Raw genomic sequence first — 209,246 nt, 5'->3', positions numbered from 1 at the left:
CCATGTTCTTCCAAAACCATCAAGAACCACATTGACACCCTCGCTCCAGCCTTGGCCGACTTCTGCAACCACTCTTTCGCCACCTTCCCTTCCCCCTCAAGCACTCTCTTGTGCACCCTCTTCTCAAGAAACCCTCAGCCGACCCCTCTTGTCTGGCTAACTATCACCCGATTTCCATCACTCCTTTCCAGGGGCAAACTCCTGGAAAAGCTGGCCATCTCCCAGCTTAATATTCACACTGAATCTGTTGGTTGTCTCCATGACCATAAGTCTGGCTTCAGAGCATCCAGGAGCACGGTAACTGCTCTCATGAACATCCGTGAAGACCTGCTCTCTAACCTTGATGCTAATCTCCCTTCTGTTCTCATCTTACTTGATCCCTCTTCTGCCTTTGACATGGTCAACCAAACCATCCTGCTCAACCGGCTCCATGATAACCTGGGTATCACTGATCAGGCTCTTGCCTGGCTGACTTCTTTCTTCTCGGACAGACCCTCCCAGGTCCAACTTGGGTCCTTCGACTCCTCTATCTCTCTCTCTACCTGTGGTGTTCCCCAGGGGTCTAATCTTTCTCCCTGGTTGTTGAACCAATACCTGGCACCTCTTGCCTACAGCATTGCTGCTCTATGCTCCAACGTTCAATGCTATATGGATGACACTCAGCTCTCCTTCCCCCAGTTACTCTCTCTCTCCAGAGCTCTGGTTCTCTCTAGGTTTGACTACTGCAATAGCCTCTTTTTAAATCTTCCTGCCTCGACTTTCCGTCCTCTACAACTCATCCAGTAGAAGACTGCAAGACATGTCCTTGGCCTCAAGCCCAGGGATCATATCTCTCCAGCCTTGAAATCTCTCCATTGGCTCCCAGTGGCTGCAAGGATGAAGTTCAAGACACTTTGTATTGTCCACAAGGCCTTCTGGTGCCTGGGACCACACATACCTCCAACTCTCTCTTCGGAAATATCTTCCTACTCGAGCTCTTCGCTCCTCCACCTCCAACTCCTTTAGGGTCAGGCGCTTCTCCAAGCAACGAGTTGGGGGCCAATCTCTCTCTTCTGCTGACACCTCCATCTGGAACTGCCTGCCTCTCTGAAACTTGAGCAGAACCATCTCAGGTTCTGGAAACATCTTCTGCTTTCTCCCTTCCTCTTCCCTGCTGATCTACTGTCTGCTACTGCACTGGTCACCTTACTACCCTCTGAACTTCGGGCTCAGGTCCCTGCCCTCACAGTTGCACACCTGCACTGCCTCCTGGCAACCCTTGCACTTGGGTCTGTATCTGCAACTTCACAGCGCCCAGATGCCTCCAGGCTTGACGCGCTACACAAATGTCAAAATAAATAAATACATCACTAAATACAGTCCCTTACCTGCACTTATCAGACACTTGTCTGCACTTAACGCTTGCACTGCCACCTGCTGGCCGCACTACTTGTTTTTGATCCTGTGTCCTGCACTTGCCCTTCCTCCCCTTTCCCGTGGCACTTCTGCCTTCACCTCTCCCCTGCACTTGCGCGGTCTCAATGTCACCTGGCCTAGTAAGATCGTTGTCTTTGTCCTTCCTTTGTTTCCCCTCCCTTGCCTCGTCGCAGCTTGAAACACTTGTGTATAGGCGCGTTATAAATGTCATATCATACCATACCTGTAAAAGGTCATAACATCTTTCGTGGTGGGAGCTATGTGTGCACCAGTCTCAGAGGATTTCTAAAGAGTCTGCTACTTTTCTAATTTACAAAGTTTTGATGAGCCTTTAGTAAATTAGAAAAGTGGTGTTGCCACTCAGGGTAAAGTCTAGCATTTAAAGCAAAAATGCATGTAGACATTTTAAAGACACCTCTGGTGCTGTATTTTAACTCCTTTTTTAACATGCAAAAGAAGGGCTCTGCAGAGGAAAATGCCCTCACAGTGTCTCCCTTGCATTAATGACGGCCTGCTGTCAGGCCATAAATTAGGCACGAAAAAAAACCCAAGGCTTTAAAGACCAGTGGCAACATTCTTAGTGTCATTGAATATGGTGCTTTAAAGAAAAGTGTTCTTCCTGCAGGGAAGAACACTTTTCTATTTTTGCATGCACCTCAGAATCAGGAACCAGGCACTTGAGGCCAAAGTGCAGCACATCAGTTTTCCTTGGTGGTTTAGTCCCCTGCACTGTTTCACTGGTGGTTCAGTTTATTTCTTTCCACAAGGAAGTATATGTAGCACGGCTTGAAGGCACGAGGTGGTCAGTCATTGGCCCTTTCACTCTCCGGATGCCTCTGTGTTTTGCCTCCGCAATTCTTCAGCTCCTTCTCAGCCCCACCCAAAGCCCGGCTCTATAACTCCAAACCTCTTCCGAGGGGATTTTTGATTGGGTGGACTTGGGAACATCCCAAGGAAGATAGAAGAGCTGACCGCATTATCAGTGGGTGACAGTCCCCTCTGAAAGAAGTGTGTTATGGGATATGTAGGCCTGTGGCGGTATTGATGACGGAGCGTGCTGGCTGGTACATAAAGTCCTCTAGGACTCCTGCAGTGATCACGGCAGAATATATTCAGGGGAATTCAGTGTTATGAGTGCTCTTTCTTGAGTGCAGCGCTGTGCATTGTAGTACACGTACGTTAATCTGCCACCAACTGGCATTTCTCTTAGACCAATCGGCTGTGCTACTAGTGGTATCCGGACAATCACCAACACCACCCCTGACTCTTACCATGACCTCCCCCAATCTCACACTTTGATGCCCATCTAACCTGTTCCCGCTTCACCCACCCTCTAGCATTCACCCTTTCTGGAAACCCCTGCCAGTGCACAATTTGCCACTTTTGCAGACAAGCCTTGACACTGTAAAACCACGCAGGTTGTGAATGGCACTGTATAACATAACATAATACGTATGTATCCTGTGGACTCTGGATCTAGCAGTATGTTAGCTACAGACGGCCATGCACAGCTCCACGTGCCATGTTTTCTGTGTCAGGTCATGTGAAGCTGCACTTGCCCTGTGGTGGCTTCACCTGGCCTATGAGGGCGATTTCATGACCTTTTTACCCTGTTCCTGGGCAAAGGACAGATTTAGCTGATCATACGAGACTGCAAATGACATTATTTGCAATCTGACCTGTTGCACTTGTCAATGCTTGTTAAATATTGCCTTGAGTTCATGCCCGTGTGTACCTTGCTGAATGCTGAAGAACACTTGTGTGGTCACTACTATACAGTTTAATGCGCACACACCGTACCCCAACACATGGGTTCCCCTGATGCATTTCCCATCATCCCAAGCGAGACACAGAGGTTACACAGCAGGGACGTCCGAGCAGATTCTATGGCGAGACAGGAGGCGAGCATTATGCTTTTCTTCTTTATTACTGAACCCACAGCAATTTTAACTCAAACACTTTTTTCTTTTTCAATAAAACTTTGATAACATGTTTTGTTTTTCCCTGTGCGTCCTGGGGTTCGAAAAAACAAAATAGGGGTAGTAAAGTTTTAGACATAGAACAAAAGTCCAAAAAACTACAAATCCCCATGCTCCTCTGGGCCAATGTAGTCCTGTCTGTCTCCTTCTCCTCCAATCAGACTCAGGCCATGTGTATAACTATGTCCCCTCTGTAGTCCTCTTCCTCTTTCTTTGTTTCTGGCCCACAGATAAGTGCCTTGTTGTTTATTAAGCCTAAACGTTTGTATGAAGTATTTAGAGAGGCAGTGCGCCGTCACTGTGCCATATGCAATTAGGATTCATGTAGATAGAGCCGCGTAGGAAGCGCTAGTGGTCTACTTTGTTTTTTTATAAATTACGTACTTTGTGTGCGAGAACGCGCGACTCGCTCGTGTGTCAGGCAAGTAATAAGGAGCAGAGCCGGAGCCGCGAGTGAACGCACTCGTGTGAGGCAGCCAGCTCTGCCTCCTTTCACCCATTCTACGTTGGCTCTGCTCGCGGGCTTTAGGACCCAGCGAGCGCGAGCTTTGCCCATACTACGTTGGCTCCGCTCGCGGGCTTTAGGACCCAGCGAGCGCTAGCTTAGGGAGCAACGTGCCCAGGAAACCACCGCGCCTTTTTTGAACTGTTTTCATCATAGTACGGGGAACAAGCAACGCAACCACAAGCTATTGATTTACTCCATAAAAAAAATAAAAAAAGTTATTCAAATATCATAATTCGAACGAGCTGCTTGACAAGCCTGCTGTCACACAGCAAAGACACCTCAAGGGCTAATACTGAGGTTGAGGTTCCAGCAACAGAATGGCACATTTCAAAGAGCCCAGAGGGTCTAGATCCACTACACCAGAGTGGAGTTCAGATGAATGTCAGGAAGAGCCTGCAGGAGAGGACCAGGACCTCTCACTTAGTTTTAAGAGAGTCCTAGGGGACTCATTATCACAGGCTGTTGCAGAAGGAATGCTACCTTTGTCACAGAGGCTCGATAGTCTGGAAGCTATGCTGAACCAGCAGAAAGCAAAGCAGGGAGAGCCCAGGAAGAAAAGGGCTCTTAGCCCAGACGAGTGAACCTCAACCAGACACCCCGATTCAGGGGTTGACTATCAGGGCAGTAAGAAAGCTCGGAAGAGTAAGCACTCTTTGATGCCCCCGAGCCATCCTGAAGACTTGAGACCCCAAGAGCCAGCCGACCCAGTAGCAAGACTGAAAGAAGCCTTTTTGAGTAGGGCGGCAGTGCCAAGCTCTCGACCCCCTGCCCCAGGGGTGTAAAATACAGGGGATGGGGAAGATGCAGGGTACACGCCAGACGAGGAGAGTGGCCAAGAAGAGGAGTCTCTTGAGTCCGAAGAACCAATGCATCCCCCAGAAGATGACAACCTCACGGATATGTTTGATCCAAAAGCCATAAGACACCCAAGGTCCACCGACTGGGTGCCTTCCCCCAGAGTAGCGCAATACATTGCGCTTCACATCAGAAAGCCTCTGGATAGAGAGGTGAGGTCTAAGATGAGAGCAGAGTGCCCCAGGCCGGAGCTCCCTGGGAAAGTCACAGATACCCCTGACCTCGACCCAAAAATGATCACTTTTGTCACGAAATCATCTAAAGATGTAAGAAAAGGGGTAGACAGAGCATGGAGAGGATGTCAAGACAAGCTCTTGGACCTCTCCGGTCCTCTTGCTAAGATTATGGACTTGGCAGAAAGAGCCATAGACACTGGTACCCCAGTAGACCCCCGAGCCCTAGCAAACTGGGCCCAGCGCGCTATTTGTCTACTAGGAAACACAAACTGCGCGCTCTCTTCCGAGAGAAGGAGAGGAGTGCTCTTAAAGATAGATAGCAAACAAAGTGATCTCGCATCATACGAGGCTGGAGAGGGCGCCAAAGGAATGCTCTTCGGAGAAACGTTCGCAAAAGAGATGAACCAGTTTGTCGGAACGTACTCCACTCTGGAAAAAGCGCAGAGTTCGATTAGGAGAATCTTCCCTAGTCGTGTTTTTGCAGGGACTGGATGACAGAGGGGTCGAGCGTCTGGTCGATTTCCAACGCACAGGAGACCTCAGGGTCACAAGGCCCAATACTGGGAAAACCGCCAACAAGATAATGTTTTCCCTGCGAGAAGCCGTTACCCCAGGAACAGGAGAGGGAGAGGAGCCTACAGGCTACAGAGCGCAACAGGCCTTGGCCTTGGAGGGCACCCACAAAATAGGGGGCAGGACAATAGGGTTCTTGCAAGCATGGCGCGATTTGTCAAGCAATGCTGGGGTGCTCCAAGCAGTGTCAGGCATGCGTCTAGAATTCCTAGGGACCCCTACGCAAGCGCGAGAGTCAGTACCAATAACTATGGCTCAAAGTGAACAAGCGCAATTGATCAGCGAGTTGCACAACCTAGCAGACAAGGGCGCAGTAGAACGGGAAGTTCAAGAAAACCCCGGGTTTGTCAGCAACATGTTTCTAGTGCGCAGGGGGGAGAAAGTAAGGCAAGTAATAAACCTGAAGGGCCTCAACGAATGGGTCGTCTACAGACATTTCAAGATGGAAGGCATCCATCTGCTTCGAGACCTTCTCAGGACAGGAGACTGGCTAGTCTGTCTGGACCTCAAAGATGCCTACCTGACCATCCCCATAGCAGTGGAACACCAAAAGTACCTCCGTTTCAGGTGGGGCGCAGAACTGTGGAGGTTTACATGCCTCCCCTTCGGCCTAGCTTCAGCGCCATGGGCCTTTACCAAGATTATGAGGCCGGTAGAAGCAGCCATTCGCGAGAGAGGCATAAGAATCATTATTTACCTAGATGATATACTGATTCTGGGTCAGAGCGCAGCCTTGTTACGAGACCAAGCAGCCTGGGTAGGAAACCTAGTATCATCCCTGGGTTTTATTATAAACACGGAGAAATCAGACCTAGTGTCCGCACAAAGAGTAGAGTTTCTGGGTTTGTGATAGATTCCAAGAAGGCGTCACTGGAACTCCCAGCTCTGAAAATATAAGCTATAAGAAAAGAGCTCAGAGTAGTAATAGCGAAGTGATTTCGCTGCGCAATCTAGCGCGTATTGTAGGCCTCCTCGCAGTTTCGATCCAAGCGATATTTCCGGGGCCTCTACATTACAGAGCTCTTCAGAGATTGAAGATCAGACACCTCAGAGGGGGTCTAGGCTACCATCAGTTCATTACCCTAGATCAGGAAGCGATAACAGAACTCAAATGGTGGTTAGAAAATATGGAAGCCTGGAACGGCAGAGCGATTTTCGGCAATACCCCAGACCTAGTGATAGAATCAGACGCCAGCAGAGCGGGCTGGGGAGCACGGTGTGGAAATATACAAACAGGAGGGAAATTATCTCAGGAAGAGCTACGTCTCCATATAAATTGTCTGGAACCCCTGGCAGGGTCCTTTGCGGTGAAAGCGTTCACCAAAGATCGAGCCAACTGCTGTGTCCTGTTAAAGATGGACAACATTTCGGCCGTCCGGTACATAAACAAACTGGGCGGTACGTCCTCTAAGATGTTAGCAGAATTGGCAAAGGATTTTTGGCATCATTGTCTGCAGCAGCACATAGTTTCTGCAGAGTATTTGCCGGGAGTGCAGAACACAATAGCGGATTGGAATTTATGATATCTGGTAGACTCCAGTGATTGGAGGCTGCATCCGACCATCTTTACCCAGATCTACCACCTTTGGGCGCCCATAGAAAAAATAGATCTATTTGCTACCAGACTGAATGCACAAGTTCCAAAGTTTTACAGTTGGAGGATAGACCCGGAAGCAGCAGGGACAGACGCATTCCTGCAACAGTGGGAAGGATCAGTCCTTTACGCCTTCCCTCCGTTCATCATGCTGACGAGAGTGTTAGCGAAAGTGAGAAGAGAGCAAGCAGAACTAGTGCTCATAGTTCCGATGTGGAAATCTCAGCCGTGGTTTCCAGTAGTGATGGAACTTTCTACGGATTTTCCGAGGATACTCCCTCTCAGGGGAGACATTCTTCGGGATCCGAACGGTTAAGTTCATCCACTCATAGCAGAGAGGACATTGCGCCTGTTAGCCTAAGGGGTTTCAGGAAATGCTGGCAACTGCCGGGCATTTCACAAATCGCTGCAGACTACATCAGAGACTCATGGGCGCCTTCCACAATCAGGAGCTATGGTGCAGCTTGGAAGCGATGGGCCTCATTTTCTGCGCAGACCTCAGTGTTGATCCCGTTTCAGCCCCTCTAGTACATATGCTAAATTTCTTGGGCCAAAGGTTCCAAGAGGGTTGTGCGCACAGGACTGTAGGGGTCTGCAGGTCAGCGATATCAGCAAGGACAGAGTAGAAGGACACCCCATAGGTGAACACCCAGCTGTTCTCTGGCTTTTGAAGTTGCGTAAGCTGCCCGAGCCCAAGTATTCAGTGCTCTGGGACGTGTGAGTAGTATTTCAACTATTCCTAGCCTGGCCAGAAAACAGAGAGCTATCTCGATCCCAATTGTCAGGGATGTTAGCCATGCTTTTATGTCTCATAGCTTGCAGACGAGTAAAAGCGCTAGAAGTTGAAAGGAAGATATTCTACCCAGAGGGAGTAGCCTTTAATGTAGCAAACAGGACAAAATCAGACTCTACTGTTATTTCATATCCATACTTTCCAGAGAATACTAAACTATGCGTAGCCCAATGCATTAAGGATTATGAAGCAGCCACAGCTGCATTGAGACCCAGAGGAGTTAATCAACTGTTAATTGCGCGTAGGAAACCTTTCCATGCAGTAGCATCAGCCACCAGCGCTAGATGGGTTAGGGAAGTGATGCACTGGGCAGGAATTGATTTATCTCAGTTTGGTGCGCACTCAGTACGAGGAGCTATGGCCTCTAGAGCTTTCGCAGCAGGCGTCTCATTGCAAGATATCATGAAATCTGCTGACTGGTCTAACGAGAGTACATTCAAGACCTTTTACTCTAAGACTGTTTCGCAGATAACGAATAGAGTGATTAATAGCTTTGAACAAGCATAATGCTCGCCTCCTGTCTCGCCATAGAATGAAGATTGTCCACGCCTAAAGCGCAGGCCAGTCTTGATTCTATTAAAGACAAGGAGGCGAGCATTATATCCCGCCCTATTGGGTCATGAACATGTGATGCCTATGTATTGAAATGTAGAATCAACCAATGAACATGTGATATCTACGTACCAAAGTATGAAATGAAGCAGATGTTGTATAAATATGTAGCTGGATAACAACATGTTAATGACAGACCCACCCTCATCATTTATTTTCTTTTCCCCTTAGGAGAAGACCAGAAAACGACCTGATTAGGACGTGGGAGTTGTTCGTTTGAATAGGGAGTGCTCTTAGCCTTCGCAGAAACGATGTTACAACAAGTTAATATATGGAAAATCACGCCAGTTGGCTAAAGTTGACTGTTGGATTTGTTCACTTATATTGGTTGACGATCAAAGAAAGAGGAAGAGGACTACAGAGGGGACACAGTTATACATACACCTGGCCTGAGTCTGATTGGAGGAGAAGGAGACAGACAGGACTACATTAGCCCAGAGGAGCATGGGGATTTGTAGTTTTTTGGACTTTTGTTCTATGTCTAAAACTTTACTACCCCTATTTTGTTTTTTCGAACCCCAGGACACACAGGGAAAAACAAAACGGTTATCAAAGTTTTATTGAAAAAGAAAAAAGTGTTTGAGTTAAAATTGCTGTGGATTCAGTAATAAAGAAGAAAAGCATAATGCTCGCCTCCTTGTCTTTAATGGAAACAAGACTGGCCTGCGCTTTAGGTGTGGACAATTTTTATTGTGCAGTGTTTAGCCACCACTTAGTGCTGTCTTGACAGCACCTCTGATCTCACATCCAATCGTTCTGTAAAGTCAGGACACCACTGCGAATGGTTGGATAAGCTTCTTTTTAAATAACAATCAAAACTATATACAGTTTGTTTTTAATACATAAAAGTTCCTTTTGGCCTGGCCCATTTTACACATTCATTATTGTCTTGAGGCAGAGGGCTGGTGCATTGCTGAAATCCGTCGCACAGCAGGTAGCGGTCTGTTGTTTTTTGAAAGGTCCATATTGGGGCGCACCACCTCTAAAACTCGTAAGTGCTCCCCATATCAGGACCACTAACTAAACTGCCTGGATGAGAGCTTTGTTCACCACGATGAAGGTCTTGCTCAGGAGACTGGGGTGATGCCCAGCTGAAATCCCACTGTTTATGATCTGGAAAGGAGATTTCTATTTTCAACTGGGATTTCCCCCTTTAATTGTTAAGGCATCCTTCTGCTGATGATGGATATTTCATTTCTTAAAATGGTATGTGACCCCTGACCTGGATGTCCTTTGAAATATCCTAGTTCTTTATTTAGGCATACTTGACTTTCCTTAAACTGGGCATGCTCTGCTTATTCTGGTGATTGCCTTCTCTGAGTTACTTTGATGTAAAATATGTCCTTGTTTTGATGTCTTTGGCTGTCCCTGGATTGAGCCTGTCCTCTAAATATGGCGTCTCCTTTATTTTCCCTTGATGTGACGAATCCATTGAGTCACAAGGCTCCTTAGCGAACAGGGAGCCGATGCTGGGTGTCTCCTTGGCTTTCTCTGGATAGGACGAATCCATTGAGTCACAAGGCTCCTTGGCGAACAGGCAGCTGATGCTTGGTGTCTCCTTGGCTTTCTCTAGATGGGACCAATCCATTGAGTCACAAGGCTCCTTGGTGAACAGGCAGCCGATGCTTGGTGTCCCCTTGGCTTTCTCTGGATTGGACAAATCCATTCAGTCACAAGGCTCCTTGGCGAACAGGCAACCGATGCTTGGTGTCTCCTTGGCTTTCTCTGGATTGGACAAATCCAATGAGGCACAAGGCTCCTTGGCGAACAGGCAGCCGATGCTTGGTGTCTCCTTGGCTTTCTCTGGATGGGACAAATCCATTGAGTCACAAGCCTCCTTGGCGAACAGGCAGCCGATGCTTGGTGTCTCCTTGGCTTTCTCTGGATGGGACAAATCCATTGAGTCACAAGGCTTCTTGGCGAACAGGCAACCGATGCTTGGTGTCTCCTTGGCTTTCTCTGGATGGGACAAATCCATTGAGTCACAAGTCTCCTTGGCGAACAGTCAACCGATGCTTGGTGTCTCCTTGGCTTTCTCTGGATGGGACAAATCCATTGAGTCACAAGGCTCCTTGGCTATCAGGCAACCGATGCTTGGTGTCTCCTTGGCTTTCTCTGGATTGGACAAATCCAATGAGGCACAAGGCTCCTTGGCGAACAGGCAGCCGATGCTTGGTGTCTCCTTGGCTTTCTCTGGATGGGACAAATCCATTGAGTCACAAGCCTCCTTGGCGAACAGGCAGCCGATGCTTGGTGTCTCCTTGGCTTTCTCTGGATGGGACAAATCCATTGAGTCACAAGGCTTCTTGGCGAACAGGCAACCGATGCTTGGTGTCTCCTTGGCTTTCTCTGGATGGGACAAATCCATTGAGTCACAAGTCTCCTTGGCGAACAGTCAACCGATGCTTGGTGTCTCCTTGGCTTTCTCTGGATGGGACAAATCCATTGAGTCACAAGGCTCCTTGGCTATCAGGCTGCCAATGCTTGGTGTCTCCTTGGCTTTCTCTGGATGGGACAAATCCATTGAGCCACAAGGCTCCTTGGCGAACAGGACGCTGATGCTTGGTGTCTCCTTGCTTTCTCTGGATGGGACAAACCCATTGAGTCACAAGGCTCCTTGGCGAACAGGCAGCCGATGCTTGGTGTCTCCTTGGCTTTCTCTGGATGAAAAAAATCCATTGTGTCACAAGACTCCTTGGCAAACAGGCAGCCGATGCTTGGTGTCTCCTTGGATTTTGCTGGATGGGACAGATCCATTGACTCCCAAGGCTCCTTGGCTATCAGGCTGCCAATGCTTGGTGTCTCCTTGGCTTTCACTGGATGGGACATATCCTTTGGCTCACATGCATCCTTGGCGAACAAGTTGCTCACGTCTGTGTCTCCTTGGCTTTCGCTGGATAGAAATTAGCAAATGGTTTGTATGTCTCCTTGCCTTTTCCAGTATGGAACAGGTTGCACAACTATGGGGTCTTGCTGGCTTGCTTGGGTAGGACATGACCTTCAGAATCCCATTCTGGTGCTACGTGTGTACTATTGAATGGGCCATGATCAGGCATTTCTGGGGTACTCCCTGCTTTCCCTTGGTGGTCATGTCCCTCAGTGGACGGCTGTTTGTCTTTGGTTTTCTTTACTACAACCTGACCACTTCTATGCAGGTCTTTTTTTTACTTTCCTTTGCATATATGGGTCCACTCCTCCACCTGCGGGTTTTATTGGTGGGGATACTACGACATGTTCTGGCTTCCGTTTTGTTTTCCTTGCCCACATATTTTGTCTCTATCCCATTCGTAGATCTCCTGATATACCCCCCTTCTGGCATCTACATATTTCTCTGGTAGGATAAGTCCTCTTTTGTGTCTGTATTTCTTCACATAGAGCACACTCCCCTGTTCTGTTGCTTCTTTGGATTTCCTTGGATGGAACGTGATAACTTATTTTTTGTTTCCTTTTTCACTTTGCTAATTTAGATGGGACATGCCCACCTAGTTAGAGTCGGACATGCCCACCTGTTTGCAGGTCTCTTTAGTTGTTTTTGGTGGGGGACATGCTTCCCTGCTCTAAACTTTCTTTGCTTTGGTCCCCTTTTCTTGGGTGGTCCATGTTCCCTGGCTCTAATGCACCTTTGCCTTGGTCTCCTTTTGTTTGGTGGAACATGCTCCCCTGCTCTAATGCATCTTTGCCTTGGTGTCCTTTTGTTTGGTGGAACATGCTCCCCTGCTCTAATGCATCTTTGCCTTGGTGTCCTTTTGTTTGGTGGAACATGTTCCCCTGCCCTTCTGTGTATTTGCCTTAGTCCCATTTTTTTTGTTTGGTGGACCATGTTCCCCTGCTCTAATGTCTCTGCCTTGGTGTCCTTTTGTTTGGTGGAACATGTTCCCCTGCTCTAATGCATCTTTGCCTTGGTCTCCTTTTGTTTGGTGGAACATGCTCCCCTGCTCTAATGCACCTTTGCCTTGGTCTCCTTTTGTTTGGTGGAACATGCTCCCCTGCTCTAATGCATGTTTGCCTTGGTGTCCTTTTGTTTGGTGGAACATGTTCCCCTGCCCTTCTGTGTATTTGCCTTGGTCCCATTTTTTTTGTTTGGTGGACCATGTTCCCCTGCTCTAATGTCTCTGCCTTGGTCGCCTTTTGTTTGGCGGAACATGTTCCCCTGCTTTAATGTGTATTTGCCTTTGTCCCATTTATTTGTTTGGTGGTCCATATTCCCCCTTTTCGACTGTCCATTTGACGGACCCCTTTTCTTTTGTCCATGACTTACTTTTGCAACAGTGTCCTTCTAGTCTTGTTTCCCTTCTTTGGATATGATACCCCTCCATTGGTGACTGTCCTTTTCTGCGCTTACTTTGGCCTTCTTCGCGTTGGGACATCTCTACCTGTTCTCGTGTCTCTTTGGCCTTTCCAGGATGGGATGTGTCCCCCTGATCTGTCCTTTCTTGGTTGGACTAATCCTGGCATCCTGGGTTTTGTGCTAACTTTGGATCTTCTGGTCACTGAGTCTCTTGACGCTTCTTGCGTGGATCATGTTCTCCTCCTTTGGTGTCCATGCTTTTCCACTGAGGGATAAATCTCTGGCTCTGGCGACACCATGGCTGACCAGGGATACATTAAGTTCCAAACCCTGCAGCACTCAGTCCTTTGACGTTTTGCAGAGTTGATTGTTTCCATGCTTTCAGGGAGGGACGCAACAACGTAGGCAGTCAGTAATGTCTCTAGGGTCCACACGATCACAACACCTTGTTTCACTGTGCCGTTGTCGATGCTGCCTGTCATTGACTGGAAGATGCCATCTGTGTTGATATGTAGGTCTCGATGACACCTTGACTAGAGGCCAGAAGGTGGCTGTGGTGGTGGCTATGGCTGTGGTTGTCTGGTGAGTCTGAGCTCTGGTAAAGCACCAGGTTTCCGGACGACACTGTGAACGATAAAACAGAGCAATGGTAAATTGAAGATGATCCTAGAATCTATTGCTGCACGTGATAGCACATATCTCACTGGAGCATGGCCTAATAACAAGTACATATCTCACTGGAACCATGGCCTAATAAAAAGTACATATTTCACTGGAACAATGGCCTAATAACAAGTACATATCTCACTGGAGCATGGCCTAATAACTAGTACATATCTCACTGGAGCATGGCCTAATAACAAATACATATCTCACTTGAACAATGGCCTAATAACAAGTACATATCTTACTGGAACAACGGCCTAATAACAAGTACATATCTCACTAGAACAATGACCTAATAACAAGTACACATCTCACTGGAACATGGCCTAATAACAAGTACATATCTCACTGGAACAATGGCTTAATAAGAAGTACATATCTCACTGGAACAATGGTCTAATAACAAGCACATATCTCACTGGAACAATGGCCTAATAACAAGCACATACCACACTGGAGCATGGCCTAATAACAAGTACACATCTCACTGGAGCACAGCCTAATAACAAGTATCTATCTCACTGGAGCATGGCCTAATAACAAGTACACATCTCACTGGAACATGGCCTAATAACAAGTACATATCTCACTGGAACATGGCCTACTAACAAGTACCTATCTCACTGGAGCATGGCCTAATAACAAGTACACAGCTCACTGGAACATGGCCTAATAACAAGTACATATCCCACGGGAACATGGCCTAATAACAAGTACATATCTCACTGGAACATGGCCTACTAACAAGTACCTATCTCACTGGAGCATGGCCTAATAACAAGTACACATCACACTGGAACATGGCCTAATAACAAGTACATATCGCACTGGAACATGGCCTACTAACAAGTACCTATCTCACTGGAGCATGGCCTAACAACAAGTACACATCTCACTGGAACATGGCCTAATAACAAGTACATATCTCACGGGAACATGGCCTACTAACAGGTACATATAGCACTGGAACATGAGCTAATAACAAGTACACATCTCACTGGAGCATAGCCTAATAACAAGTACACATCTCACTGGAACATGGCCTAATAACAAGTACATATCTCACTGTAACATGGCCTAATAACAAGTACATATCTCACTGGAGCATGGCCTAATAACAAGTACATATCTCACTGGAACAATGGCCTAATAACAAGCACATACCACACTGGAGCATGGCCTAATAACAAGTATACATCTCACTGGAGCATAGCCTAATAACAAGTATCTATCTCACTGGAGCATGGCCTAATAACAAGTACACATCTCACTGGAACATGGCCTAATAACAAGTACATATCTCACTGGAACATGGCCTACTAACAAGTACCTATCTCACTGGAGCATGGCCTAATAACAAGTACACATCTCACTGGAACATTGCCTAATAACAAGTACATATCTCACGGGAACATGGCCTAATAACAAGTACATATCTCACTGGAACATGGCCTACTAACAAGTACCTATCTCACTGGAGCATGGCCTAATAAGAAGTACACATCTCACTGGAACATGGCCTAATAACAAGTACATATCTCACTGGAACATGGCCTACTAACAAGTACCTATCTCACTGGAGCATGGCCTAATAACAAGTACACATCTCACTGGAACATGGCCTAATAACAAGTACATATTTCACGGGAACATGGCCTAATAACAAGTACACATCTCACTGGAACATGGCCTAATAACAAGTACATATCTCACTGGAACATGGCTTACTAACAAGTACCTAACTCACTGGAGCATGGCCTAATAACAAGTACATATCTCACGGGAACATGGCCTAATAACAAGTATATATCTCACTGGAACAATGGCCTAATAACAAGTACATATCTCACTGGAACATGGCTTACTAACAAGTACCTAACTCACTGGAGCATGGCCTAATAACAAGTACATATCTCACGGGAACATGGCCTAATAACAAGTACATATCTCACTGGAACATGGCCTAATAACAAGTACATATTTGACGGGAACATGGCCTACTAACAAGTACCTATCTCACTGGAGCATGGCCTAATAACAAGTACATATCTCACGGGAACATGGCCTAATAACAAGTACATATCTCACTGGAACATGGCCTAATAACAAGTACATATCTCACGGGAACATGGCCTAATAACAAGTACATATCTCACTGGAACATGGCCTACTAACAAGTACCTATCTCACTGGAGCATGGCCTAATAACAAGTACACATCTCACTGGAACATGGCCTAATAACAAGTACATATTTCACGGGAACATGGCCTACTAACAAGTACATATAGCACTGGAACATGAGCTAATAACAAGTACAGGGCCTTGCAACCTACTGTTACTTCATAGCATTCTTGAAACTGATGCTATGCTCTATCACACCTCATTCATCACATAAAAAGGCCACCACTTTCTATAATGCCAGAGGAATCACAGTACCTTGTCACCTGCTCAACTAATACATACGGATAATGTTGCCGTAAAGACAGAACCCCTTTACTAAAGCAGTTCTGACAGCAGTGGCAGTTCTAGAAACAATCACTGTAATGACATACGAATGACCTTTGTGCTGCATGTTCCAGGCTGACTCCATTCAAGGTTTTGAGTAGAGTGGATTTCCCCCCACCCTGTGTTCATGCTGACCCGCCAATACTTAATTTTATTATGAGAGCGTTCCTTGGAATTAAATGGTCCAAAACAAGGTGTCTTCCTTTTGTGACAGGAAGCTGTCACTACGCCAGGAGCAGAGCACGTAAAGCGGCTTTATTAACTGGACATTATATATGGCCAAGATGGGGCTGAAATGCACACAAGGCCAGAACAGCCCACTCGTTTGCACCCCCAGTCGCGTGCCATTTAAGATTTTATTTTGAGTGCAGTGCTCGAGTATGCTTTACAGGGCTGACCTATGGGATGTGTGAGGAGGTCCCCTGCCTAACCTAGGGGATGGACAATGCGGTGGTCAAATGGGCCGGGCGCCGCCCGGAGCTACTGGACGCAGAGAATGTATACTGGGAATCCCCAGTCCAGCCCTACCTGGTGCCTGCACTAGGCAGGGGATAGTCACAGGAGCTCTCGCTTCCCAACTACCCACACAAACACCCATGACCACCAAGAGGGAACGAGTGAGTCAGTGTCCCTAAAATATAACATTAACACGAAGGTAATCCGCTTAGAGAACCTTTCCAGCTCCTTAGCCAGACCCAAACACCCAGAATAAGAAATAATACCTTCCCCTTTAAGGATATCTGATTACAACCTTTCGAAGTCACTGGTGAGCGTGGAAATACGTCTTTCTGCAGCACCCATGCCGAGGTACACGTTTCTGATTATGAGTCATACGTGCGCAGACGGTGGAGATTACACGGATACAGAAATCACTCGATTAATGAGAAATTGATTGACACTGTCGTTGCGAGAAAGTAAATAAATACTGTTTTCCCTTGATCACCACGGAGGTTACAAAGTTGTCAATTTCCTTCGACAACGACATTGCAAATACAATGAACAGCTTCATATGCTTCTGACTCTATATTTACATCCTGAGAGATTAAAGCAGGCAATGCCAGAAGAGGGGTAAGGGGAAGGAAGGACGCCTCACACATGTCCAGGGTCTTTCTGAAATCCAAGATGGTGGCTGCCTTAATGTAAACTCCGGCCAAGTAACACTGAACCCCATGTCCCATTCACAAGACAGCAGCCCACACTACATAGGTGATCATTATGTCTCTAAGCACCAGCCTAGAAGAGGAGGGACCAGAATATAAACATTAGCCACGACGGTCTGGCAGTGTGGGTCGTTTGAGAAGGAGCAGGAGGAAGATGTTTGGAGGTGGCTGGCAAGAGGGCTTTTGAGAGGAGAGAGGTTGAAGGAGAGAGTTGGAGGTTGGAGGGGAATGTCAAGGGGGTAGGAGTGCGTGAAGGGATACCAGATGGAGGAGAGAGTCGGAGGTTGGAGGGGAATGTCAAGGGGGCAGGAGTGCGTGAAGGGATACCAGATGGAGGAGAGAGTCAGTGGTTGGAGGGAAATGTCAAGGAGGCAGGAGTGCGTGAACGGATACCAGATGAAGGAGAGAGTTGGAGGTTGGAGGGGAATGTCAAGGGGGTAGGAGTGCATGAAGGGATACCAGCTAGAGGAGGGAGTCGAAGGTCGAATGTTGGAGGGGAATGTCAAGGAGACAGGAGTGCGTGAAGGGATACCAGATGGAGGAGAGAGTCAGAGGTTGGAGGGTAATGTCAAGGAGACAGGAGTGCATGAAGGGATACCAGAAGGAGGAGAGAGTCGGAGGTTGGAGGGGAATGTCAAGGAGGAAGGAGTGTTTGAAGGGATACCTGAGGGAGGAGAGAGTCGGAGGTTGGAGGGGAATGTCAAGGAGACAGGGGTGCGTGAAGGGATCCAAGATGGAGGAGAGAGTCGGAGGTTGGAGGGGAATGCCAAGGAGACAGGAGTGCGTGAAGGGATACCAGATGGAGAAGAGAGGTGGAGGTTGTAGGAGAATGTCAAGGAGGCAGGAGTGAGTGAAGGTATACCAGATGGAGGAGAAATCTGGAGGAAGCGTTGGTAACATCTGCAATGAGATAGAGGAGGTTGGAGGAGGAGGGTCATCTGGTCTAAAGGAGGTAGGGCGGTCGCGGGACAACACAACCATTACCATCTGGGGAGGAGGATGAAAGGAAGCTAGAGTGGGAGATAAACCCACACAATGCTTTCTCTTTCTAATAGCTCTTGCACTCCAGTCTTTCAAAACTCGCTTCTCTCGACTCACAGCAGAAGGGAATGCTGTGTTTTTCATTGCCTATTGCCATGCCACTTCTGCTCCATCTGAGCCACTTCCATCTTCTCCGATTCAACTTGACTTTCTTTTGCTTCCTTTCTCACCACGCCTTTTAATCTTTCCTTCTAATCTGGCAGGTTATCTGATGCCATTAATGCAGTCTTGCATTTATAACGCCCCTGTACACAAGTGTTTCTAGGCGCTACGATCAATTTCTATTGTCATTAGAGTTATTTTATGGTTCGTCTTGTTGTCATTTTACTTTTTATTTGTACTGCCTTATTTTGTACAGCACTTTGGACAAAGGCACTCTACAAATACCGTATACATTAAATACCAGGTTGGTCCAGGGTAGACTTAGGAGGAAGAGGTCGTTATGAGATGGTACAATTCTCTGAGTAACAAGAAGGTTACATTGGAGACACTCAGGAGGGAAGTATACTGGGGCCCAGTGCACCTACCGTAGTCCCCAAGCCTGTTCCCCAGGCTCTGGAAGGGCCATGCACTGGGAAAGGAGCTATATGGGTGCCTCAATCTTCTGGAAGAGGCTTTCAGACTGTTACCAGTATGGGGAATGTGGGCCTTGGACAGCTTCTACATTGGGCACAGAGGAAAAGGGGTTGGGAACCCTGAACACCCGCAGCCAGAAGACAAAAGCAAGGGTAAACTATTGGACATTGGCGCAGAGCCAGAAAAAGCTCAGAACTTTGCAGGAGACTCCTTCTCTTGATTTTGATTTGTTACTTGAGACGAATCCTGGCCCTAGTTTGTGTAATTAAAACCTGGTTGTGATCCTGTGTCTGCCTCGTGCTGCCACTCATGTTTCCCATGACAGGTGTCATGCAAGGTGGTCTGACCATCCGACCATCCAGACCAAACTTTTTTTTAACCAAAGTTTTATTCATGTTAAGTGTACAGCGGATGGCCAAAGCAGCATTCTCAATGGGCTTTCATGAACTCGAATAGTCCTGATGGATACTCTCTCCATGGCATCCGTAGTGTCTGGGAACCTAATGGAGGGGAGGATCTCTCTGAGTGAATACAGTGCTCAATCTGAAGTCTCTAGTACGCCTAAGAGCCTTGTTCCTTTAGACCTCCATGGCAGAGTTCCAGGAGTTGCCGAATCTCCTGACTGCTTCTCTCAGTCTTGGGTTTCCTGCATCCTTAAGCGATCAGGTAGATCTGTGCCCAGTGATCAGGTAGATCTGTGCCCAGTGATCAGGTAGATCTGTGCCCAATCTGCTGGTTTCGCTGGTCCCCCTTGGGGAAGAAGAAGTAGAGCCTGAGGAGTTTCTGTACCAGAAGAGCGCCCAGCTCCCCCTCTGGAATTTCTGCTTCTTGATGTGATTGGCCTCTTGGCACCCCTCAGAGCCATGGAGGAGGGACTTCTTGTTTCTGCAGAGTATCAGTAACCTGGGCTGGTCTTATTGCCACACCTCGTCCTCTTCTCTATGGGATCCCGCTGCTTTTCTCGATCTACACAATTCCCCTTCACTCATCCAGTCTTTCGTCCTTTCATGTCACTTCTATGCCAATGATTCTCAGATTTTCTTATCTTTCTCTTCCTTTTCTGACTCTCTTCACTCTACTGTCTCTGCCTGCCTCTCTGCTGTCCTATCTTGGATGTCTTCTCACTTTCTTCCTGAGTCCCAACCCATCCCAAATTGAAATGATCTTCTTCCCTCCTTCCTACCCATCTCCCTCTCCTTCTGGTCTGTTTTTCCTACGACCTGTCTTCCTTTTTCTCCTCATGCTTGTAATCTTGGGGTCACCTTTGATCCTTCTCTATCTTTCTCACACCCTATTTTTACTACTGCCCATAACTGCCGCTACCATCTTCATAATCTACTTAGTATACAATATTTCCTTTCATGCCACCAAACCTCTCCGCTCCACTTCTATTCTCTCTTGTCTCGATGACTGGTCTGCCCTCCTAATGGGTCTTCCCTTTTATTATCTCACTCCACTCCATTTTATCTTTAATTCCTCATTTCGAACTCTCTTTCCTTTACTGCCCCAATCCGCTATCACTTCATCTCTTCTGTTCATTTCTGTCCTTCCTTTTGAATCTCATCTTCTTTTCCACTTACTATTGTCTTTAAACGCCATCCTGGCTAAGCCCCTCCCCCCGCCTTACTGTGTCCAATGATATCAACCTATTCCCCCTGCCACTCTCTCCAATCTCAACACCTGCATCTCTTATCTGTCCCTAAGCACTTTCTTGCTTCTGCGCCTTTTCTCTTCTTGCACTTAAAATGTGGAACTCGCTTCCTCCTGATATTTTGTCTTCTACTTCTCTGCACATTTTCCGTCCTAGGCTAAAGGCACATTTTACGTTCTTTTTCTGCTAATTAACTTCTCTCCATTACAATTCATTCTGCTATTTCATTTTTTGTACGGTTAATTATAATTACTGTGAAGCACTCTATAAATACCAATACAACACAAATACCAAAGTGCCGACCTCCCTCTCTGGAATGTCCTCTTCTTGAGGCTGTTGGTCTCCTGGCCTCCATTGGACCCATGGAGGAGGGGCTTATTTTCTCCCTAGAGGCTGAGTCTCCTGGACCTGCCTATCCCTTCCTCCCAGGTTCCTGGTCTCAAGCTCTTCCTTTGCGTCTTCGGACATCAGATCCATTCCCTGACATTTACTTGTTCTTCCTCCCGACTCTAGCACCTAGCTAGGGTCACCTGGGGTCACCTGGGCGTGGCAGAAACTTCCTGGTCTGTACCCCTTTCAGGCTTCTCGGTTATTCTACCTCCTTCTGATGTTCTGCAACCCCCTCCTTATTGTTCTCAAGAATGATACCTTTGGCTCATCTCTTTTCTACCTCCTACCAGGCATTCTCCTTCCTCCTTCTTATGTTCTCAACCACCACAGTACCCCTCCCCCCTCACTCTCCACTCCAAACTCTCGTTGCCAATGTCTGAAAACCTCTCAACCTCCTACCTACCACTTTCAGATTGATCTCCAACCTCCTTCTCAGATACTCAACTTGCCCCTTATGATCTTAGACACCCCCCAGGTCTGTTTTATTAACCTCATTCACTCTGTCACTAACCTCCTGTTCTCTTTCTCCACCAACCTCCTAATACTCTTCACATAGATCTTGACTGTCTCCAACAACCTCTTCTGAACTATCACCACCCACCCTCTGATATTCTCCATCTCCTTTGTCTTCACCACCTTGTTCTTTTCAGCCTCCTCCTTATAAACACCAGTCTTTCCTTTCTATTTCCCAACCTCCTCCTCGCTATCACTCATCTCTTATGTATGCTCATCACAAACCTGCTTCTTACTGTCACCAACCTCCTCCTTACTGTCATAAAACTCCTCGTTACTGTCACCAAATACCTCTTTAAAATCAGTCTCCTTACTGTCACCAAACTCCCCTTCACTACTTCCATATCTCTCCTCGAGCTTCCCAGATCTATATCCAGGGTGGGCTCCTACTGGCATGGTCTCACAAAGCCCCTGGGTCTTCCTTCCAACATCGCAGGCCGGACCCAGAATGGATGTTTCCCCATCCAGGCTCCGAGGTAAGGCATCCAGTGCCATCTGCCCCCTCCATCGTGTTTGCCGCATTTTAATTGGTTTTGTGTGTCTTTCTGTGAGCGGTGTGCACTCGGTTCTTCTCTCCCTTCGTTTTCCCCTTCTGTGCTGTTGGCTGCGCTCCACTTGTCCTGCCATCCCCACCCCTATTGGCTAATCTCCCTCTAGCTCGAGCGAGGATCTAGTCCTGCGGTCGACTGTCTCGCGGTCGGCACTTTCCCCATCCGGGCGCTGAGGTATGGCATCCAGAGCTATCTACCCCCTCCATTGTGTTTTCCGCATTTGAATTTGTTTTGTGTGCTTTTTTGTGAGAGCTGTGCCCTCAATGCTTGTCTCCCTGTGTTTTCCACTTCCGTGCTGTTGTCTGCCCTCCCCTTGTCCAACCCCCTATTGGGATTGGCCTACTTATGGGTCTGCCTTAGGGCAGCCCCTCTGCATGTTGCAGCCCCCTCTGGCGAAGGGCTTCTAGGCTCAGTGCAACTCTTTCAATAGCAGCTGCAGATGGTGTCAGCCGCGGAAGCAGGAAGCTGCAGCCATCAACCTGCTGCGACTAATCAGGAAAGTTGAACCTGCATTGCTGCTGTGTTCAAAAACTAGGCCCCCACCCCCTTCTTCTAGGTAAGTTGAATCTGAGTGTTTTGCATTGCAGCTGTGTTAAAAAAAACTAGGCCTTTTCCCCCTCTTCTAGGCAAGTTGAATCTGGGTGTTTTGCATTGCAGCTGTGTTAAAAAAAAAACTAGGCCTTTTCCCCCTCTTCTAGGCAAGTTGAATCTGGGTGTTTTGCATTGCAGCTGTGTTAAAAAAAAACTAGGCCTTTTCCCCCTCTTCTAGGCAAGTTGAATCTGGGTGGTTTGCATTGCAGCTGTGTTAAAAAAAAACAAGGGCTTTTTCCCCTATTCTAGGAAAGTTTAATCTGAGTTTTGCAATGCTGCTGTGTTTAAGTGGGTACGGGAGTGTGTGGGAGTACCTTTGTACTTATGAGTTGCTCCTTGTGCATTCGCTACTGGGTGACACTGCACCCCACACCTCCCTGTGAATCCTATTAGGCTCTCATTGTACCTTTGTGAGTCACTTGTTTTCTCCTCCTGTGTCTTCCCTGTTGTTGTGAACCCCTCCTCCCCTCTGCGCATCCTCTGCGCATCCTGTGTTGTATGCGCTGGGCTGTGCATCTCTCTCTCTTCTCTCGTGCCCTTCTCCTCCCACCTTCCTCCTTCGCACCCTCTATGGTGCTCTCTGTTTCTTCCATCTTCTCTAACTGCTACTCTATCTCCAGCCTATCCCTCTCACTAAGTCTGGAAGGATGAAGTTCAAGTCCCTTCAAGTCCCTGTTCATGCTAGAGGAAGTCCAACTGCACATGAGCTACGTACAACTACACTGCAGGTAGTTGCTTCCTCCTGAAAAAGCCCCAATTCTTGGAGGATAGGAGGGACAATTGTCATCAAGGTAGTGTTTGCAGCAGTTTGCTTTGGAGAAACAGACTCTCGTTTTTTGGACTTAATTTAATAGATTCTATTGGAGGAGGAATGGTGAAGGTAAGCTGACCATTTCAAGGAGAACATTGGGTCTTGGGACCATTTAATACTTCCAAAGGAACTGTGATGAAGATCTCTGCCTTGCTCTGGGGTCCTTCGGTGGGGTGACCAAGGGCACCAGGTGACTACCCAGGCTGGTGGATGAGGGGCTGTGGCCACTATGGGGAGGGGCTTCTGGTCAACCTCACTAAGTGTCTGGATGGAGGCAGGGGAGAGTTACATGGTACCAACTAGGGAAAGGATCCCACCCTCCTCTCAGTCTGTTTCTCCTTCCCTTCACTTTATTTCCACCTGCCTCCATTATCACTTCTCTCCTGTGGCTCAACTCTCTTATTTCCCTTCCACTACGACACACTTTCAATCTCCTTCTTCTCATCCCTTCTTCACAATGGCCGACTAATTCTTTCAGCTCCTAGATTCTGCTTTCTCTGCTCCTCTCCACTTGGGAGACTCTCTGAGAACCCTTCCCTGTCCAGATGCATTGTTCCATGAGTCCAATCAGTGGCACCTAGGTTGGATCATCCACATGCCCTGGGGATTGGTCACACACTTCTAGCCATGCTGCCTTGCTGGGCGTATGGCTCAGCTGACAAGGCTTTCAGAATTGGGGTCAGACATCTTGGACCTGGGCCTCTTTTCCTGAACTCCTGGATCTCTCTTCCATGGGCCTCCAACAGCAACACCCTCCAGCCTTGTCTCTGCGGCCTCTCCCTACACAGCATCTCCAACCCGGATTAGCTTGCTAACACACAAGGCCCCACCTCACCCCAAATCAAGGTGCAGTGTGCTGCCTGGGTTTGCATCACATCCCAACAAGACCACCCATCCTCCTCCACTGCCCAGGCCATGGCACTACCCACAGAAGTACTGGAGGAGGGGTAAGTGGGTCCCGGGAGACATGTCCACATGTTCTCCTGATCCCTCTTTGCAAGCCGGTCCCAGCACTCAACCTCCCGATGTCTCGCCCCTCATACCTCCATATGTGACATTGTATATCTTGCTCTCCCTTCGACTCACCTCTCTAATGCAACAAAGCAGCTGTTTAACACCCAATGGTGGCTGGTGAATGTTTTGATTGGTGGGGCATAAACATTTTCCATGAAGGTGTGTGAGTGACCGAGCATTGCGAGAGAGTTCCAACCAAAAGGGCTTCTCCCCCCACAAAATATTTTAAAATAATGGGTTAAAATGCTGCATTCTACAGCACACTTTCTGTGAACAAAATGGTGAAAGCTAAACAGTTTACATTCGGTTTTGTAGGGAAACACGTAGAAAAATCCAATAGATACCAAGCCATCAAAAATGCAAAGGAGCATTTTCGCTATATGCCAGTGTTCTGGCAATGAAAAACATGTTTTTATTCAACTTGTACTCAAGCATGTTCATACTGGTTGCACCAATGTAGGCCAGTATCCCCACATAAGAACCCATATCATGTTGGCTTTGCCTATAATGTCAGTAAAATGCCACGACACATTAGGTAAACAATGTCCATACTGGCTGCACCAATGTTGACCTGTATCCCAATTGTAAGAGCACAAATTATGTTGGCTCTGCCCATAATGCCAAGCCACATTAAGAAAACATGTCCATTCTGGATGCACCATTGGAGGTCAGTATCTGCAATTAAAAACTAATCATGTCGGCTTTACAACATACACAATGCACTCTCATTTACAGTAGACTTTTGTACACTGTGACTAGGTCAGTGTCCTGACCTTGTTAAGAGGGGATAGGAACCGATCTCAGTCTGGGGTGGGAGGCCTACCAGGAAACAATCCAGTGTCAGGCCTACCCCCAAAGAGGGGCAGTAGCAGTTGCGAGGGCCCCAATTTCTGTCCCCTCCCCAATTGCCATTTTATATATGAACAATATCCATTTGCATCACCCCATGCCTCTACCAAATGCTCACCAGATTCTTTTTTTTCTAGATCCAACATTTACAATATGACTAACAGAAGAACCTGGCAGAGAGAGCAGCCCTCCAGTGGCCCACGCTACCTTCGTCCAGTGGCTGAAATATGAACCCACCAAGTGACAGAGAGATGGCGGGGAGAAGACTGCAGAGGATATGCAGCGGCGGGGCATGCTGTGCACTGCTTTCCAGCGTTGGCGGTTAGCACCGGGCTGTAGTAGACTCCCTAGATTACCATGGACTCAAACCAGGGTCACAAACCCCCAGCCAGACTGAACTCACCTTGGGGGCCCCCTAAAACGAACTTGGACATTGCATGACCCAGACCGCCATCACCTTTACACAGCGAGTGGGGAAAGAAGGCAGGGCTAAACATGGTAGTTAAAATCTTTTCTGTATTGAACACCCCCCAGGTTGGGAAGACAGGCCAGGTTAGCCAGTACCAAACTACTACCCAGAGCATACGGAGGGGGTTGTAGGTTGTTTGGGTGAGATCAGAGGATGAGGAGGTGGCAGACCAAGAGACCAGCAGGAGGAAGGGAGGAGGAACGGAGTGTGGAGTCAATCTATGGAGCAGGTGCAGTGTTGCGTAGTGAGTGCAAGTTGTACTGCATTGTGAGTGTGTGTGTGTGAAAGAGTGGCAAGTGTATTCAGGGGAGGGAACGTAAGGAGTGACTGGGAAGGGCTTGTATGAATGAAAGCAGAGTGACTGTAAAAGGTGTTGGGTGGTAGTCATGTGGCGGAGCGAGTAGTAGAGAGGAGGAGGGAGTAGTAGCATGGAAGAGGAAGTTGTAGTGTGGAGGAGGGAGTAGCAACAGTGAATGGTGGAGGTAGGGGAGAGAGAGGGAAAGTCATTGGCGTGACAAGGAAGACGATGCAGGGAGTAGAAGGAGTGAAGGAGGGTGGAGTTGGGAATAGGAAAGTAGTGAGTCGACAACATCAGACAGAGAGGAAGTGAGAGGAGTATGTGGGAGTGACAGAAAAAAGACTGAATTTGACAGTGTCTGGAAGGCAAAATCCACTATCCCCTATTAGTCACTAATCACTCAGTTGTGTACGGTCAGTTAGGAGGTCTGTGAGAGAAGTTAGTAGATAAGGCATTTGCCTTGAGGTTTTCTCTTAAAGTACAAGACAGAACCTAGACAGTAGGGAGAAACATTATGTATATTGTGACAAGGCTAGAACCCTGTCCTTGTCAAGAGGGGGCAGTCCAGAGCCAGACCTGGCTCTGAAGGAGAAGGTGGCATTGTGTAGGGAACCAATTTGTGCCCCTTTCCCTTATGCCTCCATGTTTTATAGTAGCATACCTTTGTCTCACACCATGCCTCTTTCCAACAATATTCGCCAGTTGTTTTTCTGTTCCTTACGGAGCTTTGACAGCAGACAACCTGGTGAATGTGAGAGACCAAGTAGTAACCCGCAACTGCTCCGCATTTTTCCAGACTGAAACGCTCATGAATGAGAACAACCCTCCAGGACACCGTGAACCCGGCATACCACAGCAACCACAAGAGGAGTCCGGGAAGGCGAGAGTGATGTTGCAAGACAAATGCAACCATGCAACCCACAGCAGTTACTACAGCAAGCGCATCAGTGCGCCACATTATTTTATTTATTTATTGAATTTATTTGCATTTGTTAAGCACACTAAACCCGAGAGGCATCAAGGCGCTGGTTACAGTGTAACAGGGTGAAACATCATAGATTACAAGTTACAGGTGAATCTTGAACAGTCAGCTTAGTTGGTAAATAGTTAGCTCGTGAGGTGTTTCCTGAAAGTCCAGTAGGATTGTTGAGATCTCAGATGTAGGGGGAGAGAGTTCCAGTTCTTGGCCGTCAAAACCGGGAAGCTGGAGGCCCCTGATTGGATTCTTCGGAATCTTGGAATTGATAGTAGGTTTGAGTATGCAAGGCACTTAGATCTGGTTGAGTGTGATTTGGAGAATATTAGTGATAGATACTTGGGTGCAGAGTTGGGAGTTGGAGTGTGACTTGGAGATGATATGTTCATGGATAGGAAGCCAGTATGCATCTTTCCTTTCTGCTGAGATCTGCTCCTGCTTAGAGATGTTGAGAGCTGCTCTGAGAGTGTTGTTCTAAATAGTTTGTAGTTTTCTGATGTTGTGAGAGGAGCTTCCAACAAAAAGGGCATTACAATAGTCTCACCTGGATCCTATAAATGCTCCGGCAATGGAGATCGTATTCTCAGCAGTCAGGAATGGTCTGCAAGCATTGATTAATTTGGAGGTGTGGGCGGCACATGAGGCAATAGCATTGACTTGTCTAGTGAGAGAGATAGTGGAATCCAGGTGAACACCCAGTGTTTTTACGCTGCTAGAAACCTGGATGCAAATACCCTCAATGGAAAAGGCTTTGTACACAGGGCAAAGTTTTCTGAGTGTGGGGTGTGATGCCACCAGCAGAATCCCTGTCTTTTCATCATTCAGACAGAGATGGTGGGAGGCCATCCCCATCTGGATGATATGGTAGATGATACTGAGATTTGGAAGGGAGGCATGATATCACAAGTATGACACTGACACAATCGGTACAATTTGTAAAAACCTTTATTCGATTTGTGGGTTTGAAAAAACTCCTACTTTGCCTTTTAGTTAGGATAGGAGTACTCTTGGCCATCAAATAATAAATAATACAGTCCTAGTTGAGTCCGTCAAAACAAAATGGCCTATGCTAACAAAACCTAATGCCTGCCCTATATCCTGTACAAAAAGTGTGTAGAGGAGAATATGCATGCAAAGGAAAGTCAGTGTCCAAATATAAAGAATAAATATAGCAGAGTCAGCTCTCCTCCCCACGTTAGACAGCACGGAGTAAGGCGGTCCCCATAGGCAGGCTGACACACTCTGGCTCAAGTTATTAAAACAAAGACAGTTCAAAACATGGATCGAGGCCCGCTTGTCCTTCCACATTAAAATCTTTCTTTCCAGCTTTCAAACCACAGTTCAACAAAAAGTTCAACAAAAAGTTCACGCCGGTCCCCCTCTGTCGGGCTAAGACCTCTTAAAGTAAAAGTTCACGTTGATCTCCCTAAATCGAGCTCAGACCTTTCAAATCAAAAAAGTTCAAAACACTTCCCCAAGCTTAATTCACATCCTTTTGGGGTTCCATTCCCCTAACTTATTACACTTCTGGTCTCCCTCAGTCGGGCTCGGACTGTTTTCTGATGTCGAAGACTTTCGAATGTGCATGGCTTTAACCTACAGACCTCTGCAGAACCACTTCGACCTTCCCTTCAGCTCACACTCTTGTGCTATTTTCTTGGTTAGGGTAGTTCAATGTCGGAAGCACCAAAGTTCAATGCTCATCTTTTTACTCTCCCCTTCCCTCTGGGTTAATTTTGGACCACTTTGCTTTTACAGTTCATTCACTTAATTGCTAACAACATTTCACCTTTCACAGCGACTTTTGAATGTGCTACTTCCTATCGCCAGACCACTCTGTTAATCAGTATCTCTGGTTTCATAGCTATCGTTACTTTAAAGTTCATTCAGTCACAGGTCTGCCTTTCTTTGCATCTCATCCACACAAACGCAGCCTCCAATTGTGCGATCTAATGTTGCAACTTCAGTCTTTCCTTAACACACACCTGTCTTTCATGTCGCTTGCCAAATCACTGGCTGTGTACGTTTCTTTCTTGTCTTTGCAGCTTTTCAATTCACGAGTCAAGGTTAGTACCACAGGCTTGGCCTTGCCTCCCCAAATCTGTTGTTCACCCGGGAGGGTTGCTGGTGTCCTTGATACACAATAAAGCCTTTGTGTTTGGGATTTTGCCTTCTCCACGTGTCTTTTGCGACCCTTTTGAGGCAACACCTCCTGCAGGGAATTCCTGGGGTTCTCCACCCTCTGCTCTCATCCCTCAGTCTGTTACTCTGCTCTAGTAGGTTCGCCTTCGCCCCAGCAGTTCTGCACTTGCTCGTGTTCCACCTTGCTCAGAGTGCGCCCCATTGTCTCTGTTTCACCTTTTATCCGAGGAGAACTGATTGCTATCAGACGTATGCACTTAAAGTCAAGTGCCTGACTTTTCCTGACCCAATTAGCGGGACATCTCCTTAACCGATATGTAAGTGTTACCCTTAGAAGTAAATGTATGACCAGGTAAATGTCTGGCGAAGTGACAGTAGACGCAGGAAGTGTGGGGGAAGTTTGCTAGGGAAAGTAAATGGGGGATACCTTTGGAACTATAATTTAGTGTTTGTCGTCCATGTGCTGCAGGGTTGGGACTTTTTTCGTCTGTCCTCATTTGGACTGCATTATGCGAGGAGTCACTCAGTTCATCACAAAAAGCGCTATGGCTATCAAGAGTCTGTCTACTTAATTGGTTGTGGCGTGGAGTCCACCATGGTACAGTGGCAGCTTGTAAAACTCCAAATGAATGAAAAGGTGGGGTTACTATCAGTCTTCTTGACATTCTTACCAAGCTAGAGTCTACCTGTGTGAATGGCTGGAGATTTACTTTGAGGAGTGAAGGCAAGATGAAGGTAAAACCAAGACCAACTATCTGATTGCCATCTATGCTGGTACGGACCAGATGGGCATAGCCGAAACCAGCATCTGCAGCCCATGTTTGATACTGATCCCGTAGAGCTCGACAAAGAGGCAGAAGGTAGGGCCCTCAAACGAGAGAGATGCATTATCAGCCATCGAGAGTGAAGCGGGGTAGGGAGGATGAGAACTGCTACTGCCAGAGCCAGTGTGGAGAGTTGACACGGTCTGACCTGAAGGGAGTGAAGGACAAGCATAAGAAACAAGACCACAGTCCACTAATGGGCGAGGAACTGAAAATCTCACACACTCAGATGCCGGCAGTGAAAAGTGGAGTTGCGAAGGCAGACTATACAGCCGAAGGAGTCAACATAGTTAAACTGTCAGTTGTGTGGATGAGAAAAGCCTGACGCGCCTTGGCAAATGTGCAGAGAGTTGAGACCATCAGTTTGCGAAAGAGACTACTTACTGGGCACTTGCTGCATACTGGGATACGGTGTCACAGTTCACAGAACAAAATGAAAAAACTTGTTGAGAACCCACTGCATGCTTGAATACTGTGCCCACAGATAATCTGTTCCACACATGAACACAGAGTCCAAGTTCCAAGATCAAGCTGTAAAATCCGCTACAGACTGTGATGTGGATCTCAGCTAGTACACACTGAGCCAAGACTAGTGAAACACTGGTACATTCTGACACACCAGTCCATGCCACCCCCTGGCCTGACCAAACCCAAAATAAGAAACCTGTAGCAGGTTGGGAGATTGGTCTTTCTTTTCCAGCATGAAATAAAAACAATTATTGGAGTGGACACTGCCCATTGTCAGACTGAATCCCATGTCCCAAAGAGAACTCAAAAGGCCTACCCTACCACCAACCCAATAAAAGGAAAATTAAGTTATTGTAAAACTTTATCACAATCATCCAACCTCTTTGCCCAGAATGTTAGATTTCTTCCCCTACTTGAGTACCTTTTGTTAGTCTCCTTCCTGCAGGTAATATGTGTATTCTTTCTTGCTACTACACTATACAACCTTTTGATCAAAGTGTTTCTGCTATTTTGTTTCTGTTTTTACAGCTTGGTGCAGTCTTCAGCCATTTGGCCAGTTATCCCCCTCCACCTTTTATCAGGAGCCCCTTCGGAATTACTTCTGTGTTTCGTTGATCTTAGAAGAGGTATGAAGGGGTGTCTATGTGGGGCTGGGAATTCCTGGCGCTCATCCCCACCCCACTAAGGTTATTCCTTGTGGACAGATCTAGCATTACCATCAAGTTCTTGCCCAGTGTAAGAACTAGACCAGCACACTATCCCTTGTCTTCATTTCCCCTATGGCATGATGACCATTACTCTTGAATGTCTCTAAGCTAAGCAACCTATAAAACACAAGTCCCCTATATTGCCCATCTGTCTCTTCCTTCATCTCCACTTCTTGTCTATGCTGTGAAGTGCATAAGAATAGTCCTTAAAATAAGACACACCAATCACTTCTGCATGAACCCGTTGGCAATCAGTGTTTTGACTGGTGGTGATATGTACTCTTTCCTACTGCAAATACTACCTTAACACAGAGGTAAGAAAGTGGGCAGGCCTGTTGGCCCTTTACCTGAGGGGCTGGAGATCCGATGACCCGTTGAGTGGTGGTGGATTGCTCCATTGTGGTTCTGGAGGTGAACAGCTTGGGCCTGAGAAACAGGGGTGTGCATCCCGGGATCACTGTGGGGTCCCTGGTCTGTGATGTGAACCTGATCATGATAGAAACCTGCATCAATTCACTTCAAAGTCACGCGACTCTGCTGCGTGCGCGCTGGTGGATAACATTTGAGCTGCGCAGCAATGTGCAGCACAGTTATTTTCTGCACAGTCATCACACTGGAGTGAAGACACATGTTGTGCGCACTCTATACAAAGTTTCTTACCTGTCTGGTTGGTGCCAGGCTGGCAATGGTGCTGAGGTTAGCCGTGTCTGTGATTACCATGGTCTGCGGGAAGAAACCGGGTGGTGCATACTGCGTCACCTCTGACTTGTGTCCATACAGAGCTGCGAAGAAGAGGGAATGTTAGCCTTCATCTCTAGCCAAGTCTGTTCCTACCTGCTTCTACCTGCTCAACAATGCCTCCATTTGCCCTAGCCTATGCTGCCTTTGCCTCCAACTTGCCCCCTGGTCTTACTGGCCCATTTGTGCCTTAACTATGTCTGTTGATTTCTCCCCCTACATATTATACTCTTGCAACAGCCGGCTATAAACCTGCTCTGCACATGCTCGGCATCTTGCTCTATCATGACCTTATCCCAGCACCATCATTCTATATTCCTTTTCCATCACTCATATCTTTTGCTGCCATCTTTGCCATGAAAAACTTAGAAAGTTGTGACAATGTTTCGAATAGGGAGGATTAGGCCTCTACAGCCCTTCCCTGTGCTCCTTATAGGCTGATTTGAAGGGGGGCCTTCCAGGGTCTTTGCCGTCTAGAACAGGGCGCTTTTTCAAAACACCAATGCTTGTCATAGGGTGGTTAATACATTTCAAATGGTTGGTAAGGGTGATTAAAAAGTCCTACGGGTGCTTGGCAGGAGGTGGGTAAGTAGGTCTCTTGTTGCTTGGAATAGGGTGATATAGCAGGTCACACTGCGAGGAATAAGGAGCTTAAGAAACCCTGGTACAGAATGTACAAGAAAACTCTTTCCCCACCCGAAGCCTGGACTATGGTGGTTTAAATCTACCCTGTGCTTTAATGGGGCTTTAAGATATCCTGCCAGTGCTTGGAAATGGGTTTTGAGGAAGGTCTTTTTGGAATTGGGTGTGCTAGAAGGTCTAATGACCAGAAACAAGGAGCTTTAGACATCTTGGTATAGAATAATAAGGAAAACCCTTTCCCCGCCTTGGCACTTGGTCGTGGTGGTTTAAATGCACCCCATGCTTTAACTGGGGTCTTTTAGACAGCCTGGCAGTGTTTGGAATGGGGTTGTGTAGAAGGCCTCCCTGTTGCTTGAACTGGTTGCTATGCAAGGTCCTCTTATTCCTTGAAATCTGGTACTACAGGATGTCTCCCTGTGCTCCTGTGGAATAGGGCATTTTGTATTTGTATTTAATTATTAGTAAGGAAATAGGGTGTTCAAGAAGACCCACTCAGTGCTTGGAATAGGCCTTTAAAGCCCTCCTCTTTCTTAGAATTTGGCACTTTTGAGGATCTGCTGTTTGGAAGAGTGTGATTCCGGGGTTCTCCTGCTGCTTGGACGAGTGTGATTTGGAGGATTTTATGATGCTTGGAAGAGTGTGATTGGGAGGCTCTGCTGTTGCTTTAATGATTGTGATTTGGAGGCTCTACTCTTGCTTAGAAGAGCGTGATTTGGAGGCTCTCCTGATGCTTATAAATGTGTGATTTGGAGGCTCTCCGCTTGCTTGGAAGAGTGCGATTTGAAGGGCCTCCTGTTGCTAGGAGGAGTGTAATTTTAGAGGCTCCTATTGCTCTTGGAATAGGGTGTGTGTTCAGAAGGCCTCCCTATGCTTAAAGTAGAGTGCTTTGAACGGCCCTGCGGTTGTTTGGAATTGAGTGGATGTTGCACACTTACCATGAGGATTCTGTAGTTGTGCCATAGTTGCCATGAAGGGATTGGAGGTCATGTGACTTTGCATCTGCTGCATGAGTGGTTGCTGGTGGGAAGGGTGCAGGTGCTGGGAGAACTGGACAGGCTGGAGAGTGGTCAGGCTGCTCCCCATGCTATTGATCACCGGCACACTCTGCGCTTGGGATGATGTCAGCCCTGTAAAGCAAATGAAAGTGACATAAAAGGAGGGTGATATACATATGCCGATGGCACAGAACCAAAACAAATGTTAATAATCAACCGAGTTTGTGCTTGTTTGTCTCTACATTTCCCTGCTGCTTCTAAATGTTGTGATATCAGGGGCATGGGGTACACTGCTCCGAGGCAGAGGTGGACAGACCTGTTGCCAATCAGGGGATTTCCTGAATGGCCAATGCGGGCCGCGGTGGTGCGGAGAAGGTAAGAGACTTCCAGGCGGTGGTCTGATCACAGGTGTTTTGTGTTACAACATGGCAGAAGCTGTGGATCACACAGCTGTGAAATTACAACCCAGTTCTCTGTATCCATCAGCTTATACTCATGGCACCTTCAAAGATATGCTGGAAGCCGAGTGAGACCTAGCAGAATTGTGCAACCTAAAATAAATGAACTCAGGCCTTTTGTTGGGGGATATTGCCAATGCTAGTATATGCCTACTGTTCGAGGAGTATAATGGCTGTAAAGTTTGACTTTCAGTTTTGGATGTGACTTAAAAAAAAGAAAGCCAGCGACATCCCTAAGCACAGTTGCCTGAGACACTGTGAATCATTTTGCTATATAGTCCTGCCCAGAGCCCACAGTTTAGCCATTCCTGCAGCTCAGTCCATTTTATATACACCAATAGTGTCTAAAGCCCAGTTCTATCCTGGCCCAAAGCTTAGTCCAGACAAGGAAGAGCCTGGCCCACATTCTAGTCCACTGAGTTAAGCACAGGTGTTACCCAGGAGCTAATTCTGAACCACAGCCCAACACAGAGACCCGCTCAGCCTGATGCCCATGCGAGAGGCCAGATATGCTTGCCGCCCAAGTTTGCCTAGAGTCCTGGCCGCGCCCCAGACCATCCCACTCTATAGCACAGCCTAGATGAAAATCATCTTTACAATTAACAAACCTCATGAGAACAATCCATTGAAGTGCGCCGAGCCCAGCCTCACCTGAGGTCAAGCCCAAAGCCTAATCATGCCCAGAGACCAGTCTTGATCAAATCTTTGCTGCAGTCAAACACAATTCACAGCTAAGCCGTGTCCAAGCCAAATTCATTTCAGAGTCCAGCCCTGTCCAGAACAGAGCTTGCCTTGCAACGTCAGCCTTGTCAAGAACGTAGGTCACCCTAGAGCCCTGTTAAGAGCTAAGCCATTGAACCTATGCCTACCACCATCTCTAGCGAGGCCCTTATGCAGCATAGAGCCCTGATACTATCGCTGCTTCTAGTCCACACCTGGTCAGCCTGGAACCCTGACCGTAGCCCAGCTAGTGCCACGTCCAGCCAATCCGAGCCCAAACTTGCCCACACTCCAGCCCTGGTACCATATTTGCCCTGACCTCAGGCCAGACCTTACCCCAGCCTGGAGCTCAGCCCTGCACACATGATTGCCTTGACGTTGGGCAAGCCTCGTTAGAGGCGAGTGCTGCCAATAACTTAACCCAGCTGACCGCCCTTTCCAGACCTCATTCACTTGACCCAAATGGTCAGTGTCTCTCAATATGGACCATTGTTTGCATCTGATGTTTTCTTTTTAATTTTGCTTTTACATCCGTATTAAAACGATTACTATGTTATAGGGGGTTGCTGGAACTTCGACGACAATCCCTTCCTCATTTGAAACCGGCCTTAGATACATGTCATAAAAGATTAGCACTGAGGAATGCCGGCACCCATCATGATATGACATGGCTGTTATTTTATCCCCATAGCAGAGCTCAGAGTGAGCTTATGAGCATCATTACAGGTCTGGCGCTAACCGTGCCCATGATACCGGTGGCTTGCCGCCAGACCCGTAAATATTTACTGGTGCCTGACTTCCTGGTAACACCAGGGGATTACAACCGGAAAGTCAGGCGCCGGCAAATTGTAAGCCCCCATTCCCATTCAGTCCTACTGGACTGTATGGGAATGGGGACCATGTAAGCACAGGCACCATTGGTAATGGTGCCGGAGCTTCCGTGAAAACTCTGCGGGCGGGTGCCGTCCCGCCCGGCAGGTCAGGCACCCGCTCGGCAGAGTTGTAGTGTGCCGGTCCGGAAACAACAGTGCCGGTCAGCTTACCAGCACTGTTGTTTCCACACAGGCACACTTATAATGAGGCTGAATGTCTTGGAAGGATAAAGCTCCTACTATTTCTGTGTAAATAAGGGCAACACTCTATAGGGGGTTTGGTATTATCCAGAGCCAACCTTGGAATAATCCACCTGTACAGAGCAGAGTTCGGAATGGAAACATTTTGTTTTTCAGGAATAGAGCCTGGAGTGGGTTTGGCCATAAAGAGGGCTCACAGTGATTTTATTGCAGAAATAACAGTGACGTACAATTACAAAGTGCAATAATATTGCATGACAAATATTGAAATGCCTTTTACAGTGCACATTGTAAAAATACCTATTCTCGAGGAGGTGGGACCCAGTACCTCCCTTACCTCTCCTACTCCTAAACTTTCATTGTCTCCATCCCCTTTATCCCAATTTTTACATCTAAAAACCACCCCTATCATTACATTTTGTTTTCTTTATTTTGATATTTTTCTGCTTTTTAGGTATTTTTTACCCACTCTGTTATTTCTTGCAATATTTGTTCACCTTTGTAAAAATCATTCTTTATTATTCCCTGCAATATTATCACTGAATACTCATAAAGAGCAGTAGAGATCCGGGCTGGTTTTTGTATTATCAGAATTAGAGATCTATCCATTATCAGGAGAAGAGCTGTGATGGAGACTGCATATTTTCAGAAGTATACATCTTTGTGAAGTTGGCTATTATTTGCAGTATTGTGAGACGAGCTTTGAGTGAGCCGGGCTATTTTCGGGAGGGAAGCCCTACATGAATTTGGGTATTGCCAGAAAGAGAATCCCAAGTGAACCTGTGTTTTGTCAGGAGCTGAGGTCTGACTAAGTCTGATATTATTATGGACATTTTTAATAGGGAGCAGAGTTCTGAGTGAGCATTGGGTATTTTCATGGGAAGAGTTCAGTTGGAGGGTTTTATCAGCACTGACTGAGCCAAGGGGGTGTCTGGGTGGTATCTGAAGCAGAGGTCCTAGGGAGACTGAGTACCACTTACTTTTGGGTTGGTGTGGGTATTATCATAGGCAATAATCTGAGAGAGCTTTTGCTGCTTACTGGAGCTGATATCTGAGTCCGGGTATTACAGGACAGGGCAATGAATGGGGCTCTGCATTACCAGAAGGGCTCTGAGGGAGTCTGGGTAATAATGTAAGAGTCGCAAATGAGTTGGTGGGTGTTGTGTTGCTTCTCCTTAGGGGAGGAAACCTTCCCATCTGAAAGGGATTGCAAGAGGCCTCATATGAGAAGAGGCCATCCTTTGTGATGTCATGGAATGTTGGTGCATGTTTCTTGTTTTTATTCTGGGATTGTCAGTTGGTGGAGAGAGCTGAAGGGAAGGGAGATCATGAGATATGGGGGTCTTCTTTTCCCATTATTAACCTAAATAAATCCTAATTCCAAACTTATCTGCCTCTGCCGCATCGTCATAACAATGGCGACGAGGATGGGATGCGAGGCCATGGAGGCAGGTGAAGGGAAGACCCCCAGCTGAGAGCTCCGCCCGCTCCGCCGAGCCCCGCGTTGAACGAGGCCCTGTGAACTTGTCCCCTGTGTCCCGCCGCCTGCCCCGCTCTCTAGGCACACCCTGCGTGTGCCGGCGCTGAGTGGCCTGTGACTGACCCATTGCTGGCTCCCTGTGTGCGGCCTCCGGAGTGGAACGGCCGTCCGTACTGCCATAGCGAAGAGGACTGGCCTGCGCCGTCTGTTGGCTGCTCCGCCCATTCCTGCGGTAAGCGGCCCGATGCGGGGAGTTATGGACACCAGCCGGCGCTGCGAGCGCCGCTGCCCTTGAAGGGGCCGTCTTGAAGAAGAAGTTGATCCCGGCGTCAGAAGAGCAGTCCTGGGAGGGCCGCTCCGCTCTTCCGTAGCATCGAGCGGCCACCGTGCGGTGTCTAGCGTGTCTCTGCATCTCCCCAACGTGGCAGAGGTAAGTGCACCTTGGTGTTTTCATCGCTCCTCCGGGGGCTTTCACGAACTTTTTGCTTTCCCCGCGCTTGTCGTCCACCGCGTTGCCGGGCCCGGACATCCGTATGAATGTAGTGGGGAGCCAACTCTGACGCTGAGTACCGTATTGCTCCTAACGGTGGGAGTGGTGGTCTGAGCTGCGAACTACCGTGGACTACTTAATAGGGGGGCAAGCTGAATTTCTGTTAAGGCATCAGAACTTCTTCTAACGCCGCTTGGTGCCCTAATGCAGTGAGGGGAGAATTAAAGGAGTTAAGGAGTAATGCCGCCGGCTGGCAAGCATCTCCGCAAGGCAGAAAGAGTGGGGCACAACAGTCTGTTTATAGTACCCACGCAGGTAGATTTCAACCTTGCGCAGGACATTAGTATATCGCAGTGCTGGTCCAGGCTGTGTAGCTAAGCGGGCTGACACAAGGAAGTATCGTGAAAGACATCTAAAGCGCTGAGTCTCAACAGAGCACTAAAGGAACCCTTTGCTGTGAGAATAAAATAAATACACATCAAGACACACCGTTGCAAACAGAGGACATGGCAGCTTTACCTGGGATATCTGGTCCCCCCATTTTTATGCCTGCCCTGGGCGCGGCGAGGATCACTTGGCCCCAATGGCGCAAGGGCTTTATGCACTACATGAAAGCAGCCGGGGGAATGGCCTATTCCAGCAAGAGGAAGTTGGCATTATTGCTACATTTTTTGGGTTTCAAGGGCCAGAGGATTTTTGAAACTCTCCCTCAGCTAGCGAGTGACGGAAGCGGCGATGAATTAAATGAGTTCGAGTCAGCATTGGTGAAACTTGATAAGCATTTCAACCCAAAAAGGAGCAATCTGGAAGAAAGGAAGAATCAAGATTCGATGCAGAGATGTGAGAAGAAAGAGGATAAGAAGGACGAAAGGCTATGTTATCGGTGCGCTAGTGCAACACACTTTGCATCCTCTGTCGTGTGCCCAGGGCGAAAGAGCACATGCTCTAAATGCAAAAGGAGAGGACATTTTGCATCGTGCTGCAAGAACTACCAATTTGGACAGTCAGGCCAACGAAGGGTCCTCTACGTAAATGAGGAAGAAGATGGGAGGTCATCAGAAGACGAAGTTGTGGTGCCATTGCAAAATGTTATCGTTAATACTGTTAATGTTGTTACCAATGGTGGGGACCCTGATGATTGTGAACGGCCCTATGCTGTGGTAATGGTGAATGGGTGTAAGGTATCCATGATGGCTGACTTAGGGTCGAAAATAAGCCTAATATCCAGGGTTGCGTTTGAGTGCGAAATGAAAGGGGTAGTGTCTGAGTTATCAGAGCCCGACATAAGTCCTGGAGGGTAAAACCAAGATCGTATTGATTTATTGGGCTATGTATGGAGTAGGTTCGGATTCAAGGGACGCAGTTGTGATGGCAAAGTGTATGTTACTAAGAAGGGGCAATCCTTGTTAGGGTGGAGAGAACAAATGAATTTAGGGATCAAACTCGATCCCAATCACCCAGAGCAGGTACTGCAAGTCTCCGAAGTATCCTCGATTCATGGCAGGTACATGTCGGAGTATGGGAAAGTATTCGATGAAAAGTTGGAAAAGGTGAGAGGGTTTCAGCACCAGATAACATTAAAAAGGGGCAGTATACCTATCGTGGCGAAACTCAGGCTGGTGCCTTTTGCTTTGAGGGAGAGTGTGAAGAAGGAGTTACAGAAGCTATTGAAGTCAGGAGTGATTGAGAGAGCTGGGGGGGTTGAATGGGTCTCCCCAGTGGTGATTGTGAAGACAAATTCAGGAGACATAAGATTATGCGTTGATATGCGTGAGTTGAATAAGTGTGTGTTGGTGGACAGACACCCCCTGCCCAACATGGGTGAGCTATTGACCATGGTGGGTGGAGGAAGGTACTTCTCTAAACTGGACATGAGGTCAGCCTATCATCAGGTCGAATTGGAGGAGGCATGTAGGAAGGTTACGGCTTTTGTAACACATGAAAGCGTTTTTCAATTTAGGAGAATGCCATTTGGGCTGGCGTCCGCCTCGTCAGTATTTCAGAAAATCATGGATCGTTTGTTGAGGGGAGTGAAGGGAGTGTTCTGTTTTCAAGATGATGTGTTGGTGAGTGGTGTAACAATGGAAGAGCATGACAGGAATCTATGCAAGGTTTTGAGGATATTTGAGGAGAGAGGTATCACTTTGAGAGGCGAGAAGTGTAAGTTTGCGGTGACGAAAGTGGACTATCTAGGCCATTAAGTGTCGGGGGATGGAGTTAAGTCCAAGGAAGACATGGTAAATACCATAAAGTGTATTGAGAAACCGAAAAGCAAGAATGAGCTGCGCTCTTTTCTAGGAATGACGGAATTTTATCATAAATTTGTGATAAACTATGCTGACAAAGTACAGGAAATGAGAAAGATCCTCAGAAAAGGTGCCGATTTTGTATGGAATAGTCAGTGTGACATGGAGTTTAACAGAATAAAGGAAGAAATAAATATGGCTCGTCCATTAGGATGTTTTGACACAAGGAAGCTAACCATTATCACAGTAGATGCTAGTGAGAGTGGACTGGGAGCGGTGCTATCCCAGAAGCAAGAAGATGGTTCTGAAGAGGTGATAGCCCATGCCTCGAGGGGTCTCAAGGGAGCGGAGTTAAGATATTCAGTGCTAGAAAAGGAGGCTCTGGCGTGTTTTTGGGCTGTGGAACGTTTCAGAAATGTTGTGTGGGGTGTAGAGTTTGTGATACGCATGGATCACAAACCCCTAAAAGCCATTTTTGAAAATAAGGGCCTTGATAAAGTCTCTCGGAGAGTGGCAGGCTGGGTTACCAGGATGCAGACACATTGTTTTAGGATGGAAATCATACCCGGGAGGGAAAATGTTTTGGCTGACAGTTTATCAAGGATAAGGGTGGCAGGACCCGAAAGTGTGGAGAGTGAAGAAATGGAATTAGTGTTTGTTAACACTGATGGTATTGTGTCCAAGCAGGAGTGGTTAGACGAGGTGGAAAGAGATGATATCATAAGGAGAGTAATTACAAATGTTGACTCTACAGCATGACCAAATAAAGTGGAATTGGCGGAGGGTGTGAAGCCATATTGGGAGGTGAAGGATGAATTATCTGTAAATGATAATATTTTGTTCAGATGGGGTAGGGCGGTGGTCCCGATTGGTTTCAGAAAGAAAGTGGTCGATCTAGCACATAGCGGTCATATTGGGGTTACCAAAACCAAAGGAGTATTAAGAGAAGATTATTGGTGGCCGGGTTTTGACAAGGAGATAGAAAATTGTTTGGCAAATTGCCAGTTTTGTGTTAAGAGTGGAAAAGGAGTGGTAGCCAGAAAGCAACCATTGGTGGACGTCGGCCTTCCGTCCAGGATATGGAGTGATATTGCCATGGACATACTTGGTCCTGTGGAACTAGGTTATGCTCGTGGTAAATATATTGCTCTGGTTGTAGATCTGTTTTCTAGATGGGTGGATTTTAAGATCGTGAGGGACATCACGGGTGAGAATATTATAAAGGTTCTACAGGAGATTTTTGCAAATGAAGGTTTACCTGAAACTGTATTGACCGGCAATGGTCCCCAGTTTATTGGAGAAAACTTCACTAACTATTTGAGGAAGTGTGGGGTTGGTCACAAAAGGACTTCATTATACCATCCCGAGTCAAATGGTGTGGTTGAAAGAATGAATAGGTGTGTGATGGAGAGTGTACGTATGGGAGAGGAGTGTGGTTTGGACAAGTTAGTCTTGATTCAGAATAGAATGTGGACTTTGGGGATGGCGCCACATTCTACAACCGGTTTATGCCCGTTTGAGCTCATGAGGGGGAGAAAGCCGTATTCTATGACTTGTCCACCATGTCTTGGTAGGTGTAGGGAGACCGATCTCGTTGTGGACGAAATGAGAAGATCATTGGTGAAGAAGAAGTCAGAATGGGTCACGCGTGAAAACTTGAGGAGAGGGAAAAAGGAGTTACGCGTGGAGTGTGGTGACTGGGTCAGGATAAACAGAGGAGTGATAAAGAGGAAAGGGGACTCCCTTTATTCGGATCCTGTCAGAGTTGTGGCAGTCATGAAAGGGGCAGTGCGAGTTGCCGGAGGGCAAGTGTGGAATAAAGATAGAGTTGCCACTGTGAGGAGAGGCCATATGTGAGGGCCATGTGTGAGACGATGTCCGGGAAATGAACTTTAGGAACAGATAACCGACCCATTCATGGCGGCCCGTTTTAAATCAGTTTTATGAAATGCAGCTTAGTTGTGTAACACATATAAAAGGAGTAAAGTGATCTAATGAAATGTTACATGAAATGAAAAAGTGAGTTAAAAAAAAAAGGGGAAGATGTGTTGTGTTGCTTCTCCTTAGGGGAGGAAACCTTCCCATCTGAAAGGTATTGCAAGAAGCCTCATATGTGAAGAGGCCATCCTTTGTGATGTCATGGAATGTTGGTGCATGTTTCTTGTTTTTGTTCTAGGATTGTCAGTCGGTGGAGAGAGCTGAAGGGAAGGGAGCCCATGAGATGTGGGGTTCTTCTTTTCCCATAATTAACCTAAATAAATCCTAATTCCAAACTTATCAGCCTCTGCCGCATCTTCAAAACAGTGGGCAATCCGCGTAGAGCTCTTAGTGAGTGGGTTAATCTGAGCCCTGCATTAGTCAGAGCAGTATCAAGAGCAGAGCTCTAATCTAATTACTATGGCAGGAAAACATCTCATTGAGATTACTATCCGATGCATTGTTGAGGATTACTCTGTATTGTGAGGAGAGCTGTCAGTGAGCTTGGCTAGTTTCAAGAGCAGAACTCTGTGCGAGTGTGGGCAGAGCTCGGTGCCAGTCTGTGTATCATCAAGTGGCGCGCTCTGAGGAGGCCCCAGTAACATCAGAATAAGAGCTCTGAATTAATGTGGGTAGTCTCGCGAGAAGTGTTCTGAACGACTTCTTTATTTCCGGGTGGAGTTGCAGATTGAGCATTGCTTTCGACTGTTTTCAGACAATTTAAGGAATAGCGTACAAAGGACTGCACTGTGATAACTAGGTATGTATCCTCAATCCCTTAAGGAAAGGTTTCATGTTGGCAGGAACGTCTAATAACAAGTCTAAAAATACAATGGATTGCTGGAATAAGGCAAACCCAATGACGATCAGGATATACCCTCTTATAGCTGGTAAAATAGCTGAGTGGGTTTAGCACTCGCTGTGTCGATCCGTATGTGATATGCAGGTTGGAGGTGTTGAATCCTGGCAAGGCCACCTCAGGCTTTCCTCCTTCCAAGATCGATAAATGAGTACCAACTCCGGTTTGGGTGCTATGTAAATAGGTTCTCTGTAAAGTGCTTTGGTGAAAACGCTAGAAAAATAACACATTATTATCATTATCCTAAATCGGCACAGAATTCGGCCGCTGCCGTCTATAAGATATCTGGGCGCAATGATCAGTGCAAGTGCATGTGAAACCCAGTGTAGAGAACACTTGGAGAGTAATGTTCAACAACTAACAGCCCGGGGCATCGGAAAGTATGGAAAGTTCACACTCCTTCCGGTATTCAATTTCCATAATCAAAAGGTGACACCGACCCTCATCTTAGATGCTGAAGCCTGTCTCGGCTTGTCAGGGGAAATATGGGATCGTTTTGAGGGTAGATTTTGGATGAAAATTCTGCGCTTGCCTAATGCCGTCCCAGTGGCGGTGATCAGACATGAGATCGGCCTTCTATCGCTATATGCAAGGGTAGTGTGGAAACCCCTACTCCTTTTTGGCAAGATTTAGACTCCTGACTCTCTACTCCAATTTAAGATCCCATCAACAAACAAAGCTGCAATCCGTATTGGTCCCTGATCTAGAAAGCTGTAACAGGATGCTGTTAAATCTGGGACTATCTGTTGACATTGTGGGCTGACGACTGGAGAGTCACAGAACTAAAAAGGGATAACACTAAAGTGCACACGCTTTCAAAAAACCTTTTCGAGTTACCTAACAGGACACCTTCATACCTTAAAAGATTGCCGAGTGCAATTCACAGAGACCTGTACCTTAGATTCCGATTAAATTTACTACAAAGTCCACCGTAGGTAGATATGGACTGGTGGCAGGGGTAGATATGGACTGGTGGCAGGGGTAGATATGGATTGGTGGCGGGATCCGACAAATGCAGACTGTGCAACACTCAAGAGGAAACCTTGAACCATCTCATTTTGTTCTGCCCCGAATTAAGATCCTATAGGACCTTGTACTTCTACAATCGACTGTTTAAAAAATTTGGAGTTGGTGCTGAAGCCTGGTGGGGGGCCCTTCATGGTGGGACACATGTGGGGTTCCATTGTGTGCTGGTCAAGTTCTTAGAGATGCCTTCTACAAGGAATCGGAATATTTAGAATGATTTTAATACTATGAATGTGAACAAGAATTCTAGGATTGTGATTGGCAAAAGTTCGTAATTGACTATATGCCTAAATAAAAACTAAAAATGATTATCATTATACATGTATTTACATAACGAAGGTGGTCCTACACCCCCTCCCCCCGATGTTTGAACTACAAGTGGTTCGCTTAATTTCACATATAACTGTACTAGTATTTAAAAGCACATTTGTTTGTTTGATGGTGGTTTACAAACACACTGTTTCAAAACGGCCTGCGGTGTGGGGGTGGGGGTGGGGGTGAGGTCGAGGGGGCATTGTTGGAATGATGAAAGATGTGGGGTGGGTGGCTTAAGGGGAGACCAGGGGGCAATGGTTCTCCTTTCCCCTCTAGACCAGGCTAAGTTCAAAGGTAAATTTGTAAGATGTCAAAAAATGTTTTGTCTACTGATCTCATACTTGCCAACATTTGTACCATATAGTATATTGTGCATTCGCATGTTTTAAATCAGTTCATAACATGTACAGGTGTGCTTACTGGCACAAGTGTTAGCTACTGGACGGGGCCGCTCTAGCAGGAAGTAATAACATTGATAGGGCGCCTGAACATCAATCCTTCCAGTGCTGACTTTTTGAGCTCGCCCTCCACTGCCCCATAAGAGAGTCGACCAAGCCAAATTCAAACCGGTCTCCTTGGAGTTTCACATGGATCCTAGCAGGAGTTGCAATAACCGCTGAGCGATCTTACCTGCTGTGCTATTGTGGCTGGAGAGGTCCTGCAGCAGTGAGAGCTCATTCCAGTGCTATGGGACTCTGCAGAATGCACGCTTCCTCCCTTCAGTTCCCCAGTGGAGTTCCCTGTCCTTTCCCCCATGCACTGTGCACTCTCTTTTATGATCCCACCCTCAGTCCTTCTCTCCGTCTCTCTTCCCCATCCCTGATCCGTCACTCTGACCCATCCCTCTGCACCGCTCTCTAATGCTCTACCTCTCTATTGCTCTACTGGAAATCCACAAACCCCTTATAAGCTATATCTCTCACATCAGTCAATGATGCACCTCCCATTTAGATGCAGGCGCCATAGTTGGCGAAGGTGGGGGTGGGGGGAGGGGCGCAATGACCATGACTTAACCATTTCTCGGTTGGGTCTAATTATTAAACCTCACCCCTTCTTAGGTTGTGGGTGACAGTATTGGTGATGTGTGTCCCTAGAGAGGATTATTTATGCACCCCTCGGGTGAAGGGGGCACTGGCCGTGGAAGCTGACCTCACAGAAGGTGACTTACCTGTCCCTAGAGTGGAAGTGGTGGTGACGGTGATGGCTAGTCCCAAGGAGGATATCTTGCCCAGCTCAAGGGACTGGGAAGGCGTTGTGCTGAAGGCAGAGTCCTGTGGATGTGGTTTACCCATCTTTGGGGATGTTGGTGATAGGTAGTAAAGAAGGGCTGCTGTTGGTGAAGGCCGGGATTGATGACTATGTTTCACTCCTTCTCAGAGTGAGATTATGCTTTTGTTGATGCTTGGCCTTAAAGAGGAGGAATTACCCATCCCTTGACTGGCAATGCCAGTGATGGAGATGGCTGGCCCTTAGCATATCCCTTACCTAATAGTACAATATAGGCACCAATGTTCGGGATGAGGGAAAAGCTGGGATTCTGATTTTACTCTATTCCGCATTAGCTTTTGATTTAGTAGATCACGACCGCCTCCTGCACTCCCTACATCATCTGGAACATTGTTCTGAAGAGGCTGTTGGTTGGTTTCACTCTTTTCTATCAAATCGGGAGTCGAGAATTTATTGGGGCACAGTTTCTTCCCCAGCGGCACCCATCCTGTGTGGGGTACCTCAGGGGGCGTCCCTATCACCTTTGTTGTTCAATCTATACATAAGGCAGCTCTGCTCGCTTCTAGATGGTCTGGGTGTATTTTTCACAAACTACGCTGACAATACCAAGCTAGATCTTGAAGTTAGTGGTGACTCCATCCATGGATGTCTGAGCCAACGTTTACAACCAAATTGAGGCATGGTGGCCTCACTGAATGCAGATGGCGATGTTAATCAGGTGAGCCAGAACTGCAATTACCATCTTCGCCTGCTTAAACACATCTGCCCCTATATCACTGAATAAAACTGTGCAATTATTGCTCGAATAACCATTCTTTTGAGGCTCGATTATTGTAACTCGTTACTAATCGGAGCCTCACTTTCTAATCTGAAAAAATGCCAAATCCTTCAGAATGACGCTGTGCGTGTTATCCAGAAAATCACAAGAAGGGTTAACATCTCAGATCACAGGAGGGATGTTCATTGGCTTCCCATACAGGAACGCATAAACTTCAAAGTGGGTACCATGGTTCACCGGTGCGTTTTCGGAGCAGCTCCTTCGTACTTTGCATTGACCCCTGTTACACCCCAATCAGAGCTCTGCGCTCCTCCAACCAGCTGAAGGTGCTTTGCCTGGGTTTCAAGCGTTCAAAAGGCCTGGGATGATCCTTCCCAGTAAAAGCGGCAAACATTTGGAACACACTGAGCTTCATTAGGAGTGTTGCGGTAAGGCAACAACGGCGCCGTTGTTAGCTCGCCGCAACATTCCAAGTTTGCTCGCTGGTGCCGCTCTGGACGCCTGGTCAGACCAGGCGTGCAGAGCGGCACCCGCGAGCAGACCAGGATGGTAGCAGCGGTACCGTTATTAACGGTACCGCTGCTACCACCTCCCCATTCCCATTGAGCCCTATGGGGGCTCAAATGGGAATGGGGACGTACCGGGTCCCGCGAATGTGAATTACTGGGCCCTCCAAGGTTGGAATGGCCCGGTAAGTCCCCTTTTGGGGATCTGGACTCGGACCCGAGTTTGGGGGGTAGCCATGCCCTTATTGAGGGCATGGCTACCTCCAAACTCGTAAGGAGGCCCACTGTCTCTAGTGCTTAGATTAGAGGGAGACTTAAAATCCTTCTGAAAAGCATTCAAAACTATCTTATTCAAGTAACCTGGTTATTTCCTCTGGCCTATCCTTCCTGGACCTGACTGTCCTGTCTTTTATGTTCATATGAACTTGTAACTGTTTTTGCGCCACCAATGCCTGTAGGCTTTCGGCACACTATAAATAAATAATAAATACATAAATGTTAATGACGGTTGAACCTAGAGACTATGAGCCTAATCACAAGTTGGGAGGTATCCTGGCAGTATTACCACTGGAATACCGCCCGGGCTAATAGAGTTACCACAACCCGGTTTGGTGCTATTAGCAGAGGATCAAGGGTTGGGTGGTAATGGGTATTCCCCATTTCTCATTGGGTCCATTAGACATAATGGGGCATTTTTGGTGCAATTGACGCGCGCTAATAGCGCCGCGCTAATTGTGCTCGAAAATGGGCATTGAATTGGAGCATTTACCCCCAGCCTAGAGCTGGGGGTAAAATCTGCCAGACTCGTGTTTGGCCAGACCCTTAAATGCGGCTTTAATAGCATTATCGCAGCATGTCAAGGCTTCTGCCCAACTCGTGATGAGGCCCAGACTTATCCATCGCTAAGGTGGAAGCGCAAATGCTGACAAACGATGCCCAAAGATGATGGATTGTCTAACAAGAGGGTGGAGGTACCAGTGTTAGCCTTGAAGCAAAAGACTTACCTATGACTAGGGTGGAGGCACCAGTGTTGGTGAAGGCTGAGCCAAGTGACGACGACTCGCCAGGTCCAATGGTCATGACGCTTGGCAGTGATGCCATGATGAGGTTCTGGGTCTGTTGGCTCAGCCCGTGCGGGCTGTTTTCGATGCTGTGCAGTGCGGTTAGAGTGCTGACCGGCGGAAGCGTCCCACCTGAGGTAGAAATCTGAAAAGGGAACTGGGATATAAAACAAACATGCTAAGCTGTCCCGAGACCATCACACCATTAGGTTACTGTTTTTTATTGCAGTGTTATAAACTGTTCCAAAGTCAATCTCGTCATGTTCATTATTGTGCAGTGTTCTAAGCTGTCCTCACTATGCATGAACGTTTACACTTCTACGGTGCCCACCACCGTCATCTCCAGTATCACACAGTATTCTAAGCTGCTCTAATAAAATGAGCATTTAAAGCCACCCATTAGCTAAAATATAACAGATTTTCATGGTCTTTTCTCAACATTTTCTTGCTAATAACTACTGACTCACAGCAGTGATCTGGATGAAATGTACACATAATAAATGTATGTCACAGACCCTTCCAAATTGGAAATTCTGGGGAACAAACGTTAAAATGTTTAAAAGTTATTTAGCAAAGTATAACAAGATGTTTTTGGCCTACTCCCATTCATTTTCCCACAGAGAAAAAGGGGCTTCCATTGAGCATGTGCTGGACAGGTAAGAAACAAGTTTCCCACAAAGCATTGCAGTTATTCCTTGTTTTGGTTTGCTGTAAATCCGTCCAGGAGTTTTAAAAGAATCTGACGGAGAAGGGGGTTAATGAACGTTCATAATTGTCTAGCTTTCTAAGCTGTCCAACCACCATCTTCCCCAAGTTCCTGGTCAGTAGGCAATAGCTAAAACGAAACAGGTGGTTGATCCTGTAACGTCTTATATTGTGCAGCCCGTTGCTGTCGTTGGGTCAGGGAGTGGCCACAGTGACGCGATGGGCAAGGGAAGTGATGTGGGGCTTGGGAGGGATTTCCGGGGATGAAGGGCAGTTCGAGGAATAAAGGTTGTTATACATATGCGCACTATGTCCGGCCTGTTCTTTCATATCCCGTAACATAGAGGTCCTCCGTTATGGTATCAAGAGCCGATCGCTACATTGGCGACAAGGATGCGAGGACTCGCGTCCTCAGCCAGAGCGACGCCCTAGCACGCGGGTGGGGGGAGCCGCTGAGAGCCACACTAGAAGACCCAGCACTGACGTCCTGCCAGCAGGCCGAATTGGCATGTCCCACTCCCGCTCACATTGAAGGGCGAACTTCCCTTAATTGTCTCGCCCCCCCCCCAAGCTGACATAAGTAAAAGTCAATGGGCCTCATTAGGAGTGTTGTGGTAAGGCAACAACGGCGCCGGTAGTACTACCGGCACCGTTGTTACCTCACCACAACATTCTGAGTATGCTCGCGGGTGCCGCTGGTCAGACCAGGCGTGCAGAGTGGCACCCGCGAGCAGTACCAGATGGCAGCAACTGCCCCGTTATTAACGGGACCGTTGTTACCATCCTCCCCATTCCCATTGATCCCTAAGGGGGCTCAAATGGGAATGGCGACGTACCGGGTCCGGGTCCTGCGAAAGGAAATTACCGGGCCCTCCAAGGTCAGAATGGCCCGGTAAGTCCCCTTTTGCCGGACCCGGACCCGAGTCTGGGGTAGCCATGCCCTTATTAAGGGCATTGCTACCTCAAAACTTATAATGAGGCCCAATGAATCTCACAGCCCCACTTGGGTTACTCACAAAAGGACACTGGGCCTCATTACGAGTCTGGCGGTAATCCTGCCGGTGCTACCGGTGTGTTGCCGCCGGACCCGTAAATATTTACTGGCGCCTCACTGCACCTGCCGCCGCAATTTGATTTGCGGGACACCAGCAATTTAGTGCCAAGGCGAGATGGATGAGAGACTTCAAATTCCACGTAGGAGCCATGGGACTCACAGATGACACCAGAGTAAAGAACATGCCCTCGCACACAGTGAGTCCTGCAGTGAGAGACATAGGGCCTAATTCACAGAAGCATTTTATAATGGAAAAACCCCATTGGAAAACGGTCTGTGAATTAGGCCCAAAGTAGGCAAGCTGATTGATACTGAGGTCCTTTCCCCGCCTACATAAGACAATGTTGAATTATTTCGCCCTCCAACACAAATGTAGATTACTCGAGGCACATCTTCCATACAACACGCCAGAATAAGGGTGAAACACTCAACAATTATGGCATGCGACTACGCATCAAAATCAAACACTGCAAATTCCATAGATATTCTAACAATGAAGCATTGCACTCCCAAGTGATTGCGGGGTATGAATCACAGGCATTCTGAAAGAAATTGTTGCAGAAACAGAGGTCCCTCAAGGAAATGCTCGCTTTAGCCCACATGGAATCTGCCATTGACCAACAAAAGGACACCATGAACAAGGTGACCATTCAACCAAAACAGGCAGAGGGAGAGAGCATAAACAAACTCACCCTGGCCACCAACATCATGTCCAGGTGTGGCGACCCCAAATGCTTTAAGTGTGGCTACGAGTACCCCCACATAGGTGCGTGCCCCACCCTGGGACGAAAATGCACAGCATGCAGAAGCGAATACCACTTCTGGGCCATCTGTAAGAACGCACCCCTCCAGAGAAAAGGGAAACGACTGCCAAAAGAGAGATGGATAGCCCTGCAGGAAGCCAGAAATGGCAGTGAAACAAGAAAATACAGACCTGATGACCGTGAGAGCACCAGATCTTATCCCTGCTGTGAGGGTCAGTCATCAGGTGGATACAGACACCGGTGCTCCAGGCAACATGTCCGGTACGTAGAAGTGCGATCACTGTCGAGCAGTGACTCTGTTTCATCCATGGATGATCAGAGGAAAAAAGGATACGCATGGACACTAAACAATGATATGGCTAAGGAGCACAGCCCTACACTGATCATGCAAGTCAACGACAACCCTGCCGAATTTCTCATCAACACGGGGGCGACGGTAAACAGCCTAAGCGAAGATGCTTACAACAGTCTCCCACAGCCTCCAAAGCTAACACCATCAACATCTACCCATATGGGCCCACCACACCCCTGCCCTGCAGGGGACTAATATCAGCACTCTGCTCACACAAATCACGCACAGCACGTCTCCATCTACATGTGCTAAAGAAAGAGACCAACAGCGGGTACATCCTCAGTTTCAAGACCGCAGTAGACATGGGGTTGGTACACATTCTATATCAGCTGATGGCACATACATATTTGGCGAAGGCTAAATACATTGAAAGGACATTCCCAAAACTGTTCAAAGGGCTCGGTAAGCTCATAAACTGCAAAATACATCTAAATATAGACCCCTAAGTCATAGCCGATACAAAGGGAAAGCCATCAGGCACCATGAATCACAGACATGATTCACCGTCTCCATGGAGCTAAGGTGTTCTCAAAAATCGATCTCTGTGAGATAGGCATGGTATGAATAGATAACACAGAAAAAGGAATGTGAATTCAACAATATGACTTTTATTCATTATCAGGATGGGTGTAATGACTAACTTGCTAGCTAATGTGGGAATTTCCCTACTTAAAGAAACTATGGAAAGTCTATGTCCGTAAGTCCAAATCAAAAGCCTGTCTGTGTCGAAACCTATGAATGCTCTCACATCTAATACAAAAAGGAAGTGTAGGGTTATTCTAACTCAAATAGTGTTCAACATAGAGTCTGGAGCAGTCTCTAGCACCCTTCCCCAAGTTCAGGATACAGTTCCTACAATTATAGGCTTCAACTGTTCTTTCAGGGCTTGAGTGTATCTTCCCCAAAAGCACACTTGGTTTCAATATACAAAGTTTAAAAGGGGGTTGGGGTTCCCTTCCCCAAGCTTCAAGCACAGATTCACAAAACAATGTTTCAAAAGAGCTCGGGGCTCCCTTCCCCAAGCTTCAAGCTCATATTCACAAAACAATATTCCAAAAGAGCTCAGGGTTCCCTTCCCCTAGCTTCAAGCTCAGATTCACAAAACAATGTTCCAAAAGACCTCAGGGTTCCCTTCGCCAAGCTTCAAGCTCAGATTCACAAAACCCTGTAACACTGAATCTGGCTCCTGACCTCCCGCTGCCACCAGGACATTAGAAGTCCTGGTGGCGCGGGAAGTCAGGCGCCAGATTTTGTTAGTCCCCATTCCCATAGAGTACCATGGGAGTGGGGAGACGGAAGCGCGGGCACCGTTGCTAACGGTGCTTCCATGATGAATTTGCCTACTGGGGCCGCTGAGCCCGCCAGGAAGCAGCCCCGGCTGGCAGACTTGTAGGTGGCAATCCGGAACCAAGGGTGCCGGTGTACCACCACACTTGTAATGAGGCTCTGTATCTTCGAACTGCCTCGTTAGCATAGCATTCGATTGTTCATACAGTTCAGAAGCACTCACAAATTTATCGGCGGCACATGCCCACTCTTCCACAATGCATCTTCTTTTTCTCTCACTCATGCACTGGGTTTCTGTACACAGAAACTCACTGGTCGCTTTACTTGATGCTGTGGCTCCTCCGCTCTCACAGCTTCTCACAAACTGAGGTCAGGGTCTCGCCACCTGCCCCTCAGGCACTCCTGGGCCGACTCCTCAGCCCAGGGGAATGAGCACTTGCATAACCAAATGGGAAGGGCCAACAGTGCACACAGCTTCCTTCCTCTGACCTCACCAGCTCCCTGGAGACAAGGCTTCCTCGCCACGCTTCCGCAGAACACCCTGCTCTGCAGTTTTCCAGCATTCTTGAGTTCCACTCTCCTCTGGTTCCCAACGGGCTGTCAAGGCTACTCTGCTGATCTCTTCTTTCCCTATGCTTCTGCCACACCACACTTTTATACACCTGTATCCATTCAAGGGTGTACAGGTGTGCTTCTTTCGCCTGTTTTGCCTGATTCCAATTAGACCAATTATTGGGACATGCCTGACCTTTAGCTCTGTAGTGTTCAGACTCCCTATTCTTAGTCCCAAAACTATAGTGGTGTTTCCTATGGTTGTCTGCATTACTGTCTGAGGCCCCTTCCTCGTCTCAATGCTTTCAGTATAGTTTCAAGGGGAATTTTAGGATATGAACAGCAATATCCGACAAAGGCTGAAGGAGGGTAGGGTAAGTCAATGTTAGGAACAGGGGAATAACATGTTTTTTTCTTAGAGGTTTTTTTTCTTCTTTTTCGAATTTTGTTGGAACAGATATGAATTGGCAAATTGAGATCTACCATGGGGAGTATGTGTCTGTTGTAATGATTTCTCTTTTTCCTGCTCCTAGAATTATTTCTGGTATATGTAGTGGATCTTGCTCCCTGCTGTTTTATTTCGACCCTAACATGTTGTAAATTTGAAGAAGGGAGAATTTCACAGGGTTGACAGTAACCCATAAATTCAGAGGGAAGGTGGGGTAAGTCGTCCCCCTGATGCAGGCAATACCATGTCTTGCCTTCGGGCACTCTTTCTCCAACCCCCAAGGACCCTCCACCCAGGTAAGCCTCCCTTGCTAGTCCACCCCCAGGGTTAGGATCCAAAAGTGAAGGCCCTTCCCTGACCACCTCAGCAGAATATCCCTGGGAAGTAGATGTGAGAGCACCTTCAGGTTTCTCACAATGTCACAAAAAGATATCATCAACTAGAAATCTTCCCAGAGTCGTGATATATCACCACATTCGTGAACCACATGGGCCTATTCGGATACAAATGACTCCGTTTCGGGATATCGCCTCCAGCTGAAACTTTTCAGGACGAAATTCACAAAGTAATAAGACATTTCCCTAACTGTTTGAATTACTAAAATGACGTCCTGGTGTTTGTAAAATCCACAGAAGAACACAATGCCGCACTGCACCGATTATGCTCAGCGCTGTAAGTGGCCGGATTGACATTGAACAAGAGCAAGTGTGAGTTTCGCAAGGGCTCGCTGAGATTCTTTGGATACATTTTCTCGGAACATGGCATGTGACCTGACTCTGACAAAGTGGCAATGCTAAACGACACCAAGAGACTGCAGTATGTGTCGGAGCTGCGCGTGTTTCTCGGGCTAGCTAGTTACTGCTCAAGATACTTGCAGGACTACGCCACTATTAGCACGCCTGGAAGCTTTCGAAAACATCTGCAACACACACACACACACACACACACACACACACACACACACACACACACACACACACACACACACACACACACACACACACACACACACACACACACACACACACACACACACACACACACACACACACACACACACACACACACACACACACACACACACACACACACACACACACACACACACACACACACACACACACACACACACACACACACACACACACACACACACACACACACACACACACACACACACACACACACACACACACACACACACACACACACACACACACACACACACACACACACACACACACACACACACAGCCTAGCCGTCGTATGGGCTTGTGATTATTTTCATCTATTTCTCTACAGAAAAACGTTCACAGTCATCACGGACCACCAGGCTCTCCTGACTATTTTTGGCAACCCGAAGGCAAGAATGCCCCTGAGAATTTCAAGGTGGGACATACGTTTACAGGATTACACGTTCGACATCATTCCCAGCCTATGGAAAGAAGCAAATCCTGCTGACTACTTATCCAGACACCCGATTGGACCGGAAAGGGCAGGCCCGTCCATCACAGATGCATACCTTAACTATGCAGTACACTAGATGCAACCATTCCCTGTTGACTGGGCTAGGATCAAAAGCGAGTCGGAGCAAGAGCCTGCCTTACACATCATTGCAAGCTGTTTGACCAAAGGGAAGATGAGACATGCCAGATCGCAGGCAAAGAACCATAACATGACAGTGCAGGATGACGTACGCAGCCTGGAGCTACTGCAGGATAAAATCGCTGTGTTGGAGGATCACATAGTCATGAAGGGATGTAGAGTCATATTGCCTAGCATGCTCCGGCAGCGGGTTGTTAATCTTGCCCACAAAGGACACTGTGGAGTACTGTCCACAAAATGATTGCTCAGACAGAAGGGTTGGTTCCCCAAGTTGGATGCCATGGTGGAGAACGCAGTTCTGAACTGTGCCAAATGTCGTTTTGGGGCCCCACCACCTCACTGCAGCCTCTGATACATGTCTCAGCTTCCGGATGGAGTGTGAGAGGAACTGTCCATGGGCTTCTTTGGGCCACTGCGAAATGGGACATATGTGTTGGTACTAATAGAAGAACACTCTTGTTTTTTGGACGCCCAGGTGATCGAGTCCACGAATTTCACATGCGCCATACCCGGTCTGGATCGCAAACTCTCGGCATATGGAATTGGGCATCCATTCATGAGTCAGGACTTTGCACATTTTGCATGATAAATGGACTTCCAGCTTAGAAGGATCACGCCATTGTGGCCACAGGCCAATGGTATCGCAGAATGATTCATGGCCAACATCAAACGTGCTCTGCAAGTGGCGAACGTCACCAATAGTCAATTTGAACAAACACTACATCAACTACTGAGGGACAGCAACACGGGAGAGTGTATCGCTGATCTCATGTTTGGAAGGACAGTACAAACCTGACTGCCGGAAGGCACAGGGGTCATCAGCGGAGCTCAATAGAACAGCAGGCACAGGCTTGAAATCAGGAGGAGAAGAAGAAAACGAAGGACAGGGCAGATGCCCATCGGAGAGCCAAGAAAGACAATGGGCCTCATTACGACCCAGGCGCTGGACCATGGTGCTATTTGCACCATGGTCCATGCCGGTCTCCGGCATGGTGGATGGCGGAATTACCGCCCCCATCACAAGGTTGGCGGGGCGGTAATTCCCCATTCACCATTTGCCCTTCCCCATTCTCATTTTGCCCCATAGGGCATAATGGGGATGGGGAAGGCGCTAATTACGGCACCGTAAATTACGGTTGCCGTAATTAGCTCCAAGGTCCCTTAGCGGGTTGGATTTTAACGCCTGCAAAAAGCAGGCGTTAAAGCCTCCAACCCACTAAGGGACCTTGTAATAAGGCACTAATGGTTTAACGGCGCCGACGCTCTTTACGGCGCCGTTAAACCATTAGCGCCAGGGTCGTAATGAGGCCCAATATAGAGGTGGGAGACCAGGTGATAGTTTGTCAACCTTGATGTCAAAAGGAAGACCCCACATTGCCACTGAGCATCTGGTAATCACGGACAAGAAATGAACAATGCTGATGGCACAAGGCGGATCTCGCAAGACCATCACAGCAATACTTCACATTTCAAGCAATGTCCAAGTGATGATACACATCCGTGGAATCCCACTCGAGACGAGCAGAATGGCTCCGACTATGATAACTCCTATCTGGGGATGGGGAGATGTCAGAGGAAGAAAATGATGCCACCGCACCAGCTGATGATCCTGAGGTTGCAGCGCCAGGGCAAGAGAGACACCCTCAGACGTCTTGTATAAAACCCCAAATACTGTTTGAGGAAATAGGGTAAAGTGTCTACCTAATGTGTTAAAAAGGGGGATATTTAATGTCTTATATTGTGCAGCGCGTCATTGTTGTTGGGTCAGGGAATGGCCACGGTGATGCGATGGGTAAGGGAAGTGATGTGTGGCTGGCGAGGGGTTTTCGGGGGGTTAAGGGCATTTAGAGGAATAAAGGCTGTTATACATACATGCACTGTGTCCGGCGTGTTCTTTCTTATCCCGTAATGGCGAGGTCCTTCGTTACGGCATCGAGGGCCGATCGCTATAGAACCCTTGTTTATATTCCTTGTTAGAACTTCAACTCATACCTGAAACCTTTTTCATCAATGTGCTTCCTGGTCACACCCTTCCTGAACGTCAGTACTTTCATGGTGGCCCATATGTTAGAAGTGAGACCCACCAAATGTTTAAGTAAAAATATGTAGAGCGAAAAAGGATAGAGTAAAATGTTTTTAAGTAACAACCCCAATGAGGAGGTGGGGGAACTTTATTACGGTAATGCCCGGGCCCCAAGTCCCAGGTGCTATTACCTTGCTATAACGTATCGATACACAGTGGGCTCTAGCAAATAGCACCCTAGCATTCTTTTCAGGGAGCCCATAGCGTTTTTTAAAGCTGTGAAACGGTGCAGTGACTGTTTCACAAGGTAAAAAAACCCTACATATTAAAATGGCTGCCGAGGAGGGAACTCATAGTCCTTTCTCATTTTCCATGGCCACCACCGGGACAAGAGGGTGTTAGCAGGCACGGCATCTTGAGGAGTTGCAGGCGGTGAGGATTGTGAAGAGGCAGGAAAGTAGGCCATGGAGAAGGTTTGGGGATTGGTGTGTAACTCTAACCTGATATCCCCGGGGGCGTCTGGAAGGCTCTGGGATCTGGAACACCAGTTATGTAGTTTGCTCAGCTCAGAATAACAATTTGCAATCACAGAAGGGAGGATTTGTGATAACTGTCTCTAGCGGGTTAATCTCCCACCTCCCTCTGACCGACCCCACTCCCGCTGAGCCTTTCTCACCTTAATTGTTTGTAGGGTGAACTATCCGCCCTGCGTCTGGTGCAGGGGTGCTTGGGGTTTGGTGGCGATCTGACCGAGTTGCTTCACTGGTGCAGAGCGCCTTTCTCCGGGTCCAGGCCTGCTGTGACCCTTACTGTGCAAGTAGTCAGGTAGGTTGATGAATTGTAAGTCATAGTTCTGTTTTATGGGGAATCCCCTTAATGTCTTTATCGTCTTCTTTACAGGTGTGAAGACTTGCTGCTGTCGTGCTGAATTCAGAGGCACGTTTTAAGGTAAGAAAAGCACAAAGCGCAGCGTTCTTTATTGTCTCTTGAAGCTAACCTGTGTTCTCCTCTACATCTCCTCACAGGCTGCTGCGGTGCTCCAGTGGATGGGAACACGATGAAAACGGACTCCAGAGATCCGTCGAGGTAAGTTTAGCGCTTTGCGGATGTTAAATGTTGATGGCGAACCTGAATATCTCTCCTTTCTTTTGCTGGGTGTTGCCGTGGAGTTCCGGATGGAAGCGCTGCGTAGCACGATGGAATTCAGGTAAGAATGATGGCATTCAATGTTTAAAAGCACGCGTGTTCTAATATTGTTTTCGCTTTCTTGCTTTGCAGGTCGCAATGTTCGAACGGGAGCTGTGGCCACGGGATGCTGTGATTCCTCAATCTAGTACTCACAGCTGATGTTTCTTCTTCTATCGGTTTCCACAGGATACGGCCCGGTTGAGATGCTGAGCGAAGGATGGTATATCCTCAGGTAAGATAAGTCATCTTGTTCTTGTTCTTGTAGGTTTACCGGATGCTGAAGACCAGGACCTGGACAGGGCGAGCGTCACGCTGCTAGATGAAGAATAACGCGAAGCGTGTTCTGCAGCATGGGTGTGGTTTATATAGCCCATGTAAAATAGTACCAGGTAAAGTAGTTCCAGGCCCCAGCCACACCCAAGACACTAGACCGCATGGTTTGGTTCATAGGAACTGAGCTATGCGTTTGCTTTCATGTTGGATTTAAAGGCACATTTACATAAATGGGACCTAGTTTGAACAGTCCTTCCTTACCACATATGAGCCTGGTGCCAAAGGCGGCAGGACTGGCTCCAGGAGTCCTTTTGCAGTGGTTTTAAGGCCCTCTGGGTTCTGGTGGGAGCCTGCTGGTGGCACAGCTTGTGTCCCCTAACAGTGGTCATGACATGGTGATAGGGTGATTGGTGTGGGGGTTTGGCGCAAAGGCTCTGAGTTGCCCAGGAGGAGATCAAAGACAGAATCATCTTCAGGAAGATCCTGTCTATCGCCCATCGCAGCCTCTCGAACGATGCCTCTTCATACCTCGCACAAAAACTCAAGAGACTCACCCCACTGAGAGCCCAAAGATCTGTGTACAGACACCGTCTCATCACACTGAGATTCAACTGCTAAAGGGCTGGTGGATCTAGCTTCCCAGTCTGCGCTACCACTCTCTGGAACAACCCCTCACCCCCAATTTGCAGAATACAACCTGTTCAGGAAGAAACTCAAAACCATTCTCTTGAACTAATCCTCAGTGCCTCTATACTATGTCCTACACTGCATCTGTTTTTTATTACCACTGTAACCAGCGCTTAGATGCCCATGGGCTATGCACTCTTTTATAAATGTTAAAATAAAATAAAATAAATAAATATGGAGGTTCTCAGGCACATGAGGGAGCTGGATATGTGGGCAAATACCTGATGGTAAGGGCCACATTCCATCCTCCCCGACTGGGCCAGAGACATGGCACCAAGTAGTCTAGTCTAGTAATTCAAGCTCATGTTAACGTAACATAAAAAGTACAAATTCCGTGCCAGCAGGGGTGACGAGAGGGAGTTTACGGGGCGGTGCTGGTCTTCCATTTAGTGGGATCCATAGATGAGTTTTCCTCTGTGTTTGTCCTGTTGGTCCACCGTGCATGGTTGCAGAATGTTGCTGCCTGTGAGTGAGTGACAGCTTTGGGAGGTTTGGGTGAGTTTGATTTCTTTATGATTACATGAATGCCAGTTAGACCCGAGCTAGTTTACCAGAGGATGGGCTGGTGGGCGTGCACGCGTTTCCTCTTCTGAGAGTAACTGGATTTCTGTACATGTTTTAACAAAGCTATGTGTTTTCTAACCGCCTTCTCCCTGCCTGATGTCTACTGGCGGAACTGTCTTGACTTCAACTGGAGGGGGTTTGTGGGCTCGGCCCCAGTTATACAGTACTGCCTTATTGGTGGTTATGGCATGGTTGGAAAAGGTTGGTACTAGGAGTTTCTCTCTCTTGGTTACATGGGGGAGAAGAGTGGTTAATACTTTAAGTAGGCATGTGGACGAATTAGGTCTACAATGTTCAATATGGTAGATCGGCACCTTCAAATACCTACCTAGGTTTATAGAATGTTGGTCAGCATTTGGACTCCACCAATTTAACTACATTTTGTACCCTACATTTTTCTAGTAGAACTTTACAGAGGTTCTACTAAGATCCTTTTCCATACTATGCTGCAAACCCACCGCAAGGTGGCGCGCACTCAATGCGATCTACATAGTTCCATGCAATGGGCGTTGCAAGTGAGGCCTTCTTAATGCACAGTGCAAGATGGTGCATGTTGTTTACTGCACTATGGTGTATAGAACAATAGATATACAGAGAGGAATATATAGGATGCAAGGAATATTGATATCCATATATCCTAAGGTGGCATTTAGGCAGGATCGAATGGGACTAAAAGGACAATTTTGGGTAATATTTTTACTACGCGCAATAAGCAAGATTGCAAACTCACCCGTCGAAGCCTAAAGATATCAGGGGCCATGACCAGCATAGTCCTCCCATTATTAGACCAAGACAGAACATACCAAGTGCTGTTGCAAGACTGGAAACCCTATGTGCTGTTTCAAGACTAGACCTCCAAAGTGCCTTTTCAAGACTAGACACCCTAAGTGCTGTTTCAAGACTTACCATCCCAACTGTTGTTGGTGGGATATGCAGTCCAAGTGTTGTTTTGACACTAGCTATCACAGGTGCTATTGCCAGGATACATATCCTGCTTGCAAAGCGCAATATGTGATATTCCACAGATGTATTTGGGGTAAATTCTCCACGGCTGGACACAGTACAGATTGCCGGACAACGCGTCTCAGCGGCTGCGATAACTATGAGCTCTGCAAGATGACACATTCTATTGGTGTTGCAACATATGTTGACTAACAGTACTAGCCACTTACAAACCAGGTCATTTAATAAAAAATGTCAATCTATTTACTTTCAGTGAACACTCACCAGAAACCCTACAGACAGTAACTTGCCTGAACCAGGAAGAGGAGAAGGAGAACAGAAAGCAACCAATGCTAAGAACTGCATTGTAGAGTGGAAGAAAATGGAGCCTGGAAGGGGCATGACTAAAGGCCGTTCGGATGTCTACCAAGAGAAGTTCCAGCCCACATCAGGGGGCAATAGGACGGATTGGGTTTAGACAAAGCAAGGATTGGCTCAGGGAAAAAGTTAACCCGAGTGCCCGATAGGAGCCTAGGAAAGTTTCTAAACAGGAAAGAGAGGGCTATAGAAACCCAGGAGAGTCAGTGTTATGAGAGAGTTGTATGAGTGAGGTCAGAGGAGATGCAGGAGGACCAGGATCCCAGAGAGGAGTGCAAAGCAGGTGGAGGAGAGTACTGACATGTTTGGAGATAGTGAAGTTAAGGTGTTGGTGATGGGGATACCATTTTGGTGTGAGTAAGAGAGTGATTGAAGGAGGTAGAACAGGAGGGAGGTTGAAAGTAGGAGTGAGAGGTAGTGTAAGAGGAGGAGTTAGATGAAGAGTAAGAGGAGGAGGGGAAAATAGTGAGTAGGAGTGAGGTGGAGAGTATAAGGAGGAAGGAAGAATAGAAAGGAAGAGTGAGGGAGGAGTAAAAGAAGGAGGAGAGAATAGTGCAGAGGAGTGTGGCGAGCAGTGAGGGGAGTAGTAAAAAGACAAGTAGGAAGAGTGGGCGAGGTAATAAGAGATCATTGCAGTGGGAGAAGGAATCGGGTGAACAGTTGTTTGAGGACCGGAAAAGTGGAGAAAGGTAAGACAGAATTGAGAAGAAAGGGGAGACTGTGAATCAACGCATGAAGGACTATCCTTCTTAGGTATAGGTCCATGACCTTGTTGACTCTATCTGGTAGGTAGAAATTAGACAGTAGTGAAACCCTGTCAGTAGGAGTCAACCAGCGAACATCCAGCTCATGATAGATGGACATGGGTTAGGAGGTGGCAGTACCCTAGGACCAGGGATATATTTAAGCAACCACTCCTAGACCTGGTGCTTCACCCTTGTGTGCAGGTAACAATAAAGAACCATTAACTACTGTCTCGGCCTGAGAGAATTATCGGTAACTTCACACACTGGGATAGGCATTTCTTTGGTCCTTGGTAGATTAGATATTCCATTCAGCACTTCAAATACAGCCTCCATTAGACCCTGGTAACCTAAACACCCCTGCCCAACTTATTTCTCAGCTCGACACGCCATTAAGCATTGCTAGACTTGACATCTCACCAACTGAAAATTGATAGAGAAGATATTTTGTTGAACACTGCTAGAGTAAATATCTCACTGAGCATTGTCATTCTAGGTATCTCCTAGAATAGACATCCCAATAAACAAGTCTAGAGTACACCTCTTGCTAAGAATTTCCAGAGTAGATATTTATTATTATTTATTTATCACAAATTCCTATAAAGCGCTTAATGCCCACAGGCCTCAAAGCGCTACAAAGAAAACACAACATACAAACTATATAAAAACATAAAAAGCAAGAAAACAAGACAAAATAACATAAAATAGAACCAGGAGAACCAAAGTTCAGAGTTTTTGAGCAGCAGTCCAACTCAGACTACAAGCCCCAGATTCGAGGAACCCCTGGAAAAATACTTGCACTGTCCCAAATAGAGGGGTAAGGTACTGGCACCAAACCCCCACGAGGATACAATCCCTGCTCTCCTGGCTACACCAATCCTCCAGTTCAATCCTGCGCATAAAACTTCAGGTCAGACCAACGAACCACTCCAGGTCCAGATCTTTCGCGAAGCCAGTCAAGATATCTCAAGGATTGCGAGAGTAGACCTTGGTAGACTGCTTACCCAATAGTCAATTTGCTAGAGTAACTTTCCCATTGGACACTGCTAGAGTAGGCATTCCAACAAGCATCTTCAGAGTTGATTTCTCACTGAGCATTGAAAGGTTGTGCATCTCACAGTGCATGGATAGGTAAACGCTTGCTAGACAGCGCATCCAGTACCTCATTGCTGTAATAGCTTTTACAATGGGCATTGTTGGACTATGGATCACAGTGAGTGTGGCAACAATAGGTGTTGGAAAGGGCAAAGATAGCCTAAGTAACGTGCTTTGTTCTTTTTAAATTGTATAGTTTCTAGAATTATAGCCAGGTTGATTAGTACACTCTGGACTAGCTGAAAACTAAGGTTGGTTTCATTCAATACCAGCAGAACATTATCTTGCACTGCGTTCAACCGCGCCTGCAATAGCGTTCCTTCCCTGAAAAGCTTGAACAGCCCAGTAAATGAAGGCTGACTTTCAGACCATCGGCCATCTTGTGTTCACATCGGTTGAGAGCACAACACATATGTTGACATCCTAGTTAAGGTCATCTCACCAGCTTGGTATCAGTGCTCATCAGGCTGTGGCTTGGCTCCAGGCCAGGCGAGGAAACCTGATGAAGAACAGTGTGGGTGGCCACCATGGGGCTGCTTCCATGCTGGCTGCCACTGGAGGATCCCATTTCCGTTGGAGTCTCTTGACTGTATCGTCCACCTGATAAACAAAGAAAGCACATGCTGCGTGGATATGTCTGTTCTATGTAGCCAGTGCAAAAGAGGAATCAGGCTCTCCATTATTCAAATGCTATGAGGTCCCCAGCCTTGCTCTGAATGCAGAGTGCATTTACATACAGCACTTTTCTAGACCCCCCCCCATCCCCAAATATAGCCACCTAACATATACACACTACTCCCTTCAGTCAACACTGACTCAATTCACCAGTCCACTGGGATGGGTAGCCCTGGATACCTTACCTACATCCCTGGTGAGATCCTGAAGGATAAGGGACCACCTCCTCAATTGAGGGAGCGTGCAGTTCTCTTCAAACAAACCTCCAGCTCCAGTGTAGACAAAGGTACCTTAGAGGGAAATCGTTTCCATTCACTTGACATGGGAAGCGTGTATTGTAACATTGTTAAAAACATTTCTGGGACCATCAGGGAAGTCATTTGAACAGTTAAAAGGGGCATTCAATGAACCAGGGCTTCCCATGGATACAATGTTTCAAGCCTACTACTCCCCAATCAGAGATTATGTCATAAGGGAAACATGGTTACAGAAGCATTGTCTACCATGCTGCAGCTTCCCCAAGCGCATAGACTATTCACTAGACCAGGGGTCTGCAACCTTTGGCTCTCCAGATGTTTTGGACTACAACTCCCATTAGTTCTAACCAGCATTATCAATGGTGAGGGATCATGGGAGCTGTAGTCCAAATCATCTGGAGAGCCGCAGGTTGTATACCCCTGCACTAGACAGAAGTGTATGAGCAGCTCACCTTAGATCCAGTATTGCATGTACACCCTGTGTTTGTTTTGTCACATGTACCATAGCTCAGAGAGGAAGATAGAAAGAGCACGGGCTCAGTCTACAGATTCCCTGTGCGCATGGAGGTGGGGAAATGGACAATAATTGTCCCTAGGAATGACCATCCACAATGTCATAAATACTCAGTGTCCCATCACAACAAATCATATTCATTCGAACACGGTGTGAATAAATATACAATCCTTCATTCTGTACTAAAATTAAATCATGATGCAATGAGGCAACAAAGGAACACAGACAGATACAACAATTCAAGTACAACAAGAGACACATTAAATAACCTTTAGGGTACCATTCATTCAGAAAGCCATTAAAGTGCCTAACAGTAATTAAAGTGTTGTTCGCGGGTCAATGTCAATTGGATATGGAAAGGGTCATGGTACATTCATGTAGGGAACCCGTTTCTGCATCATTCGCTATGTTAACACTGTCTGAATTTCTGTTAGGTCATTTGGTAATTAAGAACATAGTGGCTACTTTAGCATGCGTATTTTTGTTTTTTAAAGTGTTTGGAGAAATCAATGTTTTGGCCTGAAGAAGATGAGGCTGGAAATCAAAGTTAGTACAGTTATTCGTCGAAACCAAAATAGTTGCTGGATAGGTGGCAGCGATATAAAATGCTAGACCCTGTAGATAGATATAATGCCTCCTGGGAGAGTCTCGTCACTTTACTGGTTGTCATGTGTATGGCACTGACACTTTAATGACTGTTAAGCACTGTAATGGCATTTTTAATGAATGGTACCCTACATACTTATTGGGTTATTTGATGTGTCTCTTATTGTACTTGAATTGTTGTATCTGTCTCTATTAGTTTGTTCCCTCATTACAGCATGATTTAATTTCAGTACAAATTAAGATTTGTATATTTCTTCACACACTGTTCGAATTAATATGATATGACATGTTCTCACTGTACTATATGTATATATTATATCATGTATGAATGATGTTTTTCTATATAATGCTCAGGTGATTTGTTTCATGTAATAAATACATTTCTACATTACTCTAAATGCAGTTTGGTGTTCACAGTTCATGATGCTTTGAAAGTAAGAATGCATTGATTCTAAATCGATAATTGGTCACGAATATTTTGTTGTTGGTTTAGGTCGAGTTTTGACCCTGCTCTTCGTGAGTTTCCTAGGTGGATCACATAACCATCAACAAGTCATGGCAATTCCCTAGTGTCCCTGGGGGCAACCTCACTCCTCTATTCTCACTATTCACAAAGACAGAACATACACCAGACCAAATAAGTCTAGAGGAACCCTTCCCTATGAATCTTAACCCTTGCAGATCTCCCTCAGCTACCCGAATTCTTCCCTGACAATCCCCATATGGGTAAATATCACCCACCTACAGGAATCCTTCCCTGGGAATCCCAACCCTGGCAGAGCTCACCCACCTCCAAGAATACCTCCCTTGGAGTTTCAACTATGACCAATCTCCCCCACCTGCATGCATCCTTCCCTGTGAATCCCAAACCTGGCATATCTCACCCACCTGCAGGAATTCTTCACTGTGAATCCCAACTATGGCAGATGTCAAGCACCCACACAAATCCTTCCCTGGCCATTCCAAACCTTGCTGAGCTCACCCATCTTTAGGAATCCTTCCGTAGGAATGCCAAACCTGGCAGATCTCCCCCCACCCCCAACAAAAGCAATCCTTCCTTTGGAATCCCAACTATGTCAGATCATTCACAGCTACAGGAATCCTTCCTTGGAAAACCAAAACCAGACAGATCTCACCCACCTACAGGAATCTTTCCCTGGGAATGCCAAACATGGAAGTCTCACCAACCTACAGGAATCCTTCCCTGGGAATCCCAACCCTGACAGATCTCCACTTGCAGGAATATTTCCCTGGAAATATTTACAGGAATATGTCCTTGGTACAACACCCTTACCTATCAGAAACCTTCCCTGGCAATCTAAATCTTGGCAGATCTCACCCACTTACAGGAACCCTTCCCTGGAAATCCAACTATGGCAGATCACCCCCACCTACTGGAGTCCTTCCCGAATCCCAGCGTTCTCAGACCTCTCTCACCTACGGGAATCCTTCCCTAGGAATTCCAACCCTTGCAGATCTCACTCACCTACAGGAATCCTTCCCTGGAAATCCCAACTATGGCAGATGTCACCTCCCTACAGAAATCCTTCCCTGGGAATCCCAAACCTGACAGATCTCATCCATCAGCAGGAATGCTTCTTTGGGAATCCCAAACATGGCAATTCACCCCTACCTACAGGAATCCTTCCGTGAGGCTCCCAACTATGGCAGATCACCTCCGACTACAGGAACCATTCCCTGGGAATCTCAAACCTGACAGATCTCACCCACCTACAGGAATACTTTTCTTTGAATCCCAAACCTGGCAGTCTCACCCACCTACAGGGATCCTTCACTGGGAGTGCCAACCCTGACAGGACTCCACTTACAGGAATATTTCCATGGGAATCCTAAACCCTGGCAGATATAACCTACATAGAGGTACCCTTCCCTGAGAATCCCAACTTTGGTGGATATCACTCATCCACTGGAACCGTTTCCTGGCAATCAAAACCCTGGTAAATGTCACCCATCTACAGAAATCCTTACATGGCAATCCCAACCCTGACAGATATCACCCGTCTCCAGAAAGTCTTCCCTGGCAACCCCAGACCTGGCAGATCTCACCTGTCTAGAGAAATCTTTCTTTGGGAATCCTAACCCTGGTAGATCTCAATCAGCCATAAACCCAGACACACACATCCAGAGCCTCACAAACAGCCGTCGGATCACTGCCATAGCACACGTCCATACACCCATAACACACACCAAGGACTTAAGGGAAAGTCCACATACATACTAGTACCTTTAAAAGGTGAAGGGGATACCCGCACCACTTTGCACACACTCAGCTCTAAAACACACCCTAACACAGACCCAACAACGCATATGTGAATGCTATGAAAGTGACTTGACTCAACCCCTAAGGAAACACGCCCCTAATCACAAAGGTGTTTGGGAAAGATATAGGGCAATACGTCCCAAATGGCTAATCCACCCCTTTGCATCCCATAATCCAGAAGATCTTAATCTGTCAAAACACAATCAGAAACGCCCGAAAGGACACATGCCATCCTACTACAAAATTCCTTATCATCACACACATACGCACTGGGACATGCCAACACCCTGATTCCTCTTAACCCCAAACATATGATGTGCCCCAAAGTAAATCGATCCCCAGTCTATCTTAACTTGCCAAACCCCAGTCAAATGCCCCTTGGCACCACACAGACCCCCATCAACCCAATAACCAGTCACACAGGTCCTAGATCAACCTAAATTGGGGAACGCTGTGGGACCAGACTGCAACCCACACATGCAATCTGTTCTCAGGGAAACTGAGGCTAGCAGACCTTCACCAACAGTACACTGCTACCTACCATACACCCACAATGACAACAACACACACAACACTGTTGGGGAAGATAGCAAGGCCATTCCATAAACATCAAGGCAACTTGAGCGCTCTTTAAAACCTGCTCCATCCTATTTACTATCCTGTTCCTCCTGAGCACTTTTAAGTAGACTTAGGCCTATGTATGCACTAAACTAGCAAACAGCATACCGTTACATCCTAGTTTTCGGATCGGTACTTACCGTGACGTGAATGGTACTTACCATGGACTTTACTTGGAGAGAGGGCACTGGATGGCTGCAGAGGGGAAGGGTTGTGAACCGTTAAGGAGGCTGTGCTAGTGGGTGGCTGCCCACTGTATGTGTCCATGGCCAGCTTGTGGCGGAAGGCCTCCTCCTTCCTACGGTTGGCGAACCAGTTATAAACTCGCACCTCCGTCACCAGGTTCGATCCGAGCCCCTGGGCCTGGGAAGGAGAGACCCCTCGCTGCAGACACTCTGCCCTGGGGAAGAAAAGAGAAAAGTGCCTATGTCTATCAATTTATATACTTGACATGTCAGTGTATGCGCTTTCATAAAATCAGCAGTTCGAAGGATGCATGTTGTTACAACATTTATTTAGAACACTTCAGGGGTAACAGTCTGTGGGGTATGCAGGAGTTCAGTTCCTGTGCTTTCCTCGGAGTAGATGTGGAGTCTCTCTGCACCTTCATTACAGCTGTGATTTGCATATTCATAGACATGCGTTTTATAGTTCCCTGCATATAAGGTGAAGCTTCTAGCTCCCATTTTGCACTGCCTCACCAGACCATCCCACTTGAACCACATATCACTTTTCTCCACCACAGTATCCAGCTTGGGCTACAGGGATGTCTGCCTTGTCCTCCTGCAGACCTAGTTTACATATTTCACTCCTCCACTAGTGTGTCCTGTTGGAGTCACAGCTCTCAATTCTTACCATAGTCTGTAGCATGGGCTGCAGAGATGTCTAACCTGTCTTATCTGCAGACCTAGCTCACATATTGCACTCCTCCACTAGTGTGTCCTGCTGGAACCACAGATCTCAATTCTTACCATGGTCTCTAGCATGGGCTGCAGAGATGTTTAACCTGTCTTATCTGCAGACCTAGCTCACATATTGAACTCCTCCACTGGCGTGTCCTGCTGGAACCACAGATCTCAATTCTTCACCACACTATCCAGCTTGGGTTGCAGAGATGTCTGACCTGTCTTATCTTCAGACCTAGCTCACATATTGCACTCCTCCACAAGAGTTTCCTGCTGGAACCACATATCTCAATTCTTATAATTTTCTCTAGCATGGGCTGCAGAGATGTCTAACTTGCCTTATCTGCAGACCTGTCTCACATATTGCACTTCTCCACTGGCATGTCCTGCTGGAACCACAGATCTCAATTCTTCACCACACTATCCAGCTTGGGTTGCAGAGATGTCTGACCTGTCTTATCTTCAGACCTAGCTCACATATTGCACTCCTCCACAAGAGTTTCCTGCTGGAACCACATATCTCAATTCTTACCATAGTCTGTAGCATGGGCTGCAGAGGTGTCTAACCTGGCTTATCTGCAGACCTAGCTCACATATTGCATTCCTCCACAAGAGTTTCCTGCTGGAACCACATATCTCAATTCTTATCATTGTCTCTAGCATGGGCTGCAGAGATGTCTAACTTGCCTTATCTGCAGACCTGTCTCACATATTGCACTTCTCCACTGGCGTGTCCTGCTGGTACCACAGATCTCAATTCGATCTCAATTCTTACCATAGTCTGTAGCATGGGCTGCAGAGATGTCTAACCTGTCTTATCTGCAGACCTAGCTCACATATTGCACTCCTCCACAAGAGTTTCCTGTTGGAACCACATATCTCAATTCTTACCATTGTCTCTAGCATGGGCTGCAGAGATGTCTAACTTGCCTTATCTGCAGACCTGGCTCACATATTGCACTTCTCCACTAGCGTGTTCTGCTGGAACAACAGATCTCAATTCTTACCATAGTCTGTAGCATGGGCTGCAGAGATGTCTAACCTGTCTTATCTGCAGACCTAGCTCACATATTGCACTCCTCCACTAGCGTGTCCTGTTGGAGCCACACCTCTCAATTCTTAAAATAGTCTCTAGCATGGGCTGCAGAGATGTCTAACCTGTCTTATCTGCAGACCTAGCTCACATATTACACTCCTCAACTAGAGTTTCCTGCTGGACCACAGATCTCAATTCTTACCATTGTCTCTAGCATGGGCTGCACAGATGCCTAACCTGTCTTTTCTGCAGTCCTAGCTCACATATTGCACTCCTCCACTAGCGTGTCCTCCTGGAGCCCCCCAGATCTCAATTCTAAGCATTGTCTCTAGCATGGGCTGCAGAGATGTCTAACCTGTCTTATTTGCAGACCTACCTCACAAATTGCACTCCTCCACTAGCGTGTTCTACTGGAACCACATATCTCAATTCTTACCATAATCTGTAGCATGGGCTGCAGAGATGTCTAACCTGTTTTATCTGCAGTCCTAGCTCACATATTGCACTCCTCCACTAGTGTGTCCTGCTGGACCACAGATCTCAATTCTTACCATTGTCTCTAGCATGGGCTGCACAGATGTCTAACCTGTATTTTCTGCAGACCTAGCTCACATATTGCACTCCTCCACTAGCGTGTCCTCCTGGAGCCCCCCAGATCTCAATTCTAAGCATTGTCTCTAGCATGGGCTGCAGAGATGTCTAACCTGTCTTATTTGCAGGCCTACCTCACAAATTGCACTCCTCCACTAGCGTGTTCTGCTGGAACCACATATCTCAATTCTTACCATAGTCTGTTGCATGGGCTGCAGAGATGTCTAACCTGTTTTATCTGCAGTCCTAGTTCACATATTGCACTCCTCTACTAGCGTGTCCTGCTGCAACAGAGGATCTCAATTCTTACCATAGTCTCTGGAATGGGCTGCAGAGATGTCTAAGCTGTCTTACCTGCAGACCTAGCTCACATATTGCACTCCTCCAGTAGCGTGTCCTGCTGGAACCACATAACTCAATTCTTAGAATTATCTCTAGCATGGGCTGCAGAGATGTTTAACCTGTCTTATCTGCAGACCTAGCTCACATTTTGCACTCCTCCACTAGCGTATATCTTGCTGGAACCACAGATCTCAATTCTCCACCATAGTATCCAGCTTGGGTTAATGAGATGTCTGACCTGTTTTATCTGCAGACCTAGCTCACATATTGCACTCCTCCACTAGAGTTTCCAGCTGGAACCACATATCGCAATTCTTACCATGGTCTCCAGAATGGGCTGCAGAGATGTCTGACCTGTCTTATCTGCAGTCCTAGCTCACATATTGCACTCCTCCACTAGAGTTTCCTACTGGAACCATATATGTCAGTTATTATCATTGTCACCAGCTTGGGTTGCAGAGATGTCTGACCTGTCTTTTTTGCACACCTAGCTCACATATTGCACTCCTCCACTAGAGTTTCCTGCTTGAACCACATATCTCAAATCTTACCATAGCATGTGTTGAAGAAATGTCTAAGCTGTCTTTCCTGCAATTCTAGCCTGGTGGTGCACGCCCCCACCAGAGCTTCCCACTTAAAACACAGATCTCATTTCTCCACCACAGTTTGTAACTTTGTTTGCAGAGATCTCTATCCAGTCCAGATCTAGGTCACAAATTGCACTCCTCCACCACCACTGATCCCAATTCTCCACCACAGTATCCTGCTTAGCTTGAAGAGATGTCTAACTTGTCTTGTCTGCAGGTCTTGCTCACCTGTTGCACTCCTCCACCAGAGCTTCCCGCTCCTCCTTGCTGGGGTTCTTCTGTCTCTCGTAGGCCTGAAAGAGGATCTGCTGGGACGCCGGACCCCACTTAAAGCGGTTTCTTCTCGCCTTCTTGGTTGGAATTTCCTCTCCATCAGGCTCTTCGGTCATCATCCCTTGACCTGCATGGGTGAACTCTGGAGGAAGCAGAGAAGGGCAAAGCACTCCTGAAGGCGTAATCTCATTCAAAGAGCCCATGAACACATAATCATAACGTGGCCCCTGGATACAAGCACTGTATGCGGCCCTTTATTGTACGGATCATGGAGTGCCCCTGAACTTTCCTCTCTGGTTACCCCCGTATGCTCTTTTGTTGCCTCCTTCGTCTTATACTCCTGTAATGTGACCCCTTTGCAACCTCTTCTGTGGGTTCTCTGCCCTCTCTGGGATGTGATTATTTTTCTCCTACTTGTGGTGAGTTTTCCACCGATGTTATAACCTTTTCCCCCCTCTTGTGGTGGTTGCCCCTCTCCTGCAATGTGATTCTTTAGCTCCCTCCCATCCACTGATACCTCTTTACCACCTCGTGTGGTGGACCCCATGCTCCCGCGCCCCTTTTTGCTATCTCTTGCATTGGGTCCTCTTCGTCTGTGATTACTTCATCCTCTCCTTTGACAGGCCCCCCTTTGCTCCTTCTTGCAATGGCCCATCTTCTGCTCCTGTGAATGAAACCTTTTACCCCCTCTTGTGATCCAACCCCATTGCCACTTCTTGTGTTGGTACACCCGTCCTTATCACCCATGACGTAACCCTTTTGCTCCCTCTTCTGGTGGGTTCCCTGACCCTTCATTTATCTGACCCCTGCCTATGCCCCCTTTTGATTTGGATGCTTCTCCTCTACAGTGTGACCCCTCTTTGCCTCATCTCATGTCGGGTACTCCAGTCCTCACCCCCATATGATGGTTCTCTGTGTCCCATATTGCACTAGACCCTCCTCCAACTGTGATGTCAACTCTCCCCCCTTTTTGTTGGGCCATTCTATCTTGTGCTGGATCCTCCTCCTCCTCCTGTGATGTAAACTCTTACCTCTCCACTTGCATTATACCATTCTCACTTGTGATATGTGACCTCTTGTGTTGGATCCTCCTCTTTAGTCATGTGACCCCTTTGCCTCCTCAACTCCTGTTCTTTGCCCCTCCACCCCCCATGTGAATTGGATCTTCCTCCCTCTTGTGGTATGACCCCTGCAAACTCCCTTGTGTTCACGTTGGATGATCCCCCTCTCCTGAGATGGAATCCCTCTTTGCTCCGCTCTTCTGTCCCCTCTTTGGTCAGATACTCATGTCTTCCCCGCCTTTCATGCGGCCATTTCCCCCACTCCTGTGTTGGATCCTCCAATCCTCTTCTGATGAGACATATTTTCCCCCTCTTGTGCTGGATCCACCTCTCCTCTAGTAATGTCACCCCTTTGCCCCCTCTAGAGTTAGATCCTCACCGCCAAGTGTTTTGACCTCTTTGCCCCCTCTTGTTTCGCACCCTCCTCTCCCGTGATGTGACCGGTTTGCCCCCCCTCCCTTTGCGATTGGTCCTCCTCTTCTCCTATGATGTGACCCCTTTTGTCTCAAGCATTTCATCTTCCTTTCCTATGATGTGGCCCCTTCAGCCCTTCTTGTGTTTATGTTGAATTGTCATCCCCTACTTTGATATGATTCCTCTTCTTATAATCAATCGCCTCTTATCCCTTTTCTCCCATCTGTTGTGTTGCTCTCTTTTAATTTGATCTATTTGTACAATGCTCACATAATAACTCAGTTGCTTCTTGGAACCTTTGGCAGAGCCCAATGGCGGTTCTTCACAGCTGTTCTAGTAGAACAGATTGGACTTTAGTTTTGCTCCGCAGGTCATGGGGAGGGGATCAAGTCTTAGGTCTTGTTGTAGGATTTTCCAGAGGCATGAGTGATTGCAATGAATCGTCTGTCCCCTCGGGTCTCGAATGGGATAAGCAAGCAGTTGACTCTGTTTGGTCTTGTAGGTAGGGCGGTGTGGATCTTTTCAAGGGTGTGTATGCAAGACACTGGTTCTTAAAGGATATTCCTACCTGCCATGGAATCAAACATGTTCGTTGAGTTGGTGGGTGACTGATTGGTCTTTCCTTAAGTCAGGGGTCTGCAACCTTTGGCTCTTCAGATGTTTTGGACCCCAGCTCACATCAGCCCCACCCAGCATAGTCAATGACGAGGAATCATGGAAGCCAAAACATCTGGAGGGCCGCAGGTTGCAGACCTCTGCCTTAACCCAAGGATGAGCTTTTCCTCAATGTTACAGAACTGTAGCCTTTTCATTTCATAGGCATAGCGGCTTATGAAGAGGGCATTGCAGTAGCACAGCATTGCATTTACAAGCGTGGGGGCTCACCCTCTGCTCGCATGATGTGTCCCGCTCCCCTCCACTGTGTTGACTTCATCTCTCTTGTGACTTGGACCTATTGCCGCATCTTCTATAGACTCCTCCTCTCATCCTGTGACTCAATCTCTCTTTGCTCCCTCTTGTAAGGACTCCTATTTGTTTTTTTCTGTTATCCCCTTACTCGCTCCTGTGCTGTGATCCCACCCCTCCCTGCTGTAATGGCGTATTCCCTGCTCCTGTGATGTGGCCCACGCACCCCCTCATCTAGTATGGCTGTTTCCCTCGCTTGTGATGGGTGTTTCCTGCTTCCTGTGATGTGATCTGAGGAAATAAGGGCTCCAGGCAGCAGTGATGAAGAAACAGTAATTTATTTCATTACAGCGACAGCGGCCTATGAGAGCCGAGTGCCAACATGGCTCTCTCCCTGCAGTCTCTCTTGTCTCTCATCCACATTCTTAGAATAACATTCTTAGAACTTAATGAGCTCGTAGTGCAGCTCAATGTTTAACTGGATCTGGTAATACATTTTTATGAACTTGTTTTAACTTACACTTACATCATAACACAATCCCCCCTCTTTGCTGTCTCTCGAGCAGTGGAGTAACTTTGCTGAAAATGTTGGGGCGGGGGGGGGCATGACATCTGAAGAAAAGGTGCCCAAGCCAAATGAATGGGGACAAAATAGTGTGCCATGAAAGTTGGGGTGGGGGGGACAAACATCCCTGTCTCCCCCCCCCCCGTATAATTACGCCTATGCTCTCGAGTTTTAAACTCTTTGTCTGTGAAATGAAGCACCTTTGCTCCCCCTTTTTTTTTTACCGGGTTCTCCCTTTTGTTTGCATTATTGTCAGTGCCCAATGTTTCACCACCAGGTGGCGCTGTCTGTATGCTCACTCAAACAATTTGCTTAGAATCCTGTTCCCAACCTTGGTACAGACCTCAACACTGGCCAGAAAATCAGAATAAACTGAGTGTTCTGTTCAGTACTGCATGTACCAGAATCCCTCTGGCCAATCATTCCAACCTCTGCCCCAGATCACCTGCAAATGGTGGATCCAGAATACAAGTGCTAGAATCTCTGTGTCTAATCATTTCCAACTCTTTCCCAGATCCAAACTACATGTACCAGGATCCCTCTGGGTAGTCATCCCTGGCTCTGTTCCTGGTCCTCTGCAAATGGTGGATCCAAAATTTACCCAACTCTGCCCCAGATCCCAAACTACCACTAAGTACCAGGGTTACCTCTGGGTAATCATTCCAACCTCTGCTTCAGGTCCCTTGCTGATGGTGTCTGCAGAACTACAAGTGCTGTTTCGTCACTCCCAACTCTGTCCGAGATCCCAAACTACATGTACCAGAATCCCTCTGTGTTGCCTTTTACACTGTAGTTCAAAACCCCGAGCAAAAGGAGATTTCAGCACACCTGAAACTGGCAGTGTGGCTTTGTAATTACAACTCGCACCCTGCTCCAAGCACAAGCCTCTTTTCTCGCAACTGCTGCGCTGATCGACCGGTTTGGGGGTCAAGCTCCGCTCTACTTCCCTGTACAGAAGAACTAGTTTCATGACAGCTTCTGTGATGCATTGCAGATGGCAACTCCTGATTTCCTGTGCCAGCTTGTCTGCCTACCTGTTCTGTAGCGTGCTACCAGTTCCTGTTCGCCACTGCCAGTTTCTGCCAGTTCTCTGTGCCTACAGGGCGCTGCACGTACGCGTGTGACTCTGTGCTAACCTTTCACAATTCGTTCCTCCCGCTCTCGTGCCCGCCAGTAAGGGCATGCCTCTGGGCCTTGCCAGCACTGGACTTCGGCTATAGATACAGTTTGTAGTTTAAGTGGTATTAGCATACTTGATCACGGCCCAAATTGACCTTTTCGGAATGTACCAAATTATTTTGTTCGAATTCTTTACGAATTTCGGTCAATTCATATTAAATATAGATGTGGGGTGGGGTATGGGAATATGTTAAGGTAGAGGGAAGTGGGGTGGGGCTGGGGGAGAGGGAGGCGGTGAGGGAGGTCTCCCCCCGCATTTCTTTATAAAAAAAAAAACGAACAAAGAAAATGTGATAAATTGTGAAAAGGTCAATTATTTTCAATCAAATAGACCTAAACCGTTGTAGTAATCTGGTAATTTTAGGATTACATTTCGCAATTACCTACCCATTCTGATCCCTTCTGGGACTGCAGAAGCCAGTATGCTTAATTATTCTAAAGACCATATATATTTATATATAGAGAGATATCCCAGAATCCCTTATGCACAGTTTCTCATCCCTTAGCTTGTAGTTTATGGTAATGAGGGCAGCCTCCAGGTTGCTCCCACCCCACATCTGTCAATTCCCAGATCCTTGTTGCACAAAGAGTACAATGTCTCAATGTGATTGATGAGGGAGCGAGAGAGAATAAAGAAGAAAGATAGAGAGAGAGAGAGAGAGTGAGAGAGAGAGAGAGAGAGAGAGAGAGAGAGAGAGAGAGAGAGAGAGAGAGAGAGAGAGAGAGAGAGAGAGCGATGGATTTACAGTGGCAATGTTAGACACTGAAACAAAACCTGTCTGCAAGCAGGAGTGCAAAGAGTGCACGAGGACACTGGGTTGCTTTTCCTTATAAGGGCTTACTTCCTATTTCCCTAATTAAACAACTCCCCTCTAAGATCACCTACCACCTTACACTACACTGGCACATCTCCCACAGGTGGCTGCCCCCGGCCTAGCCATTATTTCATCAACACTAATGCGCTTTGACTAATCTCTCCTCTTTGGCCCCATTACCCTCCGCCACATTATCGGGTAACCCCACCCAAAGACTTTAATCTCAGATATTGGGCCCCCCTCCCCCACCTTTGGATGACATATCCCCAGGTTTCTACACTGATCACAGAGAAGCAGTTGGGCACTGGCACTCAGTACCCGGGTACTTCCGCCAAGGTTATGTGGAGGAAGCGTCACGCCTGTGGTTGGTAGATGCTTGCTGCGGCTGGTGTCCAGTAACATTGGTCGAGGGTGAAGTGCGCCTGTTGTGACTGGTCTTTCATGGTGGCTGGCCCCATATTCCTGAGTTTCCTGAATTGTGTGTTTGTTCAGTTCTGCACGCTTGCTTGGGCATTGGGTAGACACTGTCTAGCCATCTCGTACTCATGGGCTAGCACTGTCCCAGGCCACGCCTGAACAGCACGATTGTGCTGTGTGGGTTCTACTGTTTTTCATTTAGTGCCCTATTTCTGGGTATGCTTATAGTTCCTTTCCCCTTTCCGTGTCCTCTCTGGATGTAGAGAGGAGCGAGATGTTGGGTGTGTCCTTGTTTTTTCCTGCTCCAGTTTCCTTGGCTTTCTTCCTGGTTTTCTCCTGCTCCACTCCCTTGGCTGCCGGTTGTTTGAGTGTTTTTGGGTGGTTTGATTGCTACCCCGCATCTGTTTCAATCTGCACGTTTCCTCTCTTCCCTGGAAGCAATACTTGTACTTGTCTATATTTGTCATGCGTTGTATTCTCCATCCTTTGTCATTAAAGTCTCTCGGGTTCCTGTTTGATTGGTATCATACATGGTAATTGCTGCCACCCCCACCCCTGTCACATTACTTCTGAGCATGACTTTGAAATTACCGTATATATGATACAACCAAAGGTGTAAGCTTCACAGATTCAGTGAACTATTGTCCTGTATCTGGAATTGGTACATACAGTATCTGTAACTGCAAATGTGGGTGAGAAGATGTATTTATTTATTTATTTATTTTATTTGTGTTTATCAAATTTTCTTTGATTTTACAAAAGTGATGAAAGAGCGAATCTTCGCTTCTGGGTTTTTGTCGTTCTGTGGTTGAGTTCGTTTATCCTTCAGGTGTTGAAGGTGATTGTTCATCTGCCGGCCTCGCTGATGGTGTTTCTATTTTGAGACATTCTGCCAAGGCCGCTTCGAGAATCTTGATGCCGCGATTGTCCAGCTGGTTTTGTTCTCGCTTATGAGAATGTTCCACCAAGGTTCTTCTTCCTGCAGTTCAAACGGCTTCAGAAGCGTAATTATGTAAGCTTTCCTCAGGGCGAAAGTTTTCGGACATTTTGTCAGAAGGTGGCGCACTGTTTCAATTTGTGTGGGGTCACTGCACAATCTACAGATGTTTGAATTGGATAGACCTCTTAGTGCTCTTATTTCGTTTGTTGGCAGGGGGTTTAGTCTTGCCCTTATGAAGGTTTGCCTTAGGCTTTTGTCTGGAAATCTTCTGATGACTAGAGCGGTGTCGTTTAGTTTCTTGCTTTGCTGCGGGAGGTGGACAAGAAGTTTATTGGATTCTGATTTGTCTTGCGTGTGTATCCAATCACGTACATCCATCATCTTCTTGACTTTCGCTGGATTTGGTACAGCCAATTTCTTCCAGGAAGTTTTCTTTTTCTGCTGCCCAGGCGTATAGTAATTTACATTGTCCCTTTTGAATTTCTTGCTCGATCAGTTTGTATTGTGGAGGGGCTTCCGGGATGATTACTTTTCTGTACAGCGACATTTCGTTTGCGTCTACTGTCGCTTTCAGTGAAGACAGTCCTAGTTCCCTTCTGATTACCGCAATGGCTGTTGATTTTGGAAGGCGCATCACTTCTCTCCAAAAGTGGCCCTCCAGCTTTTCCCAGATGCCCGATGGAATTGTGAGGAAAGCCTTCGCCTCCATATGTCAAGGAAGGGACCACTTTGGCTTTGAAGAACTTTATTACCGGAAGCCACGAGAAGCAACCACATTTCCTGTCTATGGCTCGTGCCTGAGCGGCAAGTCTCCTGGTTTTTTCCCACAGATTGTTCTGCATTTTTGCCTCATTCACCGTACTGTCAATAATCACTCCTAGGTATCTGAAGTCGTTTACGACTTCGATTTTGATGTTCTCGACATTCCAATGGTGTATTTTCTTCCGAGTTGCTGTTTTTTCAAGAATCAGGATTTTTGTTTTTTCTATGTTTATTTCAAGGTTGTTCTTTGAAATGTAACTGGCTAGGTTGTTTAGTTGACGTTGCAGCCCGATAGGGGTTTGATCGAGGAGGATGATGTCATCTGCATAGAGGAGGCTTGGGACTGTGGATTCCCCCAGTTTCGGTGCAAAGGTTCTGAGCTCTTTGCCGGAGTCTTTGTAGTCACTGAGGAATGCTGTGAAAAGTGCTGGCGGTAACAGGCATCCTTGCTTCACACCTCTGTTGATTAAGATTTCTTCTGATAGAGCTCCGATTTGGTTTAGCTTCACTCTCATTGATGTTTCCCGGTGTAGTGCTTTAATGGGTTCCAAGAGTTGATTTGAGCATTTCCAGTCTTCTAGTTTGGACCAAAGCAAGGCACGATCAATCCTGTCGAAAGCCTGTGTTAGGTTGACAAAGGCTACGAAGACCTTGGATCGTTGTGTGCGGGTTTTGTTCTTTATGATGTTCAGAAGCATAATATTTACTGATGTTCTTCGTGAAGCCTACTTGCAATGGGTCCCAACAGGGGGAGTTTTTTGCCCATCTTTGGAATCCTTTTAGTAACAGTGAGCCGTAGATTTTCCCGATTGTGTCCAGCAATGCTATTGGATGATAGTTGCTGGGGTTGGATCTGTCTCCCTTTTTAAAGATTGGCACTAGCGTTGCCATTGTCCAAGATCGAGGTATTGTCTTTGTGCTTGTTGTTGCTTCAAAGATGAGACTGATGAACTCGGCCCATTCTTTGGGATTGGTTTTCTAGTTGATATTTGTTATTCCGTCTGGGCCGGGCGCTCGGCTTGACTTTATTTTACGAATTGCTCCTTCTATGTCTTCGGCATTAGAGAGATCTTCCCAGGCCGATGGGCAGATGGAATTGTTCGGTGTGTGTGATCCTTGAGGAGATTGAAACAGGGCAGAAAAGTGGCTCTTCCATCTTTCTTCGCTCACCGTGTTAGATAGCGTGTGATCCTGTTTCCTGTCCACCGTTTTTATGAGTGACCAAAATTTCCTGGAGTTTCTTCCCATTACCTTTTTGAGCATCTCCTATGAGTCGTGTTGGTAGAGTTTCAGGCGGTGAGATTTCAGCCAAGATCTGTACTTTTTTTACTTCTTCTTTCAATCCTTTTTTGATGGAGACTGATCTGGATTTTGATGCCTGACGCTTTAATTTTCTTATCGTGCGGCGCCTGTCCACGAGTAATTTGTCATACTGGTGGAAACCTTGATGTTCGCCTTTTTTCTGGTGCTTTGGGGGTTTCGCCTGATACTGAATCAAGATGGGTTGATAGTCGATTTCAGCCCTGCTCATGTCAGGTTTTTTTTCAAGTTTCTTTTTGTAGTTGGATGTCAAATCGGCTATCCTTTCTGCTGTGAGTCTTAGGCGGTTCTCTTGATTTGACACTTCCATCTTTTCCTTCATTGTGGACTTTTCAAGATGTTGTGAGGTCCATGTTATTTGTAAAATATTGTGGTCACTTGCCTTTGTTCGTAGAACCTTGAACGAGGTTATGAGGTTTAACATTTCTTCGGAGGCGAATATGTAGTCAATGGTTGCCGTTTGAAGCGCTTGTTCCCAAGTTGGGATTTGAAGTTTTGTTGATGAGAGCTGTGCAGTGTTGTGGATGTTTCTTGAGTCCATTAGTTTTAACCATTGCTGTCCTCTTGAGTCACCTCGGGGGGTGGTGCTGGTTGTTGACGGGTGAGGATTTGTGCTCGGGCATTTGGCATTTAGATCGCCACAGATGACTATCAGCGTGGTTTCGGAGTTTGCTTCTATCTCGTCTATTTCAGATTCAATTATTCGTAGGAATTTGTCATCTGCGATTTTGTCAGGGTTCCAATAGGGTGTTATTATTGCGATTGGGGATTTCCAGATTTTGTTCGCCTTTTGGTCTTGATGAGCCCACCTCACCAGTACCGATAGATGGCTATGCAAGGCGGATAGTTGCTTTTCTATTGACAAACCGCTACCTGACGGGACTGCAATGAGAAGACCAGCTGAAGGGCGGCCTGTCGTACCTCTTGAGGCTGGGGAGGCTGTTATTTCGTATACGTCCATGGCCGGCGTGGCTGTGAGCCAGGTCTCTTGTAGCGCTAAAATGTCAAAGTCTCTGAGGTTTGTTTTTCCTGTTCTCATCAAGTGCTTGAACCCTTGTGTGTTCCACTAGGCCATTTTCAATGTTGACGGGGTCGAGAGCAGTCCTGTAGTTTTTTCCAGAGGTGTTTTCTTTTCAGCTCTCGTTGGTCGTTGCTATTTGATGGATGGATTTGAGGTTGCTTTAGGTAGCCATGTCCATAGTTGTTTTATTGGCGCGAAGGAGAGGCCGGTTTGCTTTGTCTTTTCTTTTGCTTCAGGTGGACCTTTCATTATTTAAACCTTTTCACGTTTTTTTTTTCTTTATCTGTGTTGTCGTTTTCCTTTTCTTTACCACCCTGTTTTAGGGTTTGTTCCTTTTTTTTCTTAGCTAAGGGTCCAGTCTAGAGGGGAGGCGATGTGGGCTTTGTGGGTTGTTTTCCGGGCTCTGGTTTACTACGGTTTTCGACCTGTAGTGAGTCGACTGGGAGCGATCTGGTATGCGAGGAGTCTGCTGGTCAGTGATTTGGGGATTCGCCTGAAGCTCTGTGAGGAAGTAGCCTCTTTGTCATAGGTCCTCGTTGGTCTCTTTGGACTGATTTATTGCTACAGTTTCTTTTATGTGTATGTAGGCTTTTGCCTTACGGGCTTTGTGGTACGGTTCTACAAAGGTGATGTCGTCTGGTCTCAGATGTTTGAAGTCCCTGATGTTTCTAAAGATCTTCATTAGCATCCCTCTGTTTAGGGTTACTGCTTCAGAGTTTTGGTCTGTTTGTTCCATTTTAAAAGTTTTTGTTTGGTGCCATTTCTTCTTTTGCACTTGAGAGATCCACGTTTTTTGGGTCTGGTCGGAAAATCTTTAGGTCTTGATAGGGAACGACTTGTAGTTCTATGAGCGGGCACTCTTTCCTTGAATCTTTTTGAAGTGATTCTTTCTGGCCGGTTGTTGTCTTTGTTTTTGTCATCTCGTCTATTGTCTGGTTGTGCTGCTTGTCTTGGTTGATGGGCTGGAGTGCTGGTTCAGGCGTCGAATGCCTGGTGAAGTTCATTGAGGTTTTGTCTGCCATGAAGTCTTCTATCGATCGTGGAGATTTTTGTGTTTGGTGTTGTGCCACCTTTTGGGTTGGCAGTGCGCTTGTTCGTTGGTGAGCGAAAGAGCACAGGTTGCTGAGTTGAGCCTTCGCTGAGCCTGCCTTCCTGACAGTTGGCCGTTCTGTCTCTTTGGTCAATTTGTTTTTTTGTTCCTCTGGGATGTTCTTTTGGGCCTGCTGGGTCCTGTGAGAGAGGCCTGTCTTTGGCAGTGATCCTATTGTAATGCAGTCATGGTTGACCGGTTTTTGTTTCTAATGTGCTTCTTTTTCTTTGCTTTCTGGGTTTTTCTTTGTTATTGGTCCGTCTTGTGATTTGCTGGTGAATCTAAAGAGCGGAGGACTTGGCAACAGCTCTGTTTGGATTTCTGTGGTTGACTGGTGTTTTTTTTTCTCCCCTTTCGACTCTGGGGGTCTGACCTTTAATTTTTGCCTCTTGTTCTTTGGCCATGATGAAACCTTCTAGGTAAATTAGTTTCGTATGCATTAGTGCAATTAGGGTTGCGTGGTCCTTTAGCGTGTCGTTAAGTGCCTCATAGAGTTTTCCGAAAGGCGCTAAAGCTATTCTTATGGCCGACATTATGGTCATCATGTCAGGTTTTCGTGAAGGGGTTTCGATTGGAATTGGGTGACTTTTCCGGAGGTGTCCTGCTGGCGTGGTTTGGGTTTGTTCTGGTCTTGGTCTTTCTGAGGACTGGTTGTGTGCAAGGTGGATTTCTCTTTGGGCCAGCGTTGAAGAGCTAGTTCTTGAGGGCCTTAGCGTTGTCAGGCTCTGCCAGTCATCTTCTGCTTCAAGAACAGGGTGGCAATGGGGTTGGTCCTTGTCCTTGTGAAGCTCTTCATTGAGTGTGGGAGCCAGTGGGGGCAAATGCTGCGGGATATTGATTTGCTCTTTCTCCGTCTCCTTTGTCTCTGCTTAAGCAGGAGATGTCTCCTCCGGGGGCGTCGTGAGTTCTTCCTGAGGTGAGGGGCCGGTGATGAGCGGTGATTCAGCTACTGGGGTCGTGTCCTGCTATTCTGATGGATCCGGCTGGGTTATGTTTGTTGGCGCAGATGTTTCAGAAGAAGATTTGTTGAGGTTTTGTCTGAGCAGGTTGCCCAGCTCTGTACTATTGGTGTTCGGTGCTTTTCAGTACTGTTTTGTGAGCTTTTGGTGCTGGCACAGGGTCTATTAGCACCTCTAGTATCTCATCATCTGTTAATTTGTTGAGGACTTTGTGTTTTCTTTTGCCTTGTCTTGAAAAGAAAGTCCTTCAAAGAGTTGCAGAATGTTGTTTTTAGCAGAGCTTTTTTTGTTGGATCTTGCTTGACTTGTTTGAGTCTGCGTTGTTTTCGTTTTTTTGGTGATTTTCTTTTTTCTAGCAAGCAGTTTATAGATGTCATTTTGTGGGCTTTTGATCCAATATGTCCTAGGATCTTGCTTGTTTGTTGGGTGCCGTCATTGTTTGTTCTTTCCTCAGACATTATTTCCTGAGCACCTTTGTTGCCTGTAGGAGGTTCATCTGAGTCACTGTTTGACTGCTTCGCCTCGAGCTCCACTGGGGGTGCTCTTCCAGCTGACAGGGGCTCTGGAGCGGGGAGCAGTGAAGGCGTGTGTTGCTCAGCCCAGCCTGCGCAGGGCTCTGCCTCCCCTTCGCTTTCAGCCACGTGGACCTGTGCAACAGCTGTGTCACACACAGCCCCACGGCTAGCCAGCCCCTCAGTGACCAACAGGACCAGCTTGCCATCAGGCAAGACCTGAGGCTGCCGCTCCCACTCCAACCCCTCGCAGTCACGTGGCTGGCCCGTCAACTTCTCCAAACGACGGAACTCCACGACGGTTTGGGGAGGCACCCTCACTGGCTGTGCGGTGCTGCTTCTTTTAGGTGAGATCCCTTAGGCATCTCCGAAATGTTGTTTTGTGCTGTGGATCAGCTCGCAGACACTTGCTCCACCCGTTAGAGCAAGAACCCTCGCAGCCTGTCCTTTGACCTGCTGCACTGGGCTGCTGTCGTGGGACCGAATCTGCCATCAGTTCCTTTGGCGCTTGGTCGCAGCGTGTTTCGCTTTGCGCCTGAATGTTGAGCTTTTGGGGCTTTGCCTTGCGGGCTGGTTCTGGAAGCGACAACTGCTTGCTTTGGAAGTCCTCGCCCAATGATGTTTCTTTGTCCGTTGTTTCCAAGTTAATGGTGTCATACATGTTACCAATGGGTGCGGTGAACTTTGTAAAGGGGGACTTCAGGCCAGTGTTTAATAGGCCGGACAGGCGTGATCTGGCGATTTGCTTTAGAGGCAGATGGCCGGTTGTTTGGGACGTCGGACGCGAGCTTCTCAGGCGTCTTTTCTCGGCGTCCTTGGCTTCCTTTGCTTGTTTCACCGTCAAACATTGCAGATTCATTTTCTAGCAGCCTTCCAGTCCTGACAAAGACTGCAAAGACTGTTCAACTCTGCTCGAACTCCGCAACCGCTCCCCTGTGCTGGGTGAGTTTTTGTAGGTCCTCCCACAAAAATGGTAGGCAGCTGAAATGGAGCACAGAGAGAGAGGCAGCCTGGAGTCTCCTGCAAAGACTGCTCAACTCTGCTCGAACTCCGCGACCGCTCCGCGGTGCTGGGTGAGTATTTGTAGATCCTCCCACAAGGCATGTGAAGCCATTAGACATACTTGTCGAACGTCAAGTTTTGACGTGCTTTCTGAAGGTTGTGTATGAGGGTTTGTTTTGGATGTGGAGGGGGGGAGTGTTCCACACAGAGGGCTCTGTGAAACAAAAGCTAGCTCCGCCTGCCCGTTTTTATTTGAATCTAGGCGTCTGCAGTGTAAGAAAGGACAAGGGGCGGAGTGAACTTGCCACGGGTCTGGTAATGATGCGTGAAATGAGGTTGCTGCGGGGCGTGTTTGTGCACAACCTAAGTGTTATTATGTATGTGGTTTTCATTCCTGATGAGTGTGAACTTCCTGTGTGATCATCAGCACATTTGCCTTGTAAATACCCAATGCCAGGTGTCTCCCCAGTGCGCTGCCTGTTTCTCAGTATACTCTGGATCTTCACTGTCTGTAGGCCACACTACTTTCCTTATATTTTATTTTTAGCTGTTGTTTGCAGTTCCTACGCCTGCCATAATTAGTGATCACTCACACCTGGAACACAATTCTCAAAAAGTGTTTTTTTTTGCTCAAGTGATGGGAGGCACATGGTATGGCGTAACCTGGGTTCAAGCAAGCCGTGCAGAAGGCACACAGGGCATTGTGAAATGCGCTCGCATTACCCACGTGGGTTTTGGGAGCATGATCCTGAAATTCAAGTATGTGAGGGGGATGGGTAGTGCACCATTTACAGCCTCCTGCATATGCTGAGGTCACCTTTGTGGAGAAGGTGTCCTGTGCACTTCCACAATTGGGCATCTAAAAAACGTGCATATGCCCCGTTTTGTTTAGAATTGGGCCCCTGGTTTTTCCATCTTTTGCCCCGCCCCCCACCACCAGTATTTCCTCTTGATTGTATCTATTGTGTTGGCCTGATTTGGCCCCTCCCTGTGCATTCCATAGGATGCAGGGTTTGCATGGGCGAGTTCCCTGTGTTGGCTTCCTTTCACAGATTCCTGAACACTAGTTGTTGTTCTATTTTCATAAATATATTTCCCGTTGCTTCTGCCGCTCCTGTTCCCCATCACTTTGTTTTTCACTGCATCTCTTGCAGCTCTAATAAAAATGAGTCCTGCTAATCTTTCTGGCTGGTTCTGACTGGAATGCATGCCACTCTTTTCGAGGCATCCCCTAATTAAGTAACAATGCCAATTAAAAGCTTTTTTGTGATCTTAGGCAGGTCACTGACAGGTGTGATACTTTTGTTACCTTTCATTGTAGGTTCCTCTTACCTCCTGTGATATGTTCCTCTTCATGTCACTACTCACAGTTTGGATTGGACCATCTCTCTTTAGTAATTGTTTACCCTCCTCTTGTTTTGCAAACCTCTTTTTGCAGCTTCTTGTATTGGTACCCCTCTCTCCTTGTGATCCATGTGTCGCCTATAGTAGCGTGACACTTTTCTCCCCTTGTAGTGGGCTTCTCCTGGTCCTGTGACCCTTTAGCTCCTCCTTTGTTGCAGCCACTTTGCTTCATTTTTGTTACCAATCGCCTTCCTTTCATGTACATCCCTTGTGTTGAACCTCCCCTCACCTCCTGCCTTCATCCCCCTTCTGTGGTACATAATGCCTTGTTGATTGGTGATCACCTTCTCCCCTGTTATTTGGTGATCACTTTCTCCCCTGTTATTTGGTGATCACTTTCTCCCCTCTGTGGTAGTTTTTTTTAAAAATCTCATAATATGGTGTAACCTCCCCTTTGCCATCTGTTATGTTAGGTCTTTAGTCTTCTTCGTCCATCTGACTCCTTGTCCTGCTTGTTTTTTGATACATTTAATGTGTACCCTTCCTCTCTTGTGGCTGATCCCTTTTTTCAACTGTAATCCCTTTGGCGATGGCACTCTTCAGTCCCTTATTGTGGTGGAACCCTTTTGCCTCCTCTGACCCTTACGCTGATTCTATGGTCAACTCCAACCAACACTTTTATTTCGCGGAGACTTGTCTACTTGTGTGATGGTATCTCGCCCCCTTCCATACTTACGCTTGGCAATCTCTCGCTGCTTGCCGACGTACCAGGCGTAGAGGGCGGCCCTCTTCTGCGTCTTCATTGGCGTGCCCTTGTTGAGGTGCTGGGAGAGGTGGGACTGGTTGAGGCCAGTGGTGTCCACCACCTCACGCTGGGGGATGTTGTGCTGCTGCAGGTAGGACTTCACCAGCTTTGCCACTCTCCATGGGTCTTCCCTGGCAGGACACAAATCCTCCTATTGAAAAATTGCAGTTCTACGCGTTTACACGTATGCACACAGATGAACAATCATGCACGCACTCCCATACCATGCGATAGATCTACTACATACATACACAAGTGCAAAACGGTTTATGGTCATTGCATCGAATTCCTTGCATCTAAATGCATTTGCATCAAATTGTTTCCATCTAAATAATTTGCTTGAAATGCATTTTTTTTCATTTTTGGGGGAGGGGGGGTTTTTTACCCTTTATCCCCCTGAACAAAAATTAGCCCTTTACCCCCCAAAAACATGCATTCGATGCACATATTTTAGATGGAAAAAATGTGATGGAATGGCATTCGATGGAATGGCATTAGATGCAATGACCAGATACCGTGCAAAACCCCATACCATGACATATCTGTTATTTTAATGCGAAGCAGTTCAAATTAGAACTTTTCACATGCATACAAAAACAGAGAAAAAGTATTAAAAACACTATTCTCCTATAATATACACCAATAATACAACCAGGCAATGCACCACACAATAACATAAATTAAGAACTATACAAAAACAAAAATCACAAAGGAAATCCCTATTCATTGCAACCCAGTTCCTTTTCAAAGCCCTGCCATACATTTGTAACGGTATTAGCCTATTTGACCTAAAACAATTGGGATTTGGCCTTCGGGCAATTTGGCCACATGTATTGCAAAATACCAACCATGGGGAGCAGTGGTTGTGGGGGTGTCCTCCACTCCCCATGTTGGATATTTAGCAATTTTGGGGGTGCAGGGGTGTCCCCCGCTTCCTTAAAATTGGAGGCGGGGACAACAAAAAATCAAAGCAAAAAAACAAAAAACGCATATGCATTTCAATTGGGACCTGAGCAAATTAATTTTCGGTCAGTTTGCCGCGATTAAAATATACCCACACGTTGTAACAGCTATTGATAGGGTGGTACTCCACTTCGACAAACAATTCAGCCAGAAATCCTCGTTAGTAATTTCATGCAGTCCCCTGGCAAATTTCTTATGCAATTAGATGTAATATTTATACATTAGTTTACAAGATGTTATTACATGCATGGCGTGCTGTTTCCACTTCGTGCTGATCGCCACATAACCTACACACTCGTTCGTTCTTAGGGGTTCCCATCCAAGCACCTTTAGCGTCTAGGACTGGTAGTTTATTTAGTCTGATCAGCATGAAAATCCTTCGCCGTATTGGACAGAGGACCTGTACTATATATCTTTGTGGTCTCCTTTTTACTGTACATAATGAAGAACGTTGTGCTATATGATCATGAGTCATTAACCAATCCCATTACACAACTTTCTTTCTTAGAGTTTTTAACAACACCTGTTCACCTTGGTTCCACTACGGGGACTAGGCAATTAATTTAAACAAATCATCATTTAATTATTTCAATTCCATCAGAGCCTGGCAGTTCTTTTTCACCATTCCATCCTTCATGATCCCTAATAATGTATTAGGTTCTGCTCCCATGATCTTGATATACAGTTTCCCTCTATTCATTTTTATTATTGATGACAATGATGTTAAACCTATTTCCCTCTGTATCGCTTTCACCGTAGTTCCAGTTGATAGACTAAGGAAACGCTGCCAGATTGTAGCGTGCAAACACTTTGCTCACTTATCATAGTTGGTAAAGGAACACTCTAACCATGAGCAATACTTGCTACTAGTTTTTGCTTAGATAGGGCAAGCCGGAGGAGCATGAAAAACTTATAAAGAAAAACCACAGCGTTTTTGAAACACAACCGCGTTGTGTTTCTACCTGCCGTGGCTATCACTTTGGGTCTCCGGCGCTCCCCCGGGGGAGCACCTGAGACCCAAAGTGAAAGCCAAGGCAGGCAGAAACACAACATAGTTGTGTTTCCATGCTGCGGTGTTTCTGCCTACAGCAGCTTTCACTTTGGAGCTCTCGCCCGTAGGGAGCCCAAAGTGAAAGCTCTCCGTAGGGAGCCCAGAGAGCTCCAAAGTGAAAGCTCCTGCAGGCAGAAACACAACGCGGGTGTTTAGAAATGCAGCAGTGTTTCTGCCTACAGCAGCTTTCACTTTGGGGCTCTCGGGCTCCCTGGAGCCGAGAGCTCCAAAGTTAAAGCTGCTGTAGGCAGAAACACAACGAGGTTGTGTTTCCATGCCTCGGTGTTTAGAAATACAACGCTTTTGGATTTGTAAATGCCACAGTATTTACAAATCCAAATACGTTGTTATTCTGAATGCGGCAGGTTTTCGTGGGCTTCTCCTGCACTCCCTCAGGGTTGGGGGAGCCCAGGAGACTCCACGCGAAAGCTGTCACTGTCAGAATAACAACGTTGTTGTATTTGTGATTGCCATGGTTTTCCAACCACGGCAATCACAAATACAACAACGTTATATTTTTAATTGGAGCGCCTGTGCTTTTTGCCTTCATTTTACATTTTCTGTGCTTCCCTGGGCTTGGGGAGCACAGAAAACGTAAAATGAAAGTGAAGGCAGCCTCCTCAGCTCTGCTCCGGCTGCAGTAAGCTCCCAGTAGGGGGCTTTTGCTGCTTGTTTAGTGCCGCAAAGGCAGAGCCGAGGACGCTGCCTGAAATCACAAAATGGATGCCTCCTAGTGCTTCCAATTCTAACGTTTGAGCTTCATTTGCTTGAAACTTTCCATAGGGACTTAATATATATTTTAGATATTTGTTTTATTATTGGCCATCTTTTAGGCCAATAATATTTTCTGACCGAACCATTCCTTTAAGGAATTTACTTGTAATTACCTCTAACCATTTTGACATATCTTCAGGTGTTTGCATACCGCTATAGTATATTCTAACTTCCTCCATATACCTTGTTATGGCTTCTAGATTCCTATCCATCCATTTTAGCCGATTAAGCCCCTTATTTACTTGTACCACCCCTACCCTATCCCTTTTGTTACTCTGTCTTGTTCCAAGGTTCACAGTTAAAATGGAGTGATCGCTATATTCTGTGAAATCAGATATCGTTAGAGCACTGACCAATGACCTAGGGGAATTTCCAAATAAGTAGTCTATGGTAGATTACTTTATCTTGCATCTCCATGTCTTTGCTGGCCTTGTTCCTTCAGTAATGTTTTCCTTTATTAGGTCCAACCCCAGATCATGAAAAAACTCAGACCATGTGGACACCACTTTGATTGACTTGTCCCTGTCGTTTACCCCCGGATTTGGCAGGAATGCTTCCACCTTTCTGAGAGAATAATCTCAAAAAGCTAGCATTTAGGTCACCTTCTATCAGGATTTGTAATGCTGGATGTTTCCCTATTATGGGAAACAAAGTATCATTAATTACCAATTGGGATGCTTGTGTATATTCCCCTTCTGGTGGATCGTAGATGTTCACGATCACCAATTTGGGTCCTGCTTCAGCCTCAGTCATTACTACAAAGACATTATCACACACATTTAGCCCCCACAATTTCTCGGGCTCTGTAAGTGTTGGCACATAGGGTCATTAGTCCCCCTCTTGGTCGACCCTTCTCCCCCTGTATTGCTCTGCAACTGAAGGCAGAGTACCCATTAAATATGACCTCTCATGTTAGCCATGTTTCCTGGAATAGCACCGCATCTGCCGTGCAGAATAGATTTTTATACCCCTCGTCCGCCAGCAGGTGAGTAAACCCACATGTGTTCCAGGATTTTACGGTAAATTTATTTCTAGGAGCTCTGGACTGGGGCCAGGAGGAATGATAGTAGCAATTCCCAATGCTTTTTTATTGTAGGGTCGACAATCGGTTTCACATTTCTTATCACAGCCCCTTGAATATTCTGAGTCCCTTCTCTCCCCCTTTCTATCATAGGACCATTAAATATTTTACCAACACTCTGGTGATTGACACCCGTTTAGTAATCAATGTCATATCCCCATTTTAAGAGAAGAGAGGCATTCTGTCTAACCAAACCGCTACATCTTATTCATACAGTGAACCAGTTTCCTCACATTCATCTAGCTTCTCAAAATAATCACTTGGGGGCGAAATGTTACTGAAATGTTGTAGTGCACATTGACGATTAATCGGTTGGTTGTTTTCCTCAAACATTGTGTAAATGTTGTTGGTGATTTCCACTCCTTTGTTTTAATGAAGGGAATGGGCAGTTGACCATTGATGCCAACCTTCCCAGATCTCAACTCCTTCCCTCCCGAAATCACTGAAATGTCCCCACAAAGGTATCCAGAGTGTCTATACTTGTTGGGTGCTTCAAATGCTCCTTCGATTGAGTTTTTATTTGACTTCTTTTGGCTTGGGAGCCCTCTCTTTCACCTTTTTCCTTTTTTTATCGCAAGTTAGTAGCCATGAGGTCAGGTGACCAGATTCATGCTTTGCCCGTTTAAGTCACCTGGCCTCTTTTACTTGTAGTTTCTTTGGCCTTGACGCCACTTGCATGGATACCTGATTTGTAACTTCGATTAATGGCTCACACTGCCCCTTCTTATTAGCCACTGTGAGAAACCAGAAGGTGTCTCCCTAGCTAGTCCCCGGTGATCTGTCATCCATGTGACTAGGACACGGCCATCGCTGTTGGATGCAGTTCCTGGTGGGGGACCAGTGAGGGAGGCCCACCTAGATGGGGGGTCCTCGAGGAATGGGACTGGGACACCAACGGGTGAGATGCAGTATCCCCCTTCTTTCAACACATTTTCCCCATCCTACCACATAGGATATTCAAAAACCCTGCCCCCCCCCTTTTCCGACACAAGCACTTTCACACACCATGAAAGAGAATGGACTAACACCAGAGCCATTTACCTAACATGTCCCAATATGAGGGCCAGTCAAAGGTTGGCAATTGGCCAAATCCTCACACACCTGACAGCCCTTTCCCTTCACCACAGGGATAAAAGGGGGAACACAAGAGCACACGTCAAGCAAGACAGGCCGCACAAGACAGCTAATCCAGCACGGCAATTCAAGAGGAGGAGAAAGGCGGCGAGAACCGAAGGGACAACAAGGAGAGGAGCAACTTTGCCCTTTCCAATCCAGACCCGTGAAACCTCCCTGAAAGGAACTGTAGGACCGCGGACAATAGCGAACGTGTGTGGCAGCAGATGTCAATGGTACACAGAGCATGCCTACGCTGATAAGCAGGACAGAGAGATATGCCTGCTACCATGGTACCATCCTTGGCTCCAGATAACAGAGAAACCAAGCAGTTCATCACAGTCGGTGAGTCGAGGGGAGAGCCGATAAGAAACTGAACTGTGTTGAATGAAAGTTGCAAAGTAGCAAACGAAGGGAAGTTCAAAGAACTGTTTACATTAAGGTAAAACCAGCTGCAGAGGAGACCGGCACCACGTGGGTGCGCACTCGAAACCACTCTGGTGAATCCCGCATTTTGGAACTACTGATACCAGAAGCCCTTAGTCGAAAGTCTTTGACCAACAAAGTAGTGGAAATGAAGAAAGAACTCTGTGTGATTGCCCGTAGTGAACCCGGCTGAGGGAGGCTGAGAATTGTCCACAGGGAGTTGTTTAAAAAGTCATTGAGACCTGTGAATAGGGTCTGAGCCCGGCCGAGAGGGGGTCCTAGGGTAAAAAGTTGTCACCCAAAGACTGGTGAATATAAAAGGAGAAAACATGTGAGAAAGAGCCATAGTGAACCTGACTGAGGGAGGCTGAAAATTGAGATGGGTCTGCGCCCGGAAGAGGGGGACCCCGGAGTGAACCACTATCACCTTAACTACCGTATGAAAGGAACTTTAAGTTGTTGTGCGAGGACTCAGTTTCTGAGAGGGGTCTTGAAGACGGATTGGACAGCGTCAAGGAGGTTGTTGGATTCAGTGAAATTACTGAGTTGCTTGTATGCTGTGTGGTCCATTAGTTTGGCCATCAAGCGGGTGTTGGAAATGGGCCGATAGGTCTGTGGAAGGAGCGGGTTGAACGTAGGTCTTTAGAGGAGGGGTTTGATGTAGAATATTATATGATAGCTATTCATAACGTGCCTGTACACATGTGTTTCAAGGAGGTTTTTAAGGCTTTGGAAAGATTCCCTCCGTAAGGGATTGGTTAAGGATTAAGTGTGTGATACTGCCTGTACAGGTTGAGGATGTTTTTGAGGAAGGTGGGTGGGCAAGAGTCCTCAGGGGATCCTGACGGGTGGCTTTGTGCTAGGAGTGAGAGGAATTCCTAGTGTGAGATCGAGGAGAAGGGGGCGAAGGTTTGCATTGGGAGGCGGTTGGGACAGGGGATGGGATGTGGACTGGCAACAGACGAGTGCATTGTTTGTATTTTAGAGATGATGGCAGAATGTCTGTCGATAGCGATGTTATGAAAATGTTCTGATAAGACATTGCATAGCAATTGGGAGTTAGGTGGAGTAGGGGTTGAGCGACCTGGCGATTTGAATTCAGAGATGATTCTATTGAATTCCTTGCTTGGGTTGCGAAAGCTCGAGATTATGTGCCCATAGAATGTTTGTTTGGTTTTTATGATTTCCGATCTTATCTTAGGCTCTTGTTGGTCTTACAAGGGGGTTTTGTTTTGGGGGGGTGGGTTGGTTCTCCAGATCCGGTCCCGATGGTGCTTAAGGGTTTTCAGGGATTTGAGGTTGATGGTATCTATCCCATTTGGATATTGGGTCTGTTCCCAGAGAGGGCAATTTTTTTTTTGGTGGGGTGAGGAGTGTGCAGGCATCTTTTCGTACAGGACAAGAGGCACAGATGAAGCATGGCACTTGGAAGGTGGCCCTCAACAAGAAGAAAAGTATACTTTTTATGAGGTGTATACAATGTAAATAAGTCAACGTGTATGAGGATATAAAATGGTTTGATTCTTTGAAATGTAATGTTTATATGAGATGTGTGAAATATTTTGTATGATTTGAAATGTAATGTTCATATGAGATGTGTAACCTTATATTGAAAAGAAGCATAAATGCATGTGGAAGAGATGGTAGGCAAACTTGTGTACACATATCTTGCACCCACATGCATTCACCCATCACCCGCGCTTGTTTCAGCATCAAGAAAGGTTAGGGAGGTAGCAGCAATGTTTACAGGAATGCCACAGCACAAAGAAGATGGACAAGTGAAAAAATGCCAAGAAAGACACAGGTCATGCAGGTCTGCCAACAAACAGCAGCAATTCCAAAGACAAGTTCAGTGTTAATGGTAAAAGGAAAGCATCTTGGACATTGCGTGAAAGGAAGAAAAAATGATCGTCATCCTATTGGCCTAGAGCACAGAAATTTCCAGCTCATCACATGAAGGAGTCACACAGCAGCAAGGCCAAGGTACCAAGCACAGGAGAGGAGAGAGGGCTCATCAAAGACGAGCACTGTTCTGTCCATCACTTTATTATGACTTTTTGTCCTCATTTGGTTTCTACAGGACAGCTTATATCAACTCATGAGAAGAAGAGCGTTTTTGTTGTGGTTTTTTGTCTCTCTCTCTCTCATGTGGTCAAGAAGGATAAAATAGGACAGTGAATGCTACAGAGAAATTAGGAGAGCACCAATATGGTGAATGACACTTGGAGTAGAAGTGGGGCGGGTATCAGGCATATTAAGTGTGAAGTTAATGAAAGGAATAGATAAATAAAATGAAAAAAACTGCAAAACCCTCTGATTGTGTGCTCCCCAACCACTGTGTTGTCGCTTATTATTAACATTGTCCCCATGCACTGACTGTTTTACTACCTGGTACCTGGACTCAAAGTTCCTGGACATGGAGCAGGTCATAATATACATGGTGCCCAAGCAAAGTACAAAGGGGAACGGGAACAGGAGAAAGAACTTTGTGGGGGGGGGGGAAGTGAATTTGGGCAGGGGAAACTGTTAAATGAAAAAAAAAGAAACAAATGTATTAGAAATTGAATGATGCATGCCACTAGGAATACTGGATTGTCACTTAAGTGGCCTCCACTGCTTGTGGTGGCAAAGGTCACCCATTGTGCATCGAGTAAGTAAAATGATGGGTAGCTAGGAAATCACACATTTTCAAACTGTGGAATCGAACCACTGGAAAAGATTGTGGCTCTGATTGTTTTGTACTCTGCTGTCTCTACTTCTGTCCACTCTTCGGACTATAACACAAAAACATGTACCTACTTATTTTGTGTATTTGAATGATAAGCAGTAAGTTCACCCCTTACTAGTGACATGTAGAAATTAAGTAGCTTTAATAGAACATTATTATTGATTTAAAAGACAAATAAAAAGGGAATATATATATATATATATATATATATATATAGATATATATAGATATATGAGTGCTTGTATGGCTAATTTGGTTCACACCACTAACGATATATATATAGTACCAGCATTTGACCAGTGTGGGGAGGAAGGTTTCAGGGAAGGGCTGCCACGCAAACTCTCCCACTTCCCAGGCCATGAGCAACTACAATATTTCTATAGCAGTTCCAGAGGAGGCAGGCTACACTACGATGAGAGACACAGGAGAAAGTACCCATGAGGACAGTTACATGAAAACATGGACTATGATACAGGATTGCTCGAATGAAGGTGACTGGATACAATGGTTTATAGTCATTGCATCGAATGCCAAAGCATTGAATGTCTTACCATCTTTAAAAAAGCGTTGGAAAAAAAAGCCTTTAATGCATTTTTTTCTTTTATTTGCATGGAGGGTCCCCTGTCACCCCCCTTTTTTTACCCTTTAAAAACCCAATACAATTCAAATAAACCCTTTACCTTTAAAGAAAACTGCATTAGATGTTTTTTTTTCTCAACACTTTCTTTTAGATGGTAAGGCATTCGATGCTTTGGCATTCGATGCTATGACTAGATACTGATACAATACATACTGAAAGGCCCAGACAAAGGAATTGCAATACAAGGGGAGCTGCAATGCCTCAAAAGCGGAAGAAGAGAGCTTGAAGGACTGTCTGAATGTTGCAAGAAACACCAGCTACCTGTATGTGGACAGGAGCTTGCAACAGAGTATGGGTCGAAGGCTGCAGGGATGCATAACACAAGTGCTCTTGGCGGTTCCAGTGGAGATGGTGCAGAGAGAAAAGTATTACTACATCAAGAAGTGGCAAGAAGTCGAAGCTGCTTACATGAGTAGAAAACAAAGCAGGCCCCTGTCCAGAAGAATAACACCAACATGGTGCCAGAATGAAGATTCAGTAAAGATTGGAGAGAAAACAGGCCACAGACACATTTCGAGGGTACGTGGCACGAGAGGAGGAAACCATATCCGCAGATCACTACTGGGCCTTAAGGTCACATGCAGGTGCCACCCAAATGGAGAAGTAAATGTACCATGATGCTACTGAGTACACCTGCCTTGATGGTGTCCCAGAAAGACACAGGGCCTCATTCCGAGTTTGGAGGTAGCCATGGCGCTATTTTTCGCCATGGCTGCCTCCAAAACCGGGTCCGGTCTGGTTCAATGGGGACTTACCGGGTCATTCCGACCCTGGAGGACCCAGTAAGTCCCCATTGAACCAACCATTCCCCATTCCCATTTGAGCCCCAATGGGGCTCAATGGGGAAGGCGCTAATAACGGGCCCGCGAATAGCAGGCCCGTTATTAGCGCCCTGGTCCCTTAGAGGGACCCGTAAAGGACGTGTGGTCAGACCACACGTCCTTTACTGTTCCCGCTAGGGGACCTCGGAATTGGGCGGGAAGGGATTACCGGCACCGGTCTCCTTACCGGTGCCGGTAATCCCTTACCACCCAACTCATAATGACCCCCACAGAAGTGAATGGAGTACCTGAACTGGACTCACAGCGAAGGAAGAAGTGCTTGCTCAAGCTGAGCAGGGTGAAGAAGAGGAGATGACATGGAACACAAACAAAACCAGGAGGAGCTCAAGCAACCTGAGGGGGGTGGCGAATGTGTGAGATAACAAGACACCCATCAATGGGGAGGGGCTTTGAGTTTGTCATCCGGGCTGGTCTGCAGGACCCGAGGCAGGACTGTTGAGGGGATCTCAAACACCCCAGCCTACCCCAAAGATGTCAGACACCACCCAATGAAGCGGCCCCACAGACCATAACCGGATGACATCACCAAAGTAATCATGAAGAGGCGACATGGCTGAGCACACACATAGAGACAGCTAGGTGCAAAAGAACACACATGAACTGCTTACTCACACTTAAAAGCAATTACCATGAACAGCCAGGAAAATAAAATGGAAACCACAGCTACATTGAAATGAAATGGGAAGACTTGCAACACGGGGGGGCCCCGACACACTGATTTTCCTGAGAAACGCAATGCTGGGCTGGCAGTGCAGTTGCCATGTCCAGCCTTGCCAAAGACGCTGGCAGAGAGAGTTTGAGTAAGCAGAAACAATTAAATGCATGCAAGGACAGAAGGCTGAAATACATCATAAATGCAAGCAGAGAAAATCACATTTATGGTCCCAAAGCATGTGACCCATTCATGTGAGGTAGGCAGAAACTGTTGTTCCCATCAAACTGAAGACAGAAGATGAACAAATGTAACTCAGCGTGAAGATGGAGACTGCAAAGTCCTTGCTCTGGGCTTGAGAAGTTAGAGAAGTGGTAACATTATTGGGATACATGCGTTACTCTGAGATCATTCTCTCCACCGATCATTTCTGTTGACATGCTGGTAAATTTCCTAAACTGACATGCTTTCATTGACCTCCCGGGGGTGGTGCTAGGTGGAGCTACTAGATCTGGCCAACCAATCAGGTTATTTTTCCCCTATAGCTCTGTAATTATTCCGATAGTGTTTACCCAATCCCATTTCACCTAGAGCCCATGAATTTCACTTTTGGTTGTGAGGTCACAGTAGTTTAAAATCTCACTGCCCGCCTGTAATGAGCTGAGAGTGGATTCGGAAGATGTAGTAATCCGTGCAGGTATCCCTGCTTGGATTATTAAAGCAGCAATTTGTCACATTTCTGGACTCCTCCGTTTCCTCGGCATGGGGGATTTCCTGTGAGCCAACCTCTGGTTTTTAATTCCGCTTCACTTTGATGTATTTTGGGGGCAGGCAATGTGAATTGCAAAGGTTAGCACACCTAGAAGATTTGAAGGTCAGCCATGTTTCACACTTGGACAAATTGTCAAGGTTATGCTTGTTTCGCACCAAGAAGAATTGTGAAGGTTAGGCATGGTTCACAGTTGGAAGAATTGTGAAGGTTAGCCATATTTTGCACTTAGAAGAATTATGAGGGTTAGCCATGTTTCACACTTGGAAGAATTGTGAAGGATAGCCATGTTTCACACTAAGAAGAGTTGTGAAGGTTAGGCATGTTTCGCACTGAGAAGAGTTGGAAGATTGGCCATTTTTTGCACTTAGAGGAATTGTCTAGGTTAGCCATGTCTCGCACTTGGAGGAATGTGATGGATAGACCATGTATCTCACTTAGAAGAATTGTCGAGAAAGATTTATGGAGCTGATAATTGCGCTCATCAGACTCCTGCAACTGTATTAACAGTTTTCAGGATGACAGCCTATCTATTGTGCTTATAAGATGCATTAGGCCAGCAAGATCTATTGCACCTAGAGATAAAACTGCCTTTTACCGATGACCTTAGCACTCTACTACTTCAAAGACAAGGCTCTGCCGGAACCTCAAGGTGGTATGCACGCACCTCTTCAGTGAACTTCGTCTCCAAGCACGGCTACCCACCGGCATGCATTGACCTATGACAGAAATTCCGGTCTAGCTGGGCACAACACTCCTCCAGGTTTAATCACTGCGCAGAACACTTTCCATCAGAATGCAGAAACGACCTATGACAAAATTCGGTCTAGCCAGACACTTAACGAATCGTTCTTGCCATCACACATTTTCCTTTTCACTCAGCACCCATTCATGTGCCTGACTTCATGGGTAGCTTCATGGAGCCCGCCCTGCCCTCCTAACTCCTCATCTTGGCCCAAAGCACACATGCATTCTAGCCTTCAAACTACTCCCCACACCTTAGACTTGGGTCCCCGAGGGTGTTCCCACCACAAGTGCCTTGAGGCCCTATTAAGGGGATAAAGGCACCAACTACTACTACATATTCTATTTAAAGCAAGCAAGGACCATTACTGATTGACATATTGGTTTTGTATACAGCCTTAAAGCAACAGATGGCGAGTCCTCAATTTTTTTATATTAGGATTTTTGGATGGGAAAAGTCTTGCTTGTTGGTCTTATGGCCTGCAAAACCGGATCCAAAGATATTGAGGCTGTCCAATATACTTGATACTGAATGCAATGAAATTAGGAGAATACATAATTTTGCACCACAATCCTGAGGTTTTATTAGTGTAGTTTTAAACAATGATAATATCCTTTTTCACATTCATTTAGTGTTTCCCCCACCTGTGTATGGCGGTTCATCAGGAGGGTACAGTAATGGGATTTCAGTTGTAAACAGAAAAGAAAGACTTCACATCAGACTTAATGAATGAATAAAAGTACTATACATGATGTAGTGCATTGTTTGATTTCAGACCCAACACCCAATGTTTATAAGAGATTTATACTCACTTTTGAGTGTATATACCCTGTGCCAATAATCAATCCAAATTGACCAGTCAAAGTGAGCGAAAAGAAAAGAGAACACTCCTTAATGTTCTTGTCTTGCTCAATCAGGGTGGTACCTAAAATAACATTATGTTTTCTATTTAATTTTGCTACTGAAGCAACACATTAGGGGTCATTTAGCAAACGTTTTCTAAAATCTCAATTTTCAATAGCATAATGGCTGCTCACCTAAAGTTTGAGGTTAAATTCTGGTTTCAAGCCAACACAGAATCAGATGAGATCAACAACACTACAACAACCCACCAAAAGTGGAGGAAACAAAGGAGGGGAAGCCTCTCAAGATCATGCAACAATCCGCGAAGGAATGCAAACAAGATCCAGAAATACCCATTACAAGAAAACTTAGTAGTAAATCTCACTAATATGGACCTTTCATCTGAATTAACATCAGCCTTGAACAAAGCACTATCATTTTGCCCATCTAGCCCAAAGGACTACTTCACGACCAACATTGATTTATTTAAATTCTGCCAACGACTTAAGCTTAACAAATATTTCTCAAATATAACTATGCCGAAAGAGGCTAAAACCAAACAAGTCCCCCTCTGAATTATCAGTAATCCACTCTGAAGATACAGTAAATTTGATGAATTTCCAAGAAGAAAATGGAGTGCACAAACTACAATCGTTCTCATCTGATTTGAGTATAATAACAGGACTATCTGAAGAAACTACACTTAAACCTAAATCCAAGTTCATCCCTCATTTAGCCACGGACAATGTGATTTGCATGTTTCACAAAGCAACATTACAAGATTTCAGAGACTACTATCTTATGGGTAAAAAACCCTCAATACAATATAACCTGTCCTATAAAAAGCGAGTAGCATTAACAGAACTAAGTAACAACACCTCAGTGACACCTCAGTGACAATTAAAATGGGGGATGCAGTAAAAAAAATAAAGGGGGCAAGGGAGATGAAAAGAATGTGGCTATGAGACATTCAGCCAAAGAAAGAAGAATACAAAATAAAAAAAATATCAAAGGGAAACCTAAAACCTAATAGATCCAATAAGCATGCATATTATGGAAAAATGTGCCTGGGAATGCATACGCCGAAACATTTTGCTACAATGACCTTGCTGGGGCGAGACAAAAAGTGGTAGGGGCGACACCATGGAACAAAAGCCAATACAAATGTGGCACTCAACTAAATGCTCATAAAAACCCGACCACATCCTATAACGGACCACAGGGATCGGCCAAGGATTTTAGGAAGGCATGGCTTTTTTCACTTCTGCAGGACACAACCTACAAGTGGAGAGAAGGACACCAATTCTAACAAAACGTTAGTTATACTGGATGCAGAACCCTACCTTTTTAAGGCAAGACACGTCCAAATATTTGATTTTCGACCATAGGACTGGAGCTAGATCATAAGATTGTGGCTCATCTTCCAAACCTAGATTTGGAGGGCGCGGAGGCAACTATGGCAGTTTAAAAATATAGAGTATGGCAATTAGCGTGTCTCTGAGATGCAAATTATTGAGAGATTAATCACTAGTCAGGCTCTTAGATATTCAGTTTATGCACTAAGTTAGGGAACTTACCCAAATGATCTTTACATTTGACAAACCTACATTTTTCAAGAACATCAGATTGAACACACTAGATGCACATGTTCTCTTATGTTAAAGGACATTTATACCGCACATTGTCACCACCGCAGTGGTCCCCAGGCACTCTGGCGGATCTGAAAAGCAAGAGGATAGGGTAAGTAAGTATGACTGAGCGGGGGAAAGAGCAAGTGTGCCCTGGATCCTCCATTCAGGTGACCAGGTAAAGGCCATCGCTTTTGGATCCTGACCCTGTGTGTGGATTTGCAAGGGAGGATCACATGGATGGAGAGAACTTGGCAAGTGAAGAGAGGACGTCCTTAGGTGAAACATGGTATCCCCCATTTCCTTTTCATAATGAACCCTCTATCCCTCAAGCCTTTGTAGGCTATTGTCAACCCTTTCCCTTTTCTTCCCTCCAAACTTTCACCAAGAAACACCAGTTCAACACTGGGATGAGGAAGAGACCAACTAGGAAGCCACATCCTTATTTTGTTGAGACAAGCACCTATCAGCCTCAGTTTGCTAATACTGACACATATCAGCCTCAGGTGTGCACTGGAACGAGGAGGAGAACCACACGAGTAAGGCAGAACTACTGTTCTAATGGTGAATGGTCTAGTCTTTCTTGGGCTCCTTATGGTGGCAGGAACTTTAAAAGCCGTCATCCTTTTGGAAATGGAGTCAGCTGTGGAGGCCGAGGCAGCATCTGGGGAAGCAACTCCGGATCAGCGGTGTGGTGAGCAGAGTGCTCGAGACCCGTTTACAGATGCAGAGTTTATGCAGCAGGTTGCAAAGCTAAGGAACGCTGGAGGCCGTAAGCAGACCGTGAGAGGGAGACCGGCGTGACCAAGCGAATCGGTAGCTTGAATCCTGAACTGCAGGTGGAGCAAGGCTGGGGAGCAACTCCATGAAGAGCCGCTGGGAGAGGAAGAGAGGTCTCGCTTGGGAAGGCCAGAACCTGTGGCGGCAGAGACCTTGCTGCGCCATAAGCTCTGACCGGTGAGTGTGGGAAACACCGGCCTGGCAGGCGAATATGCGATGAACAATTTTTTGAATACCGAACAAACTGAAAGTCATTGTTAGGTACTTTTGCATACCTGTCAGAACTTGATAGTCATGAAGATTATGAAAGCCTCCATCCCCAAGTACCACACAGAGAGATACCAAAATAACTCCCTGCGCAATCCTTGAAGCCACAGGTAATAGGTACTGGAACGCCGGAACCCTGGAGCGCTGGAAACCCCATGCCGCTGTAAGGTAAGCAAGCAGTTAGTACAGAACCAAGCAAGCAGTAACAGATAGGGACATAAACTATGAGTCACTAGACCGCTTACCTAGTTGTGATAGGGATGAAGCTTTAACCAAACCGTGGGCTCAGGGCAAATAACTTGGTGGGCGTTCTAGAAGTACCCTCAGTGTGTGGTAAGAGGTGGCAGCAGTAGGGTGTAGATGGTTGGTCGCCGCTTTTGCTGTGAAAGCACTGTTGTTGCAGCCGGATAGGGTGAGGGAAAAACTTGAAGTGTGGTAACAGAACTGGGAAAGCCAAAAACAATCCGTGCAACAGATCCGTGGTCGAGTGTTCCAGAGAGGCAAAAGTTAGCAACAAATCCAAAGGGGATATCAGAAGGAGTCCAAAAGTCTGTGGGTCGAGATACCGGAAGAGCAGAGTTGTAGGAAAACAATCCAAGGAAGAAGCAAGGGAAATCCGTAGTCCGTAGTCCGTAATCCAGAAAGCCGGTGGTCGAATTTCGTGAGTATGCCAAACAGTGCTGATTAGAACAGCTGTGAAGCACTGAAGGGCGCGTAATCAGAGCATTTATCCTGTCGCTATGGGAATGATGTCACGTGAGCGGGTCTTCCATATCACCTGATCCGTGGGAATATCACGTGAGCGGGTTTTCTGTGTCACGTGATCCGGAATAGATCATGGTTGCCTGACAACAGTGTAGAGGAGGTCCCAGAAATGGCCTGCACCCCTTCCCCTCATTTCGAGGTACCAGGAGCGTACTCGCCAAGGTATGTGACGTATGAAGAGCAAATTAACCTACAAAGAGCTGCAGTGGGACTCTGCCCAGTATACATAAGAAGATACATACCGGTTGAAGCACCCATAACCAGACAACCCTGGGCAGCACGGTACCCTATCAGACAGCCATACCAGCCACTGGTATGAAATGAGGAGTACCTACACACGGTCCACTAAGAGACCCCAAAAGCCTTAATGAAAGGCCAGTGGAAATGACACAAGGGACTGAACAGATCCGAGAATGTACAAGAGCAGCTATCGGAGATAACACGCCAGTGCGAGTAACTACGAAATTGAATGGAATAGGCACAGACAGGAGACAATGTTACAATGTGAGGAAACAGTGTTGCGAGACAAGATGGAAGCAACCATCCTGTTAAACGTGTTTAAATAGGCCTGAAACGAAAGATGCTAAGAAATCGATACTGCTTGCAAAGCTTAGTAGAAGATAGAGCGGCAAGCGGCAACCATATATCTACCTCAATAAGGCACATTATACAAGTGCGACTCCATTTTGTAAAAGCAGAAAGGTACCCAGGCGGCCAGAGGCCTGACAGGCCAAGTTTCGAAACCCAGCCAAAGGCAAGAGAAGGAGCAGAATCGAAACTCAACAAAGAGCGGCTCATGCATAGGAAATTGAGGTAAACCAGAGAAGGGTAGGAGAGCGTCAGCTCACAAGACTCCAACTTCAGAACATACCAGCGTGCCTCATGAAGGCCAAGATAAGGGGGGCCCAGAGAGGTGGCTAGGCTGAAACAGAATTAAGTGCACTAAAAGTTGGAAACTGAAGCAGATTCATGGTGAACTAACACGTGACCAGCCAGGCGCGAAGAAGTACCATCGCCTGATGTCATCCAGGAACCGAGGATGCCATACCTTTTCCCGATAAGAGGCTACAGTTTCGAGGCCAACTAATTGACACGTCGCCCTAAAACACTGATTGAAGGAAGGGAGGCAGGGTGAAAGTTGGGACACCAGACACAGGGATGTCCATTCTGCATGCTGCTAATTAAAAGTGGAAATTTATATCTAGGGGTGTAACCTGCCCACTCACAATGGACCAAGTTATCTGGAGTCCTATAGATATTGTAACCAATAGGACGTCGTAGTTGTAGTGACGTCTATCATGCGTGATGTAGAGGGATGGGCGTAGATGGCCACCAGATAAGAGTTATCCAATCTGCATGCCCTATTATCATATACAGATATAACACCTATACTAAAGTTACCTTTCCTAACCAATTATATTGCATGATGATTTTTTATAGAAATTAGACGTCATTAAGGATGATTTTTGCCTACAAGAAGTGCTGTCCGACTAAAGTTCGAGAAAGTCGGAGAGAGACAGGTGATCGCACTACAGCTGATTCCTGTTTGTTTCCCTGTTTGATGTACTTGTCATTAAACAGACTTCCCTTTGCCAACCTATTGAGTCCTCGTTATCGAGTCGTGTCGGAGTAAGTGAATCCTGCACCCCCTGTCCTCACATGGTGCAGCTATCTTGTCTTACAAATTCTAGAGGGTGAGTGCTGCCCAATGGGCCCGTCAGCGAATTCCAATCCTCCGGAACACTTGGTAGCGTGAGGATGGTTTCGGCCATCGATTATTTATTATCGATTGATAGTTATAAGACACCTTAAAACCAACGGCACAAAGTAACTCCAGGCATTCGGTAAAATCACGAGTCCTTTCTCCATTCCGGCTGAGTAGACTGAGAAGCTCCCCGTGGACAATGATAGAGTAATAATTCAAAAATCTGCAGTGGGTCTGAAGGAACCCGCCTTTCCAAACATAACCCTTCTCATTCCCACGGGCAGCGGATCGGACGAAAATCTTAAAAGCAGGAAGAGGAAGGGACGGTGATCCCGAAGCTCCGGAGAGGAAAAGATGTGATCCGTGAGTAAAACAACAGACTCGTTACTTTGGAAATGTTGTGTAGGCATTAGAGTAAGTCAGGGAAAGGTAACGGAGGGTGGTGGAGAAACAATAAAATAGTTAGAAGTAGAGAAGACTGTATATTTATAGGGGGTAATGACTCGAGCATAAGAAATAAAATGTAAAGAATATCAGGGGGGCACCTGAAATAAAACGTAAGGAATATCAGGCGGGTGCCTGAAATAAAAGGTAAGGAATATCAGGGGGGCACCTGAAGTAAAACGTAAGGAATACCGGGAGGGGACCCGAGAAGAATAAAATGTAAGGAATACCAGGGGGGCACATGAGCAAAAACGTAAAGATTCGCCTTGTTCCTGCGCTTTAAAGAGTGGTCAAAATGAACGTGAACCCAGAGCCCATAGTGGGGGGACAATTTAGGCTACGGTGACGATTAAAGACATCACAAAGGGGTTCGTTCACATCCCATGGTGGGGTATTGATTAGAAGGCAGGTATATGTGGGACCAGCTGGCGTCCGTCTAGTCTGTCAAGCATCTGTCATATATGTCCTGTGTATGTTAAATGTGAAATTACTGTATTGATGATTGATTGAAATGCATTTCGGCTTTACGCAATTTCGTAACTAAGAGGCAATCGCCACTGAATTGATGAGTTTTGAGTAACTTGTTGGTGTAAAATTTGGCGGGAAAAGATTGGATTGGAGCTTGCGTATTTGGTGCTCGCTCATACTATTGAAGGGTCATAGAATTGTATAATCACTGTGGAGACGAAAGAAGGAATGGAGGAAGTTACCCCACTTGCGCATTTATGCAAGCAACTGCCCAAGCATGCAATAAAACTGAAGAAATATAGCCAGGAGTGGGTTAAGGGTACCGCTAATAAGATGTTTATGCCGTGGCCCCAGAACGGGTCACTTTCTAAGGCTGTTTTACAGCACATGACCACCTTCCTACACGCCACATATACTGGCAAGAAGCTAGAGAAATGTTTTGCTGTTCTTGAGTTGTGGTAAATGTTTGAAGAAACAAAGGTGAAAGAACCACCCCCAGATTGAATATTAAATGTATGTACAGAGGGGGGTGAGACGCCTACCGCGCCACCGGTCCCGCCTGAGCCAGTAATTGAAGGGAGTAAGTCAGAGGGTATTTACCCGCTAAGAGAACTTAAGGCAGCCACGGGGTACAGCAACCCGGCATATGAGTCACCTACATACAGTAGTGACGACATCAAAGAAAAGGAGCAGGAAAGTAATCTTGCCTCCGTAATCCCGAGGGAAAGGGAGAGACGCAGCGATGAAGGAAAGGATCAGGCACAGAATAGAACATCTCTCGAGAAAGAGAGAGAGGGAAAAAAGCAGAAAGGGGACGATGAGTTAACATTCGCAAAGGATGAATGGATGGGAGGGCAGATACTATTGAAATTAGATGGAAAAGGAAGTGATGACGTAAGGCCGAGTGAACGGTCCGATGAGGCGCAGAGAAAGGAAAAAGAGAAAGAAAAGGACATGAAGACGAGAGGGTAAGAAAGAAGGATAGGTTGAGTCGAGAATAACTATATCGCGAAGAGCAAGGAATACTGCTCAGTCGCACACAATATTCAGCCTACGAAAGGTACAGGCAGAACATGCTAAAGTTAGAGGAAGAAGGGAGAGTGCAAGAAAGGAAAGCGGGAAGACGAGGAAAGTAGAAGGGCGAATGAACGTAGAAATGAACGGATGAGGGAGGTAGATAAGGCTAGAGAAGAAGCGAAGAAGCGAAAATAAATAGATGAGGAAGCAGAACGTAAGTGCAAACAGAGGGCACGAGATCTAGAAAATTTGCAACGGGAAGTTAAAAAACCCAATCCTGTTGTAGAATGGGAAGACATAGAGGAATTCTTTCCTGCAAGCGATGCAGTACCAGGTACCAGTGGGACAAATATTGAAGATGACTTCGATACCAGAAGCATGGAGGAAACGATAGATAAAATCTATGACGAGATGGGGCTGGAACTAACTTCCCAAGGGGGAAGGGAGGATGAGCACTTAGAGAGCACTCAGCTATATGACACTGAGGATGTCACCCGAAGTAGTGGGAGCAGGGGACTGTCTCTAGACAGGCTAGAGATTGGGCAGAACGAAGAAGATGCAAGAAGTTGTGTAAACTGGAAGTATTCAGAGTCTGACTCTGGTGGGGAAACGGAGGAAGTGGTATATGACGAAGGGAGACGGTGCAAAAAACGGCTCCCAAGGGACCGAGAGGTACGATGGTCAGATGCTAGCGGGTCCACAAGTAGGACACCGAAGTACGCTGGACAGTCCAGCCGACATGAAGAAATACCCCACGGTCAGAGGGGGGCGTCAGCACCTGCCTATGCGGACAGGTTAAGGGCATTGCCAGGTAGACGGCAAGGTGGGAACGCCACCCCGGCAAAAGACCAGAGAGGTATGGGGAAGGAGAAGGAGGACTGTGCATTCTAATTCCCATTGCTAGAAAAGGGGGAGCAAGACCGCAATATATTCCATGGCCACACATGAACCGAGAGAACCTTAAAAATAAGCTTCCAATGCTGACCTCGGGAGCTGGAAAGTGGATACATGAGTTAGAGAAAATGACGCGGGGTGTCACCCTAGCCATAGGGGACATTAAGGGGCTCCTAATTGCTATACTTGGTGAAAGAGTAGACGATGTGTGGAAAAGAGCGGGCTACCCTAGGGTAACCCTAACTAACACCTCCCATGACGGAGCGCCATTTAATAACTGTAGAGCAGCAGTGTGGAAAGCGCTGCGTACGCTATATCCAGGCACGTCTGATATGGGAGCTATAATGACTCGAAAAATGAAAGAGTCAGAGGATCCATTGCTTTATATCCAGAATTTTCAAGATGCGCGGGTGCTCGAAACTCATGAATCTTGGATGAAATCCATCCCTGTATTCTACCATATATTGTGCCAAGGGTTACCAGAACCGGTGCAAAAACAGCTCATGAAATTGGAAGGAATCGAAGCTAAACCATGGGCCGAAATACAGTTGACAATTGACACTATTGTTGATTGTTGGAAGAAAAGAATCAGAAAAAGGAGGCAACTCGTAAGGGAGAGGAGGCGAAGCTAGTGCAAAGGAAACTCTAGAAGTATGCTCTCGAGGGAGCCATGCTCACCAGCCCAGCCGAGCCAAGTGCACAACACGTGACTAACTCATCACTGAATAATCAGGGTAACACAGGATTCTACCCAAGAGGAAGAGGTTTTGGAGAAAGAGGTTGGCAAAATAATCAGGGAGGGCTTCGAGGTAACCAAGGAGGTTTTCAGAATGTTCAAGGTGGCTTCCAGAACACACAGATGGGCAATCCAACTACGCCAGATGGACAGATGGCCTGACCACCGCCAGTATGTTGGCTGTCTGGAATGACTGGACACGTGGCGGTCATGTGCAGAAGTCATGGCATGTGGCAAACTAACCAAGGGATGGAGGCAGGCATGACGAATCAACCTGTCATCCCACAACAGGGCGGTGCACAAAATTACACTGTGCAGCATCAGGCGGCAGGCTTGCAGCAAGGTGCACAGCAAGTGGTTCAACCACCGAACATGGGGAAGTTGCCGCAGGGACAACCCCAGCAGGCACTGCCGCAGATGGCTCAGGGCAATAATCCCGGAAGGGGAATTAACCCTGGAAATGGGGGAAACCCACAAGTGTACAGTGGGCCAAACCTATATATAAAATAGGACAGCTCACGGGAGACTCTGATGTGTTCTATCCTATCAGTGACACTAGACCCTAATAGGGAACCTAGGGTGAATGTCACCATAGAGGGTAAAGAATATTCCTTCCTAGTTGACACGGGTGCAACGCGTTCATGCATGCAAGAAGGCAAATTTTCCTTGTCCGGCGAGGCCATAGATACCCAGAGTTTCACTGGAGCTCATACTAGAGTTCCCTTTACAGATGCACTCCCAGTCTCAGTGGGAGAGCGCAAAATGAATGTACCTCTATTATATTCACGCCAGACCCCAGTAAATATTCTGGGTCGGGATCTGATGACTAAATTAAACATGACCATCTCGTGTACCGAGAATGGTATGGTATGCTCCACCCCAGGAATGCATTATTCAAACGTGTGCAAAATGATCAGAGCATACTCAGGACGTATAGCTATGAGAGCTATACTGTTACAACAAGAAGTCTTTGCATATGACGTGCGGGTGCTCATGGCGGGATTGCCAGGCCTCGCAGACAAAACTATGAGAACCCCTGATGAGTTTCTATTCAGACCAAGAATACCCATGTATGAAGAAGAGGGACAAGTATTTCCCTTAATGATACAATCTGCCGCAGTGCGAGGAAAAGTGGTACTGGTTGAAGGATATAACGATGAAGGCAGACAATGGTGTGCGATTATTGCCATTAAAGAAGGGTATCGAATGACTGACGTCACCGATGACGATCTGTTCGAAGAACACCCTGACCTAGAAGAGACAAGAGTGAAGGTGAGTCTCATATTTTGGGTCAAAATGATCAAACAGGAAGTGCCACAGAGAATGATGTTGCCACTGGTACGCCCAGAATACTTTGAGGACGACATGGCCCAAGTGCCTGCCGCAGTATGACTACAGGGCCCTATGATGTAGGTCTCCTGAAAGGGGCGGGTGAAGTGAAAATCAAACTGAAACCAGGAGCAATTTTACCACGAGCGCGGCAATATCCCATGTCCAGAGAGGCAGATGAAGGAATAGCGAAGACAATCTCTGCCATGATGGAGCAGGGCATCCTAGTGACGTCAGAATCACCTTGCAACACAGTGATTTACCCTGTCAAAAAATCAAAGGGAGGGTCTTGGCATTTAATCCAAGATTTACGAGCATTAAACGATATAGTTGAAGCCGAATTCCCTCTAGTCCCTAATCCATCCACAATTCTGTGCAACATACCCACTGAGGCAAAATATTTCACAGTGATCGATTTGAAAAATATGTTCTTCTCAATCCCGTTGCACCGTGACTCGCAAGACCTGACGTCATTTACTTTCAGACAAATGCGCCTGAAAAGTACGAGGTTGCCACAGGGGTACTGTGAGTCTCCATCCATTTTCAACAGAATCCTGCAGATGGACCTAAGCAATATTGCAGTGGACAGTGTTGTTTTTCAGTATGTAGATGACATTCGGATCTGCAGCACCACTGAAGAGCAATGCAGGCACGATTCTGTCCAGCTATTGACTATACTGGCTGAGAAGGGATACAAAGTAGACAAGGATAAGTTGCAGTACTGCCAACAGGAGGTGTTGTACATAGGGCAACTGATCGCACATGAAGGGAAGAAGGTAACCCCAGAAAGGGCAGACGCTATCATGAGCACGGCCAAGCTGCGCATGATAAAACGAATGTAAAGCCTCTTAGGCCTGTGCAATTATGTCAGAGCATGCGTCTTTGACTACAGCTCATATACCAAGCCCTTGCTACAGGCCCTTAAAAAGGCCCAGGCAACAAAAGAAGACATTTAATGGAATGAAGCAATGGAGAAAGGGTTTACAGAACTCAAGGGGGCAATTTGTAAGGCCCCAGTTCTCGGGATTCCTAATTACGCAGAGGAATTCTACTTGTTCTCACATACCGATGGCAATTTTATGACGGCAGTGCTCGCGCAGTGAACCTCGCTGGGGTACAAGCCCTTAGCATATTACAGCGGGAGTCTGGACCCGGTCATGAAGGGCCACTTCCCATGCAAAGAAAATCTAGCTGCTGCCGCATTCGCCATCGAGAAGGCGTCATCCATTGTGATGGGGAGCTCCATGACATTGTATGTTGAGCACTCGCTGCTCGCCATTATTAGAGAAGCCTGACATCTCAAAGAGCATCCACCTATTAGATGATTATCTCTAATCTATCAATCAAAATAGTGCGATGTAAAACTGTAAACCCTGCTACGTTCATGGCTGAGCCAGTCACAGAGGGAGAACTCATACACGACTGTGCAAACTATGAGGAATTCTATGATGAAATCCCCAGGGTAAAAGAAAATGCCCTGGCAGGTGGAGAGATCGTCTTTATTGACGGGTCTTCGAGAATTGACCAAGAAGACGGACAAAGGTATACAGGAGTGGCCGTGGAAAAGCACCTAGCGAATGGAGAGTTTAAAGTACTCGTTAGTGCACGAATACCATCCCATTATTCGCCACAGGCTGCAGAACTATTGGCATTGATACTCGCCATTGAGAATCATGCAGACCAGGAAGTAACGGTGTACAGTGACTCTGCCTATGTGACGTCCACAGTGCACGCAGGCTTAGCGCGCTGGAAAAGAGGGGCTACCTCCGAGCAGACAGCACGCCAGTGCAACATGCAGCCTTATTGGACAGGCTGATAAAAGCACTACAGCTCCCAGTGGGCATAGCGGTCGTACAATGCGCTGCTCATACCAAGGGGACAGATTTCATGTCTCGTGGAAATCATGAAGCAGACATGGAAGCCAAGCGCATGGCATCCAAGAATGAAACAATCATGGACGTGGAGGTGGCACGTACCCATGAGCGAATGATGGCTGCACGAGCCATACCGGAAGCCTATAGTAATATGGGGCAGACTCAGCTAATGCAGCTCCAGGGGGAGGCACCATAGGAGGAGAAGAATTTATGGAAGCATCAAGGGTGTTCCTTAAGCCCCTCTGACGGGTTGTGGAGGCAAGACAGCACTGGTAAACCAGTAATGCCTGTCGCCCTCCTAAAGGTAGCATTAGAACAACTGCACTACTCCATCCACTTGACAAAAGAAAATCTTGCTGCAACGCTCGCAGAAGACTGGTTCACACCGAATTTGGCAGAGCATGTTGCATTTTTCATGGTGAACTGCATTATCTTCCAGCAATTCGCCGCTGGGTACACATTAAAAGGAGTGAGAGGAATCATTCCCAGACCAAACGGACCATTCCGGCACTTACATATCAACTACGTCGACATGATTCAAGTGTGCAATGGGTACAGGTATTTAATTGTGGTGGTGTGTCCATTCTCTAGATGGATAGAAGCAGATCCCTGTACACACCCCAACGCTGCCTGTGCTGCTAAGTTCCTGGTGAGAGAAGTGTTCCCTAGATGGGGGTGTGAGAGGTAATGAGATCAGATAATGGGGCCCACTTTGTAACTTCAGTGTTCAAACAGATTAGTTCATTGCTTGGTATAGAGCACAAGTTCTCGTTGACGTATCATCCAGAGGGGATTGGGATATGTGAACGGATCAACGGCTTGCTTAAGGAGAGGATAGCCAAGTTGAAGCTCACATTAAAGAAGGGATGGCTGCACTGTCTACCATTGGAATTGTATGCACTTTGGAAACAACTAGGCTCCGACCATCACCTCACGCCGCACAAGATAGTTACAGGCAGAAGGATGAGGACCCCTCTTACCCCCAGAGATAGAGCTAGCTGTGATGCCCAGCTGACTAGGGAGGTTCTGGGAACAGGGATGCAAAAGTACCTAAACTGTTTGACATCCAGTGCCTCTGTCATTTCAGACCAGCTGCAGCGACGGCGGGAAGGGGGTGGTGCAGCACAAAACACAGCAGGAAGTGTTGAAGCAGACACCGAGCAAGGTGTATATGCGCCCCTCGTCTTCCCTGGTGACAGCGTTTTGGTGAAGAACTTTACCAGGAATAGGTGGGACGAGCCAAGATTTAATGGCCTGTTTATTGTAGAGGACTGCACCCCCTCCGCCGTCAAGCTCCAGGGCAGAGGGCATGGATCTTCATAAATGACATTAAACCCTATATAGGGGAGAGCCCTACTACTGCATCCAACTGCAAAGAGACCACGGACAACGGGGAAGAACATCAGCACATGCAATCAAGATCCATGGTGAAGAAGAAGGATGCATGAGCAGAAAACCAAGACAAAGAACCCGGATGCAAGGTGTGGCATAGAGCGGGACAGGTTCCCCAAGCAAGGGGAAATAAAGACTTAACAAACACTCTGTACATCCCAGTTGTAGGGTAAAGAGAAGCACATCCTAAGCCACAAAAGTATTGATAACATGAGCGTTCGAAAGCACGACATACTCAATTAGTACAAAGAATCAAGACTCTGATAGACTGCAAATAAGACATTGCCTGAGAGTGTAACACAGTATCCTGAAGCACTCAGTGTGGAGACTTTGTTCACAGAACTTATGGTACTTTCCGGCAGACGTCTCAAGTGGGATGTGCTAACCTATTTCCAACTTGTGGTGCTATCATACCCATCACTCATAGGGGGAGGAGCCAGTGTCACAGACCTTATCTAAGATCCGGCCAACAAGAAAATAATCTGGCAATTACTGACAGTCATCACGGAAGCCTTCATTGTACTATCAGAGTATGGCGATAAGGGTACAGATGCGTCCACCACAAGTGATCATTGATGAACTTACATATACCCTATTTTTCCGCATCATAGAGGAATGCCCAGGACTCGTCGGGAGAACCACAGATACCCTAACCTTTATCAGAGATCCAAGAAACAACGAATTCCTAAACCAAGTGTGGTACAAATTAAATTACGTGGGTGCAATCCACGCAGCAAGAAAGTGTAAAAACTGTTCACGTCAAAAGAAAGGATTGTGATCAGGACCCAGCAAACAAGGCAGATGTCCCTGACTCCCGCAGATACCCAGCTAGCCACAATGTCATGCTCAGATTAGTCACAGACTATCCTGAAATGGTAGGAAGGCCTGCAGATGTTGACGTCATCACCTTCCTTAGAGATCCGGCCAACGGCCCACACAAGGGCACACTTCTCCATAGCATAATACTCCAAGTGGAACTGTCCAACTTCCAGCGAGAATTCCTAAGGAGATTCCAGTGAGACCTTTCGCAGAGGGACAGATCGAGGAGACAAAGACTGTTCATGCTGCAAGAAAGGCCTGTGATCTAGAGGCTAGAAAATCAGAGCAAATGTCATTAACACCAGAAGACAGCCAATATGCATACCGTGTTTTCTTCCACCTCATTGAAATCTTTCCAGAACTAGTGGGTAGACCCAGCAATGTTTACATACCCACATTCCTCAGAGATCCAGCAAAAAACGTGCAATTAAACAGGCTCCTGAGGGCTATCATAGCGCAACTAAGAGGGAATTATGGACATCCACTTCTGAGGAGAGCCTTAGAAGGAGAAAATCCAAAATAGAACTTTGTCGTCATTGTTTCACCGTGGAGCAGATAGAGAAAAGAGACACTGTTCTTCAACTTGTCACCGAGAGACCGAACGAAAGGAGCAGACACAAGAACTTCACCATCTTATTTTTCCTTTTCTGCATCCTGCTCATTTGTTCTATTTTTTCATATATTGACTTCTGCTTTTATTTTTGTTTCTGTTGCTACCATATCTTATTTTTGCGATTTTGACTCGTTTTCTATTTTTTTCCATATGTTCATTTTTATTTTATTTTTGTTCCTATTTTTACAACTTTGTTTTTGTATGATTAGCTCATTTTTTCCTATTTTTGCCACACGTTCACTTTTATTTTTATTTTTATTTTTTCAGCATTCCATTTTTGTGTAATTTGTAGCAGTCCTTTCAGGTTCTTCTTTCGCATTGAACTGTCACCAGCATGTCCTCAGGACCAAGGCAAATTCGAGGTATCCACTGGGACCTCACCTACTTTAGATACGCATAAATAAATGTGATGTATCAGAACTGCTAGTCTAACCCTTTTCCTTAGTCTAGCACAAGAACTGTACTGAGGACCCAGAGACTACCGTCGTCACTCACGTGAGGGGGGACATTTGGAGAAGCACTCGTCCCTCTAATAGTAACGAACTCTAAAAATACGAGACCAGAGCAAAAGAAGGAATAAATAACTGACTATGAACTCATTCGAAATGGGGGCCCAGAACAGTAACTTGGTTTTACCCCCAACAGAAGGGCACCCCCGCTTTCCTGGGAGAAAATGCTGCCAGATGTCTTACAAATCTATCATGTGTATATGCTTGGTGATCATCATTGTCTTTCTGTCATTGACTATCAGAACTGCTCTCTCCATTGGTGCACGAAGTGCCCCAATTTCAGTGCACCTACCAGATAATGAACATACGAATCCCACAAAAGCACCCAGACCCTACATAGTGATTCCAGTTCCAAGAAAATGATAAAGCAAATGATTTCAAATTGAATTTAATTAGCAGTGATACGTATACACTTGAGGTAATGAATGGGGAAAAAAGCTGGAGACGGTCAGCACGGAATGAATGAAAACGTTGCACTGACCACTGCACGCACCCACACACAGGATACACACAGACAAGGGCAAGTGTCAATGGCTACAAGGCCTCCAACGAAGGCAGCGGAGAAGGAGAGACTGCCTGCCGAACATTCAATTCCAGAGAATAGTGGAGATAACCAAGAAAAGCCAAGTGAATTACCAAAGACAGAGGAAATAGCAAAATCCCTCAAAAAAGCAGAAGTGGCCACGAAAGAACTCACAGAGAAGACACACATGCTAATAGAGTATTTGTTCCCAATCATAGTCCAAGCAAAGAAACTGCACGAGGAGCTGAAAAATAGAACTATAGAAACTAAAACAGCAAGCACAGCTGCTCCACCGTAAGGAACAAGCCTCAGGCCTACAACACAGCCACGAGTTGGGAGGTTGGTGAACCAATGGTGGTTACGGGAAGTTTATGGCAGACTACAAAAGGGAAGGAAAGGAAGCACAAATCCTCCTCCTACCACAGCGATGCAGTCGAGGCAGCCTGCTCCATCGAGATACCCGAAGTGGAAAAGTATCAGAGATACATTCAGAGACGTAGTCATAGCAAACTACAGAAGAACGCTGAGAATCAAGAGAAGCCCTCATGAAGATAACAATGAACTTAATGATTACCTGGACAGCACAGCCCATCTCGGAAACAACATATGGTACCAGCACATGAAGGGAGTAGGACGAAGGCAGTCAGAAGGAGAATGCTTCGTCTGTGCACTCCTACCATACAGCATGGGAAAATCCAAGATCTTCGTGGCTGTAGAAATCGATGTCCCTACAGCACAGTGTATGTCACATGTAGCAATGTGCAACACCAGAGGACAATTTATGGGAAGAGACGCCTCGTTGATATGGGCCAACGAAAAGGATTACCCGGATGAAGATGGCTACGTCCAGGACATTAAAACAAGAAACCGAGCACACACCAGAAATCATGTGATCAGGTACGAGAACCCTGGCATCAAAGGATCAGGGATAAGATGGGAAATAAACCCAAGACTGAATGTTCAAGGAAAAACTGCAGAGGAGGCCAAATGCAGATCTGGGGGTCAGTGGTCTCCCCAGATGGATCGGAAGACAGAGTAGTAATCTGCCGAGCGTGGATGGTCCTTGGAGCCTGCAATAAAGCAATAGAGAATTTGCAGAGGTTATGCAAACCTCTGTGGCCAAAGCTAGTAAAGTTGCTAACATGGGTCAAAGATAGAGGCGGACCCCTACAGATAGTGCCACTGGAGAGCCCGAAACTATGCTTCAGAAACAATGGCATAAGGAAGATGGGAGAGAATCAAAACTGCGGACGAATCTTTGAAGCTCCGGGAATGACACAAGGAACCGCAGTTATTATGGACCATTACTGGGCGTGTGGATCCAAGGCATACATAAGGCTGCCGAAAAACTGGGGAGGCATATGCACACTAGTGAACGTCCATGTTCCCGCATTAGTGATCCCTAAGAATGACCTAAAGTTGGACAGTTTCCCGAATGCAGATGCTCATCTAAGAAGATCTGTGGAACTGGTATCCATGAAGAAGGGGGGGAAATTACTTTTCTCCCAAATCAGAAGAGGCATTCCATGCAATCCCGTATGAACACAGGCTGTTCAGCCTCAACTCAACAGTATTCACAACACTACTCCTGCCCACATCCAAGTTGGAGTGAATACTAGATGGTTGCAGATAACCAGATGGGAGTTATTGCAGACCATCAATACCACTATAAAAGGATTCAACACGATCAAAGAAGAGCTGAGAGCAATCAGACTGATGACCCTCCAAAACAGATAGGTGCTTGACATGATCACTGCAATGGATGGAGGTGTTTGTGCAAAAATCGGAGAATCATGTTGCACATTTACCATCACACGATGAAGAAAACGGAACCCTAACAGAGGCCATAAGCATGCTGACAAGCCTGCAAAACCAGATGATCGATGAAAGTGACGAAGTAGACGATGACAGTTGGTTTGGAGACCTATTCTCGTGGGTCCCACAATGGATGGCAGATATATTCAAGTTTCTGGAAGCTCAACTAGCAATGGCATTGCTGGGATTCTGTGTTATCAAGATAATCATTACACAGTGCCAGAAAACTGCAAAGAAAGCCATAGGGATGAAAATAATGATTGATGTTGAACCAGGATGGAAGCCCAGAGACCTAATTGATGAAGAAATAAGAGACTTTGTGAAAGCCAGCAAATTTGCGCCAGAGGGAACAAAGTTCACATACGCTAAGAAACGAAGAAGGTATGAATGGATCTACTGAAGCCCAAATGGACAATGTCAGCTAATGACATGGAACAAAGACGAACATGTGAAGACAGCAGGGAGTTTGAAGGGAGTGACAAAAATATGGACTCCAAAGGCTCACACATTCATACCATCATGTACCAACGCAGAGGACGATGAGCATGACACTGAAGAAGCAAAAGAAATGAATGCAAACGAGATTGCAGAAGTGGTCGATGAACCGACCAGAGGGGGGAGTGTAGAGGAGGTCCCAGACATGGCCTGCACCCCTTCCCCTCATTTCGACGTACCAGGAGCTTACTCGCCAAGGTATGTGACGTATGAAGAGCAAATGAACCTACAAAGAGCTGCAGTGGGACTCTGCCCAGTATACATCAGAAGATCCATACCGGTTGAGGCACTCATAACCAGACAACCCTGGGCAGCAGGGTACCCTATCAGACAGCCATACCAGCCGCTGATACGAAATGAGGAGTACCTACACACGGTCCACGAAGGGACCCCAAAAGCCTTAATGGAAGGCCAGTGGAAATGACACAAGGGCCTGAACAGATCCGAGAATTAACAAGAGCAGCTATCGGAGATAACACACCAGTGCGGGTAACTACGAAATTGAATGGAATAGGCACAGAGAGGAGACAATGTTACAATGTGAGGAAACAGTGTTGCGAGACAAGATGCAAGCAACCGTCCTGTTAAACGTGTGTAAATAGGCTTGAAATGCAAGATGCTAAGAAATCGATACTGCTTGCAATGCTTAGTAGAAGATAGAGCGGCAAGCGCCAACCATATATCTACCTCAATAAGGCACATTATACAAGTGCAAGTCCATTTTGTAAAAGCAGAAAGGTACCCAGGCGGCCAGAGGCCTGACAGGCCAAGTTTTGAAACCCAGCCAGAGGCAAGAGAAGGAGTGGAATCAAAACTCAACAAAGAGCGCCTCATGCCTAGGAAATCGAGGTCAACCAGAGAAGGGGAGGAGAGCGTCATCTCACAAGACTCCAACTTCAGAACATACCAGCCTGCCTCATGAAGGTCAAGATAAGGGGGGGCCCAGACAGGTGGCCAGGCTGACACAGAATTACATGCACTAAAAGCTGGAAACTGAAGCAGATTCATGGTGAACTAACACGTGACCAGCCAGGCGCGAAGAAGTACCATCGCCTGATGTCATCCAGGAAACGAGGATGCCATAACTTTCCCTGATAAGAGACTACAGTTTCGAGGCCATCCTTAGCCAACTAATTGACACGTCGCCCTAAAACAATTATTGATGGAAGGGAGGTAGGGTGAAACTTGGGACACCAGGCACAGGGGTGTCCATTCTGCATGCTGCTAATTAAAAGTGGAAATTTATGTCTAGGGGTGTAACCTGCCCAATCACAATGGACCAAGTTATCTGGAGTCCTATAGATATTGTAACCAATAGGACGTCGTAGTTGTAGTGACGTCTATCACGCGTGATGTAGAGGGATGGGCGTAGACGGCCACCTGATAAGAGTTATCCAATCCGCATGCCCTATTATCATAAACAGATATAACACCTATACTTAAGTTATCTTTCTTAACCAATTATATTGCATGATCATTTTTTATAGAAATTAGACGTCAGTAATGATGATTTTTGCCTATAAGAAGTGCTGTCTGACTGAAATTCGAGAAAGTCTGAGTGAGACGGGTGATCGCACTACAGCTGATTCCCGTTTGTTTCCCTGTTTGATGTACTTGTCATTAAACGGACTTCCCTTTGCCAACCTATTCAGTCCTCGTTATTGAGTCATGTCGGAGTAAGTGAATCCTGCACCCCCTGTCCTCACATGGTGCAGCTATCTTGTCTTACAAGTTCTAGAGGGTGAGTGCTGACCAATGGGCCCATCAGCAAATTCCTCTCCACCGCAACAACAGGTCGCCTGACCCAGCCTGTACCAAGGCGCCTGGGAATCTGCCAGTGAAGTAACGGACGTAAGAGTCCCGGGTGATGGTATCTGACGCCAGTCCATGAGCGATGCCAACGGGCACCGAACCGCTGCCGCCCTATTTGAGGACCAAGGGTAGGAGTGGGTATGTGTGCAGGAGGGACAGCGGAAGAAGGGGAATCAGAATGCATGACAATACCAAACAGAGCAATTACAAATATTTTGGAATACCGAACAAACTGAAAGTCATTACAAGTACTTTCGAATGCCCAGCAGATTAAAAGCATGTTTTGAACACTCTGAAAATATTAAGTGGAGTGAAAGAAAAGTGGTGAATCTGCCTGATATCACGAACTGTATTATCTGAGAGACAAGTGTTGGCAAAGTTAAGAGAATATCAAGAAGGGTATGATATGAGAAAACGAACACTGGCAAAAGCCAGAAGAGTTCAAGGAACTGCATGTTATGAGGAATCGTTAATTGGCAAGAGCCCGAAGAGTTCAAGAAAGTGTACTGAATGCATGGTGGCCAAATGAGCCACTGTACAGTGTCAGGAGAGTCTGATACAGATGAATAAACCAAGCATCACTGTCACATGGAAGGAGTGGCACTTTGTTGATGGGAAGCTGCCAAGAAGGGGTATCAGTTCCGTGACCTGTAATGGGTGGACTGTGCGGTCCAACAACTGCACCTAGACCAAGTGCTCCTGTATGGAGAAGCCACTGAAAATATCCATAAAGAAGCTTGTGTTTTGCAATAACCTCTTATGCGATTTCGAGGTCAAGAAACAGAACTGCCTATGTGAATTAGTGAAAAGAAACAATATCAAAAGAGCTGGGAAGTGTCCCAAGGAACTGTGTTGTTTTTTAAAAAATCTGGAAGATTTGAACTGGAAGGGAACGCCAGAGCCTGAGAACTGTTTTGAACTTGAGGAAGGGGAAGCTGATATAGGCCAAGAGCTGGAACACTACTCATTTTGATGTTGACATCCAAACGCATTGTATACAGTTAGTTGTGAGGGTAAGTATAGGTTTTAGACACAGACAGACATTTGATTTGGACTTTCTGACACAGACGTTCCTTAGCTTTCTTTAGGTAGTGAGAGAAACCTGAAGGCGTCTCACTTACTAGTCCCTGGGGATTTGTCATCCAGGTGGCCAGGACACAGCCATCGCTATTGGATCTAGTTCCTCGGGGTGGACCAGTGCGGGAGGATCACCTGGATGGAGAGTCCTCTGGGAGTGGGGCCAGGACGCCGACAGTTGAGACGTGGTATCCCTTTCCTTCTAAAACCCTTCCCCATCCTACCTGTAGGTGTAGGATATTTTGAAGCTCTACCCCGCCCCTTTCCTAACACAAACACTTTCTTACACCGTAATAGACAATGGACAGACACCAGAGCCGTTTACCTGACATGTCCCAACACAAGGGTCAGGCAGAGTCAGGCACTTGACAATAACCACGCACACCTGACGGCCCTTTACCTTCCCCACAGGGAAAAAAGGTGGAGCACGAGAGCACACTATGAGCAAGGCCGAACGGACAAGGAGACAGCTACACCAAACAAGCAGTTCAAACGGAGGAGATAGGCGGTGAGATCTGGAAGGGCGACAAAGGGGGAACTGCTCTTAATCTTTTCAACTCAGACCCATGAAGCCTCCTAAAAGGGAATTACAAGACCGGGAAGTGCAGCTGACGTGTGGAGTGACCGATGTCAATGATGCACGGGGCCTCCCGCATTGATAACACAGGCGGGGAGGCACGCTGGCTACCGTGGTACTGTCCTTGACTCCAGAAGCAAACCAAGCCAGCTGACCCGACACAATCGGTGAGTCGGAGGGAGCTGATAGCGTACCGAATAATATTGAGCCCAAGGTTGCAAGTGGGAACATTAGATGAATGCAAGAACTTGAGAACAAAGAACTTCTGTGTGTTTGAATTTTGGGGGAGAAGGGCCAGTTGCAGATTGGTCAGGCACTGCATAGGTGCTCATACGAAGGACTCTTACTGACCCCTTTTGCATTGAAACTGCATGTACCAGAATACCAGAAGGCCCTAGGAAAGGGCGGTGTGAGGTGTCGGGGTGGTCCTACAAGCGTCACATCAAATTCTTTACGTACTCGAAAGTCTCTGACCCATTGCCAAGAGAAGCTAAGGAAAGTGAATCCTGCATCATGAGAAAATAAAGTGAACTGTATATTTGACAAGTCTGAACCCGACAGACGGATGCCGAAAGAAATCTAGGAACAGGGAATCCACCCTTTCTGTTTAGACAAAGCAAATCATGAACTGTAATAGGAAATCATGAACTGTGTTAAAGGTTCTTGAATATTGCGAGCTGCATTTGAAAGGCTGTAGTGAACCCGACGGAGTGAGGCCCATTTTGCAAGAAGGATCCGAGCCCGGCAGAGGGAGCTCCAAGTGGCAAAGATCAATCACCCGAGGTACAAGGTTACCAAAAGAACTTCTGATTGTTTGCTGTTTACGGGTAGGGGTGAAGAATAATACACTTGGGAACAGTGCATTGACGAGAGTGAACCCGGTTGAGGGTTGTCCATAGTGTTGTTTGTTTAAAAAGATATTAACGCTCCTGAAGGTTATGAGCGATATTTGACAGGCCATAGCGAGCCCGACAGAGGGAAGCCCATTTTGCAAAGAGGATCTGAGCCCAGCAGAGGGAGGGCCTAGGGACGAGGAGCAGTCGCCCAAAGGTGCAAGAATACCAAAGGAATTTTTGTTTGCTTGCAATTTTGATTAGTCAGGCCTTCTAACACAAGAGCCTTTGCAGAGAAGAGACGTGGCCCCTGAAGGTTCTGATATAATTGAACTGGAATAGTGAGCCTTGTGCTGGAGAGGCCCAGGAGTGTGCTGTGCTTTTAAGTCCTGCCTTGTCCCATGCTAAAAACGTGGGGAAGGGAGACCCAGCCATATCATCCTGACTTATCATTTTGTGAACACTTCTTTCTTTTCTGGTGAACATTATCCCACACTCTTTTGTGTAACCTAGTAGTAACGATTGGCAATAGTTTCTTTTTAGTATAGGCCCTTTTTTATTTGACAAGATGCCACTAGGACTGCCTTATTGTTATTTGATGGTCGTAGCTTGCTCCCATCTTAGATTTAGATTTAGATTAGGCATTTATCTCACTTATTATAAAGTTTAATAAACACATTTGAACTGTGATGACTTGTGTCTGTCTTTACTGTTGCCACTATAAGTTTCTTACAGTAGGGAAATCCCACCTTAACATAGGGCAAGTTAGGCTTTACTCCATCCTGCCTTTTAAGTTCATAAAACTTTTGAGAACCAAACTTGAACCTGTTGTCTGTTTCTGCTTCATGATGCCTTCACAACACCCACTTTCACCATTAGAAGAAATGAAAGGAGAAACAGTGTGATTGCATTAAAAGCAAAGAAAGTAGAATAGACACACAGTGGGATCTGCTATGTATGCATATATTCACAAAGACAATTAATAACACCATAAACACTCCATGCACAAACGGACGTATAATGCATGGGTGTCCCCTGCCTAAACCCTGGGAAGTGTGGGAAGGTGACAAGGGAGCTTGGGGGTGCCACCCGCATTGTGATGCAGGAACCAGGGGTAATATGGGGAGGACCCATTGTATTTTCCCCCCTCCATCATGGTCCTTTTCATGAGGGTGATATTGTTACCCTCCTGCCAGGTGTCACTCCTTATTGCGCTCAGGCTTCTCTGGGAAAGTCACAGTCTTCAGGCCTTCCTATTTTTTCCAGGTTTCCAGGGCAGGCCCTGGCTATGGGTTCTGCCTCAATCACTCTATGATCCTTATGTTATAGCCTGTCGCTGCTTTGTATCTGACAGAGCTTCGGCTTGATAGTTTTCTACATCGTCACAGGTAGCAGTCTCCTTGTACTATGAGGGAGCGGCAAGTAGCATGTCTGCTTCTTCCTGGATTTCTCACCTTTGTGACTTCCTCAAGTCCTTCTTATACTGCAGCTGTGGTGGGAGTCTTGTATCTCAGAGGGGAGTGACAAGCACAGGTGGTAATCCAGCTCCATCCACCTTCTGGGAGGAACACCAGGTAGCAGCCGGACCGCCCAAGACCACTGTGTCTTGGCCTCCTCATAACAAAGGTTGGGGAGTGCCTCCAACTCACCACACTGGTCTGGTCTAATTGTGTGGTCTCACACGTCTGTGCTGACAATACGTATGCAGTATTATTTATTTTTTATTTTATTTAATTTTTTTTTATAACTTGTTTAATACCATACCTGAGTTTAGTTTCTAAGCGCGGATCCGGGATTCGAATCTCTGTTGCTCTTTGTGGTCTTGCTTCCAAGACCAGCACATTACCCCCTTGCTATCCTCGGTTCATGTTATTAATACCTGTAGTCATATATTCGCACAGAATGAAATATGCACAAACTGCTGCACTTATCCCAAACAAGGTACATAATACACACAATTACACAGAATGTGATATCTATAAACAATTATATTCAAACACAATCGCGCATCCTCATTTACATTTAGACACACATATTTATACTTACATTTTTTTTAAAACATTCTCATTCTTTTATAGCGTGGGAGGATAGCTCAGGGGCAACGTGCCCGCCTTGGAAGCAAGACCACACGGAGCAACACAGGTTCGAACCCTGGGTCCGCGCTTAGAAACCTCTGGTATTAAGCGTGTTATAAATAACCTACCATATCATATACAGTTGTGTGTATTTTTAGGAGATCATAGGTAATACTACATAACCAGGTTTAAACAAATGACTACACTTAGACACACTCATACTTGAGAAAGGTACTCATTCTTACACCCTTCGTTTTGTACACAATTTTGCACAGGTTGTTGTTTATTTCGAAGCTACACTGTACACTATAGTTCATCTACATGTGCACACAAACACACACACAATTAAGTTACACCGGAACACTTACAACATGTTGATATGCATTTCATAAAACAGCGTAAACACAAATAAAAAAATGAATACTTTTACTTTATTAGTATTGCCAATGGCTCGTTCTACTCATTCACATGGCATACATACAACACATGCCTAAATGCATCCATACACATTGTGCATTGTGACAATTCACAGGATCTTTAAGGCTAGGGAGGTGAGCCCGCTACACAACAATCCCCCGCGGGGTGGCAGAATACAGGACCTCGCTGGGAGAGACTCCACACATGGGGACAAGGACTTCTGTTCCGTGATAGAACTTCCTAACCCCTTTACCTTTGAGACCATGCAATAATCAAGGTCTTCCAAAGAACCAAACTGAGAAGACTTCTGTCTATTATTGTAATACTTCCTCCGTCCTTTGCTTATATAGGTTATGGCAATCCCAACACGAGGAGGAACACACAGAGTGATCTTAAGCCATCTCCCAAAAGTACTGAGAAGAGGAAGATTGAAGAGTGATGCTAACTACTTTTTTTCCAAGTTCAGGCAGTACTAAGAAGAGGTGGCCCCAAGAGAGCATGAAGAATACCTCATTGATACAGAAGAAGGACTCTGGCACTCTGCTGGGGAGGACCCAGTTACAGGCCATAAAAAGCAAGAAGGGACTTAATGAAAAGGTAACCTGACGTGAAGCCTGTCAACCCTAGGAGATTCAAACTTTGGAACAAGGAAGTGAGCAGAAGAAGCTAGTCCTCGGTCATCAGGACATCCTGGAAGGCTCAGCAGAACTCTCTGTCGTAGAGCAGAGACCCAACCTATGCAGAGGCTGGAAAAAGGCTAACGTGGCGTGAGATCAGGGAGGTGGACCGTATGGTCCTTCAACTACGTCGACACTGAAAATGTTCAGTAAGCCACAGAGTCAACGCAGTGTAGCAGGGAGTGTAGAGCGAGACGCAGTGAACATCAGTGAGAAGACATGAGACCTACACCTGGGAAGAGCCATTGACGTCACCCACGGGAAAGAAGGTAACGGGAGTCACTGTAGAGGGTTGGGCAATACTGAAGAATACGTCTGGTAATCTCCCTTGTCACAGTAATTACTGAGAAGGCATCAAGAGCGAAGAATACCTCAGGAGTAATCTCCCTCATCAGAGTAATTACCAAGAGTATATCAAGAGTGAACAATACATCAAGAGTAATCTCCCTTGTCACAGTGACTATAGAAAAGATATCAAGGCTGGACAGTACCTCAGGAGTAATCTACCTCGTTACAGTAATTGTCTAAGGGATATTAAGAACAAAAGTGACCACAGTAGTCCCCGTCCTCAGAGAAGTTGTGGAATTGACAGCCAAAGCCAGAAACGTTTCTCCCTTGTTACAATAGACCAGGAGAAGAAAATCCAGGAATATATATAGCACTTAATAATAAATGTTCTACATTAAACCAAGCCCATGGCGTCCCTGGGAGGAGTTGCAAGGATTTATCAAGGTTATTGCCAGAGACTCTTAGAGGTCAGCCATTAAAACTGAACTAGTTGAACCAGGAGAAGGGAATCATTCTCCTGGTTACCTTTTTAGTTTTTTGCTGAATACCTTTTGGTTAGTGGTAAGGTCAGAGTAGGATAGTTTTTGGACAGAGGATAGACGCTTTAGTTTGACAACCACCCTGATGATGGGCACCAGAGTTAGAATTCAGTTAGGTAGGGCAATCCGTTTAGTTGTAGGGAAAGACATGTCCTTTTCCCTTTTTGTTGAATGAAAACCTTGAGTTGAAATGCCGGCACATTGTCTGACTCCATCTTCTGACTTACCGAAGCACATATAGCAAGAAGCAAGAATTACCATTGTCTGTAACAATGCCCAAATACACAGAGATGCATGCTTAATATATACAGACCAGTGCACAGATATACAGAAGGACAGACCTTAGCAAAAGCACAGCGATCAACGCCTTAACACATACATTCACAGTGCACCTATCTGCAAAAGTACAGACCTTAGCAAACGCACAGATATCTGAATGCCTTAACACATGCATACACTGTGAACAGATATACAGAAGCACAGACCTTAGCAAACACATGGATATCTGAATGCCTTAACACATGCATACACTGTGCACCGAAATACAGACCAATAGACCTTAGCAAATGCACAGTCATGTCTTAACACACACATGCACAGTACAATCATATACAGAAGCACAGACCTTACCATATGCACTGATAGGCATGCCTTAACACACACATGTGCAGTGCACAGATACACAAAGGTGTAGACCTTAGATAATTCACAGATAGACATACCTTAAGGCATGTATGCACTGTGTACAGATGTGCAGAACCACAGACCTTAGCAAATGCACATATAGGCATGCCTTAACACGTGGATGCATAGACCTTGGGAAAAGCACAGATCTGCACGCCTTAACACACAGAGTGCACCTATATGCAGAAGCACAGCCCTTGGAAAACACACAGGCATCTAAATGCCTGAACATATGCATACACGGTGCACAGATATACAGAAGAATAGACCTTAGCAAATGCACAGATTCATGCCATAATCCACACATGCACAGTGCAATGATATACAGAAGGTTAGACTTCAAAAATGCACACAATGCATGCCTACACAGTGCAAGGATATACAGCACATACTGTACCAAATGCACAGATAGACATGCATGCACTGTGTACAATCATGCGTAGACCTTAGCAAATGCACAGATATTAATGTCTTAACACCTACGTGCACAGCATACCAATATACAGAAGTACAGACGTTAGCAAACGCAGACATTTGAATGCCTGGACACATGCATACAATATGTACAGATATACAGAAGCACACACCTTAGCAAATGCAGAGATATGCATGCCTTAACACATACATGCACAGTGCACCTATATAACATTGTGCAACACTTTTTACTTACTTTGAAGAACTTCAGCTCCCCTAGACATTTGCTGTCCTGGCTCCCTGAGAGACTCTTCTAACCTCTGACTTGACTTTGTGTTTTGATCTGTCCCTCCAAAAAGTCATGCATTCTTTACTTATATAGCTTGGAAAGAGTTAATCTACATTGCATTGGGGGGGAGGCAGGGGGTGGTTGAACAGTGCTTACCTGTTTGAGAAACCTGTTAACCATTGTTTCTATCTCTAACCTTTTCCTTTTGACACCAAACTCAGTATTGCTACAGTAAATGTAACTGTGATATATCAATGTCCAGTGTCCTAGTTATTGAAGTCCCCTGAGGGTGTAGGAAGTGTCCGTGTGCCATCCCAAAAGGCTATCTACTGATTTATTGAAACTGAGAGTGCGCATTTTTGAAGTATATTTTAAGTGGTACATATTTGCTCCCTTCTAAGGAAGGCTTATTCAAACTCACTGTAAAATTAATAAATCATTGTTTAATCAAGAAACCTGAATATATGTTTTATTTGGACACTTGTCATTGTGAAACTCTATGTTGTAACCCTACTGCTCACATTAACCCCTCTTGAGATAAGCCTGGCTGCTCAGCCACTCTACAAACTTGTGTGGTACAGGGCACCTAGATGCAGAAGCACAGACCGATAGACATGCCTTAACACGTGTTTGCACTGTGCACACACCTAGACCTCAGCAAATGCACATATAGGCACGCCTTAACACATGCCTATGCAATTCACAGGTATATGTCTTAGGAAGTTCACAAGCAATGTGGTGCATCTTGGCAGGACGTGCAGGAAGGAGGACTCATGGCCGCGCCTAGAAACACTTGTCGCAGTCAAAAACAGTTGGCGAGCCACAGGGTGTAGATCCCTGGTGTACTATACTCTGCTGATGTGTTACACTAGTTGTCATGCAATGTTATGCTAAAGTCCATTTGTGAAGTGTGTTCATGCATGTTTACCTTTCTGCAATTGTCGCACTCAATGCCATTTATGATGTACTAGTGGAACAGCCTGTGTACACGGGACAAAGTGCACAACGAAAGACATTTTCAGAGTGTTCATGGATTATGTGCATTTTTAGCTGTCATTTATGTTAAGAGAAAATAAATTGACACAGTAGGACCACTATAAATCCTAAGGCAACAGCTCCCTCTAGCGGTGACAACAGGCAAAGCTTTGTGCATTTGGGCAAGAAATTGACACAGTAGGGCCACTATAAATCCTATATTGTGTCTCTTCACATATGATGGTTTTTGACGGTTTAATTATCTAATCTTGTCTGATGCTGTAAATCACAATGTGATTGAATGTTTTTTATGAAACACCAATGGTGTTTTTTATTTAAAAAAATACTTAAATTAAGTCAAATGGCGAAGAGTGTGTTCAAATCCTATGTATGCTGAATATGCCCAAAAAAACAATATCTGATATATGCTGCTTTGAAACAACAGACCCAAAGAAAAATAATTACACACATTTGGGATCTGTTATCCTGATACAGAAAGGGGGGAATCTGCTGCACTGATGGGGCAGGGGGGATCTGATGCACTGGTGGGGGCGGGGGAAATCTGCTGCACTGATGGGTACAGGAGGATCTGCTGCACTAATGGGGCGGGGGATCTGATGTACTGATGCGGACAGGTGGGGATCTGCTGCATTGATGGGGACAGGGGGATCTGCTGCACTGATGGGGACCGGGGGGGGGGGTCTGCTGCACTGATGGGGACAGGAGGGATCTGCTGCACTGATGGGGGCAGGGGGATCTGCTGCACTGATGGGGACAGGGGGATCTGCTGCACTGATGGGTCGGGGGGATCTGCTGCACTGATGGGTACGGGGGGATCTGCTGCACTGATGGGGGCAGGTAGGGATCTGCTGCACTGATGGGGTGGGTGGGTCTGCTGCACTGATGGGGGATCTGCTGCACTGATGTGGATAGGGGGATCTGCTGCACAGATGGGGACAGGGGGATCTGCTGCATTGATGGGGACAGGGGATCTGCTGCATTGATGGGGACAGGGGGATCTGCTGCATTGATGGGGACAGGGGGATCTGCTGCACTGATGGGGATGGGGGATCCTCTGCACGGATGGGGACAGGAAGGATCTGCTGCACGAGTGGGGACAGGGGGGATCTGCTGCACAGATGGGGACAGGGGGGATCTGCTGCACTGATGGGGACGGGGGGGGGTTCCTCTGCACTAATGGGGACAGGGGAGATCTGCTGCCCTGATGGGAACGGGGGGGATTTGCTGCCCTGGTGGAGGCAGGGGGATCTGCTGCACTGATGGGGACAGGGGGGATATGCTGCACTGATGGCGACAGGGGGGATATGCTGCACTGATGGCGGCAGGGGTGCTCCTCTGCACTGATAGGGACAAAGGGGGTCTGCTGCACTGATGGGGGGAGGGGGGTTCTGCTGCACTGATGGGGACAGCAGGGATCTGCTGCACTGATGGGACAGCAGGGATCTGCTGCACTGATGGGGACAGCAGGGATCTGCTGCACTGATGGGGGTGGGGGCCTGCGGCACTGATGGGGACAGGTGGGGATCTGCTGCACTGGTAGGGGCAGGGGGATCTGCTGCACTGGTGGGGGCAGGGGGGTTCTGCTGCACTGGTGGGGACAGGGGGATCTGCTGCACTAATGGGGACAGGGGGGATCAGCTGCACTGATGGGGACAGGGGGATCTGCTGCACTGATAGGGACAGGGGGATCTGCTGCACTGATAGGGACAGGGGGATCTGCTGCACTGGTGGGGACAGGGGGATCTGCTGCACTGATGGGGACAGGGGGGATCTGCTGCACCGATGGGGACAGGGGGATTTGCTGCACTGATGGGTACAGGGGGATCTGCTGCACTGATAGGGACAGGGGGATCTGCTGCACTGATCGGGACGGGGGGGATCCTCTACACTGATGGGGACAGGGGGATCTGCTGCACTGATGGGGACAAGGGGGATCTGCTGCACTGATTGGGACAGGGGGGGTTCCTATGCACTGATGGGGACAGGGGAGATCTGCTGCCCTGATGGGGACAGGGGGATCTGCTGCCCTGGTGGGGACAGGGGGGATCCTCTGCACTGATGGGGACGAGGGGATCTGCTGCACTGATGGGGACAAGGGGGATCTGCTGCACTGATTGGGACAGGGGGGGTTCCTATGCACTGATGGGGACAGGGGAGATCTGCTGCCCTGATGGGGACAGGGGGATCTGCTGCCCTGGTGGGGGCAGGGGGATCCGCTGCACTGATGGGGACAGGGGGGATCTGCTGCACTGATGGGGACAGGAGGGATCTGCTGCACTGATGGGGACAGGGAGATCTGCTGCACTGATGGGGACATTGGGGATCGGCTGCACTGATGGGGACAGGGGGGATCCTCTGCACTGACGGGGACAGGGAGGATCTGCTGCACTGGTGGGGGCAGTGGGGATCTGCTGCACTGATGGGGACATGTGGGATCTGCTGCACTGCTGGGGGTGGGGGCTGCTGTACTGATTGGGACAGGGGGGATCTGCTGCCCTGATGGGGACAGGGGGGATATGCTGCACTGATGGGGGCATGGGAGAGCCTCTGCACTGATAGGGACAGGGGGGATCTGCAGCACTGTTGGGAGCAGGGGGGTCTGCTGCACTAATGGGGACTGCAGGGATCTGCTGCACTGATGGGGGTGGGGGGCTGCTGCACTGATGGGGACAGGGGGCTCTGCTGCACTGATGGGGGCAGGAGGGATCTGCTGCACCGATGGGGACGGGGATCTGCTGCACTGATGGGGACAGGAGGGATCTGCTGCACTGATGGGGACAGGTGGGGATCTGCTGCACTGGTGGGGGCAGGGGGATCTGCTGCACTGATGGGCGGGAGGGGATCTGCTGCACTGATGGGGACAGGGGGGATCTGCTGCATTGGTGGGGACAGGTGGGGATCTGCTGCACTGATGGGGAAAGGGGCGTTCTGCTGCACTAATGGGGACAGGGAGGATCTGCTGCACTGATGGGGACAGGTGGGATCCTCTGCACTGATGGGGACAGGGGGGATGTGCTACACTGATGGGGACAAGGGGTATTTGCTGCACTAATGGGGACAGGGGGGTCTGCTGCACTGATGGGGACAGGGTGATCTGCTGCACTGATGGGGACAGGGGGATCTGCTGCACTGATGGGGACAGGGGCGATCCCCTACACTGATGGGGACAGGGGGATCTGCTACACTGATGGGGACAAGGGGGATCTGCTGCACTGATGGGGACAGGGGGTTCCTCTGCACCGATGGGGACATGGGAGATCTGCTGCCCTGATGGGGACAGGGGGGCCTGCTGCACCGATGGGGACGGGGATCTGCTGCACTGATGGGGACAGGTGGGGTCTGCTGCACTGGTGGGGACAGGGGGGATCTGCTACACTCATGGGGCAGGAGAGGATCTGCTGCACTGATGGGGACAGGGGGGATCTGCTGCACTGATGGGGAAAATGGTGTTCTGCTGCACTGATGGGGGCAGGGGGTCTGCTGCACTGATGGGGACAGGGGAGATCTGCTGCCCTGATGGGGACAGGGGGGATCTGCTGCCCTGGTGGGGGTAGGGGGATCTGCTGCACTGATGGGGACAGGGGGATATGCTGCACTGATGGGGGCATGGGGAGCCTCTGCACTGATAGGGACAGGGGGATCTGCAGCACTGTTGGGGGTAGGGGGATCTGCTGCACTGATGTGGGTGGGGGGCTGCTCTACCGATGGGGACAGGGGGTCTGCTGCACTGATGGGAACAGGAGGGATCTGCTACACTGATGGGGACAGGTGGGGATCTGCTGCACTGATGGGGACAGGGGGGGTCTGCTGCACTGATGGGGACAGGTGGGGATCTGCTGCACTGATGGGAACAGGGGGGGTCTGCTGCACTGATGGGGCAGGTGGGGATCTGCTGCACTGATGGGGAAAGGGGCGTTCTGCTGCACTGATGGGGGCAGGAGGGATCTGCTGCACTGATGGGGGCAGGGGGATCTGCTGCACTGATGGGCACAGGGGGTTGGGGGGTTGGTGGGTTGCTGCCCTGATGGGGTCAGGGGGATCTGCTGCACTGATGGCGACAGGGGGGTCTGCTGCACTGTTGGGGGCAGGGTGGATCTGTTGAATGTGTGGGGGCAGGGGGATCTGCTGCACTGGTGGGGGCAGGGGGGTTCCGCTGCACTGGTGGGGGCAAGGGGGTTCTGCTGCACTGGTGGGGACAGGGGGATCTGCTGCACTGATGGGGACAGGGGGGATCTGCTGCACTGATGGGACAGGGGATCAGCTGCACTGATAGGGACAGGGGGATCTGTTGCACTGATGGGGACAGGGGGGATCCTCTGCACTGATGGGGACAGGGGGGATCTGCTGCACTGATGGGGACAAGGAGGATCTGCTGCACTGATGGGGACAGGGGGGGTTCCTCTGCACTGATGGGGACAGGGGAGATCTGCTGCCCTGATGGGGACAGGGGGATCTGCTGCCCTGGTGTGGGCAGGGGGATCCGCTGCACTGATGGGGACAGGGGGGGATCTGCTGCACTGATGGGGACAGGGGGATCTGCTGCACTGAGGGGACAGGGGGGATCTGTGCACTGATGGGGACAGGGAGATCTGCTATACTGATGGGATCAGGGTGATCTGATGCACTGATGGGGACAGGGGGGATCCTCTGCACTGATGGGGATGGGGGATCTGCTGCACTGATGGGGGTGGGGGAGTCTGCTCCACTGATGGGGTGGGGGGGGGGTCTGTGACACTGATGGGGGATATGCTGCACTGATGCGGACAGAGGGATGTGCTGCACTGATGGGGACAGGGGGGGATCTGCTGTACTGATGGGGACAGGGAGATCTGCTGCACTGATGGGGACAGGGGGGATCTGCTGCACTGATGGGGACAGGGGGGGTTCCTCTGCACTGATGGGGACAGGGGAGATCTGCTGCCCTGATGGGGACAGGGGGATCTGCTGCCCTGGTGTGGGCAGGGGGATCCGTTGCACTGATGGGGACAGGAGGGATCTGCTGCACTGATGGGGACAGGGGGATCTGCTGCACTGAGGGGACAGGGGGGATCTGTGCACTGATGGGGGTGGGGGAGTCTGCTCCACTGATGGGGTGGGGGGGTCTGTGACACTGATAGGGAATATGCTGCACTGATGCAGACAGGTGGGGATCTGTTGCACTGATGGGGACGGGGGATCTGCTGCACTGATGGGGACAGGGGGGATCTGCTGCACTGATGGGACAGAGGGATGTGCTGCACTGATGGGGACAGGGGGGATCTGCTGTACTGATGGGGACAGGGAGATCTGCTGCACTGATGGCGACAGGGGGGATCGGCTGCACTGATGGGGACAGGGAGGATTTGCTGCACTGGTGGGGGCAGTGGGGATCTGCTGCACTGATGGGGACATGTGGGATCTGCTGCCCTGATGGGGGTGTGGGGCTGCTGCACTGATGGGGACAGGGGGCTCTGCTGCACTGATGGGGGCAGGAGAGATCTGCTGCACCGATGGGGACGGGGATCTGCTGCACTGATGGGGACAGGAGGGATCTGCTGCACTGATGGGGACAGGTGGGGATCTGCTGCACTGGTGGGTGCAGGGGGATCTGCTGCACTCATGGGGCAGGAGAGGATCTGCTGCACTGATGGGGCAGGGGGGATCTGCTGCACTGATGCGGACAGGTGGGGATCTGCTGCACTGATGGGGAAAGGGGTGTTCTTCTGCACTAATGGGGACAGGGAGGATCCGCTGCGCTGATGGGGGTGGAGGGCTGCTGCACTGATGGGGACAGGGTGTGTCTGCTGCACTGTTGTGGCAGGAGGGACCTGCTGCACTGATGGGGATGGGTGGTTCTGCTGCACTCATGGGGCAGGAGGGGATTTGCTGCACTGATGGGGACAGGGGGATCTGCTGCACTGATGGGGACAGGTGGGGATCTGCTGCACTGATGGGGAAAAAGGCGCTCTGCTGCACTGATGGGGGGAGGGGGTCTGCTGCACTGATGGGTCGGGGGGGTCTGCTGCACTGATGGGGCAGGGGGATCTGCTGCACTGATGGGGCAGGGTGGACCTGGTGCACTGATGGGGGCAGGGAGCTTCTGCACTAATGGGGACAGGGAAAATCTGCTGCACTGATGGGGAAAGGGGGGTCTGCTGCACTGATGGGGACACGGGGATCTGCTGTCACTGATAGGGACAGGGGGGATCTGCTGCACTGATGGCGACAGGGGGGTCTGCTGCACTGGTGGGGGCAGGGTGGATCTGCTGCACTAGTGGGGGCAGGGGGGATCTGCTGCACTGATGGGGACAAGGAGGATCTGCTGCACTGATGGGGACAGGGGGGGTTCCTCTGCACTGATGGGGACAGGGGAGATCTGCTGCCCTGATGGGGACAGGGGGATCTGCTGCCCTGGTGTGGGCAGGGGGATCCGCTGCACTGATGGGGACAGGGGGGGATCTGCTGCACTGATGGGGACAGGGGGATCTGCTGCACTGAGGGGACAGGGGGGATCTGTGCACTGATGGGGACAGGGAGATCTGCTATACTGATGGGATCAGGGTGATCTGATGCACTGATGGGGACAGGGGGGATCCTCTGCACTGATGGGGATGGGGGATCTGCTGCACTGATGGGGGTGGGGGAGTCTGCTCCACTGATGGGGTGGGGGGGGGTCTGTGACACTGATGGGGGATATGCTGCACTGATGCGGACAGAGGGATGTGCTGCACTGATGGGGACAGGGGGGGATCTGCTGTACTGATGGGGACAGGGAGATCTGCTGCACTGATGGGGACAGGGGGGATCTGCTGCACTGATGGGGACAGGGGGGGTTCCTCTGCACTGATGGGGACAGGGGAGATCTGCTGCCCTGATGGGGACAGGGGGATCTGCTGCCCTGGTGTGGGCAGGGGGATCCGTTGCACTGATGGGGACAGGAGGGATCTGCTGCACTGATGGGGACAGGGGGATCTGCTGCACTGAGGGGACAGGGGGGATCTGTGCACTGATGGGGGTGGGGGAGTCTGCTCCACTGATGGGGTGGGGGGGTCTGTGACACTGATGGGGAATATGCTGCACTGATGCAGACAGGTGGGGATCTGTTGCACTGATGGGGACGGGGGATCTGCTGCACTGATGGGGACAGGGGGGATCTGCTGCACTGATGGGACAGAGGGATGTGCTGCACTGATGGGGACAGGGGGGATCTGCTGTACTGATGGGGACAGGGAGATCTGCTGCACTGATGGCGACAGGGGGGATCGGCTGCACTGATGGGGACAGGGAGGATTTGCTGCACTGGTGGGGGCAGTGGGGATCTGCTGCACTGATGGGGACATGTGGGATCTGCTGCCCTGATGGGGGTGTGGGGCTGCTGCACTGATGGGGACAGGGGGCTCTGCTGCACTGATGGGGGCAGGAGAGATCTGCTGCACCGATGGGGACGGGGATCTGCTGCACTGATGGGGACAGGAGGGATCTGCTGCACTGATGGGGACAGGTGGGGATCTGCTGCACTGGTGGGGGCAGGGGGATCTGCTGCACTCATGGGGCAGGAGAGGATCTGCTGCACTGATGGGGCAGGGGGGATCTGCTGCACTGATGGGGACAGGTGGGGATCTGCTGCACTGATGGGGAAAGGGGTGTTCTTCTGCACTAATGGGGACAGGGAGGATCCGCTGCGCTGATGGGGGTGGAGTGCTGCTGCACTGATGGGGACAGGGTGTGTCTGCTGCACTGTTGTGGCAGGAGGGACCTGCTGCACTGATGGGGATGGGTGGTTCTGCTGCACTCATGGGGCAGGAGGGGATTTGCTGCACTGATGGGGACAGGGGGATCTGCTGCACTGATGGGGACAGGTGGGGATCTGCTGCACTGATGGGGAAAAAGGCGCTCTGCTGCACTGATGGGGGGAGGGGGTCTGCTGCACTGATGGGTCGGGGGGGTCTGCTGCACTGATGGGGCAGGGGGATCTGCTGCACTGATGGGGCAGGGTGGACCTGCTGCACTGATGGGGGCAGGGAGCTTCTGCACTAATGGGGACAGGGAAAATCTGCTGCACTGATGGGGAAAGGGGGGTCTGCTGCACTGATGGGGACACGGGGATCTGCTGTCACTGATAGGGACAGGGGGGATCTGCTGCACTGATGGCGACAGGGGGGTCTGCTGCACTGGTGGGGGCAGGGTGGATCTGCTGCACTAGTGGGGGCAGGGGGGATCAGCTGCACTGGTGGGGACAGGGGGATCTGCTGCACTGATGGGGATGGGGGGTCTGCTGCACTGATGGGGACGGGGGTCTGCTGCACTGATGGGGGCGGGGGATCTGCTGCACTGATGGGGGCAGGAGGGGATCTGCTGCACTGATGGGGCAGGGGGATCTGCTGCACTGATGGGGCAGGGAGCTGCTGCACTAATGGGGACAGGGAAAATCTGCTGCACTGATGGGGACAGGGGGGTCTGCTGCACTGATGGGGGCAGGGGGATCTGCACTGAACGAGGCAGGGGGCTGCTTCACTAATGGGGACAGGGAAAATCTGCTGCACTGATGGGGACAGGGGGGTCTGCTGCACTGATGGGGACAGGGGGATCTGCTGCACTGATGGAGACAGTGGGATCTGCTGCACTGATGGGGACAGGGTGATCTGCTGCACTGATGCGGACAGGGGGGATCCTCTGCACTGATGTGGACAGGGGGGATCTGCTGCACTGATGGGGACAAGGGGGATCTGCTGCACTGATGGGGACAGGGGGGTTCCTCTGCACTGATGGGGAAAGGGGAGATCTGCTGCCCTGATGGGAACAGGGGCGATATGCTGTCCTGGTGGGGGCAGGGGGATCCTCTGCACTGATGGGGATGGGGGATTTGCTGCGCTGATGGGGGCGGGGGATCTGCTGCACTGATGCGAATAGGTGGGGATCTGCTGCACTGAAGGGGCGTTGAGTCTGCTGCACTGATGGCGGTGGAGGGGTCTGCTGCACTGATGCGGACAGGTGGGGATGTGCTGCACTGATGGGGACAGGGGGATCTGCTGCACTGATGGGAACAGGGGGGTCTGCTGCACTGATGGGGACAGGGGGGATCTGCTGCACTGATGGGACAGGGGGATCTTCTTTACTGATGGGGACAGGGGGGATCTGCTGTACTGATGGGGACAGGGAGATCTGCTACACTGATGGGGACAGGGGGAATCTGCTGCAGTGATGGGGACAGGGGAGATCCTGTGCACTGATGGGGACAGGGGGATATGCTGCCTTGGTGGGGCCAGGGGGATCCTCTGCACTGATGGGGATGGGGGATCTGCTGCACTGATGGGGTGGGGGGATCTGCTGCACACTGATGCGGACAGGTGGGGATCTGCTGCACTGATGGGGGTGGGGAGTCTGCTCCACTGATGGGGGTGGGGGGGTTTGCTGCACTGATGGGGATCTGCTGCACTGATGCAGACAGGTGGGGTCTGCTGCAATGATGGGGACAGGGGGATCTGCTGCACTGATGGGGACAGGGGGATCTGCTGCACTGATAGGGACAGGGGGGTCTGCTGTACTGAAGGGGACAGGGGGGTCTGCTGCACTGATGGGACAGAGGGATCTGCTGCACTGATGGGGACAGGGGGATCTGTTGCATTGATGGGGACAGGGAGAGCTGCTATACTGACGGGGACCGGGGGGATCTGCTGCACTGATGGGACAGGGGGGATCCTCTGCACTGATGGGGACAGGGAGGATCTGCTGCACTGGTGGGGGCAGGGGGGATCTGCTGCACTAAAGGGGACAGCGGGGATCTGCTGCACTGATGGGGTGGGGGGCTGCTGCACTGATGGGGACAGGGGGGTCTGCTGCACTGATGGGGGCAGGAGGAATCTGCTGTACCGATGGGGACGGGGGATCTGCTGCACTGATGGGGACAGGAGGGATCTGCTGCACTGATGGGGACAGGTGGCGATCTGCTGCACTGGTGGGGCAGGGGGATCTGCTGCACTGATGGGGTGGGAGGGGATCTGCTGCACTGATGAGGACAGGGGGGATCTGCTGCACTGGTGGGGACAGGTGGGGATCTGCTGCACTGATGGGAAAAGGGGAGATCTGCTGCCCTGATGGGGACAGGGAGGATATGCTGCCCTGATGGGGGCAGGGGGATCCTCTGAACTGATGGGGAGGGGGGATCTGCTGCACTGATGGGGTGGAGGGATCTGCTGCACTGATGCGGACAGGTGGGGATCTGCTGCACTGATGGGGGGTGGGAGTCTGCTGCACTGATGGGGGATCTGCTGCACTGATGTAGACAGGTGGGGATCTGCTGCACTGATGGGGACAGAGTGATCTGCTGCACTGATGGGGACAGGGGGGATCTGCTGCACTGATGGGACAGGGGATCTGCTTTACTGATGGGGACGGGGGGATCCTCTGCACTGATGGGGACAGGGAGGATCTGCTGCACTGGTGGGGGCAGGGGGATCTGCTGCACTAATGGGGACAGCGGGGATCTGCTGCACTGATGGGGGCGGGGGGCTGCTGCACTGATCGTTACAGGGGGGTCTGCTGCACTGATGGGGGCAGGAGGAATCTGCTGTACCGATGGGGACAGGGGATCTGCTGCATTGATGGGGACAGGAGGGATCTGCTGCACTGATGGGGACAGGTGGGGATCTGCTGCACTGGTGGGACAGGGGGATCTGCTGCACTGATGGGGTGGGAGGGGATCTGCTGCACTGATGAGGACAGGGGGGATCTGCTGCACTGGTGGGGACAGGTGGGGATCTGCTGCACTGATGGGAAAAGGGGGGATCTGCTGCCCTGATGGGGACAGGGGGGATCTGCTGCACTGGTGGGGGCAGGGAGATATGCTGCACTGATGGGGTGGGAGGGGATCTGATGCACTGATAAGGACAGGGGGATCTGCTGCAATAATGGGGGCAGGGGGGATCTGCTGCACTGATGGGGAAAGGGGAGATCTGCTGCCCTGATGGGGACAGGGGGGATATGCTGCCCTGATGGGGCAGGGGGATCCTCTGCACTGATGGGGAGGGGGGATTTGCTGCACTGATGGGGGTGGGGGGATCTGCTGCACTGATGCGGACAGGTGGGGATCTGCTGCAATGATGGGGGGTGGGAGTCTGCTGCACTGATGGGAGATCTGCTGCACTCATGCAGACAGGTGGGGATCTGCTGCACTGATGGGGACAGAGGGATCTGCTGCACTGATGGGGACAGGGGGTCTGCTGCACTGATGGGGACAAGGGGGATCTGCTGCACTGATGGGACAGGGGATCTGCTTTACTGATGGGGACAGGGGGATCTGCTGCACTGATGGGGACAGAGAGATCTGCTACACTGATGGAGACAGGGGGATCTGCTGCAGTGATGGGAACAGGGGGATCCTCTGCACTGATGGGGACAAGGAGGATCTGCTGCACTGGTGGGGGCAGGGGGGATCCGCAGCACTGATGGGGTAGGGGGATATGCACTGAGGGGGGTGGGGGGTTGCTTTACTGATGGGGGCAGGGGGGATTTGCTGCACTGATGGGGACAGGGGGAGGATCCTCTGCACTGATGGGGACAGGGGAGATCTGCTGCCTTGATGGGGACAGGGGAGATCTGCTGCACTGATGGGGACAGGGGGATATGCTCCACTGATGGGGGCATGGGGGAGCCTCTGCACTGATAGGGACAGGGGGGATCTGCAGCACTGTTGGGGGCAGGGGGTTTTTGCTGCACTGATGGGGACAGCGGGGATCTGCTGCACTGATGGGGGTGGGGGCTGCTGCACTGATGGGACAGGGGAGGTCTGCTGCACTGATGGGGGCAGGAGGGATCTGCTGCACCAATGTGGACGGGGGATCTGCTGCACTGATGGGGCAGGGGGGATCTGCTGCACTCATGGGGCAGGACGGGATCTGCTGCACTGATGGGGACAGGTGGGGATGTGCTGCACTGGTGGGGCAGGGGGGATCTGCTGCACTCATGGGGCAGGACGGGATCTGCTGCACTGATGGGGACAGGGGGATCTGCTGCACTGATGGGGACAGGTGGGGATCTGCTGCACTGATGGGGAAAGGGGTGTTCTGCTGCACTGATGGGGAAAGGGGTGTTCTGCTGCACTGATGGGGCATGAGGGATCTGCTGCACTGATGGGGACAGGGGGATCTGCTGCACTGATGGGGACATTGGGGATCTGATGCACTGATGGGCACAGGGGGTTGGGGGTTGCTGAACTGGTGGGGACAGGAGGATCTTCTGCACTGATGACCACAGGGGGTCTGCTGCACTGGTGGGGGGAGGGGGTGTGTTGCACTGGTGGGGGCAGGGGGATCTGCTGCACTGGTGGGGGCAGGGGGATCTGCTACACTGATAGGGACAAGGCGGATCTGCTGCACTGATGGGGACAGGGGGTTCCTCTGCACTGATGGGGACATGGGAGATCTGCTACCCTGATGGGGACAGGGGGGTCTGCTGCACCGATGGGGACGGGGATCTGCTGCACTGATGGGGACAGGTGGGCATCTGCTGCACTGGTGAGGGAAGGGGGGATCTGCTGCACTCATGGGGCAGGAGAGGATCTGCTGCACTGATGGGGCAGGGGGGATCTGCTGCACTGATGGGGAAAAAGGTGCTCTGCTGCACTGATGGGGGCAGGGGGTCTGCTGCACTGATGGGTCAGGGGGGTCTGCTGCACTGATGGTGGCAGGGGGAACTGCTGCACTGATATGGCAGGGTGGACCTGCTGAACTGATAGGGGCGGGGAGCTTCTGCACTAATGGGGACAGGGAAAATCTGCTGCACTGATGGGGAAAGGGGGGTCTGCTGCACTGATGGGGACACGGGGATCTGCTGTCACTGATAGGGATGGGGGGATCTGCTGCACTGATGGCGACAGGGGGGTCTGCTGCACTGGTGGGGGCAGGGTGGATCTGCTGCACTAGTGGGGCAGGGGGGATCAGCTGCACTGGTGGGGACAGGGGGATCTGCTGCACTGATGGGGATGGGGGGTCTGCTGCACTGATGGGGACGGGGGTCTGCTGCACTGATGGGGGCAGGGGATCTGCTGCACTGATGGGGGCAGGAGGGGATTTGCTGCACTGATGGGGCGGGGGGATCTGCTGCACTGATGGGGCGGGGAGCTGCTGCACTAATGGGGACAGGGAAAATCTGCTGCACTGATGGGGACGGGGGGGCTGCTGCACTGATGGGGGCAGGGGGATCTTCTGCACTGAACGGGGCAGGGGGCTGCTTCACTAATGGGGACAGGGAAAATCTGCTGCACTGATGGGGACAGGGGGGTCTGCTGCACTGATGGGGACAGGGGGATCTGCTGCACTGATGGAGACAGTGGGATCTGCTGCACTGATGGGGACAGGGTGATCTGCTGCACTGATGCGGACAGGGGGGATCCTCTGAACTGATGTGGACAGGTGGGATCTGCTGCACTGATGGGGACAAGGGGGATCTGCTGCACTGATGGGGACAGGGGAGTTCCTCTGCACTGATGGGGAAAGGGGAGATCTGCTGCCCTGATGGGAACAGGGGCGATATGCTGCCCTGGTGGGGGCAGGGGGATCCTCTGCACTGATGGGGATGGGGGATCTGCTGTGCTGATGGGGGCGGGGGATTTGCTGCACTGATGCGGATAGGTGGGGATCTGCTGCACTGAAGGGGCATTGAGTCTGCTGCACTGATGGCGGTGGGGGGGTCTGCTGCACTGATGCGGACAGGTGGGGATGTGCTGCACTGATGGGGACAGGGGGGTCTGCTGCACTGATGGGGACAGGGGGGATCTGCTGCACTGATGGGACAGGGGGATCTGCTTTACTGATGGGGACAGGGGGGATTTGCTGTACTGATGGGGACAGGGAGATCTGCTACACTGATGGGGACAGGGGGAATCTGCTGCAGTGATGGGGACAGGGGAGATCCTCTGCACTGGTGGGGACAGGGAGGATCTGCTGCACTGGTGGGGGCAGGGGGCATCTGCTGCACTGATGGGGACAGGGGGATATGCTGCCCTGATGGGGCCAGGGGGATCCTCTGCACTGATGGGGATGGGGGATCTGCTGCACTGATGGGGTGGGGGGATCTGCTGCACACTGATTCAGACAGGTGGGGATCTGCTGCACTGATGGGGGTGGGGGAGTCTGCTCCACTGATGGGGGTGTGGGGGGTCTGCTGCACTGATGGGGATCTGCTGCACTGATGCAGACAGGTGGGGTCTGCTGCACTGATGGGGACAGGGGGGTCTGCTGCAATGATGGGGGCAGGGGGATCTGCTGCACTGATGGGGCAGGGTGGACCTGCTGAACTGATGGGAGCGGGGAGCTTCTGCACTAATGGGGACAGGGAAAATCTGCTGCACTGATGGGGAAAGGGGGTCTGCTGCACTGATGGGGACACGGGGATCTGCTGTCACTGATAGGGACAGGGGGGATCTGCTGCACTGATGGCGACAGGGGGGTCTGCTGCACTGGTGGGGGCAGGGTGGATCTGCTGCACTAGTGGGGGCAGGGGGGATCAGCTGCACTGGTGGGGACAGGGGGATCTGCTGCACTGATGGGGATGGGGGGGTCTGCTGCACTGATGGGGACGGGGGTCTGCTGCACTGATGGGGGCGGGGGATCTGCTGCACTGATGGGGGCAGGAGGGGATCTGCTGCACTGATGGGGGCAGGGGGATCTGCTGCACTGATGGGGCGGGGAGCTGCTGCACTAATGGGGACAGGGAAAATCTGCTGCACTGATGGGGACAGGGGGGTCTGCTGCACTGATGGGGGCAGGGGGATCTTCTGCACTGAACGGGGCAGGGGGATCTTCTGCACTAATGGGGACAGGGAAAATCTGCTGCACTGAACAGGACAGGGGGTCTGCTGCACTGATGGGGACAGGGGGATCTGCTGCACTGGTGGAGACAGTGGGATCTGCTGCACTGATGGGGACAGGGTGATCTGCTGCACTGATGCGGACAGGGGGGATCCTCTGCACTGATGTGGACAGGGGGGATCTGCTGCACTGATGGGGACAAGGGGGATCTGCTGCACTGATGGGGACATGGGGGTTCCTCTGCACTGATGGGGAAAGGGGAGATCTGCTGCCCTGATGGGAACAGGGGCGATATGCTGCCCTGGTGGGGGCAGGGGGATCTGCTGCACTGATGGGGACAGGGGGGTCTGCTGCACTGAAGGGGACAGGGGGGGTCTGCTGCACTGATGGGACAGAGGGATCTGCTGCACTGATGGGGACATGGGGATCTGCTGCATTGATGGGGACAGGGAGATCTGCTATACTGATGGGGATCGGGGGGATCTGCTGCACTGATGGGACAGGGGGGATCCTCTGCACTGATGGGGAAAGGGAGGATCTGCTGCACTGGTGGGGGCAGGGGGGATCTGCTGCACTAATGGGGACAGCGGGGATCTGCTGCACTGATGGGGGCGGGGGGCTGCTGCACTGATGGGGACAGGGGGGTCTGCTGCACTGATGGGGGCAGGAGGAATCTGCTGTACCAATAGGGATGGGGGATCTGCTGCACTGATGGGGACAGGAGGGATCTGCTGCACTGATGGGGAAAGGTGGGGATCTGCTGCACTGGTGGGGCAGGGGGATCTGCTGCACTGATGGGGTGGGAGGAGATCTGCTGCACTGATGAGGACAGGGGGGATCTGCTGCACTGGTGGGGACAGGTGGGGATCTGCTGCACTGATGGGAAAAGGGGAGATCTGCAGCCCTGATGGGGACAGGGGGGATATGCTGCACTGGTGGGGGCAGGGAGATCTGCTGCACTGATGGGGTGGGAGGGGATCTGCTGCACTGATGAGGACAGGGGGATATGCTGCCCTGGTGGGGCCAGGGGGATCCTCTGCACTGATGGGGATGGGGGATCTGCTGCACTGATGGGGGTGGGGGAGTCTGCTCCACTGATGGGGGTGGGGGGGTCTGCTGCACTGATGGGGATCTGCTGCACTGATGCAGACAGGTGGGTTCTGCTGCACTGATGGGGACAGGGGGGTCTGCTGCACTGATGGGGGCAGGGGGATCTGCTGCACTGATGGGGCAGGGTGGACCTGCTGAACTGATGGGGGCGGGGAGCTTCTGCACTAATGGGGACAGGGAAAATCTGCTGCACTGATGGGAAAAGGGGGGTCTGCTGCACTGATGGGGACACGGGGATCTGCTGTCACTGATAGGGACAGGAGGGATCTGCTGCACTGATGGCGACAGGGGGGTCTGCTGCACTGGTGGGGGCAGGGTGGATCTGCTGCACTAGTGGGGGCAGGGAGGATCAGCTGCACTGGTGGGGACAGGGGGATCTGCTGCACTGATGGGGATGGGGGGTCTGCTGCACTGATGGGGACGGGGGGGTCTGCTGCACTGATGGGGGCGGGGGATCTGCTGCACTGATGGGGGCAGGAGGGGATCTGCTGCAATGATGGGGGCAGGGGGATCTGCTGCACTGATGGGGCGGGGAGCTGCTGCACTAATGGGGACAGGGAAAATCTGCTGCACTGATGGGGACAGGGGGGTCTGCTGCACTGATGGGGGCAGGGGGATCTTCTGCACTGAACGGGGCAGGGGGCTGCTTCACTAATGGGGACAGGGAAAATCTGCTGCACTGATGGGGACGGGGGTCTGCTGCACTGATGGGGACAGGGGGATCTGCTGCACTGATGGAGACAGTGGGATCTGCTGCACTGATGGGGACAGGGTGATCTGCTGCACTGATGCGGACAGGGGGGATCCTCTGCACTGATGTGGACAGGGGGGATCTGCTGCACTGATGGGGACAAGGGGGATCTGCTGCACTGATGGGGACAGGGGGGTTCCTCTGCACTGATGGGGAAAGGGGAGATCTGCTGCCCTGATGGGAACAGGGGCGATATGCTGCCCTGGTGGGGGCAGGGGGATCTGCTGCACTGATGGGGACAGGGGGGTCTGCTGCACTGAAGGGGACAGGGGGGGTCTGCTGCACTGATGGGACAGAGGGATCTGCTGCACTGATGGGGACAGGGGGATCTGCTGCATTGATGGGGACAGGGAGATCTGCTATACTGATGGGGACCGGGGGGATCTGCTGCACTGATGGGACAGGGGGGGATCCTCTGCACTGATGGGGACAGGGAGGATCTGCTGCACCGGTGGGGGCAGGGGGGATCTGCTGCACTAAAGGGGACAGCGGGGATCTGCTGCACTGATGGGGGTGGGGGCTGCTGCACTGATGGGGACAGGGGGGTCTGCTGCACTGATGGGGGCAGGAGGAATCTGCTGTACCGATGGGGACGGGTGATCTGCTGCACTGATGGGGACAGGAGGGATCTGCTGCACTGATGGGGACAGGTGGGGATCTGCTGCACTGGTGGGGCAGGGGGATCTGCTGCACTGATGGGGTGGGAGGGGATCTGCTGCACTGATGAGGACAGGGGGGATCTGCTGCACTGGTGGGGACAGGTGGGGACCTGCTGCACTGATGGGAAAAGGGGAGATCTGCTGCCCTGATGGGGTCAGGGGGATCTGCTGCACTGGTGGGGGCAGGGAGATCTGCTGCACTAATGGGGTGGGAGGGGATCTACTGCACTGATGAGGACAGGGGGATCGGCTGCAATAATGGGGACAGGGGGGATCTGCTGCACTGATGGGGAAAGCGGAGATCTGCTGCCCTGATGGGGACAGGGGGGATATGCTGCCCTGATGGGGGCAGGGGGATCCTCTGCACTGATGGGGAGGGGGGATCTGCTGCACTGATGGGGGTGGGGGGATCTGCTGCACTGATGCGGACAGGTGGGGATCTGCTGCACTGATGGGGGTGGGAGTCTGCTGCACTGATGGGGGATCTGCTGCACTGATGCAGACAGGTGGGGATCTGCTGCACTGATGGGGACAGAGGGATCTGCTGCAATGATGGGGACAGGGGGATATGCTGCCCTGGTGGGGCCAGGGGGATCCTCTGCACTGATGGGGATGGGGTATCTGCTGCACTGATGGGGTGGGGGGATCTGCTGCACACTGATTCAGACAGGTGGGGATCTGCTGCACTGATGGGGGTGGGGGAGTCTGCTCCACTGATGGGGGTGGGGGGGTCTGCTGCACTGATGGGGATCTGCTGCACTGATGCAGACAGGTGGGGTCTGCTGCACTGATGGGGACAGGGGGGTCTGCTGCACTGATGGGGGCAGGGGGATCTGCTGCACTGATGGGGCAGGGTGGACCTGCTGAACTGATGGGGGCGGGGAGCTTCTGCACTAATGGGGACAGGGAAAATCTGCTGCACTGATGGGGAAAGGGGGGTCTGCTGCACTGATGGGGACACGGGGATCTGCTGTCACTGATAGGGACAGGGGGGATCTGCTGCACTGATGGCGACAGGGGGGTCTGCTGCACTGGTGGGGGCAGGGTGGATCTGCTGCACTAGTGGGGGCAGGGGGGATCAGCTGCACTGGTGGGGACAGGGGGATCTGCTGCACTGATGGGGATGGGGGGTCTGCTGCACTGATGGGGACGGGGGTCTGCTGCACTGATGGGGGCGGGGGATCTGCTGCACTGATGGGGGCAGGAGGGGATCTGCTGCACTGATGGGGCAGGGGAATCTGCTGCACTGATGGGGCGGGGAGCTGCTGCACTAATGGGGACAGGGAAAATCTGCTGCACTGATGGGGACAGGGGGATCTGCTGCACTGATGGAGACAGTGGGATCTGCTGCACTGATGGGGACAGGGTGATCTGCTGCACTGATGCGGACAGGGGGGATCCTCTGCACTGATGTGGACAGGGGGGATCTGCTGCACTGATGGGAACAGGGGCGATATGCTGCCCTGGTGGGGGCAGGGGGATCTGCTGCACTGATGGGGACAGGGGGGTCTGCTGCACTGAAGGGGACAGGGGGGGTCTGCTGCACTGATGGGACAGAGGGATCTGCTGCACTGATGGGGACATGGGGATCTGCTGCATTGATGGGGACAGGGAGATCTGCTATACTGATGGGGATCGGGGGGATCTGCTGCACTGATGGGACAGGGGGGATCCTCTGCACTGATGGGGACAGGGAGGATCTGCTGCACTGGTGGGGGCAGGGGGGATCTGCTGCACTAATGGGGACAGCGGGGATCTGCTGCACTGATGGGGGTGGGGGGCTGCTGCACTGATGGTGACAGGGGGGTCTGCTGCACTGATGGGGGCAGGAGGAATCTGCTGTACCAATGGGGATGGGGGATCTGCTGCACTGATGGGGACAGGAGGGATCTGCTGCACTGATGGGGACAGGTGGGGATCTGCTGCACTGGTGGGGCAGGGGGATCTGCTGCACTGATGGGGTGGGAGGGGATCTGCTGCACTGATGAGGACAGGGGGGATCTGCTGCACTGGTGGGGACAGGTGGGGATCTGCTGCACTGATGGGAAAAGGGGAGATCTGCTGCCCTGATGGGGACAGGGGGGATATGCTGCACTGGTGGGGGCAGGGAGATCTGCTGCACTGATGGGGTGGGAGGGGATCTGCTGCACTGATGGGGACAGGGGGATATGCTGCCCTGGTGGGGCCAGGGGGATCCTCTGCACTGATGGGGATGGGGGATCTGCTGCACTGATGGGGGTGGGGGAGTCTGCTCCACTGATGGGGGTGGGGGGGTCTGCTGCACTGATGGGGATCTGCTGCACTGATGCAGACAGGTGGGTTCTGCTGCACTGATGGGGACAGGGGGGTCTGCTGCACTGATGGGGGCAGGGGGATCTGCTGCACTGATGGGGCAGGGTGGACCTGCTGAACAGATGGGGGCGGGGAGCTTCTGCACTAATGGGGACAGGGAAAATCTGCTGCACTGATGGGGAAAGGGGGGTCTGCTGCACTGATGGGGACACGGGGATCTGCTGTCACTGATAGGGACAGGGGGGATCTGCTGCACTGATGGCGACAGGGGGATCTGCTGCACTGATGGAGACAGTGGGATCTGCTGCACTGATGGGGACAGGGTGATCTGCTGCACTGATGCAGACAGGGGGGATCCTCTGCACTGATGTGGACAGGGGGGATCTGCTGCACTGATGGGGACAATGGGGATCTGCTGCACTGATGGGGACATGGGGGTTCCTCTGCACTGATGGGGAAAGGGGAGATCTGCTGCCCTGATGGTAACAGGGGCGATATGCTGCCCTGGTGGGGGCAGGGGGATCTGCTGCACTGATGGGGACAGGGGGGTCTGCTGCACTGAAGGGGACAGGGGGGTCTGCTGCACTGATGGTACAGAGGGATCTGCTGCACTGATGGGGACATGGGGATCTGCTACATTGATAGGGACAGGGAGATCTGCTATACTGATGGGGATGGGGGGATCTGCTGCACTGATGGGACAGGGGGGGATCCTCTGCACTGATGGGGACAGGGAGGATCTGCTGCACTGGTGGGGGCAGGGGGGATCTGCTGCACTAATGGGGACAGCGGGGATCTGCTGCACTGATGGGGGTGGGGGGCAGCTGCACTGATGGGGACAGGGGGGTCTGCTGCACTGATGGGGGCAGGAGGAATCTGCTGTACCAATGGGGATGGGGATCTGCTGCACTGATGGGCACAGGAGGGATCTGCTGCACTGATGGGGACAGGTGGGGATCTGCTGCACTGGTGGGGCAGGGGGATCTGCTGCACTGATGGGATGGGAGGGGATCTGCTGCACTGATGAGGACAGGGGGGATCTGCTGCACTGGTGGGGACAGGTGGGGATCTGCTGCACTGATGGGAAAAGGGGAGATCTGCTGCCCTGATGGGGACAGGGGGGATATGCTGCACTGGTGGGGGCAGGGAGATCTGCTGCACTGATGGGGTGGGAGGGGATCTGCTGCAGTGATGAGGACAGGGGGATATGCTGCCCTGGTGGGGCCAGGGGGATCCTCTGCACTGATGGGGATGGGGGATCTGCTGCACTGATGGGGGTGGGGGAGTCTGCTCCACTGATGGGGGTGGGGGGGTCTGCTGCACTGATGGGGATCTGCTGCACTGATGCAGACAGGTGGGTTCTGCTGCACTGATGGGGACAGGGGGGTCTGCTGCACTGATGGGGGCAGGGGGATCTGCTGCACTGATGGGGCAGGGTGGACCTGCTGAACTGATGGGGGCGGGGAGCTTCTGCACTAATGGGGACAGGGAAAATCTGCTGCACTGATGGGGAAAGGGGGGTCTGCTGCACTGATGGGGACACGGGGATCTGCTGTCACTGATAGGGACAGGGGGGATCTGCTGCACTGATGGCGACAGGGGGGTCTGCTGCACTGTGGGGGCAGGGTGGATCTGCTGCACTAGTGGGGGCAGGGGGGATCAGCTGCACTGGTGGGGACAGGGGGATCTGCTGCACTGATGGGGATGGGGCGTCTGCTGCACTGATGGGGACGGGGGGTCTGCTGCACTGATGGGGGCGGGGGATCTGCTGCACTGATGGGGGCAGGAGGGGATCTGCTGCACTGATGGGGGCAGGGGGATCTGCTGCACTGATGGGGCGGGGAGCTGCTGCACTAATGGGGACAGGGAAAATCTGCTGCACTGATGGGGACAAGGGGGTCTGCTGCACTGATGGGGGCAGGGGGATCTTCTGCACTGAACGGGGCAGTGGGCTGCTTCACTAATGGGGACAGGGAAAATCTGCTGCACTGATGGGGACGGGGGTCTGCTGCACTGATGGGGACAGGGGGATCTGCTGCACTGATGTGGACAGGGGGGATCTGCTGCACTGATGGGGACAAGGGGGATCTGCTGCACTGATGGGGATGGGGGTCTGCTGCACTGATGGGGGCGGGGGATCTGCTGCACTGATGGGGGCAGGAGGGGATCTGCTGCACTGATGGGGCAGGGGAATCTGCTGCACTGATGGGGCGGGGAGCTGCTGCACTAATGGGGACAGGGAAAATCTGCTGCACTGATGGGGACAGGGGGATCTGCTGCACTGATGGAGACAGTGGGATCTGCTGCACTGATGGGGACAGGGTGATCTGCTGCACTGATGCGGACAGGGGGGATCCTCTGCACTGATGTGGACAGGGGGGATCTGCTGCACTGATGGGAACAGGGGCGATATGCTGCCCTGGTGGGGGCAGGGGGATCTGCTGCACTGATGGGGACAGGGGGGTCTGCTGCACTGAAGGGGACAGGGGGGGTCTGCTGCACTGATGGGACAGAGGGATCTGCTGCACTGATGGGGACATGGGGATCTGCTGCATTGATGGGGACAGGGAGATCTGCTATACTGATGGGGATCGGGGGGATCTGCTGCACTGATGGGACAGGGGGGATCCTCTGCACTGATGGGGACAGGGAGGATCTGCTGCACTGGTGGGGGCAGGGGGGATCTGCTGCACTAATGGGGACAGCGGGGATCTGCTGCACTGATGGGGGTGGGGGGCTGCTGCACTGATGGTGACAGGGGGGTCTGCTGCACTGATGGGGGCAGGAGGAATCTGCTGTACCAATGGGGATGGGGGATCTGCTGCACTGATGGGGACAGGAGGGATCTGCTGCACTGATGGGGACAGGTGGGGATCTGCTGCACTGGTGGGGCAGGGGGATCTGCTGCACTGATGGGGTGGGAGGGGATCTGCTGCACTGATGAGGACAGGGGGGATCTGCTGCACTGGTGGGGACAGGTGGGGATCTGCTGCACTGATGGGAAAAGGGGAGATCTGCTGCCCTGATGGGGACAGGGGGGATATGCTGCACTGGTGGGGGCAGGGAGATCTGCTGCACTGATGGGGTGGGAGGGGATCTGCTGCACTGATGGGGACAGGGGGATATGCTGCCCTGGTGGGGCCAGGGGGATCCTCTGCACTGATGGGGATGGGGGATCTGCTGCACTGATGGGGGTGGGGGAGTCTGCTCCACTGATGGGGGTGGGGGGGTCTGCTGCACTGATGGGGATCTGCTGCACTGATGCAGACAGGTGGGTTCTGCTGCACTGATGGGGACAGGGGGTTCTGCTGCACTGATGGGGGCAGGGGGATCTGCTGCACTGATGGGGCAGGGTGGACCTGCTGAACAGATGGGGGCGGGGAGCTTCTGCACTAATGGGGACAGGGAAAATCTGCTGCACTGATGGGGAAAGGGGGGTCTGCTGCACTGATGGGGACACGGGGATCTGCTGTCACTGATAGGGACAGGGGGGATCTGCTGCACTGATGGCGACAGGGGGATCTGCTGCACTGATGGAGACAGTGGGATCTGCTGCACTGATGGGGACAGGGTGATCTGCTGCACTGATGCAGACAGGGGGGATCCTCTGCACTGATGTGGACAGGGGGGATCTGCTGCACTGATGGGGACAATGGGGATCTGCTGCACTGATGGGGACATGGGGGTTCCTCTGCACTGATGGGGAAAGGGGAGATCTGCTGCCCTGATGGTAACAGGGGCGATATGCTGCCCTGGTGGGGGCAGGGGGATCTGCTGCACTGATGGGGACAGGGGGGTCTGCTGCACTGAAGGGGACAGGGGGGTCTGCTGCACTGATGGTACAGAGGGATCTGCTGCACTGATGGGGACATGGGGATCTGCTGCATTGATAGGGACAGGGAGATCTGCTATACTGATGGGGATGGGGGGATCTGCTGCACTGATGGGACAGGGGGGGATCCTCTGCACTGATGGGGACAGGGAGGATCTGCTGCACTGGTGGGGGCAGGGGGGATCTGCTGCACTAATGGGGACAGCGGGGATCTGCTGCACTGATGGGGGTGGGGGGCTGCTGCACTGATGGGGACAGGGGGGTCTGCTGCACTGATGGGGGCAGGAGGAATCTGCTGTACCAATGGGGATGGGGATCTGCTGCACTGATGGGCACAGGAGGGATCTGCTGCACTGATGGGGACAGGTGGGGATCTGCTGCACTGGTGGGGCAGGGGGATCTGCTGCACTGATGGGGTGGGAGGGGATCTGCTGCACTGATGAGGACAGGGGGGATCTGCTGCACTGGTGGGGACAGGTGGGGATCTGCTGCACTGATGGGAAAAGGGGAGATCTGCTGCCCTGATGGGGACAGGGGGGATATGCTGCACTGGTGGGGGCAGGGAGATCTGCTGCACTGATGGGGTGGGAGGGGATCTGCTGCAGTGATGAGGACAGGGGGATATGCTGCCCTGGTGGGGCCAGGGGGATCCTCTGCACTGATGGGGATGGGGGATCTGCTGCACTGATGGGGGTGGGGGAGTCTGCTCCACTGATGGGGGTGGGGGGGTCTGCTGCACTGATGGGGATCTGCTGCACTGATGCAGACAGGTGGGTTCTGCTGCACTGATGGGGACAGGGGGGTCTGCTGCACTGATGGGGGCAGGGGGATCTGCTGCACTGATGGGGCAGGGTGGACCTGCTGAACTGATGGGGGCGGGGAGCTTCTGCACTAATGGGGACAGGGAAAATCTGCTGCACTGATGGGGAAAGGGGGGTCTGCTGCACTGATGGGGACACGGGGATCTGCTGTCACTGATAGGGACAGGGGGGATCTGCTGCACTGATGGCGACAGGGGGGTCTGCTGCACTGTGGGGGCAGGGTGGATCTGCTGCACTAGTGGGGGCAGGGGGGATCAGCTGCACTGGTGGGGACAGGGGGATCTGCTGCACTGATGGGGATGGGGGGTCTGCTGCACTGATGGGGACGGGGGGTCTGCTGCACTGATGGGGGCGGGGGATCTGCTGCACTGATGGGGGCAGGAGGGGATCTGCTGCACTGATGGGGGCAGGGGGATCTGCTGCACTGATGGGGCGGGGAGCTGCTGCACTAATGGGGACAGGGAAAATCTGCTGCACTGATGGGGACAAGGGGGTCTGCTGCACTGATGGGGGCAGGGGGATCTTCTGCACTGAACGGGGCAGTGGGCTGCTTCACTAATGGGGACAGGGAAAATCTGCTGCACTGATGGGGACGGGGGTCTGCTGCACTGATGGGGACAGGGGGATCTGCTGCACTGATGTGGACAGGGGGGATCTGCTGCACTGATGGGGACAAGGGGGATCTGCTGCACTGATGGGGACAGGGGGGTTCCTCTGCACTGATGGGGAAAGGGGAGATCTGCTGCCCTGATGGGAACAGGGGCGATCTGCTGCCCTGGTGGGGGCAGGGGGATCTGCTGCACTGATGGGGACATGGGGGTCTGCTGCACTGAAGGGGACAGGGGGGGTCTGCTGCACTGATGGGACAGAGGGATCTGCTGCACTGATGGGGACAGGGGGATCTGCTGCATTGATGGGGACAGGGAGATCTGCTATACTGATGGGGACCGGGGGGATCTGCTGCACTGATGGGACATGGGGGATCCTCTGCACTGATGGGGACAGGGAGGATCTGCTGCACTGGTGGGGGCAGGGGGGATCTGCTGCACTAATGGGGACAGCGGGGATCTGCTGCACTGATGGGGTGGGGGGCTGCTGCACTGATGGGGACAGGGGGGTCTGCTGCACTGATGGGGGCAGGAGGAATCTGCTGTACCGATGGGGACGGGTGATCTGCTGCACTGATGGGGACAGGAGGGATCTGCTGCACTGATGGGGACAGGTGGGGATCTGCTGCACTGGTGGGGCAGGGAGATCTGCTGCACTGATGGGGTGGGAGGGGATCTGCTGCACTGATGAGGACAGGGGGGGATCTGCTGCACTGGTGGGGACAGGTGGGGACCTGCTGCACTGATGGGAAAAGGGGAGATCTGCTGCCCTGATGGGGTCAGGGGGGATCTGCTGCACTGGTGGGGGCAGGGAGATCTGCTGCACTAATGGGGTGGGAGGGGATCTGCTGCACTGATGAGGACAGGGGGATCGGCTGCAATAATGGGGACAGAGGGGATCTGCTGCACTGATGGGGAAAGGGGAGATCTGCTGCCCTGATGGGGACAGGGGGGATATGCTGCCCTGATGGGGGCAGGGGGATCCTCTGCACTGATGGGGAGGGGGGATCTGCTGCACTGATGGGGGTGGGGGGATCTGCTGCACTGATGCAGACAGGTGGGGATCTGCTGCACTGATGGGGGTGGGAGTCTGCTGCACTGATGGGGGATCTGCTGCACTGATGCAGACAGGTGGGGATCTGCTGCACTGATGGGGACAGAGGGATCTGCTGCACTGATGGGGACAGGGGGTCTGCTGCACTGATGGGGACAAGGGGGATCTGCTGCACTGATGGGACAGGGGATCTGCTTTACTGATGGGGACAGGGGGGATCTGCTGCACTGATGGGGACAAAGAGATCTGCTACACTGATGGAGACAGGGGGATCTGCTGCAGTGATGAGGACAGGGGGGATCTGCTGCACTGGTGGGGACAGGTGGGGATCTGCTGCACTGATGGGAAAAGGGGAGATCTGCTGCCCTGATGGGGACAGGGGGGATATGCTGCACTGGTGGGGGCAGGGAGATCTGCTGCACTGATGGGGTGGGAGGGGATCTGCTGCAGTGATGAGGACAGGGGGATATGCTGCCCTGGTGGGGCCAGGGGGATCCTCTGCACTGATGGGGATGGGGGATCTGCTGCACTGATGGGGGTGGGGGAGTCTGCTCCACTGATGGGGGTGGGGGGGTCTGCTGCACTGATGGGGATCTGCTGCACTGATGCAGACAGGTGGGTTCTGCTGCACTGATGGGGACAGGGGGGTCTGCTGCACTGATGGGGGCAGGGGGATCTGCTGCACTGATGGGGCAGGGTGGACCTGCTGAACTGATGGGGGCGGGGAGCTTCTGCACTAATGGGGACAGGGAAAATCTGCTGCACTGATGGGGAAAGGGGGGTCTGCTGCACTGATGGGGACACGGGGATCTGCTGTCACTGATAGGGACAGGGGGGATCTGCTGCACTGATGGCGACAGGGGGGTCTGCTGCACTGTGGGGGCAGGGTGGATCTGCTGCACTAGTGGGGGCAGGGGGGATCAGCTGCACTGGTGGGGACAGGGGGATCTGCTGCACTGATGGGGATGGGGGGTCTGCTGCACTGATGGGGACGGGGGGTCTGCTGCACTGATGGGGGCGGGGGATCTGCTGCACTGATGGGGGCAGGAGGGGATCTGCTGCACTGATGGGGGCAGGGGGATCTGCTGCACTGATGGGGCGGGGAGCTGCTGCACTAATGGGGACAGGGAAAATCTGCTGCACTGATGGGGACAAGGGGGTCTGCTGCACTGATGGGGGCAGGGGGATCTTCTGCACTGAACGGGGCAGTGGGCTGCTTCACTAATGGGGACAGGGAAAATCTGCTGCACTGATGGGGACGGGGGTCTGCTGCACTGATGGGGACAGGGGGATCTGCTGCACTGATGTGGACAGGGGGGATCTGCTGCACTGATGGGGACAAGGGGGATCTGCTGCACTGATGGGGACAGGGGGGTTCCTCTGCACTGATGGGGAAAGGGGAGATCTGCTGCCCTGATGGGAACAGGGGCGATCTGCTGCCCTGGTGGGGGCAGGGGGATCTGCTGCACTGATGGGGACATGGGGGTCTGCTGCACTGAAGGGGACAGGGGGGGTCTGCTGCACTGATGGGACAGAGGGATCTGCTGCACTGATGGGGACAGGGGGATCTGCTGCATTGATGGGGACAGGGAGATCTGCTATACTGATGGGGACCGGGGGGATCTGCTGCACTGATGGGACATGGGGGATCCTCTGCACTGATGGGGACAGGGAGGATCTGCTGCACTGGTGGGGGCAGGGGGGATCTGCTGCACTAATGGGGACAGCGGGGATCTGCTGCACTGATGGGGGTGGGGGGCTGCTGCACTGATGGGGACAGGGGGGTCTGCTGCACTGATGGGGGCAGGAGGAATCTGCTGTACCGATGGGGACGGGTGATCTGCTGCACTGATGGGGACAGGAGGGATCTGCTGCACTGATGGGGACAGGTGGGGATCTGCTGCACTGGTGGGGCAGGGAGATCTGCTGCACTGATGGGGTGGGAGGGGATCTGCTGCACTGATGAGGACAGGGGGGGATCTGCTGCACTGGTGGGGACAGGTGGGGACCTGCTGCACTGATGGGAAAAGGGGAGATCTGCTGCCCTGATGGGGTCAGGGGGGATCTGCTGCACTGGTGGGGGCAGGGAGATCTGCTGCACTAATGGGGTGGGAGGGGATCTGCTGCACTGATGAGGACAGGGGGATCGGCTGCAATAATGGGGACAGAGGGGATCTGCTGCACTGATGGGGAAAGGGGAGATCTGCTGCCCTGATGGGGACAGGGGGGATATGCTGCCCTGATGGGGGCAGGGGGATCCTCTGCACTGATGGGGAGGGGGGATCTGCTGCACTGATGGGGGTGGGGGGATCTGCTGCACTGATGCAGACAGGTGGGGATCTGCTGCACTGATGGGGGTGGGAGTCTGCTGCACTGATGGGGGATCTGCTGCACTGATGCAGACAGGTGGGGATCTGCTGCACTGATGGGGACAGAGGGATCTGCTGCACTGATGGGGACAGGGGGTCTGCTGCACTGATGGGGACAAGGGGGATCTGCTGCACTGATGGGACAGGGGATCTGCTTTACTGATGGGGACAGGGGGGATCTGCTGCACTGATGGGGACAAAGAGATCTGCTACACTGATGGAGACAGGGGGATCTGCTGCAGTGATGGGAACAGGGGGGATCCTCTGCACTGATGGGGACAAGGAGGATCTGCTGCACTGGTGGGGGCAGGGGGGATCCGCAGCACTGATGGGGCAGGGGGATATGCACTGAGGGGGTGGGGGGTTGCTTTACTGATGGGGGCAGGGGGAATTTGCTGCACTGATGGGGACAGGGGGAGGATCCTATGCACTGATGGGGACAGGGGAGATCTGCTGCCTTGATGGGGACAGGGGAGATCTGCTGCACTGATGGGGACAGGGGGGATATGCTCCACTGATGGGGGCATGGGGGAGCCTCTGAACTGATAGGGACAGGGGGGATCTGCAGCACTGTTGGGGGCAGGGGGGTTTTGCTGCACTGATGGGGTGGAGGGCTGCTGCACTGATGGGGACAGCGGGGATCTGCTGCACTGATGGGGGTGGGGGCTGCTGCACTGATGGGACAGGGGAGGTCTGCTGCACTGATGGGGGAAGGAGGGATCTGCTGCACCAATGTGGACGGGGGATCTGCTGCACTGATGGGGCAGGACGGGATCTGCTGCACTGATGGGGACAGGTGGGGATCTGCTGCACTGGTGGGGCAGGGGGGATCTGCTGCACTGATGGGGACAGGTGGGGATCTGCTGCACTGATGGGGAAAGGGGTGTTCTGCTGCACTGATGGGGCAGGAGGGATCTGCTGCCCTGATGGGGGCAGGGGGATCCTCTGCACTGATGGGGAGGGGGGATCTGCTGCACTGATGGGGGTGAGGGATCTGCTGCACTGATGCGGACAGGTGGGGATCTGCTGCACTGATGGGGTGGGAGTCTGCTGCACTGATGGGGGATCTGCTGCACTGATGCAGACAGGTGGGGATCTGCTGCACTGATGCAGACAGGTGGGGATCTGCTGCACTGATGGGGACACAGGGATATTCTTCACTGATGGGGACAGGGGGTCTGCTGCACTGATGGGGACAAGGGGGATCTGCTGCACTGAAGGGACAGGGGATCTGCTTTGCTGATGGGGACAGGGGGGATCTGCTGCACTGATGGGGACAAAGAGATCTGCTACACTGATGGAGACAGGGGGATCTGCTGCAGTGATGGGCACAGGGGGGATCCTCTGCACTGATGGGGACAAGGAGGATCTGCTGCACTGGTGGGGGCAGGGGGGATCCGCAGCACTGATGGGGCAGGGGGATATGCACTGAGGGGGTGGGGGGTTGCTTTACTGATGGGGGCAGGGGGAATTTGCTGCACTGATGGGGACAGCGGGAGGATCCTATGCACTGATGGGGACAGGGGAGATCTGCTGCCTTGATGGGGACAGGGGAGATCTGCTGCACTGATGGGGACAGGGGGGATATGCTCCACTGATGGGGGCATGGGGGAGCCTCTGCACTGATAGGGACAGGGGGGATCTGCAGCACTGTTGGGGGCAGGGGGGTTTTGCTGCACTGATGGGGTGGGGGGCTGCTGCACTGATGGGGACAGCGGGGATCTGCTGCACTGATGGGGGTGGGGGCTGCTGCACTGATGGGACAGGGGAGGTCTGCTGCACTGATGGGGGCAGGAGGGATCTGCTGCACCAATGTGGACGGGGGATCTGCTGCACTGATGGGGACAGCGGGGATCTGCTGCACTGATGGGGGTGGGGGGCTGCTGCACTGATGGGGACAGGGGGGTCTGCTGCACTGATGGGGGCAGGAGGAATCTGCTGTACCAATGGGGATGGGGGATCTGCTGCACTGATGGGGACAGGAGGGATCTGCTGCACTGATGGGGACAGGTGGGGATCTGCTGCACTGGTGGGGCAGGGGGATCTGCTGCACTGATGGGGTGGGAGGGGATCTGCTGCACTGATGAGGACAGGGGGGATCTGCTGCACTGGTGGGGCAGGGGGATCTGCTGCACTGATGGGGTGGGAGGGGATCTGCTGCACTGATGAGGACAGGGGGGATCTGCTGCACTGGTGGGGACAGGTGGGGATCTGCTGCACTGATGGGAAAAGGGGAGATCTGCTGCCCTGGTGGGGACAGGGGGGATATGCTGCACTGGTGGGGGCAGGGAGATCTGCTGCACTGATGGGGTGGGAGGGGATCTGCTGCACTGATGAGGACAGGGGGATCTGCTGCAGTAATGGGGACAGGGGGGATCTGCTGCACTGATGGGGAAAGGGGAGATCTGCTGCCCTGATGGGGACAGGGGGGATATGCTGCCCTGATGGGGGCAGGGGGATCCTCTGCACTGATGGGGAGGGGGGATCTGCTGCACTGATGGGGTGGGGGGATCTGCTGCACTGATGCGGACAGGTGGGGATCTGCTGCACTGATGGGGGTGGGAGTCTGCTGCACTAATGGGGGATCTGCTGCACTGATGCAGACAGGTGGGGATCTGCTGCACTGATGGGGACAGAGTGATCTGCTGCACTGATGGGGACAGGGGTCTGCTGCACTGATGGGGACAGGGGGATCTGCTGCACTGATGGGACAGGGGATCTGCTTTACTGATGGGGACAGGGGGGATCCTCTGCACTGATGGGGACAGGGAGGATCTGCTGCACTGGTAGGGGCAGGGGGGATCTGCTGCACTAATGGGGACAGCGGGGATCTGCTGCACTGATGGGGGTGGGGGGCTGCTGCACTGATGTGGGACAGGGGGGTCTGCTGCACTGATGGGGGCAGGAGGAATCTGCTGTACCGATGGGGACGGGTGATCTGCTGCACTGATGGGGACAGGAGGGATCTGCTGCACTGATGGGGACAGGTGGGGATCTGCTGCACTGGTGGGGCAGGGGGATCTGCTGCACTGATGGGGTGGGAGGGGATCTGCTGCACTGATGAGGACAGGGGGGATCTGCTGCACTGGTGGGGACAGGTGGGGACCTGCTGCACTGATGGGAAAAGGGGAGATCTGCTGCCCTGATGGGGTCAGAGGGGATCTGCTGCACTGGTGGGGGCAGGGAGATCTGCTGCACTGATGGGGTGGGAGGGGATGTGCTGCACTGATGAGGACAGGGGGATCGGCTGCAATAATGGGGACAGGGGGGATCTGCTGCACTGATGGGGAAAGGGGAGATCTGCTGCCCTGATGGGGACAGGTGGGATATGCTGCCCTGATGGGGGGTCTGCTGCACTGATGCAGACAGGTGGGGATCTGCTGCACTGATGGGGACAGAGGGATCTGCTGCACTGATGGGGACAGGGGGTCTGCTGCACTGATGGGGACAAGGGGGATCCTCTGCACTGATGGGGAGGGGGGATCTGCTGCACTGATGGGGGTGGGGGGATCTGCTGCACTGATGCGGACAGGTGGGGATCTGCTGCACTGATGGGGATGGGAGTCTGCTGCACTGATGGGGGATCTGCTGCACTGATGCAGACAGGTGGGGATCTGCTGCACTGATGGGGACAGAGGGATCTGCTGCACTGATGGGGACAGGGGGTCTGCTGCACTGATGGGGACAAGGGGGATCTGCTGCACTGATGGGACAGGGGATCTGCTTTACTGATGGGGACAGGGGGATCTGCTGCACTGATGGGGACAAAGAGATCTGCTACACTGATGGAGACAGGGGGATCTGCCGCAGTGATGGGAACAGGGGGTATCCTCTGCACTGATGGGGACAAGGAGGATCTGCTGCACTGGTGGGGGCAGGGGGGATCCGCAGCACTAATGGGGCAGGGGGATATGCACTGAGGGGGTGGGGGGTTGCTTTACTGATGGGGGCAGGGGGAATTTGCTGCACTGATGGGGACAGGGGAGGATCCTATGCACTGATGGGGACAGGGGAGATCTGCTGCCTTGATGGGGACAGGGGAGATCTGCTGCACTGATGGGGACAGGGGGGATATGCTCCACTGATGGGGGCATGGGGGAGCCTCTGCACTGATAGGGACAGGGGGGATCTGCAGCACTGTTGGGGGCAGGGGGGTTTTGCTGCACTGATGGGGTGGAGGGCTGCTGCACTGATGGGGAAAGCGGGGATCTGCTGCACTGATGGGGGTGGGGGCTGCTGCACTGATGGGACAGGGGAGGTCTGCTGCATTGATGGGGGCAGGAGGGATCTGCTGCACCAATGTGGATGGGGGATCTGCTGCACTGATGGGGCAGGGGGGATCTGCTGCACTCATGGGGCAGGACGGGATCTGCTGCACTGATGGGGACAGGGGGTCTGCTGCACTGATGGGGACAAGGGGGATCTGCTGCACTGAAGGGACAGGGGATCTGCTTTGCTGATGGGGACAGGGGGGATCTGCTGCACTGGTGGGGACAGGTGGGGATCTGCTGCACTGATGGGAAAAGGGGAGATCTGCTGCCCTGATGGGGACAGGGGGATATGCTGCACTGGTGGGGGCAGGGAGATCTGCTGCACTGATGGGGTGGGAGGGGATCTGCTGCACTGATGAGGACAGGGGGATCTGCTGCAGTAATGGGGACAGGGGGATCTGCTGCACTGATGGGGAAAGGGGAGATCTGCTGCCCTGATGGGGACAGGGGGTATATGCTGCCCTGATGGGGGCAGGGGGATCCTCTGCACTGATGGGGAGGGGGATCTGCTGCACTGATGGGGTGGGGGGATCTGCTGCACTGATGCGGACAGGTGGGGATCTGCTGCACTGATGGGGGTGGGAGTCTGCTGCACTAATGGGGGATCTGCTGCACTGATGCAGACAGGTGGGGATCTGCTGCACTGATGGGGACAGGGTGATCTGCTGCACTGATGGGGACAGGGGTCTGCTGCACTGATGGGGACAGGGGGGATCTGCTGCACTGATGGGACAGGGGATCTGCTTTACTGATGGGGACCGGGGGGATCCTCTGCACTGATGGGGACAGGGAGGATCTGCTGCACTGGTAGGGGCAGGGGGGATCTGCTGCACTAATGGGGACAGCGGGGATCTGCTGCCCTGATGGGGGTGGGGGGCTGCTGCACTGATGGGGGACAGGGGGGTCTGCTGCACTGATGGGGGCAGGAGGAATCTGCTGTACCGATGGGGACGGGTGATCTGCTGCACTGATGGGGACAGGAGGGATCTGCTGCACTGATGGGGACAGGTGGGGATCTGCTGCACTGGTGGGGCAGGGGGATCTGCTGCACTGATGGGGTGGGAGGGGATCTGCTGCACTGATGAGGACAGGGGGGATCTGCTGCACTGGTGGGGCAGGGGGATCTGCTGCACTGGTGGGGCAGGGGGATCTGCTGCACTGATGGGGTGGGAGGGGATCTGCTGCACTGATGAGGACAGGGGGGATTTGCTGCACTGGTGGGGACAGGTGGGGACCTGCTGCACTGATGGGAAAAGGGGAGATCTGCTGCCCTGATGGGGTCAGGGGGGATCTGCTGCACTGGTGGGGGCAGGGAGATCTGCTGCACTGATGGGGCGGGAGGGGATCTGCTGCACTGATGAGGACAGGGGGATCGGCTGCAATAATGGGGACAGGGGGGATCTGCTGCACTGATGGGGAAAGGGGAGATCTGCTGCCCTGGTGGGGACAGGGGGGATATGCTGCCCTGATGGGGGCAGGGGGATCCTCTGCACTGATGGGGAGGGGGGATCTGCTGCACTGATGGGGGTGGGGGGATCTGCTGCACTGATGCGGACAGGTGGGGATCTGCTGCACTGATGGGGGTGGGAGTCTGCTGCACTGATGGGGGGTCTGCTGCACTGATGCAGACAGGCGGGGATCTGCTGCACTGATGGGGACAGAGGCATCTGCTGCACTGATGGGGACAGGGGGTCTGCTGCACTGATGGGGACAAGGGGGATCTGCTGCACTGATGGGACAGGGGATCTGCTTTACTGATGGGGACAGGGGGGATCTGCTGCACTGATGGGGACAAAGAGATCTGCTACACTGATGGAGACAGGGGGATCTGCTGCAGTGATGGGAACAGGGGGGATCCTCTGCACTGATGGGGACAAGGAGGATCTGCTGCACTCGTGGGGGCAGGGGGGATCCGCAGCACTGATGGGGCAGGGGGATATGCACTGAGGGGGTGGGGGGTTGCTTTACTGATGGGGCAGGGGGAATTTGCTGCACTGATGGGGACAGGGGGAGGATCCTATGCACTGATGGGTACAGGGGAGATCTGCTGCCTTGATGGGGACAGGGGAGATCTGCTGCACTGATGGGGACAGGGGGGATATGCTCCACTGATGGGGGCATGGGGGAGCCTCTGCACTGATAGGGACAGGGGGGATCTGCAGCACTGTTGGGGGAAGGGGGGTTTTGCTGCACTGATGGGGTGGGGGGCTGCTGCACTGATGGGGACAGCGGGGATCTGCTGCACTGATGGGGGTGGGGGCTGCTGCACTGATGGGACAGGGGAGGTCTGCTGCACTGATGGGGGCAGGAGGGATCTGCTGCACCAATGTGGACGGGGGATCTGCTGCACTGATGGGGCAGGGGGGATCTGCTGCACTCATGGGGCAGGACGGGATCTGCTGCACTGATGGGGACAGGTGGGGATCTGCTGCACTGGTGGGGCAGGGGGGATCTGCTGCACTGATGGGGACAGGTGGGGATCTGCTGCACTGATGGGGAAATGGGTGTTCTGCTGCACTGATGGGGGCAGGAGGGATCTGCTGCACTCATGGGGACAGGGGGATCTGCTGCACTGATGGGGACAGTGGGGATCTGCTGCACTGATGGGGAAAGGGGTGTTCTGCTGCACTAATGGGGGCAGGAGGGATCTGCTGCACTCATGGGGACGGGGGATCTGCTGTACTGATGGGGACAGTGGGGATCTGCTGCACTGATGGGCACAGGGGGTTGGGGGTTGCTGCACTGGTGGGGACAGGAGGATCTGCTGCACTGATGACGACAGGGGGGTCTGCTGCACTGGTGGGGGCAGGGGGATGTGTTGCACTGGTGGGGGCAGGGGGATCTGCGGCACTAATGGGGACAGGTGGGGATCTGCTGCACTGATGGGCACAGGGGATTGGGGGTTGGTGCTCTGACGGGGACAGGGGGGATCTGCTGCACTGATGGCGACAGGGTTGTCTGCTGCACTGGTGGGGACAGGGGGGTCTGCTGCACTGGTGGGGGCAGGGGGGATCTGCTGCACTGGTGGGGGCAGGGAGGATCTGCTGCACTGATGGGGCAGGGGGATATGCACTGAGGGGGTGGGGGGTTGCTTTACTGATGGGGCAGGGGGAATTTGCTGCACTGATGGGGACAGGGGGAGGATCCTATGCACTGATGGGTACAGGGGAGATCTGCTGCCTTGATGGGGACAGGGGAGATCTGCTGCACTGATGGGGACAGGGGGGATATGCTCCACTGATGGGGGCATGGGGGAGCCTCTGCACTGATAGGGACAGGGGGGATCTGCAGCACTGTTGGGGGAAGGGGGGTTTTGCTGCACTGATGGGGTGGGGGGCTGCTGCACTGATGGGGACAGCGGGGATCTGCTGCACTGATGGGGGTGGGGGCTGCTGCACTGATGGGACAGGGGAGGTCTGCTGCACTGATGGGGGCAGGAGGGATCTGCTGCACCAATGTGGACGGGGGATCTGCTGCACTGATGGGGCAGGGGGGATCTGCTGCACTCATGGGGCAGGACGGGATCTGCTGCACTGATGGGGACAGGTGGGGATCTGCTGCACTGGTGGGGCAGGGGGGATCTGCTGCACTGATGGGGACAGGTGGGGATCTGCTGCACTGATGGGGAAATGGGTGTTCTGCTGCACTGATGGGGGCAGGAGGGATCTGCTGCACTCATGGGGACAGGGGGATCTGCTGCACTGATGGGGACAGTGGGGATCTGCTGCACTGATGGGGAAAGGGGTGTTCTGCTGCACTAATGGGGGCAGGAGGGATCTGCTGCACTCATGGGGACAGGGGGATCTGCTGTACTGATGGGGACAGTGGGGATCTGCTGCACTGATGGGCACAGGGGGTTGGGGGTTGCTGCACTGGTGGGGACAGGAGGATCTGCTGCACTGATGACGACAGGGGGGTCTGCTGCACTGGTGGGGGCAGGGGGATGTGTTGCACTGGTGGGGGCAGGGGGATCTGCGGCACTAATGGGGACAGGTGGGGATCTGCTGCACTGATGGGCACAGGGGATTGGGGGTTGGTGCTCTGACGGGGACAGGGGGGATCTGCTGCACTGATGGCGACAGGGTTGTCTGCTGCACTGGTGGGGACAGGGGGGTCTGCTGCACTGGTGGGGGCAGGGGGGATCTGCTGCACTGGTGGGGGCAGGGAGGATCTGCTGCACTGGTGGGGACAGGGGGATCTCCTGCACTGATGGGGACAGGGGGGATCTGCTGCACTGGTGGGGGCAGGGGGGATCTGCTGCACTGATGGGGACAGGTGGGATCTGCTGCATTGATGGGGATGGGGGCTGCTGTACTGATTGGGACAGGGGGGATCTGCTGCACTGATGGGGACAGGGGGGATATGCTGCAGTGATGGGGGCATGGGGGAGCCTCTGCACTGATAGGGACAGGGGGTATCTGCAGCACTGTTTTGGGCAGGGGGATCTGCTGCACTAATGGGGACTGTGGGGATCTTCTGCACTGAGGGGTTTGGGGGGCTGCTGCACTGATGGGGGCAGGAGGGATCTGCTGCACCGATGGGGACGGGGATCTGCTGCACTGATGGGGACAGGAGGGATCTGCTGCACTGATGGGGACAGGTGGGCATCTGCTGCACTGGTGGGGGCAGGGGGATCTGCTGCACTGATGGGACGGGAGGGGATCTGCTTCACTGATGGGGACAGGGGGGATCTGCTGCACTGATGGGGACAGGTGGGGATCTGCTGCACTGATGGGGAAAGGGGCGTTCTGCTGCACTGCACTGATGGGGCCAGAGGGGATCCTCTGCACTGATGGGGACAGGGGGATCTGCTGCACTGATGGGGACAGGGGGATCTGCTGCACTGATGGGGACAGAGGGGATCCTCTGCACTGATGGGGACAGGGGGATCTGCTGCACTGATGGGGACAGGGGGATCTGCTGCACTGATGGGGACAGGGGGGATCCTCTGCACTGATGGGGACAAGGGGTTCGGCTACACTTATGGGGACAGAGAGATCTACTGCACTGATGGGACAGGGGGGGTCTGCTGCACTCTTGGGGGCAGGAGGGATCTGCTGCACTGATGGGGACGGCGGATCTGCTGCACTGATGGGGACAGGTGGGGATCTGCTGCACTGATGAGGAAAGGGTGTTCTGCTGCACTGATGGGGGCAGGAGGGATCTGCTGCACTGATGGGCACAGGGGGTTGGGGGTTGCTGCACTGATGGGGACAGGAAGATCTGCTGCACTGATGACGACGGGGGGGTCTGCTGCACTGGTGTGGGCAGGGGGATGTGTTGCACTGGTGGGGGCAGGGGGATCTGCCGCACTGGTGGGGGCAGGTGGGGATCTGATGCACTGATGGGCACATGGGGTTGGGGGTTGGTGCTCTGATGGGGACAGGGGGATCTGCTGCACTGATGGCGACAGGGGTGTCTGCTGCACTGGTGGGGGCAGGGGGATCTGCTGCACTGATGGGGCCGGAGGGGATCTGCTGCACTGATGGGGACAGGGGGGATCTGCTGCACTGGTGGGGACAGGTGGGGATCTCCTGCACTGATGGGGAAAGGGGCGTTCTGCTGCACTACTGGGGACAGGGGGGGATCTGCTGCACTGATGGGGACAGGGGGGATCCTCTGCACTGATGGGGACAGGGGGGATCTGCTACACTGATGGGGACAGGGGGGATCTGCTGCACGGAATGGGGCAGGGGGTCTGCTGCACTGATGGGGACAGGAGGGATCTGCTGCACTGATGGGGACAGGGGGATCTGCTGCACTGATGGGGACAGGGGGATCTGCTGCACTGATGGGGACAGGGTGATCCTCTGCACTGATGGGGACAGGGGGATCTGCTACACTTATGGGGACAAGGGGGATCTGCTGCACTGATGGGGACGGGGGGGTTCCTCTGCACTGATGGGACATGGGAGATCTGCTGCCCTGATGGGGACAGGGGGGTCTGCTGCACCGATGTGGACGGGGGATCTGCTGCACTGATGGGGACAGGTGGGGATCTGCTGCACTGGTGGGGGCAGGGGGAATTTGCTGCACTCATGGGGCAGGAGGGGATCTGCTGCACTGATGGGGACAGTGGGGATCTGCTGCACTGATGGGGAAAGGGGTGTTCTGCTGCACTGATGGGGGCAGGAGGGATCTGCTGCACTCATGGGGACAGGGGGATCTGCTGTACTGATGGGGACAGTGGGGATCTGCTGCACTGATGGGCACAGGGGGTTGGGGGTTGCTGCACTGGTGGGGACAGGAGGATCTGCTGCACTGATGACGACAGGGGGGTCTGCTGCACTGGTGGGGGCAGGGGGATGTGTTGCACTGGTGGGGGCAGGGGGATCTGCGGCACTAATGGGGACAGGTGGGGATCTGCTGCACTGATGGGCACAGGGGATTGGGGGTTGGTGCTCTGACGGGGACAGGGGGGATCTGCTGCACTGATGGCGACAGGGTTGTCTGCTGCACTGGTGGGGACAGGGGGGTCTGCTGCACTGGTGGGGGCAGGGGGGATCTGCTGCACTGGTGGGGGCAGGGAGGATCTGCTGCACTGGTGGGGACAGGGGGATCTCCTGCACTGATGGGGACAGGGGGGATCTGCTGCACTGGTGGGGGCAGGGGGGATCTGCTGCACTGATGGGGACAGGTGGGATCTGCTGCATTGATGGGGATGGGGGCTGCTGTACTGATTGGGACAGGGGGGATCTGCTGCACTGATGGGGACAGGGGGGATATGCTGCAGTGATGGGGGCATGGGGGAGCCTCTGCACTGATAGGGACAGGGGGTATCTGCAGCACTGTTTTGGGCAGGGGGATCTGCTGCACTAATGGGGACTGTGGGGATCTTCTGCACTGAGGGGTTTGGGGGGCTGCTGCACTGATGGGGGCAGGAGGGATCTGCTGCACCGATGGGGACGGGGATCTGCTGCACTGATGGGGACAGGAGGGATCTGCTGCACTGATGGGGACAGGTGGGCATCTGCTGCACTGGTGGGGGCAGGGGGATCTGCTGCACTGATGGGACGGGAGGGGATCTGCTTCACTGATGGGGACAGGGGGGATCTGCTGCACTGATGGGGACAGGTGGGGATCTGCTGCACTGATGGGGAAAGGGGCGTTCTGCTGCACTGCACTGATGGGGCCAGAGGGGATCCTCTGCACTGATGGGGACAGGGGGATCTGCTGCACTGATGGGGACAGGGGGATCTGCTGCACTGATGGGGACAGGGGGGATCCTCTGCACTGATGGGGACAAGGGGTTCGGCTACACTTATGGGGACAGAGAGATCTACTGCACTGATGGGACAGGGGGGGTCTGCTGCACTCTTGGGGGCAGGAGGGATCTGCTGCACTGATGGGGACGGCGGATCTGCTGCACTGATGGGGACAGGTGGGGATCTGCTGCACTGATGAGGAAAGGGTGTTCTGCTGCACTGATGGGGGCAGGAGGGATCTGCTGCACTGATGGGCACAGGGGGTTGGGGGTTGCTGCACTGATGGGGACAGGAAGATCTGCTGCACTGATGACGACGGGGGGGTCTGCTGCACTGGTGTGGGCAGGGGGATGTGTTGCCCTGGTGGGGGCAGGGGGATCTGCCGCACTGGTGGGGGCAGGTGGGGATCTGATGCACTGATGGGCACATGGGGTTAGGGGTTGGTGCTCTGATGGGGACAGGGGGATCTGCTGCACTGATGGCGACAGGGGTGTCTGCTGCACTGGTGGGGGCAGGGGGATCTGCTGCACTGATGGGGCCAGAGGGGATCTGCTGCACTGATGGGGACAGGGGGGATCTGCTGCACTGGTGGGGACAGGTGGGGATCTCCTGCACTGATGGGGAAAGGGGCGTTCTGCTGCACTACTGGGGACAGGGGGGATCTGCTGCACTGATGGGGACAGGGGGGATCCTCTGCACTGATGGGGACAGGGGGGATCCGCTACACTGATGGGGACAGGGGGGATCTGCTGCACGGAATGGGGCAGGGGGTCTGCTGCACTGATGGGGACAGGAGGGATCTGCTGCACTGATGGGGACAGGGGGATCTGCTGCACTGATGGGGACAGGGGGATCTGCTGCACTGATGGGGACAGGGTGATCCTCTGCACTGATGGGGACAGGGGGATCTGCTACACTTATGGGGACAAGGGGGATCTGCTGCACTGATGGGGACGGGGGGGTTCCTCTGCACTGATGGGACATGGGAGATCTGCTGCCCTGATGGGGACAGGGGGGTCTGCTGCACCGATGTGGATGGGGGATCTGCTGCACTGATGGGGACAGGTGGGGATCTGCTGCACTGGTGGGGGCAGGGGGAATTTGCTGCACTCATGGGGCAGGAGGGGATCTGCTGCACCGATGGGGACAGGTGGGGATCTGCTGCACTGGTGGGACAGGGGGGATCTGCTGCACTGATGGGGACAGGGGGGATCTGCTGCACTGATGGGGAAAGGGGTGTTCTGCTGCACTGATGGTGGCAGGAGGGATCTGCTGCACTGATGGGGACTGGGGGATCTGCTGCACTGATGGGGACAGGGGGTTGGGGGTTGCTGCACTGATGGGGACAGGAGGATCTGCTGCACTGATGACGACAGGGGGGTCTGCTTCACTGGTGGGAGCAGGGGTATGTGTTGCACTGGTAGGGGCAGGGGGATCTGCTGCACTGGTGAGGGCAGGGGGATCTGCGGCACTGATGGGGACAGGTTGGAATCTGCTCCACTGATGGGCACAGGGGGTTGAGGGTTGGTGCTCTGATGGGGACAAGGGGATCTGCTGCACTGATGGCGACAGGGGTGTCTGCTGCACTGGTGGGGGCAGGGGGATCTGCTGCACTGATGGGGCGGGAGGGGATATTCTGCACTGATGGGGACAGGGGGGATCTGCTGCACTGGTGGGAACAGGTGTGGATCTGCTGCACTGATAGGGAAAGGGGCGTTCTCCTGCACTAATGGGGACAGGGGGATCTGCTGCACTGATGGGGACTGCGGGGATCTGCTGCACTGATGGGGGTGGCGGGCTGCTGCACTGATGGGGACAGGAGGTCTGCTGCACTGATGGGGGCAGGAGGGATCTGCTGCACCGATGGGGACGGGGATCTGCTGCACTGCTGGGGACAGGAGGGATCTTCTGCACTGATGGGGACAGGTGGGGATCTGCTGCACTGGTGGGGGCAAGGGGTTCTGCTGCACTGATGGGGCGGGAGGGGATCTGCTGCACTGATGGGGACATGGGGGATCTGCTGCACTGGTGGGGACAGGTGGGGATCTGCTGCGCTGATGGGGAAAGGGGCGTTCTGCTGCACTGATGGGGAAAGGGGCGTTCTGCTGCACTAATGGGGACAGGGGGATCTGCTGCACTGATCGGGACAGGGGGATTCTCTGCACTGATGGGGACAGGGGGATCTGCTGCACTGATGGGGACAGGGGGATCTGCTGCACTGATGGGGACAGGGGGGATCTTCTGCACTGATGGGGACAGGGGGATCTGCTACACTGATGGCGACAAGGGGGATCTGCTGCACTGATGGCGACAGGGTTTCCTCTGCACTGATGGGGACATGGGAGATCTGCTGCCCTGATGGGGACAGGGGGGTCTGCTGCACCGATGGGGATGGGGGATCTGCTGCACTGATGGGGACAGGTGGGGATCTGCTGCACTGGTGGGGGCAGGGGGGATTTGCTGCACTCATGGGGCAGGAGGGGATCTGTTGCACTGATGGGGACAGGGGGGATCTGCTGCACTGATGGGGACAGGTGGGGATCTGCTGCACTGATGGGGAAAAAGGCGTTCTGCTGCACTGATGTAGGCAGGGGGTCTGCTGCACTGATGGGGACAGGGGGGTCTGCTGCACTGATGGGGGCAGGGGGATCTGCTGCACTGATGGGGGCAGGGTGGATGTGCTGCAATGATGGGGGCGGGGGGCTTCTGCCCTAATGGGGACAGGGAAAATCTGCTGCACTGATGGGGACAGGGGGGTCTGCTGCACTGATGGGGACACAGGGATCTGCTGTCACTGATGGGAACAGTGGGGATATGCTGCACTGATGGGGACAGGGGGGAATCTGTTGCACTGATTAGTGACAGGGGGTTTGCTGCACTGGTGGGCGCAGGGTGGATCTGCTGCACTGGTGGGGCAGGGGGGTCTGCTGCACCGGTGGGGGAAGGGGGTTCTGCTGCACTGATGGGGCAGGGGGATCTGCTGCACTGATGGAGATCGGGGTCTGCTGCACTGATGGGGGCAGGGGGATCTGCTGCACTGATGGGGGCGGGGGGCGGGGGGTTGCTGCACTAATGGGGACAGGGAAAATCTGCTGCACTGATGGGGACAGGGGAGTCTGCTGCACTGAATGGGATGGGGTGTCTGCTGCACTGATGGGGCAGGGGGATCTGCTGCACTGAAAGGGGCAGGGGGATCTGCTGCACTGATGGGCCGGGGGTTGCTTCACTAATGGGGACAGAGAAAATCTGCTGCACTGATGGGGACAGGGGGTTCTGCTGCACTGATGGGGACAGGGGGATCTGCTGCACTGATGGGGACACAGGGATCTGCTGCACTGATGGGGACAGGGGAGATCTGCTGCACTGATGGGGACAGGGGGGATCCTCTGCACTGATGTGGACAGGGGGATCTGCTGCACTGTTGGGGAGAAGGGGGATCTGCTGCACTGATGGGGACAGGGGGTTCCTCTGCACTGATGGGGAAAGGGGAGATCTGCTGCCCTGATGAGGACAGGGGGTATATGCTGCCCTGGTGGGGGCAGGAGGATCCTCTGCACTGATGGGGATGGGGGATCTGCTGTGCTGATGGGGGCGGGGGATTTGCTGCACAGATGCGGACAGGTGGGTATCTGCTGCACTGAAGGGGGCGTTGAGTCTGCTGCACCGATGGGGGTGGGGGGGCCTGCTGCACTGATGGGGGATCTGCTGCACTGATGCGGACAGGTGGGGATGTGCTGCACTGATGGGGACAGGGGGATCTGCTGCACTGATGGGACAGGGGGATCTGATTCACTGATGGGGACAGGGGGATCTGCTGCACTGATGGGGACAGGGAGATCTGCTACACTGATGGGGACAGGTGGGGATCTGCTGCAGTGGTAGGGCAGGGGGGATCTGCTGCACTCATCGGGCAGGAGGGGATCTGCTGCACTGATGGGGACAGGGGGGATCTGCTGCACTGATGGGGACAGGTGGGGATCTGCTGCACTGATGGGGAAAGGGGCATTCTGCTGCACTGATGGGGCAGGATGGATCTGCTGCACTGATGGACAGGGTGATCTACTGCACTGATGGGGCAGGGGGATCTGCTGCACTGATGGGCACAGGCGGTTGGGGGTTGATGCACTGATATGGACAGGGGGATATGCTGCAATGATGGTGACAGGGGGGTCTGCTGCACTAGTGGGGGCAGGGGGATGTGCTGCACTGGTGGGGGCAGGGGGATCTGCTGCACTGGTCGGGGCAGGGGGGATCTGCTGCACTGATGGGGACAGGTGGGGATCTGCTGCACTGATGGGATAGGTGGGGATCTGCTGCACCAATTGGGGCAGGGGGATCTGCTGCACTGATGGGTACAGGGGGGATCTTCTGAACTGATGGGGACAGGGGGTGTCTCCAGCACTGATGGGGACAGGGCGGATGTGCTGCACTGATTGGGACAGGGGGTGTCTGCTGCACTGATGGGGACAGGTGGGGATCTGCTGCACTGATGGGGAAAGGGAGTTCTGCTGCACTGATGGGGGCAGTAGGGATCTTCTGCACTGATGGGGACAGGGGGGATCTGCTTCACTGATGGGAACAGGGGGGGTCTGCTGCATTGATGGGCACAGGGGGTGGGGGGTTGCTGCACTTATGGGGACATGGGGGATCTGCTGCACTGATGGCGACAGGGGGTTCCGCTGCACGGGTGGGGACACAGGGATCTGCTGCACTGATGGCGACAGGGGGGGTCTGCTGCACTGGTGGGGCAGGGGGCATCTGCTGCACTGGTTGGGCCATGGGGGATTTGCTTCACTGGTGGGAGCAGGGGGGTTCTGCTGCACTGCTGGGGACAGGGGGATCTGTTGCACTGATGGGGACAGGGGGATCTGCTGCACTGATGGGGGCAGGAGGATCTGCTGCACTGATGGGGACAGGTGGGATCTGCTGCACTGATGGGGACAGGGGGATCTGCTGCACTGATGCGGACAGGGGGATCTGCTGCACTGATGGGGACAGTGTGATCTGCTGCACCGATGGGGATAGGGGGATCTGCTGCACTGATGGGGACAGGTGGGGATCTAGTGCACTGATGGGGACAGGGGGGTCTGCTGCACTGATGGGGACACGGGGGATCTGCTGCAATGATGGGGACAGGGGTGATCCTCTGCACTGATGGGGACAGGGGGATCTGCTGCACTGATGGGGACAGGTGGGGATCTGCTGCACTAATGGGGACAGGGGGATCCTCTGCACTGATTGGGCAGGGGGGATCTGCTGCACTGGTGGGGGCAGGGGGATCTGCTGCACTGATGGGGACAGGGGGATCTGCTGCACTGATCAGGACAGGTGGGGATCTGCTGCACTGATGGGGACAGGGAGATCTGCTGCACTGATGGGGACAGGTGGGGATCTGCTGCACTGATTGGGACAGGTGGGGATCTACTGCACTGATTGGGGCAGGGGATCTGCTGCACTGATGGGGGCAGGGGAATCTGCTGCACTGATGGGGACAGCAGGGATCTGCTGCACTGATGGGGGTGGGGGGCTGCTGCACTGATGGGGACAGGGGGGTCTGCTGCACTGATGGAGCAGGAGAGATCTGCTGCACTGGTGGGGACAGGTGGATCTGCTGCACTGATGGGGACAAGAGGGATCTGCTGCACTGATGGGGACAGGTGGGGATCTGCTGCACTGGTGGGGGAAAGGGGGTCTGCTGCACTGATGGGGCGGGAGGGGATCTGCTGCACTGATGGGGACAGGGGGGATCTGCTGCACTGATTGGGACAGGGGCATCCTCTGCACTGATGGGGCACGGGGGATCTGCTGCACTGGTGGGGGCAGGGGGATCTGCTGCACTGTTGGGGACAGTGGTATCTGCTTCACTGATCAGGACAGGTGGGGATCTGCTGCACTGATGGGGACAGGGGGATCTGCTGCACTGATGGGTACAGGTGGGGATCTGCTAGACTGATGGGGACAGGTGGGGATCTACTGCACTGATTGGGGCAGGGGGGTCTGCTGCACTGGTGCGGGAAGGGTGATCTGCTGCACTGGTGGGGGCAGGGGGCATCTGCTGCACTGGTGGTTACAGGGGGTGTGTGCTGCACTGGTGGGGGCAGGAGGCTCTGCTGCACTGGTGTTGGGCAGGGGGGATCTGCTGCACTGATGGGCACAGGGGGATCTGCTGCACTGATGGGCACAGGGGGATCTGCTGCACTGATGGGGACAGGGGGGATCTGCTGCACTGGTGGGGACAGGTGGGGATCTGCTGCACTGATGGGAAAAGGGGAGATCTGCTGCCCTGATGGGGACAGGGGGGGATCTGCTGCACTGGTGGGGGCAGGGGGATCTGCTGCACTGATGGGCACAGGGGGATCTGCTGCACTGATAGGTACAGGGGGATCTGCTGCACTGGTGGGACGGGGGGGATCTGCTGCACTGATGAAGGCAGGGGGATCTGCTGCACTAGTAGGGGCATGGGGATCTGCTGCACTGGTCGGAGCAGGGGGGATCTGCTGCACTGATGGGGTGGGGTCTGCTGCACTGATTGGAGCGGGGGAGCTGCTGTACTGATGGGGCGGGGGGTCTGCTGCACTGATGGGTACAGGTGGGGATCTGCTAGACTGATGGGGACAGGTGGGGATCTACTGCACTGATTGGGGCAGGGGGATCTGCTGCACTGGTGCGGGAAGGGTGATCTGCTGCACTGTGGGGGCAGGGGGCATCTGCTGCACTGGTGGTTACAGGGGGTGTGTGCTGCACTGGTGGGGGCAGGAGGATCTGCTGCACTGGTGTTGGGCAGGGGGGATCTGCTGCACTGATGGGCACAGGGGGATCTGCTGCACTGATGGGCACAGGGGGATCTGCTGCACTGATGGGGACAGGGTGGATCTGCTGCACTGGTGGGGACAGGTGGGGATCTGCTGCACTGATGGGAAAAGGGGAGATCTGCTGCCCTGATGGGGACAGGGGGGGATCTGCTGCACTGGTGGGGGCAGGGGGATCTGCTGCACTGATGGGCACAGGGGGATCTGCTGCACTGATAGGTACAGGGGGATCTGCTGCACTGGTGGGACGGGGGGATCTGCTGCACTGATGAAGGCAGGGGGATCTGCTGCACCGGTAGGGGCATGGGGATCTGCTGCACTGGTCGGGGCAGGGGGGATCTGCTGCACTGATGGGGTGGGGTCTGCTGCACTGATCGGAGCGGGGGAGCTGCTGTACTGATGGGGCGGGGGGTCTGCTGCACTGGTGGGGGCAGGGGATCTGCTGCACTGGTGGGGGCAGAGGGGATCTGCAATACTGATGGGGCGGGGGTCTGCTGCACTGATGGGGTGGGGGTAGCTGCACTGATGGGGCGGGGGCTGCTGCACTGATGGGGCAGCAGGGATTTGCTGCACTGGTGGGGGCAGGGGGATCTGCTGCACTGGTGGGGGCAGGGGGAACTGCTGCACTGGTGGGGGCCGAGGCTGCAGCACTGATGGGGCCAGGGGAGTTCTGCTGCAATGATGGGGAGGGGGGGCTGCTGCACTGATGGGGACAGGGGGTTTCTGCTGCAATGATGGGGCGGGGGGCTGCTGCACTGATGGGGACAGGGGGGCTGCTGCACTGGTGGGGACAGGGGGGCTGCTGCACTGATGGGGGCAGGGGGGCTGCTGCACTGATGGGGACAGGGGGGTTAGGAGACTTAGGGAAGTGTATGGGGTGGTGCTTCCAGTTATATTTATTTTTATACTGCACTGTCGCCAGTAGTCTACGTGTACAAAAGGAAGTAATGGAACTTTGTTCCCTGCGGCCTGCCCCAGCTCCCCACACATCCTATTGGCGCGCCCTCCCACACGTAATCCAAACCCCCAAACACACGTCCCTGCTGTTTAGGGGAACGTTCAGTGCAGTGCACTGACGTGCAAGTTTCCACTTCTTCCTAAACTTTTATTTTAAAACTAAGCCATTCCGGCACAGTTTTTTTTTTAAATAAACATATAGGAACGGTAAAACGTAATTAAAAAAAAAAAGTGGAGGAGCACAGCTCCGAACGTCACCTCCAGCACTTCGACCACCGATTGTCGCCATGTTTTACAGCTTCTATGGGTCCAAATGCAGCAAGCAACATACAATACGTTTTATTCCATGATAATATTACGTTTTAAATAACGCTAGACGGCCGATTACTCCCGCATCTAAGCACGTTAACAACAGGTGTTACTAATCCCCAATTTGCAAGTATTCAATTCATCAACTTCAGGAGAGCCTAAGGCACTGAAAGCTACGGTGGGGCCCACTCCGGAGCGGCTAAAGCGATCTTAAAGATTGCCTCCATCTTCTTGGAAAGGACCGAAGCTGTAACTATCAAACCCCCCCACTAAAGATCACCCCGATATTTTTAAAATCAAAACCGAAAGAGGGTCGGGAAACTGCCTCCATATCTCATCTGTTGGGGGTCTCAGATCCGCCTATTCTGGGCCGTGAGTCACAACTATGTAGCATGGACAGCTCACTGGCCCAATGAACATCTAACCAGGTGGGCGGAGTTTCATATCTGGCCCATGAAAGGAATCCAAGTGTTATACCAAGAAGGGAAGCTTCTACCAACAATGCTAACAACATGATTGCAAATTCCTCTATCGCTTCAGTAAAAGCAAACGCACCATCGAAAGGTCTAACTTTATATTGATCACGTACGATTTTTAATCCCTAATTTGCAAGTATTCAATTAATCAACTTCAGAAGTATGAAGTGCTGTGGTCAGTGGGGATTCAAACTTGCAATCTTCAGGCTGCTGAGAGTGCTTAACTCCCTGAGCAATCTACCCGCTCAAAGCAGACACATGTGCGTATTGACACCATTACTAGTTTGTCAATTGCGGTAAATCTTGTGATATTTGCCAATTACTGCTGAATTTCCTGTCCATCAAATCCATTGTTAGTACAAATACCGCTGGAGGTACTCCATGTGAATACTTCCAGCAGTATTCCAGGTAGACTCCCAGCTCAAAGCTTGTAATACTCATCTGTTGGAGGTGGTAGTCCTCGAATACCTTCAGGGGTGTTTTGGAAATACTAACTCTGAATTGTGTAGATTTTCTAAAACAACACCAGAAGAGGTGGTGAAGGCCAATTGCGGTATTTCAGATATAACATCTGCCTCATAATGGGCCACAAAATGCCCACGTGCCAGCATTATACACATGAATTATGAACACTGCAATAGAGAGAGAGAGATAAATCGGAATAAACTGGCTTTACGTATCTATTTGCATTTTGGGACTCATTACAGGTTTGCCGGTCCGGAATTAAAGCGCCAGTAATTCTGTTTACCTGCACATTTTCGGACCAGTAAAATATAGATTTGCTGGATGGGTGACTGAGTTACCTCCAGTCGAGAGCTAGAGGTAAGTCAGGATCCCACCGGCAAAAAACAGCCGGTATTACAGGTGCTGGTAAAACTGGCAATCCCGCCAAGGTTTCCTATAGACTCAGTGGAATCAGGATTAATTTACTGTTTGCCGGCATCTGTAATCTGCCGGTATTACCGGCAGATCATGTGCCGGGAGCCGTATTACCGTTTCCCTGCATCCTGGCGGTATTAAAACCGCCAGGATACCAGCAAACCTATAATGAGGCCCAGTACTTCATACCAGAAATGTGAATTAAAGGCATATCTGACCACCCACAGGTGAGTAGACTGATTTTAAAGCACGCTCTACGTAAAGCTGGCAATACTGTGTGCTGGCAATGGGAGTTGAGGGATGGGTGTGGGGCGCGGGGGTTTCTGTCTATCCCCATCCAGTCACCCCGTGTGTTCGCTGCACAGGAACCTGGGAGCGTTTGCCTGCTTAGGTCCCGCCTTTCCCTTCCTCGCGCAGCCCACACACCTGACCTCGCTCTCCCTGGCTCCTAGTCCTGCCCCCACCTGTCTCCACTAGCTCTCGCGCTATCTCCCTGCTTTATTGACTCTCGGAGGTTGGGAACAGTTGCAGAGATAAGGAGCTAATTTCAGGACAAAGTCCGCACCTGCTGCATAAAAACAAAAGCGTCATCTGTTTTTTGTGTGTTTCCTTTCAGGCGGCGGGGGCCATAAAGGCGGGAAGAGTGGAAATAGGGGGCGGAACCTCAGCAGGAACAGCCCACACATCAGGACGTTATCCCCATGAAGCCCGAGGCCAACTTTGAGTGGGAAATGAGGGGGCAAGAAGAAGGGGTGCAGGCACATGCCCGGCTTTGCTGGCCTTGTTGATGTACTATTGTAAAATAACAGAAACAGTTGCCCACCTACTGTAAAATGCATGCACAATTTGCCTATTCTGGCATAATGGGAAGACCCCAATGGGGTTTGAAATTGATGACACGTGTCCATAAGAGTCCCCTACCAAAAAAAATCCCTGTAATTTAAGGGTAGTAAACCAAAGCGCCAAAGAGTGGAGTTTCTAGTGCATAGCCATACTCTTTCATGTCGACCCCCCTTGAGTACAATTATTAGTACCCCCCCCACATAAAATTCCCTTAGGATTTCTATTACAAGCAGTCACCATATGTCCTTTTTAAAGAGCGCCACGCCCCCGGACATAATCCGAAGCCCCCCTAGTAAGGCCAGCCCCACAGTATGAAGAAGATCCATCTCCGGTTCCGGAAGCACCTCAAGACCTTCCTCTTCGCTTCCGCCTCCTCCCGCCCCCTCTCGCCTGCTGATCTGTTTTCTCTCTCGGCACTGTGCACCTGGCCTCCCCTCTGTCATTCGGGCCCCGGTACCTGCTCACCCTGCCACCCTCCTGCACTGCCTCCGGACCACCCCTTGCACTGGGGTCTGTATCTGTACCCATACAGTCCCCCTTGCAATTTTCTTCTGCACTTATCAGATATACCCTATCTGATTAACCTAGCACGTGCCACTTGCTGGCTGCACTACCGCTGCTTGTCACCATTATTTATTTATCTATTTATTTATTTTACTTATGATTTATTCTGTTCTCTCCTCCGCTTCTCCCCCTTCCATGCCCTTTCCCACTTTTCTCTTTGCCGCGCACTTGCGCATTCTCAATGTCACTGGGCCTAGTAAGCGCGTTGTTTTTGTTCTCCCTCGTTCCCCTCCCTTTGTCTGGTCGTGCGCTGAAACACTTGTGTATAAGCGCGATAGAAATAAAATATCATATCATAACACTGCTATTTAAGCCATCAAAGGATGGGAAGCGTTAATGGTGGAGGCCTTCTGGTGGCAGAGCGCGCAGCATGATCTTTTGAGAGGGTTGCATGTCAAAGGCTTCACAGAACGGTCGGTCCACCCTAAGAGCGAACGTGAAGTGACAGTTAAAGGTGCTGTTTCTTGGGTGACGGGGCACACCCATGTATAGTGAAGACCCTTCCCGAGTTCTGGGTGCATGGGTCTCTGGAAGCTATTTTAAATGCAGCATGGCTACTCTGCTTTGGTCGGATTTGGTGATAGGTTGAGGAGGTCGAGTTCAAACTCCTCGTCGAGGGTGAACTCGATCTCCACGTATTTGAAGGTACTCTCCATTTTGAGGCAGTACTTTTTGCCAATTGATCAATTTTCGCATTGGGCGTCACCATGGCTCCTGCCTTCCCCGTGGCAAAGCGTGCTGTGTAGAGAAGCACTACAGTGGTTCTGGACCTGGAGCTAGGTGGTGCCTGCGAGTCGTGGGCCGAACCAGCTTGCTATGTCCTGATTGGATCCTCAGTTGACATGCCATGTGGGTTATGTAAACTGGCAGAGCCTTGTGACGTTTATGGCATCTGCAGACTGGATCGATCCCGTGCCAAGATCCAACTTTGGATCTGTGACCTGCTCGAGATTTTTGTTGAGACACAGTGCAGTTCCTGTGGATCGGCTGGGATCAGGTCATGGGCTGTACTTCGATTCTTCAGGTTGGGCATTGGCTTTGTGGACTAGCTTGGTCTTGAGTTGCAATGAAGCACAGATATCGTAGCCTGGTTTGGTGTTTTGAAAATGGCGAGAGGCTTCTCCTAAAAACTGGTGAAGTTTTCAGATGGGATGTCGGTTCTGTGAACTACTGCCTTGTGTTGAGACAGATCAATGAGATGTTTCGTTGAGAAGCAGGATGAGTACTTTGAAGCAGTGACGTCGCCAGGAATCAAATATAGGAGGAGCAGAGAGGGAGCCACAGACAAAAGTAAGGGGCCACAGATAATAAGTAGGGGGGGGCGCCGATAAAAGGGCAATGTGTGTCATCAGAAGCACTCCTGCAGAGAATCTGTTGTGCACGCAACAGAATGTAGGTTCTAAACCATTAAGCCACTAATGACCCATCATTAGTGCTTTCATGCTGCATTCTGATTGGAGAGGTTGCTGTTGGCTGTAGGGGGATCTGCTGTAGCATTCATTGCGGCCCGGTGTGTGTGCTGCGCTGGTGGACACAGCACTGCAGATAGTACAGAGAAAGTAGCCCACCTGAGGTAGGGGGGAACAACGAAGGGCCTGGATTTCAGAGGAGGTGCCCGCAACCCCCCCCCCGCCCACCCCTGGCCCCCCCATCACTCTTGCACCACGACTGCCTGTTGTCCTGTGATGTAAATTGGATTTTGTCATCTGGTTGGGCTAGATTTTGTGATGCGTTACATTTCCTGGGACTCATTCGATCTTAACTTAGATGCAAAATGTGCAGTCTGAATTGCTCTGGTGTTGTAATGCAATGTAGGTTTTATGAACTAGTTTGTGTGTTATGTTGCCATATATTGTTATTTTGGGGAATTGGCTGGTTATTGTGTTGAACTCCAGTGTGTATGCTAGGAGTTGACTGGGTAAGGTGTTGTAATGCAGTGTGCATTCTTCATAGTGAATAGGTACTAGGAAAACATGCAATGTAGTTTCACTGTCCTAGTTGCGCTGACGTGCAGTAGTGTCGCATGGACTAGTTGGGTGTTAGGGCACAATACAGTTTACATCCTCTAGACTGATTGAGTGATGTGTTACAGTGCAATGGATTTACATCCTCTACACTGATTGAGTGATGTGTTCCAATGCAATGGATTTACATCCTCTACACTGATTGAGTGATGTGTTACAATGCAATGGATTTACATCCTCTACACTGATTGAGTGATGTGTTCCAATGCAATGGATTTACATCCTCTACACTGATTGAGTGATGTGTTACAATGCAATGGATTTACATCCTCTAAACTGATTGAGTGATGTGTTACAATGCAATGGATTTACATCCTCTAAACTGAATGAGTGATGTGTTACAATGCAATGGATTTACATCCTCTACACTGATTGAGTGATGTGTTACAATGCAATGGATGTACATCCTCTACACTGATTGAGTGATGTGTTCCAATGCAATGGATTTACATCCTCTAAACTGATTGAGTGATGTGTTACAATGCAATGGATTTACATCCTCTAAACTGAATGAGTGATGTGTTACAATGCAATGGATTTCTCAAAGGCTTATTAGGCTGCGTTAGGATGAATCGTGGACTCATAGATAGATGGATTGTGTGAAGTTGAAATGCGGACCCAGGGGCCGAATATTGTTAAAATGAAATGTGGCCCCAAGGGCAGAATGAGTATGAGTTCCATGCACTGTGCGGGTGGTGTTGAGAGAAAGCATTGGTGCCATGGACAGGCTGGGTGGTGTTGAGATGTTGTGTGTGAATCGCGAGCTGGTCAGATCGTGTGCTGGGAATGGGATTCTTACCGAACGTGGCAGAGCGGCGTGTACTTACAGACTATGACGTACTGTGTCCTATTTGCCATCCCGTGTGATGTCTGCAACTTTATGCGATAACTGAAGAGGTAGGTGATGCCTTTGTTGTGATGACATGCTTGCGATTTTCCCAGTATCTGAGACTCTGTTCTGTGACTAACAGCTAATTCCCAATCTCATACCCGAATGCACAACGACATACCTCTTTCCTAGTCCACACTAGCCCATGCCATCTAGCCCATGCCACACAACCCTTGAGCTATTGCAAGTTCCATTGCACACCCAGTACTCTCATCTTCCCCTTTACCTACACGTTGATCAGCGTGTCCAACCTACCGATGCGTATGCCTGCAGAGGCTCGGATGATGACGGGAGGATAGCTCTGTGGCAACGCGCAAACCAGACCACGCTGAGCAACACAGGCTCGAATTCCGGATTCACGCTTGAAACCGATCTCGGGATTAAGCGCGTTATATATAACCTGCAGTTGCACGATCCGAATGTACAAGGCCTAGTAGGATCGGTCCTCCCCCCCCTTGCCTGGTTGCGCCTTGAGACAGACGTGTATAGGCACATAATAAATGACCAATAAATGCAGGCATCAAGCGAACCAACCACCCAGAGACAATAACCTGCAACACCCACATTTCGTAACACATATGCACCTACCCGCAGCGGAGCATGATTAGTCTGCCTCACATCATTACAGAAATGACAAAGACTGCTATGCATTTTACAACCTGTGAGTACAGCCTTTACAAACTGCTCTACATCGCCACCCATCGCCTTGGGACACTGAGGGGTAGCAGGCCCATAGTGCCATAAAATCAGCTCACAGCAAGATCCAAGTTAAACTCCATCCAAGTTTAAGGTATGTATAAACACCACTTCTGTGGACATCTGCCACAGGCACGGCTCTCCATCCACGCACTCTAAAATGCAGCTACGGCTATGACAAATGCGATCCAATTGGTCACATAAATCGCGCACTGAAACCCCAGATTTGCCTCTGCCATTAGCATAGAGCGTCAACGTACGACAAATTTCGGTCTAGCTGGATACACATCGAGTCTCCTGCACTAGCGCTCTGTCATGGCCACCTACAGCACACCCGCCCACGTACCAGACCTCTTGGGCTGCTTACTAGAGCCTAGCCAGCCCTCCTAAATCCTAATATTGGCCAAATGCACACACGTATCTTTAAGCCTACTTTTAGTTTTTCCTATACCTGGACTTCGGTCCCTGAGGGCGTTCCAACCACAAAGCATATTGAGGTCAAACAAATGGAAAAATGGCACCATATAAATGACGACCACAATACTATACAATTAGCAAAAGCAACCTTAGTTCCTTACTGCTGTTCCACTAACCACACATCCTCTTCTATTAGTGCTCCAAACCATCTGTTCCTTCACGCACACCCAGCTACCGCACATCTGTTAGTTCCCCAGCCACCTACCCACCACAACACTCATAACACCACACCATACACATAACAACAGACTATGCCCAGAACACTGCTGTAGGTCAATAACACCACAGTATGCCCTTAACACCACACACCCCTGCCTGCTCCCTCTCCCACTGCTCGTACACTCAAGGAATGGCTGATCTATCTGCAATAAAACCTCCATCATCGCTCATCATTTTCATTCTCACGGCCCAGACTTGGATCCCGCCCCTTTACTTCGCTACCCCCGCTGCCCTACACATTGATTCCACTTCCTACCTGCACGCCTGCATCCCATCCCCTCTACAAGGCCCATCCCTCTGTCCCCCTTCCGCCCCTGACTTTCTAAAACTCTCCTTTGAATTCACTGCCTCCCAACGCCCCCCTCTTACCTCTCTGAGCATTGTTCTAATTTTTCAGTCCACGGGTCTTCTCAATTTTTCTTCTGTGACCTGGACCTATTACTTGACTCCATCCCCATCAAAACCCCAAGAGCCCTTATGGGAGACAACCTGCCCAAAATCTCTCCCATTCACCAACTTGAACTAAACTTCCTCCTCTTTGAACATGCCCTTTCCTCACTTCACAATCTGCTCACTGACCCCTATGTTAAAACTCTAAACCTTGTCTTTTTCACTTTCCACATCTAATCCCACTATAAACCCATCAACTTTGGGCCGCTCCATCCTACATTTCAGCATCTCTGTGCGCCACCATTTTCTCCCCCTCTCAACTCGCCATCTCCAAATGCATATTCATACCAGATTCCTCGGCCTCCTGGCCAGCTGACGCCTGGTCCTTGTTCTTCCCCTGGCCTCTCCTTTTGAGCAGGCCTTTCATCACTTCAACCAAGCTCTCTGCTCTCCCTTTGCCCACTCCTAGCTCTCTTGTACCTCTGCCCTTCAGACCCCCTCTCCCCTAGCCCTGGATCACCCCCAGACCCACTTCCTCCACACAGAAACGCAAAGCCACCTCCATATGTGGTGGTAAGTAAGATTGGACCCCCTCTTCTGCTTGCCTATGAGAATGCCCTCCACTCCTTCACCACAGCCCTTGACTTTGCCAATGCATCGCACTTCATTCATCTTATAAACATTTTATCATCTCAGCCAAGCAAATTCTCCTCTACTGGGACCCTTTGCCATCTAGGCTACACAGCCGTCATTCCTTGGCATTGGCCCTACCCACATCTCTACATTTCTGATATCTTCGCACCACTATTCTAAACCTTCTGGACACCTTGACTGTCTTTGAATGGGTGGGTCAATCCTCTCTCCTTCTGACCCTTGCCCACCTTGGCATCGAAGACACACCGCTCTGGACTGGGTGGCCTCCTACGTCTCCAATCGGTCCTTCTCCATCTTGCGGATCACTGACACCATTGATCCTACCTCCCTCCCAATTAGCATTCCACAAAGCATTGCCCTCGCCCCCTTACTATTTACCCTCCACACCTCCTCCCTCACCCAATTGATTTCCGTCTTTGGGCTTCCCTAGCACCGCTTCACAGACCACTTACAAATCTTCCGCCCCATCCCTAACCTCTTACCTGCCCATCTCTCTGCGACCCATCGTTGGGTGGCCTTTTACTATCTTATATTTAACTCCTCCAAAACCGAGGTGATCGTCCTCCCTGCATCCAATGCCCCGCCTCCTCCCCTTCCCACCTAACTTGCTCACCTCCCTCCCCTGGAGCATGACACCTAGGGGTAATTTTCAATAGCGACCTTAACCTTTACCACTTTAGTACCTCTACCACTGCTGCTGCCAGGATTAACCTACTTAGTGGCTCAGGCGTGAACTTAACACTTCCTTTTTTTTTGTGATGGATGTTGCCTGTAGCGTTGATAGTGCGCATTATAAATATCTGATTGGGTATGAAGGAAATCTACCCCCCCCCCCCCTCACTTACAGCACTACCCAAACCCTCATAACTCAGCCTCCTGGACTACGTGCCAGACTCCTCCTTGCTACGCCCCCTTAACTCCTTCTCTCCTCTTGGCAAAGGTCTACACTTCACCACCTGCACTCCTCCCCTCCTTCTCTCCTTCTCTCCTCTTGGCAAAGATCTACACTTCACCACCTGCACTCCTCCCCTCCTTCTCTCCTCTTGGCAAAGGTCTACACTTCACCATCTGCACTCATCCCCTCTCTTCCCGCACCTTGAAACTCCTCCTCCATGCTGGTTGGTTTGATGGGAAAGCGAGTCTCTCTTTCAGTGCCTACCACTGAGTTTCAAATCCCTGCATGCGCTTGCACCCCTCCCCCTTTCTGGTATGAGTTCTGTTCATTAATTGCAGGGCCGGGATTCGAACCTGTGCTGCTCTCCATTGCCTTACTTCCAAGATAAGCACGTTGCCCCAGAGCTATTCTCTCTGGATTGCTTGGGCTTTGCAGAGGTAAAGTGTGAATTCCATGCAATAGTGTTTTGGGTAGAGGTGTAGTTTGAGTGTCATTGATTGATTTGGTCATATAAATTATGTCATTTAGAGATTCAGTGAGTTCTGCAGTATGTTTTGATCATGTAGAGAGGCAGTATCGATTTTATCTAACTAGCTCTGCTGTGCAGAGTTAGAGTTTCAATTCCATGGGCTGGGTGTGTTACTAAAGGTGCAGGGTGAGTTCTAGCAACTGGTTTTCTTGTGTTGGATGCAGCGATAGCTCCATGGGCTGGATGAGTAGGTAAGGTGTAGTGTGAGTTCCCTGGACGTGTTGGGTTGTATACAGAGGCAGTTTGAGTTGCAAGGACTGGTTGTGTTGTTTAGAGATGCAGCAGTGGTTCCAGGGGCTGGATGAGTAGGTAAGATGTAGTGTGAGTTCCTTGTGCTTGTGGGGTTGTGTACAGATGCAGTTTGAGTTCCATGGACTGGTTGTGTTGTATAGAGATGCAGCGGTGGTTCCAGGGGTTGGATGATTAGGTAAGATGTAATGTGAGTTCCTTGTGCGTGTTGGGTTGTGTACAGATGCAGTTTGAGTTCCATGGACTGGTTGTGTTGTTTAGAGATGCAGCATTGGTTCCAGGGGTTGGATGATTAGGTAATATGTAGTGTGAGTTCCTTGTGCTTGTAGGGTTGTGTACAGATGCAGTTTGAGTTCCATGGACTGGTTGTGTTGTATAGAGATGCAGCGGTGGTTCCAGGGGTTGGATGATTAGGTAAGATGTAGTGTGAGTTCCTTGTGCTTGTGGGGTTGTGTACAGATGCAGTTTGAGTTCCATGGAGTGGTTGTGTTGTGTAGAGATGCAGCATTGGTTCCATGGACTGGATGAGTAGGTAAGATGTAGTGTGAGTTCCTTGTGCTTGTTGGGTTGTGTACAGATGCAGTTTGAGGTCTATGGACTGGTTGTGTTGTGAAGATATGCAGCATTGGTTTCATGGACTGGATAAGTAGGTAATATGTAGTGTGAGTTCCTTGTGCTTGTTGGGTTGTGTACAGATGCAGTTTGAGGTCTATGGACTGGTTGGGTGGTGCAGAGACACCACGTTAGTTCCTTAAACTAGTTGAGTTTTGTTGAGATGCCGTGTCAGTTCTGTGGACTAGTGTAGTCCTTAGAGATGCAGTGCAAGAGTTAGGGGCTAGTTTAGTCTTTAGAGATGCAAGGTGGGTTCTATGGACTGGTAGTCTTTTAGGGTGCTCTAGTGTGAGTGTTATGGGATGGTGGATTGTGTACAAGTTCCGCTGTAGCTCCATGGACTTGTCAGGTTCTTTACTGAGCTGCAGAGAAGATCTAATGGAGTTATGTGAGTTTCACTGACCGATTAGTGGTTTAGTGAAATGCAATAGGTGTTTTGCGGCCTGTTTTTAATAGACAGTGTTACCTAAGAAACGCTAACAATGTTAGTCATGTGGGGCAAGTCGAGGGCAAGCTTCCCATGATTCGGGTCTCCTTGTTATTGGTCTTATGGGGTAGAATTGGTATGGAGGCTCGATGGGCATGGCGTGGCATGGCAAGGCGATGGAGTGGGCTACACCAACACAGATTGAGGAAGCAGGCATGAGCACTGTGAGATATGAGAGAACACTCAGATTTCAAATTCATTCATTTATTAAAGGAAGATATTACACGATATTCAAAACCCTAGATGGACTATGTCACTACCAAAGAAAAGCCTTCAGTGGTCCGCAACTTCGGGCTCTCCAAATGTTTTGGACAATGGCCCTCATTACAAGTCTGCCTGTAGGGGCTCTGATCTCCCGACAGGCCTGGCCTGCTGGTAAATCGGGCCCCTGCCAGCAGATAAATGCCTGAATCACCAGCACCGTTACCAACGGTGCCGGTGATACGGGCAACCCCATCCCATTGAGTCCTATGGGGCTGCATAGAAGGGGGAGTTACTGGCGCCTCCGCCGCCCGATCTATCCCGGTAACACTGGTATATCGGGTGGCGGCGACGGTATGGTAGTTCCCCAGTATCCCGCCAGAATTACCGGTGGGATACCTGGGAACTCACAATAAGCCACATTTGACTTCCTCACCATTGACTATGCTGGCTAGAGCTGGTGGGAACTGTAGTGCAAAAGACCCTGAGAAGCAAAGGGTGTAAACCCTTAGCAGAAGAGGTCTAGAGGCCATGACACGAGACTAGAGCAAATGTACCATTAGGAAAGGGATTGTCACCTGGAAAGGATAATGGATGTGTGTAGCAACTTCTCAATAGAGGTGGCCGACAAAACAGAACAAGTGAAATTTAGGGGCCAACTCAAGTAGCCAGTGAAAATAATAGTATCCTGTGTGTTTATTTATTCATTTGGAGCCCTACATATCCCCCTTCCCTATGTTAGTACTTTTCCGCCTTTTGAACAGTGTGATGGTGGAAGTCTGGTCTGGTGTCAATTAGCCGCCATGGCTAACTGGTCTCGCAGTGGGTTATTTCATGTGGGGTTAGAAACAGAGCGACCAGGGGGTGTTCTCTGGTTGGTGGGGTCCCATCGCTCAGCCGATAGGGTGGTCCTGCTCTGGTCTGCGGTGGTGGAAAGCTATACTTCCATGTTCCCCTGCCTGCAAAAGCTGGGGCTAGCTAGATATTGGGTGGTTGCAGTGCAAGCTGAAAGAGACGATGCCCTACTCCCAGCGTGCACTCCCAGGAGCCATACGCTAGCTGAGGTGGCAGCAAAGGAGCTGTGCTGGGCTCCACAATAACCAGGAGAGAGAGGAATGTAACCCTCTGCTCACGCTCATGGCCACCAACAAACGGGTTCAGGGCGGACCGGCTTGAAAGAACAAGCGTACGTCAGTCTGTGGATCTTTTGAGCTCAAAGCCCTGGACGGCGAGGAACGGAGGTTCTTGAGGCCTGCTTGGATAACCCTTAAGTGGCTGGCTATACCATTACAAATGGCTGTACTCCTATTGGGCTCAGGCTGGGCTCTTCTGCGTGATATCTGTGTAATCCCGCCTTTTCTACCTCTGTTTCTGAGGTGCAGTTACCTTTTTCCTGTGAAGGTTGATTGTAGGTCCTGTAAGGATGTTAGGTCAGCTCTTCTTGCCAGAGAGTAACCCTTCTGGTGGGGGCGCGTGGGAGGGGGCTGCTATATGACACTATGGTTTGCTGCAAAGCAAGGCAAGGAGATGTCCATTTGCAAAATCATGTTCTTGAGGAGGTCTGGTGTGAGGAGAGGCAGGCGTATCTGAGGAGGATGGAATGCAAGACCCAAGCCATTAAAGAGTGGGGCGGGGGGGGGGCGGGGGGGGACCAGAGAGTGCTGACTGGCAGGCGCACCCAAACAGAGGCCAACAATACGCAGTGGAGTTTTTCTCTTTGATGATATCCAGTTGGGTTTGTCCAGTTGGGTTGTAACACATCCTGTGATGTCACCTGCTAGATGCCGCCTAGAGCGCCCTCTGAGCTACATATGGAAAGCCTGGTGCTTCGGAAGCCCTTGCAGAGTTGCCGTGTCAAGGACAGCCTTGAATATGGGCAGCCTGGGTTGGCCGGGGCCGCCTTTATCTGAATATGTTTGAATGTTGCGATGACCTTTCAATGGCCAGCTGGCAATCAGCGAGCCCTTCGCCTCTGGTGACTCTGAAATCCTTCCCTCCAGGTTCTCCTTCCCTTCCAGGTCACTTTTTAAGGGCGTTCTCGCCTCGCTTTTGTTCCCTGAACAATAAGTAACCCAGGTAGTTAGTTATAAACTCACAGTGAACAAGGCCCTGGTTGATAATTAGCATCATCTCGAATTGACATGGAAAGTAAATATCAAGTTGGTTGGGTTAATGAAAGCCCAGGCGGGAGAGAGGGAGCTTCGGCGTGGAGGTTCCAGCTCTCAGGGGGCTCAATGCCGCCCCCCCCCCCTCCAGGGATCCTCTTTCCCCCCCGGACCGGGCTTTTGGGGCTGGGTGGGACAAGGCCGCCAGCATGGTCAACCAAAACACAGTGGGGCTGGCCCAAATAGCTTTCGGGTTGGATTTGGACAAGAAAGCATCCCGGAAACCCAACTCCCTGTGCACCCGGATACACACCAGCCATGTGGAAATTGGGATCAAGCGAGACACGGCGGATCCACTGGGAGAGGTAAGTGCCCCCCCCCCTCAGGATTGTGTGGGACCTTTGGAATAGAAAGTGGCCAAAGGAGGGCGATTGTAGGGTGTCAAGATGCAAGCTGAGATGGGCAAAACGAGTCAGGGGTGAGTGTTGGGAAAAAAGACGAGGGGGTTTGCAAAGCGGGGCCACACGTGGACGTGGCAATCAATTCTTCGCATCGCTTCTGGCATCTCCTTAATTTGCATGCACACGCCGGGATAGAGAAAAAGGCGGGAAGCAGCGTGTCCACCTTGCAGTCAGCCTGTTACAAAGGCCTCGCCGAGCGCCCCAGGTGCGAGACAAATGCCCTTTTAAAGGCAGGAAATGAGGGCGAGAAATGCGAGGTTTTATGGCCCAGCCCGCGCCCTTGCTGCCCGCACCCTGCCTGCACCCTGCCTGCCTGGGTGCGCCACGGTGTCGGGTCCCCTTATCTGCGTGTGCGTGCACAGGCAGGTGTGTACTTTGTGCCAGCCTTCGTGTGGAAGTGAGCATGCTTCGTTCTGTGCACGTGCCTGTCTCCTCATGTGTGTGGCCCTGTGGCAGTGGTAGGGGGGTTCTGCTTGAATGTGCGCACGTGGTTCCTAGCTCCCGGTGTGTAGGTTTCCCGTATGAACGTGTGTGTGCACTTATTTGTTTGTGACTGTGAATGTTTGTGGCGGGGGCTTGTGAAGAAAGGACTTTGTGTGTTGGTCTGAACTGGTGTGTGCGCCGGTGTGTATAGAGGAAGAGGGATGTGTGCAGGACTACAGATGTGTGTGAGCAGCTGTTTAATAATTGCACTGATGCATGCAGGTGTCAAGTCGTGTGTGTTTGCCTTTGGCACAACAATGTGTATTGATATATATATGCTTGTCTTTCCTGGGGGGCAGAGTGGGAGCATGTCTAGTGTAGATTTGTTTCTATCTGGGTGTGCAGGTGCCTGTGAGGGGGTTCACATTAGTATTATTATTATTATTATTATTATTATTTTAATTATTATTATTGTATTTATTGAGCACGGACCTAGCTTCGAGAAGCAGCGGAGCGCTTTTCAGAGGTAGCAACAGAACAGATATACAGAGGGGGCAGGGGGGTATGGACACAGAGGGGCACAGAGGAGGGGTACAGGCTGGAGGCCCCATGTGCTCCTGGCGATGCATGCTTGGAGGCAGGCTGGAGTCTACGGGCCTGTGGCGTGCTCTTGTCGGGTGCTTGTATGTGTGTGTTTCCACGTGGGATCCTTTTGCGCCTGGACGGGCACGCATGTGGCTGCATGTCTTCGATTCTGGTCTGTGTCTTAGGTGTATGTCTTATCTTGTCCTGGTGTTGAATGGGGTGTATATGTATGTGGTGGATTGTGTGCTGGTGTCTTGTGTGCCTTGGTGTGTGTGATTAGGGGCTGATGTCTCTTATGTGGATTCGGCTGATTAATTTCATACTGATGTCTCTTGCGAGTGGGTTTTAAATGTGGGTGGTCTCTGGTGTGTCTTCTCTGCCTATTATTATTTAATATTTATAAAGCGCACAGCAGCCCGAAGGCATGGTGGCGCTGTTACAGACAGTGATCATGGTTGCGTATTTATATCAGTAGTTACATGACATAATTACAAGTCACATTACAGGCTTAGTTACAGTTGGGCTAGTAGATAGGTAGGTTACTTGTATTCAGAGATTTTCGGAATGCTGGGAGGGAGGTCTCAGCTCTGAGCGTGTTAGGGAGGGAGTTTCTATGTCCATGTGTGTCCTAATGTGTAGGGGATGAGAGAGAGAGAGAGAGAGAGAGAGAGAGAGAGAGAGAGAGAGAGAGAAAGAGAGAGAGAGAGTCGTACAGTGCTAGGTTTCCCCCAGACACATTTGTTCAAGGAACCAGTGCAGCTTCGTATACGCCCCAGCAGTGCACAGCTCCCAAAAGTATTCTTTGGTTGTCCCAATTCCACAGGGGTAGAGCTCCACGCCCCATCCTACCAGCTCAATTCTCTGCCGCCTCATTCATCTGAGGATAGCCACCGCACCCCATCCGATAAACCCAATACTAGACAGTCTGTGTCCTGTCTCATGGCCTCCCTGCCCCTCACTATAAAGTCCTGTGCACTCACTTCTCTGCAGCCTCTTTCCTATAAGGATGGCCTGGACACCCCACACGATAAGCTGAATTCTGTGTTGCTGATCCTATAAGGATGGCCTGCACACCCCACCCGATAAGCTGAATTCTGTGTTGCTGATCCTATAAGGATGGCCTGCACACCCCACCCGATAAGCTGAATTCTGTGTTGCTGATCCTATAAGGAGGGCCTGCACACCCCACCCGATAAGCTGAATTCTGTGTTGCTGATCCTATAAGGAGGGCCTGCACACCCCACCCGATAAGCTGAATTCTGTGTCGCTGATCCTATAAGGATGGCCTGCACACCCCACCCGATAAGCTGAATTCTGTGTCGCTGATCCTATAAGGAGGGCCTGCACACCCCACCCGATAAGCTGAATTCTGTGTCGCTGATCCTATAAGGAGGGCCTGCACACCCCACCCGATAAGCTGAATTCTGTGTCGCTGATCCTATAAGGAGGGCCTGCACACCCCACCCGATAAGCTAAATTCTGTGTCGCTGATCCTATAAGGAGGGCTTGCACACCCCACCCGATAAGCTGAATTCTGTGTCGCTGATCCTATAAGGATGGCTTCCGCACACCCAATTCCTATAAGCTTAATTCTCTGCAGCCGCTGTCCTGTGGGGATGACCTCCACACCCCACACTATAAAAAGTCATATTACTAATTTCTCTGCAACCTCTTTCTTATAAGGACGACTTGCACACCTCACCCTATAAGCTCACGTTTCTGCTGCCTGACCTTTACGGATGGCTTCCACACCCAACCCCATAAACGGAATCATCTGCAGCCTCTGTCCTATGGGATGACCTCCACACCCCACCTTATGCACTCATTGTTCTGTAAGCTCGGTCCTGTAAGAATGGCCTTCACACCCCACCTTATGAACTCAGTGTTCTGTAAGCTCGGTCCTGTAAGAATGGCCTTCACACCCCACATTATGAACTCATTGTTCTGTAACCCCACCTTATGAACTCATTGTTCTGTAAGATCAGTCCTGTAAGAATGATCTCCACACCCCACCTTATGAACTCATTGTTCTGTAACTCGGTCCTGAAAGAATGGCCTTCATATCCCACCTTATGAACTCATTGTTCTGTAACTTGGTCCTGAAAGAATGGCCTTCACACCCCACCTTATGAACTCATTGTTCTGTAAACTCGGTCCTGTAAGAATGGCCTTCACACCCCACCTTATGAACTCAATGTTCTGTAACTCGGTCCTGTAAGAATGGCCTTCACACCCAACCTTATGAACTCAATGTTCTGTAACTCGGTCCTGTAAGAATGGCCTTCACACCCCACCTTATGAACTCAATGTTCTGTAACTCTGTCCTGTAAGAATGGCTTTCACACCCCACCTTATGAACTCATTGTTCTGTAAACTCGGTCCTGTAAGAATGATCTCCACACCCCACCTCATGAACTCAATGTTCTGTAACTCGGTCCTGTAAGAATGGCCTTCACACCCCACCTCATGAACTCAATGTTCTGTAACTCGGTCCTGTAAGAATGGCCTTCACACCCCACCTTATGAACTCAATGTTCTGTAACTCGGTCCTGTAAGAATGGCTTTCACACCCCACCTTATGAACTCAATGTTCTATAACTCGGTCCTGTAAGAATGGCCTTCACACCCCACCTTATGAACACATTGTTCTGTAACCCCACCTTATGAACTGTAAGCTCAGTCCTGTAAGAATGATCTCCACACCTTACCTCATTTATTGAATTCTCTTCAGTCGCTTTCCTATAAGGGTTCTCCTACAGCATGGTTCCCTGCAGCCTCTGACCTATAAGGATAACCTCCACACCCCTCCTATGAACCCTGTTCTCGTCAGCGTCTTTCCTATGAAGATGACCTCCACATCGGAACACTCCAGACGCAATAGTCTACAGGCCCTGTCCTGTAGAGCCATGCAGCCCATCCTGTGAACACACATATCTGCAGCCTGTATCCCAAAAGGGGAATCCCCACAACCTCTCCATGAGCGGTTTCTGCAGCCCTGAGCCTATACAAGTCCGCAGAATCCGTTTTTAGACACAATCCTCCGCAGCCTATACCATATTATAATGCTAACCCCAGTCTATTTCCCATAACAAAGGACCCCGGGAAAACCTCATCATGAAATCAATGCGCCCGAAAACCTTCCTCCTATCATAGATAGCCACACCCTTTAGCCAATTAAGCTAAGTCTGCATACGCTTCATTGTATGATATCTCTTGGCAGCCTTCATCATGCAAGGACAGACCTCCACAGCCTTCATCTATAATACTACGACTCATGCAAGGACAGACCTCCACCGCCTTCATCTATAATACTATGACTCCCCGCCTCCATCATGCAAGGACAGACCTCCACAGCCTTCATCTATAATACTACGACTCATGCAAGGACAGACCTCCACAGCCTTCATCTATAATACTATGACTCCCCGCCTCCATCATGCAAGGACAGACCTCCACAGCCTTCATCTATAATACTATGACTCCCCGCCTCCATCATGCAAGGACAGACCTCCACAGCCTTCATCTATAATACTACGACTCATGCAAGGACAGGCCTCCACAGCCTTCATCTATAATACTATGACTCCCCGCCTCCATCATGCAAGGACAGACCTCCACAGCCTTCATCTATGATACTATGACTCCCCACCTCCATCATGCAAGGACAGACCTCCACAGCCTTCATCTATAATACTATGACTCCCCGCCTCCATCATGCAAGGACAGACCTCCACAGCCTTCATCTATAATACTACGACTCATGCAAGGACAGACCTCCACAGCCTTCATCTATAATACTATGACTCCCCGCCTCCATCATGCAAGGACAGACCTCCACAGCCTTCATCTAAAATACCATGACTTCCCGCCTCCATCATGCAAGGACAGACCTCCACAGCCTTCATCTATAATACTATGACTCATGCAAGGACAGACCTCCACAGCCTTCATCTATAATACTATGACTCATGCAAGGACAGACCTCCACAGCCTTCATCTATAATACTATGACTCATGCAAGGACAGACCTCCACAGCCTTCATCTATAATGCTATGACTCCCCGCCTCCATCATGCAAGGACAGACCTCCACAGCCTTCATCTATAATACTATGACTCCCCGCCTCCATCATGCAAGGACAGACCTCCACAGCCTTCATCTATAATACTATGACTCCCCGCCTCCATCATGCAAGGACAGACCTCCACAGCCTTCATCTATAATACTATGACTCCCCGCCTCCATCATGCAAGGACAGACCTCCACAGCCTTCATCTATAATACTATGACTCCCCGCCTCCATCATGCAAGGAGAGACCTCCACAGCCTTCATCTATGATACTATGACTCCCCATCTCCATCATGCAAGGACAGACCTCCACAGCCTTCATCTATGATACTATGACTCCCCGTCTCCATCATGCAAGGACAGACCTCCAAAGCCTTCATCTATAATACTATGACTCATGCAAGGACAGACCTCCACAGCCTTCATCTATAATGCTATGACTCCCCGCCTCCATCATGCAAGGACAGACCTCCACAGCCTTCATCTATGATACTATGACTCCCCGCCTCCATCATGCAAGGACAGACCTCCAAAGCCTTCATCTATAATACTATGACTCATGCAAGGACAAACCTCCACAGCCTTCATCTATAATACTATGACTCCCCGCCTCCATCATGCAAGGACAGACCTCCACAGCCTTCATCTATAATACTATGACTCCCCGCCTCCATCATGCAAGGACAGACCTCCACAGCCTTCATCTATGATACTATGACTCCCCGTCTCCATCATGCAAGGACAGACCTACACAGCCTTCATCTATGATACTATGACTCCCGTCTCCATCATGCAAGGACAGACCTCCAAAGCCTTCATCTGTAATACTATGACTCATGCAAGGACAGACCTCCACAGCCTTCATCTATAATACTATGACTCCCCGCCTCCATCATGCAAGGACAGACCTCCACAGGCTTCATCTATGATAGTATGACTCCCCGCCTCCATCATGCAAGGACAGACCTCCAGAGCCCTCATCGATAATACTATGACTCATGCAAGGACAGACCTCCACAGCCTTCATCTATAATAATATGACTCCCCGCCTCCATCATGCAAGGACAGACCTCCACAGCCTTCATCTATGATACTTTGACTCCCCACCTCCATCATGCAAGGACAGACCTCCACAGCCTTCATCTATAATACTATGACTCCCCGCCTCCATCATGCAAGGACAGACCTCCACAGCCTTCAACTATAATACTACGACTCATGCAAGGACAGACCTCCACAGCCTTCATCTATAATACCATGACTTCCCGCCTCCATCATGCAAGGACAGACCTCCACAGCCTTCATCTATAATACTATGACTCCCCGCCTCTATCATGCAAGGACAGACCTCCACAGCCTTCATCTATAATACTATGACTCCCCGCCTCCATCATGCAAGGACAGACCTCCACAGCCATCATATATAATACTACGACTCATGCAAGGACAGACCTCCACAGCCTTCAAATATAATATTATGACTCCCCGCCTCCATCATGCAAGGACAGACCTCCACAGCCTTCATCTATGATACTATGACTCCCCACCTCCATCATGCAAGGACAGACCTCCACAGCCTTCATCTATAATACTATGACTCCCCGCCTCCATCATACAAGGACAGACCTCCACAGCCTTCAACTATAATACTACGACTCATGCAAGGACAGACCTCCACAGCCTTCATCTATAATACCATGACTTCCCGCCTCCATCATGCAAGGACAGACCTCCACAGCCTTCATCTATAATACTATGACTCCCCGCCTCCATCATGCAAGGACAGACCTCCACAGCCTTCATCTATAATACTATGACTCCCCGCCTCCATCATGCAAGGACAGACCTCCACAGCCTTCAACTATAATACTACGACTCATGCAAGGACAGACCTCCACAGCCTTCATCTATAATACTATGACTCCCCGCCTCCATCATGCAAGGACAGACCTCCACAGCCTTCAACTATAATACTACGACTCATGCAAGGACAGACCTCCACAGCCTTCAACTATAATACTACGACTCATGCAAGGACAGACCTCCACAGCCTTCATCTATAATACCATGACTTCCCGCCTCCATCATGCAAGGACAGACCTCCACAGCCTTCATCTATAATACTATGACTCCCCGCTTCCATCATGCAAGGACAGACCTCCACAGCCTTCATCTATAATACTATGACTCCCCGCCTCCATCATGCAAGGACAGACCTCCAGAGCCTTCATCTATGATACTATGACTCCCCGCCTCCATCATGCAAGGACAGACCTCCACAGCCTTCATCTATGATACTATGACTCCCCGCCTCCATCATGCAAGGACAGACCTCCACAGCCTTAATCTATAATACTATGACTCCCCGCCTCCATCATGCAAGGACAGACCTCCACAGCCTTCGTCTATAATGCTATAACTCCCCACCACCATCATGCAGGGACATACCTCCACAGCCTTCACCTATAATGCTATGACTCCCCACCTCCATCATGCAGCGATCATACCTCCACAGCCTTCACCTATAATGCTATGACTCCCCACCTCCATCATGCAAGGACAGACCTCCACATCCGTCACCTATGATACTATGACTCCCCGCCTCCATCATGCAAGGACAGACCTCCACAGCCTTCATCTATGATACTATGACTCCCCGCCTCCATCATGCAAGGACAGACCTCCACAGCCTTCATCTATGATACTATGACTCCCCGCCTCCATCATGCAAGGACAGACCTCCACAGTCTTCATCTATGATACTATGACTCCCCGCCTCCATCATGCAAGGACAGACCTCCACAGCCTTCATCTATAATACTATGACTCCCCGCCTCCATCATGCAAGGACAGACCTCCACAGCCTTAGTCTATAATACTATGACTCCCCGCCTCCATCATGCAGGGACAGACCTCCACAGCCTTTGTCTATAATACTATAACTCACCACCTCCATCATGCAGGGACATACCTCCACAGCCTTCATCTATAATGCTATGACTCCCCAACTCCATCATGCAAGGACAGACCTCCACAGCCTTCACCTATGATACTATGACTCCCCGCCTCCATCATGCAAGGACAGACCTCCACAGCCTTCAACTATAATACTATGACTCCCCACCTCCATCATGCAAGGACAGACCTCCACAGCCTTCACCTATAATACTATGACTCTCCACCTCCATCATGCAAGGACAGACCTCCACAGCCTTCATCTTATACTGCTAGTTCTCCACAGCCTTCCTCATATGACAGACCATCACAGCATTCATCTCATAATACTATGTCTGCACAGGCTTCCTCGTATGATGGCATAACTCCACTGCTCCCATCCTATGATGGAGCTCCACAGCCTTCATTATACTAGACATCCACAGCCATATACATTTGCATCATTCCCTCTTTAATAATACGCCCCCACAGGCTTCCTTGTATAATGATATACCTCTGCAGCCTTCATTCTACCATAACACTCCCCAGCAGTTGTCCTCTGATAGACCTCCACCAAAGCATTCAGACTATAATTGACCTCCACAGCTTCCTTGTGTAATGATAGACTTTCTCAGCCATTAATACATGTAAAAGGACCTCCAGAAACGTTCGCATATTATTCTAGAGCTCCACAGCCCCCTCTAAAGTAATTGGTCTCTGCAGGATTCCTCCGATAATGATACAACTTCCCCACATACAACCTTCATCTTATAATAGACTGCCACAATCATATTCTATAGGTTTCATGTAATAATGTCCCCTAAAACAATAACCCCATGTAAAAAGAATCGCTAAAAAATGGCAGTTTTTTGACAACCATATACATAGGGATATTATTACCTGATACCATTCTATAAAGATAGACCTCTGGAGCCTCCAGTCTACAATAAAAGACTTACCAGAGTCTACAACCCATCACAACGTTCTCACACCATTGCCAACAATGGCATAAACAGATATGGAACTGTGGTATCTGCCCCATACATATAGACTCTACGGCAGTGGTAGCCAATGAGTCAACTGTCTTACAACTCCCATTATCCTCCACCACAGACTATGCTACCTAGTTCTGATAAGAGTTGTAGGCCAAAACATCTGGAGGGTGACAGCTTGGCTACCCCTGCTGTGCAGACCACATCCCATGAATGAAGATCCCACCACTCCGCCCGCAATCCTGTAGCAGTCGACTTCCATGTAGAGAGCGATCCACAGTACTCATGGCACAGCGGTAACCTCCACAGCCAACACAATGTAAAGATAAACCTAGAGAGTCTCCAAAGAGGTAGAACTCCACATTCTTCATGGTTATGTAATTGACCTCCAGTGTCAGCACTGTATAATGATAGACCCCAAGATTGTCTATAAAATGAAATCCCCACAGCCCTCATTGTACAATGATAGGCCACCGTAGCCAACACCATCAAGTGTAGACCTTCAGAGCGCACCTAGAGATGGAGCTCTACAGTGTTTATGGTACAATGATCGACCTTCACAGCCGAAACTTTATATTGATGGACTTGCAAAGTCTCCATAGAGCTAGAGCTCCACAGACCTTATTACAGTGTCAGTCCTCCACAGCCAATACCATATAAATGTAGACCTTGAGAGTACACCTAGAGATAGAGCTCTAGAGTGTTTATGGTACAATAATCGATCTTCGCACCTGAAACTTTATATTGATAGACTTGCAAAGTCTCCATAGAGATAGAACTCCACAGACCTTATCACAGTGTAAGACCTCCACTGCCAACACCATATAAATGTACACCTTCAGAGTGCACCTAGAGATAGAGCTCTACAGTGTGTATGGTACAATGATCGATCTTCACAGCCGAAACTTTAAATTGATAGACTTGCAAAGTCTCCATAGAGATAGAGCTCCACAGGCCTTATTACAGTATTAGACCTCCACAGCCAACCCCATATAAGTGTAGACCTTCAGAGTACACCTAGAGATAGAGCTCTACAGTGTGTATGGTACAATGATCGATCTTCACAGCCGAAACTTTAAATTGATAGACTTGAGAAGTCTCCATAGAGATAGGGCTCCACAGGCCTTATTACAGTGTTAGACCTCCACAGCCAACACCATATAAGTGTAGACCTTCAGAGTATACTTAGAGATAGAGCTCTAGAGTGTTTAAGGTACAATGATCGATCTTCACAGCTGAAACTTTAAATTGATAGACTTGCAAAGTCTCCATGGTGATAGAGCTCCACAGACCTTATTACAGTGTTAGACCTCCACAGCCAACACCATATAAATGTACACCTTCAGAGTGCACCTAGAGATAGAGCTCTACAGTGTTTATGATACAATGATCGATCTTCACAGCCGACACTTTATATTGATAGACTTGCGAAGTCTCCATAGAGATAGAGCGCCACAGACCTTATTACAGTGTTAGACCTCCACAGCCAACCCCATATAAGTGTAGACCTTCAAAGTACACCTAGAGATAGAGCTCTAGAGTGTTTATGGTACAATGATCGATCTTCACAGCCGAAACTTTAAATTGATAGACTTGCAAAGTCTCCATAGAGATAGAGCTCCACAGACCGTATTACAGTTTTAGACCCCCACAGCCAACACCATATAAATGTACACCTTCAGAGTGCACCTAGAGATAGAGCTCTACAGTGTTTATGGTACAATGATCGATCTTCACAGCCGACACTTTATATTGATAGACTTGCGAAGTCTCCATAGAGATAGAGTGCCAAAGACCTTATTACAGTCTTAGACCTCCACAGCCAACCCCATATAAGTGTAGACCTTCAGAGTACACCTAGAGATAGAGCTCTAGAGTGTTTATGGTACAATGATCGATCTTCACAGCCGAAACTTTAAATTGATAGACTTGAGAAGTCTCCATAGAGATAGAGCTCCACAGACCTTATTACAATGTTAGACCTCCACAGCCAACCCCATATAAGTGTAGACCTTCAGAGTACACCTTGAGATAGAGCTCTGCATTGTTTATGGTACAATGATAGATCTTCACAGCCGAAACTTCAAATTGATAGACTTGCGAAGTCTCCATAGAGATAGAGCTCCACATACCTTATTACAGTGTTAGTCCTCCACAGCCAACCCCATATAAGTGTAGACCTTCAGAGTAAACCTAGAGATAGAACTCTACATTGTTTATGGTACAATGATCGATCTTCACAGCTGAAACTTTATATTGATAGACTTGCAAAGTCTCCATAGAGATAGAGCGCCACAGACCTTATTACATTGTTTACCTCCACAGCCAACACCATATAAGTGTAGACCTTCAGAGTATACTTAGAGATAGAGCTCTAGAGTGTTTAAGGTACAATGATCGATCTTCACAGCTGAAACTTTAAATTGATAGACTTGCAAAGTCTCCATAGAGATAGAGCTCCACAGACCTTATTACAGTGTTAGACCTCCACAGCCAACACCATATAAATGTACACCTTCAGTGCACCTAGAGATAGAGCTCTACAGTGTTTATGGTACAATGATCGATCTTCACAGCCAACACTTTATATTGATAGACTTGCGAAGTCTCCATAGAGATAGAGCGCCACAGACCTTATTACAGTGTTAGACCTCCACAGCCAACACCATATAAATGTACACCTTCAGAGTACACCTAGAGATAGAGCTCTAGAGTGTTTATGGTACAATGATCGATCTTCACAGCCAAAACTTTAAATTGATAGACTTGCAAAGTCTCCATAGAGATAGAGCTCCACAGACCTTATTACAGTGTTAGACCTCCACAGCCAACACCATATAAATGTACACCTTCAGAGTGCACCTAGAGATAGAGCTCTACAGTGTTTATGGTACAATGATCGATCTTCACAGCCGACACTTTTAATTGATAGACTTGCGAAGTCTCCATAGAGTTAGAGCGCCACAGACCTTATTACAGTGTTAGACCTCCACAGCCAACCTCATATAAGTGTAGACCTTCAGAGTACACCTAGAGATAGAGCTCTAGAGTGTTTATGGTACAATGATCAATCTTCACAGCCGAAACTTTAAATTGATAGACTTGAGAAGTCTCCATAGAGATAGGGCTCCACAGGCCTTATTACAGTGTTAGACCTCCACAGCCAACCCCATATAAGTGTAGACCTTCAGAGTACACCTAGAGATAGAGCTCTACATTGTTTATGGTACAATGATAGATCTTCACAGCCGAAACTTTAAATTGATAGACTTGCGAAGTCTCCATAGAGATAGAGCTCCAGAGACCTTATTACAGTGTTAGACCTTCACAGCCAACCCCATATAAGTGTAGACCTTCAGAGTACACCCAGAGATAGAACTCTACATTGTTTATGGTACAATGATCGATCTTCACAGCTGAAACTTTTATTGATAGACTTGCGAAGTCTCCATAGAGACAGAGCGCCACAGACCTTATTACAGTGTTAGACCTCCACAGCCAACCCCATATAAGTGTAGACCTTCAGAGTACACCTAGAGATAGAGCTCTAGAGTGTTTATGGTACAATGATCGATCTTCACAGCCGAAACTTTATATTGATAGACTTGCGAAGTCTCCATAGAGACAGAGCGCCACAGACCTTATTTCAGTGTTAGACCTCCACAGCCAACACCATATAGTGTAGACCTTCAGAGTACACCTAGAGATAGAGCCCTACATTGTTTATGGTACAATGATCGATCTTCACAGCCGAAACTTGAAATTGATAGACTTGCGAAGTCTCCATAGAGATAGAGCTCCACAGACCTTATTACACTGTTAGACCTCCACAGCCAACACCATATAAGTGTAGACCTTCAGAGTACACCTAGAGATAGAGCTCTAGCGTGTTTATGGTACAATGAAAGACCTTTACAGCCGTCCCTGTATAATGGAAGACTTTCACAGCCAACACTGTATAATGAAAGACCTTCACGGACGTCATTGTATAATGAAAGACCTTTACAGCCAACATTGTATAATGAAAGACCTTAACAGCTGTCCCTGTATAATGGAAGACCTCACTGCCAACACTGTATAATGAAAGACCTTCACAGCCATACTGTATAATGAAAAACCTTCACAGCCATAACTGTATAATGAAATACCCTCACAACTATCACAGTATAATGAAGGGCCTCTGCAACCATCACAGTAAAATGAGGGCCCTCTGCAGCCAACACTGTCAAAAGAAAGACGTCCAGAGCCAACACTTGAGAGTGACATGCCTATAGGGTTTCTGTAGAGATATAGACCACAGTTCCTAGGGCACAAGACTAGCCCCCCACAGCCGGCACTGTATATTAACGATGGCCCCCTGTAGTGTCATAGTGATAAAGCTTCACAGTCCTTATGGTACACAACAGTGTTGGCTGTGAAGGCCCTGCCTACACAGCCGGCAGTACATATGGATAGAATTGCGCAGACTCTAGTCTGTAGAGATAGATTTGCAGTGTGCCCGTGGTACAAGCAAAGATCTTCACAGCCAACACTGCATAATGAAAGACCACTGCAGCCAACACTCTAGCTTGACAGACCTGCAGGGCCTCTGCTGAGAGATGTTTCCACATGTCTTATGGCACCAGGCTAGACCTCCACAGCCAACACTGTATGGTGCACCCTGCTTCCTCCATCCCACACCATGGCTGGACCCCACCCGGCCAGCAGCCTCTCCAGCCTGTGTCTTGCAATGACAGGCCGCTTAGTGCCCTTCCTTCCCCCCTGTCTCGTCTCTATGGCCCTTCACTCAGAGACACACCTAATTAATCATCAGAAGTTAATGATCACAGAGCTCTTCGGTTTATAAATTTACAAGACAATACAGGAGAAATTATAAAGCGCTGGATAATTAGTAACCAGCTGGGTTCTGGCTGGGGCCGCCAACCGACCCGCGGGCTCGGGCAGTCTCTGGAGAGACGCAGGGCAGGGAGAAGGAGAGCGCAGGACAGGTGGAGGGCTCCGCAGGACCAAGAGGGGTGAGAGTGGGCAGCGGACGACGAGAAGGCTCGCAAGGGGACGGGGAGAGACGCACGTCTGTGAAAGAGAGCCAGGGCCCAGAAGGAGGCCTTCAGCGCCCGCAGGGCGGCGCCGGCCTGACCCTTTTTCTACAGATTTTTTTTTATTTATGCCAGCGATGAAGGGGGTGTGGGGGCGTCTACCTTCTCCCCGCTTGGCTCGTGGTCTGCGAGCCTAAGACAGTCGCACCACCGGCACCCAGGTTGCTGTAACTCTGAAGTAATGGTATTTATGAATGGGATTTTGCCAAGTTCTCTTTTTGGGGGGTTTTACGTGGCATTTTGTTGCCCCCTCGGTGCCTCCTGACATTGTAATATGCAGCTCCCTGGGAACCGACTGTGCTCACCGGGACTATCTCCCTACCCCTGGGGCTTGATGGACAAGCCAGCTCAAAGTTGTAGTTTGATACATTGTGAAAGCTTTTTTTAACTTTTGATTTTGGACAATCATATTTTGCATGGCTCCCTTTTCCGTGTTTTTTTAGCCGAGCTCCATGACTAAGAACCCTGGGGTCACGGGAAGAGGTTTCCGCGTTGATTATATCTCGAGGGGACTTGCAACAGGACAATACTCTTGGCGAGCGTTCTGACCACCAGATCCTCTCCCATTGAGGTTGGATGGGGTTGTTTTGAGGTTGGATGGGGTTGTTGTTTGGACCCTCCCATTGACAGTGGATGAGGTTGTTTCGTTGGACCCTTCCTTTGGGGTTGGAGGGGGTTGTTTTGAGTTTGGATGGGGTTGTTTTGTTGGACCCTCCCATTGAGGTTGGATGCGTTTGTTTTGTTGGACCCTCCCATTGAGGTTGGATGGAGTTGCTTTGTCAGAGATGACACAGAATGGAGCCGGCTTCTGGAATCCCCTAGGGCAGGGGTATAAGGCCGAAGGATGTTAGTGCCTAGGGACTGACAATACCAACTCTGGTGGTGTTTATTGGCTATCATCGTAAGAGTGAAACATTTTGGGGGTCATTATTTGACAGTTGATGGCGCTAGGCACTGCTGGTGGCACTGGGTGCATGGGCTGAAGAGCAGAGGTTAAGAGGGTCCCACCAAAAGGCTAGAGGGGGAAAGCAGAAGAGGGGTCGGAGTGGGGAAGAGGGTCCTTACTGTAAGAGTCTTTCCACCACGGCCTTCTGATGAGCTGCTTCCTCTGGACTCAGGTTCTCCAGCTCCTTCATGATTGGCGGGGCAAAGTCCTCCCCGTCCTCCGAGCTCTCGTCTCCAGACATCGGGGGCTCCCCCAGGCCGTTGGACAGTTCAGAGAACTGGGCACAGGGCACGCCACGGTGGCTCTGGAGCGCGCCTTGCACGTTGCCCGGGAAGGGGTAGGGCTCCAGCTCGTTCAGGTACTTCCTCAGGGTCTCTCTGGTCAGCCCTGAATCCAGAAGGGCCCCCAAGAGCTCCTGCTGGAGACCACTCAGCCTGGAGGCCATGTCCAGAGACGCGGTGCACTGGCAGCAGGGCCGCGACTACCGCTTCTGCTATCTCAGTCCTTGTAGCATGCCCGGCTGCCAGGCAGGAGAGAGGTCCAACGACGGCAAGTTGAGAAGGACACTGGTGCCATCGGCCTGTCCTCCACCCCGAATTTTTGAACCAGGCCCGAGGAAGCACTTTCGATCCCCCAGGTGTGCCTGAGATGGCAGTGATAAGGGGACCCCCAGCTGTCTGTTTACTTTGGAGCGCTGAAAATTCTCAGCGGTTCATGTTTATTTGTCCCTTTAGCAAGTTTCTGAACTTTGGACCAGAGCATTAGAGCTCGGCGCAAAGTGCAGAGGGAGGCAGGGAGAGTGAAGGAGGGAGGGGGAGACAGAGTGACAGAGCGGGAGGGAGGGAGGGAGGGAAGCACAGGGGGAAGGAGGGAGAGAGACGAGCGAGGAGAGGAAGAAGAGTGAACGCAAGGAGAGGGAAAGAGGGCGACAGAACCGGTGGTGAGGGAAGGAGAGGGAGACAGAGTGACAGAGCAGGAGGGAGGGAGGGACAGGGGGAAGGAGGGAGAGAGAAGAGCGAGGAGGTGAAGAAGAGTGAAAGGAAGGAGAGGAAAAGAGGGCCACAGGACCGGAGGGGAGGGAAGGAGAGGGAGACAGAGTGACAGAGCAGGAGGGAGGGAGAGAGAAGGAGGGGGGAGACAGAGTGACAGAGCAGGAGGGAGGGAGAGAGAAGGAGGGGGGAGACAGAGTGACAGAGCGGGAGGGACGGAGGGAAGGAAGCACAGGGGGAAGGAGGGAGAGAGAAGAGCGAGGAGAGGAAGAAGAGTGAACGCAAGGAGAGGGAAAGAGGGCGACAGAACCGGTGGGGAGGGAAGGAGAGGGAGACAGAGTGACAGAGCAGGAGGCAGGGAGGGACAGGGGGAAGGAGGGAGAGAGAACAGTGAAGCAGGGAGAGGGAATGAGAGCGACAGAGCCGGTGGAGAGGGAAGGAGAGGGAGACAGAGTGACAGGGCAGGAGGGAGGGAGGGAGGGACAGGGGAAAGGAGGGAGAGAGAAGAGCGAGGAGCGGAAGAAGAGTGACACGAAGGAGAGGAAAAGAGGGCCACAGAACCGGTGGGGAGGGAAGGAGAGGGAGACAGAGTGACAGAGCGGGAGGGAGAGAGAAGGAGGGGGGAGACAGAGTGACAGAGCAAGAGGGAGGGAGAGAGAAGGAGGGGGAAACAGAGTGACAGAGCAGGAGGGAGGGAGAGAGAAGGAGGGGGGAGACAGAGTGACAGAGCAGGAGGGAGGGAGAGAGAAGGAGGGGGAAACAGAGTGACAGAGCAGGAGGGAGGGAGAGAGAAGGAGGGGGAGACAGAGTGACAGAGCGGGAGGGACGGAGGGAAGGAAGCACAGGGGGAAGGAGGGAGAGAGAAGAGCGAGGAGAGGAAGAAGAGTGAACGCAAGGAGAGGAAAAGAGGGCCACATAACCGGTGGGGAGGGAAGGAGAGGGAGACAGAGTGAGAGAGCGGGAGGGAGGGAGAGAGAAGGAGGGGGGAGACAGAGTGACAGAGCAGGAGGGAGGGAGAGAGAGAGAAGGAGGGGGGAGACAGAGTGACAGAGCAGGAGGGAGGGAGAGAGAAGGAGGGGGGAGACAGAGTGACAGAGCAGGAGGGAGTTAGGGACAGGGGAAGGAGGGAGAGAGAAGAGCCAGGAGAGGAAGAAGAGTGAACGCAAGGAGAGGGAATGGGCGTGACAGAACCGGTGGGGAGGGAAGGAGTGGGAGACAGAGTGACAGAGAAGGAGGGGGCAGACAGAGCGGGAGGGATGGAGGGAGGGAAGCACAGGGGGAAGGAGGGAGAGAGAAGAGCGAGGAGAGGAAGAAGAGTGAACGCAAGGAGAGCGAAAGAGGGCGTCAGAACCGGTGGGGAGGGAAGGAGAGGGAGACAGAGTGACAGAGCAGGAGGGAGGGAGAGAGGAGGGGGAGACAGAGTGACAGAGCAGGAGGGAGGGAGAGAGAAGGAGAGGGGAGACAGAGTGACAGAGCAGGAGGGAGGGAGGGAGGGACAGGGGGAAGGAGGGAGAGAGAAGAGCGAGGAGAGGAAGAAGAGTGAACACAAGGAGAGGGAAAGAGGGCGACAGAACCGGTGGGGAGGGAAGGAGAGGGAGACAGAGTGACAGAGCAGGAGGCAGGGAGGGACAGGGGGAAGGAGGGAGAGAGAAGAGCGAGGAGAGGAAGAAGAGTGAACGCAAGGAGAGGGAAAGAGGGCGACAGAACCGGTGGGGAGGGAAGGAGAGGGAGACAGAGTGACAGAGCAGGAGGGAGGGAGAGAGGAGGGTGAGACAGAGTGACAGAGCAGGAGGGAGAGAGAAGGAGAGGGGAGACAGAGTGACAGAGCAGGAGGGAGGGAGGGAGGGACAGGGGGAAGGAGGGAGAGAGAAGAGCGAGGAGAGGAAGAAGAGTGAACGCAAGGAGAGGGAAAGAGGGCGACAGAACCAGTGGGGAGGGAAGGAGAGGGAGACAGAGTGACAGAGCAGGAGAGTGAGAGAGAAGGAGGCAGGGGAGACAGAGTGACAGAGCAGGAGGGAGTGAGAGAGAAGGAGGCAGGGGAGACAGAGTGACAGAGCAAGAGGGAGGGAGAGAGAAGGAGGGGGGAGACAGAGTGACAGAGCAGGAGGGAGGGAGGGAGGGACAGGGGAAAGGAGGGAGAGAGAAGAGCGAGGAGAGGAAGAAGAGTGAACGCAAGGAGGGCGACAGAACCGGTGGGGAGGGAAAGAGAGGGAGACAGAGTGACAGAGCAGGAGGGAGGGAGGGACAGGGAGAAGGAGAGAGTGAGAAGATCGAGGAGAGGGAAAAGAGTTAAAGCAAGGAGAGAGAATGAGGGCGACAGAACCGGTGGGGGGATGAGAGGTGACAGAGTGACAGAGCAGGAGGGAGAGGGGAGAAAGTGACAGAGCAGGAGGGTGGGAGGGAGGGACAGAGGGAAGGAGGGCGAGAGAAGAGCGAGGGAGAAGAAGAAGGGTGAAAGCAAGGAGAGGGAACGAGAGCGACAGAACCAGTGGGGAGGGAAGGAGAGAGAGACAGAGTGACAGGGCAGGAGGGAGGGAGAGAGTGACAGGGAGAAGGAGGGAGAGAGTAGAGCGAGAAGAGGAAGAAGGAGAGGGAGAGGGAACGAGAGCGACAGAACCGGTGGGAGGGAATAAGCGGGAGACAGAGTGACAGAGCAGGAGGGAGGGAGAGAGGGGGCTAGAGAGAGAAGGGTGAGAGCAGTGAATGGAAGGAGAGGGAATGAGAGAAGTAGAACCCGAGCGATGGAGGGAGGGTGAGACAGTGACAGAGAGCAGGAGAGGGGGAGCAAAGAGTGGGAAGGGGAAGAGAGGGAGGTAGAGAGAGGAGGGTGAAGCAGGGAGAGGAGTGAATGGAAGGAGAGGGAATGAGAGCAGGAGGGAGAGAGGGAAGAGTGAGGAGGGGGAGCGGTGTAATGGAAGGAGAGATAATGCGGCGAAGAAGGAGGGCGAATGGAAGGAGAGGGAATACGAATATACAAATGGCAGCATTGGGGGAAGAGGAAGGGGAGATAGGAGTGGCATAGATTGGGGGATGGAGGGAGAGACGGAGGAGAGAGAAGAGTGAGGAGAAGAAGAGGGGAGACGGAAGGGAGAGGTAACATAGCAACAGAACAGGAAAGAAGTTGCTGGGACGAGACTGAGTGACATAGTCGTGTGGAAGGGAGTGAGGAAAAACAACAAGGGTAGGCCTACCGTGAGACATAGATTAGGAGGGGGGAGGAAGGAAGGAAGGAAGGAAGGAAGGAAGGAAGGAAGGAAGGAAGGAAGGAAGGAAGGAAGGAAGGAAGGAAGGAAGGAAGGAAGGAAGGAAGGAAGGAAGGAAGGAAGGAAGGAAGGAAGGAAGGAAGGAAGGAAGGAGGGGAGGGGGGAAGGAAGGAGAGAGGAATGGAGGGAGGGAGGGAGGAAAAGAAGGAAGGAAGGAAGGAAGGAGAGAGGAAGGGAGGGAGGGAGGGAAAGAAGGAAGAAAGGAAGGAAGGAAGGAAGGAAGGAAGGAAGGAAGGAAGGAAGGAAGGAAGGAAGGAAGGGAGGGAGGGAGAGAGGATGTAGGGAGGGAGGGAAGGAAGGAAAGAAGGAAGGAAGGAGGGAGGGAGGGAAGGGAAGAAGGAAGGAAGGAAGGAAGGAAGGAAGGAAGGAAGGAAGGGAAAGTAAGAAAGAAAGAAAGAAAGAAGGAGGGAGGGAGGGGGGAAGAAGGAAGGAAGGAAGGAAGGAAGGAAGGGAGGGAGGAAGGGGGAAGGAAGGGAGGGAGGGAGGAAGGGAGGAAGGGGGAAGGAAGGAAGGAGGGAGGGAGGGAGGAAAGGAAGGAAGGAAGGGGTGAAGGAAGGAAGGAAGGAAGGAAGGGGGAAGGAAGGAAGGAGGAAGGAAAGAGGAAGGAAGGAAGGAAGGAAGGAAGGAAGGAAGGAAGGAAGGAAGGAAGGGAGGGAGGGAGGAAGGAAGAAAGGGAGGGAGGAAGGAAGGAAGGAAGGAAGGCAGGGAGGGAGGAAGGGAGAGAGGGAGAGAGGGAGGGAAGGAGGGAAGGAGGAAGGAAGGAAGGAAGGAAGGAAGGAAGGAAGGAAGGAAGGAAGGATGGATGGGAGGTAGCGAAGGAAGGAAGGGGGGAAGGAAGGAAGGAAGGAAGGAAGGAGGGAGGAAGGAAGGAGGAGAAGGAAGGAAGGAAGGAAGGAAGGAAGAAAGGGAGGGAGGAAGGAAGGAAGGAAGGCAGTGAGGGAAGTGAGGGAGGGAGAGAGGGGGGAAGGAGGGAAGGAGGAAGGAGGAAGGAAGGATGGGAGGTAGCGAAGGAAGGTATGGGAGGTAGGCGAAGGGAGGAAGGG

The 209,246-nt window shown here is 50.6% G+C and overlaps 1 protein-coding gene across 2 annotated transcripts; it reads right to left on the bottom strand.

Moving 5' to 3' along the window:
• Window positions 1-9,206: 9,206 nt before the first annotated feature.
• LOC138492554 (hepatocyte nuclear factor 1-alpha-like) lies at window positions 9,207-204,929 on the bottom strand. 2 transcript variants are annotated; one of them, XM_069619782.1, is made up of 10 exons: window positions 204,071-204,929; window positions 85,977-86,176; window positions 70,889-71,075; window positions 67,361-67,599; window positions 62,691-62,848; window positions 47,532-47,745; window positions 33,313-33,504; window positions 31,658-31,779; window positions 31,345-31,483; window positions 9,207-13,418 (listed from the first exon to the last, which is right to left on the bottom strand). In XM_069619782.1, exons 1-10 carry the CDS (start codon window positions 204,394-204,396, stop codon window positions 13,273-13,275), a joined length of 1,923 nt encoding a protein of 640 aa, XP_069475883.1. In that variant the 5' UTR covers window positions 204,397-204,929; the 3' UTR covers window positions 9,207-13,272. The 2 variants fall into 2 exon arrangements, with proteins under 2 accessions (XP_069475883.1, XP_069475884.1); XM_069619783.1 differs by having other exon boundaries at window positions 47,532-47,733.
• Between the last annotated feature and the right edge of the window lie 4,317 nt (window positions 204,930-209,246).

Source organism: Ambystoma mexicanum, chromosome 10 (genome assembly GCF_040938575.1).
Source record: "Ambystoma mexicanum isolate Mex_15411 chromosome 10, UKY_AmexF1_1, whole genome shotgun sequence".
Lineage (NCBI taxonomy): Eukaryota > Metazoa > Chordata > Amphibia > Caudata > Ambystomatidae > Ambystoma > Ambystoma mexicanum.
This window is presented reverse-complemented; position numbering and strand designations above follow the sequence as displayed.

Coding starts and splice junctions, on each gene's coding strand:
- LOC138492554 (XM_069619782.1), bottom strand. CDS start 204,396: ATGGCCTCCAGGCTGAGTGGTCTCCAGCAGGAGCTCTTGGGGGCCCTT. Junction 62,849..67,360: donor CTCTCCAAGTAAAGTCCATG/GTAAGTACCATT, acceptor TTTGTTTATCAG/GTGGACGATACAGTCAAGAG. Junction 47,746..62,690: donor TGAGCACTGATACCAAGCTG/GTGAGATGACCT, acceptor TTTATATCCCAG/TTCCCTTTTCAGATTTCTAC.